We start from the raw sequence: 253,618 nt of genomic DNA on the forward strand, positions 1-253,618 counted from the left end.
GTCTGCCCCAGCCTCGTGTGCAGTCTGGCCTGGACTGGGTAGCAGCAAGGACGCCAATCTGGCCAGTACAGCTGGGGAATGTCTTGCAGATTTTGGCTCTTCACTGGCCATAAACTTTTTCTTGGCAGTAGTTAGAATAACCCCTGGCGCCCAGTGGAAGTCTATGGAAACCGCAGTAGGAAACAGATGTGGCCCTCGCTCTCCCCAGAGAGAAGATGAACCCAAGGTGGTCAGAAAGCCCCTGAGCGCTGGCCTCGGCTCCATGTGTCTGTGAGGCCAGAGTTTCCAGTCCCAGAGCTCAGCATGTGTCTTGTCTGCTCTCTGGCCATCCTGGCCTTTGTGAGCGGGTGGGGGCTGGCCTGGGGAGCATTCCGTAAGAACATTCCAGAGCCGCCTCCGGAGTGGACAAAACCCAGAGAGGATGGCGGGAATGCTGTGGTGACTGGGCTGAGAGCAGGCCCCAGGGTGGCTTTGGGCTCCTGAGGCCACGTGGGGCCAGAGGGTGGGCAGCAGGGGGTGTCCTGGGGTCGTGGGCGGGACTGCGTGCCCCCCATTTCTCAGAGTGGTGCTCAGCAGCTCTGGGAGACCATGGGCGGCAGGTGAGACCCCTGCTCCCTGAGATGATGGCACCCATGCCTGGTCCTCCTGGTCAACATCAGAGTCCCCAGGAACTGGGCTCTCAAGCCCCCAACGGACAGTGTGAGGCACGTCCTACGGCTCCAGGCCGCAGCCTGACCAGTTCAGCCCGCCAGGCCAGCCCCCCACCCGGAGCTGGCACAGGGGCCTGGGCTGGGGTCCACTTAGGCTGTGAGCCAGACCACACGTCCGCTCCGGTCACGGATGCTCTGGGAAGAGGCTGGCTGGAGGCGGACTTTTCACGAGGACCAGGGCTCGCCGAGTCCCCTGACTGACCTCCCTGCCTGCCCTTCTGTGCAAATCACTTGAAGAACTCTCGGGCTAGTTTCCTGAAGTCCTGAGTCAGTGAGGTTCAGGGACGCCTGGAGGAGCACAGCGTGCCCACGGCTGGCCTGGCAGAGGAGAACTCTCACCCACAGCCCAGTGAGGTTCAGGGACGCCTGGAGGAGCGCAGCGTGCCCACGGCTGGCCTGGCAGAGGAGGGGCCCAGACACACACATGCATGCTTGTGCACACACAGCCACACACACACACACACACACACACACACACACACACACAGACACACGGCTTGAGGCAGGCCGGGGAGCAGACAAGTGGGTTCAGGCTGGCAGGAGGACACGGGTGGCCCTGGGAGGGGCCGACCCCGGCTGCACGTGCCAGCCCTACTGGGCCCTGGGGCCCGAGCGCCTCTGCCTCTGGGGTCCTGGCCGTCACCTTGCACCTTCGGGCCTCAGTCTGGTCGTCTTAGGTGAGCTTGGCCCACGGGTCCCGCCTGATGGGCATCTGTGGTTGCTAACCCCTCCCCCGTGTCATGGAGACCCTGTCCCTTCCAGGGCACGCCAGCTGCCGCTGCCCACGGTCCCCGGGGTCACTCCACTTGCCAGTCCCGCCAGCCAGGGGCCCCTACTGCCCTCCTGGAGGCCAAACCCTCTCCTCCAGGATCGAGAGGGAGCTTCTCCTCCTGAGGTCCCACGGCCACTCTGCGTCCCACGGGCTCCGCACGTGGCTGGGCTGGGGTCTTCGGCCCCCACCCTTCCTTCCGCCCCTGCTTGTCTCTGGGTCAGGTTGTGACTATAAACTCACGTTCAGCAGCGGGGTGGGGGGGAGGCGAAGCCGCTTTGAGGGATTAAAGCCATGAAGCTGAAATGGGGCCATGGGACCCCGGGCTGCCTGCCTGAGAACACACTTCAGGGTTTGGTATTTAAAAAAATAGAATCTCAGTCTTGGGGTGGCGGGAAGCCCCACCGGATGCCGGAAACTCCCCTGGGACCCTCTACTGCGACAGCGCCCACAGCCCCGGACGTGTCCGCAGCAGCTGCAAACGCCGGGCTTGCTCTCCCCCGTGACCTAGGCTGGCATCGTGGTGTCGTTACTGCCCCCCATGCTCCTGCAGCCAGAGCGAAAGGCCCGTGCGCTCGACCCCCGGCAGACCCGGCTCGCTCTACAACGAGCAGGTGCCTCCCGGCACCGCGCACGGCCTCCCGAAACGAGAAGGTGGGAGAACCGAGGCTGCGGGTTTGCACGGGGAGCCGGCGGCGCTGACCTGTGGCGCCTGCCCGTGGCCGCGCAGGCAGGCGACCGGCACTGCCGCCTCCCAGAAAGCGGTTCATCCCCGTCTTGGGGACGCCGGGCGGCAGGCAGAAGGGATGCCGCCTGGAGTTAAAGCCGATAGGCCTGGCGGGCCGCTCTCGGCCTCGGACCCCACGACGGCTGCGCCGCTGAGTGCCAAGGGGCAGAAAGCGCCGACACAGAGCTAGGAAGGTTCCGTAAACGTTTTATTTTTCCATAGTTTTAGGTCAGAGAGAAGCATCTGGTAATAAAAATAACAGAATTCTCTTCCCGGGTCCGCTCGGGCGGTGCTGAGGTGAGTCCGCTATTTACACATATGTTACACACGGGCAGGGAGGCCGTGAGGGGAGCTGGCGGACGAGGGATCAGTGTCTCGGGCAGGGGTGCGGGGCCTCCCGCCGTCCTTCCTGGTCTGGGAAGAAAGCTAAGGCGCACGTGGCTGTGCGGGCGTCCGGCGGCAGCAGAAGCCTAGGCGGCCGGCTCAGCTGGGGGGCAGGAGTGGGCCGTGATGTCGCTGTGCTTGTAGATGGCCTCGTCCAGGTCCAGAACCTTCTGGTTGACCTCCAGCGTCATGCAGCCGCGGTAGAAGGCTGTGACCGGGGCCGAGGTCGCTGGCACATCTGGGCCGCGGGAGAAGAACAAACACGTCTCAGGGGGCGAGATGCCTGGCGTCTGGGGCCCGGGCTCCCCGCTCTGCGTCTCCAGCCGCCTCGAGGGCACGGTTTCCCATCCCTGCGGAACCCCTCCATCCGGCTCGGGCACACAGGCTTGACGCCGCACCCCGGCCCCCAGGAGCGCACACAGATAGTCAGATCAATTAAATATTATCTTCTCGGCCCGAGTGAGTCACGCCCAGGGCTTCCAGGCTTTCTCTCGTCCTCTTCAAAGCTCTGCTTATTAAAACTAAATGCACTCTGAGTCTGCCGGCCAAGACAGAGATGCCGCCGTCTGCGGCAAGTGGACACCCACCCTGAGGGGTGGGAACGGACGGGGGCTTACGTGAGGCCCTGGCCTCGTCCTCCTGCCACCACTTCGCCCCGATTCCTGGCTCCACCTGACCAGACCTGAGCCCCGGATGCAGGAGGGGCCGGGGTCACTCTGCCTGCTGCCATGGCAACTGGACACCAGGCCTCAGGGGCGGGGCTGGCTGGGGCGCTGGGGCACCCGGCCCCCAGCGTGGCCCAGTGGGCTGAACCCTCCTCACTAGCCTTGGCCGGAGCCACCGTCTGATGCCCATGGTTGGGGGAGGGGCTCCTGGAGGGTGCGGGAGCTGGGGAGGGGAAGCTTCAGGCTGCCACTTGTCCCTGCAAGCGTGTTCTCAGCCTGAACGCCACACACAACGGCAGGCCAGGGCCGACACCCAGCGAGGCACCCGATGCAGCCACGGGCCGGCTGCTTCCCTCTTCCTTTTAGTGCAGAGCAGCCCAGTTCTGCTTGGGGCGAGCAAGTTGGGGCACCCTACCTGGCAGCCCCCCGACGAAGGTGAGCACGGAGCCCTGCAGGTGCCTCCCGAGGACGGCCAGCCTCTCCTGCAGCCCTGCTGGGCTCACTTCACTCTGGCCTTTGGTGCCGTCCACCTCCAGCGTGGCCTCGTCCTTGTTCACAGAAACGGTCACAACGTGCTCCTGGCCGTCACAGACCTTGATCTCCATCAGGACCAGGGTGACGCTCTCAACGGCCAGGACGACCAGCTGCGGGGAGAAGCACGCCTGAGCAGGGGCAGGGCAGGTGGGGTGGCGGCCAAGTGCCCGCGGGCCCTGTTGTCCAGGCAGAACACGCCTCTGACAACACAGGGCAGAGGGGCTGTGATGACCGATGGCCCTCCCCTCCCTCCCTCTCCCTGCCCGGGGAGGTGGTCTCAGCTGGGTGGGCCTCGGGGCCGTTTGTCCCAAGTACCGGGACGGGGGAAAGCCGCCCTGGGCAGGGCGCGGATCCGCGCCCATCAGCTTGCAGACCCGCTAAGAGGGGAGCTGGGTGGCCCCCGTGGGCGGGCTGACTTGGTGAACACACCCCTCTTAGGACAGAGGTGAGAAAATAAACCTATTTCCGCCACCTCTTAGCTGTTCTCTGAGAAAACAGTAAGTCCAGTCAGCACGGTGTTGGCGTGGTGTCGGGAGAGTCGGGAGAGGGGGGCTGCGTGGAGGTGACGGGCAGCGTGTCCGGGGCGTGTGCCCAGAGCTCCGCCTGCGTCCCCAGGGGCCCGCATGACAAGGGCCTGGGGCACGTTTGCACATCTTTTTCAAAAGGAAGATCTGATCTGTGAGCAAAATCCTTTGGCTTACATACGAGCAATTAACTCAAACTGCTGCCCCACTGAGCAGGTGGGAAAGCCTCCCCACCGCGCAACTGGCTTTCGGGAGCCCAACATTGTCCCCGAGCCACGCGTGGCTGCTCAGACCCTGGAGAGAGGCGGGGAGGGCGGGCTGGCACCTCGAGGGGCGCGGTGTGGGCCGCGGCCCGGCTGGGCACTGGGCGCTGGGGCGGCACTTCGTCCTCAGGGGTCGGGGGTGGGGTGGGGCAGTGAGTGGTACCTGCTTTTTGAGCTTCTTGGTGGAGTGGTAGTCGACCAGGGCCACGGAGAGGGCCACGGCCTGGTCATCGCCCACCAGCGCAAGCAGCATCCCTGTGTCGGCGGCGGGGCGGATCCGAGCCACGGCCTCTACTTCCCAGGTGGTCTCGGTCCCGACATCCGGCGATGTCCGAGCTGCGATGAAGGCGGCACATCACAGGGCGATCCAGACCGGAGAGGCGGGGAGAGAGACGCGGCGAGCTCAGCTCCCCCGCGGCCCCGGGCAGGAGAGGACGCCGGGCGGCGGAGGAGGTGGGAAACCGGTAACAGCCTCCCAGAACCCGCGGTTCGCGCCAGCAGCGGGGAAGTGACGGGGGCCGGGCTCTGGACTCAGGTCTGGGCCGCAGTCCAGAGGCCCCAGGCCGCCTGAGGATGGCCACGCCGCCCGCTCCCCCGAGTGCCCCTTCGCGTGACCACCGGGCCACCTAGTCCCGCCGGGACCTCAGACGCGCCACTCGGGCCGTGCTCAGCCCCCAGGCGCCCCCGACTCCCTCCCCGCAGGTCAGTTGAACGGGGCGGGCGTCTCAGCCTTCGACCCTCTGCACCTCACCTGCGGCCTCGTGCAGCCCCGCAAGCTGAAGGACTTTGAAAAGTTAAAGGCGCGAAGAAAATGGGAGCTTCCACAAGCCCCACTCAACAGCACATACGGTCTTACATCCTGAGCTGCACTTTTCTACCGTCACAATCGACGCCTCCGCGGGTGAGGTTTCGTTCGGGTGTGTTAGACGGGCCGCCGTAGGTACCGCGTGTGGATTATAAACCACACGGTGCGTGTCATGTATACGACGCATCTGAATGAGTATACGTGGTGCACGCCTCTTGCACAAACTGCTCCAAAGCACTTGTGGTGGCAGGGCTGCACTCTGGTTCTCGGAGGGCGAACGCCACCTCACGTTTCCTCCCCACGCGTGATCACCTGCTGCTGAAGAGGCCAGACAGCCTCCGCCCTCTTGGCTTTTAAGTGTTTCTACCTCCTGAGAATGTCAGGCAGGGGCTGCTTCGGCAGAAGGATGCTGAGGCCACGTCTGCGAACATTTGGGCTCGGACCTCGCCGTGGGCCGGTCTCTCCCCCCCGTGGACTGTGTGCCCCTCAAATCGCGTGTGCGTCCCCATCCCAGAGGGGCCTGTTATGGCCAGTTTCCATAATTGTTCATCGAATCGAACGCACAGACCCGGCCTTCTCCTCTGCGGCCGAGCTCCCCCTGCACCCCTGCGGCGGGGGAGTGTGTTCCCTGCTGAGTCCCCGGACAGACGAGGCCCGCGGCCTGGTTGCCAGAAGCGTGCTCAAGGCACCAACGCCTCGGCCGCCCTGGGGAAGTTTTCTCGGGTGCACAGTGGGGTCGACCCCGTGCCCCTTACCGAGGGCTTCTCAGGCTTTGAGACCCAGTGAGTCCAGACCCACTGGGACCTGCTGCTGAGGACAGGATCTGTCATTTCCTAATGCGTCCTTTCTGTGTTGTAACGTGAGAGCGTTGACGGTATAGTTCAAGACATAATAAAAATGCATAGAGTTCTGACTACCATTTGGCCTTTGTTGTCACAGAATTTGAAGGTCAAAACCATGCAGCAAGAGCGGCGAGCAGCCCACAGCAGGCACGGTGACGGGCACGGGGACGGCACCGCAGCCAGTGGAGACTGCGCCTGCGGTGTCTGTGTTACCACAGTGTTAGTGAGAAAGGAATTAAACGTTTATGCTCTGTGATGTGATAGTAAACATCACAGGATGCTCTAGGTTTGCACGTACAAAAACAAAGACTGAAAGAGTGACGTGTTTTGTATGAGGTGGTGCGATTAGGGGTCAATGGTTCTTTTCTAAAGACCCTTCAGTGACGTGGTGGTGCTTTTGACAATTAAAGACAGAAAAGGGGACAGTGACACAAGGTCTTGAGAGGATGGCCCGACTTGCTAAGGAGGAGGGAGCAGGCCCCACGTCCTCCGAGCTGGACGGACCCTCCTTGAACTTGCAGGCCACCAGGGCAGTGAGGTCTGAAGGAGGCAGCAGGCCACCTGCCCTCCTGGGCTGACAAGCAGGGCCGGGGTGGGGGTGGGGGGTCACGTGTGCACCTTCAACCATGAAAGGCTCAGAGTCTAAGAACAGAGAGGGACTGGGGGTACCCCGGGGACTCTCTTAGGGTGAGAGTGTGGAGGGGGGAGCAGAGCCGGGAGCGGGGACCTTGGCAGCAATGCCAGGAGCCTGGCAGGAGGAGTGGGCTGTGGAGAAGGGGAGAGGGGCGACCCTGGAGCCTCCCTGGACCAGGTGTCCACCTGGGGCTGCCGGGCATCCCAGGCTCTAGACGCCTTCCCGACCCTCGGAAAGAGGCACACGGTTCTGTGCGAGGTGTCCCTGGGCCGGGACCCAGGGCTCTCCCAACATCCTCAACTTGGAAGTCACTAAGGCCCGTGAGCCCAGGTGTGGTGACACCTCAGGGCTCCAGCTGGTGCCCCCTGGGAAACAGAGGCTAACTTCAACCCTGTCAGAGGGGAAGTCAGGGAAATCCTGGGTCCAGACTCAAATGGAACCGCTACCGTCCCCGGCCCCCGCACCGTCCGGGTTGACATCCCCAGAGCAGGGGTGGCAATGGTACCGCCGGGATTTGGAACGTTCACTCGTTTCACATAAAGCTGACATCTAAGTGCTCACTTCTCAGCACGGGAGGATAATTTGTCTTTACTGTAAAAGTTGTCACTGATGGATAATAAAAGGGAAGAGATAGTTGTGGTTTGTTCCAGGAATGAAGGGCCCTGCTTCACAGAAGCCGGAGGGACTCCGGGCCGACCCTGTGTTCCCTGCGGCAGCACGCTGGTCCCCGGCTGCCCACCCCGCCCGCTACGAGGCCTGCTCCTGTCTCCCCGGGTGTGAAGGAGAAGCTCCTTTGCTGCCTCCATAGCGGCTGTTAAAGCCTCGGCTCCTTGGGGCCTCTCTTCTCGTCCGTCTGAAGCTTGAGCTCAGGGACTCCTTGAGCTGTTGCCCCCTCCCCACGGCCACGGCGCTGTGACTGCAGTGCTGGGCGTTCCCGAGGGGCTCTGTCTACATCTACGTGGACGAGTCTGAGCTGTCTCGTCTCAGAACCTTCCGGGAAGCTCCCCTTAGAGCCCTGCATCCGCCTGCCCGTCTCGGCCACCAAGCACCGACACCCTCCTCCGTCCCTTTTTTTCCCAGCCCTGCGCCCTGGGAGTGGGCCTGTGCCCCGCCCGTAGCCCGGGGGCCGTGAGGCCGTCCCTCCTGCTGTCTTCCCCGGTAGGAAACTGTCTCCTGCTTCTCTGGTTTTTTGTGCATTTCGGCGTATTTTGGCTGCAAGGACAAGCACAGCCATCCCGATGCAGGAGCCAGGACTCACCATAATCCAGGCTGTAGGAGGCAAACCCTCTCCCAGGGAAGAAGGAGCCTCTCTCGGTCAAGGAGAAGCACTGCATGTTCACGTTCGCCTTGACCGTCTCCTGGACGGTGGTGTCCTCACCGTCCAGCCAGTGCCAACTCCTCAGGCAGCCGTCCAGACGGGGGTTCATCTGGAAAAACAGAGACCCCCGGTGGCTTACTGGTGCCGCCCGCTCCCACGGCGCCCTCCCGGCGCAGGCACGTGGAAATCCACCACTAACGTGGATGAATCCTGCGGGGGGAGGTGTTTCCACTACAGGCTCTGCGCTCACGGAGGGATTTGCTACCCGACTCCAGGTACACGGCACACGCAGCAGCACACGTGGCACATCCGCGCCCCACCCGTCCTCCTCTGCCTGCACCCGGTCCCCACTCGTCTAACAGACACAGGGCGCTGACCACCGCCTGGAAGGACGAGGGCGAGGGGCCCCTTCCACAGCAGCTGTGCCTGCGCTCCTGCCAGGCGCCCAAAGCACCTGGGGTGTGTAGGGCGGGGCTGGGGACCCGCAGCTGTGCACTTGCCACGTGGCTCTGCGCACATCAGGTCGCCCCAGCCTTTGTCTGTAAAACGAGGGGGCGTGAGGCACACGGATGGGACTCTGGGGTGTGGGCCGGCCCTCTGGAGGGCTGCCGCCACCGCCCCCTACCCGGAACCTCAGCGTGTTGGACTCACGCCTCGTGTTCAGTGTGGAAATCAGACCCGGAACACCAGGGATTCTGGCCGTGGACATCAGCACACCGGGGGAGTGGGGTGATGAGACGGGACAGGACTTTGGGAAATGACCAACGCCAACCTCCCATCAGGTCTTGTTTCCCCTATGGGAATCCCAGCAGGGTTAACAACCCGAATGTTCTTGGGAACTGTCCAGAAAAGTTGAGTGTTCTTTTTGTTAAAGGATAATTTCATTGTGATTTATCTCCTCTGCAAAATAGACATTTTTATCATCAATTTAGACGAAAACGCAAATGAGTTTCGTAGCGAGATGGTGAGGTGCACGAGGTAGCTGCACTGCGGCTTGTTAAGGTCTAGGGACGCCTGCCTCCCTTCCGGTCCTCTGCCAGGGCCCTCAGGGTTAACCCTGTGCTCAGCCACCTGGGCTCCGACCTCAGGGGCTAAGGACAGTACTTACAGGCTGGACGAGGTCTTTCTCCTTGAAGGGAACGCCTCCCACGGTCAGGTTCAGATGGTATAGTCCTCTGTCCAGCTGGAACAGGTCACCGGCCACGGCGATCTTCATGACAGCATCCTTGTTCACCTTGATCACCAGGTTCCGTTCGAGCTCCTCAACAGAGATCTGAAGAGCACAAGTGCTGTGAGGGTGGATGTGCACCTTCTGAAGGGGCGCCGAGCCTTGGGTACCAATTCGAGACCCCCAGCCTCGGGGGGGCCATGCTCATCACCTGTACTGCTTCCCTGGCATCTATGGTGTGGCTCCGACCCTGCCGGTTTTCGTTTCCCCCCCAGCGCTACTCCCTCCCCCTGGCCGCCCCTCCTCCTGCAGGTGAGCCCACCTGGAACCCCTTCCCCATCTCTGGACCCTAAACTAAGCCTCAGTCAGGGAGCTGCCTTCTGGGGGCCTGAGGTCACTGCCCGCTTGGGTCAGCCCTGACACCTCTGGTCCCTAGCTTCTCCTACCCCTCACTGAGCACTTTGAATACTAGAGGACATATGTTACTTCGGGATCTCCAGCAATAGTGCCTGGCACAGTTGAATGCTGACTGAACATACGAATTCTTTCTAAAACTTGCCACCCTTCCCTGCTTTCCTGGTAGGAAAATTAAAAAATCTGTCACTCTATACATGATGCATCTTCCTAATGACCCAGAAGCCCCTCAATCTCCTTTCTGGCTCAGGTGGAGAAACATTTAGGTACTGGGTCTGAATTCGGTCAGGAGACAGCAGTGTGCACATGTGGGGAGCCTCAGGGGCAGGGAGAGTGGGCAGAGGTCGTTGTGGAACTGGCCCTGCACCTCGAGGACCAGTTTGTGCCTTGGGTGGGCTGGCAGCCACGTGCGTCCACTGGTCTTGCCTCCTCTAGCCTCTTCCCCTCAGGCAGTGTCCCAGCCCCGCTCGGGACCCTCCTGCCCTCAACCGCAGGGCAGCGGGTTCCCACGTGTGGAGCTCCCTCAACCCCGAGACGGCTTCCCTCTAGGTCGACTGTTTTATCTGTAACTTTGCAGAAGGCATCCCTCCTGCTGCTTTGGAGATGCTCGTGCTTTAAGAGTCCAGGAAAGGAGGAGCTAGACGCCACCGACAGGACGGAAATATTAGCAAACGTCTACATTGTTTTTATTCGCAGAGACCAGGGCAAATTTTTCCATTTAATCTTCACTTCTAGAGGAAAAAAGAATGCTTTTCCCATCTCTCTTTCAAGCACTTACTTCTAAAAGCCCAGTTCCAACTAAGGGGCCTCCAAGTTTGGGGAGGGGGCCTGCGTGTCACAGGCTGCTTTGCTCCAGGCATCACGATGGAGGACAGAGCGGCAGCTCCAGAGCGACCGGCTGCAGTTCAGGCTCTGGGCGGTCAGGGCACCTCCATCAGGAGGCTGGAGGTCAGCACGAACAGAGCAGGCCAGGGGGCCAGAGCCTGGGACGGCGTCACGAGTCACGTCTGACCCTGCCCCACACCGAGAGCCGGGCCCAGGAGCCCCGGGCCGGCCCAGGCAGCGCAGAGGGGGCCACGCTCACCGTCTGCCACGAGCCGTGGTTGATGATGGGTCCGCTGCTGGTGACACGGCCCACGCCCTGGTAGCGGAGCTGCAGCTCCAGTCGGCCGGCCCGCAGGCCCAGGACGATCCAGGTGCTGTCCCGATGGCCTCCGGCGAAGAACAGGACGCCCTCAGGATCGAAGGTCCTGAAGTCGAACTCAGCCACCAGTCTGAGCGCGGGCAGAAACGAGTGGGTTACACGTGGGTCGTGGCGCGTGACCCCTCCCGGCGGGGCTCGCCTGGCCTCGGGAAGAGCCCAGGTGAGCGGGCCGAATGCCGCCCCGCACCCCAACGCCAGCAGCGAGTCCCCAGGGAGGCGTGCGCGGCTGTGCTGGACTGTGGGCTCCCCGGCCGGGACGCGAGCACAGGGCTGACTTTGACCCCCGCCGTCAGGCCCAGATGCTCGGGCCGTCCTCTCACCTCGTGGGCTGCAGCCGTTTGAAGCGCAGTCTAATCACGGGCGTCCCGCTGAACATGCGGCCCAGGTACAGCGACTTCACACTCTTGGCCACGTTGAAGGGCACGCAGGGCAGGATGTCCTGTGGGGAGCGGGAAGCTGGTCTCAGGTGGGGGCCCTCGGCCAGGCTCCCACTGGAACCCCCAGGGACCCTGCTGCCCCCAGCCCAGCCCACCATGGGGGCTCCCAGGGGAGGCTGGTCTCCGATGTTTTCAGAGGCCCCCCGCTCCCTGCTGGCTCTCCAGCACCCTCCTTCCCTGTGCATTTCCCTTCTGCTTTCATATTTTAATTATGGAATATTTCAAACGTACGGAGAATAATAAAAACAACTATAAAATGTTGTAAAACAAGCAAAAAATGGAGACCTTGAAGTTGTTTCTAGAATGTTCCGTGCTCTACAATGCGGCTTCTCCACTACCTGGAGGACCGCACGGTGGGAGCCCCGGGGGGGGTCACAGGGCAGCCAGGGTGGGCCTGCCCTCACGGTCAGGGAGCGCTTGCTGCCCATGCATCGCACAGCCCAGGCAGGGGCTGCGGTCACGCGTGTATGAGTGAGTCACCCTGGGGAGGAGCTGAGGTGGCCACAACCAAACATCGGACGGCACGGCCACGCCTCCCACCCCGCCTCTCCCCACGGGGCCTGAGGACGCGCTCCCAGCCAACCCCACGCGGGGCCACAGTGCAGCCGGGAGGCCGGGCCGGGCGCTACCTCGCAGGTGTTCATGTCCGGGGACAGCTTGAGGCCCCCGCGCCCGTCGCAGTGGCAGGTGTAGCTCCCAGGGGAGTTGACGCAGGCCTGCTCGCAGCGCCCCTCCGCACACTCGTCCACATCTGCCAGCCACAAGGAAGCGCCTGAGCCCGCTGACGCCACCACGCACCCTGCTGCCCCATCACACCGCCACGGACGTGAGTCCCCAGCCCGAGACCCGGGAGCTCCAGGCCCGTGGCTCCCGCCCAGCTGGCCGGCTCCTCCCTGGGGACGCGGGACGGAGGCCGTCAGCATGGGGCACAGGGACAGCCTGGTGGGCGGGCAGGGCCAGGACTACCCCATCCCCTCCCTGGTGGAGGGGGCAGCCGCTGGCCCCAGGCAGGAAGGCGGTGGGAGGGGGCATGGCTCTCGGCGCCCCCGGACTCGGCTGGGCTAGGCTGCACCAAGGGCAGGAGAGAAGCCCGTTGCCCAGAAGCACAGGGGCCCCGCCTGGTCGGTCTCCCTGTGTCTCTGGGGAAGAGGCCCAGGTGCACAAGAGGCACGTGCCAGGTCGCATGTGTGCAGGTACGCAGAACCCACACGAGTGCTCAAGCACGCTGTGCTCCCGGGAGAGCAGTGCCCTGCGCACGCGTGTGTGTGCGTGTCCCGTGTGGTGTCGGGGCGGGCACCTCGGCAGGACTTCTCCTGGGAGCTGAACGCGTAGCCCTCGTCGCAGAGGCAGGAGTAGGAGCCCGGCAGGTTCTGGCACTGAGCCTCCCCACAGGCGCCTGCGTCCGCACATTCATCCAAGTCTGCAGGAAAAGCCAGCTGTGTTTCAGGTCCACCAGGCCTGCTGGCAGCCGGCCCGAAATGAGATGCCGCCAGCCGGGCTGGGAGCCGCCGCTGAGAGGCATCCAGCTCTGCAGTGAGCACAGCCTGGCCTGGCAGTGTCACCACTGCACCCTGGGCAACGCAGCCCTCCTCCCCTCCCTCCCCCATTCCCCTCCCCTCCCTCCCCTCCCTCTCCTCCCTCCCCTCCTCCCCTCCCCCTCCCTTCTCTCCCCTCCTCTCCCCCTCCCCTCCCTGCTCCTCTCCTGCCTCCTCCCTTCCCTCCATCCACTGGGCTTTCCAGCCCCAGCCCAGGAGCAGGGGTTGGGGGGGCACTGCTGATCAGGGGCCTCGCTGAGAAGGCTGATTCCGGACGCTGTACAGGGCACCACCTGGCCGGGCTGCACACAACTGGTGCTTAATTCCAATGACTGCAGTCCAGGAAGGTTAAAAAAGTGACTCCTGGGGCCCTTTGACTAGAAGTCCCAGCCTGCGCCCTGGAGCCCTGCGCTGACCACGGAGCTGACCACTGCCTGCCAGGCCTCACTCAGGCTCCCTGGTTCCAACCCCCTCCCCTCGCACCGGGGGCTGCCCGTGGGAAGCCAACGCCACAGTCGCTGTAACTGACAATCGAGGGTCAGTCCTGAGGTTCCATCCCCTCCGCCCCTCTGGTAAACAAGTACAGAAAGCCTGCAGTTAAGAACTGGTTCCTAAAGTGACAGAGGGACTTTCTAGAAAGCGCAACCGTTACTTCAAATAACATCGATTCCTCAGATGGCACACAGGACCGCATGCCTCAAAGACTCACGACCTCATTACAAGGCCAGTTGAGCAAACGCAGGCTTTCAGATGTGGAAACTAAGATTTCTCCCCGCGATCAATCGTGGGAAGGAGACAACACAAAGGGCACCTGCTCCCCGCAGGGAGCCTGTAAACCTACACGGTTCCACATCGTCAGGACCCATCTGCACAAGGACCAGACTGCAGCCATGACGCGGGCTGCTCCGTCCTGAGCAGAACTGAATCTCTGGCTTCACAATTCCAAGAACTGGCCTCACGAGAATGGGATTAACACTTTTGCTCATAATAATCTATATGTTTGTGGGCATCAAAATAATTGTAGCCGGCTCTGCCCCTATGTGTAAGCGGACAACGAAAACTGTCAGCAAAGAGATGCTACAGACCCACGTCAACGTCTTCCACTCTGAGAATACGGCGCCTATGTCAGCAGGAAGAAGTTACAGAAGACGGACCTTCACCCCTAACCCCATAGAAATGGAATGATGTCTGACAGGGGGGATTTGTAAGCAGCTCTCTACCGGAAACTGCCCTCAGGAAGCCCCCTTCCTTGTCACTTTAACAGAGCCATATTGCAACTGGCTTTCGACCAGGCACCCCCATGCTCTACTCATCTCCAGCCCAGGCACACCTCTCAGATCTCTTGATCACACAATACCTCGCCTAACCTGTCTCCTTTCTGTAGATCACAGGAGTAGAAATGAAGAATAGTGAACAGATGACCAGATCTCCCCCCAGCTTCCCCTCCAGTAATCCCCCGAACGAACTGTGTGACCAAGATCGCATCTAGAGGGAGGCCGTGAGGAGTCGGCACGCCCGCACACAGTGGGGGACGGCAAGGACTCTGACCCCCCATCTCAGGGATGAACTCAAGATTCCTTCTCTGTTTCCCTTTAGAAGCTTTCAGGGCCGGGCAGAATCTTCGGAGGTGGTTTCTGGGGGCCTCTGAGGGCGCCATCTCCCCAGATCGCTGGCCTTCTGATTAAAGCCACCTTTCCTTTCTGCCAGCTGTGAGCGCTGGTTTTGTAAGCGGTGAGCAGTGGGACCCTAGGCTCCCTGCCCACCCCCCACCCCCGCCCCAGATGTCCCGGACCCCGACTGGCACAGAAGCCTCTGCAGGCTCTGTGGCCTGGAAGGAGGCCTGGCAGCCGCCTCCCATCCTGGGGCAGTAGGCACGGCCTCCCCAGCTGGGCCGGCCCCGTCCACAGGTCCTGGTGCATCAGCCCATGTGGAGGTGCCGGGGCAGCTCCCCGTGGCCGCAGACATGCCCGGGCATGTGCTGTGTCTGCAGGATGCCCACAGCCTCCAGAGCCTGAGGGACCAGCCACGGCCTGCAGCCTCTCGCAGAGGAGCAAAGCGACTGTGGCTCCAGCCAACCGGCAACTTGGCAATCGCGGGAGAAAATGGGGGAGGAGGAGAGAGGACGGCAACCAGGACCCAGGGCCTCACCGTGGCAGGTCCGGCCGTCCAGGGAGAGTGTGTAGCCGCTGTGGCAGCCACACTGGAAGCTGCCCGGCTTGTTGTAGCAAATCTGGCTGCAGCTCCCGCTCTCCTGGCTGCACTCATTGACATCTGGGAACAGGACACAGGGACGGAGAGAGCCAGAGGTGACCCACAACCCGCCTGGAGCACGTCGCAGTCTGCATCTCCGACCCCATGGGATCCACCCTCAGATCCTGGGTGGGAGGGCCCAGGGGCCCAGGGCTCCCACTGCAGCCAGGGGGCCCCCTGAGGGTTCTAACCACGTCCTGGGGGCTTCCTGCAGCTTCGCGGCTGACCCTGCACACTGTAGACTCAGAGAGTCTCTTGACTCCTTTCTGATCAGCGTAGGGGGGCCGCGCCGGGCGGGGCAGCTACAGGGCACTCCTGCTGCCCACCGCAGGCCCAGACCTGCTCTCAGGAGGGGTCATCGCCCTCCCCGGCGCCCCCCCCCCCCCCCAAGGAGGTGGCCTGGCTAGAGCACAGTTCAGGGCTCAGCACGGTGGCTTTTCAAGCTGGGTGGCGCCCCGCCCGGGGGGCAGAGGCAAGACCTCCCGCGCTGTGCAAACATTCGCGCTCTTGGGAGGACCCCGCCCGCCCATCTTCTCCCGGGAGCTGGGAGGGGGCCGGCCAGCGAGGGGCCTGGACCCCCGGCCTGCTGCCCTCCCGCTTCTCCTCTCTCTGCTCTCAGCCAGACGGGCCAGTGCAGCTGTGTCCCCAGCGGGGCAGGCAGGCGGCCCGGTGGGGAGAGGCGGAAGAGAGAAGGACTCAGGGCCCCACCAGCCCGGGGCCCTCGGGTGGCCCTGCAGGGAGGGCCTGACGCCTATGCCCAGGCCCGCCCCCAGGCCGTGGCCTTACCTCTGTTGCAGAGCCGTCCCGCCCAGCCGTCTCTGCACTGGCAGTAGAAGGTGCCCATGAGGTCCTGGCAGACCTGGGTCCCCCCCTTATCGCAGGGGTCTGGGTAGCACTGATCCGGCAGCTCTGAGTTGGAAGGAAGGAGAGGGAGGCCCTGAGCTGCCCCTGGTCAGCTGGGAGGAAACCGAGGCAGGTCTGGGGCACTAACGTCCCCTCCACTGGCCCCGGCGGGCCGCACAGGACACCCACCTCTGGGCGGAAGGGGGTCACAGACCAGGCTGGCCGGGCCCTGCCGATCCCAGGAAACCCAGGTCAGCTCGGGGGGAGTGGCCGCCCACCCCCTGGGCCCGAGGTCAGGGCCGCGGCCCCGGGGCAGCGGAGGAGGGGAGTGGGCCTGGCTGGGCCCCGGGAGCTTGGACCTCCCGGGGAGCAGGTCCACAGGGCCCTGGCCGGTCCACGGGCCAGCCCGGCAGACACAGAACATTCCCCTCCCCTGGCGGCCGTGTCCACCCTGCCAGGCCAGGACCCCTGGCCTGTGGGGTCCAGTTCGCACAGGGGGCACCCACAGCCTCCCCGCCCGCCCCTCGGGTGGGCCTGCTGCCTCTGCCTCCGCTTGGACACGGTCCAGGCCGTCCGGGCCCCGGGCTCCGCTGCTCCCCTTTCTCTCCGACAGACGCCGGCCCCACGGCCTGTCGGCTTCAGCGGTGCTGGTGACCAACGGCCACCCTGCTTCTCTGATCGTCCTGCTTTCAGTGGAGGGGAACGGGGCACATTTCCCGGGGCCCTGGAGACGGCAGGGCAGCCACCCGGCCAGGCTCAGCCCCGCGATGCCGCCTTTCTGTGTGCCAGCGGCCACTACCTTCTCATACCCGGGCGTCCACCTGCAGCACCTGAGCCAGGCACTGCCGTGCGTCTTTATTCACCGAGCGACGGGCCCGTCTGAGCGCTGGGAAGCCCACGACAGGTGGCCGCGGCGCTCCCGCCCTCCCTCTGCCCCCGCCCCGTGTGGAGCTGAGGTCACCACTCACTCCACAGCCTGGTCACTAGGAACAGGCCAAGCCAGCACGTGACCGTTGAGAGCGCCAGGCGGGCACTCACCCCCGCCTCTTCACTTCTTTCTCAGGACGCTGACGTCTCCAGCCGGACGCGGGTCTGGGGACAGTGTTTCCACCGTGGCCTTGCTCCTGGTCCCAGGAGGGCAGTGGGCCCCTGTGTCCCCCGGCTCAGCAGGCCTCGTGCCAGCCCCTGTCCTTGGCATGGACCCAACACCGTGCTTTGTCCCACTGTGTCCCTGTGGGTCTGGGGGCCCGGTCACCGGGGACCCCCTCAGGGAGGGCCCAGCATAACTGTTTGTGTACGCAACCCTGGAACCCACGTCTCTCACTGGGCTCTTCTTGTGACCTTTCCACGGGACCCCTCAAAGCTTGCTTGCCCTGCACAATTACAGCCAACAAAACACTTGCAAGTGTGCCCCGGACACACACCTCCGGGTATTTCGGAGACTCATGCACAGCTGTCCTTGGTGGACTCGGTGAGTGCCTTCGGCCCCTGAGCAAGTAGGAACTGGGTCTGGCGCTCGGAGAGTGAGGAAGGGGGGTCCAGCGGTCAGCCCTGTGGCCCCCATGCCGCTGTAACGGGGGCTCCCCCGGGGGACAGGAGGGCCGGGGCGGCGGGGGTCAAGCCCAGTGCCAGGGCTGAGATGACGGACGGGTCTGCTTCCCGACAGTGTCTCCGCAGGACGGGGCTCTGAGGGGGCAGGGAGACTGGGGCGGTCGGGGGAACGTGTGCTGGGGCCCAGACAGCACCCGAGCCGAGGGCCCGGCTGTTCCCCCAACAGCACTTGGCACATCAGAGGCCCTGCAGGAGGGACGGGGAAGATGGGGTGCGTCTCCACTCGACATATTTGGTGAAAGACTTAAAGTTATTTCAGAAGGACACACCTGGCCTCGTTACCTTTGTCTGGAATTTGCCTAGAATGCCTACCCACCGCCGCCCCACCTTTAAAAATCAACCTCCCCCGGGGTGGGACAGCTCCAGGAGATCCCCACAGGGAACCCAGCTGGAGAGCGGCTTTCATCTGTTGCCCTGTTAGGAAGCTTATCTGTAGGGCAGAGGAAGGAGAGTGTTTGCAGGTGCCCCTGAGCTTCTAGGAATTCGGTGGACGCAGGCAGCCTGCAGAGGGGCTCGGGGCTGAGTCAGACCTGAGCCCCGACCCGGGTCCCCGACAGGCGAGAGGCGAGGGCCATGATGGCTGAGAGAGGATGGAGGGAGAAGCGGCTGCTATGTGGACAGGGGTGTGGGGCACCTGCTGAGGCCAGCAGAGGCCTGTCTCAGTGGCTTTTGCTCCCACTTCCAGAAATGTGTGGGTGTGACGAGTTATAAGCTGGGAAATACATGCAAATGCGGGCCGTCGTCCTCATGGAGGAGAAAAGGCACCGAGACCCTTCCTCGCGGAGACAGTCGGCCAGGACTCCGCAGACGGCATCGCCCAAATCTTCTGGGTCCCAAAGGCAAAGCCTCAGAAACCGATCCCGGACCCCCGGGGGAGGCACATCTAGAATAAGTGACCACACGGAGCCCCCCCTCCTCACTGCATCAGAGATGTCCGAGGCAGGTTATAAGCCTAAACATGAAATATCAGACAACTTTTTATAGTCTCAGGAAAAGGACAGCCTGAAACCCAGGAAGTAAAACAAACGCATCAGTTTGAACACATAATTTAAAACGAAGGAACTGGTGCGGCAAGTTGACCACACCAAAAGTCTGCTACAAGTGAAGCGTCACGACCGGAAGCTGAACTGCTGTGATGCTCCCATGTCTGCCTAAGGCCGGTGAGGTCCCACTCGGCCTGGGGGGCCGAGGGGCGGGGCTTGCTCACGTCAACCGGATGTGTGGGCGCGGGCTCTGGTTCCCTGAGTGCACACTGGCCTCTGCCCCTCACTTGCTCTTGGGAGGCTGCTGAAGCGTCCGTGGGGAGCCCGGGCCTCACAGCAGGGCCCCTGCCCTCGTTCAGTCTCTCACTTCCTTTGTGCGCCTGGGCCGGCTTGGGGTCTGTGACCCGGGGCGAGACAGGCAAGGCCAGCGGCTGGTACGTGGGAGGCTGGGTGACCGGTCCCAGCAGCAGCCGAGCCCTGCCCACCAGGCCCTGGTGCCAGTCCCGGTCTTCCACCCGCCCTGGGCGACCCTGCAGTGCAGGCCCGCGTGCAGCGCAGGGCTCCCTGTGCAGGGCTGGCCGTGCGCTCAGAGCCCGTTTCCTCACCGGTGGAGCCGGTGCGATAAAGCAGCTAACAGCTGGGCCTGGCGGGGACGAAGTGGCCACGTCACAGAGCTCTCCGGCCACAGCCAGGCCTGGAGTCAGGCCCAGCTGAGACGGGCCTGTGGGTCTACGTGTGGATTAAAGTTCGTGCAAAACGTCAGTGTTACATATGATCATTTAAAATAAGAATAAAGACGCATGATGAGCTGAAGAAAAATTTTGCTACCTTTAGTACAAATGGCTAATTTGCAAAATATATCAACAGCTCCTACAAACTGAGGCAAGTAGGCAAAGACTCCGAACAAACTACCCACAGAAAAAGAAACCCAAGGTTCCTCAACATACGAAGCTCAGCCTTACTCATGAGTAAGAAAAAAAGAAACCGAATTGACTGGGGGTCTTTTTTCACTTTTTCTACTGAAAGATATAAAAAAGAAAGAAGCAATACACTGGGCTGGTGCAGGTACTGGGAGAGGCGCTCCCGCCCTCCACCGGGGTGGGGTGACGGGGCCGGGTCTGCAGCAGAACTGAAAAGGAACACAGCTTTCCCTCTGCAAGTCCACTCTAGGCTGCAGATATATTCAGACAAGGACGTCACTCTGGCTTTGCTGGTTACAGTATAAAAACTGCAAACGGCCCAGGTGTCCGCCAGCGCACACTGGTTAACAAGCACGCTGCCCACCAAGCGCGAGTGTGGGCGCAGCCCCACGTGCTGGCCGTGCTCGCGCTGACACAGGAAGCGTCTGCGAAACGTGGAGGGGAAAGGGCGGTGGGGTCATGGGTTCAGGGGGCTGCCACCTGTGTGGAAATAAGAGACTCCGAGTACATCCCTACGGGTCTGAGAATATTCTTAGAACCGGTGGCCGTGGCGAAAGGGCCCCTGACTGACAAGGAGGAAGGGCCGGATGCACCTTCTCTCCACCTGTGAAAGGTTTACACTTCATACCGTGCGAATTTCCTGCCTGTTCGAAAAGCCAACACGTACTCGCTTAGAAAAGGAAGTTCAGGGCAAAGGAGAGGACCTCAGGCAGGTGCCGTGGCTCCAAAGACAATGGAAATATAGCAAAGCCCCAAGACCCCAAACACAGGGGCTTCGAGGAAGGAGACAGACTTACTTTGCACGCAGGTGATGAAATCTGTGTTCTTTTTGTATGGAGATCCATGTTTACTGATGCATTCTGCAAAACAGAGAGGGCAGGGCGTCACCTTCCGGCACGGGGCCAGCAGACGTGACACTCTGGAGGGAGACTAGTCACGCTGACACAGAACATGGAACACCGTCAGACGAGAAGACGTCTCCACCCATGGGCAGAGCTCTGTCTCCAAGGAGACTTGGGCCCCCGCAGCCTCCTGGGGGGGTTCTTTCTGTCGTACAGAAGGCTTTCCGGTGGCACTCAGGAAGCTTCTGACCGTGGTCAGAGAGCTGGCCTCCATTTCAACCTGACCCCCGCTTGGAAACAGTACCCTCGGTTTGATGGTCAATCTCTTTGGCGAACTAGCCCCCTCCTCCTCTGTGCTGTCTGACCACGTGCGCCACACGGAGGCCAGGGGTGGGAGGGACCATAGGCATCCTGATGATCTGAACTTGAGCTTGGGCATAACGGGTGTTGGTTGAGCCACTTCACTGGCCCTTCGGTGGGTCGCTGCTGCCCATCCGCACCTCAGAGGATGTGGGCACAGGCAGTGGATAGCACTGGAGGTGGCCCGGGGGCCACTGTCGCCTTTGCCTCAGGACACAAAGCCATGCACCCGGGAGCAAGGCCGGCAGGGAGCCCGGATGGGGCTTCTCAAGGCCAATCGCAGGTCCACTACGCTTGTTGCCAGATACACACCCACAGAAGGTACCTCTACGAGGCTATAAGGCCGATGGAAAATTTACCAAAATGCGCTTCACACAATTAAAGAGGAAAGCCCTGGAATACTTCTCTCTCATAAGTAGAGACATGAAAGAACCCTTAAAACAGTGTCGATTAAGGAACGGTTCGCAGGGGAACTTTCTCGTCTTCCTGAAAACACGGGACCGCCTTCGCCTTTTTCCTCTCGTTCTCCCCCAGTGTTCAGTGCGGCTTTCCAGGCCCCCCCCGCCCCCGCCTCCACACACAGACATGACTGGCGCTCGGAGAGTGCCATGACTGCTCGACGGCCAAGGCTGTTAGCCTGCCTGTTCCTGTTGTCCAAGTTAAACAAAAGCATGTTTTAATGTTCTCAGCTTTAATTAATAACATGGTATCAACAACCAGAGTCCGCATAAGCCAAAGCTCTTTGGGGTCTTCAGTGATTTCACAAGGGCAGAGTCCTGAGACCAAACAGCCCAAGAACCACGAAAGCAATCACGTTTCCAGTTAACGAGCTAAGCCTGGAATCAGAGTGGGGCAGAGGTCTGCAGACAATGGCATTGGCTGGAGGCGACACTAACGCGGTCACTATGGTATAAAAGACACAAAGTAGGGCTTTGCCCCGTGAGCCCTGGAGAGCTCCCAACTCACTGTGCGATTAAGCATGGTCCTTCCGGGAACAACTCGGTGATGAGGTGTGAGGCCCCAAACAAAAGGAGGAAATGAGTCCAACTTACCTAAGTACCTTGGATAAAAGTACTCCTGCAGAAAAAGAAGAAGAAAAGGGAGTGGTTAACCGGCAGGGTGCCCAGCGTCTGGGCACCACCCCCTGGCGGCTGGTCCACCAAACCTCACCCCTCTCCCCCGACAGGAACGGCCAGGCCCGGGAGGCAGGTGCTTGAGGGAGGACGGCTGCCCAGAAAGCCATTTTCTGCCCTTGAGAGGGCTGGGGGAGGGGACGGAGGGAGGGGGCGTCCCTGGGGCCACGCAGCTTCTGCAGAGTGATGTCTGCACACTGAGACCAGACCTGCGGTAACCAGCAATGCTGTGCGGGAGAAGCGTCTTTCAGGAAGACGGGAAACATGCCAAGAAAAAACCAAGCCTTGGACCCCGGTGGCCGAAGGGCCCCTCGGGAGATGGGAGGCCTCTGTAGGACTCCCAGCAGCTACTGTACTTGTAAAACAAACAGCTGGATGAGGGATGGAGGGTGTAGACGGGGAGTGCTTTTATCCATGACTGCAAATTAAGAGATGGGCGCTGGGCAGTGAATGTCAGGTGAGAGAACACCTGCCTGTGCCCATCCGGGCAGCAGCTCTGGGACCCCACACGCTCTGATGTCCCGCTCAGGGCTGATCGCTCAGGGCCGATCGCGGAGCAGTTTGGCCCTGTAGCCTCTCCCTGACGGAACCAAGGGGCCGGACGCTGGGTGTCACCTGCTTGCTCACGACCACCCTCCCAGGAGGGTCTTGCTAATCAGCCCCATTATCACGGATGAGTAAACTGAGGCTCCAGGCCGGCTGTGGAGTCTGACTGAGTCCCGTCCCAGGGAGGGCGGGGGCGCCGGACCCCACGGGGCCCGTGCTTCACGCCTGCCGGTCCCCCACCGCCTCACTTGTCCCCTCCGCTCGTGCTTGGCCGGGGCGTCCCGCGAAGACGCGTTCAGATGTGCTTTTATAAAGTAGCGTTCTGGTAAAGATGCTTCTTGTAAAACTCAACTTCTTTAAAAGAAAAGTAAGGATCAGAGCAAGCTTGGGACTCATGCAACACTTGCGAAGGTGACATTCATGCGAATGTGACAGAGGCAGGCAGGAGGCGACTGCCCTCCTCTGCGCTCCCAGGCCCCCGACAAGGCTGGCTGTGCTTCTTTCTCCTGCTTTCAGTCCCACACCGGCTGGTGCTGGGGACGGAGAGACAGACAGGTCTGGGGCCCTGTGACGAGAGCTCTCAGGGCCCCGGGGATTGTGGCATCTTTCGGGGTCAGAGGGAGAACAGAGGCCACTGGGCTTTGTAGAGGGAGGGAATTTGGTTCTGAAATAAAAGATTCAGGGTGGACGCAGGAAGTGCCCGCTCACGCTTAGGAAGCCCAGGATTACACTAGGGTTGAACATGATGAAGAACTGTGGGGCAAGCACCCGATCACACACACGTTTACATGCTGCAGCTTTCCGGAAAGGCAGATTCCATTCTTCAAAATCGTGACTAGTGGATAGTAACGTGTGATATGCTTCAATACTGAGCCCTACTGTTGTGCAAAGCCAGGCTCCTCAGCCCTCCGTGCCGCCCTGCTTCCCGCAGGTCTGTACATGGGAACGTGTGGCCCGAAGCTCCTTCAAGGAGCTGCGCCCAAGGGCAGCTGGGTCCACCTGGGTCTACAGTGAGGCTGCATGTGCTCTGGAGCTACAGGAAAACTTCCCTGTGAGCCACCTCGTCTGCCTCTGCTACTTGCCATCTGCCCCCCGAACAGGAAAGGAGAGCAAATCTGCTTCACCCCTGAGCTCCTCAGAGGCCGGCCACGTCCCTGCGGGGACCAGGCGAGGCACGAGAACCCAGCCCCGATGCTGTCCCCCTGTTCACCCGATGGCCGCACTGCCTGGCCCTGCGCATAGATGGGCCGGGGGACACCCGCTCCCGGCTCTGCTGACCAGCGTGGACGTTACCTCGCAGACACACCAGTGTCGGTGGTACATGAATCTTTTTGTCGTGGAATGTCTGGGACTTTTACCTGGATTACACAACATGACCGGAGTCACACATCACGCTACCACAATGTGGTCACCTCTCAAACAGTAAACTGAGAATTTATTACTTCCTTTAATACATAACAGCGCTAAGTTGTTTCCAAAAATCTCTACTCTGACAAACTGGGCTGGGAGTTGGGTGTCAGGACAACTTTGCTTACTGACATGAAACGTGTAAAGGTGTTTTCCCTGCGGAACAGTCGAGAGGGTTGACCAATCCTTTGGCCACAGCCTTGCTAGCAAATCTGTCTTCTGGCAGGAGACCGTCAAGGTCACGGCAGCCTGAACTGCCCTTGCCGAGGCTTCGGCTTCCTAAGAGCGAGAAGCTCACAGCGGCCCCTGAAGACGCCCTCCTGCAGGTGGGTGCCCAGGCTCCATTGGTCCCGCCCCGGGACCCGGAAGGGCTCCTAGCCCCTGGGGCTGGCGTTCCACGGCTCCCGACGTGTTCTCCTAGCACGGTTCATACAAAACCCTTTTTTCCTTCCTTTCTCCCAAATTCAGCTAAGATTCTCCAAACCAGGTGCAAAAGACTCCACAAGACGGAAGGAAACACAGACGCCACTTCTCAGAACATGGACCTCTGGGATCCCCCAGGCCCTGCTCCACCCAGAGGACCCAGGGCAGACCCTGCAAGGGGGGCAGTCCCCAGAGACACCCCGCGAGGGCACTGGGTCCTCTCCTTCCTCAGACGCTGACGCGCACGCTGCAGGGAGGTCCTGGAACAAAGTCCTGGGTATGACCACCCAGTGGCAGGGGTGACGCCGGGATCAGCCCCGGCCCTGACCCTGAGGCCCTGCTGCAGCTCTGCACGTCTGTGTGTGTGGTTCCCTCGGCTGCACGTACGCCCTCCATCCCCATGGCTCTCCCCTCCCACCCAACCTGCACGCATGTGGCAGGGACAGCGGCCCGAGCGGGGCCAGTTCTCCGGGTCCTCTTCGCATCAGTTTTAGGACGATACACGCTGCTCCGGACGCTCAGGGCCCTGGTACGGGCAGCAGCGGCTCTCGGGGGCATGGAGACCCTGGTCCCCTTACCACCAGCCCCTCCCTGCAACCCGCACCTGCCCATGGCACATCCCTCTGCACGTGCTTCCCACCTGCTCTGGGCACCCGCTGCACCCCAGCTGCTGGCGGAGCACATGCACACGGGCCCTGGGCACCCCCGCACCCCGCCAGGGTCAGCAGGGCCGCAAGGCAGGGGGTGGCAGCCTCCGCTCACCACTCAGCTGCGGGCTGACAGGCTCAGGGGGCTGGGCGACTGCCGAGGCCCAGTGTACGGCAAGAACCAGGGCAGCAGAGGTGGGCCGGTCCCTCCAAGCACAGGTTGTATGAGTGCAGCTAAAAAGACCCACGTGAGAGGCGTGTTGTGCAAAAACTCTGTGACGTGGCCAAGTACAGTGTCTCCGGCCAGGCATGAACATACTCTTGGAAATGAACCTCGTAAAACAGGTTTGCTTCCAAACACCTCCCCCCACAGCAGAGATCCGCAGTTGCCATCCAGCATCCGCAGTCCTCCCTTCAGCCTCAGTAACAGAACTCTGGATTTAGTTAGAGCTGCAATGCACCCAGCTACGGGACTGCACTTCCCAGCCTCCCCTGCAACTAGGGGTGGGCATGTGACTAAATTCTGGCCAATGAGATACACACAGAGTGAAACTGAGTAAAGAGAGTGGAGTACTTTGGTTCTCTGGCCTCCTTGCTGGAATGCAGATGTGATGGCTGGTACTCCAGCAACTTGCCCAGTGTATGAGGAGGCCTGGCAGACAAAGGCCATGCACCGGTACAGTGGAGCGCAAATAGGTCATGCAGGCCCCTGGGCCCCCACAACTGAGCAGCCCCGGGCAGCCTGCCTCCCGCCTTTTACATGAGAGAGAAATAAAACCGTCTTGTGTAAACCACTGTTGCTTGCAGTTTCCAAATTTATGAGGCAAAAATCCCAGGCTAGCTGAATTTGAAAAGTGAGTGCAATTTTCACATTTGTAATGACCTGCAAAGTAAAGTTATAAATCTACCGTGAGTCGAGATTTCATGAGTCAGTGAGAATGTTTTGGCAAGTAACCAATGCAAAGGCACTGATAAATCAGGGTTTAGGCCAGTTAACAACGACAGAAGAGAAAGTTCGCAAGTATCACAGACTGATGGCTTCAAGACAGAATAACCTGATTACCTAGGATTAGCTAAGGCTCGTGGGACTGTGGGTGAAGCTGTCAAACGCTTTTTGCAGAAGTGTCTCCATTTATGGTAAGGAGAAAGTAGGCTTTCTAAAAATCATCATCGTTTCGAAAAAATATGCCCTGCCTCTCCCCAAAAGCTGACTTCAATCTTTCTTTGTCCTGAAAATTTAGTGCCTGATTACATTTATAATACAATTTTGTAAAGCATGAAACGGAATAAATTTGTTTTTATAATTTACGGTTTCATTCCTCAAGATCGACCGGTGCCCTCACTGTGTAATCTGATCAATCTTCAGTGGCTTACTCGAAGTGGCCCTTCTTCCCGTCTAACGTGCTCTCCTGGCGGAGGCTTCTTGGGGCTGCGGGGCTCCCACCTTCACAGCACTGGCTGCTCATCCACAGCTTTGCCCGGAAACCCCCTTGTTCTCAAGGCCAAAGGCAGCGATGCTGCTCACTTGAGTGGCTGGGGTGCTCACAGGCAGGAGAGGAAACAACTAAGCCACGCTGGATACTACTAAGCCTCACCGGGTGCTAAGCCTTCCCTGCCAGGCCTGCCACGTTCTCTGTGGGAAATGTGATTCACGAAGGCGAACCAGCGAAACTTCGGCTATGCTGCACTGAGGGATTTCTAAGCACCAGGCCCCACGCTAAGTCCTTCCTACACCCTTGTGGTGGCACAACGATGACCCCAAAGACGTCCAGGTCCACCTCCCAGCAGCTGTGAATACGGTAGGCTCCACAGCGAAGGTCGGTGAGGTTGCTGATCGGCTGACCTTTGGAGGAGGTGATTCCCCCGGGCCATCGGGGGCTCAGGGGACCACGGGGTGTGCAAACAAGGAACAGCAAAGGCAGCGACAGATCCAGAAACGGCGACGTCGAAAGAACGCCAACCTGCCGGCCAGGAGGATGGAGGAGGGGCCCGAGCCAGGGACGCGGCGCCTGCAGAAGCTGGAATAGGCAGGCGTGGGTTCCCCACTGGGGCCTCCAGAAGGAGGCGGCCCCAAGAGACGCATTTCAGACTCGCCTCCGGAAGGGTAAGCTTGTGCTGAAGTGTCACAGCAGTGAGGAAACGACACATCTTCCCTGGAGTCAGGTGGGGACGCTCCTGTCCCTGCTGACCTGTCCCTGCCGACACGTGGCAGCTGGCCTTGCGGAGCTCAGGCAGCGTGGGACCAGGCGGAGGGACAACGCTGTCTGCCTCCCGCCCACAAAGCCATGCCCACCAGCCCCTAGCGGGATGCCAGCCCCTAGCAGGGCGCCAGCGAGTAGAGTGTGTCCCCCAGGAGCTTGTGGAGCAAAGGGGCAGAGCGGGAAGCAGGGGGCTCTGGGCGGGGACGCGGCCCTCGTGGTCTCCAGCGCCAGGAGGAGGCTCGCTGGGCAGCCTGGCTGGGGGCTCAGGCGTCATCCCAAAGCCACAGGGAGAGACCGTACGCGGCTGCCTGGCAGTGTGAATGGGGACCGAGGCCCAGCAGGTGGGACGGAACGTCGGCCTGTCCTGGGAGGGCCCCGAGGAGGCAGAAGTGGTAGCACCAGAGATGCTCCATGGAGGCCGCAGGACGTGTGCTGCGGCGGGGTGTGGGGGGGGGGGGGGGCGGGGGGCCCCCGGCATTGTCCAGAGGCTGAGAGGCCGCAGCGGCACCGACAGGAGAGGGGAAGGAGGTGAGAAGCCAGAGAGAGTGAGTAGGAGGGAAGAGGAAAGTGGACATCGCCCGGGGATCAGGGAGGAGCTGGCGACCACCCGTCCCTTCGCAGGGACCCACACAGGCTGGGTTGCAGAGGACTCGTGCTGCGGGTGAGATGGGCAGGCGAGGGTGGCATGGTCAGGTCCGAAACGCAATGTTATGCTTCCCTGTTTCCTGTGAATTCAGGAAAAACAAAATGATGTATTTTCCCATCGTGTAAAACCCCCAAATAAAATGCTGGACAGAGTACAGGGTGACAAGTTATCAGGGCAAACAGCGCAGCCCCAACACAGCCTCTGTGCAAAGGTAGTGTGTCCAGGAGGCCCTGAGAACGGGCTGTGCAGACGGGACCCAGGCTCGCCCTGGAGGCCGCAGACACCTGGGCTCAGGGGTCAGCCCTGAGTTTCCCCTGGTCCTCCCGCTAACGACCTGACTCCCAGGAGTCTGTTGATTCCCGGGCCGCAGCTCAGGGGCGCCTCCACGCGGTGGCTCAGGCTCTCCCCGAAGCAGCGTTCTGCGGTCCCGTGACAGACTCTGAGCGCACAGCTGCAGCCCGTTCCTGGCCTCTGGCAGGGGATAGAGGGGCACCTCGGCACCTTCGGGTCCCTGCTGAACCACGGCCCCGCACACGTGGGCGTTCAATTCTGAGCAGCACAAGACGGGCTGGTGTGAACGAGGAGAGACTCAGAGGATGCTTGTGGTGGGTGCAGACCTGGCTCAGGGGTCAGGGGTCAGGGTCTGCCACACCCCACGGGAGAAGGCGCCCTGCCCCCGACAACTGCCAACAGCCACCTCCTAACACGTTTTCCATTTCAACCTGAAGCATCGCACTAAAGAAACGTGTGTCCAAACCACAGAGGCCCCTGAGGGCTGTACCTGTGGCCGCCAGTCATGCCACGTGCTGGGCAGGCGGCCCCAGCCTGGCCTCCGGCCCCAAGGCTGCAGCAGTGACCTTCCCGGACGCCCTGGGAGCTGGTCCAGCCCAGCTGTGGGATTTCCACAGGGAACAGCATTCCCAGAAGAGTTCCTCAGAGAACTGGGTTTAGATGGCAGGGTTTGGGGACAGATGTGGAAAGAATGTATTTTATTATCATGGACACTAACTGGAAGGAGACGAATTTCACCTAGAATTTTGGAAGAAAAACAAAAAGTCCAAGAAAATAACAAGTGTGATGGTAACACATCACTACCTCCTTTGAAGGACGTGTTTTTAATTGGTGCGAAGTGCCTTTCTCAGAGGCAGATAAAGAACTCCGTCCACTTCCAACACCTCCTTAAAACTGACTTTATAAACTGCACTCTCTCAGGGTCAAAATCTACAGCTGTACACGCACCAGGATCGCCACGAAATCACTGGACTAAAATAACCACCGAAGCGGGAGAGTGTTCCCAACATCAAATATTAACCCTCAAACCACAGCAAAGTCTGCATCACGGAAGCAACAGCACGAAGACGCCAGACACCTGCCAGCGCAGCCAGGGCAAAGCACAGCCTGGCCGGGTTCGCAACGTCCCGGCCCAGCACCTCAGAACCTCGAGAAACAGGCCAGAAGCATCAGCTTCTTAAAGGGCGTGTTCCTCCTAAGTCCCGTAGGCAGACCTGCGGTGACTTTCAAAACGTCTTTAGTTGGTTTTCCAGACGTTAAGCCCGCAGGCTGGGACGAGGTGTCTTTTAGGGGGCTGCCCTGTCATTACACTGCAGGGCCAGCTCCGGGCCGGGCAGACCCCCGGGACTAAAACAAGCACGTCTGTAGGCACTTGGGCAGCAAAGGGGGTCCAGACAGAGCCTGTCTCTCCCTCAAGGCCACCAGGGGGGCGGCAGGCCCCGCGCTGGGGGCCTGAATGCGGGCCCGTCTGACCAGCCGTCCGCAGGCCTCTGAGCCGGGCCGAGCCAGCTCTGGAGAAAACGTTACGACTCGGAGACCCTGCCCTGCCCTGCCAGCTTCCTTGGGCCTCCGGGGGAGGAAGCCCTGGAGGGACGGGGCCCAGTGGGGAGGCCTGGGCAGCCCCGGGGCAAGGGGCCGCCCAGGCGGACAGGAGCTGGGGCTGGATCTGCACAGGGAGGGCGCCTGGTCACACTCCTCGACGGACCCCGGTGTGGCACGGAGGGGCGGGGCGTGTGCAAGTGCGTGTCTGAGCGTCCAAGTGAGTGTTAGGGGCTGCTGTCCAGGCGTGGGGGGCAGGGGGCTCGAGGCTGTCCTGGAGGTCACTGGGGGTGACGAGGGCCCCCTCACCCCTCCTGCTGGGGCCCCTGAGACCCCTTAGGCCACCCCAACAGGAGAGACTTGAGGGAGGGGTTTCCACCTCCCTCGGGGGTGCCCCTCCCCAAGCTGTCCCCAGAGACTCTGGGGTCTCAGGAAGACAGGTGTCCCTGGAGGGCAGACGCAGTTCAAGACAAGGCGGCAGCCCTGCAGGGCTCTGAAACTGACTGCACCCCGAAAACCCTCCTGGGTAGGGAAGTATCACCACCACTGGGCCCCCATGTCTGAGAGTGCGGGGGTGGGGTGGGGGGAGAGAGACAGAGACAGACAGAGAGACAAATAGACACCACCAGGCAGAGACAGAGAGAGACACGGGGTGCGGGGTGAACATGCAAGGTCCGAGGTCAGGCTTGGGCTGCACTGGAGGCAGAGGGGCCTGTGGGTGGGATGCCGGCCGAGCTGCAAACACTGCGAATACTGTTGTTTGCATCTCAAACTAACCAAGGTGATGGCGTCAAGGCCCAGGACCTGGAATTCCTCCCGACCCGCAGGCCTCGGGCGGCACTGGTGCTGGGAGGTGGTGAACCAGGCGGGGCCGCAGGTCGGGCTGGGTAAGTCTTTCATCCAGAATCCTTTCTGGAGGCCACGGGCAACGGTATCGGTGTCTGGAACCCACTGGCCTTAAAGGACTTAAGCGGGAAGGTGACTGCTGGGCTGGCCCGGTGAGCTTCTGGGAGAGCTCCGGAGACCCAGCAGGGGTGCCTGGGGTACTGGCACCCAGAGTCCTCTGGACAAGAGGCCAGAACGAGGGAAATGCCAGGAAGAGAGGGTAACAATGCGAAAGGAAAACGAGATAAGGATGGAATCTAATCGCCGGCTCTGGGGGGAGGGCAGGGCGGGGACACTCCCCCCCGCGGCCCCAAAGAATGTGGAGGAGACCCTGGTCAGCAGGAGGGAAGCAGGCGACACCTGCATCAGGAAGGCCCCCAGGCTCCCTTAACCCCAGGAATCGGGAAGGTGCCCACAGCTACCTGCTCAAAGGAGAGCTCTATCCGTCAGGCGCCTCCATCCCCAAAGAGGAAGACGGCCCCGGCCCAGGGTGGAACAACCCGCCCTGGCAGGAAGAGCCTAGAACACACCCAGCACAGAGGGCACAGCCTCCGGATTCCAGGAGCGGCTTGTCGCCCAGAGGGCCAGCTCCAGGTGCCCCAGCCCCCAGCTCAGGGGGCAGGGCGTCCTCCCCCACCCCCCTCACCGGCCCCCCAGAGCCCCAGGAAAGACAGTGTGGCCTCCTCTGCTCCAACAGGTATGTGTGGCCGCAACGGCCAGACACACAGAGGACAGGCCAGCCCCAGAGGTGACCCTGGCAGGTAAGGACTGGCTTCTCCTACAAGCACCCCCCGAGCAGGCGAGCGGATCACAGCCAGGTGGACGCTGATTCCGCAGCCTCTCCTGTCTCACATCAGGACGCTGGCGGGAGGTCCTGTGACGGTCACAGAATCAGGTCCTGGTGACTTTTTGAACTAAGGTCAGGGCGCTCATCCTGGGTCACCCCCGCAAACACTCACAAGGAACAACATTTGAAGGCGAGGAACTGATGTTTCTCAAGAGAGCCCCAAACTGTGTGGGGCAGAGGGACCCACTGGTAATGTCATAGGACGGCCTCATTCAAAAGCACTGTTTCTCCAAAGGTGTATTAGCAGTGAGCTGTGTTTGGAGGGTTTCCCAGGGATCCCAGGTCTCTGGAATCTGGGACTTCCCCAAAGTGAGGGAAAGGATGGCGTGGACACCTGGAGGGGCAGCTGGTCGACCAGAGCGGGGCCGGACATGCAGGAGCCCCTCATCACCAACCTCAACCCACGACCCTAGCTGGGCTCCTCCCAGCCTTCCACAGCACCTCCTGAGGAAAAGGACAACAAACCAAGGGCCATACCCAGACAGAGAGCAAGCAGCCTGCACAGCGGTCTACACAGGATGCAAGGTGTGGGTTGAGATGAGGGGTTTTTGCACTGACTGCAAGGGAAGGCACAAAAGGGGCCGGTCCACCCTGGGAAGCTGGCAAATAAAGGGGAAGATGTGATTATGATTTGGGGGTGGGGGTCAGAAAGGAGGATAGAAGTCTGGAAAATTACAGATGGCTTTGATATGAAAGGAGTTCACAAATTCCCGATGGGGTAGACGGGGTGGATGTGAGAGAGGACGACCCCAGCGTCACAGCAACTCCACCTCGGCAGGGAGGGAAGTCAGGACGCTGAGGGAAGTACAAAGTCCCTGCACAGAAATGGCGGCGTCTCATTAAAGTCATGGGCTGTGAGCACGGCTTCCTTGTCTCGTCTTCATTTCATCCATCGTAGACAGAGTTATAATTAAAACATAAGTCACAGGGGGGATGGCTCTGGGAAGGGCGGCGCAGAGATCAGTGTGCAGTGTGCCCAGGCCCAAGGCCTTTCCATCCTGGAAAGCAGGGACGGGGGCAGGGCAGGGGCAGGCTGGCGTGGGTGGTGGCCTTGTTGCCCTCAAGTCTCATCACCCGCAAGCCCGTCCCACACTCTGTACAAGCCAGCGCTCCAGGCTGGGCCTGGGGCTGGCGGGACTGCAGCCGGCACACAATCCCGCAGCAGGGCAGGGACACAGCCCACCGCGGGACCTTCAGAACTCCTCCGCAGGTGCCATGCCAGCTCCTCTGGGCCACAGGGACTCACCATCAAAGAAACGGGCAAACAGGCCAGAAGAGACCGGTGGCAAAACAAACCGCGTTGCTGCGGACACTGAGGACAGAGTCGCGGCAGAAGCGCCTGTCACGGCTCAGCCACCGCCACCGCGCGCTGGGCCAGAGGGAAGGTGGGCACAGCTGGGCCATCCCTGTAAAGCTTGTTTCGGAAAGGGGACTGAAGGGATGGTCAAACCAACCGGTCAGAAACGGGAGTCAAAGTAAAAGCCCACGGGCCTCACAGCCATTTGTTTATTACACTAGACATTTATTTCATCCCAGAAGAATCCTTTAAAAGAAAAATTCCCGTAGAACCAAAACCAGCTGTGAAATCACCCTGACCTCTCGGTGTGAAGCGACGCAGTGTAAGCCCACCCCATCTCCATCAGTCCTACTTCCCAAAGACAGGCGCACGCCAGGTCCCCCAGGGCACCGCCACCACCTCTCCCCTCCCCGAAGATGGCACAGCTCCTGCGCTGACGCGGAGGCCACACCGGGGCTGCTCCCTGCGGTCGGGTGCCCAGCCACCCCGCATTCTCTGAGGACATTATTAATAGAAATCTGTCCTGAGCCAGCCCGTCGGGCTCCTGAAGTCACCAGCTGCTTCGGCGAGTGCACCTTTCCGCAGGGGCTGCGCACCGGCGGCGGGACCTGGGCCCGTCCCTGCTGTCCACTCGGACCGCCCCCGACCCTCCACGGTACGTGTTCCAGCTCTACTCCCGTCCTCCTGCCGCGGGAGCCGCTGCTGCCAGCAATTCCAGCGCTCACGCCTTTGAAGCTAATGCTCCATCCCTCCTGATGCGGATCAGGGCGCTGTGAGCAGCTCCCCCCCTCCTCCGGTCTAGCTAAGGGGGCGGGGAGGTAGGAAACATCTTCTTTTTAAACCATTTATTTTTTTTACATTTTAAAACGGACCCTGCGGCATCCCGGTTGAGCTGTCATATCACTGCACGGTTCTTTCAAAGCGGCTGCTTTCACAGGCTTGCCGAGGGAAGAGGGCTGCAGGGCGTCCGCAGGACCTCCCGCCGACATCCGCCACCCCCCTCCAGCTAAGGCGGCACCTGGCGTCACCAGCAGAACTGGGCCTCGGAAGGAGGAGTCTTGAGGGTGGGCCCGGGTCCCGGCGCCTAAGACCCTGCCCTTCCGCCGTGCCGACCGCCCCCCTAATAAGGGTCTGGATGTGCCCTGCAGCCGAAGGACTTGCCGCAGACGCCGGGGCTCCCAGCCGTGCGCGCACGGACGGTGTCCCCGGAAATGCGGCGCCGCAGGGACGGCGCTCGAGGGGACCCGGCTGCCCTGCTCCACCTCGCGGTCCCAGGCGCCGGGCGCACACCTCCCCCGCCCGCGCGCTCACCGTCTCGGGGTCGTTCTCGAACACTTCCCGGGCCTCCTCCTGGCTGCACAGCTCCTCGATGCACTCCCTCTCCAGGTGGCCCTGCTTGGCCTCCTCGAAGACCTGGTAGGCGCGGCGCTGCCTGGGCCTCAGGAACTGCGCCGCCTCGCGCGCCCGCAGGATCACGGCTTCCCGGGCGCGGGCGGGAGAGAGCGGGGACACGCCGTCAGCGCGGCGGGGCCAGGGCGCACGGGGTCGGCGCGCACGGGGCCGGGTCTGGGCGCGGGCACCGGGGCCCCCCTCGCCCCCGGGGTGGCGGGGTGTTGGGACGGGTCCCCCGGCCCAGCCCGCGCCGCGGCCCCGCGCGGTACTCACTGTGCGCGGACTCGGAGGCCAGCAGCAGCAGCAGCAGCGCAGTGCCCAAGGTGGCGGCGGGCCCGGGCGGCATGGCGGGCGGGGACGGGGACGACGGCCGGGACTGAGACCGGGGCCGGCAGCCGGGCGCGCGCGGTCAGAGCGCCCGCGGGGCCGTGGCGAGGCGCGGGCGCCGCGGGGCGATGGCTCCGGTCATCCCGTGCGGGCGGCTCTGAAGGTCACATCCCGGCGGCTGCACCGCGGCGCTCGCGCGGGGCTGGGCGGGGGCGGCGGCGGGGGCGGGGCGCGCGGGCAGGACCGGCCTCCGGGCCGCGCGGTGCGGGCGGGGCGCGCGGGCCGGGCCGAGCCAGTTTTCTCCGGGAAGATCAAAGCCCGGAGGGGAAGCGGGTCGTCGGGACGAGGGAGGGGACCCGGGAGGGGACCCGCCCCGCCGCCGCCGCCGCCGCCGCCGCCGCCCTTGTGCAGGAGCCTCTCCCCAGTGAGTGGTTAAGTGTCTGTAATCGGGATGTAGACGCGACGAAGTCACACGGGTCCAACCTGACAGGTACAGTTTGACCATTTACCGGATTCAAACCTCTTTCCACCGCCCCCCCCCGACCCCACCCCAAATCTACTACATCCTTTTTGGAGTCTTCATTCTGGGGCACATTTTCTCAAGACTTAAAACCCAACAAAGAAAAGATGAACTGAAGTCAAACCGAGTCCCAGTGGGGTCCAGGGAGCCAGATTAAATGATGTCCGTTTGTAATCTCTGTTTTCATAGTGATGACATTGGAAACCTTGAGGGTTCCCAGTAGATATTTCAGCTGAAAGCAGCATTCTGTTAGTTCTCGGAGACCAAGACTTTCTGTCTCTAGTCCCAGAATATTTCGCAAAGTCACAGGCAAAAAAAACCACACACACAAACAAGCAAAACCAAAACATAGCGGACCACTCGGGGGACCGAAGCGGACAGCGAGCCCGGCACCGCGGGGAGGGGGCCTGCGCCGCCCCCTGGGGAATCCTGCCGCGGAAACCGCGCCCCAAGGGGAAGGGGAAAGGGCAGCCGCCCCCAGCTGGGCGGCCGGTGGGCTCAGCGCGGGGTCCGCACCGGTTCTTCCGCCTTCCCTTGTGGGAGGATGAACCGGCGCTGCTGGTAGATGCTTTGAGGTCACAGGTTTGAAGGTGGGGTAGTGAGCATTAATATGTTAAGTTCAAGGAGAAGGATGTTCTCCAGAAGGCTCCGCAAAGAGAATTAACAATTTAATAGCTGGGTCGTCTGCACCTGTGCCTGAACTAGTTCCGGGCCTCCCTTGTCAGCCGGCGATTCCAGCGCCTAGTGACTCAAAGGCTACCGCAGACACGGAGGTGCTTACCCAGAATATTGACCACATTAATCTTCCTGCTTGTCCTTCTTCAGGAGAAGCCCTGGCTTCAGAAATCTGGGTGGGGTGAAAAATTCTTCAGTACGGATTTCCACCAGATCTTTAATTAATTAGTGGCACTTCTGCTGTTGGAGATCATTGAGCTTCTTGGATCTGTGAATTTACAGTTTTCATCAAATTTGGGGGGAAAAATTGGCCATTTTTTTTTTCAAATATTGCTTTATGTCTCTCCGACCTTTCCTCTCTTTTGGGAACTCCAGTGGCCCCTGCGTACAGCCACTTGAAGTTTTCCCAGAGCTCACTGAATGCTCCGGTTTACATTTTTACAGCTTTTCCCGCCTCTGTATTATTTTGATAGTTTCTATTGTTATGCTTTCTTTTGCTGATCTCTAGAGGTTTGCCTGAAACCTTTTTGGGCAGAAGCAGAGCGAAATGGTTTCCACGGCAGAGTCCTTGGACAGTTTCTCCGATGCCCGTGAGTGTAAGATTCCGCTCTGGTGGAAGACACTGCAACTGTTCCCGGCCCGTGAGAACCACGGGGTTGGTCCCTCTAACCGTTTCCCAGCCTTGGGAGTCTCTGCCCAAGATTGTGATCATTCCGCTGAAGAGCTGAGGGGCCTCCGCAGATCCCACGAGTCCCTTCTCAGGCAGCTCTCTCCTCTCGTGCTCTCCAGGGAGTCAGCAGACTGCGGTGCCCTCCACCCAAGGTAGCCTCAGCGGGAGAGACCCCGGTGGGAGCCGGGCAGTGCTAGGGCCCACCTTCACCTGTGTCCCGTCCCTCAGGGTCGCTCTCCTCTGTTGCCCGATGTCACTGTCTGGAACACTGTCGTTTCATAGATCTGTCTGTTTTTTTAGTTGTTTCAGACTCGGCCTGGTAAATCAGACAGGAAGTTGAATCTGGGCCGTGTGACTCTGTCTTGTCCAGAAGCAGAAGCCTCCAGTCATATTTTAATGAAGTTTTTAAAAGTTCAAACCATGTTTTGTACCCACTGGTAGGTACTGAGTATTTTGTTAACCTGCAGTTTTTAATGATGCAGGATAGAGGGTAGCAGAGTTTTATCAGATGGGAGTTCTTATTTCCACTGTAATTCTCTGAGGACACACTGGATCATGGTGTAAAATGTATTCATTACTGTGGGTTATGGTCTGAAAGTTTGAGAACCACTGCTTACCACCGTGAATCAGGTGGTCAGACCCCACTGAGGTGAAAGTTCTTTTGTGGAAAAGCCCTTCAGGGCCTTCCTGGGGGGGAACCAACTTGTCCCGGTTTTCTAGGGATGTTCCCAGTTTAGCCCTGGGTCCCAGGACCCCCCTCAGCCCAGGGCAGATCAGGGCGGTCGCTCCCCCTCCTCTGCACGGTTGGGGGCCCCTTGGCGGCCTGTGACTTACAAGCGTTTTTGTGCCAAGTGTCCACGTGTAAGTGGTTTTGTGGAATGCTCTAGGGGCCCTGCTGTAGAAGCAACACCCATCTCCAGGCAGGGCTGGCTACCTAGCCTGGTTAAGCCCTCCTTGTCTGAAACGTAGAGCCTCAGCCTAGCCTGAGGCCTGGGTACCAGTCCTGGGCCCGGTGAGGTTGCAGAGCTGATGGAGGGAAGGGCCGAGATGTGGTTCACCGCCCCCAGGTAGCGTGACCTTTGGCAGCCACCTTTCTCCATGCCCAGGTTCCTAATCTATGACGTAGTGCCACACAGGTCCTGCCTCCTGGTGTGTGGGACAGTGAGACGAGGTGGTGACTGGGGACTCCGTGGAGGCACGAAGGGAGCATGGCTGTGGCTTCCGACACTGTCTTTGTCGGGTGTGTCTATTGCTGGAGGGGCTTCCCCTGACCAGGTATTGGTTCAGTCCGGAAACATCCCCACACTCAGGCCTAGCACAGGAGGGACCTCGTGGGACTGAGAGTCATGCAGAGGCTGGGGCTCTTGGACGACGGCCCCGTGCCTGGGGCAGGGTCAGTTCCCTGATCTGCAGGGCTAGGGGCCGAGACAGGGGTGACAGTGTAGCGGGCTAGAGCACGGATGCTTTGCACCTGCATTTGGGACGCAGCGTGAGCCCTGGGCCGTCTCCCGGGGTAACTTCTGGGACACTTGCGGATTTCAGAGGTGTGTCCATCTGGGCCAGTGCGGCTGCACGTGGAGCCCATTGGTCCAGGCCTGCGCTGACCTCAGGGCTCCGGCAACGCCGGGACTCACTGGCTTTCCCGCAGGTAACATGTCCTCTGGCAGTGGCGGGGATGGCACAGCTGCTCCAGGCTTGTGCTGTCCCCGCCTCCAGAGGACTCCACGCGTGTTTCTGCAGGGCCCCTGCTGGAATTCCAGGGATGAGTCTGGTCAGCCTGGCGTGGGCGGCGCGCACACCCGGGAGCTGGGGCCCCTTTCCCCCGCACTGTCCGGCGTGGTCTGCTCAGCAGCCCTGCCGGCAGGGCAGCGCCCCCTCCAAAAAGGGATAGTTGCTGGGCAGACAAAATGCAACAGATGCTCGTTATCTAGAAGAACTTTCGTGCTGGAGGTGTAGATGAATGTACCACGATAGGAAAGTTTACATTTTTAGAATTTCCAGATCAGTGGCTTTTTTTCAGAACATTTTTTCCATTCTGGCTGATAAAATGTTTGTTTGAAAACTATGTAAGTTGGCCTAGACTATATTCTAAAGATCTGAAACCCCGACTCGATTTGCAGGGTTTGGTCTCCTTTTGCTGCAGCGACCTTCGGATGGGGTCACAGTTCATGGGGCCCCTCCTCCTCCGGTGCCAGACACGACCTCTGGTGCCAGGAGATGTGGGACTCGGGGGTCAGGGCAGATCCCTGCTCATCGCCCCACAAAGCTCCAGGCAGACTTTTAACTTTATCATTGTGACAAAGATAGGGCTTTTGCAAAGCCTGATAGAAAATGTCTTTTTTGTATCTACTGGCCTCCTGAGTAAATTTTGTTTTAGGTCTGAACACACTCGAAGCAGATTTTAAGTTGAGGCAAAATAACGATGAACGGATTTTTCTGGGTCCTCGTTAGCCTGGCTTCCGGGAGGGTCACTGGTGTCTTCCCTCTGGTTAGAGGCAGCCCGGCGGGGAGGGCCTGGGCCTCGGCAGGAGGGGGCCGCAGGACACTGGGCGGTGGGCCTGGGAGCCATGGCAGCGGTGGCAGGCGTGCAGCGGCCGAGAGCAGGGCTGGGCGCTGGCACCCCAAAGGATCCAGGAGAGCCAGTGGATAAATAGCCTCGTCTATCACCGCTGAGTCGACAGCACTGAAGGTACCCCGGGACCCTGTCCCGCTACGTGTGGGAATTTCTCCCCACCTTCAGTCTCCCACTCTGTTTTTGTGGTTCCCAATACCTCAGTGTGATACCGACCATCTGTTCAGTTGCCATTTGCCGAAACATCGAAGTTTTGGGGACTTTTCAGTGTGCTGGGAAATGGGACTTGAAGGTGGTGGCAGCCTAGAATGTGGGAGATGCATGGTTGCCAGACCTCTGCTTCCTGCCCCAGATCCCGGACGCACCCCCGGATCCATGGCTGCCTGAGAGCCCGCCTGTGCGGGATGCAGTCTCCGCGCGGTCCGTGGGCTGTCACGGGTGTCTGGGGACACGCTGTTTACAGTGGCTACCTGTGGAAGGGGGAGGGGATGGTCCCTTTTTACTGTATTGTTGCATCTCTGCACCTGTTCTGTCTTTTACAACGAGCATGTGTTACTGATATAACAAGTCCACAAACATTGAATGTCGGCAAGCCCCTCTGAGGGGGCAGGCCCTGTTGCAAAGAGAGGGGCTTTTATAGCGGCTCGGAAGGGAAGCTCTGAGCAGGTAACAGAGGACAGGCTGGCGGTGAGCCTGGGCCCCTCCGCTGGCACCAGGCTTTGCACGTGGACGAAGCACCTTCCCCGGAGCCTCTCCTGGCATCGGGGAGGCCGAGCGTGTGCGGTACGGCGTGAGCGGATGTCTGGGGCCAGACAGGCCTAGTCTCAAAGGTGATTAGGGCTGCTTGTTTGCTGGGCTGAATTATTGGATGACTTCTATCTGTAACAGCCATCAGGATCTTTGACAAGTCATATAACTTAGTTTATTCGTATAGAAAACTATGTCGATGACCGTCTCGTCTGGCAGATTGTCTCTAAAGGCTGAGACGGCTCATTTAATTCCACACAAGGAGTTAGGAGAAGATTCAGGTTTCTCTGGGGAAAGCAGTGTGTGAGCACACAGCCAGGCGCATCAGGGGGCCCGGGGGGGCTGGAGGTGGGTGGTCACCTCCGAGGCTCTCCAGGGAGAGCAGGGCTTCCGCTGTGCCCTGGCCTGGGCCGCTGAGACAGGGGCGGGCGCCCGGTGGGCTACCAGCTGTGTCATTTGTGGCTCAGCTGACGAAGGACGAAAGTCATGACGCTGAGGCAGCTGTGAAGTCCCTGAGGCTCACCCTCTTTGGTGACGGGGACACACGTGTCAGGGACCAGGAAGATAGGCCTGGGCCTCCTGCACGCGTCACCCCAGCTGCTCTTCTCGTGGGGTTCCGGGCCGGTCGTTCTGCGGACCGGGACTTGGTGCGTCCCTGCAGGGCAGCAGTGAGAGTGGCGCGCCAGCGTCTTGGTCTGATCTGCCTTCCGAGGCTGTCCTCACAGCGGGATGCGGAAGGCGGTCTGAGGACAGCAGAGTAGGGCACAGCCTCAGGTTTGAACCCCCCCACCCGCCGACAGAAACTGAATCTGAGATTATGAACTCCGGTGAAATGTAGACAAATTATCGTCTCGTAGAAGTGCTGGTCTGAGCTCTGACCTTTAAAGAACTGCAGAGCTTTGCTTTAGTTAATGCAAAAAGACCTGGTTCAGCATGAGCTTGACGAGGTCTAGAAATATTCCTTTGGGGGGGGATCCAAAGCGTTTACAGCAGCTGCAGGAGTGTGGAATTGATCCGCTATTGTAACACACGCACAGTCGGTTTCTAACCTTCAGGGACAGGCCAGGTGAGAGGTGGCGGTTACAGTGCCCTCGGGAGACCTGTTAGGCCGTCTCAGCACAGCCGAGACTGCAACACATGACCTTGGGGTACATTTCCTGAGGCCCACAGAGCCAGGTGGACTGTCTTCCCCAGGCTCCTGCCCGGAGCTGCCTTAAGTGATGGTCTGTCCTTCTGTCTGTGGGTGTGACAAAGTGTAGTTTTTAAAATTTCAAAACCTGACTGTCGTGCAGATATAGAACGAACAAGTGTCAAATATTTATTAGCTGATTAACAAGGGAACCAGAAAGTTAAGTTGGTTCAAAGAGCATTTTAAGGATCTGGATGTCCACAGCCATCGAGGGATGTGTGCGCAGGGCTGCTGGGATGGGTGCAAAACTGGTGAATGTCTTTCAAGGTCACTAGTATATGTAATTGCATACTGTCTACAGAACATGTCATTAAAATGTACATACAGATTCTGAAGTTACCCTTTCTTGTGGGAGGAAATTGTGTGCCCCTTCGCCCGGAAAGGTCTGAGTTCGCATGTAACCCTGGAGCCCGACTCCGTAATCCACAGAATGCTGGGCTCAGGTGGAGAGGCCGGCCTGGTGGGCTGGGAAAGGGGACAGAGGTCGGGATGTTCTGGGGTGAGGATGAGCTAATGATGTCCAGGGGTTTAACTTATGCTCAGCACACGTGTGGCTCGCCAAGTGTGACGCAGGCAGCCCTGAGAGCAGCCGCGATTTGGGGGCAGGGTGGCAGCGGCTGGGTGCAGGCGAGGGGCTGCTGCCCTCCAGGCCCCGGCCGAGCCCAGCTCCCCTCCCGCCACCCAGAAAGCTCACCACGAGCGGCTGACACCCCTGCTTCCTGCCCATTTGTCGAGGACCACGGCAACGCAGAGGGATTTTACGGGTAAACGGCACAGATGGGCTGCAGAACTCTGCCTGTAAATCGAGTGCGTCTTTGTAAAATGGGGGAGCTCCAAGCTCTGTACATTGCTCTAATTTTTTATGAAACTCAGGCCGAAGACATAGTCTAGTTACTGTCACTGCCATTCACATGTAAGAACCCAGTCAATGCATTTCTGTGTAGAGTCAGAAGAAAATTTGTTTTGCAGAGGAAAATCTTTGAGGACTTAACTGAGCCCCAAGCATCGTGTACGTGCTGGAAACCCGAGATCCGTGGGTGTCCGAGGACTGCGGTGTCACTGACGGAGGTGGTGGGACACAGCTGCCTCTTAAGAGTCGATTGCATTTTGAGCACTTTCATTACATTATTTTGCTTTTATTCCCATTTTACAGACGAGGGGCGTGAGGCTCAGAGAGGGTAAGCATCTTGCCTGGTGTCAGAGGCAGAAGTGGTTGAACTGACTTTGAATCCAGTTCTGCGGAGTTCAGTGAGTCTGCGGTCTTTCGGGGGTTCCAGCCCTTCCTGCCATCCATGGAAGGTGGGGATGCTGCTGTCATCTTTCACATTAAGAGACATCTCCACGTCACTGCTGGGAAACGCGTCCCATCTGACTGATCCAGGTCATCCCATCAGTGTTAACTGCGTTCATTCTCTGTGTGTCACACCTTTAGGAAAAGAATCGTTCATCCAGGTGAAATTCACAGAACTTAGGCGTTTCGATGTGGCGTGTAGTGAATTCACAGTGTTGCACCACCACCCGCTCTGTGCAGTTCTAGGACATCCCATCACTACGGGGAAACCCTCCCCCAGCCCCTGGCAACCACAACCTTCTCTCCGTCCCCATGGATTGGCCCCTCTGGAGGTTCCACATAGCTCGAGCGTGCGACCTGTGTCTTGTGTGACGGGCCTCTTGACACTCAGCTAGCGTTTCCAAGGTTCATCCTGCTTCGGCGCATGCCGGAGCTTCGATGGTTTTTTTGGCTGGAGAATAGTCCATTGTGTGGATGGACCACATTTTGTTTGTCTCTTCATCAGTTGAGAGCCTTTTGGGTTGTTTCCACTTTTTGGGTGCTCTGAGCACTGGTGTGTGTTCACTGTATTTTCTTGTTTTTCCATACATGTCCCCATACATGTGGCTTTGTCTTTTCGCAGTTAATGGTTATTTTTTTTTTCAGAAGTGCATTTTGAAAATATTATCAATGCCTTTATTTCCATTCCATTAAACCCAATAAAGTTAAATTATAATAAATATTCTTTTTGGTATAAATAAAATATTTAAACTTAAAATAACATTGTGAGTTTTAATGTGCCTACTTTTCAATTTTTCAATATCTTTCTCAAATACTTTTAATGTTCCAGAAAAACGATTAAAAACACCCATAAACACGTGTATCCAGAGGCATACATTTTTCCTTTTGTCTCAGGCCCCTGTGTGCCTCGGCTGGCGCTGGGCACTGCCTGGTGCTGGGGGCACCGGGGGGGGTTTGGAGGAAGTAAAAAGTCATCGTCACCATCGTAGTTGATAATAATCGGTGTCTGCTAAGGACACCGGTGTTTTCTCAATCCTGAATGAAGCACCTGCAGGAAGCTTCACTGCTCGAATGCGGTGCCCGCTGGCCCAGCGGCTTTAAGCTGACGCCGTGAGGATGCCCGGTTTCTGGCCCGGTTTCTGCGTCCTTCGTCTCCTCCCTCCTCGGGCCATGTGCTCCACCCACGCCTTCCAGCCACGTGGCCAAGTTTTCAGCACGGCCCCAGGCCTCACACACCTTTGACCGCCCTCCATACAAAACCCCGGGAAGTGGCGGGGCAGCGGGAGCTGAGGGCCCGGGTCCCCGTCCCCTGCTGGCCTCTGTGCATGTTGGCCTCCCCACTGCAGCTCAGCCTGAACGCCAGACCACACGGTGACATCGAGGTCCATGCTCTCTGGCGGTGGGGACCTCAGCAGCTCCCAGGCTGCCCACATGGGCACGTGGCCTTCGTCCCCGTCAACAGCCCTGGCCCACGTCCAGCCACGTCTCAGGCGATCACGGCCCCTCCGGTCTCCTAGGCCCTGCGCCTCTCACCAGCCTCACCCCTGGGCCGACCTCACAGCTCAGGGGCTCTGTTTGGGGAGCCGCTGTTGGTGTTTATCTGAGGTCATGCCCGCCGTCTGGGGCTGCAGAAGTCAGGGTACCTCTACCTCACCTAAGTCTCTACTTGACGCTTCCGGTGTCTGTTTCTGAGATTTGGACCAAAGGCAACAGAGCGAGTGGATAGAGGGACCGTTTGACCTTTGCTGACACTTCGGGGCTTGGGAGAGGAAACGCTGCAATGGTGTTTAGAGCCAGGAAAATGGCTGCAAAGTCCCTCGGCCTGTCTGGCATGTGGCTGCTTCTCCTGACGGTGTTGGAGCCCCCGGACCGTCACAGGCCGCCGGGTAGCCTCCGACGCTTCGAGGTCCCCCTGGGCTCCCCTAACCTTTCCAAAACGAGACCAGGCTCCTGGGCCTGGAATGCGGCAAAGGAAACGCTTTGGTCCAGCCCAGCTTATCTGATTTCCCAGCTTGTAGCTCTGTCTTATCAAAACAGGCTGCTTCCTGTGTTACACAAGGCGGGGAGGCAGTGAGCGTGGCGGCTGCCAGCTTTAGCAAAAGCCCGGTGTCGGTGGAGGTGACCCTCTGTCCCTGGCGTGGCCCGGGGTTTGGGCTGTGAAGACTCCACACGAGGGACACAGGTGAGCCAGGCGAATGGAGGCCTTCCACCAGCCGGCCTTTCCCCTCCGAGTTGTCTGGGGTACGCCGTGCCCCTTTGCCTGCCCCTAAGCTCCCCAGCGGGAAGGCAGTCCTGGAGAGGAAAGCGAAGGAAGGTGATGGCAAGGCTGGGATAGTCGTAGAGAAGATCCCCGACACGTGTGTCCCTGAGGCCCGAGGGGTCGACAGCAGATCATTGCAAGTGAGATGCCCCGTGGGTCCCCTTGTTCTCCACTTGGTGGAGGGTGTGCACCCAGCCCAGCCTCTTGGCTCAGGGGTCAGAGAGGGCCCTGCGGGGGAAGGTAAGGCACAGGGCAGTTCACGCTCATCGTGGAAGTTTCTCACGCTCGTCAGGGACGGTGCAAACCAGCCCCCCGCCCGTCACCACCACAAGGATCCAGCCCGCGGCTGGCCTTGTTTTGTCTACGCCCCACCCATTTCCTCATGGGGCTATTTTAAGCCAGTCCCAGACGTCATATTACTTTATCCATAAATTTTTCAGAAAGTATTTCTAAAAGTTAGATAAGAACTAAAAAAATCCTCATGAAACCACAATTCCATATTTACAACGAAAATAATTGACAGTGATTCCTTAAAACCATCAGATATCGATGTTCAGGTTTCCCTGGTGGCTTCTCCCTGTTTTTTGTCATGATCTGGTCTCCAGGCCAGGCTCTGGACTGGGCACAAGACATAGGTGGCACAACCCTGCTACGTGGGGCTGGAGTACAGGCGCCCGAGGGCAGCCCCAAACCGCCAGGAACTTGTTCACCCTCCAAGTGAGTGCCCGGAGGGGTCTGTGCGCCCAGGAGTTGAGGTGGGGAGTGGAGAGGGTGCAGAGGCCAGGGGGAGAGGTGAGCTGAGACCCACACGGGGGTGGTGACCGCTCTGCTGGAATTCCGACTTGACTGAGCCACAGGCATGTGAAGTGTTCTGATGGGAGCTGGCCGCCCAGAAGCCCTCCTTCCCCAGGGTCTGCATGAGCACCAACACACCCCTCCCCCACAGCGCCGGGCCCCTCGGCCCAACCTGCTCCAGCGAGCGTCTTGGGTCGGCAAGAAGGTAGCGCACAGCAAGGTCTGAAAGTGTGCGCCCGGCTGTGACCTGCACTCCCGGCGCCGAGTCCCCCGCCCGCCACCCCCAGCCCCGGCCCGGCACGCAGTCCTCGTCCAGGATGGACTAGCCTTTCCAGGGTGGGGTACTCCCTGCGGCTCTGGAGGTCAGAGTCTACCGTAGGTAAAGGTGTCCCAGGCGCATCCGTCCGGGCTCCTTCCCCGCCTGCAGCCCCCCCACCCCCGGCCATCCCGGGGTCTCTCTGACTCGGACCCTCCCGCTTCCCTCCTTCCCTTATCAGGACGGGCGATCGGGACCATCACCCGTCTCAACATCCTCCACTTCTCATCCGCAGAGTCCCCGCTGCCACTAGGGGACACATTCCCGGATCCTGGGGGTCAGTGTGAGGGTCCCTGGAGACGCGATCCCTCGACCACACGAACCCTGTACAGCTTTGCACCACGTGAGCAGAGACATGTCCCCAAGGTGCCCGCGGGTTCAGGGCCCTCCCAGGCCTTCCTCCCGTCAGACAGCTTGGCTGGGGTTCTGTGCCAGCTGAGCATCCAGATAGATCACCGCGTCAGCAACCATAGATAAGATCTAGGGTAATGAACCCTACAAGTCCCTGTGAGAAGCGGCTTTTTAGACACAGACATGTGGGCGCTGGGGCTGCCTCGCGTCTGTGGTCTGTCTCTCCAGAAACGGCGCTTTGCTTCAGTTCCTCAGGTCTGGGCCGGGGGACGCCGCCCAGGGTGGGGGAACATTGGGGCTCAGGGTCACAGCGCGGCTGCCATCACCGCTCCCTGAGGGTGGGGAACACGTGTGAGAGATTCTCGAAGTCAGCTGTGCACCGCGCTGCCCCTCCCCTTCCCCCCACTTCTCACATCCGTTCGTTGATTTTTTTTTAACTTCTTTAGTGGAGTATAATTGCTTTATAATGGTGTCTTAGTTTCTGCTTCATAACAAAGTGAATCAGTTATACATATACATATGTTCCCATATCTCTTCCTTCTCGCATCTCCCTCCCTCCCACCCTCCCTATCCCACCCCTCTAGGTGGTCACAAAGCACCGAGCTGATCTCCCTGTGCTTATGCGGCCGCTTCCCACTAGCTATCTATTTTACGTTTGGTAGTGTATATATGTCCATGCCACTCTCTCACTTAGTCACAGCTTACCCTTACCCCTCCCCTCAAGTCCATTCTCTAGTAGGTCTGTGTCTTTATTTCCGTCTTACCCCTAGGTTCTTCATGACCTTTTTTTTCTTTTTTCTTAGATTCCATATATATGTGTTAGCATATGGTATTTGGTTTTCTCTTTCTGATTTACTTCACTCTGTATGACAGACTCTAGGTCCATCTACCTCACTACAAATATCTCAATTCCGTTTCTTTTTATGTCTGAGTAATATTCCATTGTATATATGTGCCACATCTTCTTTATCCATTCATCCAATGATGGACACTTAGGTTGCTTCCATGTCCTGGCTATTGTAAATAGAGCTGCAATGAACATTTTGGTACATGACTTTTTTGAATTTTGGTTTTCTCAGGGTATATGCCCAGTAGTGGGATTGCTGGGTCATATGGTAGTTCTATTTGTAGTTTTTTAAGGAACCTCCATACTGTTCTCCATAGTGGCTGTAGCAATTTACATTCCCACCAACAGTGCAAGAGGGTTCCCTTTTCTCCACACCCTCTCCAGCATTTATTGTTTCTAAATTTTTTGATGATGGCCATTCTGACTGGTGTGAGATGATATCTCATTGTAGTTTTGATTTGCATTTCTCTAATGATTAATGATGTTGAGCATTCTTTCATGTGTTTGTTGGCAATCTGTGTATCTTCTTTGGAGAAATGCCTAATTAGGTCTTCCGCCCATTTTTGGATTGGGTTGTTTGTTTTTTTGTTATTGAGCTGCATGAGCTGCTTGTAAATCTTGGAGATTAATCCTTTGTCAGTTGCTTCATTTGCAAATATTTTCTCCCATTCTGAGGGTTGTCTTTTGGTCTTGTTTATGGTTTCCTTTGCTGTGCAAAAGCTTTGAAGTTTCATTAGTTCCCATTTGTTTATTTTTGTTTTTATTTCCATTTCTCTAGGAGGTGGGTCAAAAAGGATCTTGCTGTGATTTATGTCATAGAGTGTTCTGCCTATGTTTTCCTCTAAGAGTTTGATAGTGTCTGGCCTTACATTTAGGTCTTTAATCCATTTTGAGGTTATTTTTTTGTATGGTGTTAGGGAGTGTTCTAATTTCGTGCTTTTACATGTACCTGTCCAGTTTTCCCAGCACCACTTATTGAAGAGGCTGTCTTTTCTCCACTGTATATTCTTGCCTCCTTTATCAAAGATAAGGTGACCATATGTGCGTGGGTTTATCTCTGGGCTTTCTATCCTGTTCTACTGATCTATATTTCTGTTTTTGTGCCAGTACCGTACTTTCTTGATTACTGTAGCTTTGTAGTATAGTCTGAAGTCAGGGAGCCTGATTCCCCCAGCTCCATTTTTCATTCTCAAGATTGCTTTGGCTATTCGGGGTCTTTTGTGTTTCCATACAAATTGTGAAATTTTTTGTTCTAGTTCTGTGAAAAATGCCAGTAGTAGTTTTATAGGGATTGCATTGAATCTGTAGATTGCTTTGGGTAGTAGAGCCATTTTCACAATATTGATTCTTCCAATCCAAGAACATGGTATATCTCTCCATCTATTTGTATCATCTTTAATTTCTTTCATCAGTGTCTTATAATTTTCTGCACACATGTCTTTTGTCTCCTTAGGTAGGTTTGTTCCTAGATATTTTATCCTTTTTGTTGCAGTGGTAAATGGGAGTGTTTTCTTGATTTCACTTTCAGATTTTTCATCATTAGTGTATAGGAATGCCAGAGATTTCTGTGCATTAATCTTGTATCCTGCTACTTTACCAAATTCATTGATTAGCTCTAGTAGTTTTCTGGTAGCATCTTTAGGATTCTCTATGTAGAGTATCATGTCATCTGCAAACAGTGACAGCTTTACTTCTTCTTTTCCAATTTGGATTCCTTTTATTTCTTTTTCTTCTCTGATTGCTGTGGCTAAAACTTCCAAAACTATGTTGAATAATAGTGGTGAGAGTGGGCAACCTTGTCTTGTTCCTGATCTTAGTGGAAGTAGTTTCAGTTTTTCACCATTGAGGATGATGTTGGCTGTGGGGTTGTCATATATGGCCTTTATTATGTTGAGGAAAGTTCCCTCTATGCCTACTTTCTGCAGGGTTTTTATCGTAAATGGGTGTTGAATTTTGTCGAAAGCTTTCTCTGCATCTATTGAGATGATCATATGGTTTTTCTCCTTCAATTTGTTAATATGGTGTAACACGTTGATTGATTTGCATATATTGAAGAATCCTTGCATTCCTGGAATAAACCCCACTTGATCATGGTGTATGATCCTTTTAATGTGCTGCTGGATTCTGTCTGCTAGCATTTTGTTGAGGATTTTTGCATCTATGTTCATCAGTGATATTGGCCTGTAGTTTTCTTTCTTTGTGACATCTTTGTCTGGTTTTGGTATCAGGGTGATGGTGGCCTCGTAGAATGAGTTTGGGAGTGTTCCTCCCTCTGCTATATTTTGGAAGAGTCTGAGAAGGATAGGTGTTAGCTCTTCTCTAAATGTTTGATAGAATTCGCCTGTGAAGCCATCTGGTCCCGGGCTTTTGTTTGTTGGAAGATTTTTAATCACAGTTTCATCTTCAGTGCTTGTGACTGATCTGTTCATATTTTCTATTTCTTCCTGGTTCAGTCTTGGCAGGTTGTGCATTTCTAAGAATTTGTCCATTTCTTCCAGGTTGTCCATTTTATTGGCATAGAGTTGCTTGTAGTAATCTCTCATGATCCTTTGTATTTCTGCTGTGTCAGTTGTTACTTCTCCTTTTCCATTTCTAATTCTATTGATTTGAGTCTTCTCCCTTTTTTTCTTGACGAGTCTGGCTAATGGTTTATCAATTTTGTTTATCTTCTCAAAGAACCAGCTTTTAGTTTTATTGATCTTTGCTATCGTTTCCTTCATGTCTTTTTCATTTATTTCTGATCTGATCTTTCTGATTTCTTTCCTTCTGCTAACTTTAGGGTTTTTTTGTTCTTCTTTCTCTAATTGCTTTAGGTGCAAGGTTAGGTTGTTTATTTGAGATGTTTCCTGTTTCTTAAGGTAGGATTGTATTGCTATAAACTTCCCTCTTAGAACTGCTTTTGCTGCATCCCATAGGTTTTGGGTCATCGTGTCTCCATTGTCATTTGTTTCTAGGTATTTTTTGATTTCCTCTTTGATTTCTTCAGTGATCACTTCGTTATTAAGTAGTGTATTGTTTAGCCTCCATGTGTTTGTATTTTTTACAGATCTTTTCCTGTAATTGATATCTAGTCTCATTGCATTGTGGTCGGAAAAGATACTTGATACAATTTCAATTTTCTTAAATTTACCAAGGCTTGATTTGTGACGCAAGATATGATCTATCCTGGAGAATGTTCCATGAGCACTTGAGAAAAATGTGTATTCTGCTGTTTTTGGATGGAATGTCCTATAAATATCAATTAAGTCCATCTTGTTTAATGTATCATTTAAAGCTTGTGTTTCCTTATTTATTTTAATTTTGGATGATCTGTCCATTGGTGTAAGTGGGATGTTAAACTCCCCTACCGTGAATGTGTTACTGTCGATTTCCCCTTTTATGGCTGTCAGTATTTGCCTTATGTATTGAGGTGCTCCTATGTTGGGTGCATAAACAATTACAATTTTTATGTCTTCTTCTTGGATCCATCCCTTGATCATTATGTAGTGTCCTTCTTGTTCTCTTCTAATAGTCTTTATTTTAAAGTCTATTTTGTCTGATATGAGAATTGCTACTCCAGCTTTCTTTTGATTTCCATTTGCATGGAATATCTTTTTCCATCCCCTCACTTTCAGTCTGTATGTGTCTCTAGATCTGAAGTGGGTGTCTTGTAGACAGCATATATAGGGGTCTTGTTTTTGTATCCATTCAGCCAATCTGTGCCTTTTGGTGGGAGCATTTAATCCATTTACATTTAAGGTAATTATCGATATGTATGTTCCTATTCCCATTTTCTTAATTGTTTTGGGTTTGTTATTGTAGGTCTTTTCCTTCTCTTGTGTTTCTTGCCTAGAGAAGTTCCTTTAGCATTTATTGTAAAGCTGGTTTGGTGATGCTGAACTCTCTCAGCTTTTGCTTGTCTGTAAAGGTCTTAATTTCTCCATCAAATCTGAATGAGATCCTTGCTGGGTAGAGTAATCTTGGTTGTAGGTCTTTCTCCTTCATCACTTTAAATATGTCCTGCCAGTCCCTTCTGGCTTGCAGAGTTTCTGCTGAAAGATCAGCTGTTAACCTTATGGGGATTCCCTTGTGTGTTATTTTTCCCTTGCTGCTTTTAATATGTTTTCTTTGTATTTAATTTTTGATAGTTTGATTAATATGTGTCTTGGCGTGTTTCTCCTTCGATTTATCCTGTGTGGGACTCTCTGTGCTTCCTGGACTTGATTAACTATTTCCTTTCCTATATTAGGGAAGTTTTCAACTATAATCTCTTCAAATATTTTCTCAGTCCCTTTCTTTTTCTCTTCTTCTTCTTCTGGGACCCCTATAATTCGAATGTTGGTGTGTTTAATGTTGTCTCAGCAGTCTCTGAGACTGTCCTCAGTTCTTTTCATTCTTTTTTCTTTATTCTGCTCTGCAGTAGTATGTCCACTATTTTATCTTCCAGGTCACTTATCCGTTCTTCTGCCTCAGTTATTCTGTTATTGGTCCCTTCTAGAGTATTTTTAATTTCATTTATTGTGTTGTTCATCATTGCTTGTTTCCTCTTTAGTTCTTCTAGGTCCTTGGTGAATGTTTCTTGCATTTTGTCTATTCTATTTCCAAGATTTTGGATCATCTTTACTATCATTATTCTGAGTTATTTTTCAGGTAGACTGTCTAGTTCCTCTTCATTTGTTAGGTCTGGTGGGTTTTTACCTTGCTCCTTCAACTACTGTGTGTTTTTCTGTCTTCTCATTTTGCTTATCTTACTGTGTTTGGGGTCTCCTTTTTGCGGGCTGCGGGTTCGTAGTTCCCATTGTTTTTGGTGTCTGTCCCCAGTGGCTAAGGTTGGTTCAGTGGGTTGTGTAGGCTTCCTGGTGGAGGGGACTAGCGCCTGTGTTCTGGTGGATGAGGCTGGATCTTGTCTTTCTGGTGGGCAGGTCCACGTCTGGTGGTGTGTTTTGGGGTGTCTCTGGACTTATTATGATTTTAGGCAGCCTCTGTGCTAATGGATGGGGTTGTGTTCCTGTCTTGCTAGTTGTTTGGTGTGGAGTGTCCAGCACTGTAACTTGCTGGTCGTTGAGTGAAGCTGGCTGCTGGTGTTGAGATGGAGATCTCTGGCAGATTTTCACTGTTTGATATTACGTGGAGCTGGGGGGTCTCTCCTGGTCCAGTGTACTGAAGTTGGCTCTCCCACCTCAGAGGCACAGCACTGACTCCTGGCTGCAGCACCAAGAGCCTTTCATCCACATGGCTCAGAATAAAAGGGACAGAAAGTAGAAAGAAAGAAAGAAAGAAAGAAAGAAAGAAAGAGGATAAAATAAAATAAAGATAAAATAAAATAGTTATTAAAATAAAAGATATTAAGAAAAAAATTTTTTTAAAAAGTAAAAAAAAAACAAAAATACGGACGGACAGAACCCTAGGACAAATGGTGGAAGCAAAGCTATACAGACAAAATCTCACACAGAAGCATACACATACACACTCACCAAGAGAGGAAAAGGGGAAAAAATCATAAATCTTGCTCTCAAAGTCCATCTCCTTAATTTGGGATGGTTCATTGTCTATTCATGTAGTCCACAGATGCAGGTACATCAAGTTGATTGTGGAGCTTTAATCCGCTGCTTCTGAAGCTGCTAGGAGAGATTTCCCTTTCTCTTCTTTGTTCGCACAGCTCCGGGGTCTCAGCTTTGGATTTGGCTCCGCCTCTGCGTGTAGGTCGCTGGAGGGCGTCTGTCTTTTTGGTCAGACAGGATGGGGTTAAAGGAGCCGCTGATTCGGGGAGGGAGGGGCACGGAGTGCGGGGCGGGCCTGCGGCGGCTGAGGCCGGCGTGACGTTGCGCCGGCGTGGCGTTGCACCAGCCTGAGGCGCGCCGTGCGTTCTCCCGGGGAAGTTTTCCCTTTATCCCGGGACCCTGGCAGTGGCGGGCTGCACAGGCTCCCCGGAAGGGGGGTGTGGATAGTGACCTGTTCTCGCACACAGGCTTCTTGGTGGCGGCAGCAGCAGCCTTAGCGTCTCATGCCCGTCTCTGGGGTCCGGGCTTTTAGCCGCGGCTCGTGCCCATCTCTGGAGCTCCTTTAAGCAGCGCTCTCAATCCCCTCTCCTAGCGCACCAGGAAACAAAGAGGTAAGAAAAAGTCTCTTGCCTCTTCGGCAGGTCCAGACTTTTCCCGGGACTCCCTCCCGGTTAGCCGTGGCGCACTAACCCCCTTCAGGCTGTGTTCACGCCGCCAACCCCAGTCCTCTCCCTGCGCTCAGACCGAAGCCCGAGCCTCAGCTCCCAGCCCCGGCCACCCCGGCGGGGGAGCAGACAAGCCCCTCGGGCTGGTGAGTGCTGGTCGGCACCGATCCTCTGTGCGGGAATCTCTCCGCTTTGTCCCCCGCACCCCCGTTGCTGTGCCCTCCTCCGCGGCTCCGAAGCTTTACCCCTCTGCCACCCGCCGTCTCCACCCGCGAAGGGGCTTCTAGTGGGTGGAAACCTTTCCTCCTTCACGGCTCCCTCCCGCTGGTGCAGGTACCGTCCCTATTCTTTTGTCTCTGTTTATTCTTTTTTCTTTTGCCCTACCTAGGTACTTGGGGGCTTCTTGCCTTTTGGGAGGTCTGCGGTCTTCTGCCAGTGTTCAGTAGGTGTTCTGTAGGAGTTGTTCCACGTGTAGAAGTATTTTAATGTATTTGTGTGGAGGAAGGTGATCTCCGCGTCTTACTCCTCCGCCATCTTCTCCGACTCCCATTCATTGATTTGATGATTATTTACCACGTGCACATTATCCCCCAAGAACTGTGGAGATGAGGGGCACACAATAAATTAAAAATGTACACATAGCGCCTTTCTCAAAGAGCTTACCTTGTTTAATGGGGCAAATCTTAACCAATAAATTGTACAAATAAACGTAAAGGCACAGCTGGAATGCAGGCCCTGACTGTGGTGTGAGATCTGCACTCAGGGAGGTGTCCTTCCTCCCACTGGGGCGGGGGCGGGGGGGTGGCGGAGAAGATCCTGGGGAAGGAGGGACTCCAACCTGCATAGGCAGGGGAGGGCGAGTGGGGGGAGGGCCTGTGCGCCGCCGCCGTGCGTGGGAACCGAGCCCCAGGGAAGCACGTGGGCCCCAGGACGTGCTTCCTGCCCAGCGGCAGAGGGAGGCCCCTGGGTGCTGTGTGTGTGAGCGGGGGGTGGAGGGCCCCCCAGCAGGGTGGGGAGCGGGCCTCGGCTGCATGGGTGGGGGATGGACTTGGGGGCGGCGCTGGCCACAGGCGGGGCCACACAGCTTCAAGGCCACCTGGGGGGTAAAACCCTCGCGGTCGGTGGGGTGGAGTCCGCGAGAAGCAGGAGGGACTCTGGCCTGAGCGAGGGGAGGCAGGTTTGGGGGAGGACCAGGGAGGTTCGGGTGTGCACATTCTGATGGGCGTCTGGTGTTCATCGTGTTTGCGGAGGGTCCTTTAAGCCCTGGGGAGCCCTCTGGTCCGGGGGTGTAGAGGTGGGGGTCACCACGCGCCTACCGCTGCTGAGCACTAGGGCGCAAACAGAACCCACTCTTGAGCTCTGGACTTGGTGGGAGCTCAACATCATGGCCTGGATGTTTGTGACCCGCCCCCCCCCCCCCCAAGTCATATGTTGAAGCCCTTCCCCTCCCCGAGTGAAGCGTCAGCAGGAGGCTTTTGGGAGGGGACTAGGATTATCTGAGGGCATGAGGGTGGGGCCCCCCAGGGTGGGATCAGTGCCCTCAGAGAGAGCTTGCTTCCCCCCCCACCCCTCTCTCTGCCATGTATGGGCACCAGGAGGGGGTCCCCACCAGAGCCCAACCCTGCTGGCTCCCTGACCTCAGGCTTCCAGCCCCCAGGACGGTGAGAAACAAATGTCTTGTCTGTAAGCCACCAGTCTTGGTGTTCGGCTACAGCAGCCCAGACAGACTAAGACAGGCCACAGGCATCTCCAAAGTGACTCACCCCAAACGAGGCCCCCAAGGTCCTGAGTCTGAGCCGCTCACACTGGTGAGCGGCAGACCCCCAGCCACGGCCCAAGGATGCCCCTCTCATGTGGCTGAAGTAAAGGCAGCAGTGGACGACGGTTTCCTGGGCCTGAGGGCTTCAGCGGAGAACAAGGGGAATGCCGGCAGGACAAGCTTGCCGCCGGCCACTAACCAAAGGGCCAGGTTGGCACTCGGGGAGCTCTGCTCAACGAATCCTTTTACTTGTGGGGGAAAGGAAGACGGAGGAAGAGTGTTCACCCGCGTTCTTCTGGCTCCAGGGAGGCCATGTTCGTCTTCTGCCTCCCTCACTATCTGTCTTTTCTACAGCCAATGTTTATTTAGTATTATTATTATGGATACAACTGTTTTTACCTTTGAGTTGGTAATGTACTCACATGGTTCAGGGTTCAAAAACTAAGACAACATAAAACCTCCACTTTTGGTCCCGTCTGCTCTGTTAGCTTCCAACCACTTTTATTATCATCAAGAATCTTTCCAAATTCTTTTATGCAGCCAGATATGAATACATATTAGTTTCCACCTCTCTGACATTAAATGCAGCTTACTGAACACATCTCTTCATAACAGCACCTAAGAGTTCTTCACTTTTTGAAAGATTGATTTCTTTTCCAATCAATTTTTGAAAGAAAATTCAATTTCTTTCAACAGAGCTTTGTAGTTTTCCTCATATAGATGTTATACATCTATATATTTTGTTTATGTCTTTATATTTTGTTAGATTGTACCTACATATGTGTCCCTTTTATTGGTGCTAATGTAAGTAGTTTGGGTTTTTTTTTAATTAATTAATTAATTAATTATTTTTTTTGGCTGTATGCAGGCCTCCCACTGTTGTGGCCTCTCTCGTTGCGGAGCACAGGCTCCAGACGCGCAGGCTCAGCGGCCATGGCTCACGGGCCCAGCCGCTCCGCGCTATGTGGGATCTTCCCGGACCGGGGCACGAACCCGCGTCCCCTGCATCGGCAGGTGGACTCTCAACCACTGCGCCACCAGGGAAACCCTGTTGTTTTTTTTTTTTTAATCATGAATGTTTGTTGAATTTTGTCAGTGCTTTCTATACATATGTTGAGATAATCATATGAATTTAGCTTTTATTCTGTAATCCTGTAAATGACAAAAATGATTTTTAATTAATTTTTTTAAATTTTGAGATAATTGAAGATTCACACTCAGTTGTAAAAAGTAAAGCAGAGAGATTCCTGTACCCTTTACCCAGTTTCCCTCCAATGGTAAAACTATGGAGCAATGTTGCAGCTAGGATACAGAGATCAGCACAGCCAGAATACGGAACCTCCACCGTCACAAGGATCCCAGCCTTTCCCTGCTTTTAGTCACACTCTGGTACCTTCAAATAGCAGTTTTTTATATTGTGTTCAGAATTTATACTTGTTATCTTTGGAAAGACTGGTTCATGGGGAGCTATTGCCATGAAGGGGAGCCTGCTCTTTTCTGTATCTTTTGTATGTTATGGAAATTACTGCTTTGTCAAGTGTACAGAAAACTTTCCTCAGTTTTTCTTTATTTATTATGTTTATTTCAAAAAAAAAAATCCATTTGCGCGGGAGAATGTTCTGTTCCTACGTACAATCCCAAACGCCAGTCATTATTGTTGGGCTATACGGATATCATCTGACAAACAGAGTTTAAAAAGCATTATACCGTTCATTTTATCAGTCTTTTTCTCAGTCCTCAGGATTTTGCATCCAGAAAGGTGACCAGATTTTCCTTAGAGCAGCCTTTTCATTTCCAGATTGTAAAATTGTAAAAATATAAACAGAAAAATCTTGTTTTCATCTATTGCTTTTCTTCCTTCCATCCTTCCTTCCTTCCTCCCTCCCTCTCTCTCTCCTGCTTTCTTTCTTCCTTCCTTCCTTCCTTCCTTTCTTTCTTCCTTCCTTCCTTTTTTCTTTCAAATGTAAATACTTGCTTTATCTGAAATGTATTTTAATACCGGGATGAGGAATAAAAACTAGGAATTTTGTTTTACTCACATGGATAGTTGGTTGTCTTAATATCATTTATTGAATAATTTAAATATTTTCATTTTGACTCTTCAGTGTTAACCGTTATTTGTAAGTGTTGCTATACTTATTTCACAGATGCGGTATCTGAGATCAAGTAAGTTATTCAAGGTTGCAGGGCTAAACTTTGTAAAGCCAGAGTCCAGTCAGGTTTGCAGGCTCCAGGGCCCATCCTCTTCCCCGTTTCTGGCTAAAAACCCCCGTCTGATGTCAGAGCTCAGAGGGTCCTTGGGAACCATGTCTCCCAGGTGACTGTGGTTTAGAGGAGCTGCCAGCAGCACAGAGTCTTTGATTCTGGGTCTAGAGCTGCCTTGTAGGAGGCATTGCTCTTATAGGAGTGTCCTCGCGGCACCAAGACAGCTCAGCTCCCTTGGGTGATCTAAGGCAGCTCAACCTACACCAAAGTGAGCTTCAGGCCACGCTGACAGCATCTGTTGTTAATTTTGGAATCATGTGTTCCTGTTTGGGATGCACCAATTGGATTCAGATGGGAAAAGTTGGAGGAAGTAGGAAGATTTCTGCTTCAGAGAGAGGAGAGATGGAGTTGGCTGGAGAGATGGAGTTCCTTCCCGTTATCCCGCACTTTTGTGGTGGGAAGAGTATGCTTTGCTGAGAGGTGAGAAGGAGTGAAAGCAGCCCGTTTGGCAGGTGGACCGGGAGGGATTCCTCCCGCCTGAGCCCGGAGGGAAGCCTGCTCTGCACGCCGCCCGTCACGTCCACAGAGCGGCCAGCAGGGAGGTGTGATGTCACGTCCACGTCTACGGGCAGCTGACCGACTGTGGTTCCTGACCCGTGCGCAGAGCATGTAGTTAACTGGGAGGTGCAGGACCCACTGCCCACCGCACGGGGAGCAGTCAGCCCCCAGCCCCCTCGCGGGTCCCGACACGGTTGAGGCGGGAATGGCCGGGCTGTGATGCAGAATCCATTGCTGTCCACTCAGCGAAGGACCCGCAAAGATGACACTAGTGGGTCTTTGCAGTGCGGGGGATGAGCTTGTCGGTTCAGTGGAGCTCGGGGTTCCGGGCTGCTGGGGCCTGTCTGCTGGGACAAAGCCAAACGGGGTACCAGCAGGACACAAACACCCCACCCCAGTGTGCCCTGCGGGGTCCTCGCCACCGAGAGATTGTCTTCAAACAAGCAAACAACAACACTTGAAGGGTCAGAGATTTATTTGCCTGGAAAAGTTATTTTTGAGGTTGTCAGACATTTCAATTATTAAAAGCCGGGGCTAAGTAGACCTCAGAGGCGGAGGAAAGCTGTGTGGAGGGAAATCGCCCGAAGAACAAGACTGACGATACAGAGCTTTAAGCAGAAGCTAGTTTTGGATGAGAGAAGCCAACACCAGAGAAGAGAGTCCAGAGACCTTACCGGGTCCTCCTGGTGGTTTGGTTAAACGGCGCCACAGTCCCACTCCTGGACCGTCTGTCCTGACGGGCATGGGGACTTGGGAGGTAAAACTTACATGTAATGGATTATAAGGTGTTGATAAACTGGGCGTCCTGTGTAACCTTCACCCCCTTTTCGGTGCCTGCCTTCTGCCCACTGGGGAGCCAACGTCCTGATGCCTCCTTCGCCTGTATGGGGTCTGCCCTCGAGCCTGCTGGATGCGGACGCGTGCTGCGCAGGCACCCCTGTCTGTGGGGGCCATCCTCCTTCTGTCTCGGGAGGGAGGGTGGCGCCATCAGGTGGCTGAGTCACTGTCACTGTCCTCTCATTCCAGAGCATCTGGAAGGAGATACTGTGCTTCTGCTGTTTGGCCACGTGTGGATGAATCCCTGATTCCCTGGGAAGGGGCTGGCGTTGGGGGTGGGAGACCCCAGCAGTGCTTGTAGAAAGGGCCACCGGGTGGTTCCCAACGAATGCAGGACACGCAGGGGCCGGAAGCTTGTTCGTGAGGTCCGCCTGCGGCTGGTGGTGACCAGCGCTGAGTCACTAGAGTCACCTTAACAGAAAGGCGGGGGTGCTGGTGGTGGTATCAGTGCTGGGACATCTCCAGAAATAAACAGCAGGAAGTTCAGAATTCTCATGCGTTGTAGAAATAGATTCTTGTTGCTGAGATGTCGTTTTCCCTATGAGAAAGCAGGAATTTAGATGCTCTGAACTGTCAACAGACCGAAGGCTTTTGGCTCATGGGGGCCTGAGGTTCTTATTTCAAACCTGAAAGGGTCTGAATAAGAGTACATCATAGCTAATTGGACCTTGGGCTCCAACATGGCAGAAATAAGCTTTACCCTAACCACCCACAGGCTGGAGGAAGATGAAAGCCGTTGCTCTGAGTTGAGGGACCACAGGCGAAGCTGCACCCCTCCTGCAGCCGAATGGGCCCTGAGGGTCTCAGCATCTCCGGTGACGGTAGGGCTGCTGGGAGCGCTTGTGCCAGGTCGCCGCCACCACCTCGCACCCACACCCTCGTCTGCAGCGCCTCCCTTTTCTCCTCTTGTGGAGCCTGCAGGGTCGTTTCAGGAAACAAAATATATCAAGCTGTCCTGGAAGCAATGAAAAACCGAAAATCGGAGCCAAGCTTCCAAGAAAGAGATGAGAACGTCGTCACGTGTCCTGCGAGTGCTTTGTTTTCTAGGCCGCGTGCGCTTTTCCTGCCCTGGGACCTTGAGCTTACAGGTCCCCCCACCTCCCCACCCAGCAGGTGCCTCCTCGGGCTGGATGCCCTCCTCCCTCATCACCAGCCAGGACTTCCTGGAGGGGACTTCACGCTCGCTGAGGTTTCGGAGCCTTCTGTGCATATGTTCCAGCACCCAGTACGTCGGCTGCAAATAATGGGTGCTCCATGAATATAGCGAAAAATTTTAACTCTCACGGTGGACTCTTCTTAAGCATTAAGTAACTGTTTAACGTTTTTTGCACAGCTCTTCAGGGTAGAAAAGCAAACTCCCAGAACTCTCCAGCAAAATGCCAATGTTTCAGTATTTGAGTATATTTTATTTAATTAAAAGCACCAGCTTGGTGTAAGGTCAGCCAGGTAAGACACCCAAAGTCTTAAAGACATTCATTGCCCTTGTTTCAATATTCTACTTCTAGGAGTTTGTCCAAAGGAAAGAATTCAAAATATGGAAAAATCTTTATGCCCCAAAATATTCATTATAGGATAGCATTATTTGTAATAGTGAAAAAATAAACAGCTCAGTTGTCCAAAAGGGAGGTTATTAGGTGGACTACGGTGGGTTCTCTCTTTTTTTTTTTAATAAACGTATTTATTTATTTTTGGCTGCGTTGGGTCTTTGTTGCTGCACGCGGGCTTTCTCTAGTTGCGGTGCGCGGGCTTCTCATTGCGGTGGCTTCTCTTGTTGTGGAGCACGGGCTCTAGGCACCTGGGTTCAGTAGTTGTGGCTCGCGGGCTCTAGAGCGCAGGCTCAGTGGTTGTGGCGCACGGGCTTAGTTGCTCCACGGCATGTGGGATCTTCCTGGATCAGGGCTCGAACCCGTGTTCCCTGCATTGGCAGGCAGATTCTCAACCACTGCACCACCAGGGAAGTCCCACGGTGGGTTCTTTTAATGGATGATGGTAAAGCACTGAACACTGATGCTTATCAAGGGTTAACGACATTTGTTCATACATCCATGAGTGATGGTAAAGTGTTCTGTGTAATAATAAGATCATACATACGATGTATGGGAACAACTAATGTTTTCTTGAACTACAGTATCAAAGTTCTTCAAAGAAAATGTGGCAAAAAGGTTCACTGCGGTTTTCTCTGGGTGATGGGACTGTAAGTGATTTTTTTCATTTTTTTTTTTTTTACTTTCCAACTTTCCTGGGATGAGCATTTTACAACAGCAAACCACCCAAAGATACTGGCTTCACGCTGTGTGTGTATTTTCTGCTCACGTATACGTGATTTCTGTTGTTCTGGTGCCTTTTCCGCTGCACGGGAAATTCCTGGAACAAACGCAGGGCCGGGGGACCTGGAGTCCAGGGCACCTGGCGGGGCCTGTGAGCAGGGCGGCCCCACCCAGGTCTCCTGAGCCCCGACCCCCATGCAGACGAGGAAACAGACGGAGAAGGCACACAGCCCTGGCAGGTTGCTCTGTCCCAGTGCAACCTTCATGGGGGAATTAATGTCTATTCATGTCATTCCTGGAAACCATGTGAATCATTCCCAAACACGCCCATTGTTTCGGCACATACTTTCCCCGTGAGGCTGGCCCGGCGAGCTGCAGGCCACAGCCAAGGCCTCAGGAACCCTCAGCGACACCCCCCCCCCCCCCCGCCCCCACCAAGCGTCTGTTCTCTGGCAGGAGCGTGGTCGTGGCCTTGCACTCACTTTCTTCCAAATATGCGTCTTGTCAAAGACAGAGGACCTGTTGTTGACTCTGATTATCAAGGCCTTATTGGATGGAGCAGGCCACTTTTGTAGCATTTAAGAAAGAAACAGACTTCCAGAAGAATGGCCTACTTTTCTGGGCCATTTTTTGAGCATTTAGCTCAAGAAAAAGATAGCTTTTCCTGGGCTAAATGCTCCAAGCCAGGGTATACCCCAAACAAAGGGCAACAAAAGTCTAGCATGGGACTCTCCCAAAATAATGAGGAATTTGGAGAAAAAGACCATCCTTGGTTCAACTACCAAGAAGTGTTCTGGTGGCAGGGGGCGCGGAGGGACGAGGGAGAGGACTGACGGGAGAGGCCGCGTGATGGACGGGAGGCCTCCAAGTGCACACTGTAGCTCAAGCTCAGCTGAACGGACACTATTTTAAAGAGAGAGAAAAGTCAATGGTTGTGAACATGTGGCAGGTCACCGGTATTCCAATACTATGCTCACAATCCTGATGGATATTTTAAGAGATCAAGCAAAGATGCAGTATCGATAATACTCCAAAAGCACCACAGAAGCCCAGAAGGATGGTGATACCCAAGGATCTGGTAGAATCAGATTAAGCTTTCACTTGTAAATATGAGGGTAATCGCAGTGGTGGGCGTCGTAATACGAAAAATGAGCATGATAGTAATCGCCGTCTAGGGGTCGTGATACACGTGCTGTCTTGTTTCAATCCACAGCAGCCCCTCAGGGCAGCTTCTTGTATCAAGGGTACAAATAAGGAAACCGAGGCTCCCAGAGACTGTGTGTCTTGCACAAGGTCAGATTGTTAATAAGCAGGCAGGGCCACGTGGCAACCCAGACACGACTTTCAAGCCCTTACCAGCGACGTGCAAATAATTCAGAAGTTCATTCCAGAAAGTTTCCTGACTGAAAGTGAATTGCGGCATTGATATTACAGCCAGCCTTGCCCCAAAGCAATTTTAAGAGAGAGACTCCACCCCCATCTCCAGCTCCAGACACCTACTTGTCAAGTTTTATATTTGAAGAAAGGAGAAAGGATCACATAGACACCCACGAAGAAGTGAGAGGGGCTGTGTGAGTATTTCAGAAATCACTCCTTTTGACTTTTGAGATGAGAGTACTTTGGGGGGAGAGGTTAAACAAGTAGCTTCAGCATACAGCTCTCTGCTGCTGTCCCCAGGAGGAGATTCAAAGGCAGCACGCCTACAGCATCGCTCCCGATTCTCCCCTGCAGACGGTCCTGGACCCTCACCTTCTCCGCTTCCGCCCAGAGGGCTCCACCGACCCAGGTGCCCAGTTTCTCCTGGTCCAGTCTGTCTGGATCAGGTAACAAAACGTTATCGGGAATTTCTGACCTGAAGTCCCAGTAACCACAAGAGTTGTCGCCTTCGTTACGCAGCCAGGTGGGCCGTCACCAGGAGGGGCATCTGGTCGGTGTGGCCAGAGGCTTGTCCCGGTCACTCAGCCAAGCAGAAACGTAATCCACAGTCTGCCCGTCTGGATTCTCTGGAACCCACCTATGTTGCGAGGTGGGGTTTTATTCTATTTCAAAATTGTAATAATTAGAAGGTGATTATAATTGGTTCTAGGCAGTAAAGATGCATTTAATAAATTCTGTAAAACTTAGGCGATCGTATTGCAATAACATTGAAACCAGCTAATAAAAAGAAGGAGAAAAACTACCATAGCAGAGGGAAATTAGGACTATTTTCTACATAAAACAGAAGTGGTGCATATATAGAAAGCACTATGAAAGGTATCTGCAGCAATGAAAACACGTACAACACACGGCATTTATAACATGAGGCCCAAGCATTATTTCATACATCAGTGTTTCCCAAGTTTCAGCCTTTCGCATGCTCGTTTTAAAGTTTTGCCATATCTATACATCTGAATTTTTATTACTTACTTACAGATTTGTGGTACTGGCCATAATTGTTTCTACAGTACACTGAAATGAATTAAAAACTTTAAAAATAAAACATATCCATCTCTGTCCCACCTAAAACTCTTCATATAATCCCTCCACGCTTTGGGACCTAACGAAACGTATAATTACCTTCCCCTATGAAAGCATGTGTAGCACAGCACATAAAGAGCGTAGACAGATGGATAAGGGCAGTCAACATAGAGAAACCCACCCCTCCCCACCGCCAAAAAGGCACCTGACACACATACAAAAACCATCCTCAATCGAAAAAATACAGGCAAGGGCTTCCCTGGTGGCGCAGTGGTTGAGAGCCCGCCTGCCGATGCAGGGGACACGGGTTCATGCCCCGGTCCGGGAGGATCCCACATGCCGTGGAGCGGCTGGGCCCGTGAGCCATGGCCGCTGAGCCTGCGCATCCGGAGCCTGTGCTCCGCAACGGGAGAGGCCACAGCAGGGAGAGGCCCGCGTACCGCAAAAAAAAGAAAAGAAAAAAAAAATACGGGCAAGCCCCACTTAAAATCCTGGGAAGGTAAGCTGGATGTTAAAGGTAATTTCCTATCCCAAGTAAATTCTTACAATAATAGGACTTCTCCTGATGGGGCAGATCTAATACATGGAAAGGTGGCACCATAATCTGTGTTAACACTGAAACATGTAAGAATAGCATAAATATTGGAACAGTTACCAAGAACGCATTCTAAAATTCAAACAATTTTTTAACCATTATGTTTTTTCTAGCTATAAAAGTAATTCATGTGTACTGCACATCATTTGAAAAACACAAGAAATAAGGAAATAAAATCATCCAGAGATAACCACTGTTAAGACTTTCATACATTCTTGATGCCTTAATACGTATGTAAAGGCATAAATACACATGCTACATCAACATAGATCCATAGTTTCGCCAAAGTGTGTTCCTGCTGTCCGCTCAGTTCCGTAACAGCCTTTCTCTGCTTAGCAACATTTCTAGCATGTTCCTCCAAATAGTCACACTCTTTTTTTATGTCCCTTAGTGAAGTTTTGTGTTTTCATCGGCTTTACAAATATGTACGCTGTGGGGTTTATATATTCTATATATTTTTTTATGCACTCAGATCTACCAGTCTTCCCATCTCTGGTTCTGTTTCTGATATCATGTTTACATCTTTCAATTTGCTCAAGTTTTTCCTATAGTCCCTTACAAAATTTGTTGTTTCCTCAATATAAATGTTGTCTGCATTTCTTGACCTAACTAATCCTAGAGCTGGTGTTGCTATTTTGAATGGGTCCTCTACCCTCACCGTTGTCGGCTAATTGGTCATTGCTAGCATCTGGAAATGCTATTGGCCTTGTATATTAATTTTATTATACATCATTGTAATTTCCTCTCTCAGTTTTACTAATTCTGAGTCCACTCTTTTGGGTGTTTGGGGAAGTTTTGTGGCTCAAAACTGATTCTGGAATCAACCAGACCTGTGTTTACATTTTAGACACAACATTTGCTGGATCCAGTCTTGGGCAAGTCCTTGTATTCTCTTTTTTCCCCAGCTCTATTGATATAACTGACACGTAACACTGTGTATGTTTAAGGTGTACAACTTGATGATTTGGTACATGTATCTACTGTACAATGATCACCATTAAGGTTAGTTAGCACATGTGTCACCTCACATACTCCATCGTTTTGAGTGTGGTGAGAACATGTCAGAAATACTCTCTCAGCACACTTCAAGTATTCAGTACAGTGTTCACTCAGTCACCAGGCTTGTTCACCTTTTAACTGAAAGTTTATATCCTTTGACCAATATCTCCCCAAATCCCCCAGCCTCCAGCAGCCACCATTCTACTCTCTGTTTCTATGAGTTGGATATTGTATTTTATTTTATTTTTTGAGTTGGACATTTTAGATTCCACATAGAGGTGAGGTCACGCACACAAGTCTGTTTATCTTCCTCTGTCTGATTATTTCACTTGGCAATGATGCCCTCAGTGTTCATCCGTGTTGTGGGAAGTGGCAGGATTTCCTTCTTCTTTTATGGCTGAATAATTATCCATTTTACATATATGCATAATTATCCAATATATGTAGGTATGTATAGAAATGTGTATATGATAATTACGGATGAATGGATAAAGAAAATGTGATTTCTGTATATCCGTAAATGTGCTAGTCACCTGTCATCAGATACTGCAGTTGTCTCCATACCTTGGCTCATGTGAACAACGCTGCAAATGGACATGAAGCTGCAGATCTCTCTCTTTTTTTTTTTTTTTTTTTTGCGGTACGCGGGCCTCTCACTGTCGTGGCCTCTCCCGTTGCGGAGCACAGGCTCCGGACGCGCAGGCTCAGCGGCCACGGCTCACGGGCCCAGCCGCTCTGCGGCATGTGGGATCTTCCCGGACCAGGGCATGAACCCGTGTCCCCTGCATCGGCAGGCGGACTCCCAAACACTGCGCCACCAGGGAAGCCCGCAGATATCTCTTAAAGATAGTGATTTAACTTCCTTTGATTATATGCCCAGTAGTGGGATTGCTGGATGATACGGTAGTTCTATTTTTAAGTTTTTACTATTTTCCACAGTGGCTGCATCAATTTACATTCCCCCCAACAGTGCAGGAGGGCTCCCTTGTCTCCACACCCTCACCAACACTCGTTACTTGTCTTTAGCGTAACAACCATTCTGATAAGTGTGGGGAGACATCTCCTTGTGGTTGTGATGTGCACGTCACTGATGATGAGTGGTGTTCTCACGTGCCTCTTGGCCATGTGGATGCTGTCTTTGGAGAAATGTCTGTTTAGGTCCTTCGCCCATTTTTTAACTGGATTACTTGCTTTGCTGTTGAGTTGGATGAGTTCCTTACAGCCATATCCCATCCCGGACGTGTAATCCGCAAATATTTCCCTCCATTCATTTGTTAAATGATTTCTTCTGCTGTGCAGGGGCTTTTTAGTTTGACGTAGTCGCGCTTTACTTTTTGCTTTTGTCGCTCACGCTTTAAGTGTCAAATCCAAAAACTTTGCCAACATCAGTTTCCAGGAGTTCTCCTCTGTGTTTTCTTCTAGGAGTTTTACAGTTTCAGGTTTTACATTTAAGTCTTTAATCCAATTCGGGTTAGTTTTCGTGTGTGATGTAAGACAGGGGTCCAGTTTCATGCTTTTGCATGTGGATATTCAGTTTTCCCCACATTATTCAGTACCTTCTGAAAGCCTTGGTTCCTCTTCTGTAAAATGTATGCGGTAAGACCTATGTCACAGGACTAGCGTGTAGCGAAACTGGACAATGTGTGTAGAACACGGATTACAGGTATTCTTGGACACCGATATTCTTAGAGACATCATGTGTGAAGAGTGATGGTTTCTTTTCCTCACCCCACCCACCCCGCCCTTTTTCTGGAGGGTGCAGCTCTTTGTTTCTTTTTTGGTCTCACTGCGTCGGGTCGGACTTCTAGACTGCTGAGAACGGTGGAGATGGAGGGGCTTCTTGCCGTGGCCCTGATGACGCTAGGAAAGCCGGGTGCTTCAGCCCCAGGGATTCTGCTGCCCACCAGCCCCGCTTCACGCCCCTTGTCAGGGTTCCTCCGAATTCAGCTTCACAGCCGCCTCCTGTTCTAGATCTGGGCGCCTGAGCTGTCTCCTCGACTGGCACAGTCCGGGAGCACGACCCGGGCTCAGTGCCGCATGGATCACACGTCCAGTTGTAAGCACCTTACCATGACCTTGCTCGGCACAAGCCCAGGGTGGTCTCTAGGACCAGCTGGGCTCAGGGTCCGGGAGCCCTGTTTGACTCCATCACGCGAGAGCTGCCACTCTACCTGAGGGTCTCCACCCTGCCGCCCCCTGTGCCACAGTGGAAAGATTTGCTCTGGGCAGCTGGCCCAATAATGCAGTAAGAGTTTCCTCCCCGCCCCCACCAAACCACTTCTCTTTGCTTATCTCTGAGTCTACAGAAATGTTAAAATGTGTTGGGCAAAAACATCTGGGCAGCTTCCAGGTAGAGGAAGGCTACTTGCTTTTTGTTTCCTTCAAAAGCAAAAGTTTTAAATTTTGGTGAAGTCCGATGTATCAAGTTTCTTTCATGGTTCATGCTGTTTGTATCCTGTCTAAGAAACCTTTGCCTGCTCTAAAGCTGCATGTTTTTCTCCTAGGATCCTACAGGTTTTCACTTAACATTTAGGGCTATGAGCCATTTTGAGTTTATTCCGGGTATAGTGTGAGTTAAGGGTCAATGTTGATTTTTTTTCCTCCGCGTGAATGTCCAACTGTCTTAGCATCGTTTGCTGCAAAGATGTTCCTTTCTTCATTGCGTTGTCTTGGCAGCTTTGTTGAACACGAATTGACCGTATACGTGTAGGTGCATTTCCACCGATACGTAAAAAAGACACAGTTGATTTTTTATGTTGCCTTTCACTCCTGCCACACTGACAGATTCATGCTATTACTCCTGGCACTTGTCTTATCATCCATGAATAGCTGTTGATTTTTGTCAAATGTTTTTTTTTCATGTGTGCTGCACTGATAGGATCATGTAATTTTTCTTCTTTGGTCCATTAATATGGTGAATCACACTGGATGATTTAAAAATGTTGAAACAGCTTTGCATCCCTGGAATAAAGTTCACTTGTTCCTTGTATAAATTTTTTTTTATATATGTTGCTGAATTCTATGTACTAATGCTTTGTTAAGGATTTCTGCGTCTCTATCTGTGAGAAGTATTCGTCTGTAGTTTACTTTTTTTGTATTGTTTTTGCCTGGTCTTAGTATATGGTTTAATATGAGCTTCATAAAATGTTCCCTCCTCTTCTATTTTCTAGAAGAGATTGTGTAAAATTGGGGTTAATTTCTAAACATTTGGTAGCATTCTCCATTGAAACCATCTGGGCCTGGAGATTTCTTTTTTGGGCAGTTTTAAAGTTACAAATTCAGCATCCTTCATAGTTAAAAAGCGATTCAAATGATCTATTTCATAGTGGTTGAGTTGTGGTAGTTTGTGGATTTTGAGGATTTGGTCAGTTTCATCTAAGAGATCATACTTTTGTAGAGTTGTTCATTGGCGTTCCTTTAATACCCTTTTGGTGTCTGCAGGGTCTGTGGAGGTAGCTCCTGTTCATTTCTGGTATCGGTAATCTGTGTTCCCTCTTCCCTCTCTGTGTCAGCCTTGTTGGAGGTCTGCCTATTTTGTGGATCTTTTCAAAGAACTAGTTCTGTGTTACATTGCTTGCCTCTTGTTTTTCTGTTTCCAGTTTCATTGATTTCTGTTCTTTCCTTTATCCTTTCTGTCGTTCTGTTTGTTGTGCGTTTATTTTGCTCTTCCTTTTCTGGTTCCTTGAGATGACAGCTTAGATTATTGATTGGAGACGTTTCTTCTTTGCTAACGTATGCGTTTAGGAGCCTAAACATCTTTGTCAGCACTGCTTTAGTTTCTCTCAAATTTTGACACGCATTTTCATTCATTTCGATATACTTTTTTTTTTTTTTTTTTTTTTTTTGTGGTGCGCGGGCCTCTCACCGCCGTGGCCTCTCCCGTTGCGGAGCACAGGCTCCGGACATGTAGGCTCAGCGGCCATGGCTCATGGGCCCAGCCGCTCCGCGGCATGTGGGATCCTCCCCGACCAGGGCACGAACGCGTGTCCCCTGCATCGGCAGGCAGACTCTCAACCACTGCGCCACCAGGGAAGCCCTCGATATACTTTTAAAATTTCTCTTGAGAGTTCCTCTGTGACCGAGGGATTATTCACAAGTTTACTGTTTAGTTTTCAAGTATTTGGAGATTTTCCCGTTGTCTTTCTGTTATTGATTTCCGACTCAATTCCACTGTGTTACAGAACACGTTGGGTGTGATTTCAATTCCTTCAGATCTGTTGAGGTTTGTTTTATTGCCCAGGACAAGGCCCACCTTAGTTTATGTTCCATGGGCCCTTGGGAGAAAGTGTATCCCCGGTGTTCTGGGCGGGATGTTTGCTGGATGTGGGTTAGATCCTATTGGTGGTGGGGCTGATCTGTCTATCAGTTACTGAGAGAGGCACGTCGAGGTCTCCAACCAGAATCGTGGGTCCGTCTTTTTCTCCTTTCAGTCCCATCAGGTTTTGCTTTGCATATTTTGTAGCCCCGTTGTCTGACGCATATGCACTCAGGGTTCCCGGGTCTGCTGGTGGACTGACGCGTTTACCGTTACACAACGTCCCTTCGTCTCCCGCAATTTTCTTTGCTCTGAAGTCCGTTTCATCTGATGGAATGTAGTCACTTCTGCATCTTTTGAATGTTTCCACGGTATATTTATTCCACTCTTTAACTTTCAACCTGCCTGTACTGTTACATTTGAAGTGAGTCTCGTGGCAGTGTTTAATCCATTCTGCCGATTTTTAGTGCCTTTAGCGTTCTCAGGCCTTCTACGTCCAGTGCAATATTGATGTGCAAGGGCTGGCGTCTGCGCGTCGGTCATCTTACTTTTGTTTTTTCTGTTTTTCAGTTCTCTGTTTTCTTTTTCTTGACTGTGGATTACTTGGACACTTTCTAGAATTCTGATTTATCTATAAAGTTTTCGATCATATTTCTTAGTATAGCATTTTTAGTAGTTTCCCCAGATATTACTTTATACACAAATGGCTTATCACAGTGGACTGATGTCGCCGTTGTACCAGTTCAGGTGAGGAATAGACCCCTCACCTCCCTGTGTGTCTTTTTACCCTCTTCTGTCTCTGGTATAACTATCTTATTTCCTCCAAGTCGGACTGTGCAATAATTTTTCTTCGATTGTCAAACACAATTTAGAAAACTCAGGAGAAGAAAGACTGATTGCGTTTACACCATTTTGTTCACCATTTCTTCCTTCCTTCCTGACATTCAAGTCCCCCCCTTTAGGTCCGAGGAAATCCCTTTAACCATTCTTCTAGCGTACGTGTGCTGGTGACACATTTTCTTAGTTTTCCTTCAAATGAGGTGCTTTGCTTTCCCCCTTCGATCCTGAAGGCTATTTTTGCAGGATACAGGCTTCTAGGTTGACAGTTCTTTTAGCAGCTGAAAAACGTAGGGGGACTTCCTCTGGCTTCCATGCTTTCTGATGAGAAATCTGCTGTAATTTGTTTCTAATCTCTTGGTGATCTGAGTGAGAAAAATGCCATTTTATGTTGTCTTTAGTTGTCAGAAGTTTGAGTCTGCTGGGGTTTGCTGTGGATTTATCCTGTTTGGGAAGTTTTTTCAGCTTAATTTTGTAGGTTTATGCCTTTTGGAAAATTTGAGAAGCTTTCATCCTTTATTGTTCATTTGTATTTTTTCAACCGCATCTTCTTTCTCATATCCTTCCAGGACGCAAAGTGAGCTCTTTTGTTATAACGCCACTGTCCCTAACGTTCTGAGTGGTTTTGTTTTCAGGTCTATTTTCTCTCTGTTCAGCTTGGGTGATTTTTATTGGTCCACTTTCAGTTCACTGATTCTCTCCTCTGTCTCCTCTGTTTTTCTGAGCCAGTCCATTAAGGATTTTCATTTCCGTTCTTTCTTTCAGCAGAGCCACCTTCCTGGCTGGTCTGCGGGGCTGCTGGGTGTCGTCCCTCTGGGCACAAATTGGAGCCCCAGAGACCTGAGCAGCTGCAGCAGGTCTCAGGGCCCAGCGTGTCTGGTTAGGTGTTGGGAGGGCAGGCCTGACGCTGGCCAGGCCACTCCGGCTCCAGAACCGAGTGGGCGTTCAGAGGGGACTGGAAACACACAAACTCGAAGGCTCCGGACGCCCCTTCTGTTTTCTGGCCTTTGGTCACCAGCGGTGGCCTCAGCTTTCCACACGGGCCTCAGACGCGTTGTGATGCCCGTGGAGCCCGCCCAGCCCCGCCCCACCCTCCTCTGCTTCCCAAGACGCAGACCGGCCACTGGGCCAGTGCTGGGTGTGGGTGTCAGGCCCCTGACGGCCTGCTCTGCTCAGTTTTTCTCCATGTTGTCTCCTTTCTCGATGCAGGGTCTTCCTGTGATGATGGTGACACACACAGCGGTGGTGACGGCACCGACGCGTCCTGCTGACATGGTTCCCGGTGTCTTGGGTGAGCCAGCTCGTGTTCTGCCCGGGCGCGTGCACGGTCATTTCCCTCTTCTGTGGATGAGGAAACACACCCACAGGCTCTGCGGCGGCCTCACCTGGGCTCACGTCCTGGCAAGAGCACAGGATCGCACAGGGCAGGTCTGACTCGCAGCGGCCCAGCCCTGCGGCCGCTCTGCTCTGCACCGACCCGGTCGGCGATGGCCTCGAGGCCTCGGGCAGAGCCCTGCCCCCGCACCCACCCCGGCAGCAGGGTGAGCCCGCCGTCCATGGGCAGCTTGTGAGCCAGACTGCAGGTGCAGCCTTCCTTTCCCGCCAGCATTTGGACCCTTGGCACACAGAGGGTTAAAGGCATCCACTTTGGGATCCGCAAAATAAATACAGCATATTTTCTTAATCCCTCTCACCGTGTCTGTACACGGTTTTGTGGGCTGTGTTTAATGGAAGGAGACCTCATGCTTGGTTCAAACAAATCCTGAAGTTGGAAAGAATGCTCTCCCGCGGTGGGAGGAGAAGGCAGGGCGAGGGCTGGGGGTGGGCAGCGGCGGGGCCGGAGGGGCTGGCTGCCCGCACGGCCCGCCAGCGCAGACGGAGGGCCGACCTTCTGTCCTGGCACCCGGCAGAACCAGCAGCGTCTGGAGCAGGCTACGTGGATGCACTGTGGGCACGCACTTCTTGGCCGATTATAAGCCAGTTACTTATTACGGTTGCGTTTCAGGAGCCGCCCGAGTCCCTGCTTGATCTGAGCCCCCGCTCCCTGGAAAGTGCAGTTCGGAACATCTCTGGCTCAAAGTGGGTCCAGCGTATCGTAATTACATTCTCAGTCAAGGTGCTGCTGGTGGCTCAGAGTGACGAGTAATGAAGTCCCCTACCAGTTTTGTCTTTCTCGCACTGTTTGGACGGCTGCTGATTTTTTGGCCCGTGGCTCGGTCGTAGAAAACTACAGAAGGATTTTAGAAGAGCAGCATGTCCTTGGCAAGCAAGTTAGAGAATCCTGCTGTGTTTCTGTGACTTTCCTCTGCAATTGTAGTTCCAAATCGTAAAGAGTGGTTTCCTAGGAAATAAAAACCGAGGAGAGAGAAGACCGGGGGGGCCGTCGGCAGGACGATGTGGGTGGACGCTCCACCGGGAAGGTTCAGGGCGTGTGTCGAGGTTCCTGCTGGAGTCTCGAGGCCACACTCCCTGAGGCAGTTACTGGAGGGGCGGCAGTAGCCACACGGCCAGCTCTTTCAACACCCTCTTTACGGCTCGGAGAAAGAGCCTGTAAAATCCGGACACTTCATGGCAGAGCTTCCAAATGTCTTGGTGATGCCCAGAAAGTCTCTGGTGAGCGGAGCCCAGCTGACAGCAGGATTCAATTACCCAACAGAGGACTCAGACTCAAGGACAGTCACGCCAGAGGCCAACCGAGCTCGGTGAACTACACAGACGGAGGTTTCGTATTCAGTCTTCGTTTCCTCTTCCTCTGGACGCAGTTGTTGAAAATCGTCTCAATTAGCATTTAATGGGCACAATGGCCCCAGGACCCTGTCGCTCCTGAGAGGGGACACACAAGAGGCTGCTGCTCTCCAACTTGAGGGCAGGGCAGGAAGCTTCTTAATCTGCTGCCTCTGGACGTGTCGAGGCCCAGGGCTGGCATTTATCCGTCTCTCCTCCCAGCTGCACCAAGAAACCAGACGGCCGAGTGGAAGCCTCACCCTACAGTGACATCACCAGAGTGCGGGGTGAATGAGGAAGGGGAGAAAAGTGGGTACAGGGGGACTGAAGACAGGAGGGACACCATCGGGCCCAGGGCACCCGGTCTGGCTGGGTGTCGTCCTGCTACCTGGATGGAGGGCGGGGGGTCCACACCTGGGGGCGGGGGTCACAGGGGCTGGAACCCTGCCAGGGAGGAGGGAGGTTCTCACCGAGGAAGCACCTGGGCCCAACACAGCAGCCACCAGCCTGCTCGGCAGAAGCCACCGTGGACGGCGCTGGGAATTTAATGACCTGGACGGCCCTGAGGCCAGGACGGGGCTGGGGGAGGATCCCGTCGACACAGCTCGGATTCAGGCACTAAACAGGCTCTGGGAAAGCAGGAGGGTCCCGGAATCATGGTGATGAAAACCTTTCATTGGCAGAGTGTGTGTCTGTGTGGTATCAGTGTCAGAGTGAGAGGAAATGCAGTGGCGGCAGGCGTCCAGCCCCTCAGAAGTGCTGCCTCACCGTCTCCCCGCCAATCCCGGGGCCAGCTGACCGGGGTAAAGTTAGAGGACAGGGCCTCCCAGCGCAGGAGGCGGCTGGGTTACTGTTCAGGACTCGTTGCCCACCATGGCCCCATGACACCGGCACGCTTGAGTCACCGAGACGCCAGTCCCATCTGAGCAGAGCTTGCGGGCCACCCCTCGCCCGCCTGCCCCTGCCTCTGGCCTGTGGGTGTCCACGTCCCCTGCGGTGGGGTGGTCCTTCAGCCTGGGCCCCAGCACGGAGCAGACTGGGCCCAGCTGACCCATCGCACACGCACGCACACACGCACACGCGTGCACACAGCTACTCGGAGGAGCTACTGTGCTACCACCGGGTCACCTTTGTCATCCTCAGCCCTCAGCAGGAGTGTAGAGGGGACGGTGTCCTGGGGCTGGTCACAGAGGACCCCAACTGTGGCTGCCGGACACAGCTTCTTCAGCTCAAGCTCCTCCGTGTGGAGACCCTGATCCTCTCCCAAGGCCAGGCTCCGGGGGAGGGAAGGGCTTCAGGAACTCGCCATCGAGAAGATCGAGGTTAACACCTGCGTCCTGCGTGATAGACGCTCTGCAAAACCCATCCCGGAAACAGCGCGTGGACGTACGGTTCCCGGCACGGCTTGAGTGTGTGTCTTCTACGCAGAATTGGAGGGGCCTCAGACGTGGCTGGCGTCTGGCCCCTCACCGGTCACCTGGATGGGCACCTTCCCCGAAGTGTGCGCCGGGCGCCAGGGAGCCCCGAGGCTCTTCTCCGGCGGTCGTTGGTTTCGGTGCGTCATCGCTTAAACCTCACAAGGAACGTAGAGGAGCCCCGGTGTCCAGCCCCGTGCCCGGGCTCACCTCGTCTTCTCCTGGCGGGTAGCCTGAGGCCCTAAGAGGTGACGGTCCCCAAGGCCACCTCGGTCACCGCCTTGGCCCCTGTTGCAGCCCCCGTGGCCAGCCCTGCTCCCTCCTCCAGCCCTGCTGCAGGGCTGCGGCTCGGAGGGTGGGCCTGGGGAGAGGCCGTGGGCTCTCAGCTCACCCTTTCGTGACCAGGCCCGGCTGGGGGACTCGACCTAACTTCCTGAGCGTTGCAGGGTGGTCGAGGTCCTGGTGGAGCAGCGTGTGGAATGTGCTTATTTAGTTCCTGGCTCTTAGCAAGTGCTCAGTAAATTTCAGAGATCGTCCCAGATATTTCCGTCACGGCTGAGGCTGAGTATTGGAAAGTGCATCTGGTTCGCATTAGCGCCTCTGCAACAAATCCCACCCCCACCTTGGTTTTAAAGTCAGGCCCGGGAGCCAGCCCCCGAGGGGTCTCCTGTAGGACGAGGCGTGAATCCCTTCTCCACTCCAGCGTAGGGGAGGCCTGGGGTCTTCCGGTGGAGCCGCGAGCAGCTCCAAGTGGTGGCTGGGCGCCCAGACTGAAGCGGCGGAGCTGGTGAGCGCCGGCGTCCAAGCCTCGATTGAGGCCGTCCCAGCGCCAGAATGCAGGCGTGACCGTGTCCTCCCGCCAGGAAACTGTGCGCAACACCCCTCAGCCCTTCGTTTCTGGCCCCGCGCCCCTGGCCCGTTAGCTTCAGGTAAATAGTCAGGTTGGAGGCCTGTGCTTTTCCTTGTTCAGAAGCCCTGCCCGCTGCTCCCTGCAGGGCCCTGCGCCCTGTATTCCTGAAGCTCCGTCAGCACCCCCACTTCCCCCATCTCCCCCGCGTCGCCGCCCGCCCCCGGCTCCAGAAGCGCAAAGCTGTGTACCAAGGCGGCTTAGGAAAAGGCTGTATCTAATTAAACTTTAAATTATGGACATGAGAGGTTTCCTCCTTTAGTTTTCACTGCTTTTTTAAGAAACCCACACCGTTTTCCAAATGCAGTGTGAACCTCCCTCCACCCCCTCGCGGGTTCCTCCTGCAGCCCTGCTGGGACAGCCCGCTGCTCGGCCGCCATCTGTGAGGGTCCCCGTGTGGCCACTTTTGTTGGACCACCACCACTCGGGGCCAGCGGTCAGCCAGCCTGCAGATGGAGCTCACCAAGAGAGAGCAGCTTAGGGAGGAAAATCCACTTGAAATTTTGTTGCTGCCTTTATTCCTGGGTCGATGTGGAATTTCACCCAACAGATAAGTACTAAGCAACTAGTAGGTGGTGGGAAGGTGCTGGGTTTCTCCCCATGCAAGGGAGACGTGGGGTGATGCAGGTGTGGGGCCCGAGGGAGACAGAGGAAGGAACGGGGACCACAGGCTGGAGGCCACAACCCCTGTCCACCCCCGTCCACCCACCTGTCCACCCACCTGTCCCCCTGTCCACTCCTGTCCGCCCCATCTGCAGGCCCCCTCCACTACCCCCACCCTGCCCCCGTCCCAACCCAGAGGGCGACACAGTTAAAGTTCAGTTTTTGATGCAGGAGGTGACATTTTATGACAACTGTTAAGAGTGGGTGAGGCTTTAATGAACAGGAATGTAAAACTCCAGAGGCAGAAACCTGATCTCAGCTGAGGAGGCTGGAGGTGGCTGTGTTTCCTGCGCTTGGTGAGTTGGGCAGGCGTTGAATTACAGCTGTGAATTTTCACTACGGCTCAGTCATTTGTGGTCTGAGCCACGTTTCCCCTTCTAAAAGATGGGGTTGTTGACAAGATGAATGAACTGTCAGCTTTAACCTTCTACAAGTCAATAAACAAGATAATTCTATTTTATTATTCAAATACTGAAAGACAGCATGTTGCTTTTTTTTAAACCAGTTCTCCTGTTTCTTGCACATTTAATCATATGTACACATATATTTACACAATTTCAATATCGCTCATACACTAGTGTTCTGATTTTCTTCAGATAAGGTATTTTGTAAGTATAATATCTTTACAAATGTACACGTTACCAGTTGTCAATGATAATAAGCCATAAAATAGAGAAGCCTTGATTTACTGAATTGTCTCTTGGTAGCCAGTTTGGATTGTTTTCTGTTTACACACGTGTAGCTTCATAACTTGTCCTTTAAGTTAGTTCCCTATGGGTTTGATGGGTCAAAAGGCACGAGTCTTTTCTATATTCCTCTGTACATCTTGTCAACCTGCCTTCCCAGACCGGGAAGGAGACGCACTTTCCCATCATCTCCCGCTTCACTTTGCACCTCAGCTCCTGGCCCTGAGCTCACACTTTAAGTCACTGAATGGAAGTACAGCAGCGCCTGGTTTTACTTGCATTTCCTCGGTCGCTGGCGACAATCTCGTGCTCATCGTGTGAGTCATTTGTAGGCCCTGGTTCTCCCACGCAGGCCCGCTGCGTGTGCCACGGTGATTTTGCCCGTAAGTCCTTTAGTAGAGGTGACATCTGTAATATAGCCATGAGTCTTTTGTGTCATATTTTTTGCAAATATGTGCTGATTTCTGGTTTCCTTTGTGATTTTGGATGACCCGTGTAGGGCCCCTCCCTCCTCTTCAGCACGGACTTGCCAGGTGGGCATTGTGTTTTCATTAAAGTAATTGTATATACGGAACACAATCACAGTGTAAAGTAAGACAGGACCAAAACGCTTACCTGGAGCTGACAGTTCTATCACCACATCATATGCTTCCCTTTTTATTTCTTGATCTGTCACTTTTAGACAACATCTGCTTGTTTTCTGCTGTGATAATGTTTTAGCTCTACCTCTCCCACTCCCATACTCCCACTGTAATTATACTGATATTTTCAGTTAAGTCCATAAATAGCATTTACATTTTCGTGACAACGTAAATATTTTCTGCTGAGCTAAGAAGCACCAGGCTTGTTTCTCCTTCTGTAAACACCGTCCACCTGCTTTGTCCACCCTGATGGTTTTAACATTTTTTTCTTCAAATGTATTCTCATGTTTCTTCATATTCCTTTAATATAGCTTTTATTCTCCTTCACCACTATGTCAAGTGACCCCTAGTTCTTTCCCTCTGGAGCCAGACGTTGTTCTGCTCCATCAGAGCTGGTTGTTCTCTTGACCTGAAGCACAGCTGTCATTTTCAACCTTCCCTTCACGGTTTTTCTGAGTTGGAGCCACTATTCTGTGGATCCCAGGCCTTTCTCTTTCTTTATTTTTTCCTTCATTTTTCTGGAGCACATCCTCAAGTAACTTTCTTTAAAAAAAAGTGTTGGGCGGAGGTAAATATTCTGAAAACTTGAATGCCAGAAAACACCTTTATTCTCTCTTCACAACTTGACTCATAATTTCAAAGTTTGAAGTTCAAAGAACTGATTTCAAAGTCAAAAGTAATCTTTCAGGAGCTGGGAATTGAGCCCAATCTGTCTGACTCAATAAACTTGACATGCCTGCTGGCTGAGAAAGCACGTCCACCATCGTCACCATCATCAGTAAGTAGCTTGAGGGAAATCCTTTGAAAAGTAGTCTTAGATTCATAACCAAAATCGTGCTTCTCTCTTTTTTTTAAAAAAAGTTGCTCACTCTTAGGAAGTTCTAATTTCTCCATTGGTAAAGTGGGAATCTTCTCTCAGTTATTTGTTTTATTTCTTAGCCTGGCATTTTTGGAAAGCTATAAGTGAAATTTGGCTGAAGACTGCGATGGATCATTTTACCGAGCGCCCTCCATCCACAGGTCATGAAGCACTGGGTGCTACCTCTGGTTCTCTCCACGCATTTGGCTTAATCGGATCCCGCTTGTGCTGGGACAGGGACTTGCGTGACCCTCTGAGGGCAGTGACACCACACATACCACTCAGGGGTTAGCAAGGGTCTCGGGCAGCTTGGACTGTGTAACGGGGCGCCCCCAACCCCTGCTGGGGGGAGGCTGGATGTCCAAGATCAAGGGGCTGGCAGATGTGGTTCCTCCGAGGGCCTCTTCCTGTGTCCTCATCTGGGAGAGAGCGTGAGCTCTGGTCTCCTCCTCTTCTCGTCAAGGATTAATCCCGTCATGGGGGCTCCACCCTCACGACCTCATCTAATCACCTCCAAATCCCATCACATCGTGGGCCAGGGCTTCTGTGTATGAACTTGGGGGACACAATTCAGTCCACAGCAGCAACGTGCAAAAGTGGTTGTGTGTTTCCTTTCACTCTTTCCTGGATAAGGTTTTGAGTCAGTCTCACAGCTGGTCCGAGTGGGAGACCCAGCCCAGGGCCTGCATGGCTCCCGGCCCAGGGACAAGTCGGTGAGAGCAGGTGCAGGTCCCTGCGCCCGGGGCGCTGTGCCCCAGGCCCTACGGAGGTGTGTACGTGCGTGTTGTCGAGTTCTCACCTGCCACCACCTGGCTTCCGTACACAGAGGTACGTCCAGCAGATTTCCTTCTAAAGGTCTTAAAATGGGCTTAGAGGCTTTTCTTAAGATTCGTCACGAACTAAGTATGTAATTTCAGCCTATATTCTCCAGTCAAGTTCAGAACATCTTATCGAACTTGCTCTGAGGATCAGGAACTGGGTTCTCCGGAGACAAGTTACTAACCTGTGGGAAACAAATGAGTTCTTTCACAGCCTCTGGTGTCCACTCCTGGGAGCAGTGAAAGGGCTAATTTCCTAAATGGACGCTGGCAGGATTAACACCCAAATTCCTTCAGGGACACTGGGCTTTTTGTTCCTGGGGTTCTTCCTGCTGTCATTACTCACCCACCCCGACTCTAAGTGGCTCTGCAGTTACAACCCACCATTTGTGCAAGCGCACGTCTCCATCCACGTGACGAAGGTGCTCGCTGACCGTGAATCAGGTGCGGCCAGGACTTGGAGGCCTGTCACTTGCTGCCCTCACCCCTGCCGGTGGGGTGGGGGGACTAAAGATGGGCCCAGCTCTGAAGCAGGGACATCGGAGAGCCAAGGAGACAGAGCAGCAGTGCGTCCAAGGAATGGCAGAGAGGGGCCCCGAGTTAGTGGAGAGCCCCTCGGAGGACACGCGTGCCCTCTGTGCTTCCACTTCTGCCGAGTGTGACAGCCCGGCCGCCCGCCCACACCTCCAGCCATCTCGAGTCCGGAACGGACAGCTCTGATCCGGGGCAAGCTGCTGTCCCCAGGAAGCCTGCAGTCACCCGGAACTGCTTCCGGGGTTTCCTTTGTCTCTCGCCCTGGGAAGATGCTGAGTGGCCAAGAGCAAGCGGGAGCAGCTGGGGCTTGGGCCAGGCTTTCTGGCCCCCTCGGCTGCCTTTCCCCGTGCCGCTGGTGCACCCACGCACTGTCTCTGTCTTACCGGTGTGGAGGCCGTCCTCGTCCTCAGCTGGATCTGCTCACGGCCAAATAAATGACGCCCCGCTTGGGTTTGAAAGCTCTTTAAGCTTGCAGTGCTAGTTATCGGCAGCTCTCTTTCCAGCACTTGGGATCTTATGCCTTGTTGTATGGTTACCGGTAGACAGGTCTCCTCTACCCGACTAGCCTGAGCCATAGGTCATCCATGTTTATACTTCCTGCACAATATGTTGTGGGCAACGACAGGTATTGCTACATAAATGAATCAGTAGTTGGTCTCTGAATGTTGCATTGACCACGTGGAACCCATTGTATGTGAATTCATTTACTGGGTTGATGATAACTGTTGGGTGAACAAACATTTATTAAATACATGAAAAAGAGTATTATTTCCTCACTTTCAGAAACAGAACATCGAAAACGGATCAAGAAGGAAAGAGAGGGCTTTACACACTGGAAACCAGTTAGACCAGTTCGACCAGACTATAAAGCACACTCAGAAAACCAGCAGAGCACACGTTCTGCACGTGAAATAGTTAGTCCTCAGAATGTTAGGCCACAAAACGGTTCTCAGAACATTTTTAGAAAATTGAACTCATACATGCTATCTTCTCTCATCACAACAGAATGAAACTAGAAATCAATACCAGAAGGAAAACAGGAATGTTTGCAAATACATAGAAATTACACTCAAACAAACTATGGCTCAAAGAAAAAATCACTACGGAAATTAGAAAATTTATCTAAGAAAATACTCAGAGAAGGATGAAAATGGAAACACAATATAGCAAAACTTACGGGATGCGGCAAAAACAGTGCTCAGAGGGAAATTTATAGCTGTAAATACCTACATTTAAAAAATGAAATTAATTTGAAAGAGACACCATGTTCATTGCAACATATTTAAGATAGCCAAATGTGAAGACAATCTAAATGTCCATCAAGAGATGAATGGATAAAGAAATGCAGTGTGTACGTGTGTGTGTGCGTGTGTATGTGTGTGTGTGTATTTATACACACACAGCTCTTCCTCGGCTTACAGCGGGGGTTATGTCCCAATAACCCCATCCTGAGGTGAAAATACTGTAAGTCGAAAATGCATTCAATACACCGAACTACAGCACAGCTTAGCCTGGCCGACCTTAAACATGGTCAGAACACTTACGTTAGCCTACAGTTGGGCAAAATCATCTAACACAAAGCCTATTTTATAATAAAGTGTTGAATGTCTCATATAATTTATTGAATACTGTACTGAAAGTGAAAAACAATGGTTGTAAGTGTACATCGGTGGTTTACCCTCGTGACCTTGGGGCTGACTGGGAGCTGCGGCTGCCACCCCTGCCCGGCATCACCACAGCCTCGTCGCCAGCCCAGGAAAAGATCAAAATCCAAAATTCGAAGCACGGTTTCTACTGAATGCGCATGGCTTTCACACCATCGTAAGGTAGAAAAATCGTAAGTCGAACGAACCATCGTTAAATCAGGGACCCTCTGTACAATGGAATATTATTGAGCCATGAAAAGAATGAAAACTTTCATCTGCAACAACACAGATGGACCCTGAGGCGTTAGGCCCGAGTGAAAGAGGTCAGACAGACACCATCTGATCTCACTCGTATGCAGAATCTTAAGAAAAGGAAGCTGGCGGATACGGAGGTGGGGTGGGCAAGACGTGTGAAGGGGGCCCAGAGTTACAGACTTCCAGTTGGAAAATACATAAGTCACGGGGATGTATGTGCAGCATGGTGACTGTGGTTAGTAATACTGTATTGCATATTTGAAAGTTGCTAAGAGAGTGAAACTTAAAAGTTCTCATCACAAGAAAAAGAGTTTTGTAACTATGTTTGGTGATGACTGCTAACTAGGCTTGTGGTGGTGACCATTTCTCAATATATACAAATATTGACTCTTTATGTTATACACCTGAAACCAATATAATGTTATATGTCAATTATAACTCAATAAAAATTTTTTCACCAAAAATATAGATCTCAAATCAACAACCGAACTGTACACCTTAAGGAACTAGAAAAAGAAGAGCTAACTATACCCAAAGCCAGCAGAAAGGAGGAAATAATGAAATAATTAGAGCAGAGATGAATGCTAAGAGTACAAAACAACAGAATCAACAAAACTAAAGTTGGTTCTTTGAAAAGATCAACAAAAGTGATAAACTCTGAGCAAGAGTCCAGAAATCAGCTATACCGTCTAAGAAAAGAAGAGAGAATACATAACTTACTAAAAACAGAAATGAAAGTGGGTACTTTACTACCAACCTTACAGAAGGTAAAAGAATTATAACAGAAGAATTCTAGGAGTAACAGTGTACTGACGGATGTGATAACCCAGATGAAAAAGACAAATTCTAGAAACACCAATTACCAACACTGACTAAAGAATAGAAAATCTCAACAGACCTATACAAAGTAAAGAGATAGAATCAGTAATCAGAGACCTCCCGACAAAGCAAAGCACAGGGCCAGACGTTCAGTGGCAAAACACCTTGTATGAACCCGGAAAAGCTGCTCAGTGAAAGACGTTAGACACGAAAGGTCACGAACTGTAGGCTTCCTTTTACATGAAATGCCCAGGGGAGGCAAATCCTTAGAGCCAGGATGCAGACCAGTGGTTGCCTGGGGCTGGCCAGTGGCGGGGTGCAGGGATTACTTAATGGTTTCGGGGTATCCTTCTGGGGTGAGTGTTTTGAAAACGTTTTAGAACTAGGGAGAAGTGGTGGTTACAGACGTTGTGCGCTAAACGGCACTGGACTGTACACTTTAAAATAGTTCCATTTGTGAGTGACCCAGCTTTCCATCGTGATGGTGGGCTATTGAGATGATTTCAGTTTATAGGTCAAACCACTTTACACTTGCTTCCCCTTTCAGCCCCTCTTCCGGTTTCGCTGCCGTATCGGGGCCTCAGGGACCAGGTCGGCCCCAGAGGTCGAGGTTGTTGCAGATGCTGCCTTTTGACTCTGTCCCCGGATCTGAGGAGCATCTGGCCGTCTCTACCCGACGGCCTTCGACCTTGGGGCAGGGGCAGAGCTTGACTCTTGTGTCACGCTCGACAAAACGCCACCCCATTCACCTGTGGGGTAAAGTGTCCCCGGGGACCTCACTCCACAGGGAGGCCGTTGAGCCCTTGACCGGGCCACAGAGGCAGCTGCTGGCTGCCCGCTGTCAAAGCTGAGAGACGGAAGGGGGGCTCCGGCTGACAACCCCGCGGCCAGGCCCACGGGACGGAGCGCCGCCCCCCGGCTGGGCCGACCCCGAGGCCTGTAGGGCAGGAGACCATAGCTGCCCCCGGCCGTGCTTCCCCCAGGCCTGCCTCCACACTCCACCCACCTGCACCCTCCTTCCCTTCCTGGGTCCAGATTTCTTAAGTCTGGGCCTTAGACTCCAGGACAAGTACCGGGCCTTCTCCCCATGCCTCCCTCCACCCCCACCCCCGGGAGGCCTGCCTGGGAGGAAGCCCTCCGCCTGTCCCTCACCCCCAGGTGGCCCTCCTGAGGCAGGATGGTCACCCAGCTTTCGGGAGAGCACACATACCCAGCGGCCATTCCGCTCCAGGGACACACGCAGTAATGACCGCGATGACTCAGAAGATTTGGTCACGTCTGCATCTGCATCCAGTCTCTGAGGCCAAGCTCAGCACTGCACGCGGACACCGGCCAGCAGCCCGTGGGCACCGGGCCTCGGCCCTCGCTTCGTGGCAAGTGGTGTCCCATGGCCTCGGTGCTCGGACCACTTTCATGTCCAGCTTTGTCAGCTTCCTGGGCTGAGTCCCTGTGAGTGTCCCAGAGCCTGCGTCCTGGCCTGGGGGACTCCCCCGCTGTCGTGTTCACACAGACCTGTTTTCCTGGTAAAAGGACGCTCAACTCTGCAGTAAAACCCACAAAACTCTGGAGGTTCCTGGAACAGGAAGCACCGCGTTCCTCCAGATGTTGTGAAACCTTCACTCCAGACGTGGCCCCGAGCAGTGAAAAGGGGATTGGAATTTCTGTTTATCCTTTTAAGTGCTGACTGTGTATCACGTCTTCCCAGCCAGAAGCATGCTTGGAGCAGGGGTCCTGGCAGACCACAGGGAGGGTGATCGTACCCCTCACTGTGGGGGATGGGGGGTTGTTTCCAAGGGCTCCTTCAGGGACTGAGCCAGGAAAGGAGGTTTGTGCAGGGGGAACAGCCGGGGGGGGGGGGCCCGTCTGTGGAGCAGAGGGGGAGTGGCCTGGGTGAGAAGTGAGGCTGGAGCTGAGGGTGGTGCCTGGAACAGAGACCCATGGCGCTGGGGGGTGGGGACCGGGGAGACTGCAGCGGGCTCTGGGCCTCCTCACCTGGGAAGGGGGTCGAGAGGGCTGCCCCATCCCGGCGGTGTCGCCATCCCAAGAAGCACTTGTGAGCTCCCATCAGCCGCGTGCCAGGAACACTCTTCCCTCAGGAGCCCATGAGGGGTCCTGGTCCACTTCGCTCCGTGACCTCTGATGCTGACGCGGAATGTCACACTCCCCAGGTCACCGTCCCCACCACCCCGCCCCCGTTTGCTCCAGGACAGGAAAAGGCCGCATGTCAAGGAGAAGGCAGTGTTTGGTTATGGAGAAGTCCGGGGCCCTACCTTGGGAGGCTGGGATTTAGGCCAAGGTCAGAGGAATCTAAGCCCTGGTACTAGCAGGATGGAAGAGCTCCAACCACCAGACGGAGCCTCCGGCTCAGCCAAGCCAGAGGGTTCAAGTCCCACCCCGGCCGGACCGCAGAGCTGCTGGGGCCTCCAGGCCCTCGGGCTCCACTCCCCCGCCCTCCCCTGGCTACCTGCCCCTTCTGTCCCCGCAGCTGCCCCTCCCCGCCGCGGGAGCCGGGGGAGGGGCACGGGCTGTGTCCTCGGGAAGGGATCCCTCCTCCCCCCCCACCCCCGCCATCCCTGCTCCCTCGTCTGGGGCCAGTGCCACCCCCAGTAGAGGGCAGCTCACAGCTCCGGCTGCCCCTGTGTCCCAGGCTGTGACCCTGGGAGGGGTCTGCCTGAGGTCCCGCCAGAGGCCTGTCTGGGAGCAGCACAGCCCGGCTGTGGAGGTGGGCCGCTCCTGCCAGGCTAGGGCGTCGCGTTAGCAAAATGGATTTACAGGGCCGACTGTCCGGCCGAAAAGGAATCCTTGGCTGTCCTGAGCCTTCACAAGGATGGAATCAAACTGCATTCTTTGAAGAGCGTTCAAGGGAAAAGTCTGGCTTTTCCCTTGGACATTATGTCTGTGAGACTCAGTTTGTAGTCGATGAGAAGAATTAATCAGTAGCCAATCTAAAAAAGAAATGGAAAAATTTATCCGAGCAACCTGAGGATTGTATCCCAGGAGACAGCCTTTCAGAAGCTCTGAGGACGGTTCTGCCTGGTTGAGGTCAAAGCACAGCTTTTGAGACAAAGGGTCTTACGTCAGAGTCACATACTGACGGTGTACTTCGTCTCACAAGGCGAGCAGTGGGTCACCGTGGCCCTTACAGGACTGAGAAAGGAATGTTATCTCCTAAGGAGTCACCTTGCTGGCGCCAGGAGGAACTTGCTCTGATTTGTCTGGAGAGCAGGCATTCCTGCATCTTCTAAGGGGCTCTAGCAAGTGTGCAACGCGCGTGTGCAGTGCACACTGAGGGGCGGGGCCAGTGGCTCAAGGGCAGGGAGACTTTTATGTTAAATCTACTTGTCCTGCCTTAACAATAATTTTATCCCATCAGTAGCTCCTGTGTTGGACAGAGCTCCATTGTGCCGGGGTGGGGGGGGGGGGGTGGGGGTGGGGGTGGGGGGGGTGGGGGAAATGCAGTTGGTGGCCTGAAGCTGTCCGGGTGAGGCGGGGTGAGGCTCTGTTCTGGGAGGGGCAGTGGATGGGAGGAGAAGCCGCTCAGGAGGGAGATGACAGGAGCCCCTTAGGTCCGGAGAGGAGTGTTCTTTGTAAACTGCAGAGCCCTCCAAGACGAGGAATCGCAGCTGCTCTGTTACTTCTATGTCATTTCCCAGGAGTAGCCCATGGGTCACCGGTGTGACCGGCATCCACGCCTGTCCTCCAATGGCACCCAAGCAGGACTCACGGAGTGCGGTCGTGTCACGTCCCCAGAGACCCACGGCCTCTACTGAAGGATTCTCCCGTCTACTGACCTAAATCCCTCCCATCACAACCGGACGCCATTCGTTGTAGGTTTCTGTTCACTTTTCAGCTTTTTTGAGCCATATTTGACATAACATGCACATATGTAAGATGCACACCCTGGTAAGTTTTGACATCCAGACACACCCGTAAAATCATCACCGTAATCAAGACAGTCACGAACGCATCTGCCACCCCGGGGTCCCCCTGCCCTTCCTGCTTCTCCTGCCGGGGGATCACTAACCTCTCCGTCACTATAGGTTAATTTGCGTGTTTTGGATTTTTCTATGAATGGAATTATACGTGTGTATGTAGTTATGGCCTGACCTTGTTCACGCTGAGCAGTGCTGGGTAGCTTTCCGCTGTGTGCATGTCTTAATTTATCCACTCGCCCTTTAGTGGGCGACTGGGTGGCTTCCAGATTTGGGCTATTAAAAGCTATAATGGACATTCATGCACCAGTCTTTGTGTGGACAAACCTAGAAATGGAATGTCTGGGTTTAATATTTTTAAGAAACTGCTAAACTATTTTCCAAGAGGGTTTTCCTGTCTCACACCCCTGCCTGCTGTCTACGGAGCCCAGGCGTCCCCCGCCCTCACTTCCGCTTGGCTTTTTAATTTTCACGACCCTAGTGGGTTTGTAGTGGTGTTTAGTCATGGTTTGAATTTGCATTTCTCTAAAGATGTTCGGTGTCCTTTTTGTGCTTCTTTGCCTTCCATATATCTTCTTTGGCGAAGTGTTTGTTCAAATCTTTTGCGCATTTATAAATTGGGTTGTTGGTCTTCTTGAGTTGTAAGACTGCTTTATATGTTCTAGATAAAAGCCTTTTGTTGGATGTATGTTTCGCAAATATTTTCTCCCACTCTATTGCTTGCCTTTTCATCTTCTTTGGTGTCTTTTGAAGGGAAAAATTCAAGATTGATGAAATTTAATTTATTGATAATTTCCACATAGTTTGAACTTTTGTGTCGTATTTAAGAAATCTTTCCCAAAGGAGAGGTCGCTATGATTTTGTCATATATTTCTTCTAGATGTTTCATTGTTTTAGCTCATACATTTAGGTCTAAGATCTCTTTCATGTTAATTTTTGAAATTTGTTACTTTCGGGTGAATTTTGTATAATTTTTTTGGAGTGAGCCAAGGGTTTTGAGGGCTTTTCTTTGCTTTGCTGTGGTGCACGTGAATGTCCACGTGATCCAGTGTCATTTCTGGAAAGAGTCTTCTTTTCCCGTGAATTGCCTCAGCTCCCTGTCAAAGTCAACTGACGGCATCTGAGTAGGTTTGTTTCTGGAATCTGTTTTGTCCTGTGCTGGTCTGTTATAACCATGACAAGTCATCCTGATTACTATTGCTTAAAATAATCTTGGGATCACGTAATATAAATTCTCCAACCTTGTTCTTTTTCATGCTTGCTCTGGCTACTTTAAGTCTGTGCATTTCTATGCAAATTTTAGAATTAGCTTGAATTTGAATTTCTACCGAAAAACCTGCTAGGATTTTGATTGGGATTGTATCGATTCTACATTAATTTGGGGAGATTGTCGTCTCGATGATTCTAATGGTATTGAATCTTCCACTCCCTGAACTCAGTGTTTCTTTACTTACTTAGGTCTTCTTTAATTTCTCTCAGCAATGTTTTTGCATTCTCAGTGTATGGGTCATGTGTGTATCTTTTGTCAAATTTATTTCTAAGTATCTGTATTTCTCACTTTGTCTTTTGAACGGATTACAGCTTCACAAGAAGTTGCAAAACAGTACGGAGAGGTCCCACGTACCCACCCCTCGGAGTCTCCAAGTGGTGGAAACTTACACAACGATCGTAAATCGTCAAAACCGGGAGCCGGATGTTGGCACAGCGCAGTTAGCTAGACTGTGGAGCTCCCTCGGCTGGGCTGATTTGTGCAGGCTCACATTTTCCTGCGGGTGTGTCCTCGTGCAGGGGTTCTGTGACATGTAGATTCCACAACCACGTTCAGGACGCAGAACTCCTTGGTCCCCACAGGGGACTCCGTTGTGCTGTTCTCCCCCAACCCCTGGTTTCTTCTCCATCGCGATAATTTGTCATTTCAGGAGCGTCGTGTAATTGGAATACGCTTCCTTCCAGGATGGACCAAGGTTCTTTTAACCTGAAAGGACGCTTGGGTGTTTCCAGGCTTTAGCTAACACAGTAAAGCTGCTGTGAACATTTCTGTACAGGTTTTGTGTGAATGTAAATTCTTATTTCTCCAGGATAACCCAGGAGTACAATTGCTGAGTCATAAGGCACATCTATGTTTAACTTTTTAGGAAACTTCGAGACAAAGAATGGATGGAGGTGAGTCAAATGTGGGGAGTGGTAGGACAGGGACCAAATTTAGAAGAAAGAGTCTCGAATTTTCCCTCTAAAAATCTGCTTTTAAAAAGAAACAGACCTACCATATATGGTAAATCAGTTTTCCACAAAGGTGCCAAGACGACTCAATGGGAAAAGAAAGTTTTTCTAACAAATAGTGTTGGATCCGCTGAATATTCTTATAGGGAGAAAAACATCGACCCTTATCTCATACAACACACACGCACACAAATAATTCAAAATTTAAAATGTTGATTCAAAATTTATTGGTAAATGTAAATTCTAAAACAACTTCTGCAAGGAAACACAGGAGAAAGATCTTTTGCTTGGGGTAGGCAAAGATTTCTTAGAACACAAAAAGCACGAAACAGTTTTAAAAATGGATCAGTTGGACTTCATTGAAATTAAAAACTCCTGCTCTTAAAAAGACACCGTTAAGAAAAAGAAAAGATAAATCACAGAAACATACACAACTCTACAACCATCCCACCCCGAGATGTTTACCCAAGAAAAAAAAAAAACATATGTCCACACCAAGGTGTGAACATGAAGCTTCCTTTGGAATCACTAAAACCATGAACAAACCACATGCCTGTTGCCTGGTGAACACACACAGATCATGGTGCCATACAACTCAGGGCTATTTAGCAATAAAAGGAAGAAAATATGTGTGATGACGGATGTGTCTCAAAATCATGACGCTGAGTGAAAGAAGCCCACGTGTGCGGTTCCGATCACAGAAAATTCGTAACCTGAAAACTAGTCTGTTTTGCCCAGAGGTGGCTGGCTGGCTTCTGGGGATGGGCTGGAGGGGCTGAGCTGCCACCCTTCGGGGTGATGGAAACCGTGACGGTCTCTGGGCCCAGACACATGCCCAAACCTATCAGATTACACACTTCAGGTACATACAGTTTATTGCACTTTAATTTTAATTCAATAAAGTTATACCCAAGGAAGAAATACCTTATAAAACATAATTAGGGGAATTCCCTGGCGGTCCAGTGGTTAGGACTCTGTGCTTCCACTACAGGGGCCGCAGGTTCAATACCTTGTTGGGGAACTAAGATCCCATATGCTTTGCGGCACAGCCAAAACCAAACCAAACCAAACCTACAAAACTAAAAGAAACCGAAAAACAAAAAAATGTGACTAGATGGCCCAGGGTCAGACCCTCCTGCCCATCTGGTTCTGGGGTCTGCCCGCGAAGGCCAGTGTGTCCCCTGGAGCCGTAGGCTGGGTGCCCGGGACATGCGATGGGCTCTGCCTTCAGACGTCTTCAGCCACCGCCCCGTCCAACGCTCCCCACAGCTTGCGGGAGGCTCCCGCCTGCTTGTCTGGAAGCCGGGGCCGGCCTGGCGTTCCAGCCAAATCTCTGTCCGCTGCCCGGGCAGCCCCAAGCGTGTCCAGCACCACCTCCTGGGGCCTCGCTGGCCTGGCCCGTCTCTGGCTGCAGTGCCCGGGTCTGGATCTGACCTCCTGTCACAGCACCTGGGCCCGCTTGTCACAAGACCCTGGCCGTGGGCCTGTCCGCTCTGCATAGCGCCCCTGCCTCGGATGACGCAGTCTAGCTCACGGCTCCTGACGGGTCACTCGGGAAGTATTGACCAGTTGGTGACATGGTGGCACCTGCTAGGTGCCCTGGTTGAAGGTCTCCTGCAGCCACCAGGAGGGAATGTACGAGAAGGGGACCCACATCCTACAGTGGGACGCGGGTCACCCGGCCCTGGGCAGAGTGAGGGGTGGTGCGGCCCAGGCTGTGGGGAAGCGTCCCGGGGGCAGGCCTGGAGCCCAGCTCGCCCGTTCTCCTCTCCCCCGCTCAAAGGAGCCAGCGGTTCTTCCCTCTCCTTTTGACCTCAAACCCCCTCTCAGTCTCGCCAGAGAGCCTGGGCTCGAGGGCGGGGGGCCTGTCCTCCTTGCCTCCCTGGGGTCTCGACTCCCGGGTCGGGACCTGGTCCCGCAGGCGTGATGCCCCGTGATGCCTTCGCCCCGGGACCTGCAGCTGCTTGGAGGAAAAGTGGAAAACAGCTCCCCAAAGCCTCCTTTGGCGCCAGGCCACTGTTTTTTCTCCTAGCAGACTTGGCCCCCATGTGCTATTTAACCAATAAAAGTTTGGCCGCTGTCCCCCTGCTGTGAAGTGGGGCCCTGGCTGAGGTCAGAACAAACACAGCCTTGGGTGGCTGGCCTTCGGCCCAGCTGCCGCCTGACTCCCCAGCCCTTGCTTTGGTTGGATTGTCCTCTTAAATCTCTCAGAAAATCCAGCTTCTTCCTCTTTAGTGGGGAAAAGGATTGGTAGCCTGGTCCCCCTGACAGCTGTCTCTCGGCAGCCAAACTGGGGGCTGTCGGCCGCCGGGCATCCGGTGCTCTGTTGCCGTGGCAACCACTGTTTGGTGTAAACTGCGACGTAGGCTCTGGGGCTCCTGGTTGGGCCGTGAGCTGCTGGAGGCCGGGGTGTGTGTTTTCCCAACCCCCCCCCATCCCCCCGGGCCCTGGAGAAATGCCGGGAACAGAGGGGGCTGCACCGATGCTTTGTAAGAGGGGAAGCAGCCATGTGCCTCCCCCATGCCAGGCCCAGCGCCAAATGTCGGCTAAAACCCAGCAACTTCGCAAACTGTGATCACAGTTGCAAACTCCTGGTGCTGCAGGAAATATGCACAAATGAAGAGCATCTTAAAATCCAGCAGGGCCGTGTAGGACTGAGGTGGTGAAAGGCAGGATTCTGGCCGGCGTGAAGTTCCTCAGCACTGGCAGAAAAGACGTCCACGCACAATAGGTTTTCATCAAGTTCAAAGGGTTTTTCAAGGGCCCGGTGTTAGAAAAGACAGACATGACTAGGTGCCAGGAAGTGCAGGCCTGTCAGGGACCGGTTGGGGGCGATTGCGGATTCCGAGCAGCAGGGTCGGGGGGTGATACGGACCCCCGGTCCTGGGCTCTGGCCCTGCTGCCTGCTGAGCCCGTGCACGTCCAGGCCGAGGCCAGATGTCTGCGTGTCACAGCCCCGAGCCGCCAGGCAGGCTGCAGGGTCCTGGCTCGGACTGCGGCCCCGGCCTCCGCGCAGACTCCTCATAGACGACCGGGTCCCAAGGTGACTGCAGCAGCCCCTGGCGAGGGGCCTCCGGCTGCTCAATAAATGACCACAGGCTTCGCAGTTCAAGATTCTGCCGACTCAGCGCCTTCCCACCTGGAGCTGGGGGTCAGCCGTGGCCTCACTGGGCCCCGCGGGCTGCAAGGCTGTGTCCACCAGAGGCTCCGTGAAGGCCGGCCTCCCCTGCCAGCATTGGAGGCCAGGCCTCCGAGTCCAAATCCAGCAGTGCAGCGTCTCCCAGACTCGCCTGTCTCTGGCCCCCAGCCTCCCTCTGACCAGGACCCAGTGTGTAGACTGGGCCCACCTGGATACCCTGGGACAGTCTCCCGTTGCAGGAAACCCACCTTAATCTCACCTGCCAAGTCCTTTTCACCAGTGAGGCGACATACCCACCGGTCCTGGGGTTCGGGGCAGGGGGTCTCTGCCAGACAAGGTATCTACGTGGCCCACCCTGAGCTTTATGTTCCAGGAAAGGTGCTCTCCTCTCCCATCTCCACATCTTAGCTCAGCCGTCCCCACTACTCAGCACCCCTTCCAAACGGCCCTCACCTGCTACCCCCTTCCCTCCTGAAAACTCAGCTTATAGCGGGGCCTTCCTGAACTCGGCGGGAGCAGCCCCCAGAACGGGGGTGGGGACACACCTGTGGGCGTGCTGGACCAGGGCCTCCATAGCCCCTCGGTGAGAAGCCTTGAGGCTGCCTCAGTTTCCCCAGCTGTGAATCGGGAACAAGCACCAGTCCTAGCCCCTACAGGAAGGCGGTGGTCAGGCCCTGACCGACCTCTCAGTCTGGAGTCCAGGTTGCCTTATATGTGCTGTGTGGCCCGGGCCAGTGTGCTGACCTCTCTGTGACCCAGGCTGTCATCTGCAAGCAGAGCTAATGGCAGTCCCTGCTCCAGACGCTTTACATGAGGACCAAATGGATCACCCGTCTGAGGTGCTCGTAAGTGTTCCTCCTTGTCGGGGGAAGGAGCCCGGGTCTCAAGGAGCTGGTGTCGGGCAGGGGAGGTCCGCCGGGCATTCCTCAGGAGGAACGTTTTCACACCCTCAGCGTCAGGGTCTCCTTTCAGGCAAGTGGCTGTGTGTTCTGGACTCACCCGGGGCACCCGTGAGCCGAGGGTGCCCCAGACTCTGGGAGCAGGCTGCGCTCTGCCCCCTGGGACGTGGGGATGGCCGTGGGCCCGTGGGGCCTGCTGGAGCCTGCGAGCTGCCTGCCCCTTCCTTCTGCAGGGCCACACCCTCCCCTCAGGCCGCAGTGGAGCCCCCGCAGAGGTGGCCGGGGGCGCATGCATGGTCCTCAACCTGGACCAGCCTCTGCCCGGCCGGTTGGCCTGAAGGAACCCCCGGCGGCAACCTTGGGCTCGACCAGCGTGTCAATTTTCCTATTAGAACGTCCTTTCAGCGTTTCCAATTACACCTTTAGTCTCCCCTTTGAGTGGGGTCCAGGTCCCCGGAGGAGCGGCTGATTCACCACTCCGCAGGGGCAGGGCAAACAGTGAGATGAGCCCGGAACACCTAGCGGGGCCAGAAAGCCAGGAAACGCTCCCGAATTTAGTTAATTAGAGAAGTAAGAGCGCGTCACAGCCCTGGAGGCGCTGCCGGTGGCCACAGATGGGGCCCTGTGAGCAGCGAATACGTGGTGATGGGTCCTAACCCACAGAGTAACGTGTGAGAGCCGCGCCGATGGAAATGGCCGCCTGGATAAACAAGTGAGCAGGGACAAGGGCGGCCCTCCTTTCGGGAGACCTTCCATCGATAAGTAACGGGGAACGAGGGAGGGACACAGAAAATTAGCTGGGCGAACTCACACCAGCCGAAGAGATCTCAGGGGCGTGAGGACGGACACCACTTTGGAATCGCTTATGGGATCGGCGTGGCTCCCATGGCTAGTCCTCGAGTCCACAGTGCAGCCGGGTCGTTCTCTAAGGTGGGTGTCCGAGCACGGGGCGGTGCTGGACAGACGGCACCCCTGTGGCAAGCAGAACCCTCACCGGGGGAGCCGCTGGTTTAGAGGAGCTGGGCAGGTGGTCAGCTGAGCAGGTACTGAGCTGGGGGGTAGTCAGTTGGGCAGGTAGTCAGCTGGGCAGGTAGTCAGCTGGGCAGGTAGTCGGATGGGTGGGTAGTCAGCTGGGCAGGTAGTCAGCTGGGCAGGTAGTCAACTGGGCAGGTAGTCAGATGGGTGGGTAGTCAGCTGGGCAGGTAGTCAACTGGGCAGGTAGTCAGATGGGCAGGTAGTCAGCTGGGCAGGTGGTCAGATGGGCAGGTGGTCAGATGGGCAGGTGGTCAGGTGGGCGGGTAGTCAGGTGGGCGGGTAGTCAGGTAGGCAGGTAGTCAGCTGGGTGGGTAGCCAGATGGGCAGGTAGTTAGATGGGCAGGTAGTCAGCTGGGTGGGTAGCCAGATGGGCAGGTAGTTAGATGGGCAGGTAGTCAGATGGGTAGGTAGTCAGGTGGGTAGGTAGCCAGATGGGCGGGTAGTCAGGTGGGTGGGTAGTCAGGTAGGTGGGTAGTCAGCTGGGTGGGTAGCCAGATGGGCAGGTAGTTAGATGGGCAGGTAGTCAGATGGGCAGGTAGTCAGCTGGGCAGGTAGTCGGATGGGCAGGTGGCCAGATGGGCAGGTAGCCAGATGGGCGGGTAGTCAGGTGGGTGGGTAGTCAGGTAGGCGGGTAGTCAGCTGGGTGGGTAGCCAGATGGGCAGGTAGTCAGATGAGCAGGTAGCGAGATGGGCGGGTAGTTAGATGGGCAGGTAGTTAGATGGGCAGGTAGTCAGCTGGGCAGGTAGTCAACTGGGCAGGTAGTCAGATGGGCAGGTAGTCAGATGGGCAGGTAGCCAGATGGGCGGGTAGTCAGGTGGGTGGGTAGTCAGGTAGGCGGGTAGTCAGCTGGGTGGGTAGCCAGATGGGCAGGTAGTCAGATGGGCAGGTAGCCAGATGGGCGGGTAGTTAGATGGGCAGGTAGTCAGATGGGCAGGTAGTCAGCTGGGTGGGTAGTTAGATGGTTAGGTAGTTAGCAGGGTAGGTAGACAGACGGGTAGGTGTCAGCTGGGCACGTGGTCAGCTGGAAAGGTAGTGAGCTGGGTGGGAAGTCAGATGGGTGGGTAGTCATCTGGGCTAAGCAGTCAACTGGGTAGGTGGTCAGATGGGTAGGTAGTTAGCTGGGCAGATAGTGAGCTGGATCCGTAGTCAACCGGGTTAAGTAGTTAGCTGGGTTAAGTAGTAGCTAACAAATGTGGTCAGCTGGGTTAGACAGTTAGTTGGACTAAGTAGTAAGGTGGGTTAAGCAGTGAAGGGGTTAGGTAGTCATCTGGTTGTGTAGTGAACTGGGTTAGGCTATTAGCTGGGTTAGGTGGCCTGCTAAGTTAGTTAGCTCCATGTTAACTGAGCACCCCTGCAGGGACAGCCGGTGTCTGAGCTGTTCTCTTTGTCCTGTCCTGCCAGAGCAGAGGTTTAAGCCGGAGGCAGGAGTAGAGCTACTGCTTTAGCAGGAGGGCCACTGGGAAGGGTACGTGTGTCAGCAGCTGGGGCTGTGCAGGCCATCCTGGGACTAGTCAGATGAGACACCGAGTGCCCCCTCACCGCCTGGCTGCTTGGTGACCTCAGTAAGACCAGGGCTGCCTCTGTAACACCCTGAACTATTTTGGTGAAAACAGAGAAGCCAGGGTTGGCACTCCAGGCCAGGTCAGCCCCTGGTTTGTGGGGAGGCAAAGGTGATGGGAGGAGGTAGGACAGGCTGGAGGTCCTGCGGCGGGTGGACGCAGCCCAGGGCTATACACGAGTGCACTATATACATGTAGTACATACACCCACGCGGAAGCCGCAGGAAGCGAAGTCAGAGTTCCTTGCTTGGAGGAGGGTCTGTGTGAACCCTAACACCGAGGGTGTCCTCCGCTCTGGACAAGTGAGAGGCAGGCTTGCTTGCAGGGCTGGGGCCGGTGACCCCAGGGCACCGACCAGGGCTTGCTTACGGGCTCCTGCCTCGTCCGGGGGGTGGGGGCGGTCAGTGGTGCAGCCTCCAGGGCCCCCGACAAACCCAGAGCCCGCAGCCAGACGGGGCCAGGGGGGCGGGTGCCACCGGCCGTCTCGAGAAGCAGGAGGTCTTTTTCCTGCCCCGTGTGGTCACCAGGCACCAGGCAGGTGGCTCCTCGAGAAGCAGGGAGCCCAGGTCTGATGGTCTGTTCCTTCACCGAAACTGATGGAGTCCAGGACGAGTGAGGGCTTGGACAGATGTGAGGGTAGCTGACGGTAGCCCGGGCAGGGCTTGAAGGAGTGTGCAGGGGTTGGGCTCCTGAAGGACCTGCTGGAGGCCAGGCGCTCCCCGGCCCAAGCACCCACGCACACGTGGGCTCAAGGACGTCCCGGGTCTCCCGCTGGCTGCACTCCGGCGTCCACATCTGAGTCTCCAGCTTCTACATCATGGCCCCACGGAGGGTGTCTGTGGCTGACAAGAGCAGGCCCCAAACACAGAGTCAAGCAGATGAGTGGGGGGGTGGAGGTGGGGGTGGGGCGTCCTCCGCGGCTCTGCTACCCTGGCGGTCCCGGGTTCTTCCCCGCCACCACAGCCCCTCGGGGGCAGCGCTGCCCCATGCTGGCTCCATGCCTGGGAGGGACAGCACAGAGCCCTGGGTGGGGGGTGATTTGTGCTTTCCTGGCTCGCTCCCTGCTCCATAAGTCTGGGCTGTCAGCACTGACAGCTCTTCCTGCCTTTCCCAGGAACCAACGTCAGGTCTTGGGACGCTGGACGCCCCAGAGAGCAGCCCCAGCCCCAGCCCGGGCCCAGGCTGCTCCGCTGTGGGGTCTGGGGGTACCACTGACTCCCGAGAACCGGCGTGAAGTTCTCAAAAACCTGTCCAGATACAGTCATAGCTGGAATGCCAGGCAGCCCCTCACACCGACCCCAAGAGCAGACGAAACTTGTGGGTGGCAGGGCTGTCTGGGCCCCCTGGGTGGGATGTGCCCTGACACCGGCCAGGGCTCCCGCCTGTGGGGCAGGACGACTGCCCGGCCCCCTTGGAACCTCCGTCCCTGCCTCTGTGAGCCTCAGTGCTCCTGTCTGTAGAGTGGGATCATTCCACTCCCTGGCTGGTCTCAGGCGCCATCAGAGTGGCATCCAGCTAAGCGCTGCTGTTGTCGCCCCGAGGGCGCGCTCCCCGGCTTCCGAACACCCTGCTCCACACAGAAGACCCTGATCCACAGTCGTGCTTACCAGGACCGGAAAGACCTTTGCTCACAGACTGTCACAGCGGGCCGGGTCCATGGAGGAAACGTCCTGCGTTGTGAGCACCACACTCCTCTGAAGACGCATCCCAGGTCCATGCAGATGGAGGGGGACCGAGGGGGGGTCCAGCCAGACCTCGCTGGGCTTCCTGCAGCCCAGCGCACATAACTGCCTCTTTGATGTAAATGCTGAAGTCCCCCCACCCCCAGACCCTGCCCAGGACAGGGCTCCCCTCCTCTCCTGCCCTCAGGGCTGCCCCCTGCCCGCCCCTCTCCCAGGCAGCTGGTAGAGCCCGCAGGCAGGTTGCACTCTGGGAAGGGACAACTCATGGGACAGGAGGGGATGCTTTCCCACTGCACGGCCCGGGCTGGCCCTGACAAGCTCTGCATGTTGCCCTGGTGAGCCTCTCACCTCCAAAGGCCTTAGCAAGTGCCCCCCTCGCCCCGGCGGCCAGGCCGTCCTTACTCAGTTCCACCCTCCTACAAGTGGGCCCTCCATGCCGGATGTCAACAGGGACACCAGGGAGTCCAGAGAGACTCAGGGCACCTGGGGACATGGGGACCTGGGGACACGGGGGGACCTGGGGACACGGGGGCACCTGGGGACATGGGGACCTGGGGACACGGGGGCACCTGGGGACATGGGGACCTGGGGACACGGGGGCACCTGGGGACGTGGGGACACTGGAGGGATACTGGGCACAGGGCTCTCAGGATGCTGCCGTGTGAGTGACCTTCGTGTTTGTGTTTTGCTGGGTGAAGTACGTCAGGGCATCACGGGAAGCATCTATTTGGGGGGTGGGTTTCCACATGAGCCAAATGTCGTCCACCCTCGGAGGCGCCCAGGACTCTAGACAGAGGTGCAGGTTTGTTTGTCCTGCAGAGCTCGTGGGGTCATGGGTCGCGAGGTCATGGTGCAGGGAGGGTCAGTGGCCAGGACACTTGACCGCCGGGCTGCGTGTAAGCTACATGCCTTGGACTGGAGGGCGCGGTGGCCATGCACACGGGGCCTGGGTCAGGCCTCACTCTGCCCGACAACAGACGGCCACCACCGCATTCACATTCAGGCTGCTTCTTCAGACGGGCCGCCGCCTGGTGAAAGGTCTGGGAGGACGACTTCCCTACTGAAAAACGGAGAGAGGCTGTGAGGGCGCCATCCCGCCACCAGGGGGCGTGCGAGGCAAGCGCGGCTGCCGTTCTAGGCGGGATCAGGGAGGGCGGGGACGCCTCTCTTTCACGTCCAAGTCCTTGGAGCAGCAGGAAAAGACCAGGAATCGACGGCAGCAGCAGCAACAGCACACACTGGTTGGCACGTGGGCACGGCGGCCTCTGAGGGCAGCAGCCGGTGGGCGGCGCCATGCTATTGACCCTTCTCCACACGCAACACCCGGCCTTCCTGCTGCCAAAGCGGGACCATAATAGGGCCCACCTTGTAGAATCAGTGAAGTGAGATTCGCCAAACGTCTCGAGGTGTCACGTGGTCACCGCTGCTCGCCGCACGCTCCCCGAGCCCCTTCCTCGCCCAGCCCGCCATCCACGTTTCACATTACTCTGCGTGCTCATAGCAGGTGTGCACAGTGCCCTGGGAGGTGTGGCCCTGGAGCATCACTTTTCAGATGATGGAGCTCATTTCTTTTTTTTTTTTTGCGGTACGCGGGCCTCTCACTGTTGTGCCCTCTCCCGTTGCGGAGCACAGGCTCCGGACGCGCAGGCTCAGCGGCCATGGCTCACGGGCCCAGCCGCTCCGCGGCATGTGGGATCTTCCCGGACCGGGGCACGAACCCGTGTCCCCTGCATCGGCAGGCGGGCTCCCAACCACTGCGCCACCAGGGAAGCCCGATGGAGCGCATTTCTGTGGGGCTGCGTGCAGATAAAGCAAGACGCACCGGACGCCCACTCTCGTTTCCCCCTTGGAATGGAAGCTCCGCGAGGCCAGGATTCGTTCAACCGTCGCCATGTCCCCATCACTTGGAACGGTGCCTGGCACGTGGTAGGCTTTCAGCAAACATTTACGGTGATATTGGGGAAAGGGCTTATGACGTAAGGAAAACCTGTAAAAAAAAAAAACAACTGGTGCAGTGTGACGCCAATTTTGTAAAAAAGCTTTATTTACCCATCTCCATATATAGCTCTCTCTACATACATCAAGAGAGAGGAAACACTCAAGAGAAATAGATGGAAATTCTAACAGTGATAATCTGGAAGTAATCTGACGAGATGACAGGCTAAATGCTTTTTGCTGGTTCCCACGTTTCCCACAGCAAAAACGCATACGTGATTTGGGGGAGAATACTAATGGGAGAAGCAAGCAGGAGGCACTGGCGTGGTGCTCTGGGGCCCAGGCAGGACAGGCGCCAGCGTGCGGCTGGTGTCCACCAGAGGTGTCGGGGCTGTCCCTGCCCCGGGTTGGGGGTGGGGGGGCCTGCGGCCTCTCATTCACTGGTGTCTGAGCAGCTGGGGGGCCAGCGGGGATGGAGGAGGAAGCTGGGTCAGGCGACAGGGGGCCCAGCGTCTGGTGAGCTTGCATAGGCGCCCCTGCAGGCTGAGTCGGGGGACCCTGAGGACCGGGGCCTCCGAGCAGGGGGAGGCTGGGGGGCAACGCTCCCTAAATGTAAACACCCGTCTTCTGCTTGCAGGCCACAAAGGCCAGGCTGGCCCCCTGCTGAGCTCCAAGCAGCGCGACGGGCAGAAGCGGCTCCGACGGCCACCAGGGCGGCTCAGGCTGGAGACTCCGTCTTCCCTCCTGGTCTGACGTGAGCGCGTTGAGCTGCCAACGGCGAGCTAATGGTTCTTACTGCCCTAGATTGTACAGCTTCCCTCCAGGTCGCCGGCTCTTTTTAAATCCGCAAGGCCCGCGTCACGCCCTCGTCACCCCGGGACTGGCGTGCTTCCTGGCAGGATGCAGAGGTGGGCGACGCAGGGCTGTGGTCGGGCTCCCTGGGTAGCGCCTGCTCTATGGGCCTCGGCGGGCCTGGGGGCGCCAGAGCGGAGGCCCCCAGGGCCGCGTCCACCCGCCGGGCTGGAGCCTGGCCCGTGGGCAGGAGACAGGAGCCACCACCTCCACACCTACAGCCGGCCCTGCAGGTTCCCATGGCGCCGCCCGGACCAGCTCCCTGCAGGCACCCCAGCCGACACGGGAGGTGAAAGGTCACCGCCAAGCCAGCCGGGTTGTGCACACGTGAGAGGCCGCCCTGCTCCCCCCCACCGGGGCCCCTCCATGGCCAGACAGGCGGCACGTGGCTCTGAACGAGGCCAGCTGTCCGCGGCGGCCAGAGGTGGACACGGACAGACCAAGGGCGAGGGCCGGCCGGGGGCCGGTCACCCTCCTGGCCTGCTGTGGCTGAGCCCCGGGAGCAGAGGGACCGGTAAAACGACTGCAGCCCAGACAGCCTCCTCCGGCGGACTGTCCGGAAGCTCCTCTGGGTGCCTCACTCGGGGGCCAGGTGCCGGAGCCAGGAGCTGCCACCCAGAGGGCGGACGGGGGCACTTGCTCAGGAGGGTGTGCCTGGTGAGAACGCGCAGGTGTGCCTGCCGCTGGGGGCCCGGGGCCACCGCGTCCAGTCTCGGGCTGAACCACAGGAATGGCCTGGGACAGGCTGCAGCGCCTCAGCTGTTGACCAGAGGAGCCTCGAAGCCCGTCGGGTCTCCCTGGAGCGGCTCTCCTGACGCCCCTCCCCGCTCCCACAAGCAGCATCTCCCTGCGGCTTCATCTCCTCCACGTGGTCCTCGAGGCTCCCAGCTCCAGCTGCAAGGACGCCTGCCCCTGGTGCTTGGGGACCAATGCCTGGGGTCCCACCGTACCCTGGTGGCAGCCCTCGTTGGGGCTGAGTGCGGGGCTGCGCGACCACTGACCTGGGAGGTGTGGCCACCCGTGCCGTCCGTCCCTGAGCTGCATCTCCCCCCTAACTTACATTTCACAGGACAGGGTGTGTGGAAAGAAGGGATGGGGCCCCTGGAGAGGGACAACGTCTTCCGTTCGTGCTTTACTGGAGCCCTTTTTGAAGGTGGCGTCATCACTTCGCGGTGGTGGGGACGTCACAAGTGGGGTGGTCACGGCACCAGGTCTGCGTGGCGTCTCTCAGGGCCGCTGGCTTCGTCCCTCGCCCCTCCCGGCCTGGCCGACCCTAGGAGACAAGTGGAGACCTCGGTTAGACCCCTGGCCAGAGGGGGCAGGGCTAGGGTGGGACCCAGGAGGCGGCCTGGTCCCCGCCCCCTTTCTACTTCCTGCCCCTCCAGGCACCCACTTCGGCCCCAGCCCATCTCTGAGCGTGAACTACCTTCTCCGGCTGCTATGAGCTCTCCTCCACCTTCTTCCTGGTGGAGTATGGGATGCAGCATACCCAGCTGGTCCCGATCCTGGAGACAGAGTGGGGCGGGGTGGGCGGGTGAGAGAGCTGCCCCCGCCCCATCCTGCCAAGGCCAGCGGGGCTCCCGGCCGGTGCAGAGCCGGGCTTTGCCCTCCCACTGCCACCCCTGTGCCTCCAGCCCAGGAGGGACCCCTTGAGCACAGTAGACCTTGAAGGTCAGCAGAGCCGAGCTGCCCTCCCTCCCCTGCCCGGCTCCGAAGAGGCGTTGCAGGTGGACGGTGCCCAGCCCAGCGTTTCCCGAGCATCGCAGCCCGTGCCTGTCCCTGTGCGTGGGCTCTGGGGGTTCCGCTTGCAACCGAGGCTCTGGGACGAGGTGGCCCCCTTCCCTTCGCAGGGACCTCCACGGCTCAGTGCCAAAGCCCTCCAGCGGGCGGCTAACGGGCTGCTAGTGCCTGGGTGCCCTAGGGGGCTGGCTGGATAGAGGCGGCTTAGCTCTGAGGGAAACTGAGGCTGCAGGTGAGCAGGGCAGACAGGTGGCCCCGCCCGGCAAATGTCCAGGCCAGGCCCCTGTGGAGCAGACCCTGTCCTGCTGGCCAAGCAGCCTCCAGCAGCTGAGGCTTGGCTCCTGGGCACGGCCCGTCTGCAGGTTCTCTGGGGCGACTGAGCACGGGCGGTGGGGAGCCGGACCAAGAGGCCGAGAGGGTGGGCCTGGGCCCGCCGGGCCTGGGGCAGAAAAGGAGCTGCCAGGCTGCGTCCAATGTGGCCGAATCCATCACCAATCAAGAATTGATGAGAAAAACAGACGTCTGCTTAGGAAAGACCTTCCCATGTCAAGCATAGGTTTGGTTTAATATTTTTCTTAATTTCTAAATTAAAAAAATTTTTTTATTTTGGGCCATGCCATGCAGCTTGCAGGATCTTAGTTCCCCAACCAGGTATTGAACCTGAGCCCTTGGCAGTGAAAGCGCGGATACCTAACCGCTGGAATTCCCCAAGCATAGATTTGGGGGCGTGCCGGCCAGTCCTGACATCTTGGTGAAAGCCACACGGCCGGCTGTGTGAGCAGAGATCAGGAGAGATGTGGGGTGACACTTCCTAACAGGAACGCTCTCCTCCAAAACACACAACCTGGGGAAAGGCAGTAACAGCGACTGCCAAGTAAGCAAAGGGCTGTGATGCTATAAACGTTCACAGCTGGCAACGCACAATGGCCCGAAGGCCCTGTTCTCCCGCGGTCCGGATCTTCCTTTGGGGCCATGTGCTCCCACGAAGTCCCCACTGCTTCCGAGGTGGCACTCGCAGATTGAAAAGTTTTCCTCTGTGTTGGGCTATCTCACATTTTCATTTATTTTAAATGACCGCGTATCGGTTTTACAAAGTAAAGAGAGAAATTTTTCTTTTAAAAACCGTGCAAGCAAATTAGCCAAGACGTCGACGTGGTCGTTAATTCCGACTCTGGTGGAAAGGGGACAAATTGCTGTTTTCTCCTTTGTGTTTCTCTGTATTGTTTAAAATACCACAGAGCCACCGCCCTGGGCGAGCGTCTCACCTGCTCCCAGGCGCTCGCAGCCTCACAATCTCTACCCACAGGGTGGAGGCGGTCAGGACAAACGTCTCCCGCCCCCGGCCCCAGGTCCCTCTACCCTGCTGAGCCAGCAGCCACGTGTGACGGGTCCCCCCACTGCCTGCGGGACCAAGGGCTGCGACCTCGGAGCTGCACAGAGAGGAGACCCTCCCACTCTCACCCCCTCTTCTTCTTCCCACCTTTCCCGCCCTCCTACTCTGGCCCTTTTGTTGGCTGACAGGGTGGGGAGAGGGGTCTAGCTAGGGGTGAGGTGGGACTCACGGGGATCCTGCCTCACCCCTCCAGCTGCAGTAAACGCCTGGGTCTCTGCGTGTGCCCAGGAGGAATCGAAAGCCCGGGGCTCGCTCTGCCCACCAGAAACCCTGATGGAGGAAAAGCCTCCCACCTTCCCCAGTGTGAACCGCTCACTCACTCGTCCTCTGACAAATCCCCCATGTCCATCTGGGACCGCTTCTCTTCTTTCATGGCACACGTGATCACCTGTGGGATGTGGTGGGAGTAGTTGAGGGGACAGGCGAGGGGGTCATGACAGGGACCAGGGCCGGACCTGCTGAACCTGCCCAAGGACGAGGTGGGGCGTGGAGACTGCACTGAGCATCCTCCCACGAGACGGGGCACCGTCAAGTGGGAATTTCTAACTAGGGGACCCTGACCAAGGAACTGTGCCTGGATATGAGCTACCATGACCCCTGGACTGTAGGTCAGAAGACCTGGACCCTAAGTCCCAGCTCTGCCCCTGACTGATTCTTCATGAGTCCTTGAAGCCTGTGGTGCCCCGAGGTAGCCTTGCGTGTGGAGGCGGTCAATAACCAGCTCTCTTCATCGTACAGCATGTTCTGAGGGCAGATATAGAAGGCGCGATCTGGAAAAAAGCAACCCCCGGGTAGGGGCTTACATTTGCCAGGAGAGAATTTCAAAAAACTTCCAAAGAGATGGCTGCTCACTATAGCAGAGAAATGGAGAATATTTGTGTTGGAAAGGCCCAATCAGGCCATGGGGTTAACCACTTCCTTTTACGGAAAATGGTGATAATGGTGATGATGATGGTGGTGGTGGTGTAGGTGGTGACAGTGGTGGTGATGATGGTGAAGATGTGATGATGGTGACGATGGTGATGATGGTGACGATGATGGTGATGGTGACGATGGTGACGATGTGATGATGGTGATGATGGTGATGGTGGTGATGGTGATGATGGTGGTGATGATGGTGATGGTGGTGATGGTGATGATGATGATGATGGTGAAGATGTGATGATGGTGGTGATGGTGATGGTGATGATGGTGATGGTGATGGTGGTGATGGTGGTGATGGTGATGATGGTGATGGTGGTGGTGATGATGGTGATGGTGATGGTGATAATGATGGTGATGATGGTGGTGATAATGGTGATGGTGGTGGTGACGATGGTGGTGGTGTGATGATGGTGGAGATGTGATGATGGTGGTGATGGTGATGGTGATGATGGTGATGATGATGGTGATGATGGTGATGGTGATGATGATGGTGAAGATGTGATGATGGTGGTGATGGCGATGGTGATGGTGATGATGGTGATGGTGATGGTGGTGATGATGGTGATGGTGGTGATGATGGTGATGGTGATGGTGATGATGATGGTGAAGATGTGATGATGGTGGTGATGGTGATGGTGATGGTGATGATGGTGATGGTGATGATGGTGATGATGGTGGTGATGATGGTGATGGTGATGATGATGGTGGTGATGATGGTGATGATGGTGATGGTGACGATGATGGTGATGGTGATGATGATGGTGATGATGGTGATGATGGTGGTGATAATGGTGATGGTGGTGGTGACGATGGTGGTGGTGTGATGATGGTGAAGATGTGATGATGGCGGTGATAATGGTGATGGTGACCGTGGTGGTGTAGGCGATGGTGATAGTGATGAAGATTATGGGGATAGTGATGCGATGGCGATGAAGATGACCGGGGTGGTAGTTTTGATGACGCTGATGGTGATGATGATGGTGTAGGTGGTGAAGATGATATCTAATGCTGGGACTTCATGGGTACCAGGCAGTGTTCTGAGGGTGTCACAAAACAACGCTGGACTGTGGGTGCTACTAAGATCCCCATTTTGCAGGTGAGAAAACTGAGGCATGGAGAGGTATGGTGACTTGTTTGAGCATTCACTGGAGAGCTGTGGAGGCTGGGTCTCCCAGCTCCTCAGCTTGTGCCCTTTCACCACCCCAGCACAATCTCACAAGAGGTTCTCAGGGCCCCTGGGTACCTCAAGGGTTGACCCAGGCCCTGGAATCTATGGAGGTGCAGGAATGTGTGTGGGTTGGCGTGAGGGAAAATGAGAAAGAAGCGAGGTGCTCTCTGGTCCCCTGGCCAGTCTCCAAACCCTGGGGCCCCATGTCTGCCTCAGCCTCCAGCACACCCATGCCCGGGGCAAGCTCCTGGGAATGCCGCATGGCTCCAAGCAAGGCGTTTCCCGGTGGGTGGTTTGGCTTTGTGAACTTTGGGGTTTTTTTTTACCTCCTCTGATCCGTCTCCCAGATCAACCTCCACAAACACAGATGGCTTCTGTGGATGGAAACCAAAGAGGCGTGGATGGTGGGCTTGGGTGAGCCAGGAAGGCACACAGATTCCTGGGAGGGAGCGTGGGCTCTGGGCCAGTGGTGGCCAGGGTCTGGGCGTCACACTGAGCCCACCAGACACTGACAGTGTGTGGTGGGACCTGCTGACACTGTGGTTGGTAAGGTGCCCTCTGGCACAGGGAGAGGAGGGATGTGGCCTCCCAACCCTCCCTGCTCACCTCCCATCAGGTCCCTGAGAACTCAGAGGGTCTCCCCCGGCTTTGCCCCCTGAGAATCAGGGCCAGTGATGCCCAGAGCTGGGTGGACCTCCAGGCCCACTGCAGGCCTGCTCATCTGGGCAGCGCCTGAGCTCTGCCTCTGCAGACCCCCTGCCCCACTGCCCGAGCTGCAGAGACATGCAGTGAGCTGGGAAGGCCTGGGGGGCTCAGGTGCAGCGGCCCCCAGGTCTCTGACCAGGCACCTCGGCTTCGCCCAGCGGTAGCAGTTTAGTCAACAATGGGAGAAGTGTTTTGGGGAGTGGAGGGGACCCCAGGGGCCCTGGATGCAGGCCAAGCCCAGCTCCCCTCCACCCCTGCACGTGGATGGGGAAGGGGAAGGAAAGCCTCTCTTAGACAGGGTCCTGTGAGCACCGCTGCCCCTGGGCTGCGGCGGGCCGGGGCTGGGGCTCCCTGACAAGGGCAAGCTGAGGGTCACCTCCTGTCGGGGCCCCCGCTCCCTCAGCAGCTGTGCTGTTTGGCAAGCCGGGGTTACGGTGCCCCGGCGCCAGCCAGGAGCACAGACTGGGCGCTGAGGCAGCTCAGGCGGGGCCTGGTGCAGCCCGCGCGTCCTTGGCAGGACCGTGCCTGACAGGCCTCCCCTCTGACTTCTGTTACTAAAGTGAAGAGCTCTTGCCTCTTTTTCCAGGAGGTCACCCAGCTGTACGGACTCTGGCTCCCCTTCCTGTAAGAAGACACCGAACAGATAAACAGAGGCAGGACTCCAACGCGCAGGGCCGGCAGCGAGTGCACGTGAAAGGACCATGGCCTGACCTCGGCCTCCAGGGCGCGCTTGTCTGCGCCCTCCCTGCCGTCCGGCTCCTCCTGGCCGCTGGCCTCGGGCTCCGCCTCCTTCCAACGCCCCTGCACCTGCCCAGCGGCGTCCTGGCGCTGCTCCTCTGGGCTTGCCTGGCTGCAGCGGGTGCAAGTGGGACTTTGAGACGACCCCTTCCTCCCTCCTGGGCACCGGCGCCCCTGGGTCAGCAGGGCGGGGCTGGCGGGCGGTGGGCGGTGGGCGAGGCAGACCCGGGTAGAGGGGTGGGCAGAGTGGAGAAGGACGCGGCAGTGCTGCTGAGCTGACCTCCCTGAGGAGCCGTCACCCCGACCTGCCCCAACACAAGGGACGCCGGCAGCCCTGGCAGGCTCTCAGGCGAGATGCCTTCTTGCCCGGGGATCCGAGGGGGAAGGTCTGCAGCGATAGGCGCTGGCCCCAAGATGCTGGGCCGGGGGGATGCCAGTAGGGGGTTGCTTGAGGCCCTGCGAGCCCCCTGGGTCACCGACCCCCGACCCTCCCGTCTGAGCCTCGAGGTCTTCTCCGGACGCCCTGGCCTTCCTCAGCACCCCCTCCCCCCGCCAGGTCTTTACCCTGGCGCCCACTCCCACCCCGGCCTGCTGTGTTCTCCGCACGTCTCTGCACAGCTGCCTCCGCTGGACAAGGCTACTCACCAGTGGGCATCTTCCGTGTCGCTTCTGAGGTCCTTCCCATGACCTTCAGGCTCTGAGGAGGAAGCAGCGGGTCTGTCGTCAGCCTGCGAGGATGCTGACAGGCCACCTGCGGGGTGTGGGCGCTGCCGCCCCAGTTCTGACCGGCGTTCTCACGCATCCCCGGCCCAGGAGGCCGCCCGCCCCGACTCTTCACATCAGCCCTCTGCAGGCCGGTGCAGGGCGTCGAAGGCGGCAGTGGCACGCGGTGGGAGGCCTTGGCGTTGCCTCTACTGTCACTGTGCCAGGCACAGGGACCCCTTGCGCCCTCCTGGTGGCAGCAGGTGGGGTTGGAAGCAGCAGGAGCTGAGGGCCGGTGTGGGGCGGGGGGGGGGGGGGGGGGGGGGGCGGCGACCCAGCCCCGGAGGTGAGATCTGAACCACACCACACCCTCCAGGACGCTCCTCCTGGCTCCTCTGAGGGGCGTTGCCAGCGGTGGGAGTCCTCTGGCTGGGAAAGGTCTTTGTCCGGTGAGGAGAAAGGGGCACAGGATCCAGACCCGGGCTCATGCATGGAGCAGTTGTCAGTAAACAATTACGGGAAGCTGCATTTTGGTGACCTCGGCGAGACAGCGTGAGCCTCGCGAGCTGTGAGCTCTGAGCAGGACACTGGGGTTTCCTGGTGAAACGCAGGCTTCTGCTTCTCGCAGGTCGCAGACCTCAAGGGGGTTTCCTATCCCTTTGGGACCTAAGAGAAGGCCCCCGAGGGAGGGGTCTCGAGGTCGCAGACGCTCCAGGTCCCGTTTCTGTGCAGTCACCTCTGAGCCCAAGATGCCTGAGATGACGGTCCCCGTAGCTGCTCCAGACTCTCCCCAGAGCTGCCTGGTTTCCACCCCCCAGCCTGACACACAGCCTGGCCCCCTGGCCCCGATGAAAACACCGCCCCGGGGAGACTCCAAGCTTTACATAATGCTTTTGACAGGAGACCCAGCAGGACGCCTCTGCAAGCTGCTACCCGGAGGACTTCCTACAGAACTTGGTGGCCAGATCAGCTACTCGGGACCCTTTCAGCTCACAGGCCTCGGGCCGGGGACACCTGCTGGACAGAGGGGGTGAGGGCCCGGCTCCGGCAGGTGCCCGGCTTTCTGTTCCTGCTTTTTCGCTGGTCCTCGCTGTCTTGCACGCTGTCCCTCCCCTGGACAGTGTCCCCCGACCCCTGCCGTCCTCCAGCGCCATCCTTCATGGGGACCTGGGCCCCCTGCCCAGTGTTAAGCAACCTTCCTCGGAGGGAGCTTTCCGTCACGCCCATTCTCCCCGGCACTCGGCCCCCGCCCTGGGCCGGGTCGTCCGCACACTTTCCTTGTCTCTGGTCTGAGTTCCCTGTGGGTGAGAATTAGGTGCTGTGCACCCTCTTCGCACACGGGCTCCGGGACGTCTGCTGACCTGCGGCTGTGCCGCCATCCCCAGGCTGGCCCTGGCCACCTAGAATTCTACAAAGCCCTGAAGGCCAAGGCTGAGGCGACCTTGGGTCTTCAGAGACTATTTCAGAACTTGGCAGCTCTCAGCGGGAAGGGCGCTGCGTCGACCTCAGATGGAAGGGCCCGGATGGATCGGCTCAGTGGTTTTCTGGCAGCGATCTACGGTGGGCTTCTTCCGGAAAATCTTCAGCAGCCCCTACGTGTGTGCACACGTGTGTGCTTGTGCATGTCTGTGTATGTGTGCAAGTGTGTCCGTTTTTAGAAGACACAGGGCCGCTCCAGATAGATCTTCAAACCTGCTCCTTCCTGTAACGTGTATTTGGCAGGAAGGAAAGAATCAGTAAAAAGAGAGCCTGGTTTTTCTTTGCTCCAAAGCAGCTGTGGAATGAGAAACACACACCTGCCCCCAGTGCCTCGTTATCATAAAGTAAAAATATCAGTGTGTTCGCGGGTTCCCCCCTTTGTCCGCTTTCTAAGAAAGGCCCTGCTTTCTTCGGGGTTCTGGGCGCACCTGCAGGGCTCAGCCCGTAAGGCTCCAGGCTGGGCTCGTGCGTGGCTCCGGGAGGAGTAGCAGGCCGGGCAGAAGCTGCCCCCGCACGCGAAGAGACTATTTCCTTTGCTGCCTTTCTTCAGCTGGCCTCCAAGTGATCGCCACACCACTCACAGGTCACTGTCTGGACCGCGAGCCGCCCCCGGAAGTCGGGGTTCGCGCCGGTGGGAGCGGAGGGCGGGACAGGCGCGGGCCGGGTTGGGGCCGACACGGGCGGGAACCCGCTGCACGACCGGCCTGACGCCACCTCGCGGCCAGGGCGCCCCTCGCCCCCTCCTCCACCTTGCGGATTTCAGCAGGCCCAGTTCGCCGATGCCTGGAGCCCCTCCGGGGAACAGCCCCCTCCTTGCCCTGGACGCACCCCTGCAGTGGGGGCGTCGTTGGGGCGCCTGGCCCGGAAGCTCTGCGGCAGCGAGGCCGGCGGCTGCGGTCTGGCGTCCCAGGCAAAGGCGCAGGGCCCGGGCGCGAGCTCAGCCGTGGATCCGCGGGTTCGCGCGGACCCTCCGTGCGCGGACTCCTCTCCCGCCCGGCTGGGGGGCGTGTCCCACAGGCGCTCGGCCCCGCCTCCTGCGTCCACGTCACCTTGGCGCTTGCGGGCACGGCGGCACCAGCCTCCTGGCTCTTGCTTCCAAGTGTGAGCGCCCAGGCCTGGTGGGTGCCCCGCCCTCACTCGGGAGGCCGCACCTCGTCTCATTTTACCATGTAGACAGCGAGCTGTGTTCCGCGGGGCTCCGGCTCCGGGCGGCGCATCCCCTCCATGCTGTCCGGGAGCCCCACCGGGCCTGGCGCCTGGGGCGGGTGTGTGCACGGCGGCTGGCAGTGCAGCGCTCGGTGCGTCCCTGCCCTCCATCCTGCCTCGGCAAACCCATCGGTGCTGGGTGGGAAGGTCCGTGGCCGGCACTACTGGGGACACACTGTGGCTACTTGCAATATTTCCTGAGCAGGTTATAGGTTGGTTTGCTCTCTGGGGAGCTCGGCCCTCCCGAGAGCCTGAGAAGGAGTGGCTGTAATCGGACTTTTTTTTTTTTTTTTTTTCGGTACGCGGGCCTCTCACTGCTGTGGCCTCTCCCGTTGCGGAGCACAGGCTCCGGATGCGCAGGCTCAGCGGCCTTGGCTCACGGGCCAGCCGCTCCGCGGCATGTGGGATCTTCCCAGACCGGGGCACGAACCCGTGTCACCTGCATCGGCAGGCGGACTCTCACTGCGCCACCAGGGAAGCCCTGTGCTTGGACTTTTATCGGTCGGAGGTAGTGGAGATGCAGCGGCCCCTGTGCTGTGACCGCCGGCTCCCCCTTCCCCTCCTCCTCCAGAGATAACACAGCTTTGGATTTTTAAGCTGAGAGAAGAACAAATATTTTTATACAGTGACCTCTTAAAATCGCTCCTAGGGCTTGAACAAGCAAACCGCATTTCCCGCCTACCGTGTTTTGTTTCCTAAGAGAGTCACTTAGACTTCCTACACGACAGTCTTAGCAAAGGGCACTTGCTGGTGTGAACCACAACTGCTGGGGTCCTGCCGACGACTGGCAGTCACCCCGTCTCTCCGCCAACTCGGGCCCGCTGCCCTGGGGTAGCTGACCTTCCAGGGGCAGGTCCACGTAAGGACCAGGGCGTTTCGGGCACCCGTCCCCACTTCGGCCACACCATGGCCCGCTCGCAGGGTTAGAAACATGGGACGCGTGGCTGACACAAGGTGTAAGTGTGCACACTTTACAACGTAAAGGCCACATTAGCGACGAGCAGACGGGCGGCCCCCAGCCCCGTGGGGTCACTGCTGCCCCTGGCCGCGAGGGCCCTGGCTCTGGCAGCGGGACTGGGGCTCACCCCAGGGCCTCCTCATAAACCTGAGACACTTCCCGTGCTGGACCCCGGGGTGTCCCCACCCAGTCCCAGGCTGGCTCTGCCCCCTCAGACCTCAGTGCCCGACACGCCCCACCCTGGCCTTTAGGATCTTAGGCAGGGGCAGTGGGTCCGGGGTGGGGGGTGGGTGTGTGGCCCTCGCTGGCCCGGGGAGAGCAGTCTGCCCCGCCCTGCCCCCGGCCCTACCTAGCTCCTTGCACAGCATCTTGATGCAGCTCGGGGGGTCCCCTTTCTGGTGCAGGCCGCCCACACATCGGATTCTCTGGAGCTCAGCCATCCCGCTGGCCGCCTTGAGGTGTCCGGGGCTCACGGCCGAGGGAGGGGCCCCGGGGCCTAGCTGGTGCCTCCTGTGTGCGGCCGTGGTGTCCTTCTCCGTCCTCCCTGCCTTCGGGCCACGGGAAAGAAGAAGGACGCTGGCTCTCACGCAGCCCTCAGACGGAGCGCATGGCTTCCACCCCCTCCACAGGGAGCTGCCCTTGTGTTCCTGGGCCCCGTTGCTAGGTGGCCCCTGTGACATCACTGCAGAGGCAGAGGCCAGCCTGCTGGCCCTTCCCGCGGCCCTAGGTCGGAGTGGCCTCCTCCCAGGGCCTCCTGCCTCTCAGCAGAGAGGGCAAAGGGCCAGGCGGCCAGGGGCCTTCATGCGGCTCTGCAGGCGCTTCTGGTGTTGGGTCTGCTGAGCCTTCAGGCAAATCTCTCGATTCCTAGCAGGGACGAAGGACTCGGAGGTCACGGCGGGGAGTCCACTTGGCGGCCTGGGCCCTGGGTGGCGTCCTGCGTCCTCCCCCTCCAGATGAGGGGAGATTCACGCAAACGCAGCATCGGAGGGCAGCCGTCTGCGGACAGGTACCTCTGACTGTGCCGAGGAAACCCTTCTCCGCGTTTTCAGTTGAGCTGTTTGCTGACACTGCCGTGACCAAAGGCTCGCTCGGGCGGCTTCCACAGTAGACATTCGCTTTCTGGGTCAGGAGCCTGGAGGTCTGAGGTCCAGGTGTGGGTAGGGCTGGCCTCCTGAGGCTGCTCTCCTCGGTGCGTAGATGCCCGTCTCCTCCCTGTGTCCTCATGGGGCCGTCCTCTGTGCGTGTCTGTGTTCTGACCTCCTCTTCTTAAAGGACAGCAGTCAGACTGGATCAGGGCCACCCTAGTGACCTCATGTAACCTTAATCACCTCTTTAAAGGCTCATCTCCAAAGGCAGTCACTTTCTGAGGTCCTGGGGACCAGGACTTCACACATGAATTTTGGGGTGACACAGTTCAGCCTATGACACAGCCTAACAGAAAGTTTCTGATAATCTATTCAACACAATTTTTTCTTCTCACCTGGGACCACGGGGGAAAATCAGAGCAGGTGTTTCCTGAGGACCCAGCCGGCAGCACTAGGTGTGTCGTAATGTTCCGAATGAAGTACAAGTGACGAACTCCCTTTTTCCACGTGCACTTCCATTCCCTAAACAAGCTCACGGCATCTAAGCTCCCGGGAGCCCTCGGGTCCGCCAGCCGGGGGCCGGTGCAGGGGCCGCCCTGGAGGCTGCTCGGAGGCTCTGTGCCCCGGGGGGACACGGATGGAGGCGGGCAGCTGAACCAGCTCCCTCTTGGGGTAACAGGTGGGCTGGAGAAAGTCAGTGGGCACAGACTGGGGTCGCAAAAGATTGGGGTCCTCGGAGTGGGGCTTTGGGTCCTCATTCTCCCAGGTGTTGTCTTTTCAGTCCTCCCACATACCCCGACATGGGCAGAGCTCGTTATCTGCCCCCGCCAGCCCCAACTCTCTCCGCTGGGCCTGGTCCTGCGTGTGAACCTGTGTTGCGCAGGCCCTTGGGAGCCGCCCTGCGGCCCTGCCATGGACGCTCGTGTTCGGGGCGTCTGAACCCCTTGGCCCCCACCCGGAGCAGACAGGGGGAGCCGGAGAGCAGCAGAACAGCACTTTCCTCCCCAGTCCACGTGCACCTGGGAAGGACGCTCATCACTACTGTCCTCGGTTCAGGGCCGCGGCACCCCTGAAGGCCTGCCCCGGCTTCCCCAGAGCCAAATCCCACCCCTCCCCCCACGACTCTCTCATACCAGGCGGCCGACCGACAGGGGCTGGAAGTAAAAAGACAACTGAGTGGAAACCAAATGGAGAAAAGACAGGAGAAAGGAGAAGAGGCATTTTTCCCCGGGGGGCGGGGCGCGTCCCCCATGTTGTGCACCCAGCTCCTTCCCCCCCTTTCGGAAGGGAGCAGCCATATCTGCTCAACGGCACTGAGCTCCCTCTGTCTCCCCTCGGGCCAGCGGCCTCCTGTCCCCCCTCCCTCGGGACACTGACCTGTGTCTGGCCCTCGAGCACACACCCCGCTGCTGAGTCCTCGGAGACACGAGGGGCCCTGCCTTTCCCACCCTCCTTGAGCTTGACGCCATCTCTGTCCGCCCTGAGGTCCCCATGGCCCTCACAGGGCCCCACTCCACACCTTTCCATCCCAGAAGCATTGTGGTTTCCAGCACAACCCAAAGCCCCACAACTGGACCTCACCTGTCACCAGAGGGACCTCACCTGTCATCCAAGGAGCCTCACCTGTCGTCCTGGGGGCCTCACCTATCATCATAGGGACCTCACCTGTCGTCAGAGGGGCCTCATCTGTCATCAGGGGATCCCACCTGTCGTCAAATGGACATCTCCTGTCATCAGGGGTACCACACCTGTTGTCAGAGGGAACTCACCTGTCGTCAGGGGGATCACACCTGTCATCAGAGGAACCCCACCTGTCGTTAGGGGGACCCCACCTGTCGTCAGGGGAATCTTACCTGTTGTCAGGGGACCAAACCTGTTGTCAGGTGGATCCCACATGTCGTCAAACGGACCTCACCTATCGTCAGGGTGATCACCCTGTCGCTAGGGGGACCTCACCTGTCACCATGGGTACCGCACCTGTCGCTAGGGGGACCTCACCTGTCACCATGGGTACCACATCTGTCATCAGGGGGATCACACCTGTTGCTAGCGGGAACCACACCTGTTGCTAGGGGGACCTCACCTGTCATAGAGGACCTCACCTGTCATCCAGGGGATCACACTTGTTGTAAGGGGGACCTGTCCTATCATCAGGGGGACACCCTCTATCACCAGAGGGACCACATTTGTTGTCAAGGTACCTCACCTGTCATCACAGGTATGTCATCCAGCTCCCTCCTGCCCCACTCCACCACACACCCCCATCTCCACGTGTGCATTATCAGTGGGCGCTCATGTGAAACCAAGCCAGTCTCAGAAAGAATAAAAGGTCTGTTTTAATTGGCCAGTAAAATACATCCCAAATCATTAGTATCTTATAAACAGAAACATTAAGTTACAAATCCATATTAAAAACTGCAGTTTGGAGCAGCCTCAGAGCTGCGTATATGGAGCTTTTCTTTTTTGCAACATTTTCCTCCACCATTTTTGCGACAACAGGCAATGTTACCATCTGCCATCTAGATCTCGAGTCTGAACAACAGCCGGGGCCTTCGGGGGAGTCAGCAGAAGCTCGTCAGGACCCCCAGCCCCAAAAGCACAGCAGCCCTGGCAGCCCCCAGGGCCTCAGAGACGGCGAGCTCTGCCGCTGGCCCGGCGTCCGCTCCCAAGCCTCCCAGTGCGGGCCCAGGTTTCCCCCTGCCTCCCTCCCTGTTCTCTCTCGGGGACCTGCACTTGGCTGCCATGAGACACAACCACTCCCTTTTCTGTCGTCTGGAGGCACATAGAGGCCTGGATGTTCTGAGTTACTTTATATCAAAGAGCTAATTAAAAACAGTCCTTTAAAAACATTAAGAAAAACAGCTTGAAAATAATGCACATTTCTATTTTTACAACCTTCCCCAAACTCCCACCAGGGTGGCAAACGTGGATTCTACTTTTAGCCCCACTGACAGCAAACAACACAACTTCGCTTGACGTGGTGGCTGCGTGGACGCGTATCAGCAGCAGGCGGGGGGGCTCCCACACCGGGAACGAAGGCTGGGACCCCTAGGAAATCTCTCTGCAAAAGGACCCCGTGTCCCCAAAGAGCGAGGGCATCCTCAAACTGGGATCTCCGTGCGGTTCCGACCCTCTGGCCAGGACCGATACAAATGTCAAAAGCTGAAACCAGGAGGCTGCGTGCTGGTGGCCGCCTGGACGTCCGGCTCACAGGAGAAGAATAACGCTCACAACACCCCCGCTGAGTCGAAGCAGAACGTTAGTGCCGGAGGCTCCACGGTGCGGGCGCCACAGACCAGCAGAGACAAACGTGCACGCGGCACAGGGCACACGCTCCGCAGGCCGCGGTGTCGCTGGCACCCTGTTCCCGAAAGGCCAGCTCAGGTTGCCTGCCACTGGCGTGATCAAGTGCACAGCCACCCGGAAATGGCCCGGGAGCCTCAGAAGTTCACAAGCTCGACCCCTGTCGGCTTGCAAGCTGAGGAGCTGCCCTCTGGTCCGGTGTTCTCTCCTTCCTGGACACGGGCTCACCCGGCACAGCTCAGGGCACCATCCTGGGACAGGGGATCCCGCGGGCTTCACATGGAATGGGCGGGGGTCTCAGACTGCTGCCTGATGTAGCTTTGGAAGCTCTTGTCTCCGATGGGGTGCTCCCTGCGGGGGTGTAGAGAGAGCAGCGTGAGCGTGGGCCGCCCTGTGGCTGGTGCGCCTCTGAACTGCCATCGCACGTTTTTTTTGTTTAATTTTTATTGGGGCAGAATTGCTTTAAAATGGTGTGTCAGTTGCTGCTGTATAACAAAGTGAATCAGCTGTATGTATACATATATCCCCATACCTCCTCCCTCTTGCGTCTCCCTCCCACCCTCCCTATCCCACCCCTCTAGGTGGTCACAAAGCACCAAGCTGATCTCCCTGTGCTATGTGCCTGCTTCCCACTAGCTATCTATTTTACGTTTGGGAGTGTATATGTGTCCATGCCACTCTCTCACTTCGTCCCAGCTTACCCTTCCCCCTCCCTGTGGCCTCAAGTCCATTCTCTACGTCTGCATGTTTATTCTTCCTGTCCTGCCCCTAGGTTCTTCAGAACCGTTTTTTTTTTTTTTTAAGATACCATATATGTGTGTTAGCATATGGTATTGTTCTTCTCTTTCTGACTTACTTCACTCTGTACGACAGACTCTAGGTCCATCCACCTCACTACAAATAACTCAATTTCGTTTCTTCTTATGGCTGAGTAATATTCCATTGTATATATGTGCCACAGCTTCTTTATCCATTCTTCTGTCGATGGGCATTTAGGTTGCTTCCATGTCCTGGCTATTGTAAATAGTGCTGCAGTGAACATTGTGGTACATGACCCTTTTGAATTATGGTTTTCTCTGGGTATATGCCCAGTAGTGGGATTGCTGGGTCATATGGTAGTTCTATTTGTAGATTTTTAAGGAACCTCCATACTGTTCTCCATAGCGACTGTATCGATTCACGTTCCCACCAACAGTGCAGGAGGGTTCCCTTTTCGCCACACCCTCTCCAGCATTTATTGTTTGTAGATTTTCTGACGGTGGTACCTCACTGTAGTGGTGAGATCTGCATTTCCCTCTAATGATTAGTGACGCTGAGCATCCTTTCCTGTGGGTGTTGTTCTCATCACCTTCCCTACCTTTGCTTGTGATGTGTGTTCATCGTAATACACATGAGAAGTATGGACTAGCAAAGGAAGAAGTTAGCCCAAAACTGCCTGCGAAGCACAGCCCGTGACCCCGGTCTCAACGTGCGGGGCACGTGTGTTCATGCGTGGGGAGACCGTGGCCTCCTGGAGCGAGCACCGTGGCGCTGTGCCCTGTTAGCTGATAGACGCTGGCACAGCCGTGAGTCACGGGCTCTGCCGTGTTTAAGAAAAGGCGTTTTTAGACGGTCGGCGTGGGTTCTGACAGAGGGTGTTAAAGGGTCTAGAATGTGATGTGAATGTCTGTGGGGCCGGCAGCAGGCACGGTCGGCATCCCCAGGGGTGCTGGGCACCCTTGCAGCCTGGCCAGAGTCGGGGTCTCTCCCAGAGCCCCCCTTCCCTTCCCAGACCCAAGCCACGTCTTCCCTGGAAGGAAGCAGCCAACAGGGAGGGGGCTGGGCCCACGCAGGGCTCCCGCCTCAGGTGTTGGGGCGGGCTCTGCCGTGGGTCCGTGGGCTCCAAGTGCTCATAGGCTCTCGTCACCCACACCCTTCGTGCAGGAGGAGGGCGCCGCCTGGTCGCCTGCCCGGAGCTGGAGCTGCAGCCCCTGGCACAGAGCGCGGGTGGCCCGGCTGCGCCTGCCCCTCTGCGGCCGACCCCTCCCTCCCAGGATGCGGGGGGCGTCCAGAGCCAGCCCGGAGAGGCAAAACGTGCTTCCCAGGGGCAGGGCCGCTGGCCCACGATGGAAGCCTAATTTCAGAAGCACATGGTTCGTGAGGCAGGAGCAGGAGGCGCCTCCGGGGACCCGGTGCAGAGGGCGCTGGGGGTGGAGCCAGATGGGGGCCCGCCACGCCCCACAGGCAGGCAGCCCGAGGCGGTCCCTCCCCGGCTCCCCACGCCTCCAAGACCCCGGACTCACTGGCTCCCGTACTTGGTCCTCTTGAACTTGTCCCTTCTGTGCTGGGCGTGCTCCAGCTCCAGGGCCCCGACCCCAGTGATGACCTGCTTCAGCGTCTTGTAGGTCTCCTGGGGGTCGTCGATGACGAACGTGGAGTACTCCTCGCGCTCTGGACCGTCGTACACAGACCTGCTCCCGCAGGCCTCTGCAGCGTCGGGGGCAGGGGCCGAGGTCAGCTTGGGGCGAGCGGACAGGCTGCCCCCCGAGCGCACGGGAAGGGCCGACCGCTCACGCAAACGCACACGAAACAGGAACCGCTAAGAGTGGGGCTGACCCTGAACCCCGAAGAAGCCTGCGGCGCCGGAACCACAGACCCGAGGGTCCAACGCCGAGCACCAGGGCCCAACCCCTCTGCAGGGTGACCGGGCTCTGTGCAGCCTGGCCCAGGCTCCCAGATGGCTGCTCCTGGGACGTGCCACGGCAGGGACCTGCAGGGTGCAGGGCGGACAAGAAGCCATCCTCTCGGCCGTCACCTGTCGGCCAGTCTGTGCTAGCAGCTTCTTAGGGCCTCCATCGCCCCACCTGCTCAACAGGTACCTTTCTCATCCGCCCACCTCACTCCTGCTGAAGACCACGCTGTGGCCTCCGGGCCCCCCACCTGCCTACAAACACCCGAGCTGAGTCCCGCACTCCAGGGCCACAGAGAGACCGGTGCCCGGCCCAGGTGAGCTGGCATCAGGCCCCTTCGGCACGGCCTGTGATGTGCTGCTGGCTCACTGTCACGGAAAGATTTACTGCCTTCACTCCCAACTCAAGGGAAACCTCTTAATTCCTACTGAAAAACCACAAGTCTGTGCAAAGGGAACCTGGGAAGATTCAAAATTTCAAAGGAAATGGGAACATGACGTGAGAAAGATATAAGGGCTGCGCACGGGAGGGATAAAGGGGCAGAGACGCGGGCGGGAGCGCCCAGGGTGCGGTGAGCCGCACCGATGAGTCCCTGGAGCCCAGCTGCCTGCACGTCCCCCCCGAGTCCCCTCTGGCTGTGCCTGCTTGGCCTTGAGCGAGTCCCTCAGGCTCCCAAGCCTCAGTGAACCCTTCTGGGAAACAGGGCAGCTTAGGAGTAGGATGGGAGTCACCGAAGGACCACGATCCCATGCGGGGGGACGGGCGGTGGCGGGGTTGGGACACAGGCAGGGACGCCCGGCTGCCTCAGCTCGGGGGCTGCGTGAACCGCTTCACAGGGGTTGTTCCACGCGGCCCCTGGGCCAGCCTGGCGGGTGGGGCCCGTCGCTGCCGTTTCCCAGAGGAGGGGGCTGTGTGCCCAGCCGGTCTCGCAGCGGATGCCAAAGCAGCTCCACACCGAGGCCTGTGCGTCATGGGGAATCCCATGCTAGGGCGCCAAGGAGTATGGCCGCAGTGGCGGGAGCTGGGACAGACCCGGGAGGAGGTCCCAGGACCAGGCTGGGGAGCAGCTCTTAATTCTGGGCCCAACATCAGACGCAAGATTCGTGACTGGACCCAAAACAGACCCGGAGCATCCACGGGGCCGGGCGGCAAGCTCGCCCTCCGCTCCTCTTTAACGGGGCTCCCCAAACCAAGCCTGGGCAACGCTGGAGCGCGTGCTGGGGCCGGCTGGCGGCGGGTACACGTTTCTAAAACAGCCCTGGGAATGAGGAAGAGCACAGGGCAGACGCGGGACAGTGCAACGGCGGGCTTGCTGACTGACAAGCCGCGTCCCAAGGACTCCTCGGAGGACCGCGAGCGTGGCCCCTGCCGGCGACACTGGAACCGCGAGCGTGGTCCCTGCCGGCGACACTGGAACCGCGAGCGTGGTCCCTGCCGGCGACACTGGAACCGCGAGCGTGGTCCCTGCCGGCGACACTGGAACCGCGAGCGTGGTCCCTGCCGGCGACACTGGAACCGCGAGCGTGGCCCCTGCCGGCGACGCTGGGGGGCAGATATCTAAGTCGGGAGGACACCTGACGGCCAGGTGACACAGGACACAGAGGCCCTGACAGTGAGCCCAATGTCCGTGCCCCGAGGTGGGAAGGGCAAGACTAAAAGTGCGTCCTGGTCCCTCCTTAGGGCAGACGGTGGCCCGTAGCTGGTAAGCTGCACCGCGGTGCTGGCTGAGCTGCGGTGGGGGTGAAAAGGCTTCACGCTGATTTAATGGTCACACGTGCAGCACGGCCCCGTGTCTGTGAAAGTCACCCCGAGACCTTCCCAGGCCCCCTCATCATGCCTGCGGGAAGGTGTGGGTGCAGGCTGCCTTCCAGGGCAGAGACAGGGTGGCCGGCCGCCATCACCAAGACCTGGGCCGCGTGATCTCGGTCCGGCAGCCCTTCAGCACACGATCCCGCCCAGCCCTGCACTGGCCCTGCATCACTGGGCACGAAACTTCAGGGGGGCACTGAGTGGGTGTCCCTGCTGTTAGGGAGGTGAGGGACAGACTCGCAGGCGACCGGGACACAGCTGCCTCCCAGCACGGAAGGGCTGCTGGGCCCAGAGGAGAGGCCTTGGTATGTCGTCAGCCCACGGGCTGAGCGCTCAGGGCAGTTTGGCCGACGTAAACGAGGGTCTCAAGGAGATGAGAGCCCCTGACAGCAGAGTATCGGCCTCAAGAAAGCACTGAGGTTCCAGGCAGAGGCCTGAAGACTGTGGAAAGTGACTCAGTGCTTTGGTGCCTCCGTGAAGTGAGCGGTAAGGCCTCCAATCCGGCTGACCTTCTGTGAACCCTTGTTGTCAAGATCACTGCTATCCTGGGAGGGAGGCTGGGTGTTCAAGACCCCTTTCCATTTGACTGTCCATCCATCTACCCGTGCACCCACCCACCCACCCACGCATCCACCCATCCATCCACCCATCCATCCACGCATCCAGCAAACAGGTACTGAGTCCCTCCTGTGTGCTAGGCACCGGGATGAATGACACCTGCCTCTCCTCTCAAGGTCATGTGTCGCTGGTGAACAGATCTGAGAGGGTATCATCGTAATGACAGAGATCAGCACAGGCTGTCCGCAGGGGGCGCAGGATAAGCTCGGGAGGGGCCCCCACAGGACACACGGCGTCACCCAGATGAGGGGCACATCAGGGGCAAAGGCACAGGGGTCTGCCGCGTGGTGCTGGGGCAGAGAGGGAGGCGGGGGGTCTGGAGAACATGGGCGGGCAGCTGCGTGCTCACCAAGGCATGGCTAAAGTACCCTCCAGGCTGTGGCCCCACAACTGACCAGGAGACGAAAAGGAAAAGAGTCCAACAGGCTTGTTTCCAGGCACCTTCTGAGGGGGCTGCAGGGCCCACCACAGAATCTCTAACAGCAGCTCTGAGAAGTGCCAGCCCCAGTGCAGGGTCAAACAGCTCACCGCCCCCCAGCTCGTCTTGCATCTGCCTCTCCTGCTACAGCCCAAGCGCCCCCCTGGTCTCCTGACTTACCCCACCTACACTGCTTCATTCTGCAGGGCATGGAGAGCAATGGATGCGGGAAAACCAAGTTGCATAGATACGCCTGGAGCTGCCGGGCAGGGGCACAAGCGCACACACACTCACACACGGGTCCACACACACGCACGTGCACACGTCCCTCTGGAAAACACCCAAGAATGAAACTCCTTGTTTGGAGGCATGGGAGGTTATTAAGACATAGGATCTTCTCAAGAATTTGGCAGTTCAGAGGTTGCAAGCTAAATCCCATCTTAAAACTATCCATAGAACCTGTTATCCAAGTAACTGCCCCCCAGTAGCCACTCAACCTGCAGAACGTTTTCCCCGTCGGCGCCATAAACGATGACACCGCGCGCAGCCCCTGGCGGCCCCCAGGGCTCACCCCCGCCCGCCCCGCCTCACCTTGCATCTTCTCGAGTTTGCTCATGTACAAGCTGAAGAGAGAGTAGATGCGCTCAGTCTCTCGGTCCCCGTCGATGTCCAGCTGGATGTTGGCTGGGAGGCCGCTGCCCAGACACCGCGCGGGCGGGCGGAGAGGAGGAGGGGTCAGTTGTGGCGGTGGCTATTTAAAGGTCACTAAAGACGGGGGCCCCACCCCGCACTTATCCCCGCCCCGGGCTGGGGTACCAGTCACAACCTACCTGGTGCAGGGGGAGCAGCCAGCGGCTGTGTCCGAGGAGGCCCTGCAGCACAGCCAGTGGCCGTTCAGGTAGGCGGACGGGTGGTAGACGGCCAGGCGCTTCTGGTTGCACTGGCTCACCTTGGTGAGGATGTCGATCCAGGCCTTGGCCTCCACGCAGTTGTTGGCCTGGATGTACAGTGCCCGCTCGGGCTGGATGACCTGGAACATCTGAGGGGCAAGGGCAGGCTCAGGGGGCTCCACGGCAGGGCCTCCTGCCTGAACTGCGAGGGCCACTCTTGTCCACGCCAACCAGCCTGGGGCCGAGTGGGGGCAGAGCGGGGACACAGGAGGCTGCGCGGCTCGGCGGGGTCAGCCCCGGTCACCCGGGCCAGGGCGCTGCCTTTCGGGGGCCTTGGGGTCCCCCTGGAAAAGCAAAGGCGCTGCACCACTTGCACCAGGACACGTGAACTGGGACGTGGCCGTCACACAGACGCGCTGGCTCCTCGGCCTCCTTCGTCTTTGGGCGGGATGGGCTTTGTACAAGACGCCATAGCACACCCTGCCCACTCTCCCGTCTGCATCCCCAGACTTGCCTCGGGGCCTTTGCATGTGCTGTTGTCCATCTGAAATGTACTCCCCCCCGCAAGACTGACCACTCCAGGGACCCCTCCTTCTTCCAGGCAGATGTTACTTCCCCCGTGAGGCCTCTCGGAGCCTCCACTGCCTTTCCTATTTGTTATTCACTCAACAAACATTCCTGAGTACCAGGCACTGTCCTAGGTCCTGGGGACACAGCGGCCCAAACACAGTTTCTGCTCTCGTGAGCTCCCAGCCAGCAAGAAAGACAAGAGTGAACACAAAGCACGGGGGCTGTGAGGGGGGAGGAGGAGGCCAAAAGGAGGGTCAGGAGGGAGCCCTCGAGACAGACGATCCCCCAGCTGCGATCAGACGGGCGATGCAGAGTTAATTAAGCTCAGTGGGGAAAGCAGGCAGCAGGGGACGGGAGGTGCAAAGGCCCTGGGGGCAGCGAGGGGCAGGTGCTCCCAGCAGACGCAGGCCCGGCTGCACACAGAAGGGCAGGGGGGTCGGCAGCCCTGAGCCCTGGGAGGCTGTCAGGCTGGACTTGGCAGAGGGCATGTGGGAGGCCAGGAGTCGGGACGTCAAAGTCCACGGAGGCCTTTTGCAAGGTGGGGCGGTGTGCCCGGAGGACGAACAGGATTCGAAGGAGTCTGGGAGGGGCCTGGGCCCAAGTTCCGGAGTGAACAGCCAAGGCTCCCCCCAGCCCCACCCCACCCACACGTGCACCGTCACACAGGCCTCAGACTGCATGATCTGCACGTGTCTGCGATCCCCGACGGAGGGAAGGCCCTGGAGGGAGCGCTCTGCTCCGATCGTCCTCACAGGCTGGCCCCTCCGCCAGGGCCCGGCACACCACAGGCCTTCAAAGACGTCTCACAAATGGAAGAGGACGTTGGCCTGGTAGTTAGCGCGTGGAAGCCGCCTCTGGGTAAGGCAGCGGGAAAGCACAGGCCGATGAGAAAAGGATCCTGAAATTCGGGAATCACTGTAGCCCTGACGGAGCGAAGCAGCTTACGGCTGCTTCCGGGGTATTTTCCACACTCTGTCCCTCCGTGGTCGTCGGGAAGGCCACCGGCTGAGAGCACAGCGTCCCCAGCCCCATCCGGGGGAGGGGTGGGAGGTGCCGTGCAGAGACACACACGGCAGGACGCTGCCCACCAAGGGGGCAGGTCGAGGGTGCTAACCTCCCTCAGGTCCAGAAACCCGCCCGCACCTGCCACGGGGCCATCTGCCGGCCCAAAACATGGCCTCAAGTTGTCCTGGGGCAGGACCAGGCGCCAAGGTCGGGAGCCAGCGCGGGGCGAGCACAGCTGCCGTCTCCGACCGTCCGTCCAGCGAGCGTCCTAACCCTCTGAGGCCGTGGGGCCGGACAGACAGACCCAGTGCGGCTGTGGGCACCTACTGAAACCGGAAGCGCAAGGCAGACGGACGCGAGGACGGGGAAGGAGGCTGGCAGCCGGTCGGGTCTCGGGGGCAAGCCCGACTCTTCGGGGGTCCGTGAGCCGGGAGCGCGTGACCCACAGAGACACCGGGGCTCCCGGGGCCGGGAGGGGGCTCGAGGGCAGCAGGGCAGGGTGGCGACGTGAAACACAGGAGGGGAGGCCGGGGCTGTGGCGGCGTGGAGCACGTCCAGGCTCTGGGGCCGCACGGTCTGGGCCGGGCTCCGCCCCCACGCACGGGTGTGAGCTCTGGGTCAGCATCGTGACCCCTCCTCGGGACGGCCATGGGGGGAGACGGCTCTCAGTGACCTCGGGAGAGCGCGGACACCCAGGGCCTGGCCCCGCTAAGGCCCCCAGCCGCAGCTCTTCAGAGTAAGGGCAGGAATTTGTCTGAACGTTGAAGTGAAGAGCCTTAAACAGGGTTGATCTCCCGAGAATACCTCCCTCCTCCTTAAAGCAAGGTGTCCCTTTGTGCAAAGGATTCCAAATTATTACCCTCGGTTAGGCTTCTGCCCGGTTCTGCCCGACTGGACCTTCCCCTGAATAAAACATTCCAAGTCAACGCGTCACAAGGGGAATGAATCGCGTGGAGCCTCATCTGCCGTTTGCCTCGCCCGGCAACCACCCTGGGGACAGCCGTCGTCTGCAGCGGAGGGCTTGAGGGGCTGACCCCCCAGCCGCGAGGGTCCCACCTGCTCTGCCTATCTGTGGAAGGGACGTCCCTGCCACCATCACCCTCAGGGAGACCCCGGCCGGTGGGGCCATCCCTCCAACCACTGCAGCCTCAGGACAGGAGGGAGAGCCACAGAGAAGAGGTGCCCAGTCTGGGACGCTGGGGAGCTGCCCGCACTCCTGAGGGAGGCTCCGCCCACGGCCCCTGGGTGTGGAGCCCATGCCGCCAGTCACCCTCGGCCCCGGCCACAGGCTGGGGTCTCTTTAAAGCTGGAAGACTAGGGAAGAATTTGGAGGATTTGAAGTTTTAACTCTTAGTTATTATTTACAGCCCCACCTTCCTTCAAAAAAGACCGCATGTGACTTATACAAAATATATCTGACGAAACTGAAAAATATAAAAAATATTTAGAAAATTAGGAACAGAGAAAGAGAAATGGGAACAGACTTGGGAGAAACAGGACCTAAGCGCGCAGATTTTCTAATGAAAACAGACAACCCAGAAAAGCCCTCAGATCGGGCTACGGGCTGGCGGCCTGGGGAGGTGGGACGCAAGGCCATCGCCCCCCAGTGGCCGCGCGAGGCTGCAGGGGACTTCCCCACGAGACCACCCCTTGGAGAGCAGAGTCGTCCTGGCACCCGGTGGGAACCCTGTGCTCCCCCTCGGAGGGGACAGGAGGGGACACGGCGGTGATGGCGGGGGGTGGGCAGGAGTGTTTTCTCCTCCCCAGCGTTCGGAGGTGCTCGGCGACGAGAACTCAGGCACCGTCCCCCCAGCCCCCCTCCACCATGGTGCCCGGGAAGTGAACGCAAAGCGGGGGTTCCCCAAGCTGTCTGCAAGCATCTGGATGGTCAGCAGAGGCGAACCTCATGGGAGGGTCCCCCAGAGCCTCCGCCCAAAGTCTGACTTTGAAATGACCGGTGGCAGCTGCTCACTCCTGCTGGTCAGGCCATGCGTGGGCTCCTGCAGACATGGACACCTCCATGGGGCCCGACTGCATGGACGGCGTGTACCCGGAGTGGGGAGCTACAGGGGCAGCGAAAACCGTGCCACTCCCACGGCCAGATCCGGGCCACGTGAGCACCCACGTGGTCTCACCAATGAGGGGCTCCGGCCTGAATGAAACGGGGCCCGGCGGGGCCTCACAGCCCAAAACACACCAGGGAGAGAGAAAGGCCCTCGGCAGAAGGAAGCGACAGGATGCAGCGAAGGGACAAGAGAAGCAAAAAGCGTGAGGCCGAGCAAGACGGGGCAGAGTGGGGCCCGTGTCCCCGACTGACCTCCGGCCACGGGCCGCCGGCCGACCCCGGGCCACATGTCCCCGACCGACCCCTGGCCATGGGCCGCCGGCCGACCCCGGGCCACATGTCCCCGACCGACCCCTGGCCACGGGTCCCCGGCTGACCCCGGGCCACATGTCCCCGACCGACCCCTGGCCATGGGCCCCCGGCTGACCCCGGGCCACATGTCCCCGACAGACCCCCGGCCACATGTCCCTGACTCACCCCGGGCCACATGTCCCCGACTGACCCCAGGCCACAGGTCCCCGACCGACCCCAGGCCACGAGTCCCCAACAGACCCCGGGCCATGGGTCCCTGATACAAGTCACCAGCACTTGTGCCACGTCCGAAGGAGTCCCTACAAAACGCATCGCTTGAAGCTGCCACACTGACCCCCTGACACACCCAAACGAAGGGCCACCTCCAAACACTGGCTTTTCTGCTTCAAAAATGCCGAGGCCACAGAACACAGAGAAAGGCTGAGGAATGCCCCGGATTAAGGAGACAGCAGAGAACCAAGTACAGGTGTTGGCCTGGGACACACAACGGCTTAGAGAATGTCACTGGGCAGCTGGGCGGCGGCTCAGCAGTAATGCTGCGCGCGGGTTGGGCGTCCTGATGCTGGCAGCTGTACAGAGTTACATAAAGGATGTCCTCGTCTTTAAGAAACACACTGAAGGTACACATGGTTCAGAAGCCATACGCACATTTACACGGAGACAGACGGGAGGAGGCCGGGGACTCAGCTCAGCCGACAGGACGAGCGCAGACGGCCAGCCGCTCGCAGTGAGGGGCTGCAGCCCTCGCTCTATGTTTGGAGCTTGTAGACGCAAGACTCAATCTAAACCGAAAGTCTTAGAGAAACCCCGCGGGGCCTGCCGACCCAGCGGGCAGGGTCGAGCTCTCTGCCCCGTGGCAGCGCCTTGCGGCTGCCAGCTCACGAGGGTCTGGGAGCAGGTGCAGGACGCGGGCGGCGGCGAGGTCAAGGGGATGGGGTGGCACTCACGTTCTTCATCTTGAAGGACTCCTCTTCCAGCGGCTCCACCGCCAGGATGTTCTCGATGGGGATGCTGTAGAGAGGCGGGTCCCCTGTAGCAGAGTGAGCCCGTGAGCCGCCAGGCGGGGCCGGTCTCCCCTCGAAGGCAGGTGACGCCGGCCTCACGCGCTCACCCCCCACAGGACCCGGGTCCCTGAGAAGCCAACCCCACGTTTCCATGGGGACATCCTGTGATCTAGATCAGAGCCACTCACGCAGGACAAGAGCGTCCACCCTGAGACCCTACTCCCCACGATGCCCAGGCCGCCCTCTCGGTGCCCCCCTCCCGGGTAAGGACCCGCCCACCCCAGAAAAGCGACCGGTACCGCCACGGGGGCCGAGGCAAGGCTCTGGTCCCTCGGAATACAATATGTGAGAACAAATAAAAAGCGAACTATTCTTGGTACCTTTGCTTTTCTGGTAGGTGAATTCATGGTTTGTCAGGCGAAACCATCTTTTCTTAAAATTCTTCATCCCGAAGCGTTTTCGCCCTTGTGCTCTCTTAATCATGAACCTGTCGTGAACAGCACAGGCTGGTGGGTGAGCGGCTTAGGGCGAGGTGCATGTCCCCCCGGCCCGCCAGCTCCGGCAGCCCAAAGTCACAAAGTCAAAGCCTGCAGAATCACAACAGGTCGCCGCTGCCGCACCTGTGATACTTGAAGCAGACTGTGGGATTTCAGTATCTTATCATTTTATTTCCAAGTGACAGGATTTAAAAATCAAAAGGCAAAGGTCTCTACTTTTGAAAAGTTTAGCTCCTGTGCTAGTGTCAACTTCAAGTTACAAGTTGGTGATGAGCATGGGTCTACTGAGCTCCACCAAAGGGCACCCCCCTCACCTCCCACCCTGAAAACACGGACGAGATGCTCCCAGCCCCGCAGGTGTGCTCTGCAAGCAAAGACGGGAGGCGAGAGGTAGCTGCTCTCTGCTGCGTCCTGTATTCTGAGCCCCTGACGGGGGACACTTCGGAGCGAGGGGCTGATGGAGGGCAGGGGGGCCTTGGACTCGGGTGAGGGAGCCACCCGGGCAGAAGCCTCTGATTATTTGGGGGCTGTTCAGTCTCCCCCGCCTTCAAACTCTGCTCCCAGATGGGCATTCCTCCACTCGCAGCCTCAGCAGGGAACAGGCACAGGACTGAAAACACGCCATGGCGCAGCCCTGGGGCATCTCTCCCAGACGGACCAAGGCCCCAGACGGGCAGGGCTGCCTGCTTGGCGCTGAGCCAGCCTGGGAGCCCCACGCTGCCTCTCTCCTGCCCCTACCCTTCCTTGAGCAGGATGGGCCGCTGCACACTCCTGGGGTCTCTTCTCCCGGAGGACGAGATCAAATCTAGGAACTGAAGAGGGAAAGAAACCGACGGTTAAAAGGCAAACCTTCGTAGGAACAGCGCCTGGGTGCCCTGCATCTCCTGGAACCAGAGGAGGGAGGAGACCCTGAGAAGCAAGTTGTCGGGCGAGGGTCCCTCTGAGAGGACCACGGGGTCTTGTCTCTGTTGAGACTGAGCCGCTTCCGGCCCGAGCTGAACCCCGGCCCCTCCCGGGAAGGGCTGGCCGCACCCACAGCCGTTACTGCTCCTGAGAGGCCGCCAGGCCTCAGGTAACACCTGGAGGTCCACCTGCTCCCCTCGTGGAGCTGGAAGCCATCGCGGCTCCCCTCCCTGGCCCCCGCCCCGGGTTTTGCCCCCACGGGGCCTCCCGCTCAGTTCAACCACCCACGACCGTCCGGATCCCTCCCACCGAGTCAGCGGCCTCTGCTGCCGCGAGTCTGCGTTAATTGACGCCGACACTCACATTTTTCACTGCATCAGCGTACTTCTGCTCGTTGAAAAATTCATAGAATGCAGCCATGTAGGATTCCTTAAAACTGGCCTAAAATGAAACAGGTCACTTAATGAAGGCCTGAGGTCTCCTGGCCCGAACCTGAAAGATCTGGAGTGCGGCCACGGGCGCTGAACAGCAAAACACGCAGGGGTGGATGCTGTCCCGGGTGCCGAGTACCCCGACCCCAGCCGCAGGGAGGGGCTTGCCAAACGCTGCAGGGTGGATTCCACTCAAGCCGTGTTCAAAAAGCGAACCACACGGGGTCCTTGGTGAGATCTCCGTCATGCACGACTCAACACCTTTTGCGGGCGCGTGGCTCCCAGACGCGGTTGCTGGGACGGGAGGGGTCCTCACCTCCAGGAGCTGGGGCACCGGCAAGAGGGACCCGGGGGGACCTGTGTCCGCATGAGGGCACTTTGCTACCCTGGGTGTGAAAACGAGCGAGTCTGTGCAGACCTCAGCCCAGCAGATGCCTGTTTATCTGGGCTTCCAGCCGACAAACGCTGGGGCTGACGGATGGAGGAGAGCGTTGGCCCACGGCTTTGTGTCCCTCGGATTCAGAGAAAGCCGAGCGTTTGCCCTGCAGCGGGCTGCTTGTCTGCAGTGCTGAGAGCCTGGGTCACTCCGCCCCACAAAGAACAGAATGGGGAGAGCTGGGGTGATCCTGTAGGTCATGGCTCAACCCTTTCCAGACAGAGCCTGACAGGCCCGTCCCTGAGGAACAGGCCACGTCACTGCCTGTGTGCGGGGTACCCAGAGCCCACACTGCTGCTGCTGTCACGGGGTGGACCCTCGGGGCCCCGGCACATCGTCAGTCTCCAGGACGCCCCCGTGAAGGGGAGACGCAGATTTGTCACCAAATGGGGTAAAATGAGCTCAGACCCAGGGAAGGAGGGGCTCTTGCTGGTCCCACGTAGACGAGCCCTCAGTCACCAGGCAGCACCCCGACTTCCTTAAGGTGCTCAGGCCGAGGACGCCCGGCTGTGTGGCAGGGCTACGCAGTCCCTACAGCCAAGGGGACATGGTTTGTGGATCCATACATGGCAGCGGGAGTGTTAGCTGCCCACAGGGGACGCACAGGGGACGGTCACTGACCACAGGGGACATCACCGCCCACAGGGGACGTCTCCACCCACAGGGGACGGTCACCGCCCACGGGGGATGGTCATTGCCCACAGGGGACAGTCACCGCCCACAGGGGACGGTCATCGCCCACAGGGGACGGTCACTGACCACAGGGGACGCCTCCGCCCACAGGGGACAGTCACCGCCCACAGGGGACGGTCATCGCCCACAGGGGACGGTCACTGACCACAGGGGACGCCTCCGCCCACAGGGGACGGTCATCGCCCACGGGGGACGGTCACCGCCCACAGGGGACGGTCATCGCCCACAGGGGACATCTCTGCCCACAGGGGATGGTCACCGCCCACAGGGGACGCCTCCACGTGGTGAGGCCCCCCCCCCCACGGCCCCGCGGGGACTCTGGGCAGTGCCTGCTCCTCGTCCTACTACTCCTTCCTCCTCCTTCGTGTTGAAAAGAGAACTCAAGTCAGTGACTCACGGACTTGGACTTGGACAGGCTGCCGAGAGTCTGAATGGTCTTTGAGACAAGCGTCAGCGTCCTCGATGTCTGCGGGTCCTGCCGGAGACGGGAAGGGGACGGTCTCACAGTTGAGTCGTGAATGAGCCCAGAACCGCCGCCGACAAAACGAACGACACCCCTAACAGCTGCACGGAGCGAGCGTCGTCCGTGAGTGAGCAGGTGAACTCGCTGGCGCTGGATTCGGAGGTCCCTGTGGGCCCTCCAACCCAGGTGGCTGCGAGCTGCTGAAATGCAGGCTCTCAGGCCACCCCTGACCCCAGACCCCACGTTTCCAGCAAAGGAGCGGATCCCCCTGGCGAACCTGGGCCTGAGTCTCCCGGGAACCCAGCCTGGGGGCCTCTCACCCTCTACACGGTTCGCAGGCTTAATTTAAACCCAGCAAAACCAGGAATGGGCCCATCACCCTGGGCTTTCCGCCTGGCACTGTGGGCCCCTGGCACTCTCTCTGCAAGGGCTCGGGCCTCGGGCCTTTTCACGGTGGGAGCTCAAAAATCATCTGCCGACCACACGGCCTGAATGATGACTGGTATCCATGGTCCATCTTGCTGTGTGTGGGCAGTGGGTAACGTCATAACAAAAGCCCACAGAGGAAGCCCTGGTCACACCATCCAGCGGTTTTAACAACACAACTTTGACCAGAACGTCTTGAAACCTTCCTGAGACAAGGACGTAAGGGCACGTGGCACGTCCACAACCCAGCCACCACCTGGGGCTACCTCTGCACCTCCCCGGCTCGGCTCACGGGAACTGCCCCGGCCACCTGCTGCTCCCGGGGGCCGATGGTCAGGAGGTCTGGTTGACTAGTTTCCGGGACAGGCGCTCACTTACCGTGTGGTGGGGTGTGAGCTGGAAGAGGTTGGGGGACAGGATGGCTGGAGCGAAGAACCTCAGGAAGATGAAGCTGCTCACGGCCGTGTACCTCACGTCCAGGTCATCTGTGGCCAGGACACAGAGACAGCAACTCACCGGGGCTTCTGGAGCCGCAGGGAATAACCGGGGGCCAGGAAGAAACTGGGAACCACTGGGACAAAGCTCGGCTGTGGCCCCCGGGTGGGGCTGGAGCCCAACTCACACAGGGGCGAGTGCAGACAGGAGCCAGGGGCCCTGCCCGCCGTGCAGCCCCCATGCTGGTGCCTGAACCTGCCCACTGGCTACGGGGTCAGAACCCTCGTTACGGGGCCCTGAATGTCCGTCTCTGCCTGGAGGCCTCCGTCCAGTGAGGGGTGCGGGTGTCCCCATGGTGTGGGCGCCACAAGCACTCGCCTTGGAAGCGCTTGGCGGCCGCTTCTCGCAGGGAGAAGAAGATGTCACACATGACGGTGGGGCAGCTCAGCCCCGACGTGGTGATGACGCTGAAGACGCGGTCCACGTACTGCCGTAGGTTCTCCTGCAAGGGGGGCGCTCAGTGCCGTCTGCTCCAGACTCCCCTGGGCTGCCGTGCCCCACGGCCGCCAGGAGGGGTGAGAGCGAGGCTGGGGTCCCAGAGCAGCAAAGACAGACTTCCCGTTGTGGGTCAGGAGCGGCACGCTGCCATCACAGTGACCCACGCGACCAACCAGGATGCGGGTGGAGGGAGCACGCTGTGTCCCCCACATCGACCGACAGCCTAGAGGCAGTGCCCGCAGCGATGTGACCTCCCGAATGCCAGTACCGGTCTCTGCTCTTTAGAGGCAAAGACTTGGCATGATTCGCGTGAAGAAACCACACGGAAAGATGAAGACAGGGACTTAGCTGTTTTAAAATTGGGGCAGAGCTCCAGGAGCAGCCACAGGTGGCCCAGGTCGGGGAGCTGTGTTTGCTGAGCTGAGGGAGACGCCCCCAACCCACGGGAAGCTGCCAGTTATGGGTGGCGGGAGGCGCAGGCCGGGCACAGAGCAGGGGAGGTGGTGGCTGGCGCCGGGGGTGGGGGGGGGTGTCCCCCAAGGCCGCTGCAGCTCAGGCGCCTGCCACCGCCCACCATCCCGGGGGTTGCAGCGTCCAAGGCGCTGGAGGGCGAGCCGGGCCTCACCGTGTTGCTCTCCAGGCTCTCACCGTCCTTCAGCCTCACGGGGTCGATCTCACAGGACTTGTGACTCTGACAGATCTGCGGAGGGCGTTGAAGACACGCAGTACGTGAGCCAAGCCTGGAGCCCAGGTGGGCGGGGTCACGGCAGGCGAGGCGGGCCTGGTCCAGGACGGGCAGCTTGAGGCCTGGCCTAGGAGGGGCGGTCCTTCTCGAGACTGCAGCGCGGCGGCTGACACGGGATGAGGCTTCACCAGTTCATTAACGTTTTACCTCAAAGTGCTCTCAGGGTTTGGCTCACAGATCAAACCAGAATCTACTCTCAATTCCCTCAAAGGACCTCAAGGACCGCAAAGGACCTGCTTTTTGGTGAAACTGTTCTGGGGGAAACACTCCCTCCCAGGAAGGTGTCAGTAAGAGATGGAGGATCACTCCTCCCAGGGTGTCTGACCGGGGCAGGGGTTTGGGGTGGGGGGGGACAGCAGCAGGGCTGTCTCTCTGGCCTCGCGGATTCGGGGGAGGAGGCGTCCTCGGAAGAAGCAGTTTTTCTCTTGCGTGTCATTCTGTCTTAGCGGAATGATGGACTTGCTTAAGTATTTTTCTAATTTGAGAAAACAAGGAAGCTTCTGGGATGCTCAGAAGGTCCCCTTGGGAAGCCGGGGAGAAGCTGACACGGAAGCCACAGTTCTGGGCTTAGGCGGGGGCGGGGCCTTCCCTCGGGACTCTCTGGCCCTCCGGCAGCGCCCCCCTCACCTCCTCTATGGTGGGCTTCAGGGTGACGTGCAGGTAGTGCATCCCCGCCAGCTTCATCGTCTCGTCAATGCACTTGGACGTCAGCGAGTTTCCTCGGAAGATGGTATTGGGATCCCTGGAAAACAGTGTCGGATAGGGAGACATCCAGGGGGCAGGGAGGCCACCTGACCGAAGCCTCGCAGTGGGGGCCTGAGCCCTGGGCCTGCCTGCCGTGTAACAAACCCACCGCGGCCACCGCCGGGTCCCCAGGGCGCAGCAGCCGTGCGCCCCCCACCCTGCGCTTTGAGGGCCTCCTCTGCTCCTCAGGGCCTGGGGTCAGCACGGGAGGCAAGGCCCAATGACACCTCCAGCAGGGCACGCTCTGGATCTTTCTGAGCCAACAGTCCCAGGGAGCCACTCCCAGCCGAACCCACCTCCCCGGAAGGCCCGCGGGCCCAGCCTCAGGAACGGAGCCGCCCCCGAGGCACCCGGTGCCCCGCTCACTGCTCCGTGCCACGTGCCTCCCAGTTCCCAGGAGAAAAGGTGCATTTTTAGAAGAGCAAGTGTGTCTCTGAAGGAACCCTGACCGTGTGGCTTCCTCTGGCCGACCGGACCCCCGTCCAGCCCCTGAACAGGCCGGACCCCCGGAGGGTCTCGGGGCGCGCTTGGCACTCACTGGGTCCTCCGGACCTCGGCACTGGCGATGGCACTGATGAAGGGCACCACCCGGCCGTAGTGTAGGAAGAGCCGCACCAGCGGGACGGCCGCCTCCTGCTTCTCCCTGCAGACCTCGCCCAGGATGTGGGCCGCAGACGCTGAGACGGGCTAGGGAGACAGGGCATGAAGGAGGCGAGCCCCAGGCCCAGCCCCCTGCTTTGCGTGCGCCCGGCGGGTCTGCGCCTCCCACCCCGCACCCACACACGGCACCGGGGCCGGTGAGCAGAGGGCCATGACCCTGGGGTCACTGTCAGACAGAGCGCCAGGCGTGGGCCATGCCGGGTCCTGTGGCTCTTGCTGCGGGGGACGTGAGGGCTCCCTTCCCCAGCAGAGGGAGACCCAGATGGCCCCGAACACACGGCAGGCCCAAGGTGGGGGCTATGGTGTGCGAGCCACGCAGGTACCTCCACGTCCGCCGACCGCAGAAGCAGGTCCCGCAGGGGGCTATAGTAGTCGGAGGAGAAGACGTGGTCTTCCGTGTAAACCACGTTCAAGCGCAACGACCCCAGGTCTTCTGGCTTCAGGCTCTTACTGCCGTTGTCCCGGGGCTGAAGGAAGTACCTGGTGCAGGACACACAGACAAACAAGGCAGTTTGAGGCAGCAGCTCCCCCAGGGACCCCGCTTGGGTGGTCCTCCCATCACAGGCTGTGTCGGGGTCTGAGGCAAGGGGACTCGGGAGATTCTGCAGGACACCCTGCTTAAGTCCCTCTGCCTCAGTGGCCCCAACCTGACACCCCCGCAGGGTCCCTGCACCTGGGGGGTCCCCCATCTGACACCCCCGCAGGGTCCGGGCACCTGGGGGGTCTCCCATCTGACACCCCCGCAGGGCCCCTGCACCTGGGGGTCCCCCATCTGACACCCCCGCAGGGTCCCTGCACCTGGGGGTCCCCCATCTGACACCCCCGCAGCGTCTGCATGGGCATCCCCCACACTGTGTACTTTGTGCTGGTCACACTGAGCCACAGACTCAGACGCTGGGGTGGGGAAGAGGGAGGGTGGGGGGAACAGGTGTGACAGGGGAAGGGGTCACGAGCAGTTTAGGAAACTGCGGCAAAATAATTTTCCCCTGAAGACTGACACCCTACGGCGGCCAGCCCTGAGCGGAGCCCGGGGGGAATCACCCTCATAAGTGCACGCCGGGGGCTGCGCGTGTGCTGCAGGGCGGGCGGCCCCGGGCACACAGGCACCCAGCGGTCCTCCTGACGGACGCTCTCCCTCTCCCGGCACAGCCGGCGGCTCTGAGCGCACGTGCCGGGCGGCGCACTGTGGGCTGAGGCGCTGGCCGCTGGGGCCGCCCGTCACAGCCCCGTCACGAGGCCAGGCTGCTGGCTAAGCAGGGTCGCCTGGGGCACTGAATCAAGAATTCCAGTTTCCCCAGGGCACAACCCAAATTTTACCCACCCGGGTCTGCAGGCATGCAGGGCTCTGTGTGGCGTGGGGTGCGGGCACCTGCCCCCGCCCAAGCGTCTGTTGCGGGGCCGTGGGGAGTGAAGCCAGTCTGGGGCCGGAGCGGCCGAGACTGGCACCTGCTCCGTGTCACGCGATGTGACCTGGAAGCCCTGGTGAAAGGGAACCGGGCGCCCTGGAGATGAGGTAGGGAGAGGGGGCGCAGGACGGTGGTCTCCGGGACACGCGAGGGTTTTGAGGGAGACGGGGCACGGCTGCACGGCCCCCTTCCGTGCGGAGGCCGCTGCGGGGCCCCGGGTGCCCTCACCAGGCCTCGTGGGGGCTGGACTGCCGCAGCACCTTTAGCGGGACCCTCAGCTCCCCCAGAAACTCGTCCCCAAACTTCAAGTTGCTGGCGTTCCAGAGGTCCACCCTAGAAAACAGCAGTTGTGCAGGGCCTCTTACCGGGCGGCGAGGAGGGGCGGGGTCCCCGCGCCCCCGAGCTCTCCCCAGAGAACCCGGGGCAGGACGGGACGGGGCATGAAGGCCACACTGAGCACGGCTGGAGCGTGAGGTCGGGCAGTTCAGGCCCTTGGAGGGACAAGCCCGCCTGCCCGGAGCCCCACCCCCATGCCTGTCACTGCTCGAGGCCGGGCTCGCGGAGGGACCTGATTCTGCCCCCTCTGAGCTTCCGAACCTCAGGCGCCTCGGGAAACCCTGACCCACAGGAGAGCGGATTTTAAGTGATGTCAACTCTGGAGAATCCCTAGGGTTCTCGTGAGCAGGGCCCATCGGACCTAATGCGGTCACCCCAGCCTCAGGCTCATGACCTGTCCCCTAACATGGGGGCGGTGCTGCGGCTGGCGCAGCAAGAGGGCTGGTGAGTCCCCCAGTGGACGCTGCGACCTGGCACAGCGAGGCCCCCGAAGCAGTGGGACCGTGAGCCAGGCCGGGCCTTGCACACGCAGAGGGGCTCGGAGCCTTCGCCCTTCAAGCTGGTGGAAGATACTGCAAGGCGAACACACACCACCTTTGCCCTTTCGCCACCACCCAACATCCTCGCGTTAAAATAATCCAGAAAACAGAAGTTCCTTTCCATCCACTCCCCAGTGTTAGAGGAAGTCAGGCCGCCCCGCCGAGCCGGAACCTCGACCCCAAGCGCCTCCCGCGCTCACCGGATTTCCAGCTTGTCCACGTCCTCGTCCTCGAAGTCGAAGTGGGACTTGCGGTTGTAGCTGCAGGGCCTGGTCACCTGGGGGCCGGAGGGAGAGCGTCAGGCCTCTGCTGCCCCTGGCTGCCCGCTCTCCCTGCACTGGGAGCCAGGCCCCCTCGTGCTCATCTGTGCCCGCCCTTGCGGGGCGAGAACGGCCACCTGCGCGTCACCGGGGCCGCGGCCCCCACGCCACCGTCCTGCTGGTGGTTCGCGTTCTGAGGGGCAGCCGGGGGCTCTCATCAGCATGTACTTCCCCTTCTGCCTTAAGACCCTCACTACTTCCAGTGAAACAAGCCTCCCTCCACTGCTCAGGGAAGACTGGGTGGGGCGGGCAAATACCAAGAAACCCCAAACCAAACCAACCAGACAAAAAATCAATGTCTTGATAATCCGGCAAGTATTAATTTTTCAGCATTCAACTCAAAACCGGGTCATGCTGGAAGCAACAAACAGCCTTTCTGCCCAGGGAAGGAAGGGCAGTTCCTAGGAATTCGAGCTGCAGGGCAGGAGGGGTCTTCACGTGGGGGGACAGCACCCCAGAACTCTCAGAAGTAAGCGACTGAGGGTCTTTCTGCCAAAGACCCTGGGGTGTGCGTTTCAACTGCATTTGTGCCACTGAAACACCAACCTCAAAGTAAAACACTTCGTCAAACTGGGGGTTGTTTGTCTTCTTTTTCACTTTTGTCTTCTTTGCTTCCGACCTGTAATCAAGGGGGGAAGATCGGGGTGGAAAACAAACACTGTTGATGCCGAATCTCTCATCTGAGGCTGGGCCACCCAGCACGCACGTCATGTGGCCTATGGGCGGGTCTGTTTGTCTCTAACCCCAGATGGTATGCAAATCAGGGCCCTTTACTGAGCCAAAGATACCCTACGTGAAGCTCAGAAACGCTCTTTTTACAAAGCAACTCTAGGCAGTAAAGGAAACAAAAGGACGTTAAAATCGCACACCCTCGTCTGGCTCACCTGCTCTCCCGAGGGGGGAATCCGACCTCGCCCTCCCCCCCCAGCCGAGGCTGTACTTGCCTGCACGGTCCCGCCAGGGTCACCGTGGCGTAGGGGTCACACTGCCCGTTCACGATGGGGAGGCCCTGGCACTCGAGGATGCTGAGGAAAGAAGCGGGAGGTCAGGAGGGGACCCAAGGCCAGCGGGCCATCTCTCGAGACCACCCTGGGGTCCGGGAGGGCAGCTGTCTCAACAGCTCTCAGGCCAAGAGCTCAGAGTCCCTGCAAAGTGCTTCCCAGGGGCTCCCATCTCATAAACAGAGATGGACGCGCTGGTCAGCAGTCATGAGACATCTGGAGGCAGGAGAAGGTGTGCGTGCAACCGGGGAAAAGGGAAAAGCAGCCCGGCTGCGGAGGACCTGTTGCTGGTGTCGACTGCAAAAAAAAACGCACAACAAATATTGTTGAGACTTGTTTTATTTGGTGGACTTTCTGAGGATTCAAGCCCGGGACGCAGCCTCTCAGAGGGCTCGGAGGGACTCCTCTGAAGAGGTCGGGGGCGGGGGGAAGCCAGGATATACAGGAGCTTCTGCAACAAAGACCAGGTAGTCGGAACATCAAAAGATTACTGTTAATGAAAGAAAACCCGACATCTCCAGTTAAGGAATGTAGCGCTTCTCTATGTGTGGTGAGGTACAGGAGTCTGGGTTCCTGGAATCGTTCCTTTGACGTGCACCTCAGCTCTCTGGGGCCGGCGTCCTGTGCTTTCCCAGCCGGAGTCCCCTCAGGGGCGCCGTGGGGGCAGCTGCAGTGGCTGCAGGCTTGGGGGCCGCAACACCCTTTGTCTCCTGATCCGGCAGCTGACACTCTTTGTCCACAGTGGAGATTTCCTGAGCGAAGCCCCTGCCCTCCCTTCCTGGGAGCTCGAGAGAGGTCCGCCCGGCCCGGCCTGCCAGGTAGGAACTGTGGTGAAGTCTGTGTTATTGGTGGGGACCTGAGGGCCTGGCACCCCAGGGGCTTAGAGCCCTAGGCCGGGTATTGCCTGCAACGCACCTCTCGGGCTGGGAGACCCCGTCTCAGGCTTCACTCTGCCGACCGCCCCGGCGCCTGGCCCCCTTCGGGTTCTGGACCGCAGTCACTCCGGCTCTTGGACCGCCCTTGTCACTCCTGCGCCTTCACCCTGGGCTGTTGCTGGACAGCTCCTGCTCCCGCTTCTGGCTGGACGCTGGGCGCTGTGAACTTCACGTCGCTGGTGCCCGGATTCTGGGCTCATCCGTGCCGTCAGTGGTTGGGGTCTCTTGTCTGGAGAGCAATTCTCGTCTGCGGCTCTGTCCGGGAGGTGCCAGCAGCCTTGTTCGGGGACAGCGTGGCCCGACCGCCCGGTGTGGCCCCTGGAGTCCGTGCTGAGGGCCGGAGTGAGCGCAGGCTCTCCACTGGGCTGGTGGAAACTCGAATGACCCCCAGCTCTATGGCCCCGTCGCCCCTTTGCCCCCTCGCCTGCCCAGCCCTGAGGGACTCCACCTTGCTCGTTGGCGCAGGTCTGGGGAGTGCCACAAGGTCCCCTCCCCTGCAGAACGTGCCCACGGTGGCCTTGACACCCCAGCTCCCATCGCCTAACCCGCCTTGGGCCCTGCTGGGGACGCCTTGCTGGCCATGTCGCCGATGCACCTCCAGGACGAAAGCTGGCCTGCGGCGACCTTGTCTGTTTCCCCACTTGGGGGCCGATCGCCCTCCGCCTGCACGGCTGGCTCACACGGCGTCAGCTCCTTAGTCCTTTGTGGCGGGAGAGGGGTGAGGCCCCCTGTCCCATCCTGGCCGGAAGCAGAGCCCTAACCCCATACTTGGATGCCGAGGATCTGAGTGCCCTGCCTCCTCACTCACTCCTGCACGCCGGCTGGCCTTGGCGGCTGCCGCCCCTCTTGGGAGCCTGGTGGTCCTGACGCGTTACGGGACCTCTTCTCTCAGGGCGAGGGCCCGTCTCCCCCGTTCCTGCTCCCTGGAGCATGTGGCCCCTTCTCTCTCCATTTCCCCACCACTGTGTTCCACCCCGCTACACAGGCTGGCCCTCAGGGACTTTAGTGAATCTTTTCAACTCTTTCTCCTTTCACTCTTCTTTCTGGAATTTCTGCACTTCTCTCCCTGCTATAACCTGGTCCTGGGTCATCTTCCTCCCTCTGTGAACTAACTCGTCACTAAACAAGTATCTTCAGGCACGTTTCCAGGGACAGGCACAGAACCCTGAGCCAGCCAAGAGCTTGTGCAAGGGGCTGACACCCTGAGAAGCCCCCGGGGGCTCGGGGTCCTGACAGCCACAGGGACAGCGAGTGGGTCACGCATGGGAGGAACACACAGGGCGACCCGTCGGGTGGGCAGGTGGGAGGAGGTCTCAGGACAAGACCGACCCACCCTCAGTTGGGGGGCTGCTGCCTCTGGGGCTGGAAGCATGAGAAGGGGGCTCACTCGTCCCCTCCCTGTGCCAAAGCCCAGAGTTCAAGGCAAATGCATTTTTGTCACATTCAGCTGTTGATCAGGAAGGTCGGGACAGGGGTGCATTTTGGATCCGCAGAGATAACGGTTTTCCCGGCAGCAGCTCAGACGGGGAGCAGTTCTTCCCGCAGCTGGCATCTTGTAGAGGCGCTGCCAGATGAAGGGCAGCAGCCGCCCGTCAACGTCACTGCCACTCCTCACAGACCACCGTGAGGAAGGCGCTAACCAACACGCGGACCGGCCCCAACTGCAGTTACACATCCCGGAGAAAAAGAAAAACTGACACGCTGACACCTGGATGCAAAACGCACAACAGGAAAACAGGTGTCATGGGCACGTCACACCCTCCTCCCTCAGACGTCACTTCACCAGCTGCACAGCCTGGGGGTCACGGCTGCTTGCATCACATCCGACCAGAGCCTATTTCACTGGAAAAGGTATATTCACACCCCAGGCATTTGTCTAAGCCGATCCCATAGACACACGTGCACACTCACACCTGCACACACTCACACGTGCACTCAGCAAGCATACAGGGGAGAAGGAGCTCCGATTTCGGGGTCGAGGTCTGAAGTCAGGCCCCAGCTCTGCCCCCATCTCACCGTTTCCACAACCCCAACCTCTGCCTAAACGTCGCCCTGAGTAACTGGTTATTTGCAAAAGCCAAACGCGTCACCTCCAGGGTGAGCAAGGATGTTAAGAAAGTCGTCTGGGGAATGCCCAAGTCTGGGACTCCTGAGTCATTTGTTTATAAAGCATGGGCCGCCCCGCTCCCTGGGGTTAGACAGCCCTGGGCAGACAGGCCGTGGCAGCCGTCCCGCGTCTTACCGCGTGGCTAGCTTGTGGCAGACGACACCCGAGTCGGTGATGACCTCACTCAGCCTCAGCACCAGGTGGACCTTGCCCTGAAAGTGACAATGACAGAGGGTCACGGGGGGGCCACAAGCGGCGGGAGCTCTTGGGCTCCGATCACAGGCTGGTGACACGTGACCCTGCGTGGCATCCACACGTGTCCAGCCACCCGGCTCAGATCCCAGAGAGTTAAAGAAGCTTCCAGCCCATCTGGCATGACGCTGACAGCAGGCACTGTTTCAGAAGAAAGAAAAGGAAAAGGTACTGGAGGGAGCAGTGTCCCAAATGGGCCCGACTGTCTGCTCTGGGCTGTGTTCACTCAAGCGCCACAGGCCCCCGGCAGGTGTGGGCAGCTCTGCCTAGGCGTCTCGGTGCTTCTGCGTCTGCGACAGGCAGGGTCGGAGGCCAGGAACCTCAGCCCTGCTCTTTAGGAAGGAAGCGGACACTCACGCGCGCTCTGGGAGGAGGGGCAGAGCAGCTGGGGTAATGGAGCAGCTGAGGCTGTGCTTCCACCTGTCTGCCTGTGCAAAGGGCGCCGGCTGAGGACGGCGAGTGGGCGGGGCGGACACGGCCAGGCCATCATGAGGGCCACGAGGAGAAGCGGGTAGATGAGCTCCCGGAAAGTCCGACGGGAGGATGCATGATGCGCGTGTTTCCGTGAGCGAGCGTTCGGTTAGATTAAACTGACTTTCCTTAGACACAGAGGTGAACTGGATCCATTGTCTCCAAGGTCCTTTCCGACTGAACCCCCGGACCCTGCAGCCTGGGCAGAGCCCGTGAGGGCCGCCACGTCTCAGGAGAGCCCAGGACGCGGTGGGGATGGCTCACCAGCTGGGGGGTCGGTGTGGGGCGCTCAGCCCCGACGGTCGCCCACTGCAGCGCGGGACCCCGACCCCACGCGGGAGCGTCCGGCGCTCCGGGCCGTCTGCACGGGGCGTGTGCAGACCTGGCCGGCAGCTCCTGGGCCCGGGATCCTTGCTGCTCCTTCCGCCCCAGGGAAGCCCGTTCCAACCGCGGCCAGACCTTCCCACCTGCTGCTTCTAAGCTTGACCGGAGCCACCAGAGAAGCGTTTCGACAAAATGCCGGCAGCACCGATTATGAGAAAGGGAGAGGCTGGACCCGGACACGCAGCCTGAGGATGGGGGTGCGGGGAGCACCCCCAGCTAGAGCCCCACCGCCAGACAAGAGAAAATAAACAAGAAACCGGGGTCTGGCCATGAGAAGGGCCAAGGGCGATACCTCCATCACCGCAGGCCCTCTTGTCTCCTACACGCCTCTCGGGCCCCGCACTGGCAGGTGACACGAGCTCCCCATGACAGCGTCTCCCACTCAGAGCAAACCAGCTCCGGGATCGCGAGCTTGGAAGCGAGCAGGTGCCCCGGGCCGCAGCAGCATGGTGGTGGTGGGTGGGGGGGCTGGCCTCACGCACCAGACACCTCGCCCACGACACTGACACGGGCTCCCGACGACACGGATGCCTCCCTGTGGGGAGCCCAGGCCGTGGGTGGCGCTCACGGCCGCACATCCGTCCAGGCCCCCCAGCCGTGGGCAGGGCCGGGTGCCGCCTTCCCGGCCTTGCCCTCACCTGCGGGCAGGCAACCCGCGACAAGTCCCGCGAGGTGGGACCAGCCCGCAGGCGTCACAGCCGCGCCGCCCGGGTGACACCAGCATCCCGACCCGGAGTCACATCTGTATCTGCGGAGCTCTGACGGGGCCCGCCCCTCGCGGGGACGCACTCGCCTAGAGCAGCAGCTCTTCCCACAGCGGCTCGGGGCGTCCGCCCGAGCGCCCTTCACCCGCCAGGCGCGGACACAGGGTCCACGGCGCACCGCAACCCTCGCACGCGGCAGGCTGGTCCGACAGCGAATCCTTGAGGCCGGTAACTGAGGTGGCAGTGGCGGGGGGGTGGGTGGCCTCTCTGTGCGGGTGGAGAAAACAAAGTCCCCAAAGGCCAGTGGCGCATCCTGAGCTACCCGATCCCCAGCACTGTCCCCGGAGCGGGCACCGCCGTCCTTACAATCAAACAGGAACGCAGAGACTGATGGCCTGGAAACCAGCCCAGCAGGGAGCTCAGCTGTCACTGGGGGCCCGGTCAGCCTGGTGTCCTTCGTCGCACCCCAGGTGCACGGGCGCCCGCTCTGAGGCAGACGGTGGGCCACGGGCCCTCAGACCGACGCACCCCCAGTGGGGGACGGGCGCGGACTGTGACCGTTGGCGCTCCTCTCCTGGGGCAGCGCGTCCGCCAGGAGGGGCAGTGCTGTCAGCCGATTCGCGCTGTTACATTTCGGGGGCTTTGGGGGAGGGGGGTATGAGGTAAATAAAACACAAACACACACATCTCGGAGAGAAAACCCTGCAGAAGAACCCAGGATCTGCAGCTCAGAAGTTCACACCCATCCTCGCTGCACAAACGATCCCACCGCAAACACCAACGCCCGGGGTGGTGCGGGCCACACCCTGCACAGGGCAGGCAGGAAGTGTGGTTTCCCAGGCTCGGCCTCTGCAGGGCACGCGACCTTCCAAGGATGTACAGCTACACACACAACTTCCCCCTCCGCTTGTTTTGACCCCAGCGGGAGCCCTCTCCCCAGGGAGGCGGTCACAGGCCCACCTGGCAGGCTGAGGGCAGAGGTGGCCACGCCTCCCATAGGGGCTGGAACCCCGGAGGGGGGGTCCAGCTGAATCGTGCTCCTTAACAATTAGCACAGGCAGGACATGCTGAGACTTGGCCAGAGTTCTCGCATTTACGTTGGTGTATGAGATGAGAAGAGAAACCTTAGGACAGAGCACTGAGAATGCTGACTTCATAGTCGTTCCCAGTCTCGTTTAAGGAGAATAAGGATAAGAAGTTGTTAAAAAAAACAGGGGGGACTGAACAGCATCACCCACCCTCACGGAACATCCACTGGGATCGACCGACCTGGCCTTAAACACGTCAGCAAGTCTAGGAAAATAAAAATCACATCACAGCTGCTCTCAGACCACAGTGGGAATTAAACTAGAACTCAGTGACAGAAAGATAGCTAGAAAATCCCCAAACGCGTGGAGGTTAAAGAACACATTTCCAAATAACAAGCAGGCCAAAGAAGAAGTTTCAGGAGAAACTGAAAAATACTTTGAATTCATTTCTTTTCATAAGTGAAAATGAAATAAAACATCAAAACTTGTGAAATGCAGCAAAAGCAATGCTTAGAGGGAAATTTAAAGCAGTGAATGCATATATTGGAAAAGACGAAAGGCAAAAATCAATAATGTAAGTTTCTAACCTTAGGAAGCTAGAAAAAGAAGAGCAAATTAAATCCAAAGTGAGCAGAAAAGAAATAATAAAAGCTAGCGCAGAAATCAATGAAAATGGAAACTGGAAATCAATACAGAAAATAAACAAACCAAAGCTGCTTTTTTGAAAAGATCAATAAAATCGGTAAAGTTCTAGCTAAGAAAAAACAGAAATGAAAGCAGGGCCGTCACTCCTGGCTGCAGAAAACCAGCAGTGGTTCCGACAGGGGATCCGAGACGTCACCCACCTGTCGGCCAGGGGGGCCCAGAGCCCAAGGTGGACCCCACTGTAAGCTGGGGGCTTCAGCAAATATAAGGTGTCAGCCATAGCAAATGCACCCAGGACGCTAGCAATGGTTGGGGGAGGAGTACACGGGGTTCTTCATACACTTCCCTCAACTTTTCTGCAGAGATAAAACTGCTCGAAAAATAAAGTTTATTAATTAAGAGAGAAAAGCACTGGTGGTTCCTGTGCCATTTCCTCAGGAAGGCGTCGGTCCCTGATCTGCAGGGCCCGTGGCCGCAGGCAAGGGCCCAGCAGAACATGAGCCATCACTGCCGCGTCCTCATTCTGCACAGGGCCTGCGAGGACGGGCGGAGGTCAGCGCAGAGCAAACCCGGGCGTAGGCGACTGAGTGCTGGACCTGCAGCCCCGCTGCAGCTGAGAGCATCGGGAAGGGGCAGGGACGTGAGGGCGACCAAGAGAAGCAGCCGCGTCCTCAAGGGGAGGCGAGGGCCACCCCATCCTCTCCTTCTGACACTCCCGAACCTTAGAAAGACTCGGGTCCTCGCAGGTGTATGGCTGTAGGCGCTGATCGTTGGGGAAATCCTCAGACAGGACGGCAGACACACACAGGACGTTCCCAGGGCGTCCACCATGAGGCCAAAGTTACTGCCCTGTCGCTAAAGGTGCAAGAGGAGGCCACGGGCTGGGAGGCTGTGGCTCTGCTGGGGCAGCCCACCTGCCTCTGCCTTTTCGGAACATGTGCTCCAAGAACAAGTTTCACAGAAGCCGCTCAATGCAGAGCTCGCGGCTGCTGGCGTCCTCGGAGGATTGGCAGGGGCCCTCGCGGACGTGAGCGTGTATCTGGCCACCCTGCCTGGCGCGGACCACGGGTAGGGCCGTCCCTGCCGACTGCCTCATCCAGAAGGTGCCCGGCCGGGGACAGGGAAGGAGCAGAGCGACGGGTCCTTTTTAATGAAGTGATTGAGCAGAGACCTTTACAAGCATCAGCTCCAGAGGGAAGCCAGACGTCCCTTCACTCCTCTCTTCCCCCAATTCCATGACTTGCTGGTCTCTCGTGGGCCCCAGCTTTGTGACATTCCCTTTCTGCTGTCTGTGAATCGCTGAGCAGACAGTTGGAGAAACCATATGTGTCCCCTGACCTTCGTGACTGCAGAAGGTGCGTAACTGCCCCTTAAAAGGCTGCTGCCCGTGGCACCTGACAGGTCCCCCTCTGGAGAGCACTTGCTCGGTGCCTGGAACTCAGCGGCCGCCACCGCCCAGTCCCGCTTCCGTGGAATCACCAGTGGGTCGGGACCCATGTCACGGGGACCATCAGGGAATGGCCTGGACGTCCTCAGGCTGCAGGTGGACACACGCGTCACGCTCCCAAGGCTGCGGTGACCCAGCGGCTCCGGATCTGGACAGTGGCGGTTACACAGCCACACGCGTGAAACGCACCCACGGGGACATGCAGGCACACGTGGGGCTGGTGAGACCTGAATGGAGTCGGGGACCCTGTACCAGCTATGCAGATGTCACTGTGCGGGACCCGGGAAGGGACATGGCCCTGCTTCCTATTTTCAGTCTTTGAGTGTAAACAGGAGAACACACGGCTTGCTAACCATTACTCCCTGCGCAGTATTTCCTGTGGCTTCCTGTGACTCTGTAACCATTTCAAAATTAAAAGTTGGTTTTTTTTTTTAAAAAGGCCAGAAAAAGGAAAAGCTACACTTGCCAACAAAACAGAACTTAAGTCTGGGCTCATGGCGGCCACAAGGCAGAATCTCTCAAGAACGATGGCGATGGAGGTAGGCGGGGCCCAGGTGTAAAGCACACACAGCACAGGGGTCCGGAAACTTCTTCCTAAGGAGGCGATTTCCTGGTCACCTGAGCAGCAGTGGCCGCTGTCCTCCTGGATTTGGGGCTCTGTGACTAGTTCTGAGCAGTCCCCCAATTTCCACAGCACGTGTGGGCCCCTCGGTCGGAATTAACTGAGCGTGAAGCACCCTTACGATGCCCCTTGGGCTAGGCTTCTCAAGGCGTCCCTCTGGCTGCCTCTTTGTCGAAGTTTGAGCATCGGCCCCGGCGGCCACCAGGGGCCTCGGCAGTGGACACCCTGAGCCGTCGGTGTGCAGTTCCAAGCCCGGCCAAGGCCCCAGGTCCACGAGGAGGCGTGCTGATGCTGGGCCGGGAGCCCGGGGAAGGCCTCGCGAGGTGCCCACTTGGGGATTTTGTCTGCGACACCTGCTGTTTGACCCTGCTGTTCACAAAACCCCGCTTTACAGGGGAGGAAACCGAGGCTCAGAGAGCGCCAGAGCCACACACTCTGCTGAGCTCTGAGCGGGCCCGGCTCGGCGCTGGCCCCGGAGTTCCAGGCGTGGCCTGGGCTCGGGGACGGGCTTGACCGGAAACTCATGCCAGGGTCACCAGAGAAGAGAAGATGCAGGCGGCCCCCCCGATGGGCGTCTCCTGGACCCTGGGCATGGGGAGCGGCCCAGCTGGGGGAGAAACCCCCAGTCCCGGGGTGGGGGCACCTTGCACCGGTCAAGGGGTCACTCCCAGTTAACACATCGCCAGGGCGCTGGGCGAGCCCCAGGGATGCTCAGGCCAGGGGACGTCTTCACTCCGGTCACTCCCTTCAGCTCCAGCCCCGCCTTGCTGAGGGCAGGGAGCCCGGAACACACGCGGGCACCTCCAGTGGGCAAGGCCCACAGCCTTACGTCTTCTCACCTATTCTCTCTTTACCTTCAGTTACGCGTTGCATTCTTTCTCATGTTACATTTTTTAAGCTGCACGACTAAGTCCGACAGTAACCGATGGAACCAACCTAATGCGTGGGCCCAGGAGGACATACGCAGGGGACAGCTGAAGACCAGAGTCCAGCGTCTATGTCTGTATCCACAATCAGGCCTCCTCCCCCAAGGCCCCCACGTCCCGCGGGCCCCGCGAGGCCTCACCTGCACCTCGGAGTCGGCGTCCACGTGCTGCAGCTGGAACCACGTGTCCCGGTTGTGGTACTTCTGCAGGTCTTCCTTCCGGATGGCCACCTTCCCTGGAAGATCAATGCAGAGGAGACCAGTCACGAGGGCACCAACCCACCCACGCAGCAGGGCTGGGAGCAGTCTCCGCTACCTCTGCCCGTCACTCCAGATGGGAAATCCAGAACAGATCACCGGGAAAGAGACGACGCAGTAAGAGCAGCAGATGCCAATTTGCATCTCGGAGGTGCCACGTCCACCCTGAGCAGAGCCCGTCTCGAGGTCACTGCCACGGTGTCCACAGCCTGGGCGTGGACGGGAGCCCCTCCCCGCCACCCAGGCTGCGGGAGATGGGGGCACCCGGCGCAGACCCTACAGATCAGGGAGCGGCTACACCAGGTGCACTGCTCAGGGCCCGGAGGGTGGCGTGTGGGATGGGGTGAGGCAGCAGGCACCCCGGGCAGCCACGTCCCGGCCATCCCCGCCCCGATGCCCAAGCTGCAGAGCGAGGCAGGGCAGCGTCTGCCGGGAGGGCTTTGCTGCAGAGTCCCTGGAAGTGCGCGGGTGCCCGTATGAGCTGTGGCTTAGAATTCACGTGTGTGAACGTCTAGCTCACAGGCAACGTGCACGGCCGGCTCACACAGAGTGTGCACAGGCGTGTGCGTGCACACCTAGCTTATGTAGCATGTGTGCACACGTGCTCCTGTCGGGCCCGTGGAATGAGCCGGGTTATCGCCCGCCTGGGTCTATGAATCAGTGTCTCTCAAAGTGTAATCACAGGCCACCTGCATCAAAACAGCTGGAGAGTTTCCTAAATGCGAGTTCCCTGGCCCCATCTTGCGTGAGAAAACAATCTCTGGGGTGGGGCCCTGGAATCTTCGTTTTCACGAGGTCCCCAGGGAACTTCTGTGGGTCCCATAGTTTAAGGACGCCTGCTGTCAATAGTTTTACATTCCTGACATAGGCTTGGTACTTAGGAGCTAGAATTTCAATGAAAATACACACGTAAATATACATGTGTGATGTACATTACCTGACACAGATTTATAGTATTTAAATATCCATCTACCACCGTCACGCACTGTTCATTCACCTTGTTTATTCCAAAGACGTACGCGGCAGCCGGCAAGCACACACCCCGCCGCTCCGGAGGACAGAGGGTGCCGGGCACTGGCTGTCCTCCTGCCCCCACACCCCTGGCCTCGGGCACGGGGACCACGCTGTCCAGGATAGGGGAGTCGGATGTTTGCTCACATGAGCGTCCCTGCGTACACGTGTATATGCGTGCAATACACGCGTACACACACAGAATGTCTTACGTACACTGTAAATCACATACGGAAATAGGAACGATAAAGGACAACATAAAAGTAAACATTTTTTAAGTTCAGGTGTTCCTGGCGTACAGCCCAGGACACACCGCCTAACTCGGGATTGCAGTCCAGTTACCAAAGGAGACGTTTTGGGCCCCTGGCGCCGTCTCACCCCACGTCATCTGCTGCTTGGGATGCTCCCCAGGCCCCCGTGGCCACCCTGCAGAGCCCCGAGCTGGCTGGTCCACCCTGCCCTCACCCAGGACGCAGAGTCCTCTCCGCAAAGGGACTGCTCTCCGTTTCCTGTTTCTTCAAAGACTTGTGCTTCTGAGAAGCACCCGGCAGCCTCACAGCGGGGCCGGACGCCCCAGCTGATCCCGGGGCTGCCCACACGTGCTGCCCGCCAGCCCCTCGCACCCTCCCCTCACGTCGCCCCGTAGCAACCCCGGCGCGAGGCGGCGGGTGCTGGTCACAGACGTGTCAGGTGTCCCGCCCATGGGCTTCGGGCCTCGTCGCTGCAGCTCTGCCCTCTGTGCTTCTCCTACCACTTCTTCTCCCCAAACGCCCCCGTCCCACGAGGCCCTCCTGTGATGTCACCTCCTCTCCGGCCTCCCCTGGGGTCCGCAGGGCAGCCTCCACTCTGCTCCCAGGGGCTCACACGAGGCCTCGCTGGGGCCCAGCCACCTGCTGGTTGGTAGGCTTAAGGGAAAGGACACTCTGCAGTTGGCTCCTGGGGGAGCTCAGACCATCACCCAACGTACACGCGGCGCGTCTCGAGGCGAGCGAGAGGCGAGGGCGGCTCAGCCGTGAGGAGGGGGCGTCAGCCCAGAGGCCCATGCACGCACCCCGCCAGGCAGCCTCCATGGTCCCTTCCAGCGCGTGGTGCCCCAGGACCCTGCACCCCTTGCCTCCTCTGAATGTGCTGTCCCTTTGCTAAGATGCACTGCGGGCCCATGTGTCGCCAGCGCCCCGCTACTCGACGCTAAGTTTCCTCCCGAGACGTGCGTTTGAAAGGCGTTAGAAAATGCTTGCTTCTCTCTTGTTAGCCCATCTTCCATCTAGTTTTGTAGGGGTCCAGCCGGGGAACCCAGGTGGGTGAGAGAAGGGTCTCGCCCTGCAGTCTTCACGCCTGGTCTCCAGACCCGACAGGCACACCCACCGGGCACATGCGGGAAGCTGGAAATGAAGCAGGGACACGCCGGCCCGAGTGCCACGGGCTGAGCGCAGTGGAGTCGGGTCTGTTTACTCCCCACCATCACCTGCGGCAGCCCCGTCTCCCTGCCCACTGTCCCCGCAGCACCTCAGCACGCTCACCTCCCACCGTCACACAGCCTCGGGAAAGGCCAGGCTCGGCAGTTCAAGGTCAGCCCTTCTGTCCACTTGCAAGGTGGACGCAGCATAGCTGGCTCCGAGGGTCAACACACTGCCCACATCAACCTCGCTGGCTCAGCTCTGGCCACGCAGACCCGTCTGTAGCCAAGTCCTGCCCAGCCACAGGCCTCACAGGGCACTGAGGCCACGGCACGCAGAGTCCGTAGGTGCTGGGCAGGGGCAGAGGACAGAAGACAGAGCGCTACAGGCTGCAGAAAGAGGGGCTCCACAGGGATTCAGAGAACCGGAGCTACCGGCCACACAGGCCTCTCTCCAGCCAGCATCAAGTCACAAGGACTAACCCCCCACCCCACCCCGCCCAGCCCAGCCCCTCCCCTAACACCGGCCCAGCCCAGCCCAGCCCCTCCCACCGCTCCTGGCCTTGGGGGCATCCCGCTGACATCCTGACGTGGGTGCCGCCACCTCCAACCACCTGTCACCAGGCAGAGCCCCTGGCTTTCTCTCTGCTTGGCTCCTGCAAAACTCCACCCCCTTCCCTGTTGGGAATATAATTTTGAGTCTTGCAGGAATAAAGCCACAAGAAAAACACATTTCTTGGAACTAAATTGGCCAATAATATTCCACTAAAAACGGATAAAGAAACTTGCAGACTCCACGATTAGTTCAGCTGGATAGGAGGGTTACATTTGAAGTTTGAAATTTTAAGTAACTACAACGTTGTTATGAGCTTTGATTGGAATACGGAGGAGACACGTATTTATGACTCCTACAACTTACACATCATCATTATTCTTTTATTTTTGGAAGTACTTAATTTTAAACGGGTAATACCAGAACATGGAACAAAGTCTGAAACATTAGAAAGGATATAAAATACAGCCAAGAATAACTTTCTCTCTCCCCTGCTACAAGGGTCCCACCTCAGGGTCACCTCTGTCACCAGCTGTCAGTCTGTCCTTCTGGAGACCGACCACATCAAGAACACGTGAACATGCACTCCTTATACGTGAGAGGCAGGTGTTCCCACAGGCTGTCCTGGGGAGCACCTGACGTGCAGACCACAATGCCCACTTAAATGTGCCTGATGTTCCATAATCCACAGCTGTCCCAATCGATCTGAGTGACATCAGGTCACTATGCCCCCCGGGCCTCACCCTCTGATGAGGACAGAGGTGGTGTGGCAGCCTTTCCACCACTAAAAGCCCCGTGTATTACTTCCTCTGGTGGGTGCTGTACCTGCCAGGGTCTGTTCAGAAGAGAGAAGCACGTCAGGTAGTTCAAGAGGCAGCATGTGACATGGGGAACCAGGTACGGTAGGTCAGAGGGTGCGGGAAGGTGGGCAGCCAGGGGTGACCCCTGCAGGGTGGTGACTAAGGAGGGACAGCCGGACGCCCCCCGCTGCCCGGGCCTGGCAGGGGGCAGAGATGTCTTTCTCATCGCTCCTGTTCACCCTGGTGCCCAGCAAGTACACAGAGGCAAGAGAGAGAAACGAGGGCCTGTAGACTTGAAGGGAAGAAATAAGTCTTTATTCACGGAATCTATAGGAAAAGCTACAAGAAAAGCTGGCAAAGTAGGTGTGTTTAGAATAAAGGTCAACACATAAAATCAATTGTATCTGTACATACAAGCAATGACAATGGAAACTGAAATTGAAAAGATACCAACAGCACGTTCACAAAATGATGCTTTCACGGCTTCAGCTTCTGGTGTACTATCCCAGAAATCTTTGTCTACTCTATGAAAATCATAAAATATAGGGATAAATTATATGTATACACACACACACACACACACTCACACACACACACGTGTGTGTGTGTGCTGAACACACGTCACAAAACCCTGATGAGAGAAATTAAAGACCCGAGTACGTGGAGAGACAAGCCACGCTGGAGGGTCTGAAGACTCAGTTTCGTTAAGATGCTAGTTCTCCCCAAATTAATCTATTGCTAATTCTCCCCAAATTAATCTATAGATCAGTGTAATCTCAGTCATTTTGGAAATTGAGAAGATGACTGAAGATGTAAATGACAATTCAAAGGACCTAGAACGGCAAAACAAGTTTGGAAAAGAATAAAGTTGGTGAGCTCACACGACTGACTTAAGACTTGCTGTGAAGATACAGGAATGAAGACAGTTTGGTGCTGGTGTGAGGAGAGGAATACAGGTCAGTGGAACAGAACACAGAAGCCATAAACAGACCCATGCATATAAGGTCAGTTGACTTTCAAAAGGTGCTAAGGTAATTCAACTGGACACCTGTCAGGAGAAAAACGAAGCCTGTCATATGTAAAATTCACTTGAAATGGATCGCAACATGAGAGCTAAAACCAAAAGCTTTCTAGAAGAAAAGATAGAAGAAAATCTTCACAACCCTGTGGTAGGCAAAGATTTCTTAGACATGACATCAAAAATACAAACTATAAAAGAAAAAAATGGGGGGCTTCCCTGGTGGCGCAGTGGTTGAGAGTCCGCCTGCCGATGCAGGGGACGCGGGTTCGTGCCCCGGTCCGGGAAGATCCCACATGCCGTGGAGCGGCTGGGCCTGTGAGCCATGGCCGCTGGGCCTGCGTGTCCGGAGCCTGTGCTCCGCAACAGGAGAGGCCACAACAGTGAGAGGCCTGTGTACCGCAAAACAAAACAAAACAATGTTTGATGAATTGGACTTCATCAAAATTAAAAACTTCTGCTCTTCAAAAGACACTCATAAGAAAATGAAAAGACGAGCCACAAGCTAGAAGAAAATATTTGCAAAACATACATCTGATAAAGGACTTGTATCCAGAATATATTTTAAAAACTTTAAAAACTCAATAAGAAAATCCAATTAAAAGGGCAAAAGATTTGAATGATTTACCAAAGAAGAGATGCAGATGGTAAATAAACACATGAAAAGGTGCCCAACATCATTCTTCATCATGAAAAAGCAGTAAAAGCTACAATAAGATACTACACACATATCAGAAGGGCAAAAATGAATCAAAAATAAAAGGTGATGATACAAGTGCCGGAGAGAATTCAAAATGCTGCACTAGGGAAAGCAGCTTGTCAGTTTCTAATAAAGGTAAACATACACCGCAGGGGAGGAAAACTCTTTTTCCTTCTACTCTTTTAGGTTCTCTGGACAAAGAGAACTGTAACAAAAGAAAGATTAACAAGAGAAAAACAAACAGAAGTTTATCAACATGTGTATCTCAGATATACGTGGGGGAAACTCGGTGATGAGTATCGCAAGGCCGTGGCTGGTAGCATCTTAACCTAAAACAACCACCACCAATTTTCAGAGAAGTGACAAGACCAAGGAAAGGACTCTGAGTTTCAAGGAAGGTAAATGTATGTGGGAACCAATGGTCCAGATGGCTCGTTGTGTGGGTTCCCTGGTGTAGCCTCTGGGCTGACAAGGGTCTAGGGTCGTCTCGGATTTGGACGAATTTATGTTCTGCTTTTAGGGTACAGAGATTTCCTTGTGTCTGCTTCTTCCCAGCTGCCTGCAGCTGAAACAAAACGTTATGCCACAGTGGTCTATTTGGGATGGCAAACTCTGCCGTCCTTTAAAACCTACAGTACGCCCCAGCAATCTCACTCTTAGGTATTTTCTAAGAGAAATAAACACATTTGCCAACACAGAGACCTAGGCAAGAATGTTACGGCAGCTTTGCTCACAATCACTAAAAGCAGGACACAACCCCACCTCCGTCGAATGACGAGTGGGTAAACGGTGGCACTTCCCCGCAGCGGGCGCAGTGCGCAAATCATACCTTGATAACCCTGGCTTATAAACAAAAGGATCAAGGTCTCACTTCACACCCCCCCCCCACCCTTTAATAGAGAACCGGCAGGAAGCCCCTGCCAGCGGGGCTGGAGGGACCAAGCGGGGAGATGCTGGGATGGCAGGCCCACAGCCGGAGTGGGGCAGAGGGGGAGGCCTGGCTGGGCCCCCAGAGCCCCACCAGCCCACGCCCCGCACTGGAAGTGGAGCCGGTGGTCCTGAGCCAGCACTGCCTCGACCACACCCACACTGCACCTCCACACCCTCCCTGGGACAAACCCCACCACTGGACTCGGCCCACGGGGGGGCCCACGCGCTGCTGCACCCGGAGAACCTGGTGCAGTGCCATCAGATCACATGGCAGACGTGAGAAGCCGGTGACACTACGCTCGTTTCCGTGACACAAATTTATACCCTAGAACTTGGTTTCTCATCCTGGTAACAACATAATTGCTAGTCATAACTTCAAATTATCCTTGGAGATCCAGACAGCCTCTTATTTTTACGGCTGTGAGAACAATGTTGAAAACATCTAAATCTGGTTGCACCCTGACACATCCCAATTTTAAAGCCACCAGGAATTGCTAAACCATGGTTTTGCTGGTTCTCTTTAAAAATAGCAGGTGCCTTAAACAGAATGATTGATAAACATCTTATTTGGTTTTTATAAGGGGAAATAACCCCAAAACCAACTAGATCAGGTTCTCTGATTCAAATGGGCAAAGATATTTTAAAACTTCTTTTTCCTTAGGATTACCACTCAAAGAAGCTCCCGTGTAGCTCCAGGGATTAGTCAAATTCCTCTTCATTCTGGTATAATATGAGCCAACTGCCCTGGTGGTACTGCATCTCCCTGTGGGTTGCACCTGCCGCCCAGGTGAGCTCCATCAAGTAACGTGTAAACTTCCGACCCACCACTCTGCCCCTCTCCTTTCCTCCTCGAACAAACCTTGGTGCGTCCAGCAGGCACTAGATGGAGACACCCCCGGGCCCTGCTCCGACAGCCCCAGGCCACAGGAAGTACGGGCCAGTGGACACAAAAGAAATGCTCCCACAGGCGACGGTGAGAATAACACACACCGAGGGGCAGCCTCCAGCTGACCAGGGTCTCGGGCCGACAGCAGCAGCCGCGCGGGCATCGGAGAAGGGCCTGAGGTGGGCGTCAGGCTGCGAGGCACCGGGAGAGGGGCCGGGAGGGCCAGAGCCTATGTCTGGGCTGGAGGAGGAATCCCCGGAGCGTGACGCCAAGCTAAGATTCGGGTGCCATCCTGAGGGCAAAGGGGGCAGGCCCGCAGGACCAGCACAGAAGTGCCCCCGCAAACGCGAACATCCTCGCTTCAGAGGTAAAGGTCTGCTGAGGGGCCCTATCACAGCTCCATCTTAAATGAAGTCAAGTGTGAATTATCTGAGTTGCTGTGTCATCTAGGCCGTGTACTTCCTGAACAAACTGGTGATTTCTACGTAAAACACAGCAGTTTCCAAGAACGCTATTTGCTGGAAATGCAGACCCTGGGCCCTGCCCCAGACCCAATACCCAGCATCTGCATTTTGAAGAGTGTGGGAAGCTCTGATCCATGTGCTGGAAACACTGCCAGATGCTTCTTCAAAGGACCTCAGCTCCAGAGCTGCCTTCAGACTTTTTTTTTCTTTTTTTTTTTTCTGGCGGTACGCGGGCCTCTCACCGCTGTGGCCTCTCCCGTTGCGGAGCACAGGCTCCGGAAGCGCAGGCTCAGCGGCCATGGCTCACAGGCCCAGCTGCTCCGCGGCATGTGGGATCCTCCCGGACCGCGGCACGAACCCGTGTCCCCTGCATCGGCAGGCGGACTCTCAACCACTGCGCCACCAGGGAAGCCCCAGACTATTTTTTTTTTTTTGAGGGCTGCTGGCCTGGGCACAAACACCCCTGACCAGTCACGTATGGGCAGTGAGTGGAGCTGGTCAGACGCCCCAGGAGCGGGCGGGAGACTGCAGTGTCAGGGGCCCGCCAGATTCAACTGCTCTGTCCAGGAGTGAAGCACCGAGACGCCTCCTGCGAGGAGCAGCCAGGCCACCGACGATCAGCTGGGGTCCCATGGCCACAACTGAGCCCACGCTGGGCAGCTCGGGTCTAATTCTGGTGCCACGGGGAGCTGATAGGTTTCCAGGGACAGAGGCGCCCACCAAACAGGCGGCTCTGGGCTCCACGTTCAAGGTGGGTCTCACTCTCTCCAGGACGCTGATGCCTCTGGGACCCTCAATACCTGAGACCCCCCAGTACCTCTGACAGCATCCCAGTGCCTCTGAGAGCCCCTAATACTTATGAGTGCACCCCAATACCTCTGAGCACCCCAATACCATCCCAGTCCCCCATACATGGGTGCTGGGTTCAGGGATGGGCAAGGTGGGATGGTTGGAGAAGGCTTCGGGAGTCGTTTGGGGGGACGCCACTCTCGCCTTGAAGGATGGTTTGCCTTTGCCGCGTGTCCCCGTGTCCCTGCGTGAGCTCGTGGTGGGTCGCCCCAGAACACAGTGACAGGGCAGCTCCGGGACGGCCAGCAAGGGCAGGCGAGATGCTGGTGTGGCTCACCGGCTCAGACGGCGTGCCTGGGAGTTCTGCCAGAATGAGCCCCGCTCAGAAGAGGCGGAGAAAATGAAGAAAACCCTGGTCGGTCGGTACCTACCTATGATTGAATCCCTCCGGAAAACGTCTCTATCGAAAATGTAAAAGGACAGGTGACGGAAACTCCGCGGAATCTCGCAGTAGAAGTCCTCTCCGTAGAAGGGGCTGGACACAGACAGAAGGGGCACCGTTAGATTCTACGAGGCGGCGTCCCCTGCCCTGGGGGCAATCAGTCCTGGGGGGATCTGTCCTGGGGGGATCAGTCCTGGGGTGGGGATCAGTCCTGAGGGGGAGTCAGTCCTGGGGGGGGGTCAGTCCTGGGGGGTGATCAGTCCTGAGGGGGGGGTCAGTCCTGGGGGTGGGTGATCAGTCCTGGGGGGGGCCGGCTTCCAAGCGCCTGCCTCAGGCATGCACCTGTGACCTCACGTGGGGTACACGAAATTGGGAGCTGGTGGTCCCGGCGGGCCGAGGGAGGCGGGGCGGGGGGGCGGGGGGAGGCGATGGCAGGTGACAGACATGGAAGGACCTGTACGCAGGAGCTGCATCAGAGCCTCCCCTCGGGAGGGGGACGAGCCCACCTGTGGTGCTGCCGTCAGAAGCACCTAACAGGTTTCGCTTGTTTTACTGACCAGCTTAGGTCCAGAGCAGGAAGAGGGACCGTGCTGGCCTGAGGTCCAGGCATGCAGAGAAGGCAGCTGCTCTCCCCCCGCCATGTCCTGGGGGCCAGAGCCCCAAAGGCACGTCCCCCAGGAGTCAGAGCTGCGGCCGAGGCCTCGCGAGAAGGCGCACACGTACAGCAGGCGTTTCCAGGGCTGCCCCCGAGACGGCCACACACGCGAGTCCTGACTCCAGTGTCCCTGCCCACGGCCTGGCCCCCATCCCAGCTTTATCTCGGGGGACTGTCCCCACTCTCGGCTGCAAATCAGGATCACCTGGAGAGGTTTCTAGAAAACACACTGCCCAGGCCCCACTCAGAGGACCCTCTTCATGGGTGGGTCACAGGGTAGCACCTTCAGTCCCACACCTGCCACCTCCTGACACAGAGCCGTGACGCCAGCCGGTTACACATGGGGGACACAAATCTCACCCCCGGCCCCCAGAGGCACAGGAGCCCCGGGACAGGGCGGTCCTGCACCCAGAAGGCACTCCCCCAGGTGAGGACGTGCAGAAACTGAGCTGCTCGTAGGAATGTAAAACGGGGTCATCACCCTTCCAAAACGGTAAACCCGGAGTAACCATTATAGCCCAACGGCCCACCCCCAGGGGTATGTCCGGAAGCAATGAAAACACATCCACACAAAAACTAGTACGTGCAAGGTTACAGCAGAAACAACCCAAGCGTCCATCAACGGAGGACGGACACACCGAACGGAGCCCCTGACCCACTGGCGCCTTCAGCTCTGACGCTGAGGCTCAACGAGAGAAGCCAACACAACTGGCCACACAGGGTGCCGTTCCCTGTTCGTGAAATGACCAGAACTGGCTCATCTGTGCAGACAAAGTGGATTCCTGGTGGCCAGGGGCTGGGGAGCAGGGGAAGGGAATGGCTCTCTCTTTAGGGAGATGAAAAGGTTCTAACATTGACTGTGGTGATGGCCACACAACTCTGAATATAATAAAAACCACAGAACCGTACATCTTAAATGGGTAAATTATGTGCTACGTGAATTATATCTCAGCGAAGCTATTTTTCAAAAACCAAAAAGTTACAAAATACATAAAGATGTCAGTACGTGAGTAACGGAATTAACATCCTAGGGCATATCATGCTTAAGGTTTTTTTCTCTGAAGATATATGGATATAGAATAAAAATAAAGACACATGTTTTTAAATAAAAGCGGGGCTACATTCTTCAACCTGATACACAGTCGGCTTCTTCCTTTAACATGAGGCCATGGACCACTTCCCAAGTAAGTAAAGGCCAAACGGCACCTGAGGTCTGAGTGACCACAACCGCAGGACTCACACCTTCCAACACGCAGACAGCAAGTCCTCCCCCACGTCCACCACCGGGAGTGTCCCTAGCCCTGGTGTCCTCAGGACAGTCCCCGAGGTGGCCTGCTTGGTGGGAGGGCGTCCTCCATCCTGGGCTCTGGGACCATGGACCTTCCAGGAAGGTCTCCATCAATGTTTACAAACTCTGCTAAGCTGGTGACCAAAACTACTGCTTTCATTTGAAAAGTTTACATTATTGGTGAGGCTGGATATCTGTCGTGTGTGTGTGTATAAGCACTTTTTGTTTCATTTTGTGCTGAAACGTCTGGCTCATTTTCTGTCAGATGACCATCTTTTCACATTCTTTTCAAGTTCAGGATTCTAATCCACTGAGAACTTTTACATTTATGTTGCAAAGTAAAAGACAAGTACCTGACGCCCAACATACAAGGAATATGTTTGTCGTCCACGAACAGGGACAGGCAGGCGACCCGGCTGTCCCCACCAGAAGCCCAGGGGGTCCCTGCACAAAGGCCTCCTCAGCCCAATCGTGGCATCTCTCAGGTCGGGGCTGGCATCAGCAGGGCCCACAGGAGCGTGAGGGAGCAGGGCAGACATCCTGGGGGTGGGACAGGCGTGCCCCCTGGGGCCCGCACGCGGCCAGGCCACTCCCTTCTTGGTCGACGGGAAAGCCTGCAGTGTTTCTTCAAGGGGGCAGAGTTGGAAGCGTATTTCCAAAAGAAAAGGAAGCTGTGGATGGTGGGGAGTGGGGTGAGATCCCCCCACGTGCCTGCAACACAGACTCTCCTTTCTGGGGCGCTCAGAGGGGCAGCACAACCCTAGCTCCCCCAGCTGCCACCTTTGCCTGGGCATCTCTGCGCACAGCTCAGCAGCAGCAGAGGCCGGATTCATGCCCTGCACGGTTGCAGGCTTGTCCAGGTAAAGGGAAAATGCCACCCAAAGGACTGGACGGCCTTAACTACCACTATCTGACAAGGGGATTAAAACGTGGCCTCTGGCCTCTGAGGCCGGCCAGAGCGCTTTCCTCGCTAATTACAGGGAGAAGTTTAAATGCAGTTACACAGAATTGGGAAAAGAGAAAAAGCCTCCGACAGGGGAAGCTGTTGGCTTCTGGCTCCGCGAGCCCAGATGTGCAGCCGAGAGGTCCCGGCAGGGCACCCCCCGCAGGACCGCAGAGTCCTTCCCCGGCCCCCCCAGAGCCCGGCTGGTACTGCCCTGCCCCCACCGGGGCCAGACGCGAGGTTCTCCCCGGTTTCGTGCTGTGTGCTGCGTCCTATGTTGCAAACGCCAGCATCCGTTTCCCAGCATCTGGGGGAGGGGAGCGCGGGAGCCATGGGGACAGAGGGGAGCCTCCCCGCAAGCCCCGGATGCGCCACAGGGCAGCCCTGGCGGAGCCCAGGTGCCCAGAAGCGGGGACCCGGGGCCCACGCCGAGGCCCAGAGAGAGCTGGAAGCCAGGCATGCAGGGCCCGTTCTCCGAAAAGGGTGCCGGCCAGCTCTGAACAGGTCTGCGTTCAGCTAATAAATGTGCAGGTGGTTAAACCATTCACTAAAACCTGGATTAAAATTCATGAAACCAAATACAGTATTCAGACGTCCACAGAAGAGTCGGGAAGGGAGGGGACCCGTGCAGCCTGCACCCCGCACGGGCTGGTGCTCGCGGGACCCCGGCATGGGAGGGCCCGCACCCCAGGCGCGAACCGCCCATGGCTCCCAGAAGCAGGAGAAACCCTGTCTGGTTTATCCCTCACTTCCTCTAAATGGCGATTTTAAAGCAGCGCGGCCCTCGGCACCCGAGAGCTTGTCTCTGAGGCTTCCGATAAGCTACTGCATCTCACTGGCAGGCCGGGTGCTCAGCTGAAGCCTCCCCCCAAGTCGTGGGTCACGGCCTGAACACAGGGAGGGGCGGCTCCCAGGAGAGAAAGCCGCTCCGTCCACGTGAAGGGCAGATGGAGAAACAAGGGCCTGCCCCCCAGCTTCATGCAGATGTGAACGGAGGGATGCAGCTGACCCTCCCGGGGAAGGAGCCTTGGAGGTCAGATCACAGTTTCCTCCAAATGCTGGGGAAGAAGCACCCCGCCTGGACCCCACCTGGGCCAGTCTTGGCCCGCGGGACAAGGCTGGATCACAGGGCACAAGGGCACCCAGGGCGCCCGCCTACAGGGCCAGCAACACGCTCTTCCAGAAGCACAGCCACATGTCTGTGCCGGAGCCCGGCCCTCATGGGTGACCTGCAGCCCGTTGCCCTGGCCTGAGCAGCCCAGGGTGGACGGCCACGTGGCCTTGGTGGGTTCCTCACTTCTTCCAGACTCAGTTTCCCCATCTGCTCACATGGGGTGCACCCCACACGGGACTCCCACGTGCAGCCCCTCCGCTCCCCCACCTCCCCCCAGAGAAATCACGTGTCCTCACCAACAACTCACACCCGGACTGTCCTTTTAAGGCCTGGCCACGCTTCTTAAGGTAACTGAAGCCCCCGGACTCCAGAACCTTCAGAAAGGCCCCAAGGGAAGGAGGGTGTCAGGGAGAAGCCTGGGGGCGTGAGGGGGCCAGCAGCCTGAGGAGCTTTTGGGGACCCCAGAGGAACCCATTAACCACAGCATCCCGACACCCAAACTGCCCAGCCCACAGCTCCAAGGGGATTGACTGTCTACTCAGGGAGGGTGGACAGGGCAGGCCCAGGGTCTCTCCCTGCAGGGTGGTCTCTCCCTGCAGGGTCCCAGCCTTACCTGGGCCTGGGCACGGCGGTCAGCTGGGCATCTGGGAAGCCCTGTGAGAAGCCCCACATCCTGAGATTTAGGGGCTCAGTGAGGACTGGAGCCCGATGTCGGGGGGATGCTCCGAGCTGAAAGCCCACCCTGGACCAGAGAGCTCCCCAGGACCGGGGGGAAGGGTCCCCACCTGGAGCTCCCCAGAACCGAGGGGAAGGGTCCCCGCCTGGAGCTCCCCAGGACCGGGGGGAAGGGTCCCTGCCTGGAGCTCCCCAGGACCGGGGGGAAGGGTCCCTGCCTGGAGCTCCCCAGGACCGAGGGGAAGGGTTCCCCTGCCTGGAGCTCCGCAGGACTGGGGGTGTGGAAGGGTCCCTGCCCGGAGCTCCCCAGGACCGAGGGGAAGGGTCCGCCCGCCTGGAGCTCCCCACGACCGGCGGGTGGAAGGGTCCCCACCTGGAGCTCCCCAGGACCGTTGGGGTGAAGGGTGGTGTGGAACGTCTGGGCCTGAGACCTGCATTTATGTCAAAAAGACTTTTTAAGCTTTTTAAGCTTTAACTTGAGAAATTAGAGAGAAAAGAAACATAAGGAGAGATGATGCTATCTGTACAGTCTCATAATCTCAAAGTTGGTGTTTTCTAGTCAACAACTTGGTTTTCATTAAGAACATCTGAGAAAATGACGTCTTTCTTCCCAAACCACAGACTCCCTCTTGTGCTGTCACACCCTAACCCCAAACAACTTCTCCCTCCCGGAGACGAAGACCGCGGAGGCCACCACACAAAGCTCTATTTTCTGAGCAATTTGCATCTCTCGGAGGAACAGAGAGACCCTCTCAAGTCACTGACCCACAGGCTCCTTCTGATTCCAAACCAGAAGTCCACGCCCACCCGCGGGGGAACAGCCTTTCATTCTTGGCAAGAATGACACCCAAATCGATAAGCGTGGTGATGAGCTAGCTCCTTCCTCACTGTGCTCTAGAAAGCGGTTATTTTACTAACTTCTAATGTTATGTAAAAAACAAAAACAAACAAAACAAAACCTACCAACAAAAGAACAAAAATACTGCCCATAATCCCACTACCCAGAAAAAATAACCACATTGGCGTTTAAGTCCTCACATGCCAGACCACTTTTAGAGCTATGCCAGTTTTTTAAACAAAAAGGAATCTTACTGTGAACACAACTTTCTAACTTGCCTTTATCGCTTGACAGACACAACCAAACTCTGCGGGAGGCAAGGAGGCACAGTCGCGGGGTCAGGGCCGTCTGGTCCAGAGGCCCGCGGGGGGCGGGAGGGAGGGGCTTCTGGGCTGGATATGGGCAGGCGTCCAGGCAGGAGGCTCAGCACAGCCTCAACAGAGCTGCCCTGGGGGAAAGTGAGGGTCAGAGTAGGAGCCGCTTCCTGCCTGTCGAGGGGAGAGGTGGGCAATGTCATCCTCAAAATAATCACTTACATGGACAAAAGGAAATGAAAAACTGACACTTCATGGGATACGCCTGCAAACGATTGGGCCAACCCGGCTCCTAAGAGCTCCTTTTTTTAACTGTAGCACGAACGCGCTCCCTTTACTGGATAGGACGGTGGTTTTCTCCACAGGCAGCCTTCAGCTCTGCTTTGCCCTCCCGGGGACCCCAGGATGCCCTCCGCAGATGCACTGTGGCCCCAGGCAGGCAGCTATCCCGCCCGGACCCTGACAACAGTTTCATAGAGCCTTTCCGTTTAAATAAACGGTAAAGAAATGATGACCTGCCATTTAAATGATTAGAAATTATAGCTGTAAAACGTTAAATGTGAACACCGTCCACTTGCACCGTCAGGAAGACACTGTTCTCAGGAGGACAGAGCTTTCCCCGAATCACCGTCCTGGAGGAGAGACGGTCCGGAAAAACCTCCTTCTCCCCGAAGGGTCTGACCAAGGGGGTTCCCCCAGTAAATTTGCAACAGCAGTCCCCTCTCAGTGCCCACTGTCCCACGCCAGACATGCAGGAAAGGAAGGCAGGGACGGTGACACCTGCTCACGGGTGAGCGGCGTTCTGCAGACCCAGGGCGTGGGGACACCCACAGAGCCAGGCCGCAGCCCGATTCCTGGACCCCCTTCCCCTGGAGAAAGGAGGGAATGGGGTGTGTGTCCTCCCTCTCACCCTCATGCTCCATCTGCACTCCAGCCTGAGGGAGGACAGACCACGCTGGGTGGCACTGACCCTCTGTGGCCACCGAGGCCCCTCTGGCTATGAGCCCCAGACAGGGCACCAGGTCCTGCCGGCTCCCTCAGGTCCAGAGATCAGACGTAGGCTCTTTGTTTCCTACAGCAACTTTGCCAAACAGATGATCAACCCTCATAGGCGATGCTGAGCCTGGAGGACGATGCGGGAGTTAGGGCCGTAACACAGCAAGGCGTGCAGCTGCTCTGTGCGGGCAACACTGAACCCTGACGGCTGCTGGTGCTGGTGGCCTGTCCAGGGCACAGTGCCCTCCTTGTCACCCAGGCATGCCCCCTTCCCTCCACCCTCGCAGCTGCCATCTGGGTCTGAGTCTTGTGCCACTGGGCTCTGCGCCCCAGGTTCGGCCCCTCAAGAACTGAGCTGCATTAAGACACCACCTCCTGTGACCTCCACCCGTGGTCTCTGGCCTTAGGAATTCCCACAGGACGTGTTCAGACATCCCTCTACCTTCTGTGTCTCTAAACCTCTCTCACACTTTCCATTCCTTTGTGTCTCTGGGGTAGATTTCGGTTTTTTAAAATATTTTTTTTCATGTGGACCATTTTTAAAATCTTTATTGAATTTGTTACAATATTGCTTCTGTTTTATGTTTTGGTTTTATGGCCACGAGGCATGTGGGATCTTAACTCCCTGACCAGGGATTGAACCTGCACCTCCTGCATTGGAAGGCAAAGTCTTAACCACTGGACCACCAGGGAAGTCCCTCTGGGGTGTATTTCAAATGTGCCTTCCACTTTACCAATTTTCCTTTCAGCTATGCCCAATCAACTAGTTAATTCATTCACTGAGTTTTTCATCTAAATTCTTGTGATCTGCATTTATAGAAATTCTGTTAGATTCTTTTTCAAATTGGTGCAGGCATTCTTCATCGTTCCTTATCCTGCTCGTGTTTTCAATCTTGTCTCATTACTTTTAAGTTCACTAAACTTTGTTAGCTGACATTCTGCAAACACTGCAGGCCTGATTCTGCTGTCTGTTGTTTCTCTTGGAAAACGCACACGACGCTTTATTTCTGTGTTCTTTGTGCATTTTCTCCTCTGAGCTCAAGCTCCCTGAAACGTTATACTGGAGAATCCTGAGACCTAGATTGAAGGAGAGGAGTGGATTTGCTTTCGACTGCCCTGTCATTGCCTCAGCAGGAGTTACAAACTACTAACCCAAGACTGCATTAATGTATGTGTACGGACTGTGGTTTTTGAACCACAGATGTGGTGCGGATTCAGGCTACACACTCACAAGAGCCAGCTTGTGATTTCAAGTACTCAGCACCAAGTGGAGGCACAACTTTCCTTGCTAACTTCTTTTATGGAGCAGGTTATTTGCTTTTGCCCTTACACTGTAGAGTCAAGGTCTAGGGCTACTAGCTTGCCCCTCACCAGTATAAATAGGGGTTTTGCCTCAATACTAAATGGTCACATACACCCATATTTTTAAATCATTTTTAAAATTAAAGTATAGTTAATTTACAGTGTGTATTAGTTTCAGGTGTACAGCAAAGTGATCCAGGAATATATATTCAGAATATATATATATATATATATATACACATATGTATGTTCTTTTTTTCCATTATAGGTTCTTGCAAGATATTGAATATACTTCCCTGTGCTATACAATAGGTCTTTACTGTTTATCTATTTTATATATAGTATTGTGTATGGTTAATCCCAAACTCCTAATTTATCCCTCTCCCCTCCCCTGCTATGCCCTTTGGTAACCATGTTTGTTTTCTATGTCTGAGTCTGTTTCTGTTTTGTAAATAAGTTCATTTGTATCATTTTTTTAGATTCCACATATAAGCGATATCATATATTTGTCTTTCTCTGTCTGACTTACTTCATTTAGTATGATAATCTCTAGGTCCATCTGTGTTGCTGCAAATGGCACTACTTCATCTTTTTTATGGCTGAGTAATATTCCATTATATATATATGTACCACATCTTCTATATCCATTCACCCGGTGATGGACATCTAGGTTGCTTCCATGTCTTGGCTATTGTCAATAGTGCTGCTATGAGCATTGGGGTGCATGCATCTTTACTAATTATGGTTTTCTCTGGATATACACCCAGGAACGGGACTACTGGATCATATGGTAGCTCTGTTTTTAGTTTTTTAAGGAAGCTCCATACTGTTCTCCATAGTGGCTGCACCAATTTACATGCCCACCAACCATGTAGGAGGGCTCCATTTTCTCCACGCCCGCTCCAGCATTTACTATCTGTAGACTTTTTAGTGGTGGCCGTTCTGACCTGTGTAAGGTGGTACCTCATTACAGTGACGTTTGGATTTGCATTTCTCTAATAATTAGCGATGTTGGACATCTTTTCATGTGTTTGTTGGCCATTTGTACGTCTTCTTTGGAGAAATGTCTATTTAGGTATTCTGCCCATTTTTTTATTGGGTTGTTTGATTTTTTTGTTATTAAGCTGTATGAGCTGTTTGTATATTTTGGAAATTAATCCCTTGTCAGTAGTATCATTTATAAATACTTTCCCCCATTCCGTAGGTTGTCTTTTCACTTTGTTTATGGTCTCCTTTGCTGTGCAAAGCTGTTAAGTTTAATTAGGTCCCATTTGTTTCTTGTCTCATATTTTTTTAACCTCTTGGAATCATCTCGTGCAGGTTTGTCTCTTTATTTGCTGTCAGCTTCACCTTTCTGCTTACACGGCTCCCTGACTTATCTGGCATATTAGACAAGCACTCAATAAATATTAATTGAGCTAATGAGTAAATTAACCTTTCAAAAACTAAGCTTATTAAAACTGTCTGAGGAAAGCAGGGATGGCCTGTGAAGGGTTAGACGCTCTGACGAGTTGGGAGAATCACCTCGGCACACTCACTAGAGTTAACTGGCTCCTAGTGACAGTGTGTGGGGGCTGCCCCTGATTCTGGCTGTATCACAGGTAGCCGACTTCCCAGAAGAGACAATATTACTACACCACTCTTTTTATTTGGCTCTCAGCCTCCCTTTTCTGCTCCAAAAGCACATTTTCTTGTGCCATCGAAACCAGAAACTATGATTTCTATTTCTAAACTTGTAAGAAATATTTTCAGGAATGGTCCCTATTTCCCGGCCTCAACTAAAGCAGAGGTTCCCAAATTCCCTTCCCAGAGACCCTCACCCGGCAGGTCTGCAGGGAGCCCGGCTCTGCAGAGACAGACGCTGGTTCTCCAGGTTTACAACCCTCTAACGTGGACTCTTCTCCGGGGGAGCTCACGGAAATAGCCCTGAGGGCGACGGCAGCACCTTCAATATTAGCGCCAAAGCCACACGCGACTCCTGACAAACTCCTCAGTCTTCTCGTTCTCCTTCAACAAATTACTTCAGAGAATCCGGGGGGTGCATTCAAATAACACAGGGCCTCAGGAGCAGCCCTGCCAGTCTGGGCGGCAACGGGGCAGACGGAGGAGGGAAGTGTCTCCATGTTTCGGGGGCAGGAGATCTTAACAGTTTCTAAAATTATTAAATGCCTTAAGTCATCAGAACGTGCCGTTTGTTCCCACTTAGAAGCGGCAATATGCAAGGGTATAATTCATCTGCTAAAAATGTTCTCAAGCCCAAGACAGCTCTTTGGATGGACCCACACAGCCCACAGTTCTAAGCCCGAGGGTGGCTCACTGTCAGCACGGGCTCCAGAACCACTTACTCTGGTTGGGACTCCACCGGCTTTGCTGTGCTTCCCCCAGGCTCACGCCACCGTCCCCGCCCGCCTGCCAGGGCGGCAGAGGCCCCCCTCACCTACCACTCCCTCTCCCGGAGACATGCTGTGACCACAGGTGCCACCACTTCCTACCCCAGGGCGGGGTCCGGGGCCAGCAGGCCTGGAGCTGGTGGGAAATGCAAATCACCGCCCTACCCTACCCACCTGGGGCGACACCCGGGCTTTAACAGGCTCTCCGAACGGTTCCTACACAAGCTGGGGTTGAGGGGCACGGACGTGTTTCTTAGGCTGAAAACCTCTCAGTCTTAAGGCTTAAATGCTAGCCTCTCTCACCTGATCCCTCTGTTCCTCAAATCTAGCAACAATGCTTTCTAGGTCTCTGATCTCTGTGAACAGTTACCTCCACCCCCGTCTTGAGCCTCTTTAGAAAAAGGAAGATGGTTAAAAAAAAAGCTCCCCAAATATTTATGCTCTGAAATCCTTGATTTGTACTCTTTTGTTGCCCTATATACTGCCCAGCTCATCTCGACTTAGAAAGTCCTCACCCACCTCTCAGCCGACTAACAAGTCTATGCGCTCTGTCCTTCCCGCTCTGCCCTGGTCATTACGGGCATTTAGGGACCATGAGCCCGTCACCGCCCCGGGAGCCCGTTCCTCTCTCAGGCCGAGAGAGAGGATAAGGATGGAGGATAAGGATAAGGACACCCTCCGCACAGAAGCAACTGTCGGCAGCAAACAGAGCGGCAGCAGACGTTACCAGAGTGATTTCTCCACGATCTGGGTCCTGAAAACCTCCTCCTGGTCTAGGTTCACGGTGCAGTAACAGTCTCGCATCTTGTTTGGCCCCGGGTAAGTGGGAAGATTTTTGGCTTCACCTAAAAAGCAAACGTAAATCTATCATCAGTTTAGCATGGAATTATTCAGTCTCCCTGATACCCACAGACACCTTCCCAATGATGGATTTCTCTCACAGCAAGGCACCCGCTCACTTCTGTACGGTCATTAGCTCTTCACGAGGTCTCGGTTCTCTTGCCACCAAAGTGCTGATGAGAAGACCATCTGTACTGTCACAGTGTAAGGTAACATATACATTAACCTCTAAAGCAATGGATTCCTATAAAAGTAGTCATCCATTGGCCTAGGAATTCAGGATTGTTTCGTTTTACCCACATTGGTCCCTTTAATATTTTTAATGTTTAAATTATGGTAAGATACATAGAAATTAGAATGTATCCTCTCACCCACCTTCACACATGCAGCTCAGCAGCACCCGCAGTTAACTGTCCACACCGCTGCGCGATCCATCTACAGAACTCCTTCACCCCGTAAAGCTGCGACTGCACCCACTAAACAACAAGCCCCGTTTCCCCGCCACCACCCAGCCCCTGCCGCCCACCTTCTGCCCAGGGACCTCACAGAAGTGGAACCACACACCGCCTGTCCTTCTGGGCCTGGTTTATGTCACTGAGCACAACGTCCTCGAGGCTCATCCACGTCATGGCCCGAGACAGGATCCGCTTCTTTTCCAAGGCTAACGTTTTGCTTATCTATTCATCCCCCGGGTCCCTTTTCATTCTGAATTTAATTTGATAGTATTAGGTCAAAGTTGGGGCAATAATTAAGGAGAAGGACTCTTTTTTTACTGATGAGTAAGCTACGAACTCCAGCTGTTTAGAAGCCGGTGAGGAGAAGTCTGGGGTGGGGAGACCAGCCACGGGCCATGCCTCCCCGACATACGCTGGAGAAAAGGGAGGAGCTGCCAACGGCCCCGTGGAATCTTGGACGCCATGTCGCCTTCGATCTTGGGTCTGACCGAAGACCATTAGTGAAGCTGCAGCCGCTGGACCCTCTGCCAGAAGCTGGGAGTGCGCTTGGGCTGCAAGTGCGAGCAGCCCCTTTGCTTGTGGACTGATAGGGAGCAGAGGGGCTTGTAACCAGGGAGGAGAAGCCCCCTCCCTGGAAGGAACCCCCACTGACGAGCTCCCACCTCCCAGGGGCCTCCTGTCCCCCAGCTGGGCGTTTTCAGGCACCAGACCCAGGGCCAGGAAGGGGGCCGGGGCTGAGCACCCAGCACCCACCAACGCAGCCCAGTCACGGCCGACACCTGTTAGTACCACCCAGGGCCGCACTACCTCTTCTGGTTAAAACTGAAGGAAAAGCAGCAACAACAGAAAGCAAACCAAAGCCTCAGAGCTCAGCCCCCAGAGGAGCCACGCCCGCACCCCACAAACACACTCGACGCCGCTCTCGGGGAAACACGCGGTCGGCAACTTCCTGCTGCGACCTGCCAAGGGTGGAGGTGAGATTGACGGGCCGAAGTCTTTCTCTCAAACTTCTGATGAGCCTTATTGCTCGGGACGGAGGAGAGCAGCAAATAACAGAAGTGGCTCAGTAACTGGGCCCGTAAATTGAGTGTTCTGAGGCTTCCTGGCAGCCCCAGCTGCACTCTGCACAGGCGGGCCTGCCGCACACGCGGCCGGGACACCAGGCCTCTCCTCTGGGCCTTGGCTTCCCCGACCGTAAAAGCAAGACAGCACACGTCTCCCAGCCTCCTCTAACTCAAAAGGTTCTAGGAAGTTTTCTTTTGGGAATCATCGGGGAATCGTCAGTGACTCTCAGATGGTGAAGAAAAAGAAATACCCAAAGAATGTTTTCCTAGGGGTGCGACTATCCTCACGGCACCTCACGCCGCAAGGCTCCGGGAAGCGCGTCCACACGGCGTCAGGCACAGACCACGGACCATCTGAGAAGAGGCGCGTGATCCCGCCCGGCTTCGAGCCCGCTGTTAAGTGTCCAAAGACAGACTTTCCGACGGCTCCTGGCAGATGTGAGCAGTTACGTGAGCACACACAGGTGCGTGCGGGGGGCGTGACGACCCACAGCCGAAGGGGCCCAGTGGCTTCCCGCCCGCTTTCCAAACTGATTTACACTCACAAATCTTCCCCCTAACACAGCCCGGCTCTGCTGACTTTCCAGCTGACACCTCTAGGATGTGACCCTATTTCCTGCTGGAACTTTTTGGGCAACAGATGAGATATTTAGCTGCAAATTCCTGTGTTTCTTAAAAGTAGATAAAAAACCTTTTTTTTGAAAGTCTTATTGGAGATGGCCATCGGTGGAAAACACAGAACTGGGATTTCTTTTCTGTTTATTCTCGGAAGAACCTCAGAACACAAGCAGCGGCAGCTGACACTTCTCTTCAAGGACAGAAGAGACGGACGCGCCTCCCCTGAACAATCGGTTAACAGCTGCGAGATACCGAACTACCTTCTGTGGCTGTGGACGTGGCCTGGCTCCCCGCCTCCCAGCCCTGGCCCTGCCCAACCCCACCGGTTACAGAAACATCCCGGTTGCTATGACAATGGCGACACCAGAGCACCGGCAGGCAGAGCGGAGCCAACATTAAGGAGCGGCTCAGGCCAGGAGGGTTGGGAGTGGGCCGGCACCCGGTCCTGGCCGTGTCGTCTGCCCAGGGTCCTCCAGCTGGGGACCCCACCGTGGCCCAGGGGGCTGGGCGGGGCGTGTCCCAGCCACACTCGGAGCAGATGACGTCTCTTCCATGCGTGTTACTTGTGCCAAAGGCCGGAGGCCGCTCCCCTCCCTGGAGGCAGATTAGGGGCCTTTCGTCTCCCTCAAAGGAGAAGAGAGCCATGACCCTTTTTCCAGTGTGTGGAGGCATTTACCTAAGAAGGTAAAGCCATGCCTCGTATACATTTGTTGAATGACTGGATGGATAAATGCCTGCAAGGAAAAAGGAAAGTAAACTCTGGTTTCAGTCTACGAGCCAAGTCACATTTTCATACGCCTCCCTCCTGTTATCCACGTCTCCGAAACGTGCACTGTTCACCCACCAGAACTGTCTCCTGGTGGATTTGATAAAGACAGTAGATTGGCACCCGGTGCCATCTCTGAACCCTGAACTTACTAACAGAAGTGAAAGGTTGCACTTAAAAATCGGTAATGAAACAGCACTGAAACAGCAAACCTGTTCCTGATTACAGGCGTCACACTCGGGGTGATCACGGCCAGAGAGCCCCAGACCCACAGGCACCTGACCCGGTGGAGGGAAGGGCCACGTGTGGTTGTCCACGCCTCCCGCAGGGCTGTGGGCGGTCTTCGCGGCACCGCTAGGTTCTGCCCTGACGAGGAAGCCCACTGCCCTTGTGGGGCAACAACGCTGTCTGCACCCCAAGAGGGGTGTTGGAGGTCTAACCAGCCTGGGCACCGCACATCAGCCAGCTCACCTCCGAGGGGCTCTGTCTTGTCTGCTGCCCTCGAGAAGAGTGTCCTCAGCCACCCCAAGAGAGACTCCCAGCCGTGAGCCTGGGGCCTCAAGTCTGCCACGTCCACGGAGTGTTGGAACTTTGCTCTCTCCTACTCAGTGTGTTGGTTTTCACCTCAACTACAGGCCAACCTCTGCAAATAACACCTAAACAGGTACTCGAGCCCAGTGCGCTAGTCCTGTAAAAGCGAATCTCCCCGGCCCAGGGCCTCTGTGCACAGAGGCAGGACACGTGGAGGAATTAGAGCCCCCGGCGCTCCCGTCTTTCCATGGGCCGTCTGGTCATTCTAAACACCTAACGGGTCTACAAATTCTGGCAGCCAGCACAGCTCATGAGACCTACATAGAAGCCTATTGGTCTCAGAAGATCACTTTCATGACGAAAACATCCTATTTCCATGAATATATTGTTGACGGCCTTGCTAGTTGACTCTAGCACTTGATATTAAATAGAACAAAAGTCTGTAAAACCTGACGAGTTTGGATTTTATAGTCAAGTTACCAACAGCCTCCTCTACTGCACGCTGAGTTAGAAGTCAGGAGACCTCCAGGCTGAGCTGCCGGACCCCGCGGGGCTCGGCTGACGTCTGCGCCGGGGAGGGGCATGACCAGGACACAGGAAGATCTACTAACATGCGTCGCAGGTTTCCTCCAATTTCCAGAAAGAATAGGTGACACCATGAAAGACCAGTTTAAAATAAGACTGTTAAAATGGAAATTAAACGTTTAACATATGGTGAGAGGGAGGAAAGTTACACCTATCCAACCCCACCGTGAGTGGTTCCGAGTTTCCCGGTAGCTAAGGAACAAATGGAAATATGGTGGAACACACACTTCTCACGATTTACCTAAAAATGAAACACACCAGCTCCCCAGGAGGAAACACCATGAAAAGAGGGGCTGGCATGTCTTCCGAGAAAATTTTACAAAAGATGCAGAAACATGCTCGAGGGTTGCTTCTTTTCTGTCCTCAGCAGGTGGGGACTCGAGTGACGACCTGTGAGAATCGCTTGGCACAGGGGGGCACGCTGACGGGGGCCGAGGACGCTGGGCGGCCAGGAGTCCCAGGAAGAGCCCGGTGAGGCCCCATTCCGCACGCAGACACGACAGGGTCGCCCCTCAGGCCCGGGGACCGTGGGGCAGAGGGACCCCGGAGGAGCCTCTGGTCACCCCCTCCTCTCTGTGGACCCCACGGCCGTGCCTGGTCTCGTTTCCTCTCTGCGTCCAGCACCCCAGCAGCGCCGGGCAGATGACGAGCGTCCCTGAAATGTTTGTCCCAGGGATTAAAGGAGAAAGTCTGTGATGAAATGACCATGCACGGCAGCTTCTGAAGACAGTCGCCAGAGACACGACGTGGGGACAGTCACGGCTCCTATTCTGCTCCTCCGAGGGGGACTCCCGTGTCCCTCCCTTTGGTCTGGGCTGGCCTCAGGGCCCTGACTGACCAGCAGTGACTGCCGGCTCCCTGGGAGATGTCAGAGCCATGTGCCTCCACCCTGGCCACTGGACACCCTCTGCGCCCTGAGCCACAGGCCAGGCCCCGGAGGCCACCGCTGGGGGGGCAATGCAGCTGCCTGGACAACCCGGGCCAGCCTAGCTTCCCAGCGCCCCACACGGGTGACGGACGCGTCTTGTGCCTGCGGGGCAGCCCGCCCACCAGCTGCCCACCATGGCTCCAACCAGGCCTCACGTCCAGCCCGAATCCCTTGGCCCCAACATTGTGAGATGTGATAGCACAGCTGTCAGACGCTCACGGGGCTCTAGGCGAAGCAGCTCTTCACCGGTCCCCTCCCTGCACACGGTGAGGACTTAAAGGTGTGACTAACCCGGCAGTGGAGAGCCCAGGAGACACCCAGAGTCCCTCCCGGTGAGGAGACCCTGCCTGCCCTGCACCCCTGCTGCCTTCTGACTCTGACTCAAAGTACCTCCGACTCTAATGAGAAAAATGATGAAGTGCGGCAGCCGTGCAGCCGGGTGACACCCGGGCTCCGGCAGCACCGCCGACAGCTGGGCGAGTGCGGCGATGACCGAGGGCCTTCCGGGCTGGGAGCTGCCCCTCAGGTCTCAGCTGGGGGCTGGCGGTGAAGGCAATGCTCTCCCTACACGGTGATTTTTCAATTCTGAATTAGTTGACGCCATTTAAAACTGGTGATTTCACGTTTTTCTAAACCAGGACTGCCACTCCTTGAGAAAACTCAGAAGATCCAGTGGTGCTGGGCCACGGCCCCGTTTAACAGTCCCTGGCCGGGTCAGGGCAGCCCCTCCCAGGGGCACCTGTCCGCCCTCCTCATGTGCTGTGACTGTCAGATTCTATCTAGTTGCCGCCCAGAAGACTTGTGGAAATAAGTACTGACAGGACCCCCAGCTACACGAGGGTCTACTCCTCCTGCCTGAGGCCTCCACCCGCCCCTGGAAGCTTCCGTCTCTCCCCATGGCCTGAGCACCAGTCACCTTCAGGGACGGGAATTTCTGGCTGGCTGGACAGCCCTGCAGGGCTTGCAGGGGTCCTCTGGGGCACAGATCTGTGGCACTCCTGCAATCATAAAATGCAGGGCTGCCACCACCTGCCGGGCTGCTCGGCCCGGTGCCCCGACACCCGTGGGAACCCCCCAGCTTCCGAGCCGGCGGAAAATGCCGGGGCTGCAGGGGGCGGGTGGGCGTCTCCTCCACCCTGGGCTGTCCCCCCACCCTCAGAGCTCCTTCACGCAGAGCCCGGCAGACCCCCTAAGGCAAGGGGGCGTGGAGGACCCTACACACTTCTCTGCTTGAACTGAGAAGGCCTTAGAATCTAAAGAAAAGTACAGTTTAGGCTCCTGGGTAAGAAAGAACGCCTATGGCACGAAGAACAGCAGGTGGAAAGTCGTCCATTTCCCCACATTCCGGCGGATTTTGTGAACGACAGCGCAGCCCCAGGATCGTTTAGATCTTCCATCTGAACTGAACTCAACCTATTCAGCACCTAAAAACGCACAAAATATTAGCTAACTTTGCTTTTACTTAGAGGCTGGTCTCTTCCCATCGGGAAAAGAAAGCAAGTGCTATTCTCTTGTGCTTTTCCAATTAAGCTAGAAATGAAAATAGTGTTCTTGGACAACAACCCAATCCCGAAATAAAAGCTGTACAATTAAGCCCAGGGAAAAAGAAACCACTTGTTTCCTCTAATTTCAGAATGCTGTGGTGAATGGGTATTTCCGATTCCCTGCAACCTGAAACTTTGTGCCTCTGTTTAGGACACCCTTTTTCACCTAATGCTGCATTCCTAAGGGCTGCTAAGGCCAGAAAAGAACAAGCGGCACTTACTCTGCCCCCCTAACCCTGGGGACACACCTGAGGGGCCTCGGGGACACTGGAAACGGGGCAGCGGGCGCCCCAGCAGGCACTCGGGGGCACACGGCCCCCCCTCCAGGGCTCCCTCTGGGGCAGGACAGGAGGGAGGAGTGCTACGTGACATACACGCTCACTCAATCAACAGCACGGTCAAAGGCCCCACGACTGAGACACAGCATCTGACCAACGTGCCGGTCGCCACTGCGCCGTGTGCCGGGTATCCCAAGCAGCTGTGCCTCTGCTCTCGCCCCCGGCCTGCGACCAGCCTCGGGACCCTCCCCACCCGAGCTCCGGCCCACTCCGCTTGGCTGCACGACCCCGTCCTCTGCTCCTCTGTGCTTTGCTTTTACTAACTGCACAGGAATCTCTAGGAGGTTACCAGTAAAAGGGTGGGGTGAGAATTTCAAGGTAGCTGAGAGGGTGAAGGAGAAAAAGGAAACACAGGTGGCAGGGATATGACTAGATTTTTTCTTTTTAATGAAACAAACTAAGGTGAGGATATTGTGGAAACTTCGGGAAGAGTGAGGACCCCTGGATACGAGCTCCGCAAGGGCAGGGAGGCCACCCCTAGCGTCCCTGCACATGTGGGCAGCGATCCGGAGGTGCCCGTGGGCACAGACGACACAGAACAGAACACAACCCTTGGGACGTTTCCGCGCTACAAGACCCAGATGTGAGGGGTGAGGGAGGGACCCAGAAGAGAGCCAGGAGAGGTGGGGACACACGGGCCGACACCTGGCAGTGGGCATATGGCCAGAGCCATGCTGCACGTGCCTGGCATGGACAGGTGTGTACGTGCATGGTTTTTTTTTTTTTTTTTTTTTTTTTGCGGTACGCGGGCCTCTCACCGCTGTGGCCTCTCCCGTTGCGGAGCACAGGCTCCAGACGCGCAGGCTCAGCGGCCATGGCTCACGGGCCCAGCCGCTCTGCGGCACGTGGGATCCTCCTGGACCGGGGCACGAACCCGCGTCCCCTGCATCGGCAGGCGGACTCTCAACCGCTGCGCCACCAGGGAAGCCCTACGTGCATGTTTTGATCTTTGTTTTTTAGCCGATTTATCGCAATAGGATCGGTGGACCATAAAGTTCACCCATTTAAAGTGCACAGTTCAATGCTTTTAGCACATTCCCAGGGTTGTGCAACTATCACCCCTCACACCCCACACCCCACTCCCAGGCCCTGGCAACTTCGTTCCGCCCAAGGGTCCTCATGGTTTGACCAAGTGTCAATTCAGGGTTCAAGCTGCCTTCCCCTCACGCCTGCAGGGCCCCGTCCCAGCTGTGGGAGCAGCTCACGCGCATTGAATGGTCCACATTTCAGTGCCATCCTCAGCCTCCTTCACAGGCTGCAACGTGCCGGGTCCTGCTCCCGCTGGAGATTCAGGGTAAACAGGAGCTAGCACGGCACCCAGGCAGCAGCGACCACCAGGCCGCGTGAGCGCCGCGCGTAAGGACCGGGCAGAACCCCCTCTGCCGGGGGCGGGGGGCTGCTCTGCCTCCCACTGAGTGACAGGTCCCTTCCTGGGACCGAGAAGCAGCAGCAACGAGTGCCCAGACTCAGACTTGCTGGCAGAAGGGCAGCCTGTAATCTTCATACGCATGTACCACGTTGCCAAACAGCTCTCGTCTGGAGCACCGATTCACAGGCCCACCACCGCGTTTGAAAACGCTCTTTCCCAGATCCTTGCTAGAACTGAGTCGTGAAATCATGCATTTTACTGAGAGGTAAAAAGGCTGCGTGTGCTTTGCCCTCCGTTTGTTAAGAAGGGCTCTTTTTGAAGGACCTGATTCCATTCCATTTATTTGGGAGTTGAAGCCGCTCCCAGCCTCTCCTGTCCCTCTTCTCCGTCCTCCGAGGACAAGGGCCCCCAAACCAGCCCTGACAAGGGTTAGCACACCCAGCTCTGACGGAGGCCGTGAAAGCAAGGGTTAGGGAGCCGAGACCTCCTTTGCTGTCAAATTCTGATTTTCCAGCTGTGTCTAGATCCACCCTCCTGACCTGCCCTACAGTAGCCTGTGGTGCACGGACTGGAGGGGCTGGGACCCCCGCACGGCCCGACGCGGCAGGTCCCCCGGCGAAGGCCAAGGACCCTCACCTCGGGCTAAGGGCTGCCTGGCTCGCTGCAGCCCGGGTTTCTGCATTCTGACAGCAAGACATTCTTCACAGCTTGCATTAGTGTTATTTCGAATTCAAGGAGGAAAGACAATCCGGGAAATATGAATTTGGGGAAAGTCGCCAAGTGCGGCGCAGCCACGAGCCCCGCTGGTCTCGATGAGCAAAGGGAGACGCTGGCCTCCAAAGACCCCCACTCCACTGGCAGAGGAAAGACCTAGGTTCATTTTTCAGAAATAATCCACATACAAGCCCACTCTGTATATTTTGGTACTATTTTTGCTTTTCTTTTTCCCACACCTTTCTCTGAAAGAGTCCTGTCTTGAACTTGAGGAAGAAAACACAAAGCGGTGCAGCCACGGTGGGAAGAAAAACTTAAACACAGAGTCACCAACCAGCCCAGCAATTCCACTGGAAAGAAGTGAAAACAGGTGCTCAGACAAATACTTGGGGACTTCCCTCGTGGCGCAGTGGTTAAGAATCCGCCTGCCAACGCAGGGGACACGGGCTCGAGCCCTGGTCCGGGAAGATCCCACATGCCGTGGAGCAACTAAGCCCGTGCGCCACAACTACTGAGCCTGTGCTCTAGAGCCCGCGAGCCACAACTACTGAGCCCACATGCCACAACTACTGAAACCCGCGTGTCTAGAGCCCATGCTCCGTAACAAGAGAAGCCACTGCAATGAGAAGCCCGCGCACCGCAACAAAGAGTAGCCCCCGCTCGCCGCAACTAGAGAAAGCCCGCGCACAGCAATGAAGACCCAACGCAGCCAAGAATAAATAAATACATTTATCTTTAAGAAAACAAAAGAACACACGTGTACGTGAATGTTCACAACAACTCTGTTCCTGCTGATAACACACGGTGTATCCTCCGTGTTGCCAGCGGGTCAGGACGAGACATGTCCTTGTAGGCGACTCAAAAGCTCTAGAACTAGACCACGTAGTGGCACAACATGTAAACGTACTAAATGCCCCTGAATTGTGCACTTAGGAACGGCTAGACTGCTGAATTCTATGTTATGTGCATTTTACCACATTTTAAGCAAAACGAAGAAAAGCTGGTTACCAGTGTGGACAGGGCCGTGGTTGTTCAGCGTGGCCGTGTGTCATTCACGGCCACGCACCTCCCCAGACCCTTTTCTGGAGAGAGAAAGGGTGGGAGTAAATAAATACCTCTTTTGGAGTGTGCATGTGATTTTGTTGTTTTTCATTTGTACCTTTTTGTTGGGGTACAACGCAGACTCGGTAAACAGAGCTCCACAAGTTTCCCTAGGTGCACGGCCGGTAAGATGGGGAACATTTCCGGCGCTCAGTGCATCCTCAGGCCCCTCCCCATCCAGAGCCTGGCCTTCTCGGAGTTCCACAGAATCATCGGTTTTGCCCACTCTGTACCTCATAAAAATGGAGCCAAATCCACTAACCCGTTCGGGGTTGCAAATGGTAATAGTCCTTGATTCTGGTTTATAAGCTGAAGTAATTTTATGAGAGAGCGCCCCTCTTCTGCCGTTTGCTGACCCACTGCTGAGGTCCACACACCAAGGGCAAACACTCGGTAACTGCCTTTTACTTACCAAGTTTTCAAAGAATGCATTAGCTCCCTGTTGCCCTCAGAAGGTGGATAATTTGAGTTTTTTGTAATTTTTTTGCAACCTTTCTTTTTTATTGAGATGTAATTTATACAGCATAAAATGCAACCTTTGGAAACGTACGATTCAGTGCTTTTCAGTACAGAGTTGCACGGCCATCGGCACTAATGCCCGGGACCTTCATCACCTGAAGCAGAAGCGCAGTCCCGTGAGCACTCCCGCCCCAGCCCCACGTCCGTGCGCCCACCCGGCCTGCCTTCCCTGGACGTCTCGTGCGACGGAAGCGTGGCCCTGGCCTCGTGTTCCAGGCTCCCCCGTGTGTGGCCCGTATCAGGCGGCATCTCTAGGGTGTGGGCACAGCTTCACCGGGACACCCGCCAGGTGACCGGCGCGCGGCTGGTTGTCAGGACGAGCGGCTCCCCACATCCTTCCACCCGGCGGCTCTGAGCCGGGGGCCAGACCGGCAGCAGCGGCATCACCGGGCGCCTGGTTGGAAAAGCAGACTCCCAGGCCCACCGGCCCCGCGGCCTCAGGAGCCGGCCCACGTTTGAGAACCGCTTACAGTCCCAAAGCCGGCGCCTCCCAGCCCATGCCTCGCGCTGTATTCCAGGACATTCCACAGCGTTCTAGCTGTCCCGGGAAGCACGCTTCTCCCGGTCACGGATGCTCAGGGGCCTCCCCGGTGGCTCACGTGGGCGTGCCTGTCACCTCCGTGACAACCCCTCCCGCCCCACCCCTCCAAAGCCGCCTACTCCCCCTGAACGAGGCACAGCCCTCAGCTGGGCCCCTGAGGCCCCCATGGTTCCCGCTGCCAGTGCGTCCCTGCGTCCAGACCCCCGCGTCGCCCACCTCTCCACCCTGAGGCCCACCCCCTGCCCCCAGCGCTCTGCCATTTCCGCGGAGGCCATGGTGCTTCCTTTCCGTCCCACGCGGTCCCACAGGAGGGCCGCGCCTGCAGGGGCCAGGCCTCCCCGTTCGAGTCGCTGGGTGGTTCTCGGCAAACGCGGGAACAAGGAGCGCGCTTGGCGCTAACGGGGACTCGCCCGGAGGGGAGGATGACCTTGGCTCGTCACCCGCCTTCTCTCAGCGGAGCAGCAGCCACGCGGCTGACCACACGCACCACCACGCAGAGGAAGCCAGGGCCATGTGAGGGCGCCCGCAAGAGCGAAGGGGCGTCGCTGCCGACAGCAAGCGCCCGAGGGTCCGAGGGGCAGGCCCCGTGGAGGCAGAAAGGTGGGCAGGAGTCTGGAAGGTGGAGGCTGGGGGTGACCGCCCCTGGGGGTGACAAGGGGATGCGGGAAGGGCAGGCACAGTGGAGGCTGGCTTGAGTCAGAGAAGGCGTGACGCCCCAGGAACATTCCGGAACACAGGCTTCCTTGAGCCTGGGGCCCGGGAGAGAGGCAGCTGGAAGGCACGCGGGTGGGGTGGGGGGAGGAGGGACCCTGCCAGGGGTTCCGAGAATGAAGTAATAAAAGCTTCAAAACTATTTCTAAAGGGCTGTGCTCTCAGCTGTGATTCATATGCACGTGTCTCTGGGTGGGAAGGATCTCAGGCCCACCCTGCAGGCCAGGACCACGTGTCCCCGGGTGACTCAGGCCTCCGCTGCGGCCGCCTGCACTCCCCACCCTCGGGGCCTGAATACGGCTGCAGACCCAGCCCCACGGCAGCCCCCGGGGCTCTGTATCTCAAGAGTTGTTTAAAACTCCAAAGTCATTTTCAACACCGCTGTCTGTCTAAGGAGGCACGAAACACCACCAAGTTTACCGCCTCGGCTGCTAGACACACCTCCTGTTGTGTGGAGGAGGAGGGAGGGGCCACCAGGACCTGCAGCAGCGAAGGGCTCGACAGCTAGGCCTCGCCAGGCACAGCCCCCAGCACCCACTCCACGGGGAACTGAGGCCCGGAGGCACCCGGCAGATGCGAACCAGGGGGCGCCTGGGCTGCCCCCACACTGCGGGCGCGGCTCTGTCAGAGGACACAGGCCGAGCCTGCCTCTGCCCGAGCCCGAGCGCTGTGTGCACAGTGTCCTCCCAGCAACAACTGCCGCGCCCCAGGCTTCGCGACTCGACTCCGCCATCCGTGGCAACGGCCTGCTCTCCGGCTGCTGGAGGACCACGCCGAGGAAGAGCCCAGGACCCGCCCGGGCACGAGATGCTGCGAAAGCGCCATCCACAATGGCCCTGATCCCAGCGGCCGCGTGGGCGCGGCATCGCTGCGGCCCTTCTCCCCGCGGCCACCACCCCGACCGGCCAGCGGGGGGACCTCCACGCCAGGACGTGGGCCTCCAGGGTCGGGCTCCTGCCCAGCCATTCCCGCTGCAGACTCGTCAGGTCGCAGGGAGCAGACGGGCACCGGCCTGAGCGGGGACCAAAGCGTGCCAGAGATGCCCACGCTGGTCGCGGCCTCACCCCTCACCCGCAGGGCTCCACGCAGCGCACAGGCCGCGCCCTGGAGGCCGGAGACAGGGACCCATCCCCGAGGGAGCCCCGCCGTCATCCCTTCCGGGTCTGGGGGCAGAGTCTCGGTGAGTGACCAGAGGTCACGTAGAACAAGCAAACAGCAGAGGGTCGGTCTGCGGACTGGCTTCTCCAGAAGGTGTGCGCGGCTCCAGGGTCTCGAGGGGTAGACGGCCCGGCCCAGAGCAGCGAGCGGCCGTGGCAGGGCCCCTCTGAGCTCGCCAGCTCGGCGGTGCCCACACTCTGCGGGGTCCGGCAGGAGGAGAGGCAGGCTGACCAGCTCAGACGCGGCAAGACCCCAGGCCTCAGATCTTGGCACGCGCGCCGTCGCCTGGTGCCGACTGGACCGCGGTCCGCCACTCGGGACCCCCTCAGGGCAATCCCGGCCCCATCAAAGCACGAGGGTCTGAGAGGCTCGGTGACGCCAGCAAACACAGAATCTCAGGATCCCAGGCACGCTGGGTCTGTGCCCAGCACCCCAGACTTCGGCGCCCCAAAGGGAGCCCCGGCTCACGGCGCACAGACCCGGGCCTGGGGGGCTCCTGCCACGAGGTGGCCAACTGCCAGGTGCAGCCACACTGGAAGCTGGGCCCAGGGCCCGCACACGCCAGCCACAGCGCGGCCCCTGGGGTCCGCGAGCATAGGCCGTGAGCCCCCCAGGAGCGCCGCCTCAGGCCTGGTCGTCGGGCGTGGGTGACCGCGGAGAGCATCAGCCCGCTTCCGTGAACCCGCTGCAAAGACGGTCTCTAATCTGCTGTCCCTGCAGAGAACCGCAGCCTAAAGGCCGCGCTGGCCTCTGGATCTGAGTCTTCGTGGCAACTTTAGGACAGGAGGAAACGGCAAAATTAAGACTTTGGTTTTTCCTTCCTCATTCATTACTGAAAAGAGCGGCCAAGAGCGAGATCAGGTTCCACGTCAGAGACACGGTGCTGTGTTTGTCCCTTCGCTCCTGAATCACAGCCGCGGTAAACCTGCGGCCCACCCGGGTGCACACGGGTGGCCCACCTTCTCCCAACCCAAGGCTTCCCGCCGCCCCGGGGCAGGAGGCCCCGCCCACAGTGCGCAGAGAGGAGGCAGTGGGTGGTCCTGGGCGGGGCAGAGGGACCCCCGCTGCCTGACAGGCCTGCGCCCCAAGCTGTGTGAACCACGAGGGGGCAGGTCCATTCACAAGAGCAGCAGAAGCTCGGGGGCGCAGGGAGCGGGTGCCGGCCCTCCGACACCTGCGCCGATGCTCCTTACCCCTGGGTCTGGCCAGCAGCACGGGCTCCGCGGAGGGCGCCGAGGGCGAGGGCCTGCGGGGAAGGGGGCTCTGGGGCCACCTGGCCGAGGGCAGAGCAGCCCCGCCACCGCGGCCCCTGCGTTGGACCTGCCCCCCCCGGCCACCCACCTCCCCCAAAGCCACTGTCACATCAAGGGCCACGGCTGACAAAGCAGAAATCCACCTCCGTCTCTTCACCGGCCTGAGGTGGGGACGCCTCACTGCAGAGGCCCCGTGTCCAGGAAGCAGGGCACACGTGCCCGCAGCCCCACGGCCTCCCCTGACGCCTGGCTACCATGCCCACAGCTGCCGTTTCTTCTCGAACTTTCAAAACCATGTTTTAAAGGCCATGAATACATCTACATCTAGGTCTCCTGAGGCAGGGGTCCCCAACCCCCGGGCCACAGACCGGTACCGGTCCATGGCCTGTTAGGAACCGGGCCGCACAGCAGGAGGTGAGCGGTGGGCGAGCATCTGCCGCCCCCCATCACTCGCGTTACCGCCTGAACCACCACCCTCACCCCCTGTCTTCCGAGAAACCGGTCCCTGGTGCCAAAAAGGTTGGGGACCGCTGTCCTAATGAAATAATCCATAAAACAAAGATTTACGAAGGATCGATGTTTATTATAACAATATCTATGTTGGCCAAAAGAAAGGGAACAGTTAAATGTCCAAGAACAGGAGATTCCAACGGCCTGGGCCCGGCCTCCAGAGCCGACGGCAGGACCCCCGGTGTCCAGAGCGCAGGAGAGGCGAGGGCCGGGGGCTGCAGGAGGGAAGGGGGCTGCGACACAGCAACCAGAGCGGAGGTTACGAAGAACTTCCAGTAACACACAGAAATGTTTGAAGGGAAAATTTAAGGGGCATACGTAATACACATGTATATATGTGTGCATTTAATATCTAATAAGTATATGTGCACACACTATATATCTCCATATGAAAAACAAAAGTGGAGAGGAAATAACTGAACAGAAGAACCAACGTGTTAACAGTGGCAAAGCTTTCAGCGGGGAAATGAGTCACCTTTTTCTCAACCCTGAAAACTTAAGAACTAGGCTTTCTAAAATTTCTGTAGAGCCTGCACTATGTCTGAATAGAAATGCTTCTAAATTTAACAGCATGAGGTTTATTTTAAATATAAATTTTAGGTCTAATCTCTCTTTCGCCAGCTAGTCCTTCCTTTTACATTAAACACTGACAGAGTCAATTTATTATGTGTCATCATAACAGCCATTTCTGATAAGTAAGTTTAAATGTAAAATGACAGTATAATTCAGGGCTTTGGGAACAAATGCCCCCTTTATTAACTCTAAACTAGAAATTCACTCACAAACCCCACTGAGGCCGAGAGCTTCCAGCTCCAGAGGCGGAGTCCCTGGCAGATGGTAAATTAATCACTTAATCTTATTAAGTGTTTTCTGCTTAAGTCCTGAACCAGCTGGGTCCAAACTGTGACACATGCCAGGAAGTCACCTGTCCCATCTCAGGGCACACGGGGGGGCACACAGTCCACGGCCACCGAAGGACAGGCACAGGCTCTTTTAGAAGCTCTATGTTTGAAACTGAGTTTTACAGAGAAACCCTTTTTTCGTCCTCTTTCTGAACACTTTTTATTACAAAAGAAATACATATTCATTGTAACCGGTAATGCTGCGTAAGCACCTACAGATAAGGTTCGTCACCAGCCTCCCTCTGCCCGCCCCACAGCCCTGAGCTACACCAGCCCTGCTGGTTCACTTCCAGTCCCTGCGCTGCACCCTCACAGCCCCACAGGGAGGAAATGTCAGGGGTGGGGGGAGAGCCTTAACTTGGTCACTGAAACAGGATCACTGATCACGGCTTGGCGAGAGCGATTTTCTCTTTACCACGAGACACGTCTGCTTCCACCCATGGATCCAGGGACGACCCAGCCACCCTCAGGACGTGGCACCAACACGAAGTGTCCACCCCGATACCTCATGCAGGCAGGGCTGAGGGCGAGGCCCAGCCACCAGGGGAAAGTGTCTGCGAGCACGAGGCCTGGGCCCCGCCCGCCTGTCCCCCACCTCCCGGCCGGCCTGTCCCGGGCATGAGCGCTCGGCCGCTGTGAGGTCATCACTTAGACAGAAATGTTCATTCTTATATAATCAGATCGGTCTATCTTTTTAGTTTACTGACTGCTTAGAAGTTCTCCCACATTCCGGAAGTTATTCACAATATTCTCCAAAATGTTTCTGATATCTGGCTTTAGTTTTTCACTTTGTAACCTTTAATCCATTCGGCATTTGTTTTACATGGTGTGAGTCAGGATGTAACTTTTTTCAAGCCGGATGCCAAAGAAGGCAGCTCCCACATTCTCCAGGGACTAAAACGCGTCTTCATTGTGGATTAGGTGCCCATATACGTTTTGATCTGCTTCCGTATCCTCTGTGATATTTTCTGTCTATTAGGAATCTAAGAATATCTACCTAACGTTTTTGAGTCGACCATGTCTGCCTACTAAAAGGTGACATATATGCAAGCTGACAACCCCATCACTTGTCACCCTCCAAGTGATAACCACATTTCCACACACTAACTTATACACCAGCTAATAAACCAACACTGAACGCTCCACACTTACTCTTTAATTTATTCTAAATCTAACCATCCACATCCTGCTTAACAGTCTACAGTGCCTAAGCAAAACACAAAACTCTACAGAAACTTCTACGGCCGCGTGCCCTGTCGGCCGTGTGCCGTCTGGGCCCCAGCACCTCACCTGGGGACACTCGCCCTCCCCAGAGCACCTCTATTTCAGCTCCCACAATCCGAGCCCTTGGCTGGCCTGGCCTGGCCTAGCCTGCCCGTTCGTTAATCAACCAAGGGCCAATTCGCCATTTTCCATGAATTAAAATAAACTGCACTCATAGAAGAGCCCAGTCCTAACGCCACCACCACTTCTAAGAAATGAAAAGTGCTTCCAGCTGCAGCGGCCGTCTGGCGGCCCCTCCCCAGGGCAGTGACGGAGGAGCAGCCCCGATGGCCGGGTCAGGGGACGGGGGGCGAGAGGACGGGAGAGGGCCGAGGTCAGGCAGGGAGCCGGGGACGAAGGCCAAAGGGCAGGGCGGGGCGTCAAGGGCAGAGGGAACGCTCCCTGAGTTAGTGACACAGGAAGCAGCTACCACTGTGTGTGTTGTTACAACAGTGGGACAACAGCCCGGGACATCTGAAACCCAGAAGGAAGGAGGGAGGAGAAGCAGAAGCCTACGGCCCTCGCACACCCCGAGCGCCCTGGGTGTCTTTCCCGCGTTTTCTGTTCCACTGGCTGGTGACGGCAGATGTAACGTTTCGTCCCCACCTCCCTCAAGCGCGGCCCAGTGGTGCCACTTCCCACCCCCGTTACCCGCCCTTCGAAGGTCTGCGGTCCTGCCCCTCACGTCCCGCTCCCAACGTGGGCATCCCCCCATCCTCCCGGGACGCTCCAAGCCTCCGGGGTCAGGGCTCACGGCGCGGCTGTGCTCTCCAGGACAGAGCCAGCACAACGCTCCGAACCAGCGGCCTCCCCGCTGTCACCTGAGATCAGCAGCTGCCTGTGTCCCCGTCGGTAAAAAGGGGACACACCGCCTGCGAGATGCCCGGCTCCTGGCACTCTCCCAGGGGAGGCGCTCCCCTGGGACCATCGGAGCCCTTGTCTTCCCGCTCCTGCCGCAACACGGGCCGTCGCTGTCATCACCTTGCTTGGCTCTCTTGGTGCCAGACCAGCGGGGAGAGGCTCCTGCTGCGTGTCCGGACCCACCGGGTCCACAGCCTCACACTGGAGGCCGGGTCCACGGAGGGGTGTCACGGCCCCCAATCACACCGACAGCGCTTCAGCTTGCGGGTTTCTGAGCCGAGCCAAATGTCCCGTGTAAGTCAGAGTCCTTCCACGGAACTCTGGTGCCACAGTTATCACCGTGAAGGTCCAGTTCATCACAGAGAGGCGTCCAGAATGACACAGGCAGCAGCGAGCAGACGGGTGACCACTCCCTTCAGAGCTGCAGGAAGGAGGCTCGGGCTGCGTGGATGGTCAGTGCAGATCCAGATCCAGACGCAGGGACGCGGTGCCCGCAACCTTCAACAGGGTCAGCATCCCAGACGTTTCCCAGGGAGACACTTCCAAGGAGCCATCAGGCCCTCAGGTCTGACCACAGGCCACGCGGGCTGGCCAGACTCCTGGGCTCTGAGAGCCTCCCCACAGCCGCAGGACGTTCGGCTGCCTATTTCAGTCCAAAGCTCTGGTGCAGCGATCTCGTCTAGAGAAAAGCTTTAGGTAGGCAGCAGGCACTGCAGCGCTGGGCACCGTGCTCTTGGTCCCCTTCACGGCTCTGCTTTGTCACAGGGCTCTTCCCACCAACCCAGAAGCCCAGCCAGGCCCTCGGGGCCCGTTGCCGGCTGCCTCTCTCTCGACGTCCCTCCAGAGCTCGGCCCAGGTACAGCCGGGTCTCATCACGACTCCCAACCACCGACAGCTCCAGACGCGGGGCCGGCCACTGCGCGGCACGGGCTGAGAGGCCGAGCCACGTTCCCCCAAGCCGAGGCCGCCTCTAAACCTGCGCCACTCACCGGGCACCAGGGCCACGCACCCACGCGGGTGAAACAAAGGCCCTCAGCCTCTGACCACCACCCGCAGGCCCCTCTCCGCAGAGGCTGCAGCCGGCCCCGGGTGCGGGACCGCCCTTTGATTCGGGGGTCTCCCAGCTTTGAAACGGGCCAACAGGTCGGAACCCACACGGACGTGTGCACATGGAGCGCAAACGTGCCCCGCTTCGCGGCTGCCGGCTGATGGGCTGGGGTGACCCAGGCCCGAGGCACCCGACATGCAATTACAGCTGTTCACGTTCTCACTTTGCTTTTCTATGTTCCCCACACCTTCTTCAGGGAAGATGTTTACTTCTGAACACACACACACACATACACGGCATCCAGAGGGCGCTTGCTTCAGTCCTCAGGGGACGAGCCTGGGGAGCGGGCAGCCGAGATCCTGAAACGGAAGTGCGAGGGGAAAGGCGAGGGCAACGCAGCAGGAGCCCCCCCGCCCCCCGCCCCCCACCTCGCTGCACTCCCCTTGTTCTCTGTCTCCAACCCTGGGCTCTGAAAGTGGACGGCGCCTGGCCCAGCCCCCGGAAGCAGGTCCTGGGGGGGACCCGGCACTGCTGTTGCCCTAGAGCTCTCTAGGGCCGCCTGGGCACAGCTGCCTGACTGCCCGTGGACGTCAGGGGGACACAGAGGTAGGCCCCGGCCCCGTGGGCGTCTCCTATGGGTTGGGAGATGCCTCCACCCACTCGGTCATCAGCCCGCATGCACCTCACTGCACAGGGACACACTGCTCTGGAAACTAAGAAGCTGAGCCCTGGTTCACGCCTGTCTGGGGCCCGTGGAGACCGGTCGGCACGCGGGACGGCGCTGAGACCCTGACCTGGGCCTGCAAGCTGCCGGCGTGGCAGCCCAGAGGACGTGGGACCAGCACCGCCGCCACTCAGGGCTGCTCCAGGTGAACCAGGTAGAACTACAGAACGGAACACTGCTGATGCCACCAACGAGCTGAGGGAAAATTCCAGGGGGCTGGCGGCTCCAGGAAAGAAGCACCAGGTCCCACACCCCACGCTCGCACGCAGGGCCAGCCTCTCAACAGCACCGTGAAAAGCCTCGGTGCTCCAAGTACATTCGTGACAACCGCCTTCCAGAACAGTCTGTAGCCACACGAGCTGCTCAGAGCAGCTCAGAAGTAAGAGCAGAGCGTGTGGAGCCTCCGTGCACGGCCAGCGATCCGGGGCCGCCCTGGTGCAAGCTGAGCAAAACCGGCGCTTCTGGGGGCTGTCCGACCCCGAGCTGTGGCCGGGTCACCACGCACACAACGCAACCATCCTAAACCTGTCCCGCTGACAGGTTCCACCCTCCGTCTAATTCCAAAGAACGGGGGAGGGGTGGATTTTAGTGGAATCAGCAGAAGCCAAAAGCAGATCAGACCATGGGGTCCCACCCTCTCCTGCAGACGCGGGCGGGGGTGGGGGTGGCGTCCGTCCGGAGCTGCCAAAGCCGCTGGCCCCCGTGGGAGCCGGAACCTGGCCGCAGGGCAGGGAGGATTTCCCCGCCCCCGGAAAGCCGGGCCCAGGGCCAAGCGCAGCCTTCCCGATGACAGTGCAGGGTGACAACGCAGGAAGCACGCGGGTGCCCAGCTCAGCCGTAAGGGAGCAGACCTTGGATCTGGGCCCTCGGACCCCCTTCGCGTGGGACGCTTAAGCAAGACCACCAGGCCCCGCCCCAGAGGACCCCCCAGGGAGAGCCCTCAGGGGGTCGAGGGGGAGAAACTCAGGAGGGGGAGGGTCCTGTCCTCTCCCACGTCCAGGTGGGCCTGGCAGCCTCTTCATCGAGCTTATTCATCGTCAAGCCTCTGGTCCCGAGAGTCTCTCCCAGGACAGGCCCCGCCCCCTGCACACCACACCCTAACCAGCAGCTGTGGCTTGGGGCGTTCCTGCAACCTCCGAACAAACAGAAGGAACATCAAAGAAACATATCTGAAAAGGCTCTGCGGATCCCCGTCACCCCATGGGGAATAACCACCATTGCTTTCAGCAAACTTCTAAGAAGGAGAGAAATGTGCGAGTAAGAAAACCAGCCCGGTAGCCCTTGTTACCCGAACTCAGGACTGAGACCTGTTAGCTCGCACACGGTTCCTTAATTTACCCCAGTTTACACGGAGGGCCCCAGCGCCCCTGCCCTTTGCTGTGATGTGAGGAGGCCAAACCGCAGTTTATCTGCAGAGCTTAAAAATGAACTTCCCCTTGTCACGTGCTAATGTGTATTCTGGACTTCCTGGGGTTTCCTTTATTAGACTTGAGTCCAAGTTTATCTCAGAAAGGACTCTGGGTCATGTCGGCCTCGCACTTGTATGGGGGTGAGGAGGACAGTTAACCTGCGGAGGGGCGTGGAAGTGGGCACATCCCCGCTCTGGGGCCCTCAGGGACCAGCCACAACACGGCTCAACGCTGCCAAATGGGCCAGCACCTCATCCTACCTTTAAAAATGCCTTATTCTTGGCTGGTCTTTACAGTGCATGGGCCAAAATGAGTGGAACGTTACTATGTATATGATTTTACTTATAAAAGCAACGTGTTTTTCTTCACGAACCTTTGTTTACTCTTTTTTTTTTTTTTTTTGGCTGTGTTGGGTCTTAGTTGCGGCACGCAGGATCTTTGTTGAGGCATGTGGGGTCTTTCGTTGTGGCATACGGGCTCTTCACTGTAGCTGTGGCGCGGGTTCCGGAGCGCATGGACTCTGTAGTTTGCGGCACGAAGGCTCTCTAGTCGGACGCGGGAGCTCAGTAGTTGTGGCTCGCAGGCTTAGTTGCCCTCGACATGTGGGATCTTAGTTCCCTGACCAGAGATCGAACCCGCGTCCCCTGCGTTGGAAGGCGGATTCTTTACCACTGGACCACCAGGGAAGTCCCGAACCTTTGTTCACTCTTATCCATTAATAAAATTGGGACAGGTTTTTTGGACGAGCCTGAGAGTGGGTTAAACACATCCTCCAAACTTGTTTGGTGTTGGTTTCTCAGCGGCCTCATGTGTGGGGAGAAGCAGACTCTCTAAATCACTGGTGAAATGATCCACGTCACCCGAGCAGGGGACACGGGAGCTAGATTCTCCCCCCACCACCCCCCCTGGCTAATGTCTGCATGCAGAGAGCACCCCCGGCCCATGGAGAGGTCACCGCTGCAGGGGGGCACGGCGACAGTGCAGTATTCCCAGCCCACAGAGGTGGGTAAATATTTACACCCTTGTCCCACTGTGACAGGCTGAGCAGTTTCCCCAAGCATCTCCCGGGCGAGGTTAGCACAGGGGGGTCAGGGCAGCTGTCCCTACCCACCTGTGCAAGTCCTGCCCGTGGCGCCTGTGTTTGGGGGCTACAAAGACATCACAAGACAGCACCCTAGATTTACAAAATAGTTAACTGATTCATTAATGTACACCTCCTGTCATAAAAGCATTGTGCCATAGAGATAAAACCACAGAATGATCCAGAAAAAAGTTACAGAATTCAAAACATGGTAAATAAGCAACTGTCACCTGACGTCCACAGTATCTAAAGGGGGACTGCTCTTCCCACTTCTTCCCAGACCCATGCAGCCCTGTGTGAGCTTTTTAGCCGGGCTAAGTGCTCTGTGCTAGCCCGGAAGCCAGAAGCACCTGCCGCTCCCCCCCTCCCTGCCTCTCTCGGGGAACACAGCCCCTAATTACGCTGCTACAGGTCCCTGCTCCCGCAAAGCCACACTCGAATGCGAGATTATGCTTCTTGGTTAACACTTCACCTTTAAGTCATCGGCGCTGCCCAGAGGTGCACCGACACTCCGAAGGGAACTCGGGCTCGGAAGCAGCCCGCGGCGGAGCTGGTGCCATCCCGGGGTCCCCTCGTGGGGTCGGGTAGCGCAGCTCAGACCACACGGCCAGGGAGGGTGCCGCCAGACCCCAGGGGCGGCCACACAAGCTCACGCCCTCCCAGCCCAGCCCTTCCGCGCACAGACACATCCTCCCCGGGAGTCCGCGGCCCGGTCCTGCTTCCCAGCGCTCGTGAAAGCAGCTTTGGCTCACGGACCCAACCTGGCGACTCGCGCAGGTCCAGACCCTCTGAGGCTCACTCTCCTCCAGCGTGAAGTGAGAGCTGGCGGGACGGTGACAGTTACACTCAGCCCGCTAACAGCCCTGCGAAGCAGCTATTAGTATCCTCATTTTACAGACACTAAAACTAAGGCACAGAGAGGTTAAGTGACTTGCCACAAGCTAGCTGCAGAGCGGGAGCGTCGCCAGCGGACTGGCCACAGTGCCGCTGCCCCAGGGTCCTGCCGGCCCGTCCATGCCCTAAACGTTCAGGCAGTGTGGTGGGTCCACACCGCAGGCATCTCTCCCCCAGGCAAGCATGGGGTCTAGCTGCTCCCTGCCCACACGCTCCTGAGAAGAGGCACAGAGCACAGAGGACACATGCGCGGTTCTCACCGGGGTCCGATGCCGCTCCCACAGCCCCCTCTCCCGGGCACGCCCCGTGCACAGTCAGGCACTGAGCTGCGGGGGGGGGGGGGGGGGGTCCGCCCACTAGGTCCACACTCCCCCACCCCCAGCGTGACAAACAACAAGTCCCAGAGCAGGGCCACCTGTCCCCGGGGGGCGGTTCCCTGGCTAGAACCAGGGCACTGGAGGAAAGTGGAGACGCTTTCCGCAGCGGCAGGGAGCTCAGGACGGGTCTTTTGGAGCCCGATGGGAGACTGTCCCCCCCGCAGGACGTCTGCTCTCAAGGCAGGAACTACGCTCACTGGTCACCCAGGAACAAGCGCATCTTAGAGAACCCGCGGGCTGTCCTGCTGTTTTCTGCTCTGCTTCTCGGGGGCAGAGCCCAGCAAGCTCCCCGGAGCCAGGAGACCCCGGGGCCAGGGGGACCTTGCAGAAGGGGGCCTGCTGCGCCCTCACTTCACCTGCAACTCATGTTCTCAATGGTGCTTCTCCTCTGTGCCCTGCTCTGCACCTTCTCTACAGGCACCCCACAGGTTACAAAAACCCTGAAAAGGAAGAGACAGAGGACCAAACCGTGAGCTGGGGCACAGCCCAAGAGCCTGGCCCAAGGGGGCGGCCAGGTCCCCGGAGCAGGCCCGCCCTGCCCAGGGCCCTACTTTACCTAAGGTGGTTTGCGACCCAGAAATTCAGACACACTAAAACAGACGTACAGTGTCCTGTCCGCCACCCTCCCGGCCTCTGCTTTCCAAGGAAGACGGCACGTTTCAAGGACCCCAAGACGCCTTCATAACAAGACAGACTATTGTCGTCTGCTACTAAGAGCGGGAAGCAGTGACCATCAAGGGGCCGCTGTACAGGCGTCCCCTCCCCAGAGCTGTTAACCAGGGCGCAGGTACACCTTGGGACAGACTAAGCCTTAGAGTAGAAAACGGTAAGTTACTGTTTAGTTTAGTTTTAATGATAAGAGTAAGTGCTGTCCTTGTTCAATGGGGGTCACTTTACATATTCAGAAATTAATTCTGCACATACAGTTTCTATTACTTCTAAGAATTCTCCAGGTTTGGAAAACACATTGTGTGCAGAGTGTGTGCGTGTGCAGGTATGTTTGTGCACCTGTGTGCACACATAGGTACCCGTTCCTGGGAGAACAGGAAGAGAGCAGGGAGACCCCTTCCAGTCTTCCTTAGCGCCTCCCCAAGACCTGAAAATCTCAGTTATTATTATTCCCATAAAAGCGTGACTATGTTGATGGTTTGTCTTATTTATCCTCTGATCTGTAGTCTTGGAAGGCAAGGCCAACGTTTCCCATGCATCCTGTGAAATGCCCAATTTATGGCCCCACGGGCCCATGTGCAGCATCTCCGGGTGGCATCCAACTGCCGTGGGACAACCGGGGAGGCAAAGGTCACCCCCCACCCCACCCCCGGGCCGACTTCACCTAGACGTCAGCCCATGCGATGCAGAATCGCCCCCCAGACGACGCCGGAGCACTTTTTGCAAGGAGGAGAGCTTTTGGAAACTAGCTTTTCCCAACCGGTCTTTGTGATTCGCACGTTAGGTCAGGCTCAGAGTTCCTGCCGCTGCCTCAGGGTGGCCCTTACACTGGCCTCCACGGGCCCTGATACACAAAATCAACACGTGTGTACACGCCCCCAACACGCCCCAGGTCAGATGCACAGAGCCCTCCCACACTCTTCTGAAACATTCTGTCCGAAAAGGGTGCCTCCACCGCTTTCAGGCCCCGGTGACAGTAAACCTGGACTGGCCTCCGGCACGTGAAGGGCTGAAGAGATCTGTGTACTGGGGGCCAACACCCACTGCCCCCCAGCCAGCTCCTTCCGGCCACAGAAATTCCTGCTTAAGAAAACCCAACACTCGGGGCTTCCCTGGTGGCGCAGTGGTTGAGAGTCCGCCTGCCGATGCAGGTGACACGGGTTTGTGCCCCGGTCCAGGAGGATCCCACATGCCGCGGAGCGGCTGGGCCCGTAAGCCGTGGCTGCCGAGCCTGCGCGTCCGGAGCCTGTGCTCCGCAACGGGAGAGGCCACAACAGTGAGAGGCCCGCGTACCGCAAAAAAAAAAAAAAAGAAAAAGAAAACCCAACACTCTTATATTATTCACCAAACTGGTGGGTCCTCACACAGATACTGATAGGGAAGCGGGCTGGGCTGGGGAGAGGCAGGAGGAGGTCTAGTAACAATTAGAACTACATTGCTACTAACTATAGTGAATCCTGTGTGGGCGAAAAAGAGGTGGAAGCGTCTCGTTCAGGACCCAGGCTCTGCCCTCCTGACTGGACAGCCTGCCCGTCCGGGAAGGACACCGGCAGCGAGGGAAAGGGCCTCGAAGAGAAGGCCAGAACACCCTCCGCAAAACCAATGAACAGAAAGCCAGGAGACTGAGCAACACCGTAGCGACCAGGGGTTTTCTGTCCCCGAGACCCTTCCTTCCGGTCAGGATGTGCACAGACACAGCCTCGGGTCCAAACGCTGAGAAATCCTTTCTCCAAATACGGAGGCGGAGCTGAGTGGAGCAGGAAATGATGAACAGAGAAAGGAACGCCACGGACTCCAGATGGACGGGGCCAGCTGGGGCTCAGGAAGCACAGGGTCCTCTGCCCTTCCCCTCCCAACGCCCCAGGAAGCATCGCCCAGGAGCTACAAGGTCTCCGGGAGCACGGCCAGGAGAGCCAGGGGGCCATGGGGCATCTGCAGCCCACCTGGCTCGGGCGGCTCGGGTCCCACCAGGCAGAGCGCCCATTTCCAGGGAGCTGGGCTCTCTCACCCGTACAGCCGGGCAGGAAACAAGAGCCTCACACCTCGGGGGGCGAGGAGGCCCCCCGGCAGCCCCCCACCCACTATGGCTCATGCACCCCCGTTTGCAGTACTTCCCTGTTCACCTTAATGTCCTCTCGCTCGATCCCAGCATACTCTCCCAGGCAGCCCCGCCCTGCCCGGGGTCCTCGGAGCTTCTCAAAGTCTGGGGGCTCCCACCTGAGCGCAGCCAGGAGAGAGAACGGGCCAGAAACGAATAGGAAAAGAAGCTATAGGAAAAACCCGGCTTGTGGGCCTAAAATGTGAAAGGTGTCTGATGCACGTACAAAATATTAAAGAATCAAAAAGTGCGGAAAAGACGCTGGAGTCACAGAAAGCGCAAAGGCAGGCGTCCCAGCAGCGAGGCCCCAGGGCGGGGCGGGGACCCGGTCAAGCCGCCCTCAGGGCTCTCAGACGGCAGGTGCCGCCAAACGTACACCCCCAGACCCCCGGGGTCGGGCCCACACGGGCCACGTGACTCTGCAGCCTCCGCCACGACGGCAGAAGAAAGGACAGCAAGAATGCTTGAGACACAGGAAGCTCTTCTAAACTCCGCACGCCTTGCTGCGCAGACAAGGCCGGTTCCCTGGCACCACGGGTCCCGCCAACGGGAAAGAGCCAGCAGGAGCCGCCGCGGGCCTCCCGGCCTCCCCCGCCATCACCGCGCGGTGACACGACACCACGCACCTCTGCCCCGAGACAGGCCGGGGGCGTGTGTGTGCGTGTGCACGCACACCCGTACTAGGACGTGAGGGGCCCCCGTGAGAAGGTCAGGGCGAACCACCCACCCTCAACTGAACGCTCTGCCTCGTGGGGTGCAGGCCTCTCTCAGGGGAGCCCGGGGACACCTCGCTCCTCCAGAAGGTCCTGGACACACCACACACGGGTGGGTGTGCCCTCCATGGGAACATCGCATACACGGTGTCTTCTGCCCTTGAAACTCACTCCTAGTAGATAAAAAAAGGTAGATAAAACACCCAGTCGTCAGATCCTAAGCTAAAAACTGCTTGTGGCCGTCAGCCCCAGGACGGGCCAGCAGGGCCCCCTGAGAAGGGTGAGCTCACCAAGCCGCAGCCCAGAACAATCTGGAATTCCCCAGCCCGCCCTCACCCCAAAGGCCATGGGAAAAGCAGCCCCGGCACACCAGCCCACTGCAGACCTCTGCAACAAGGCACTTGTCCAGGTCCCCTGGGGTCTGCACACCAATGGGATTTCTGGAACCAGCTCGGCTTCCAGGATCTCTGCAAACAGCTCTGTACCACCATCTGAGCCTGGCTCTGGGAAGTCCCCGGTCGGCTGGGTCCAAACAAGCAAAGGCCCAGAGGCTCCGGGCCTGGGGCTGAACCACCTCCGGCTGGAGTTTAACTGCCCCACTTCACCCCTCCCCGCTGTTGCCTGCCTGGCCCGGGGGCTTTTCCTGCGTAAGGCAACCTCTGGGCCTGGGTCCCACCCCAGCAGGAGGAAGAGATGGTCAGAAGCCAGACGGCAGCGTCAGGAAGAAACAGGGCTGCTCCCGCCCCCAGGGCAGCCTGCGGTCTGTCCACTCGGAGGCTGGCCCCCTGTGTAAAGCATGGTCTCAGGTGAAATTGCTCAGGTGTCCAGCAGCTCAAGACACTCAGCTGGGAGGTGGTCAGCAGGCCCTGAGCCCCGGGTGTCCTGGCCTCTCAGGACCACAGGTTCAGGCCCAGGTGTCACTCTCCTGAGAATCTCCCATAAATGCTCGTTCAAAGATTCTCAGGGAAGGAGAGGCCTTGGTGGAAGTGAGCTGTCAACTGAGGAAGTGACTTGATAACACACCCAAGAGGGCCGTTCCTCACTAACCACAGGAGCGCCTGGGCCTTGGTAATTTCGAGTCCATTACAGGACAACTGAGACAGTCACAACCTCTCCTGCTGTGTGACTTCGGGAAAGTGACCTGGCTTCTCTGGGCCTCGGGGGGGGGGGGTGGGGGGCAGTTAAGACACGTGCCTGCACAAGGCACGGAGTCGTTGCCAGACTCTGACAGGACCACGTTCTGCAGGGGCACCTGCTGCTCCCCGGCGTGTCCAGGGCTCCGCGGGCAACGACGGATCCGGCGTCGTGGAAACGGACAGAGTGCACAAAATCAGACCAGTCCCACAGAGCAAAAAAGGAAAACGACAACTTTTTCCTCAGAGGAAAAACCACACAAGACAAAGCCCCAGATAAGATCCAGGGGCACGCGTAGCTGCCCTCAACCACGGGGGGCCTGGCCACGGGGGCTCCTGGGAGGGCCAAGGGACATCACAGGAAGGAGAGATAGGCCCTGACTCCACACACGGGTCACACCCGACGGGACCCACTGTCGAGTCCAAATCAAAGCTCCAGAGAAAGGCAGGCTAGTTATCAGCCCCCAGTCGGTTAAATGTCCCGAAAACCCAGAAGCCCAGGCCCACTCCTGGGCTCCCGTCAGCCCTGGGGGGCGGCCGAAGGGGGAGCCGGTCCCAGGAGAGGCCGGCGACCAGGCCCTGGTCCTGGCGCTGCCGCAGGCCCCAACGGCACTGGTAGCCGCCAAGCCGAGAGCGAGGCTGTGTCCGGAGCACCAGCGGGGCGGCCTGGCTGGGGAAGCGGCCGCCGACCGAGGCTCCAGGCTCTGAGTCACCCTGAGTCCGAGAGAGACGCGGCGATTTTGCCGGCCTCTGGATTTCATCCCGTTGGCAATGGGGGCCAAGACAGAGCACTCCTTCACACTTTGAAAATTATTCAGACAACAGGAAGAGAAACTATGCGAAGAGGGAAACAGGCACTGGTCTGACTTAGGAGTGAAGGGCACAGCGTTCGGCTCAAACCCTGAGCGGGGGCGGTCCAGCCTCCCCCAGGCCTCCACGGCAGGTCTCAGGCGTAGACACGTGGCCTCACCAACAGGGCCCTCGCCCAGATGCTGACTGGCCCTGCCATGGGCTGCAGGCTTACTTGAAAATGCAAACGAGCGAGGCCAAATCTCAGGACAGGCCGGGCTGGCCCGGGATCTGCGTGCAGAAACACAACCCGTGTTTGCAGACACTCGGAGGACTAGGGTCACGACCTGTGGTCCCACGGTCCACTCGTTGATCCCTCACTTCCGGCAAAGAAGCTTCCGATAACGAGCAGCTCTGAGTCTGACCCAAGAGCCGTCGTGCGGAAACGACACGTGGGTCCCGGCCCACGGCGAGAGCTGGGACGCGCGGTCGGGGACACTCGTCCGCTTATCTCTAAGGAGGGTCACGAAACGTGCATTTACACCGCAACTCAAATGTGTTCACTGTTAATTTTGGAAGTTGCCTCACACTTAAAGAGAAGCACAGGGTCATTTGTGTGGATGGTGGGACTTTAAATCCCCTCTCATCCGGGTCAGCGTTTCCTGAACACAGGGCTGCAGCCCACGCCGCCCGCGTGTCTGGGTGTGTTCGAGGTCCCCTCCCGGGCTAGCCCTCAGCCCGCTACTCACTCGCTCCTGGACCTGACGGCAGCCCCGCACTTCTGCACTGAGTGAGCCTTGTGTGTGTCTAGGAGATTATTTTATCTTTCTGGGCCTCGGTGTCCCCTACAGAACTTGTTCATTCCATTTTTTAAGTGGTTGTGACTTCTAAACTCTCTACTGACCTATCTTATACATACTAGTAATATTCTTGCTTTTTCAAACAGACCTTTTATTCCCTCTTCCTACTAAACCATTTCCACACTCCCCAGCCCCGGGGTCCAGGTGACAGACGTGTGTGGGTCTCGTCCCCACACCTGCGCACCCGTAGCTGTTGCCTTGCGCTTCTCCGGGACCTTTGGAGACACGCTCCACATGCTGCTTTCCTTCCAGTCACACCCCACGGGCTTCCTGCATGTCACGTGGCCGGGCCGGGCTCCAACTTATTTCTCTGAAAGCTGCACAGTATTCCAGGCTGTGGAAGCTCCATAATGTAACTGCCCCTTCATCTGGCATTTATCAATACTCTGTCTCCCCATTTTGCTATCTGAACGTCCCACCGACCGGGCACAGTTGGAACACAGACCCCCATGCTGACACTGGGTGCAGGGGGACAGACAACCGGCGAGCCCTCCCCACTGCTGCCTCACCAACTTCTCCTGGCTTGCTGAGCTGGATCTCTAACCCGTTACAAGATTAAGAGAACAAGTAGCTTCAAACTGTACCAGCAGTAACACCTTGCCATCAGGACCGGGGCAATGCAAGTGCCTGTGTTCACACAAGCTCGCTGAGCTGCACAGAAAGGGCCTTACTCTCCCCTATTGCAGAGGAAGAAACTGAAGCAGAGTGGGCTCAGATGAACCTGAAGTTGCAGAGTTAGCGAGAAAGGTGGCCGGGACTCAGTCTCAGGTCCCAGCCTCCCCTCCTGAGCCGCCTGGGCCCAGCATGGACCCTCCTCGCTCGGAAGCAGCTGGGGCACCTGCAGCCTCCACCTTCCAGTGTGACTTGCAAACCTCACTTCTCGGGCTTAGCTGCTCCCACTGTGGTTGTTTCTAAAGCGTGATGCTCCGATGTCCTGATTTCCCAAATACTCTCCGGAAGGTGTGAGTGTTGACACACACAAGTGCCTCGTTAGCTTCAGAGAAACAAATCCAGACGTTTTCTGCCAAATGGTGTTTTGCAGCCCCATGACCCGTCCACGGGGCCCCACCACCTGCAGACCCTTTTCCCTGCGTGCCCGGGGCTCCGTGGGCTGCAGGTGGCCCCGCTCGAGGGGTCGCCTCTGGATCTCGTGCCCAGTTCAATCGCAACTTCACGAGTTCTGTCCCCTCCAGCTTCCGGCCAGCACCTGCACTAGGGGCCGTGTGCGCACGCCCCGGTCCTCCCACAGGCGCCAGTGGCCCGGGCCCTCCCCTCAGAGGCACCGGTGGCCCCTCCTGTCCATGCGCGTTACCGGGCAGGAGGCAGCACGCGAGGCGAGCTCCCGCCCCCGCAGGCCAAGACCCTGGGCAGGTGACTCCACGCGGGCTTGTGAGAGCTTAGGTGCAATGAGAGAAGGCGCACGCCAGACCCTTAAGTCTGCACCCTCCCCACCTCACACGTCAGCACACACCACTGCCCGGAGGAGCCCAGATCCGCGGGCTGCGGCCAGGTGGCTGACCTCGCGGCCCCGTGGGTGGCGCCAGTCTGCACACCGGTCCTCAGGGGCCAAAAATAGCCCCCGAGCTGCGCTCCCAGGTTAATAGAGTATCCAGGCTAATTTTAGCATCAGAGAGCTCCGGAGAACACGCAGCCCCTGATGCCAAGAACCGTGCGTGGCCGGCGCAGCTCCCCGCTCCCCGACTCACGCGCAGCCTTGTGCAGACGTCGGCCATCGTGTGCACAGAACGTGTCCTCTAACGGAGCCTGTGACGCCCGGCCGCTGACAACCACTGCCACTTATAAGCTGGACCGCCCCGCCTGAGCCTTACAGACCCCGGAACTGGCGCGCCACTGCTTCCCACATTGGACATTGGGTTAAAAAAATCACACTCTCGGCAGCGTGGCCCTAGAACCCTGAGCTCCCAGCCCCTGTGGTCTGGGGCTTCTTCTCGAGGCCACCCAGGGGCCCTCCCTGCTCCCCGCTTCCCCGACCTGAGGGGCCTCCTGCTTCTGTCGGGGGGTGACGTTTGGGGGGCAGACGGGCCGACAGCCAGCTGCTGCGTGGCCACGTCTGGCTGAATGGGGGCACGTCGCTTCCCCGGTGCTCGCGCTGCGCCCAGACCGCCCTGGCCCTTCTTGGTGACGGGTTCTAATCTGAATGAGAAGGGACAGGAGTGGGTGCTCTGAGCCCGGGGAGAGCAGGGGGGCCGCTGCTCTGGGTCCAAGAAGGAAGTCTGCCCTGTGGCCTCGCCACGCATCCCCAAGCTGCCCTCGAACCTGACAACGACGAGACCCACTCACAGCCCAAGAGGGCTTTTCTCACCCTCAAGGGCAAGGCCAGGATTTTCTCTTTTTTTAGCTTGAGAGAAATACCTTTGTACATTGCTCTTAATTGGACATGTTTATCAAGACGACACGTTTAAAAACAGGGAGTAACTCTCATGGAAAAGGGAAATATCACCGGAAAGTAAAGCTACGTTGCAAGGCCTAAGGAGTGCTGAGTCCAAAACGACCCTGCTGGGCAGAGGTGCTCTGGCCGGGAGTCTTCAGCCGTCGCCGCCTACAAATCTTCACGTTGCTTCCCTTCCAGGGCTGAAGGCCTGACTCATGGAAAGCCAGAGCAGCACACTTCCTCAAGCAGCCTCACAGGAAGTGTGTTCGGTCTTACGTGACACGAGATACTGCTGTTACCAAAGATAGACCGCGGGTAAGATTTTCAAGTGTGCAGCAGAACGGCCCAAAATAACTGCGAGATTTAAGTGGGGAAAGACACAAGCTCTTCAGGACGAGGACTTGAAATGGTTACAATAAACATACCCCACGTTTACTTGCGAAAGGTGGAAGGAAGAAGGAGAAGAGGGAGAAAAGGAAGAGATTCTTCTCATTTTCCCCAGCGTTAGCCTCTCGGTGACCACGTACTACCACCGCACGTTCCAGACTTTCTAAGGACTTAACGGCCAAGGCCCCCCCACTAAAAACTCTCCAGCCCCCCAAAATGTTCCGCCTTTCCCCTCAGCAACAGGAATGGTGACACTGCTGAGGGTATAACTGGAGGGAGAATTTCTCTCTGTCTCTTTCTGGGATGAGGGGCTCCCACCGGATGCTGCAGACAATGACTGCTGGCATTTCGCAAATGGAAAAAACGAGGCCATGAAAGGGGGGCGGGGGAGGGGGGCGCCTGCCCTGGGTCTTCCAGCCGGCAGGCCGGCAGGCCACCAGCAGACACGGGCACGCTGCCAGCCGCCCGGAGACAGGGCTCAGCGTGAATGGCCAGCCAGCCAGGGTCTCCCGGAACGAGGAGGCGAGCAGGCCTGTGATTCCTGCACAGCCGCCCCTCCTCCAGGTCATCTCTGGTGTCCTTCCTCGTCATTGTACCTTCACGGCTGGGGCACTCAGGCAAGTCAGCAGAGGACTAAGGAGAGAAGCGGAGAGCTCGGGGCACCACCCACCAGGCCCTGTCTACTCACAGCGGAACAAGATGAAGCCCCAGGCCAGTCCCCACAGCTCGCCTCTGGGGCCGGCCCCGGCTCTAAGTCGGCAGCACAGCCCAGGACACCTCTTTGCTCCAATGCCTGTGCTGTGCGGAGGCCCTTGCTCCCTGCAAGCCCCAGCAACCAGGGTGGGACACAGATGTCTCCCTCCTGCGGCCCCGAGCTGCAGGTGAAGACCCTTGGAGAGGGGAGAAGACAGGGGCATCTGAGAGCTGGAGCCGCGTCCAGGGAGGTGGACCACGGCGCACAGACGTTTCTGCACATCCGCTCTGCCACAGCCCCCAGACGTGGGGGCGGGGCTCCAAAGGTTCCGATAATACCCCGTGCCCACATGGAGTTAGACCAGCAGATGTTCAGTCGCTGCACTAATCCTCAGCTGAGCTGGGCATTTCTCTCACTTGTTTAAACTGAAGCACAAAAGAGGGAAAGCCTAACCGAGCAGCATCTTCAAAGCCCTTCCTTCCACACGAGGCCCCTGTGTGTGAGGTCCAGAACCTCCCATGAGGGCGCCCTGCCAGGCCAGCAGATCCCCTCGGTGCCATTCTCGAAAGTCAATCCGCTCTGCTTAACAGACCACCGTTCCAGAACCCTCCTGAGGCGAGTCCAGGCTGGCCGTGCGGGGCCTGAGCCCCGAAGTCCCCAGACCCCTTCCTGCCTGCTGCACGCAGAAGCCTGGCCCAGGCCTCACAGCCGTGCCCCACCCCTTCCTGTACCCTGATTAAGGAAGCACCTCAAGGCCTCTGGGTTGGCAGCCCCCTCATGCGCACTGGACCCTGGCACTGAGAGGCACTTTCCCTGCCCACTTCAGGTGGAGTGCCATGTTGAACCTCTCAGCAGAAAGCGACAGCAGATTTCAACCAAGTAAACAAGAGAAACCCTCTCCAGGCAAGCTCCTCGAGGCTGAAGTGCGACCACATCCTATCTGCAGCGCTTCTGAGCCAAACATCAACAGCGTCTCAGCGATGATCCACAAACCAAAATAAAGCAGACAGGAAACAACACGCTGATTTGGGGTAGCTGGAATTCCTAAGCAGCATCGAATGTCACCAGCAACTGACGCTCCAGCAGTCACTGGGCGCCTGGCTTGGTTCCCGGAGCCCCTTTTTCACATGGGAATGTGGAGGACCCAGGCATTCAGTGGGCAAGAAGGGCCCCGAGGACGGGCAACACACCAGGGTCTCAGCAGCCCTCTCCAAGGGGAGCTGTCCTCTCAGCCGGCACATTTATGGCATTAATGTGCAGCAGTCACTCCAGGAACCGATCTTGTTTTGGGGGGAAGAAACTTGCACGTCACCCTCCCAAGTTAAAACCGAACTGGGAAAAAGCAAGTCTCTCCAGATAAACCCAGGAAGTCCTGATACAGCCTTCCAGCCCACTCCAGAATCTGCACTTCCCTCCCCCAGCTCTTGGGTCCAGTGAGAAAGGCAGACTGCTCTGGGGACACGACCTGAATGGCAGGCCCTGGTGGCCAAAAGCTCCCGCAGCCAGTTCTCAATGGAAGGGGGAGGGGTGGCTCTTGTGGCGACCTGCCCGGAGGGAGCCCTGGGCCAGAGCGTTCCAGAGTCACAGGCAGACACACACACACACAAACACGCGAGAACACACACATGCCCACACATCCACCTACACAGTCGCGTGCACACCCAGGCTCCATTCAGCCGCCCGCTCGGCCCCTCGCCCCTGGGGGAATGTGAAAGAGCTTCCACGTCCCCAGCGAAGGAAGGGTCTGGGTATCGCACTCAGCGAGGCTCGGAACCCCGGGGTTGGTGTTTTTGGCACCTGAAATGCACTCATCCGGAGAGCACCCGCGCGCGCGCTCATGCACACGCAGATACACACTCCCAGCGGGGACCCGACCCAAGACCGGCACCGCACCTCCCTCTGCTGCAGGCGACCCCACCTCCGGGGACCTGGGGCCGCTAGTGGCGTGAAGGCAGCGCAGGGAGCTGCGTCCCCCGGAGCCGCCAGCCCGGCTCGGCCCAGTCCGTCCTTGGGGGAGGTGGGGAGAGGGCAGCGGCCGGGCATCTCCTGGAGATGGGGAGGGAGCCGCGGCCCATCATCTCCCTGTGATGGGGAGGGGGCCGAGGCCCGCGGCCTCCGGGGTGGTGGGGAGGGGCCGCGGCTGGGGATCTCCAGGGGGTGGGGAGGGGCCGCAACCGGGGAGCACACATGGCCAGAAGGCGTCAGGGCCTTGGCCCCAAGGGAAGGGGTCGGGGGCCTGGGGGCGCCCGCCGCGAGCCCCCTCGAAGACCCCGCCGCCCCCGCCAGCTCCCGGGAGCTCACCGATCTTGATCTTCACGCTCTGGAAAACCCGGAGCCCCTCTTCCTCCACCGCCATGCTGGGTCTGCCCGGAATTCGCGCGCCGAACCCCGCGGAGTAGCAGAGCCCGAGCAGCGGCGCAGTCCCGGAGCTCTGCGCCCTACCCCGTGCCCGCGCGTCCGCTGCACCTCCACCTCCGGCTCCGCCCACACGCCCGCTCATTGGCCGAGGGCGCGGGTGGGGGCGGGGAGGCTCCGCCCACGGCCCTGCCCAATTCCCGATTGTCCAAGGCCCGCAGAGGGGCGGGAGCGGCACGGTTCCGCCAACAGCGCGTCCCCAACTGCCCATTGGCTGAGGGCTAGGAGGCGGGAGCAAGACGGCTCCGCCCACATCCCAAGGCCCGCAGCGGGGCGGGGCTGGCCTCCGAGGAGGCATCGAAGGGACCCGGAGGGGGCGTCTCGCCCCACGGGGAGGATCCGGCCGGGAGTGCCGGTGTACCTAGTCGGGCGGCGGGGGCGACCGGGCGAGATTTGCTGCGGGGGGCGACCGGGCTAGGGTTGGTGGTGGTGGGGACCAGGCGGGGGCGGTGGAACCTGGCCGGGAGGCTTGGGAGGGGGGGCACATGCACAGGGTTTTAAGAAACTCAGACCTACAGGTATCAAAGGAAAAGAATTCCCTGGCCCAGCTCAGCCCCCTCAGAGTAGGGGCTGCCGGCCACCTGGGGTCAGGGGTAGTGCGGAGTCCGGGTGAGATCCTGATCAGGCTCCAAAGCTGCCCAGTCCCTCCCGCTGCCCTCCTGCCCCTCTGCTGTCCCCAGGCTTCCCTCGGGCCACCCTGGCTCCTAGCTTCTCACACAGGCCAAGTGCACTCTTGTCTGCCCTTGCTGACCCGCAGGCCACCAACCTCAGCTCATTTGCTGTGTCTCCTGATTTCCTGTCCACTTCCTACTCCTCTGGCTTCATAGCGCCAGCACCACACACTCTCTCTCTCTCTCTCTCTCACACACACACACACACACACACACCATGTGTAGACCAGACTACAAGCTTAATAAAGAGAAAGGCCTGTTCTTTTCATTGCTTTACCTCACTTCCTAAAAATAAATGCTTAGGTACATGTTAAAAAAGATTAATGACCCTTCTTCACCCAGACTACCTGCGCCTCCTTCCAGGTCCTCAGTCCTCTGCTTGAGTTTATCTTCTCAAGACCTTCATAGGAGGTGTTTACTCAGGTTTAACACGGAGCGTAGGAAAGCAGCCAGTTGGAGCTGCTGTCTCCAAGCCTGGACCTCAGGCGGCTTCTGTAGCGAGTGCCGTCATCCCTCTGGATGACCAAGGCTTTGCCTCCATCAACGTAACTGAAAAGCAGCCCCAGCTCCCGAGCTTCTCAGAGGATCGGCCGGAGCCCCGGTAGCAGCAGCCTTGTCAAGCTGCTTCTCCGTCCAGCCCACCTTCCCTCACACCCTCACAGGACTTCCCTTCTGAGAACACTGCCAATAAAGGCCCGCACACAGACGTCTCTTCGGAGTCTGTTTCCAGAGGAACCCGGCGTAAGATGGTTGGGGCCAGGAGTGTTCTAGGGGCAGCCTCTGTGATGGGGTTTGAGAGCAGGACACCCGCTGGTGGACGCAGCAGTGCTGAGCGTGGGGGGCACACAGTGGGGTGCAGAGTCTCAGGCATGGGGAGGCTGGGAAGCAGGAATCACCTCAACTTTGGAATCAGGTGGTTCTTGCTGAGGGCAAGGCAGTGAAAAGATCACCCATTTAAAGAAAAGTGTGACAAAAAGGTTTTCTTGCTACCATATAAAGACAGCCTCATCTCCTACCCCAGAGAACAAAAACAGGTGCAGATCAGAGTGAGAACTTAGTCATGAAGGTAGTGGTGCTCCAGGGCTGCCTGCAGGCTCAACCCAAGGAAGGTTGCTGTAACCCTGCAGTTGGGGGAGCATCACCTGAATTAATGCACTCAGAACCTTGACTCCCGGCTTTCCGTAAACATTCTGGACCGGAAGAGGTGTCCCCCTTCCCCTGTGCTTGGAGACGATTGCGGGACGGTACCAGCACTGTGTCCGGCTCCACTCCCAGCCAGGGAAGCACTGGGTCTGCAAACAGACCCGGGAGGAATGCCGGTGGGGGTGGGTGAGCAAAGGCAGAAGCAGAGCCAGAGAATGCTGGACCCAGGAGAGGCAGCACGCAGCGGGGACCAGGTTAGAGTTCACTGGTACGGCATCATTCAACCACGATGCAGGATGTGGCACACTGGCCAGGACCCCAGGCCCCTAGTATGGCCTTTGAAAGCTTGTAAAAAGCATCATCCCACACTAAGTGAAGTGGAACTGCCCTGTGGTCACGGCAGACAGCGAGGAAGGCATCCCAGTGCTTAGAGATGGCACGGGAGAGTAAATAAGCTCCATGAGACCAGGAAACCTAGTCAGTGCCTAGGATGACGAACGTGCCAGAGAGAGCTCAACCGCGGCTGGACATGCAGGACTGGGCCGCGGGTGGAGACGCTGTCACAGGGAGCGTGGGGCCCCCTAAGAGCGTGAGGATGATGGGGTGGTGACATGATGGAGGCCAGAGGTGACACTTAACATCAGAAGCCAGGCAGGGGCAGTTATCGTGCAGCAAGGCTGTAGCGGCAGCCCCGGCGCCCTGACCTGCAGAGGCTGTAGTGATGGTCAGTCGAGCACAGTGTCAGGGCAGGACGGAGAGCCGGCCAGCAGCAGTATAACTCAGTTTATGCAGCCTAAGGAAATCGTACACGGGGCTCGGGGGTGCTGAAGAAAGTCGCTTCAATAAAACGTCACAGCCCTTTACCCAGTTTCCAGTCGGGAGCCAGTTCTCAGCCCTGGAGCCTGCTGACTGGAGGAGAGGACCCGGCTGCACGTGTTGACAGTGAGGATGCCCCTGGGATGACCCCAGAGGGGCCTGTGGCCATTTACTCATGTAATTCCACATGGAAAGGGAAACACCTAGACGTTTGAAGGGCTCCTGGGCTGAGGTCTGAGTCGAGGGCTCGTCACGCCCCTGTTAAAGCAAAACTTGTGAGGTCCAAGAAACACATGGAGCTCTGCTAGGAGCGGCTCACAGGGAACCCCCAAGTGATCATTTCTCCTTGCACCACAGGTAAGGGACCGGTAGGGATGCATGTGACAGTTGTCAAAACACCCACCTTGGTTCCTTGGTATGTGGGTTAACAGCCATACCAGCAGGGAAGGCTCAAAAGGAATGACGCATCCTAGAGGAACCATGGAGATCAAGACCTCCCTTAAAGACCTAAAGGATCATATAATTCACCAGTCCCATGTCTGATGCCGGATAGGCTCTGGAGGATGACACTGAACCACCAAAAACTCAACCACACAGTAGCCCCCATTGCAGCTGCCACGCCGGAGGTGGTGCCCCTTCCAGGCCACATCAGCATGGCCTCTGATCTGTGGCATATGGCCATGGAACTGGGAAATGCCCTCTGCTCCATCCCGAATAAGGAGGAGAATCAGAGGCCGTTTACATCACATGGCATAGACTCTAGCACACACTTGGAATCTCACTGCACGCTTAGGCTTTCCTGCCCTCGTTATAATACAGCCCAAAGAGACCTGGACAGTCTGGACAGCCTGCAGAGCATGTCTGGTTTGCCGTATCCATGACATCATTTTAATGAGACCAAATGAGCATGAGGTTGGCAGCTCATCAGAGGGTTTGATAAGACGCGTGTGCTCAGAGGGTAGGAAATAAGTTTATGAGGATGCGGGGCCACACATCAGCGGGGCCAGATGTGGGTGAGCACCTCGCTTTCCCCCCACGCAACACGGAGACCCACACAGCACCCTTCCTCTGTTCCTTCCCTAAGAAGTCTCACCTCCATAGCCCTGTGCGGGCACCATGCCTTCTTAAATCTGTGCTCTGCCCAAAGGGACTGATCCTTCTTTTCTAAATTAGAATCTGTTCCCTTAGAGTTGTGATTATAAGAGATAGGAAGATACTGAGGGATTAAAGGAAAAGGTGGTGACTCATAGAAAGCGTCTATACTCTCTTTGTTTATAACTCACTGTTGTCTTTTTCTCTCTGATAGAGTCCTCTTCTGCAACCCCCCCAAAGAATATTTATTGAGAAGCGTCAATCTATCAACCAGTGGGTACTTATGTATCGGCTAAAACAGCATAATTAGTTTATTATTCATATCTGCCCAGTCTACTTTCAAAGGATTTGAAGTGACATAAAATAAATGACCAGTATACAATGAACTTTGAAGGAAGAAATTATTGTATCAAACATCTGCAGTGAAAACAGCTACTGCAATGAATGTAGAGCTCAGCTCTGAGTTTCCTGATAGTCAAGGTGAAAAGGGAACTATGGAAACATGTTTCCATATTTCCATATATGTTATATATTACTTCCTAAAAGGAAGTGTATCCATTTTTTCAGAAAAGAATATTTTGGCCAACTAAGCAATAGGAGGAATTTTTTAGACAAATTTTTTCATATGGATATTCAACAAGTCAGGGAAGGATTTTTCCATCTCAAATGACTGGCCTTTGCTGCTCTGCTCACGACACTGCCTGGCACATGGTGAAAGTCCAACTAATACTCCCTGAATGAACATAGTGGTTTCTCAAGTTGGGGACGTGACGTTCAATCCTAATTCTCTGATCGTTTACTCAGGCCCTTAGGAGTCAAGGAATGTGGCTCTGGTGACCTGAGAGTCTAGGAGAGAAAGCATTTGGAGAATCCAGAGAGATGAGTAATAACACCCTCAAATAATCTTTCTCCAATATTTGTCGTTTGGGCCACACTGGGGAGAAAAGCCATAGAGGGGAGACGCCTGCACTGAAGTTCCCGTTGGATGCTCGAAGCCCAGGTGTTCTGTGCTGCTGCTGGAAAGGAGTCCCGGCTCGGCCCGCCTACAAGGAGACAGCGCCAGAGCCACTGCCAGCACCAGGAGCTCCTCCTGGGATGGGCAGGGGGGTGCAGGGAGTAGGGACCACGCCGCCTCCCTCCTGGCAGCTCACCGAGAGACCGGGTGCCTAGGAAGTGAGCGCATCTGGTTGGAAGCTGGGAAAAGCCACCATGTAGCTTCATCTCTCTCTTCTCCATCGAAGGCGACTGGGAGGCCTCGCTTTAAAATTCAGAGCTAAGTGGACCCCTGAGTCCCTGTGGAGAGGCAGCTGCCCTGGAACCGTCTTGATGAACAAACGTGAGAAATGGCTCCTGTTGTGTAAAGCCAACGAGATGTAGGGATCACTGGCCCAGCCCACGCCTGGCCCGGCCTCACTAACAGGAACCCTAACCGTTGATGTGCGACGCCATCGATCCATATCAGTATACCTGTCAGGTTGAGTTAACAGTGAAATATAACCCCAGGTACCTAACCACTCACCTGTTGAGTACACTTGTATAATGCCTCGATCGCTTATTATCAAGAACATTTGCTCAAAATACCTACGCTCTTATCATAGTAAAGTTTAACTTGTTATTTTTGACCATAATTAGCCAAATATCAAGTAGTTCCTTGAAGACACCCCTGAAATCAGCAATTAACTAGCCTCCAAGTCTTGCCTTCTTAGCTATGGACGGGGACGGATGGTGTGTGTTTTTTCTTCCAAAATCTCCATCGAAGGATCCCAGAAGCTAAAAGGAGCAGAGGAGGTAACTGATCCCCACCACGGGAGATGGGGATTTGCTGTCAGTCGGTCCTCGCAACAGAATCACAACACAAGCTGCAAAGGAGAAAACCCAGGAGCTCCGACCACAGACACTTCCTGTCCAGGGAGTCAGGCTCCAGAGACCCGGCGACAAAGGAAGCCGCGGTGGCAAACCGCTCGGCAGGTTGTCACAACCACGCAACAGATTTTATCGATGGCCGGTGGGAGCTGCTGCTTTTGTGAGACATTAGGTTGGGAAATGCAACGTAATAGTAAAGAAACTGGAAAAGGGCAAAATGGTACCTGTGCGCCCACCATTACATTGTATTTCCTTCAAGGTTTTATTAATATTTATAGACAATCTTGCACAGTGGCCGGACAAGGTGTTTGAATGAGTATGTACTCTTGCTAGCGATCCGTTTACCGAGCACGGGGCACATGTCCAGAAGCCGCGAGACCCCGCGGCGTGCAGTTAGTTCCACCTGGAATGGTGCAGGGAAGTAAACAGAGGAGGCGACCCCAGAAGCTGGCGTGGTCTCGAAGCTATGACCACAGTGGCAGCACTGAGGAAGAATGGAAAGACCATTTCTTTCTTTTTTGTTGTTACGTCTTTATTGGAGTATAATTGCTTTGCAATGGTGGGAAAGCCCATTTCTGAGGTCGTGCTGACTCTGGGGATGGGGGAGCTGCCTCGGGATGGCCCGGCCGGGACTGCCCCTCACCCCTTCACGGGAGCTGTGTGGCCATCACTCCCAGCTTCAGGGCCGTGGGTGGCACAGGAGGGAGTGGACGGTGACAGCTGGCCAGACTGTACAAGCACAGCACCTGGGCATGTGAACACGTGGCAATCAACTTTGAGTGTGCAAGTGACGGGCTGACACTGCTTTTACTACAGACGTAGCCCACGACACCCCACTTCAATTACCTCTCTTCCTTCCACATGGTTTGAGGTGAACAGAACTCTTCCCCCCGATTGTTTCTAAGTTTCTTGGCCTGTGAAATGGGCCAGCAGCAGTGCCCACCCACCTGGATGCCGTGGGGCCCACGTGCTGCTGTGCGGCACTCAGCACCCTGGCCGGCTTGGCCGTTTCATCAGCCCCAGGGTGAGGGCGGGGTGCTTTCCCCTCGCCCCCCCACCCCAGCGCCCAGGAGACACTGGCTGTCCTGCAGCACCTGCGCCGGGCCTGGGAGACGCTGGGGGGTGGGCGACGGCGACTCTGCCCTGGGACCTTGGGATGCAGTCCCCGCAGGGCCCTCCAGACCTCCATCTCCTCCCAGGCGTCAGTCCCCGCCGCCCGCCCCCGGTGAGCCTGTAGCCAGTGCAGAGGGAGGCCTTACGCTCTCCCCAGACCCTCCACCTGGAGGAAGAAAGTCTCCTTCGAAAGACAGGACGCTCACAAAACCACGCTGTTCACTGACGCCGCAAACCAGAGGCAACCTCCACCCACCCTTCCGCAGGTAGGAGCCGAAGCCGACTCTGCTCTGCAACAGAAACGAACGGACGACTGACGAGTAACCCGGAGACGTCGGGGCCGAGGAGAGCCTGCCGTGCTCACGCGTGAGGCCACTTACACAACTTCTTTTCTTTCTTCTTTTCTTTGACCGCGAGGCTTGCGGGATCTCAGTTCCCCGACCGGGGATTGAACCTGGGCCCTGGCAGTGAGAGTCTGGAATCCTAACCACTAGGCCCCCAGGAACTCCCTACACAACTTTCTTAAAATGACAAACTGCAGAGACGGGGAAGGGACAGTGCGGGTCAGGGCCCAGGGAAGGGGGAGGCGACGGCTGCGGACATAACAAGGCAGCAGGAGGGACCCCGTGGGGTGGACGCGTTCTGTGCCCTGACAGTGGTGGTGGCCACACGCGTGTGCACGTGTGACAGAATCACACAGATCTACACACACACATGTGCACGTGCTTGTGCCCCAGTGCACCCAGATCGGGCAGCGGGCTGTATCTCTCCCAGCTCCTGCTGAGATCTGTGCAGTCACCGTGGTCACGCAGGACGTCACCACACGAGGCCTTGGGGACGGCGATGCGGGGTCTCTGTCCTACGCCTTATAATCACACGTGAACCTACGATGACCTCAAAATAACAAAAAATTTTTTCTTTGCGGTACGTGGGCCTCTCACTGCCGCGGCCTCACCCGTTGCGGAGCACAGGCTCCGGACGCGCAGGCTCAGCAGCCATGGCTCACGGGCCCAGCCGCTCCACGGCACTCGGGATCCTCCCAGACCGGGGCACGAACCCGCGTCCCCTGCATCGGCAGGCGGACTCTCAACCACTGCGCCACCAGGGAAGCCCCAAATAATTTTTCTGCAAAGGACAAGACGGTGGTAGGTGAGCACTCACCGTCCCTCCTGTGCTCCTGGTGCAGCCCCACAGGACCCAGGCCCCTCCTGCGGGGAGTCTGAGACCCGGCGCCCCGGGAGGGGTCCCCTCACGACCTCTCACCTTGCACTTTTGTGTCACGAGACGGTGACACGTGGGTCCCCGTCCACACCTAGGACGGCGACTGGCGCCCGCGGCTCAGGGGCCCGAGGACCAACCCGTCTCTGCACCTTCTTTCCCCTCCAGGGTCTCCTTTCGCAGAGTCTGTCTCCTCAAGCTCTCGGGGCATCTCCCTCAGGCAGCAGGTCATGGGCGCGGCCCTCCCGACGGTCACTCTGAAGCTGGACGGAAAGGCAGCTGGAGTCGCGGTTCCAGAACTGCTCACATTTCTTGTTAAAAGACCCCCAAAAGTAAATACACTTTAGGTCACGACCTGACACACTCACATAAGTACTTGACATCCTGACTAGATATAATCTGCTCTAAAATTTCATATTCTATTCCAGCTTCACTTAACCTCGTCTGGTTTACATAAGTTTGAAATTGCTTTCGGGACCCTCAATGAGCCAGCGAGCCACTGGTGGCCTGGAGGGAGCAGCTCACGAGATCAACCGCTACATTTTCGGGAGTTCTGCCAGCTTGTTGTTAAACAGGACCATTATTTTAAATTAAATTATATAAGCTTTATAAGTTTATAAAACTGTACAAACCCCTGCTCTTGAAGTCCTCACTGGCTGTTACACGGTGGAAACACCGCATACGATGGGCCCTTTTCGTCTCTTCCCAGCTGGAGGGTTGCTGCCATGGAAATGGACAAGGCCTGCACGCACCCCTCTCCCCGCTCCCCGGCAGCTGTCGAGCTCTTAACTGCCCGTCGCTGGCCATGACCCACTGCTTGAAATGCCCTATTCCAGGCAGCTCCCCTCGCCTGCCCAGCTCTGTTTTATGTGAAGGGACTGACGGGGGTGTGGGAGGGCCCGGCGCCCAGGACTGGCTGGTGTTTGAGCTGGGGGTGCAGTGCTGTCACACCCACAATCCTGGCGTGGAGACCGGGCATCAGCTTCGGGGAGGTGTGAGCCCTGGCTTCCTGCCGTCCTGCTGACTCGGGGGGCGTCTTCACTGTCCCTGTCAAGACACCTGGCGGAGGCGGCGTGGGGAGAGGCCAGTGACCGAGTGAGAACGCCCAGCCTTCCGGAGGGTCGTCCTCCAAGCCGCCCCTCTGGACAGCACACGGCGGGAGCTGCATGTGACCGTGTGTTGCTTACGCACTCCGTCCAACTCCAGCGCCCGGAGCACTTCTCTGCGTGTCCGCTGCCGGTTGCTGTACGAGCAGAGCTACGGGAAACCTGAGAGCCCACGCGTGCCCCGCTCCCGTCTGCAGCAGTCCTGTCCCTGAGCGCCTGTATTTTCACAAGGTCCTGGACAGCCGGACCCCTGCACCACGCCAGCGGAGTGCGCACTACGGCCTGAGGGTTTCCCTGGCATGGACGGCGAAACTGGGCTCTGCGCGTTGGAAGGGGATGAGGTAAGTGAGCCCACGATTTCCCTCTCCCACCACAACTCTCTCCCTGCCTTTTCCAGCTTTAATTAAGGACAGATGCAATTAGCGGGACCTCTTTTCCTCTGGACGAAGAAAGCGGCAAATGCCGTGCGCCCCTAACGAGATCATGACCCTGGACCCCAACCACCCAAAGGTCCCCAAAGGTCCCGCCTTCACTGTCCCTGCCCACCCCCATCGTGTAGAGCAGCTTCCTGAAGCAGAAGGAGGGAGAGGCCCCTGGAGGAGCCCCGGGATAGACGGGGCCAGAGGGGGCCAGACGGGGCCTCTGGGCTGAGGTGCCGGGTTTGGGGGCCGGGGCAGCAGGAAGCCTCATGGCTCCCAGCTGAATCCTCTTTGTAATTCCAGCTCACACAGTGGACGGGACTCGGAACGTAAATGTATGAGTCTGCTGGATGGAAGAGCCGGAGGCCGGTGGCCAGAGCAGTGCCTGGTCACACAGGGCCTGAGACTCGACGGAGGCCGCCGGCCTGGGGTCTGCACAGAGCGGCAGCGGCTGTCAGGTTCCTGAGGGTCGCTTTCTCGCTGCGAGGCGAGGGAAAGATGTTTATCCCTGTGCTGGCTGGGTCGCGGTGACCGTGCTCTAATTCATCCCAAATTTCTAAGCCAGTGAAATAGAAATTTACTTTTAAAAGTCTACCACGGTGACACCGAGGCCCCTCCTGAGACTCGCGTATTTACTTTAAAGGTGATGCCCCAGTGGTAACAGGGCCAGGCCGCATCCCCAGGCGTCAATCTGCCCCCCTATGTTTATGTCAGGCATTCCATCTCTAAACCGTGGTGAGTGTACATCTGAAGACGGGAGGGACTGAGCCTCAGGGGTGCTCGCGGCCGTCCAGCCTACAGAGCTAATCAGGGCCTGAACATTCCGCATGCCCTCACCGGAGGATTCTCAGCCAGAGTCGGTGACTCACGGCCCTCCAGTCACTTCCTTCCTGCTCCCTGGAGGAGGGCTTCCTGCCAGGGAGACAAGAGGCATTGCCGCCCCGGCCTCCCGTGGCCCCAGAAGCCTGTGAGCAGGTCTCCCACTGTGTGCGTGGCCTGTGCCCTGGTCTGACCTCCCTCCACACACGTGGTACTCGGCCCAAAGGGAATTTAAACGGTGGATCAAAATGAGAATTAAGACGTGGAGCATCATCGTCTTTGTCGTCGCGATTGACGATGTTTTCTGATTTAGCAGCTGTCTGACCCCCAAGCAGCCAGCAGTTAAGGTTTGGTGGGTCCCATCAGGTGTCGAGATGGGAAACCCCTGGCACGATTTCTGGACCGCTAAGCAAACCAGAGCACCTCGCTGGCGGATTTCCCCGAATTCCTTTCTAGCCCTCAGTGCTGAGTTTAAAAAGGCAACTGAGAAGTCCCAGGGCCGGAAACACATACAGATTTAATTTCTTTAACTCTTAAGCGGGGTTAAGCCAGAACTGAGAAAAGGAAGCAGAAACAACTGCTCCAGCTCGAGATGAGAATCTGGCATTGACATATGCCATTCCTGGCTCTATCCTCAGCTGCTGGTGTGTGTTAGCTTCATCTGTGTCTCAGTCTCCCCGTAAAATAATCAGAAATACAAAAAAGGTGGTTGCATGGTATTTTGAAATTCTTATTCAAAAGGGCTGTATTTGGTTCGTTTTGGAGAGGATCTGGTACTTCTGTTTCATCTTTGTTTTCATTTTTGTTGTGTGCTCTAAACTAAGTGCCAACATCTAAACTATATATAGATAGGCATCGTTGTGTAATTACCAGTATGAGACTCTCCTAGGATGGACTTAGATATTCAAAGGCTTTTGTACTAACAGATTTTTTAAAAACTCCCAACCATGTTCACAGTGCCCTTAACGGCTTGATTTCCATATGAGACTTTCAGAGCTAGCTGGCAAAGCCCAGCTCAACCCAGAGCGTCAAGGATAACCAGCCATATTTACCTGCTCAACACTGTCCTGAAATGCTTAATCCCTGGGTAAGTTACAAGACTCTCTATTCAAAACTCAGAGAGGCCCATGTCACTGCTGATCTCAAAGCTAATTTTTCTCCCAAAATCTGGCCAGTGATGAGGGCAGCCGAGGCTCTGTGCACACCTGTCACTGCGGTTCTCAGCTACGTCTCCACTGTGGCCCCGACGGGCTACTGGGACCTGCCAAGTTTTCCGCACCAGCCGTGGCCGGGCTGGGAGCTCAGGTATCGCTTTGCATCGGCTCTGCTGCTCTCAGCTCACGTCCTGCTCAGAGCAGCCCCATGACCACGTCCTCTGCTGCCATTGCAGGAGATTCCAACGCCAAGACAGTAGACAGTCACTCATGGAAGTCAGTCACCAGAAGTCGCTGTGACGTGGGGCAATTTCTCAGGTAACAGAAGTAACCTATACCATGTGTTTTTTATTTTAAGCCAACTGTGAAGTAATGGGAATACTACAAAAATTTATAGAGCTGCTGTCTTTACTTTGTCTCAAATTTCCTCCTTAAGAAAATAAAAAAGAGATTGCATTTTTGGCCACACTCATCACTAAACCATCTTACTTTCTTCTCTGTCCTGGTGAAGGTACCCCACAGGTTTTTACCAGGACCGGGCAACATTGGCGCATCACCTCCAAAGCAAAGTAAAAGCTAAAATGTGATTGAGTAAATGGGCTGAATTTCAGAATATCCTCCTTTATTCTTTTTCCTCAGAAATCTGTGCTTACTAGTTTCAGCCTGACTGGAGCCGGAGAGAGTTCTTTGTAATTACACACGACCGCACTGCAGTGCTAATTGCGCCAATTATACGTTTCTCTTCATCACCGCCGATGGCGTGACTGACCGCGTGTGCTTTGCCAATAGAGACACCTGACGCTTCAGCAACCAAGTCCACCACTGGGTTTACTCAGATTTCTGACGGCGTGATTAGCATGGGCCACCTGCTGGAAACATTGACAATGTCCCCACGTGAAAAGGAAGCCTGGAAGGTGGCCTGGAGCCAGCCGGGAAAACCCAGCCTCCTGAGTCTTGGCAGGTTAGGGCTGAGAGCCGGTGGTCAGACCACAGGTCTGCCGGCTTGCCCAGCCACTGGGCTCCTGAGGTGCTTCTGCTAAACTCCAGCCCTCCCTGGGCCCCGGCCAGACGAGCCTGGACCCCAGCCCCTCCTGGAGCCAGCGCACAACCCTTAGCTGCACGGCACGGCCTGAGGTTCTGACTCAGCAGGTCCAAGGCAGGCCCGGAATTGGCATTTCTGTCAGATCCCAAAGGATTCTTCACTTGTTCCTGGAAAGGTATGACCAGCAGTCCCGGTCTGCCAGGGACAAAGGGGGCTCTCAGGACATGGGAGTTCAGTTTTAAAACTGAAGCACCCTGGGGCAAACCTGGGAGGGCACTTTGGGACCCTGACCTAAGCACCCACCCCAGTGATGGAGTTCTACCTCTAGTACCAATGAATCGTCCAGAACGTTGTTGCGATCATGGCAGACATTCTCCTGAGATATAAACGCACCAGGAAGACAGCAGAACAAGCCCCAACACCTAATCTGGATTTGTTTACAAGAAAGGTTCTCTTACAAAGAGGAACTTTGAAAGAGGTAACCATTCAAACGGGGGTAAAAAACCTTTCAGAGACCATTGTGCATCTAAGCTAAAGATGTATTTTATATACTTCACTTCTTTAGGTCTTAGCTCTGCACTTTATAAAGTGTTATGTTCTTTTCTTATGTCCACGCGTAGGATCATTTCCACATCTTCATTTGATGCACTAAGCAGCTTTAGCTTCAACCACTAACTTTTTTTTTTTTTTTTTTTTTTTTTTTGCGGTACACGGGCCTCTCACTGCTGTGGCCTCTCCCGCTGCGGAGCACAGGCTCCGGACGCGCAGGCTCAGCGGCCATGGCTCACGGGCCCAGCCACTCCGCAGCATGTGGGATCTTCCCGGACCGGGGCACGAACCCGTGTCCCCTGCATCGGCAGGCGGACTCTCAACCACTGCACCACCAGGGAAGCCCCAACCACTAACTTTTTAACAAAATCTCTCTGCCGGTTATAAAACAACCGCCACACATCTTGTGGCTTAAAGCGGCGTTTCTCTCTTGTTCTGGGGTTGGTGGGCAGTTCTCCTGGTGGCCAGGCTGGTGGCCTAGGAGGGCCTCACTCACCAGTGCAGGGCCGGCCCCACCACTTGGTCACTTGTTCTCAGGCCAGCAAAGTGGGCTTGCCAACTCGGTACCAAGGGGTTCCCCACAGCACAGGAGGCAAACCCCAAGATCCATGCACGTTTCAAGCATCTGCTTTTGTCCCATCGGTCGAACCAAGTCACCTGGCCGAGCCCAGAAGCAGCATGGAAAGGGACCACCTGTGCTCAGCCACAAGCCCTTAAGCAGTTTGCCACAATCTCTTAACAAAAACTTCATGGTTTCTGAATTGTCTTTCAAAGCAACTTGTGAGAAAGGAGAGGCTCACCAGCAGAGCTCTAACCAGCAGGGCACTCACCAGCAGAGTGCCCCCCAAATCCGTGCCGAGAGGCACGTCCAGTTCTAGTTCCTTGGGGCCTATCAGACAGTCCCCCAGCACAGCCCCCATCTAGTGTCCAAGGATACCTCTCAGCCTGGGCAAACTGAGACAGCAGTCACCCTGTAATCACCCCGTGATTCCCACCCACTGTTACCCCATCTTGCAGGGGAGGAAACGGGGCCCGGGGGCACGAAGGGATTGTCCCAGATGCTCTTGTGAGTAAGCCACAGGCTGAGGCTGGACCCGTCCAGCGGCGGAGCCCAGAGCCGTAGCTGCCACGGTATCTCCTGGAACCACCGCGCGGCACCTTCAGCTCTGGGAAGTGCTGCTGCCTTGTCCTCGACACTTGCGTCACTTAAAGTCATGATTCCAAATTACTGTGGTCTGTGTTGAAAAATAAAATTCACATTTACCTTCAATGACAGAGATTTGCCATATATAAGGATACTCCAAAGAAGGCACGGTTGGCTCTGAAGAAGTGTAAAAATGCTCTGAGGAACGGGGGCACAGAGGCACTCAGCCACACGCCCAGCAGGACCACAGCAGACCCCACCCCACACTCCTTGTAACGTTTGTGTGTGTTTCTTGGGGTCATGAATCTTTTCACAGCTTTAAGGCCAACGCATTTCTTTTGCTGTGAAATGTCTGTTCATAGTTATTGCTCACTTTTCTATTGGGTCTGTGGTCTTTTGTATTGATTTGTGGGTATCCTCATTTGTTAAAGAAATTAGCCTTTTGTTTATGCTTATAGGTTGCAATTTTTGTCTTTGGCTTGTGTTTTGTTGAAGATATATTTTATTTTTATGTGATACAATTTATTGATATTTTATTTTAAAAATTATTTTTATTAATCTTTATCTTCTGGAGTTTTGTATCATACTTTAGAAAGAAATTCAACTCTCATATTATTTTAAAAGTCATTCATATTTTCGTTTACTACTTTCATGCTTTCATTTCCTCCAGTTAAATTCTGATTCCTCTAGGATTCATTTTCGTGTGGATTCAAGTTAATTTTTCAGACGGCTATTTACTTGTCTCAGGACCACATGAGGACTAATCCTTTCCCTGATTATTTGAAATGCCATTTTTGTCAGTAGATTCTTGTATAAACTTGAGGGTAGTTCTGGGTTTTCTAATTTGTTAATTGGTCTATTTATAGACTAGCACCACCCCGCCACCATGATTCTTTTTCCTCAGATGTTTTTTGTGGCTATCTTTGGTTCTTTACCTTGTCTATAGTTAAAAAAATATGCAACCCCGTTGTGATGTTCTTTTCGGGCTCATTTGCCTGGCATGCCTCTGCCCGTCCTCTCATTGCAAACCCTGAATCCCTCTGCTTTAGGCAGGTTCCTGCTTTGTGATTCGACCTGACGGCCTTCTTCTTTTAAAAGGCGGCTGAGCTGAACTGAGGACATTTGTTGATATCAAGGACACGGCTGGTCTTAGTTTTGTCGTCATATCTCTTGTTGTAGCTTCTGGTTATAATTAGTTCTCCTTCAGAAACTTCACTCTGTGCCTCTCATTTGCCGCGTGTTCTCGTTCGGAAGGGCAATCTTTTTGTTCCCGAAGGGGTGTCTGCTCAGTGCTCACCCGCTTCATGGCCATTTTTTCTGCTCTTCTGCTGTGTTTTGCTTGCTCTTTTCCCTTTATTTTGTGTGTTTTATTCTCACCGTGTCTTTGCACAGGTCCTGTGCTGGTTCCTTTCTGATGATGACTCACCTTTGCGTAGCAAGTCCTCCCCGGATCAGCTATTTACAGGGGGCTCCATCGGGGGTGGGGCCCGTCCAGCTGGCACCACTCCCCGCAGACCGGGGCTGGGCCCGGGTGATCCCCCAGCCCGCTGGCAGGCGCGAGGCGCGAGGCCTGGTCTGGTGGTTCTAACCGCTGCTTTTTCGCGCCGCGAGCCCTGACGCCCACGCTCTGTTCCTCGCCGGGGGCCTGGCGTTGACTCTGAAGCTTCGTGGCCTGCAGTCTCCTGCCCCTCGCATGCCTCCGGTCCGCGTAGTTCAGACTCTCGGCTGGCTCCTTGTTTCGCTGGAGGTGGAATGTGTTTCTTCTTCTCCTTTTCTGTGTGTATTTTTGTTCCCAGAAGTGGGGGTGGACATCATCTCCCCTCTGCTGTTTCACCCTGTGTGGCTTGATGGCTCGCGTCCTGTGAACTGGCGTTGACGGGTCCGGTGTCCCCAGATCCCCTCGGGCCGGGTCTGGGTAGCCCGTCCCACTCCTGACGTCCTCAGCCTCCGTGGGGTCAGTCTCCTCAGCCACGGCTTCGTCCTGCTTGGGAAGTTTTCTGTTACGTGCTAGTGAGTCTCACCCTTCTTTTTTCTCCCTGACACCCTAGTAGTCAGGCCTATCGCTCCCAGGCTGATCATCGATGGCCCTTCCTCTCCTTGTGTGTTTCCCCATCTCTCCCCATTTGAGCTCCACCCTGGCCGCCAGCTTTTCCGTGGCAGTTAAGTTCAGCAGTCATTTTTAAATTTCTTTCCTGTTCTCTGCCTGTTTGAAAACAGCATCCCGTTCTTACGTTATGGACATGCAATATTTTCTGGAACGTTTCTGAGGACAATCATTCGACTTTTAATTCTCTTTTGTTTTCTACCTCGCTGTCTGCTCCAAGGTCAGCGTCTCTGTGGAGAGTCATGTCTCTCCTCTGTGCTGACTTTCTTCTGGAAGGCTCTAGGTTAAGAATCAGGCTGCTGCTGGAGAGCAGCTGTGGGTTCCCCTGGGTCCTCAGAGTGGAGAGGTTAGCTGAGGTTGTGGGTCCGCAGATGGGTTTTGCTGCTTTATTTGGGTAGATGGGCGAGGAGTCAGCTGGGCAGTAGGCGGGCCATCCCCCTCCCCACCCCCCCCAACATATCCCAACCCAAACCAGAATAAGGAAGCCTTTACTCGGGGGGCCACAGACACGGTTAGAAGCTGCAGCCCAACCCAGGTCTTTGAAGGAGGGCCCTCTGGTGTCCGCCCCACGGGCGAGCCGAGGGGCTGGGGGGGCAGGGGTTAGGCGCGGGAGCTCGCGCACAAAACCACGCCCTGTGACGCCCACACCTCGGGCCCAGGGCCCCTCCCACGGGTGAGCGCAGCCCCCGCAGCGCCGGGGTCATCCTGCCTGCGTGTGTCTCCTTCCCCGCTGGTGAGGCCTGAGGCGGGGGGGGGAGGCCCAGATGTCTGGGGGCGTCCTGCCACTTCGCGACCCCCGGTGTGGAGCGAAACTGGCCTGTCACTCTTCTAGGAGCTCGAGAAGTGCTGAGACGGGGTCGTTACTGTCTCCAGTCTTTCCTTGGAGACGGCACTCGGCAGCAGGTTTTCATCTTTTTCGAATCACCTCTGTTGCTGATCCGTCTTCAACACGATAGGACCCTCGCTCGTCTTTCCTTTGTCCTATTGTCTGGTCATCAAGGTTCAGCTTGTGCTGAAGTGCTTGGACACTTGGGGTCTTCAGACGCTGCTCTGTCACTACTGAATGTCGACCTTTTGGGTGAATCGGTTTTCTAGTAAAGGCCAGGCTCGGAGAGGGGGGCCTGACATACCTGTGGGGTTACGGGGAAGGGCTCTGCCTGCTCCGTTCTGAATCGGTCTGTGTGGAGCTCCCAGAAGACCCGTCACGCTCTCCTGGACGGCCTGCAGGATGTCGCAGCCCCGTCAACCCTCCCTGTGCCACTCATCTCTGTGAGGGTGCCTTGTGGCATGGGTAAAAATCTCCTGGCCTCACTAATAGGCCAAATCCCTATACTCGAGGACAGAGAGGGGAAGACAGTATCTACGACCGTGTCTTCTACTTACCTGCAGGTGTCACCTCAGCAGCTCCACTGAACTGGGAAGGATCGTGCTGATTCATTGCCCAATTCACTGACCTCTTTTAAAATTAGACATCACAGCAAATTACTCTTCCTTGTTTATGGGCAAATATCACATGTCACACGAACTAGCTATTAGCTTTAACACTTAATATTCCAGCTATGGATCACTTAGTTTTTCATAGTTCCTATGAGTGTCAGGACGTTTTCTTCAAACAAAAGCACAGAACCAACATATTTAAGCGTGTTCAGGAAGAGTTGCTCTGCTTGGGTTTGGAAGGCGCTCGGGGTCCTGCCCTCTCAGCCTCACACCCTCTGGTGGCTCAGGGGCCACCTCAGGAGACGTCTACCCGGCAGAGAACACAGGAACAGGAAGCATTTTGCAGAGAAGGGAAAGGTAGGGGCAGATCCTGAAGCCGATATGATTTGACATTGGGAGAGAGGGGTTGTCTGTCAAAAAGAAAAGGGGTTAAAGTTACAAAGAGAAAATGGCAGCCTCTTCCCAAGGCCTTGGGGTTGGGGTCTGGCGGGTGCAGTGTAGGCTCTGGACGTCAGCTTCTTCAGCTTCAGGGTGAACTTGCATTTTTCCTGCGGAGGGACCAGTGGTACAGAAGCAAGTGGGAGAGAAGCAAGGCGAGGGAGGTCAGGGGCGGGACAGGAACCTTCGGGTTGGGCAGTGAGCAGGTCAGATTTTGGAAATTTTAATTGGTGTGGTCTCCATGGAGACTCACGGTCAGGAACCTGATTGAAAGGGCCCTGGAAGCTCACACAGCAGATGAAACAGCTTGTAGCAGCTGGTGAGCCAGGGGAAGGAGCGGGGGAAACCACAGCCCAGCCCCTGCCCTCCCCTTTCCAGGCCACTGTCAGTGACACTGCAGAGTGAAAAACTTCGCCTGCACATCATGGCCTCAAGGAAAGCAACGGCTCATCTTCAACGAGAGACCTGGTCAGACCTTCTAACTTGTATGTCCTTGACACCAAGATAGCTACTGTGATGTCTGTAGAAGAAGGTAAGCTATTACCAGTGAAACATCTGGCTTATTTCACCAAGACACGACAGACACCGAGGTCTAGGCAGAGGGAGACATCACTGGACCAAGAGTCAGAGCCCCTGGGCCCAGCTCTGTCTGCACCGGAGCCGGGCCTACTGTGTAAGGTTGGAACCCTTGTTATTACTGGTAACTGGATCTGGTGCCATTTTGACAGCAATCACTTTCATTTTAAAAAATTAAGTAGCTCAAGAGTGCCTCTGGCCCAAGGACAAGATGACAACGTGACACTTTTCTGGCATTTAACCTCAATTTTGTCCTAGAAGAAACAAGCTTTAAGAGCTCATCCACTCACTGTTAGGGGAGAGTGTGGAAGGAGGGAGACCATACACATAACTACTTAAACTGGCTTCGCCAGCTGCGCTGAGATGCGGCCTCCCCCTGGTCACCTGATAGTGTGCCGAGCCAGCCGCCCCCCAGGGTGGCCACACAGAGGTGCGGACAGGGCAGCAAGTGACCCCAGAACTGCTTTCCCACACGGAGGCCGAGGCCCTTCGTTACAGCGTGGGTGAACGGCGCTCTTCTCGCATCGCCTTTTTCTTCTAGTTGAGGGGGGGTGCAGTTTTCTTTCCAGGTGCATTTTCTCCTTTTCCTCAACGTGCTGCCAGGACTACTGGTGAACCGCTTCCGTGTCTCCTTGTTTCCATGAGGGAGGAAATGGTTTCTTATCGTACAGTGGCGTCTACGTTAAAATGGCAGCAAGGGACAGTGGGACTGAGACCTGGGGCCCGCTCCTTCCCTGGGCTCCCTACGAGCTCACGGGCATCTGGAGGGCCCCCTGGACGCAGCCCTGGGGCCCAGAACACACACGTCCTGTTCAGCCTGCGCCCCTGCAGAGCCCGAACTTCAGGGCTACTGAGACAGTGTCTGCGGCCGCCGGTGGGTCAAGGGCTCTCCCGGGGGGCCTCCCGGCAGGTGGTCCTATGGGTCCTCCGGGGACCAGACGCTCTGCTGACTCTGCGGGTCCCGCCAGCATCCGCATCCCTGCCCTGAAGAAGCAGGGCTTTGCCAGAGGCCACACCGCAGGACCCGTAACTGGCGACAAAATTATCTAGCTGCACAAAAGCCTTCTCGAGCCGGATGGAAAAGTGAACCGGGGTAGAGGCCCTGCAGGACTGGTTGCTGGTGCAAACCCGGGCACCTGGCCTGGAGGAGCCCACTGGGAGCCGCTCACAGCATCACTTCTTTGCCTGTTTCCCAGTTGCCTGGAAATTCAAATCCACTCTCACTCAGCCTGGCTTGGAAGAGGCAGGAAGGCACAGAAGGGAGGTGCCCCTCACATCCTTCCAGACACTCTTCCCGGGAATGCTCTGTGGCCTGAAAACTTCTCCGTGTTTGGTTCTTCCTCATACGTGGGCTCCCCGCTGCAGGGCCCGGGGCAGCCGGACGCCCTGAAAGCAGCGGGAGGCCGCATGACCAGAAAACAGGAGACCCCAGGGAGGCCCCGTTCAGACGGGAGGCCCCGGGGATTCTGTGTGCTTCACCAGAGGCTCTGTCGTGGGGGGTGGCCCGCGGTTGGAACTCTCCGGGCTCGGTGGATGAGAGCGGGGATTAGGGAGCCGGGTGGGCTGCAGGTGGTGTCATCAAGGCCCACTCTGCACCCCAAGTAGATTTTTTAAGTACTCACACCCGTATGGTAGGTCCATTTTAAATATCGACACTCGCTTCATCCCCACCTATAACAAATCAACCTTTCCAGGACGCCCTCTAGGCTCTGTGAGTACTCCTGACTCCTACGTGCTGGAAGAGGAACAATTTTGTATCTGCTTTAGTGGGTTTACCAGCTTTGCAACCATAGTAGTTCGGCTGCACTATATCCCATCCTGTGATGTGCACAGGTGACCTTCCCCCGCGGGGGACGCTGCAGGCGCATCGCTCCGCTAGCAGTAAAATTAGAAACACTGAAGTGCGTCGTCCGTGTATATTTAGCTTTTCTTTTTTTTCTGGATTAACTCCCTATAAGACCATCTTCAGAGTAGGATTAACAGACCTAAGTGAATCTTTCTGGGACTAACATTCTTGAGAAGTGGTTGCATAACTGAGGCTACAAATAAGCCCAACATCACTAATTACTGGCAACTACAATTCCTTGGTTTCAAAACACCCAACAAATACATCCAGTTTATCCTAAAAGCACACGAAGGTCACAGGAACACCCCGTTCCTGACCTTAGAGCTCATCCAGATACACGCGATTCCTAGCGATCTCTGTCGTTAGTTCTTAGCTCAATCTCACTTTAATGTTACCTGTATGATCGTGGTCCTTTGAAATTTGCGGAGATACTTTTATAGCTCCGCATATGGTCAAGTTTTGCAAATTCTGTAAATGGTCCTCCTGTATTGAAAAGTTTTGTGGTTTCCTGCAGATATTTCCCATTTCGGCTTTTTATCCCCCCTTAAAACACGGTAAGCGCCGCTGTCCCGTAATCGTCTCATGATTCCGGGAGCTGTCATCTCTGGGCGTCGGTTCTGAGGTTTCTGCTGGCTCTACTCACATCGATTCGCTTTGTAAGACGGTCGTGCCCTGGAGACACTGGGAAAGTTCGGGGCCTTGGAGGGAGGCCATCGCTTTTTCTCGGCATCTTGGGACATCTCCGTCCAGGGCTGTTTCAGCCAGTGCCCCAGGTGAGGGTGTTTGGCTGCCAGGCACTCGAGCTGGGCTGCAGGGTCTCCCCCTCTCTGGCCTGCTCTGCGGGAACCTGGCAGTTGCTTTTGGAGATTGTTCCTTTTCTTTTTTTTGGCTGCGTTGGGTCTTCGTTGCTGCGTGCAGGCTTTCTCTAGTTGTGGCGAGCGGGGGCTACTCTTTGTTGCGGTGCGCGGGCTTCTCATTGCAGTGGCTTCTCTTGTTGCGGAGCATGGGCTCTAGGGCACGGGGCTTCAGTAGTTGTGGCTCACGGGCTCAGTAGTTGTGGCGCACGGGCTTAGTCGCTCTGTGGCGTGTGGGATCTTCCCGGACCAGGGATTGAACCCATGTCCCCTCCACTGGTAGGCAGATTCTTAACCACTGTGCCACCAGGGAAGTCCTGGAGATTGTTTCTGATTCGCCTTTTCCCAAGGGTGCAGCCGTGGTCTCCTATTGGGCTCCCCATGTCTCTCACTTGCAGAGACCCCAATTTTGGGGATCGTGAGTGCCCCCAGGAAGAGCTCCGCATGGGCTGGCTCAGGACTGTGGTTTCTCTGACTGTAGCCTCGAAACTCCTGACCCCTAAATCAGCTCCTTGGTGCATTTAAGATGCTATCCATGTTTTCAGGTGTTCTCGGTGCTGGGGGAACAGCCAACCCCTTACTGGATGTAGGTGCCCAGTGTCTTCACCAAGGCCTCCCAGTGACCCGCACTCATCAGTGGCCACTGGGGGCACCTCATTATTTCTGAGAACAAACATCTGTGGGCCAGTTTCCCTCCAAAAGTGAATGAGTCTGAGGCAATTTGAGACTGTTCTTAAACTACTCTGTCCTGTGAAATAAGAACGAAGCCCGTTGCTCTGTGTGGCTCTCACTGCCCCTGTGGGAGGGTAAAGGAACAGAAAAACCAGTTATAGTCATAGGACACAAGCAAAGAACTATGACTATTAAGGATTTAATTAACACATATTACAGCACAAATGCTTGATCCCGTGTGTACATCATAACCAACCATGTGCAAGGGCTTCACGCAGTCATGATATCACTGGGTAACGTTTCAAGGCATTATTAATAAACTCAATTTTCAGGTCAATATTGGGCCAAAACGCTGATTATGGCTGAGCTGAACACACAGGTGTCACGTGAAAAATCAAATCGAAATCAGGCTTTGGTGTTTATTTTCTGCAGAGCATAGGAGGAAAGTGTATAACATTCAACATTCAAACCTAGGACCGTATAAAAACAATTCTCTGCTTAAAAGTTCACAGAACGCAAAGTGGTGTCACGGATTGGGTCTTGGGCAGAAAAGGAACATCAGTGGAAGCTAACGTGGTCTCTTGCGACTAATTAAACTCCAGGCCTTCTAATCTTCCACTTTTACGAGGAATTCTTTGATGTGTGTAAATCCTTGTCAGCGTTTCAGAGTCCTTCCTCGGGACAAACCCCAAGGAGCTCCTGGCTAACTGACTTTTCTGTCTGGTCTTGTTGAAAACATGTTGAAAACTAAACCTTAGCTCGAGCCTGGGTGGGCAGGCGCATGGGAGCCAGGCCAGGTAGCTTGATGGTGACCTTTCTGGTTCATGGGGGCACATCTATCTTTTCCAGGTCCTCTGCCCTGGGTCCCGCCTTCAAGTCAAATCAAAGAGCAAATGTGAATCGAGTGGCTGGTCAGTCGAGAGCAAGCCCAGGTGGACGGTCAGCACACAGCTGGACGGGCACATCCGCAACAACGTGTGCGGCAAAAGCACATATTCAAGAGCCCTCAAACATCCTTTATCCTGTCCCGTTTCTGCTTTGTCCTCAATCCCCAGGCTGTCCACACGACCTCGAGCAAACTGGACAGAGTGGTCTCCACCCCCAGGCACCTGGCAGGACTCTGAGGTTGTCAAAAATCTCTCAGCCTGTGAGGCCAACGGGCTTCAGGAAACGAAAGACAAGAGTTATGTAGACCCAGACCCATGGTGGAACAAGAAGTCTCGGATTCCCACTGGGGACTCAGTGACTAACGTCAGTCCCATCTTCCGTCATCATTAATGGCAGGTATCGGGCGTGATCAATTCAATGACTGTAACCGGGTGAAGACAGTGAACTCTTTTAACAGAATTCCTCTGACTGTGACGTGCAGGTTTTATAGGCTAAGAAATTTTAACGAAGCCTATGGCTTAAGGTGCCGTCTGTATTTTTTAGGCAGTAATTCTTACATCTGTCTTCTGCTGTATGTGTATAGTTTTCTAAAGTTAATACTTGTGAACAATCCTGAACGAAAATAAATTAGTTCTTTTAATAATTTATTCTACTCAGATAACTTTTAAACTTTCCACATATCAACACTTTTACCAACCTGCCAAGTCTTCTACCAAAATTTCGAGATCATTAGAACCAACTAAGTACGTTGCAGCTCAGGCGCCTGGAGCAGGACAGGAGAGAGTCATAGTCAGATTTTATTCTCATCTTACTTTTCCCAAATCTGATTCAACTTAAGCTTGGCTAATTCTCTCTCAGACTGACAGCCGCTGAGTCGTGTTAATATGCAGAACTCGATTCCTCATAAAACGCCCCCTTTCGACACTTTACTTACATAGCTGAACAGTGAGCTCCCATTCGCTAACGCCACACCGCAAAGTTTTTGTAATGGATTCTGTAATGTAACGAAGACCAGAATTCTGAAAACGATACTGCTACTTTGTCATTAACCAATTCCTCTAATCATGCCATCTCCAGAATGAAGCATATGATTTTGACAAAGATGAACGGCTCAACGGATATGCTATCAGCACTTAACTTCATTTGGCTCACGGAAAAGCCACCCCAACCAGAAAAAAGCCAGGGAGTGAGGAATGGCCTAAAACGGCTAAAGCTTTCTATAGCTAATCTTCAAGTCCATTGCCAAAACGTTTAACGAAGGGGCTTCCCTGGTGGCGCGGTGGTTAAGAATCTGTCTGCCAACGCAGGGGACACGGGTTCGATCCCTGGTGCGGGAAGATCCCACATGCCGTGGAGCAACTGAGCCCGCGAGCCACAACTACTGAAACCTGCGTGCCTAGAGCCCGTGCTCCGCGACGAGAGAAGCCACGACAATGAGAAGCCCGCTCACCGCAAGGAGGAGTAGCCCCCGCTCGCCTCAACTAGAGAAAGCCCGCGCACAGCCACGAAGACCCAACACAGCCAAGGATAAAAACAAACAAACAAACAAATTTAATGAAGATCTGCCAGCCAAGCTGCAAATAAAAAGATCTGGAGTTGTCCAAATTATTATCAAATTCAAAGACAGAAGAGGAAGGGGCTAAGGAAGGGGAGGATAATGTGGGGAAGGAGGGGAGGAAAAGATGGGGTGGGGAGAGGTTAGCTGGGGGAGAAATTCTTTACCTTATTAGTGAGTGTGCGGTGGTGAGGGGCGCTCCTCAAAATGGCGTCTCTGAGAAAATGCCCACTGGAGGGAAGGACATTCGGCTCTTCCTGCCAAGTGCACAGGCCACCCTCTGCTCTCTTGCCCTCCCCAGAGCTTGGAAGCCATGACGACTGTCATGTGACCCAGCAAACACAGTCCCTCCAGGGCTGCACGGCGGGGGGCTCCTCTCTGCTGTGGGAGATACCCAGAGCCCCCCGGCTGACTCTCCCCCATGGCAGGGGCTGCCTTCAGGGCACATGGGAGAAAGCCTACCCGGATCTCAGGAGAAAGGTAGGGGCCAGGTGCGCAGAGCAGGACCCCGGATGCCAGGGCTCCCCTGGAAGCCAAAGGCGAATTTTCTTTTCAGAGATGGAAAGTTGAAATGGCATTTCCTTAAAAGCTTGGTCATGTATGTTGCCATACAATAAAAATTCCATTAAACAGACTACGGCTTTCAAGTGCTACGTTTTAGGACCATCCTTTCTCAAACGTGGCACGTGTTTATAAAGTACTTAGCTTTTCCTGAATGACCCAAAAGGCAAAGAGATCCCAGGGACCCTTTCCCCTCTCCAAACAGCACACCCCAGTGGGGACTGCAAGCTGACCTTTGTCTCTGTTAGGACACGTTATTCTTTCCACTTACCTGATGCAAACTTGCAACTCGTTTGAGAAGGTGGCTTTGTGGTCCCAAACAGCCCGGCGGTCTTCTGCCCCCGAGACCTCACGGAGTCGTCCAAGTGCAGGGTGCTGGCTGGCCGTCAAGGCTGAGAAATGCTCTGAAGAAGTGGTCTTTCTGGGAACCGGGCTGCCCTGGGATGATCTGGAGGGGCCCCCAAGTAGTGAACCCAAGATTCCTGCTCCTCCCGGGGTGCTGCGCGCCTGGGTGCAAGGCTGGCCCAGGGCCCCCTCATGTGGCCCTGCACCCATGTCCCCATGGGAGCCCCGTGGAGCCTCTTGGCCACGTCCTGGGCTCACTGCCCTTCCCGCGACCTCCGGTTCTGGAGCCTCCCCGCCAGCTCTCTGAGAACAAGGACGGGCGCGCAGCCTCTCACTCTGCATCTTGTTCTCCTGCTTCGCATCACTGCGTAGCGGAAGGAAAGCGTTCGATCGGTTCTCTTGTTTGTGTCCCCCAGTCTGGGAGGGCGGTGGCCTGGTCCTGTCACCCAGAGCATGTCGTGCGCACTCCGCAGAGAGCTGTCGGTGGGGAAGGGTTCACCACCTGACATCTCCCCGGTTCTTCTTCCGTATCAGCGTGGGGTCGGCTCTTCAGAGGAGCTCCTCCCTGCTTGGCCAAGAGCCCCTGGGGATGGAAGGGACTTTGGTGCAGCTTGTAGGAGGGCTGTGTCCACAGCACCTGCAGATTCAGACCCCTCCCCCAGCCCCCGTCTCAGCAGGGCCTCAGCCCCGGAACCTCAACACCCATTCATGCCAAAGATAAACAATAAATAACAAAACAGAAATTGCTATTGATGTTTCCTTAACATAAGCCTGGGGCCGTCTCCACCCCTCCCCTCCCCTTCCCCCCCCACAGCAGGCTCGTACCCCGAGCCTGGCTCACTCCCCTGGTCCCCACGGCCCTGGGTGACCGCGCGGCGTGAGGCCTTGTCCCGCTCCGCAGCAGTGGCAGAGGACCTCTCCCTTGCCTCTGCTCTCCAGGGGCCCCCTTACTTCAGGACACAAGTGCTGCTTCCTGAGCATGGTAGCCAAGCCCTCTGGCCATCTCCTGGCTCTCTGCGCGCGTGCCTGCTCCGTCGCCACTCAGCTCTGTGGGTTCGGGTCCCGGGTGCCTGGTGCTCAGCCGGCACGTTGGACAGACGCGGGGGGAGCTGCCGCTTCCAGGTCAGCAGCTGGTGATTTGGGAGCTCGTGTCTGGAATATGGGGGCGCCTTCGTATTGGAAGTGGTAATACCTACAGCCCTTGTGCATTTAGTCCATCACATTTTACAATATAACTTCTTCCCTTGTTTGTACACTTTCTGATGGGAAACTCTGCATGGATCGTTTTGCACTTAATCAACGGCTAAGGTCCTCATTCTGAAAACACTGCCAGAGGCTCAGAAATCGGAGTCAGGTGGATTCAGGGGCATGACGCAGTGTCTCAAAGCGCTTTGGCCACAGCGTGCAGAGCAGGTCAGCTGCAGTTACGTTTTCTGCTCTCCCCCCACGTGCACCTGATTCTCTACTTGAAAATGACCACGTAGGCTCGTTCCCGAGGGCTGCCCGGCTGCCTCTGGGGGCCGCTCAGGCTCTGAATCAAGGCCTGAGCCTCATTCAGAACTTTCTGCCCAGGCCAACTTGAAATCTCTGGTGCCGTGAATGACGCTCTATGCACGTTCCCAGTGCCTGCCGCCAGGGAGCTGCCCGATCAAAGCTAGGCTGATCGCCCGGTGAGAGTGTGCCTGGGTCGCACCGCCTGCTCGGCACGGGTGCAGGAGGCCCGGCCGCTGGTGGACCCCTGCGCCCCGCGGACCCTTAGCCACCTCCACCTGAAACTCAGGAAGCTCAAGGTAACTTTCGGTTCTGCTCCAGTTACTGTTACGGGTATAACTAACACAACACCGAAGATGTCAGCTTAAAACCCGGGAAAATGGAAAAGGCAGGTTTCTCGTAAGGAAGAAACAAGTCGCGTATCAAAAATAAAATGCCTCTAAGTAACCAGTTAAGCCTGTCTCGCCTGGAAAGGCGTGGTGGTAACTGCACCAGAAGTCTTCTCTAGTCTCCCTGCTGACCGGGCAGGAAGCCGGGAACAGGAGGCGTGGCAATGTATTCGGTGCAGATCTCGAGTAATTAATTAGCGTCGTTCCGTTAAACCAGGCCACTCTGTGCCCACCTCCGATTATTTATTTCTTGAAGTGTAAGCCATCTGATGAGAGCAAGAGTCACATGGTTGTGCTGGTGGTCAAGCCTCCAGAAGCAGAATGCTGTGTGTTCTTATGTGCCGCCGGTGCCCGCCTAACCGGGCGGAGCAAAAGAGGAGACCAACCGATCAATCAGTTTAAACCCTAGAGCAAGAGGACATTTGGTTCCTCTGGCCTCAAATCTCTTCTTCTGGACAGTCTTAAAATACAAAGTGATTTCCTTTATATTTCACTGACACAGCTCAGAGTTTTTGAGGACGACCTAATTTCACGAAGAATCACATCATCCTCACTGTTACTTCCACTCCGAGCACGTGAAGTTTGGCCCCATCCTAATGGGTCCCAGTTCAGAGACATAGGAACCCACGGCGTCACACAGGAAGCTGCTGCGGCAGCGCTGGCTGGCGCGTGAGGAGGAGGCCTAAGGCCCAGGAACGGTGGGGTTGAAGGGATCCTCCAGATAGACCTGTGCACAGGGAGGCCCAGGCACAGCCCCCGTGGGTCTTCACAGCTGGAGGAGGGCCGGCTGCCCGTCATCGACAGGGACAACTGTCTGCTGCTGTGGAGGGGCTCCTGCAGCATGAGGACTGGGGTGCAGACCTGTGGCAGAGACGCCTGCGTGCACGGGAGATCAGGGGCCCCCAACCACAGGCAGCACCAGAGCCGGGTGGACACGGAGCCTGGGCGCGGGGCAAGCAGGTCCTGCCCACGAGCCAGAGCCAGGCGCCTCTGCCCTCTCCAGAGAGAACTGCACCCTGTCTGTGAATCGAGGTCTTACCCGGACCCGGGCTGTTTCCCCACCTACGGCAAACCCGGGACCCGAGCAATAGGCCTTGCGGCCAGGGGTTGCCGGTCCACATGGACCCTCACGAGCCTGTTAAAGCCAGGACTCTTTAATCCCCACAGTGACCCAGAGACGGAGAGGCTACTGCATTCCCAGTTTACAGATGAGGAAACTGAGGCCCAGCGGCCACAGAACGCGGCGGGGCGGCAGCTAGAAGGCGGGGGAGCACAGCTTCCTGGCGGAGTGGCCGTGCCCCAGGGCCTGTGCCAGGCGGTTCTCAAAAGTTCCATTTCCAGGAGGTTTTCCAGGGTAGGGTTTCGTTTCTCTGCTGGCAGACCCCTGGGCCCGGGATCTGGGAAGAGCGTGGAGGGTCATGTCCTCGTGTCCTGCTGGTCACACCCCCAGCCGGGTGCTCCTCCTTCTAAGGGCCCCGAGTCTGTACCCAAAGCAGAGTTCTCTGCGGACGTGGAGGACGGCAGGCCGCCACAGGCTTTCAAATCACCCTGCAAATGCTTAGGGACAGTCACAAATCCTAAAAGCCCGTCTTTCCAAGGTAAATAACCTCTGTGCCCTGCACCCTACACACCCCAGAATGTGCTCACCGGCTCCATCACAGTCCTTTAACGCGGTGACCGTGACGGATTATTGTAATGACGGCGGCTCTTTTCAGAAGTGCTCAATCCTTTTATAACCTGTAGCCTCTAAGATGTTGTCTTGAACATTATTTAGTGGGTTTGTCGCATGTTCTAATATGATGACATCATTTATTTGCTCAATCAGTGCCTTCTTATTAGGCCACTAGATTAACTGAGAATTTCCACTGTCATAAGTGATGTGGAAACGGACGTCTTTATGCACGAATTTTCGTGCAGACTCTTTTCAGCTCTACTCTGCGTGTGTTGAATGAAATTGCTGATTTTTCATTGTGTTTGACCTACAAAAATGTTTAACATCAGTGCCCTCTCCCTGCTAGCTCCAGCTCTTTCTCCTGTCTTACAGCTCCTTTCTGCCTTATCATCTCCGTCTGCCCTGTTTGCCCTCCGGTCTCCCTAACCTCCCCACGCAGCGGTGCCCTTTCTGCCTCCACGTCAGTGCCACTCCAAGCTGCCCATCCTTTCACACCCACGGCTTCAGCTGAACAGGTGACTCCATCTCGACGTTCCACGCGACTCACACCCACAGGGGCACGTGCTGCAGCTCCACCGCCGATTCGCTCTGTGACCCGGGACACGTCTTCCACCTCAGCAGGGCTAACGATAGTGCCTGCTTCTAAGGGTTGAGCGAGATAATCACATTTCATAGATTTTAAGACACACTCGCGCCCCCTACACACACACACACACACACACGCACACACACACACACTCTGTAACAGCTCTGGAGACGGAATACGTCTTACAGAGCACGGCATGGTTTCGCTGGCCGCAATTTTCTTTCTGGTGGTACATACAGCAGTAGATGTAGTACATATAGCAGTAGATGGCATCTGTCGTCAATGGAACGGTGTGTCTGAAGTACTTAGGATGGTACTCAGTAAACGTTCTGACGGTGGTGCGTGTAGCACCCCACTGTCACTCCCTACGTCAGCAACTCTCCCCGTGTTCAGCTGGTCATCCTGTCCCAGGACCTGTGCAGCCCTAACCCCCTCTCCTCCGCCTTCCCCCAGCTAGCCAGGGCCAGCTGTTCCTGGTTCCTCCTCTCGGGCAGCCCCCCCGCCCCGATCCGGATGCAGCCGCCTGACTCTGGCCCTCGTATTCTCACCTGGACCGTAGCAGTGGGCTCCCGGTCAGTGCCCCTCCAGTGTCACTCTGGTTCCTCCTCCGCCCTCTCTCCAGCCATCTTTCTTACGCACGTGTGAGTGTGATTTAAAACCATTGACGGCTCGCCACTGCCTTCAGGACAAGTCAGAACTCCTTGAGCTGCATGTACCCCAAGTCCTGCCTCTGTGGACCTCCCGCTCACCTCTCCAGACACGCCAGGCCACCTGAAACATCCTTCCTCTCCGTCTGGCCTGTGACAACTGCTCTGCCTTCAAGCTCTGTCCCAGCATCGCTTGCCCTGGTCACCGCCTCCTCCCACTGCCCTCAGGAGGCTCTGAGTGTCCCCCGCCTCGGCCCCCAGTGCGTCAATACCACCGTCTGCATAGTCTCCTCTACACGTCACCTCCCCAACGGGGCCACAAGGTCCCCGAGTTCAGGGCTGCGTTTGTTCATCTCCAAAGCCCAGCACCTCCCAACCAGGCACCTGGAGAGGGGTGGGCTTCCAAATGTTTGTGAAACAAAGGAACGAGGGGGACACTCCCGCTCTGGGAACCCTTCCTGCCCAGATGGCACTCAGCTCATTCTCTTGAAATGAGGACTCTGTCGCAGGCTATAACCCTCTGCATGTTTCAACATCAACGCTGTTCTTTGGAGTCTAAACAGGGAGAAAGGAGAACAAGAGCTTCGTAGACTGCAGAGAGAAAACAAAATCATTCTGGAAAGGGTCACAAGCGCAGGGCCATCCTATCGAGCTCCGAGCCAGGACACTGTCACCAGGCACCCTAGGAGGGGCAGACCCCCCCGCCCGAGCAGGTACTGCACATCCTTTTTCTTTCCAACCCATAGTTGAGGCTTCCATTCCCTTCATCAGATTCATCAAACACATGGACTTACTGATTCTTTGCTATTTTAGGGCATTTTATTCTATTGTCAGCAAGCGTGTGCCGAGTGGTCATATCCTAATAACAGAAGACACAGAACAATGACTCAGCTCATGAACTCATCTGCCATTTCCTCACCGAAAAAGATTTAAGGACGTAAAAATGAGCTCAGCTGCTTGATTATAGGTCGTAGGAGAAAGATTTGGTGAAAACCTTTCTGAGTAAGATAGATAAACCTCAGTGGGAAATTATGAGATAATCCTGAAATGGCAGTCACACACTGTGTCCAGAAAGGCGAAGACAATAACCTGAACGTGTGTAGCAGATAATTTAAACTCTAAGCTCTCCCTCTTCATCTCGTCCTTGTTGCTGGAAAAACAATAGTTCCGAATGAAAAAAAAGATACTTTCATTTTGTCATTAATTATCCTGTTTATGACCGTCCCGATGAGTCAAACTGAAGAGCTATAAAATCTTCACTCACCACCGCCCCAATCTGTATGCATACTAGCCATTATGTTTCAGGGACTTGCTTTCCCTTGAAATCTAGTCCATCACAGGCAACGATGCAGAGACATCAAAGTTTGAATAAACGCTCGGTGCCCAACCCTCGGCCGAGACGGACCCAATGTTTTGGTTTCCCAGCACGTCTAAAAGTTATGTTTCCACTGTACCGTGGTCTATTCATCGTGCAGCAGCATCGTGTCTTTAAAAAGTACACGCCTTAATAAAACAACACTTTATCGCTAGAAAATGCTAACCACCATCTAAGCCTTCAGCGAGTCATAGTCGTAACACCAGAGATCACCTAACAGATATGATAATAACGACAAAGTTGGAAATATTGCGAGAATCGCCAAAATGTGACATAGAGACACAAAGTGAGCAAATGCTGTTGGAAAAATGGAGCCAAGGGACTTGTTTGATGTAGGGTTGCCCCAAACCTTCAATTTGTAAAAAAACGCAGTGTCTGTGGACTACAATAAAACAAGCGCTAAGGCATTCAGAAAACCTAGTTTGCAAATTACATTGAAAACGTGAACAATTCGTTACAAATCTTTATTTATTTTTATTTTTTTGCGGTATGCGGGCCTCTCACTGCTGTGGCCTCTCCCGTTGCGGAGCACAGGCTCCGGACGCGCAGGCTCAGCGGCCATGGCTCACGGGCCCAGCCGCTCCGCGGCACGTGGCATCTTCCCGGACCGGGGCACGAACCCGCGTCCCCTGCATCGGCAGGCGGACTCTCAACCACTGCGCCACCAGGGAAGCCCACAAATCTTTATTTTTAATTATAAAACTAATATTTGTTTATCGTAAAAATTAAAATGTAAAACAGTACAGAGTGCGTAAGAGGCACGCTTCTCTTGGTCTGGACCCCCTGGAAGTGATCACTGCCAACAACTTGTCTGTGAGCTCTGACTTTTCTCCTTACATAGATTCGCTTGTTTAAATAAAAATGGGATCACATTCTACACAGTTTTCTGTAAGTTGCTCATTTCATTCAATAACGTGTCACGGAAAGAGTTTCGTGTCAGTATATAAAGATCTTTTCCGTTCCTTTTTAGCAGTTACAGAGTATTTGTTCTCAGATGTGCCCTAATTTGTGTAATCAGCCCCCTAACTGTAGAAATTTAGGTTGTTTCCAGTTTTTCACTATTCCTCATGAAACTGTGATAATCACACTAGCCCGTAGGGACCTTTACACATATTATTTCTGCAACTTATAGTCCTAGGAGTGAAACTGTTCCCTCCAAAGGTGCGCATGTAATTTTCCGATGCTAACAGACTGCCCTCGAAAAGGGTCCAGCAATTTGCACGTCCACGTGCAATGGCTTCACCTGAAATCCGTTTCCTCACACTCTTTCCTTCCGATTTCTTCTATGGATTAACGGTCTGTTCATACCTTTGATCAATTTCCTACTGGTGTGTCTATTTTAGTTTTTAGTATGTATTGTTAGTATTTACTTTTTCCTATTATCAATGTCACAAGTATTTTTCCCACGTTATTATTTATCATTTCACCTAGTTTATTTTTAGGTCGTCAAATCTGTCACTATTTTCCCTTATGGCACCTGGTTCTTGTGCCATACAGAGAAAGAGCTCTCTCAAGCTAATATTAGAAAAATATTCTCTTATATTTTCCCTTAATTCTTTCATAGTTTTCTTGATTCACTTTAAATCTTTAATTAATATAGAATTTAATAAATATGGAATTTTTGTATGTTGTGTAAGTCTGAGATATGAGTTCATTTTCCCCAAATTTATTGCTTAAAAAACACCAGTTTGTAATATCAAAAGCTTTTCCTATTCTTTACACTTGATACAAACTGCTTTCCAGAGGTTTACAGTGGCTCACACCCCCAGCAGCACAAAAGGCTTCTCCTAGGTCCTCCCTGATAGAGGGAGGAATGTGCCCATCACATGGGGTCTCCTCACTGACTTCTCTGGGTCCTAGGGCCCTTTTCTATTGGGATCTCATGTGTTTATTCCTCTGAAGCCCTCCTTTGGTTTATATCTATCTGATTTGTTTTTTGACATAATTTTATTTTTAATATTTCTGTGTCTTTTTATTTCAGGTTTGTGTCTTCTAAGCAGAACACTGTAATTTTGTTTCATAATCTAGTCTGAGAGGCTTTTTTCCCCAGTTGTATCCATTTATATTTATTGACCTAAGTATCATATCATGTTTGCTCTCATTTCTAGTTTTTGCTTATTTTTGTTTCCTTACTTTTTTTTTTTCCCATTTATTGTTTTCTTTAGCAAATGTCAAGAAAATGCTTGGAATCTGTGCTTCAAATCCATCCTTCATTTATTTACTTTGACTCTCTTGAAATCCCCCTTTTACAAAACAGGAAACAGATAAAGCCCAAGAGTAAAGGGAGATGTTAAGATAAAGTAAAACAAAGAAAAGGGAAAACAGAAGCTCCTAGTAATAGGGTTTCCTGCACTTTATTTGAAGGGTCACCAGCTCTGCTAAGTGTTTAAGTGTAGGGCCAGGAGCTGCCGGGGGACTAGGACAGGGGCCTTAGGGGAGAAGCATTCACAGCTCTGACAAAGACCAGACCCTAGGGAGCGGGGCAGGCAGGTTTCCCAGGGCTGGGCCTCCTGGCCAGGTTATCACCGCTCTGTGCTTTCCTTCTTCATGGAAAAACAGACAGGGAAAGCATAAGCAACTCCCAGCTCGTTGCCTCTGGATCCCTAGTCGAAATTGTGATCTGAGTGTCAGAATCAAACTCCAAAGACAGCCCTCTCACGAGTGGCCTTCATGCCCTGTTGGAAGTTTCCAGGGCCTCAGCTTCTGTGTGCCGGACGAGGGTGGTGACAGGCACAGGGCAGAGGGACAGACACCCAGCTATGGATTTCCTCAGTGAGAGACCCCTTCCGGGCCTTGAACTAGCAGGACTTGCTCTGAACTGTGTACCTGAACTTTTCCTTGACAAGCCCCTGCCTTCCATCCTTGGAAACACAGGGATCTGGTGAGCATTCAGGTGGGAGCAGGGGTAGCAGGACAAAACCAAGCTATTTGAAAACTGCAGGTTTAGGGAGGAAAGAACTCTGGTTTCTAGGACCAGAAAGTTGGAAGATGGTCCAAAGAAATCCCAGTAGCCACCCTTGACCAGATGTCACCTACCCAATGTCCAGTCAGCTGGGTCTGGGGCCTTTGCTGGCCTGGCACAGACAGGATATGCTGCAGTTTATGTTTAAAAATTCCAGAAAATATGGGTTTCATTGACTTGGCAGAGAAAAATGGCCCTTCCCCGCTAGAGCCCTGATTCCTTCTCCTCCAGAGCGGCGTCTCCAAGGAAACACTGGACATTTCTTAAGTTGCCGAAGGGCTGAACCACCAGCTCGTCTGGATGTCTCTTCAATCTTTCTTTCTTTCTTTTTTTTTGCTAGTTTAAATGTTAACTTGCAAAATATCTCAAATATTTCGAAGGAAGGATTTCAACTTTTCATCCTCCTTTCTCCCCTCTCAAACCGTCCTCATTGATCCCTAACTCTAGACTTATAAATTACTTAACTGATTGATAACTTTTCACCGAGGGAGGATAAGGTTTCTATAAGATCAACCAATAAATCCCATTAGCCATCCTGGAACAGCTGGAGCCCTCAGTTACCGGAATTGTGTATTATTCTAGTCTAGCACCCCAACCCCAAATAACCCACATACGCGAGAAGGAAACAAAAACAGAACAAACACAAGTGACCTCGAAGAGCAACGGTTCAGTGTTTTTGTAACCAGTGCAGGGGGCTTGGTGGAGACACAGTGTACGTGAGGCTGACCCCAAGCTCGCCTGGCCCCCGTGAGCCTCCATTGCTCATTTGTAAGAGAGAATGTGAACCCTCTCCCAGAACTCACGTCAGGGTTAAACATTTGCAAAACCGACTACAAAAGTGCCTGGCATTTACTTGGCAAGCAATGAAATAATGAAATATCATTTCTTTCTTCCTTTACTGTATGCATCTGCCACGCAGAATAAAAACACTAACCAAAAACTCACTAACTTGAAAGGTATATGCACTCGCCCTCTTCACAGCAGCACTGTTCACGACAGCCGGGATACGGAAGCAACCCAAGTGCCCATCAACGGACGAATGGATAAAGAAATTGTGAGATACATAGCTATACATATAGATATTATTCAGCCATCAAAAAGAATTAAATCTTGCCATTTGTGACAACATGGATGGATCTCTAGGGCACTAGGCTGAGTGAAAGAAGTCAGACAGAGAACAACAAATACTGTACGATCTCTCTTATACGTCATGTCTAATGAATAATAACAAGCTCATAGATACGGAGAACAGATTGGTGGTTGCCAGACGCGGGGGTGGGTGGTGGGAGACATGAGTGAAGGAGGTCAAAAAGTTTTTAAAAAGTAAAGACAGAGCCTTTAACATTTATGCAAACCCTAAATTTTGTTTATCTAAAATCCTTTATTAGGAACACATGGTGGGGGGCTTCCCTGGTGGCGCAGTGGTTGAGAGTCCGCCTGCCGATGCAGGGGACGCGGGTTCGTGCCCCGGTCCGGGAAGATCCCACATGCCGCGGAGCGGCTGGGCCCGTGAGCCATGGCCGCTGAGCCTGCGCGTCCGGAGCCTGTGCTCCGCAACGGGAGAGGCCACAACAGTGAGAGGCCCGCGTACCACAAAAAAAGAAAAAAAAGAGCACATGGTGGGCAAGTGGTACCTTAAGATATTTGCCCACCTCAAGGATCTTATAATCTTGGTGTGTATGGTATGTGTGTGTGTATGGTGTGTGTGTATGGTATGTGTGTGTATGGTGTGTGTGTGTATGTATGTATGTGTGTGTGATGTGTATGTGTGTGTGCCGTGTGTGTATGTGTATATGTTGTGTGTGTGTGGTATGTGTGTGTGTGTATCGTGTGTGTGTGTATGGTATGTGTGTGTGTATAGTATGTGTGTGTATGTATCGTGTGTGTGTGATGTGTATGTGTGTGTGGTGTGTGTGTATGTGTATATGTTTTGTGTGTGTGTGGTATGTGTGTGTGTATGTATCGTGTGTGTATGTATCGTGTGTGTGTATCGTGTGTGTGTATGTATTGTGTGTGTGTGTACGGTATGTGTGTGTGTATGGTATGTGTGTGTGTATGTATCGTGTGTGTGTGTATCGTGTGTGTGTGTGTGTGTGTGTGTATGTATCGTGTGTGTGTCTGTTGGAAATCAATGGATGATGAACGACCAGGGATGCCATTAAGGTTATTTCGATTCTTACTTGAGAATATTGCATGAGGAACAGGATGACATTTTTCCATAGGTAACTGAATTTAATTATGAAATATTCTTGTATTATCATTTAATGTGTTTTTTGAGAGCCTACTACTTACCAAGCATTCAGCATCCAACAGGGATTTATTATTTCAGGCTTATAGTTAGAACTGAAAGAGAATCCAATAGGTTCTATTTACAGGTTTTAGCCATTTAAGATAATGGAAAAAACTGATGTGGCTTATTTTAAGCCATAGGAATCCATCAGTATGTTTATCGAGGCGGCTTTTCAGCCTACCCTTGAGCTATATATAAGTTTTGAGAATATTTTGTGATCACATAGGCCGTCCCTTGATGGGTTGTTTACCTGATTATATCTTAACTATGTTGTTCAAATAAATAAAACTGTAAGAATTCAACTCCTAGCATTTCATGTGAAACACTGATTTGTGCTATGTAGTCCCCCTGACACACATGCTGTGGAAGGTCAGGGTAAGCGGACACTCTCCAGGGCAGGACACAGCAGGGAGTCTTCATTCTCCCCTCTTCCAGGTCCTAATGAGTCCATACCCTTTCTCTGAGAGCCCTGGACAGCTAGGTCCCATTACCCCAGACTCTATCCACAGGCAGTTCCCAGCACAGCCTTTCAGGGAAATAAAAGCAAAAATAAAAACTCTGGGGTTTGGCTGACGTCCTAAAGGCCCAGCAAAACATCCAACACCAACAAGCCAACAGGTTCAAAGTGCAATCGTGGAAGTACCAATCTAGTGTAAAAGTACTTTGACCCATTTTAGAAAGATGTGCAACGATGAAGTTGAAATAGCAAAAGATGATCTGATTATTTAAATAGATATTTCCCCAAAGAAGATGTACAAATGGCCAATAAGCCCATGAGAAGATGCTCATTGTTATTAGGGAAGTGTAAATCAAACCCCCAGTGAGACCTCCCTTCACACCCACCAGTTGACTAGTGATGTGATGCCAGGATGTGGCAACAGGACGCTCTTCTTCTGCCAGCGGGGATGTGAAATAGCCACTTTGGAAAATGGTCTGGCTTATCCTCAAAAACTGAAACATAAAGTTACCATAGAACCTAACAATTCCACTCCTTGGTGTACACCCAAGAGAACTGAAAACACATGTCCTCACAAGAACTTGTACAAGAATGTTCCATCAACTGATGAACAAATAAACAAAATGTGATATAACCATACACTAGAATATTATGCAAGCATAGAAAGGAATAACGTTCTGATACGCGCCGCATTTCAGCCAAACATCGAAGACGTTGTGCTCAGTGAAATAGGCCAGATACAAACAGCCACGTAGCGTGTGATTCCCTGTTCATGAAACGTCCAGGACAGGCCTGTCCACAGCGACACAAAGTAGATTGGTGGTTACCAAGAGCTGCGGAGGACAGCCCTCAGCCACGGCTGGTTTCCAGGGGTGACTCAGGCCTTCTAAAACTGGATTCGGAGATGACTGCACAGCGTTGAATACACCAAAACCACCGAAGTACACACTTTGAAAGGATGAATTTTATGTTGTAGAGTTATGTCTCCACAAGGCTGTTATTTTTTAAACGGATATGATGAATTCTAAATAACGTAGAATTGTGAATGAGGGTAATTATATACTCCACTTCCCGGGCATTCTAGTAAATTGGTATTTTCCTGTCCTTACCTAAGGAAAGTAAAATTTGTTTCCAACATGTATTTTTGATCCAACAGGAACTGAAACTGAAATTTAGCAAAGACAAATCCTGGATCTGAGAAGCGAAGTGCAGGGGCGCGCTTGGAGCATAGCACTGGCAAAGAAGACGCGTGACAGAGCGAAGCAGCATGCGGGACAGGCGAGGAAGGGGGAGCAGGCAGGAGCGGTGGGGCCGCCTGGAGGCTGAGGGGCCCTCCTGTACCGTCCTTCCTGCTGCTCTAGGGGCTGTGCTGGGCCGTGGAGGCCACGCCATCGGTCACATGCTGCTGCCCTTCCGCCTGGGCCTGGGGGGCCCCATGGGCTCGGGCCACCAGTTCTTCCCCTGGATCCACATCAGAGACTTGGCAGGAATCCTAGCCCACGCCCTTGAGGCAAGCCACGCGCAAGGGGTCCTGAACGGAGTGGCTCCAGCCTCCTCCACTACCAGCGCTGAGCTTGCCCGGGCCTTGGGCGCAGCCCTGGGCCGCCCATTCATCCCTCTCCCCAGCATGGTGGCACAAGCTGTCTTCGGGCGAGAACGGGCCGTCATGCTGCTGGAGGGCCAGAAGGTGGTCCCAAGGCGGACACTGGCTGCCAGTGTTCCTTCCCAGAGCTGGGGGCCGCCTTGAAGGAAGTTATAGCCTAGGTGGGGGAGGCTCAAGGAAGGGCCTGAGGCTGTCCCGCAGCAGGGGCTTCCTGATGAGAAGCTATGAGCTCAGGCTCTCCTCTGCTTGAAACCTGAAGCCATCTGGTTCTCAGGGAGTCCTCTTTCCTTCTCATTGTCCTGTTGCCTCCCCTTATTTAACTGAGAGACTGTCCGCTGTTTCAAGGTTGCAATCTCATCAGCTTGGGACCTTAACCTCTTCAGGTTTGGTTTCCCTGCACGTCCTGTTCCTGGCCCACTTCTCCTTTATTGCTGTGGAGAGAATAAAGATAAATTGTCTCACTAAAAAAAAAAGAAGAAGACGATGTGTGAGAAGTGGTGATGGGAAAACGGCAAGGCCGTCATGGCCAGCCTGGTCCTCAGACTGCTGGCGCTGACCTCGGCCAGGGCAGGCCCCCCTCGATTATCACACGAGGACAGCTTAAATGCACGTGAGTCAGCACTCCGAAACCGTGTGTTCACGGGATGTGTTTGACCAGATGATGCAGCAAAACTATTTTTTGTGCTTCTTAGGCTGCTAGCTGGAAACAAATTATGCAGAGTAATATTGGGAGTTAAGGGCTTTTGAATTGGATTTTTTTCTAGTTATTAATTCGCACTCTGTTACCATATTTTGTGCTGCTGCAGATTTGCTTATAATTCTCAGGTGTATTTGTGTAATTTGCCTTAAAATCTGTGATTATTACTTTAACAAATATCTAAATAAATCAGATTAAAACTTCTCAGTGTGATGACATTACACCCTGACCCCAAAATGCACAACAGAAGACGTAAAAGGAATCAGTCGGTCTTGGATAGAGCGACTAAGCACCGCTGAGAGGCTCTCAGAATCTGCTTCCTTCCTCTGCACGCCCAGGTGAGATCATGCTTTCCACAACCACGAACATCTATCCTGTAGTTAAGCCCTCAAAAAAAAAAAATTAAAAAGATGAAAAGACTCATTCATTTATCAACAAATTCTGCGCATGTGCCAGGCCCTGGGGCAGGCCCGGGGTTCAAGACAAGAAGGACTGACGCGGTCCCCACTTCACGGAGCTGGACCCTTGGCAGCATCACAGCACCTAGTGCTCTAGGCTATATTGAACTCGTGCTGCAGGTTTAGTTTAGGCTGAATTCTCTACTAAAGCAAAAGAGGGGAACCGGCAGCTTACGTCACTCCTTCCTGCTCAAACCCTGACGGCACCCCTGGAGGTCAAGGGCCCGTCTCCTCTCAGGTGTCCACGTCCATGTGGAATCACCCAGGTTCCTCCCTGCTCCTGACAGGGAGGTCCTTCAATGACGGTGTTTTTGTTTGTTTGAAAGAGTGTTCATTATTTATTTATTTATTTAATTTTTGGCGGTATTGGGTCTTCTTTGCTGTGCACAACGAAGTGGGGGTGAACGGGGGCTACTCTTCGTTGCAGTGTGCGGGCTTCTCATCGCGTTGGCTTCTCTTGATTCAGAGCACAGGTTCTAGGCGCGCGGGCTTCAGTAGTTGTGGCTCACGGGCTCAGTAGTTGTGGCGCACGGGCTTAGTTGCTCCACAGCCTGTGGGATCTTCCTGGCCAGGGATTGAACCCGTGTTCCCTGTCTTGGCAGGCGGATTCTTAACCAGGGCGCCACCAGGGAATCCCCAATGACAGTGTTTAAAATCACGGGCCTGAAGTCAGACAGACCTGGATGTGAGTTTTGACCCTTCAGAGGATTCTCTGAGTGGTGTGAGAAGATTACTCAGCCTCTCTGAACCCCCGTCCGTAGAGCGAGCTTGTGCTAGAACCTGGCTCTCGACTGCGTGCTCAGCATTCAGTGTGCTGTGGGGCGGCGGATCCCAGAGCGCCCGCAGGCTGTCCACATCCCTTTCCTGTCAGGAAGCCTCAAACTGGGCACAGTACTGTGTTAAGAGTCTTGTGCTCAGTGATAAATTTGATAGAAAAACCCTCCGAGTAGCAGCTGAATGCTGGTTTACAAGCGCTCGTGTGCGTCCCTCCTTTGCAACCGTGGCACTTTAGGGCCAACACCAGCACTTCCTGCTGGCAGTCAGTATCCGTCTTGCCTGACCCTCACCCCAGTGACCACGTTACTCCCAGAGTTGGGTTTTAGAAGCTGGGTTTCTGCAGCTTAGTCCTGAAAAACCCAAAGGCAATGAATTTAGACAATATATTTTTGATGTTTGAGTCTCCATGGCACTCAACTCCAAAATCCAAAAAGCAGCTTGGAAGCACACAAGGGAATACAAAAAGATTTGTTATACCTGATAAGGTTGTCAAGAAATGTCTTGTTTCTAGAAAAGAAATGTGTTACCTGTTGAGCTTTTGAAACAATTACTCAACTACCTGTACTCACTAAAGAGACTATTAAAAGTTCAACAAAAGAAGCACAAAAGATTCTGTAACTGGAAACGTTGCTCTTTGGTCATGAGAACGTAATTCTTTTTCCACCTGCCGCTTCCCAGAGAGTCAACAGCTCATAAAGCTGCTGAATTGCTCCACGGGGTCAAGGAGCGGCTCTCCTTTGCTGGGAGCCTCCTGTGGCTTTGGCTTTTCCTCTCCGGCCTCTGCCCACGGAGTCTCTGCCGGGCAAGCGCTGTTTGCCCATACAGGCCCCTTAGGGTGAAGACTGGCCATCCAGGAGCTCTTATTTTGAAGATAACTTGAGAAATAAAGAACCGGGTGTGTTTGCAGGTGTTTGCCCCATATTACCCCGTGCATCAAATTAGTTTAGGTATGTAGAACTTTGGAATGCTTTTAAATCCCCGTAAACATAATGACTGTAATGGCCAGGGACAGCGACAGGGGAGAGGAGGAAGAGGAGAGCGGGGAGAGGACTGGGGAGGGAGGGGCTGCGCAGGGCTCTGGGGCCCAGACTGCCCCCGGGGCCTGCAGGGCCCGACTCTGCACTTGGGGGGCTGGGTGTGAGCACCCCTCCATCTCAGCCCCAGGGCCCCAGCTCCCCAGAAAGCTCCACATCAACACAGCCACGCTCGCATTCTCAATGACAGTCTGGGGGGCCGATTTTGTCGAGTTTTACACGACTTGCTGGCTTCGCCCTCTTGCTGCTAAATCAGCTAAAGGCCCCAGAAAGGCCACATGCGGCCGCCCTCGGGCCTCCTGGATCCCTGTATCCCAGACGGAGAAGGAGGTCTCTGCAAGGGCGGCCTCCTTTCCTCCGGGCTCGGAGGGCACGCAGGCCCCTCCTCTGGTTGCCAAGCAGAGTCCTGAATGTGAGGGAATGTTCTGGAAATGCAGACGTGAGCGCTGGATAGAGTGTCTGGTGCTGAAGGTCTATAACTTCTAACTTCCAGAAACAGTGGTGTGGCCTGGTGGTCAGACGTGCCCAGCAGAGAAAGCAAACTCCTGTGAGAAATTCGCGTCCACTGGCCGGGTGGGCAGAACCTAGGGTGCACATTGAAACGATGAAAACTGGAAACTGTGACACGGGCTTGAACCGCTGGGAAACAAGAGCAGCTGACTTTGAAGATGACTTGAAAGAAACAAACTGCAGTGTGTTCTCGGGCCGTGGTGCCCGTCCGGTCAGGCAGCTCAGGAAGCCCCCACAGCCCTGGTGCCCGTCAGCTGGGACGGTCGCCGTGCAGTGTCTGTCTCCTCTTCCCAACATCAACTACGAAGTCCTAAAAACACGCTGTAGAAGCTGAACAACACTTCTTGGTTAGTTACTTAGAAAACAGGTTCACTTCCACGTAATCCAGGAATAGGTTGGGGAAACCACATAGCAAACTGACCCTGGAAACAGTGGCTGAAACAGACAGGGCCTCGCTGGTCCTCAGGGCCTTTGACCCGGCCCTCCTGCCGGCCTCCCGAGGCCCCTCGCCTGACCCGGCCCAAGGCGTCCACGAAACCGACCGCTCGGCACCCTGGGCCCGCGGGCCTTGGAGAAGCCAGTAGAGGCGCGCCCTCTGCTGGTAGCCCCGGGGCCGCAGCCCAGCTCGGAGGGCTGCCGCACGGGGTGGGACCGCAGAGCCCCCAGTTCTCTCCCTTCCTACTGTTTGATGAGAACCGTCCAGGAGCCCACAATTCCAATCCCCCGAATGAGCACTCTTTTTCTCATGTTTTTTCCAGTATCTTCATCAACTTGTGAATTGTAGCAAAATAATCAATTGTTCTCAACCAAAATGTACTAAGTCACCCAAAATACTGCGGCCTGATAGAGAAGGATGGATGTACCCCATCACCACGTGCGATCTGCGCTCAGAAGAGCAGTTCTTCAGCACGGTTGTATGGCTGTTGTTTTATAATAAGGGTCTCCAAGTCATGAAGTCCAATTTGGGAAAATATTAGAGTCCCCAGGAATTTTAACAGAATTGTGTTTAGAAGCAGCGGGAATAGGATCTGTAGGGAGGGAAAAGCTTCCTTTTACCCTCCGAGGATCTGTGGGCGGCCGAAGAACTGAACTGACAGATACAATACAGGAGGGAATCATAAAGCTTGTTTAATATTTTAAGTGAACATGGGAGTCTTCAAAAGGAAAATGAAAACCTGAAGAAACCAATAGACTCAAGACCGTACTTACCTTTTTAAACCAAGAATGCTAAGTTGTGGGGGGGGTGACAAGAAAGAGGGGCTTGGGCTGGAGAGTGCCCTGTGGAGCCATGACTGGGGGATGCACGGGTTAGTGGAAGATAAGGGTTGTTTCGCAGGTTTGCTTGTAGACCCGTTTCTGCAGACTCCGGTCTCTGGTGCTAAGAGTGTTGTCCTCTGCCTGGTGCAGGAGGGCATCCTTCTCGAGGTAGATTTATGCCCTGCTTTTAGGCAGAAAGGGGGAGGGCAGAGAGCCCTCCTGCATCTGCTGTTTCTCCAAATAATCAATAAGCCAAAGTGGTGTATTTTGGTGTGACATGTTCTGATCCCCTTCGGATCCTTATGAAAACCCACTCAAAATAACATTTCCACGTGAATCACAGCTTGCCACGTTGCTGCCAGAAGAGAATTCAGACAGTGGTGTACACACTGTTGTGTCTCTTCCTCCCGGCGTTTTCCTTTTTCACATGGTAGTGTCCTCTGCTGGCACAAGGCGCATTTTCTCCGAAGGTGCACGGGGGGGATAACGCCTGACCTCTGTCACTGATGTGAAAGATCATTGCTTCTTCTCCTTCTCCTCTGGAACACCATGGCTTTTGATGTTTATTGAACCCCTTCCCTGCTCCTAAAGCATCTACGTTTCCCTTTTTCCAATAGCGTGGGCCCCACCCAGCCCCAGTGCCCCCCAGGTCACCCTGCTCTGTCCCTTGTAGGCCTCTGGCAGCACTGGACGAGACTTCCTGCACACACACACTGGACATAAGTGTAGAGTCACCAACAGCTTCATGGAACGAGAGAAATGCTGGTGTAGATCGAGCCCCACACAGTAAGCCTCCTTCAAAGTTCTTGTTAAATGTCTCTGTTCCCTGACTGTGTACTCTGAGTTCCACTGCCTCTCCTCCTTTCTCTGCTTCCTTCTTTCCCTGTGTAGCTTAGATGTCCCTTCTTCCCTGGCAACTCCACTCCAGCCCTCAGTTTGCACCTCACACTCAACAAAACCAGGACCTCTTCATCAAGCTGGACTTACTGCCCTTATCAGCAGTTCAGCAACCATCCTTTTATTCCCTAAATAGGACTCTTGTGGAACTTCTATCCCACGCTGAGTAGCTAAAAAGTATTTGCCCAACAAAATCTAGATATCTGAGGACCAGGTGTGGAGGAAGGTTCGGCTGCTAATAAGACCACGTGCATGTAGGTATGTACAAGGATGTGTGTGTATCTCTAGCTTAAACACTTTCACACCTTTTTGCAGTGATGTACTGCTGTTATTTTTTAAAAATTGTACTTCTAATTAAATGTAAAAGCTGTGCACAGCAAAGGAAACCATAAACAAGACGAAAAGACAACCCTCAGAATGGGAGAAAATATTTGCAAACGAAGCAACTGACAAGAGATTAATCTCCAAAATATACAAACAGCTCATACAGCTCAATATAAAAAAAAAAACAATGTTTTTCTGATGTTTGGATAGAGGTTCATCCCAAATTTGTAGAGTTGTCATTGTAAAACGACAACAGAATATTTGCAAATCACTGTCTTAGGAATTATCTGTGTCCTTTCCACTTTAGCCAATAGGAGTCAGGCAATTACTCTCCCGCAGTGGCCTGATCACGTCACTCCTCACTCCAGTGAACAAGGTTGTTCTCTATTCTTTTCTGAGTAATTTAAATTCATGAGAAACCCCTTGAGATGTTTACTATTCTGGTCAGACTGAAAATCTGTGTCCTGTTTTCCTGACTGTATTTCATGGACTGTTTAAGGATGGACTCGTTAAAAGAAACAGCAAAACAGAGACTTATACATATGCAATTTCACAGAACTTAGTACTTCATCAAATATCAACGTGCAGCTGTTCCCCAGTATTCGGCTGACTTCAGACAAGTTAACACGCAAAAAAGGTGGTGGGGAAGGGGTTTAGAAACTCTTGGATGAAGTTGTACTGCTGTCTAACGTAATTCACGATTCGATTGCGGATATCGGGGTCCTGTTCTCTTTCCATGTGTCATTCTTCATTGTCCCGCTTCGAAGACAGTGGAAATGACTCCTGCTGAAGAACAGGCGATTTGAGGGATGTAAGGGAAGCACCCTGCCCGCTGTCCCGCGTCCCTCGCTGGCCCTTGGCCTTTACCACCCCTCAGACACCTGAGCTGTGACCTCTAACTGGTGCGTTCAGGTCACAGCTGTAGGTGTGCGGGGGCAAGTGGAGGGAGCATCTTTCCCACCACACACACAGGTGCCCACCTGGCGGCGCATCTTTTTAACTCGCTGCTGCGTGCCGGAAATGCCGTGAGCAGCCCCGTGCGCGGTGAGTCCAGTGAGCCCTGTGGACACGGGCTGCTGTTCCACGTCACATCCTTGGTTAGAGCCCTGAAGGCAAAGGCAGCAGCTGCAAAGTGCACGGAAACGTGAAGCGCAGGGAAGGCAGATCCAGCTCGGGTTGTTATTCCCGAAGGAAAAAGTGCCGTTCCGTCTGAGGCGGAGGCCAGGGAAGCCAGCCTGGCCTGCGGTAGCCGGCTGGGCCTCGGCACCCGGGACCCCTGAGGACACCGGGCTGGCCACCTGGATGCCAAGCAACTGACCGTCCGAGGGGAGGGAGACCCCGCCACCTTCCCACTGCCACCGTGGCCGCGGAAGGGGGAGGATGGAGTTGGGGGGGGATGGTTCTGGATGGCCGAGGGGTTTGCCCTTTGGCCAGGCCGACACTGGCCTGGAGCTGCTGGGCAAACAACAGGCCACAGTCCCGAGGGAGGTGAGGGGCAGGTGTTAGTAACTCCTAAGTCTTTGTCAGGTTTCAGCATGTGAATTTTGGGAGGACACAAATATTCCACGGCGGCCTGCTGCTTCATTCTTGCCCTTTTTTCCCTCCTATACCCGTTGCCACCTGCGGCCACATGTCATCACTGATCTTAGAATGACACACCTGGAGCTGAGCCTTGCATCACTATGGTTCCCCTACCACACTCACACACTCACTAACGTAGGTTAATATGGTTTATAAATACTTCCAGCAACGGCATTTGATGAAGAAATGGTCTTACCTGGAAGCCGTGGGCTCATTAGCAAAATCCCTCCTGTAGCCACGGGTCCTGCTTGCCCCTTCAGAGCAGTGGCCAGAAAGGGCGCGAGACCCTTCAGTAAATCCCTGGGCCTCAGACCCCTGTCCTGCAAGGAGGTGACGCTGCCACAACCCCCGAAGTGGTGAGGTGAGTGGCGTGTTACGTGGGAGGCTACTTCGAAAGTGGAGAAATCTCGTTCGGGTATTGGTTACTGCTTAAAGATTCTTGGGACTTTGAAATTAAACCTTCCCAAGATTTAGATTCTTCACATAGTCAAGTGGCACAGAGAGCATCTTGATTTGCTTGCAGTGGAGAAGTTTCTGTAGCTGCCATCAAACACAGGAAAGAACGCACTGGAAAAAAGTGATAAGCTGTGCTTTCAAGGGTGTGTTTACTTTATTAAATCCTTTTGCAGCAAAGCTTTTTTTTTGCGGTACGTGGGCCTCTCACTGTTGTGGCCTCTCCCATTGCGGAGCACAGGCTCCGGACACGCAGGCTCAGCGGCCATGGCTCACGGGCCCAGCCGCTCCACGGTATGTGGGATCTTCCCGGACCGGGGCATGAACCCGTGTCCCCTGCATCGGCAGGCGGGCTATCAACCACGGGGCCACCAGGGAAGCCCTGCAGCAAAGCTTTTAATACCTGAAGACATTTGGAGAGCCTGGCCTCATGGAATGAAATAAAAGATGTATGACCCTCAAACACATCTGGAAAATGTCAGTATGATTCAGTTCCCGAGGGCTTGTAATCCAAACTGAATTCATTGTTTTATTTTGTCTTTTTAAAAATGAGTTTGATGGAAAGAAAATTTTAGATTATATTTGTGATTTTACTAATTATTCATCTCAAATATATGACTTTAACACAGACATATAAGTTAAAAAAAAAAAAAAAGTTCAATGAAGACGCTAAGCATGAAATTGGGTATGACAAGTCACCTGGCCAGCCTTAGCACAACAGAGAAACTCCGGGCCTACCTGAGATTCCAGAAACTTTGTTTGGCAGCCTGGTCACTGCTTTTTAGCCATTCCATGGAGCTGAGTGGGGCAGGAGATAAACAAGGGCTGTCTTGGTGCAGAGACGTCAAGCGGAGTGGAGCAAACTGTCCAGCCTTGAGATGGACCCAGAGACGGCTGAGATAGATTTTCACGCTGCCGTTTGTGCCGCCCAGGCTTCTTAGCAAGACTTCTTCTACAACTATTGCCACTAGTAACAAATGCCACGCATGACATAATATAATGTCACGTAATGCAATGCGATATATCCTGATATTCGCGTTAACGTGATCACAGGAAGATGTTCAGCGTTATTCTAAGCACTTTACCTGAATGATCTCATTAAGGCCTCACACACCTCAATCATACGAAGTAAGGGCTATTTGACAGATGAGGAAAATGACACACCAAGAGGTCGAGGAACCTCTGCTCTGGATCTGAACCGGGGCAGTCTCACTTCAGAGACCCTTTCCCACCAGACAGCACACTTGCTGCCTCCCATGGTGTGGCTCTGAGGTTTTCACAGGACCTTCACGTCTGCCTCTGGCTGCCCTCCCCACCCCACGACTACCCTCCAGTAACAGTGGGTAAAGCACTTGCCTACAGTGCTGGAAAGAAAATATGGTCCTGGAAACGGCGGTCCATGCACTTGGAGTTGGCCTCCAGCAGAAAGGATGGCTTTTGTCTGATTCATTTATATTTTCTTACCCTGGTGTAATAAAGGCATGCCTTTGGGTGGCCGACGTGGTGAGCAGAGTAACAGCTCCCAAGATGTCCATGCCTGATTCCTGAACTTGTGAATATGGTACCCAAAGTGGCAAAAAGGACTTTTTGGAGGTGAGTAAGTTAAGGGTTTTAAATACAGCAGTTTTCCTGGGTAATTGGGGTGGAAGCATTATAATCGCAAGGATCTCTATAAGTGAGAGAGAAGCAAGAGGGTCCGAATCAGATGGAGGCTGGAACACGTTGCGCTGCTGGCTTTAAAGCCCAGGAGCCAAGGGTGTCTGCAGGTGTCTCAGGTGCTGGAGAAGGCAAGGGGTCGGATTCTCCCCTAGAGCCTCTGGAAGGAGCACAGCCCTGCCCGCACTTTGACATCAGTCACGACCCACTTCAGGTAGTGCTTGGAGATTAGGAAACAGTATTAGAGCCCTACCCGGAGTGGCTGACTATTTATTTCCTCTCCTTACCTTCTCCACCAGCGTTTGCTCCCAAGGGACATATAGACTACAGGGCAATGTGAAAACATGAACTGGCAACCACAATGGTGTTACTAAAAGGTATAGGAGGGACACGTAAGCCCAACTTGGGGGGACTTAAAGGTTTCCTGGAGGAAACGGTTGCTATCTTAAGATACATGTCTCTCTGCAACTACACGCGCGTCAACCTACTGTAAGGAACTGGCTCATGCAGTTGCGGAGGTTGAGCTGTGCCAGGGTCTGAGGCAGCGAGCCGGAGACCTGGGGAGCTGACGCTGTGGGTTCCAGTCCGAGTCCAAAGGCGGGAGAAGGTCAATACCCAGCAGTTAGGCAGAGAGAACAGCCTCTGTCTGGCTGCACCTTTTTTGTTTTTTTCTTAAATCACGTTTTTCTCCATTATTTTGTTAACTGGTGATTGTATCAAATGGATTTTGAACCAAGTGGTGTCTCTGATAAGCAACATGTGTCTTTTTTATTTGTTTGTTTGCTTTTATCATTTGGCGGCGCCATGCGGCCTGTGGGATCTCAGTTCCCCAACCAGGGATTGAACATGTGCCCCCTGCAGTGCAAGCGTGGAGTCTTAACCACTGGACCGCCAGGGAAGCCCCTGGCTATACCTTTTTGTTCTATTCAGCTCCTTAATGGGTTGGATGAGGCTGGTCCACACGGGGGAGGGCAATCTGTACTCAGTCTACTGATTCAAACGTTAATTTCATCTAAAACACCTTCAAAAACACACCCAGAATAATGTCTAACCAGAGATCTCGGCATTCTGTGCTCTAGTCAAGTTGATACATAAAATCAACCACCACAGCCACTGAGGTATGACCTGAAGTGTTAGTTTGTAAAGCATCATCACTCCGCCTAGTCTGATGAATAGAACGTGAAACGTTTTTCAGTCATCAGGAAGAACAAAACAGGTTCTGACTGGGAAGGTATACCAGTGAACAAGGCAATTCTCAGAATAATCACATACTGTATCCCTCATTTTTGTAGAAAAGAAAAGAGATATATTTGTAAATGTGCATATGTGCATTCAAAGCACAGAAAGGAGAGAAGAAAATGCCCAACAATTGACAGTGATGGTTTTTGAGAAGAGGGGGGACGGGTCAGGGGAACGTCTACAGTCTGTACACACCGTCATCACGGGAATCTTTTATAGAGCGCATCCATGCGAAACTTAAGTGACAGAAAAAGACAAAATCTAAGGAGGTAATGCACACATAATTATATATAATATCATTAAATGAAAGAAGCAATTGAGAATATGGCTTGAACTATAGCCTGCCATATGCCTACCCCAAGTTAATGAGCATGGAGCTGATTATGACCTGCTGGCCTGGAAGGGGTGGGAAAGGAAGAGAAGGAAAGGGAAAGACACAGGAGAAGAAATTTAAAGGGACTGTTTCAAAATGTTATCCAGTGTATGTGTATGCATAGAAAAAGGACACGGCAGGCAACTCACAAAAGTAGTGAGAGAAGAGTTTTTGAGTACGCGGAATCTTTGTGGGAAGCTTTATGTTCTTTTGGCTTCTCTGCATTTTCTTTCTTTCCTAGGATTTTATATTGATAAAGGTTGTATCTACTTTTAAAAGGCAATACAGTACATGGTCTGAAAGTCAAAAAGCTCAAAGGCATACCCAGGGAAAAGTCTCTCCCACGTCCACCATCGTTTAACTTCCAGCACTTCTCCCAGAGGCATTGCACTGTTGCCAATGGCCTAATTGGTCCTCCCAGGGATAGTTTAATGATCTTTCTACCCATTCTTTAGTTTTCTATTTTACCCAAATGGTCACATATGATAAACACTTCCCTATCCCTTGTTTTTTCCCCCTTAATATATCTTGGAGGTTTTTCCATATCCACATGTAGAATTGCCTGTTCTTTTAAACAGCTGCATGGTATTCCACTACGTGAGTATGCTGTGGCTTCTTTTATCAGTTTCCTACCTGATGGGTTGTGAAATTGTCCCTAATTTTTTGCTTTTGCAGACAATGTTGTAATGACTATCCATATGGGGCAGGTCACTCTGCACACATGCAATATGCATCTCTATGAGAGGTTTCCCAGAATTGGAAGCGTCAGGGCAGAGTATATACATGTTTAGTTTTGGAAGACATGCCAATTTGTTCACCATAGAGAGTATATCAACATCACTCACAAAAACAATATATGAGGAGGCCTGTTTCCCCTACTCTTGTCACAAAGTGTTGCCAAACTTTTTGATCTTTGCTGCGGTATATAAAGTGATACCTCACTATTTTAATTTTTCTTATTATGAGTGAACTTGAGCTTCTTTCATATGTTTATTATTCTCTTGCATTTCTTTTCCTATGAACTGCAGTTTCATGTCATTTACCCCCTTTTTTCTCTTGAGCCATCAGTCTCTTTGAGCAGTGTGAGGGCATCAAAGAGCCCATCAAAGAGAGCTCTGTGGCTTATTACATCTAAAGGAAATTAGCATCTTATGGTAGATTTCAAATTTCTCCCTAGCTTGTCTTTTGACTTCATTTTCTGTTTGCCTGTCTACATAAAATTGTTTTTAGGTAATGAGAATGCATTGCCTTTATTTTAAAAGTTGAACTTCATTATGGGGAAGCAAAAGTTCAGATTATGTCATCTCCATTTCAATTGCTTACATGTCACTTGATTTCTCACTTGGGTAGTACTGACTGCTCCCTGCTAGTCGCTCCACTCCTTCATGAGTCTTGCGTCTTTGCATTTACATATTTGCACACGTTTCCTTCTACTAGACTGAACATTTTGCATGTGCAGAGATTGCCCTCAGGCCGTGTACCTTTTTCATCTTTGCACAGCTAACTGCTGGCACCATGTTGTGCAGATTAAGTCGAGTGAAACATATTTGTCAAATGATGTTTCTTTCTGCGTTCAACTTGTCAAAAAAGGGGTTTTTAACAGCTTTATTGAGATGTATTTCACATACCATAAAGTTTAAAGTGTAGAGTTCGTGGCTTTTAGTTTATTCATGGAGCTACGCAGCAACCATTACAATCCATTTTAGAGCATTGTCATAACCCTGAAAGAAGTCCCGGACCTTTTAGCGGTCACTTGTCATCCACCCAACCCCATCCCTCACTCCAGCCCCTGATGACTACTACTCAACTATCTGTCTATATTGACTTGCCTATTTTGGATATTTCATTTAAATGGTGTTAAAGAAAAAAATATTCAAATGACCTTTGTTAAAGCACTGTAAGATTTTATTCAAAGGTGGAGAACTACCAACACAGTTATAGGGA

The 253,618-nt window shown here is 55.9% G+C and overlaps 4 protein-coding genes and 1 pseudogene across 8 annotated transcripts; 2 read left to right on the forward strand and 3 right to left on the reverse strand.

Annotated features, from left to right (window-relative positions):
* Positions 1-2,393: 2,393 nt before the first annotated feature.
* GAS6 (growth arrest specific 6) lies at positions 2,394-34,462 on the reverse strand. Its single transcript, XM_032611744.1, has 15 exons — positions 34,270-34,462; positions 33,916-34,082; positions 21,795-21,819; positions 20,338-20,400; positions 15,970-16,092; positions 15,082-15,204; positions 12,696-12,818; positions 12,028-12,149; positions 11,282-11,400; positions 10,842-11,031; positions 9,284-9,448; positions 8,116-8,284; positions 4,740-4,912; positions 3,671-3,899; positions 2,394-2,828 (listed from the first exon to the last, which is right to left on the reverse strand). Exons 1-15 carry the CDS (start codon positions 34,340-34,342, stop codon positions 2,677-2,679), a joined length of 2,016 nt encoding a protein of 671 aa, XP_032467635.1. The 5' UTR covers positions 34,343-34,462; the 3' UTR covers positions 2,394-2,676.
* Positions 34,463-99,876: 65,414 nt separating this feature from the next.
* Positions 99,877-112,685, reverse strand: C18H13orf46 (chromosome 18 C13orf46 homolog). The gene is made up of 13 exons (XM_032610911.1): positions 112,663-112,685; positions 112,559-112,579; positions 112,167-112,269; positions 111,326-111,473; positions 110,722-110,969; positions 110,054-110,252; positions 106,005-106,056; positions 105,333-105,471; positions 105,196-105,243; positions 104,243-104,290; positions 102,145-102,212; positions 100,118-100,196; positions 99,877-99,964 (listed from the first exon to the last, which is right to left on the reverse strand). The coding sequence occupies exons 1-12, from the start codon at positions 112,683-112,685 to the stop codon at positions 100,130-100,132; spliced, it is 1,164 nt and encodes a 387-aa protein (XP_032466802.1). The 3' UTR covers positions 99,877-99,964; positions 100,118-100,129.
* Positions 112,686-113,100: 415 nt separating this feature from the next.
* Positions 113,101-201,558, reverse strand: RASA3 (RAS p21 protein activator 3). Of its 4 annotated transcripts, none has more exons than XM_032611569.1 (24): positions 201,408-201,558; positions 165,995-166,112; positions 154,742-154,845; positions 145,647-145,741; positions 139,163-139,239; positions 135,929-136,009; positions 135,531-135,603; positions 134,865-134,941; positions 134,018-134,122; positions 132,707-132,863; positions 132,262-132,410; positions 131,607-131,721; positions 130,860-130,934; positions 130,115-130,238; positions 129,680-129,786; positions 128,810-128,887; positions 127,216-127,293; positions 126,688-126,761; positions 125,833-125,939; positions 125,396-125,478; positions 120,437-120,645; positions 120,198-120,301; positions 116,375-116,558; positions 113,101-114,443 (listed from the first exon to the last, which is right to left on the reverse strand). In XM_032611569.1, exons 1-24 carry the CDS (start codon positions 201,460-201,462, stop codon positions 114,368-114,370), a joined length of 2,505 nt encoding a protein of 834 aa, XP_032467460.1. In that variant the 5' UTR covers positions 201,463-201,558; the 3' UTR covers positions 113,101-114,367. The 4 variants fall into 4 exon arrangements, with proteins under 4 accessions (XP_032467460.1, XP_032467461.1, XP_032467462.1 ...); XM_032611570.1 differs by lacking the exon at positions 201,408-201,558 and adding an exon at positions 183,959-184,177; XM_032611571.1 differs by lacking the exon at positions 116,375-116,558.
* LOC116743228 (YLP motif-containing protein 1-like) lies at positions 116,552-119,171 on the forward strand. Of its 2 annotated transcripts, none has more exons than XM_032611574.1 (2): positions 116,552-118,225; positions 118,292-119,171. In XM_032611574.1, exons 1-2 carry the CDS (start codon positions 117,510-117,512, stop codon positions 118,320-118,322), a joined length of 747 nt encoding a protein of 248 aa, XP_032467465.1. In that variant the 5' UTR covers positions 116,552-117,509; the 3' UTR covers positions 118,323-119,171. The 2 variants fall into 2 exon arrangements, with proteins under 2 accessions (XP_032467465.1, XP_032467466.1); XM_032611575.1 differs by having other exon boundaries at positions 116,552-118,126; positions 118,193-119,171.
* Positions 201,559-240,082: 38,524 nt separating the features above from the next.
* LOC116742980 lies at positions 240,083-240,579 on the forward strand (annotated as a pseudogene).
* The last annotated feature ends 13,039 nt before the right edge of the window (positions 240,580-253,618 follow it).

Source organism: Phocoena sinus, chromosome 18, assembly GCF_008692025.1.
Source record: "Phocoena sinus isolate mPhoSin1 chromosome 18, mPhoSin1.pri, whole genome shotgun sequence".
In the NCBI taxonomy this organism is placed as follows: Eukaryota; Metazoa; Chordata; class Mammalia; order Artiodactyla; family Phocoenidae; genus Phocoena; species Phocoena sinus.

Coding starts and splice junctions, on each gene's coding strand:
- GAS6 (XM_032611744.1), bottom strand. CDS start 34,342: ATGCCGCCCGGGCCCGCCGCCACCTTGGGCACTGCGCTGCTGCTGCTG. Junction 12,150..12,695: donor CCAGGAGAAGTCCTGCCGAG/GTGCCCGCCCCG, acceptor TGTGGCTGGCAG/ATGTGGACGAGTGTGCGGAG. Junction 11,032..11,281: donor AAACGGCTGCAGCCCACGAG/GTGAGAGGACGG, acceptor GCCCGCGCTCAG/ACTGGTGGCTGAGTTCGACT.
- LOC116743228 (XM_032611574.1), top strand. CDS start 117,510: ATGCGGGGGGACGGGCGGTGGCGGGGTTGGGACACAGGCAGGGACGCC. Junction 118,226..118,291: donor TGGAACCGCGAGCGTGGTCC/CTGCCGGCGACA, acceptor CGAGCGTGGCCC/CTGCCGGCGACGCTGGGGGG.
- RASA3 (XM_032611569.1), bottom strand. CDS start 201,462: ATGGCGGTGGAGGAAGAGGGGCTCCGGGTTTTCCAGAGCGTGAAGATC. Junction 139,240..145,646: donor ACGCCGACTCCGAGGTGCAG/GTGAGGCCTCGC, acceptor TGTCACTTTCAG/GGCAAGGTCCACCTGGTGCT. Junction 120,646..125,395: donor AGTCCTTCAAGATGAAGAAC/GTGAGTGCCACC, acceptor CTTGCCCCTCAG/ATGTTCCAGGTCATCCAGCC.
- C18H13orf46 (XM_032610911.1), bottom strand. CDS start 112,685: ATGTGGGATCCACCTGACAACAG. Junction 105,472..106,004: donor GACACGGAAGATGCCCACTG/GTGAGTAGCCTT, acceptor CACCCGCTGCAG/CCAGGCAAGCCCAGAGGAGC. Junction 104,291..105,195: donor GTGACCTCCTGGAAAAAGAG/GCAAGAGCTCTT, acceptor TTCCATCCACAG/AAGCCATCTGTGTTTGTGGA.